Source organism: Budorcas taxicolor, chromosome 1 (assembly GCF_023091745.1).
Source record: "Budorcas taxicolor isolate Tak-1 chromosome 1, Takin1.1, whole genome shotgun sequence".
In the NCBI taxonomy this organism is placed as follows: Eukaryota; Metazoa; Chordata; class Mammalia; order Artiodactyla; family Bovidae; genus Budorcas; species Budorcas taxicolor.
In genome coordinates this window covers 190,804,560-191,092,917 of record NC_068910.1, presented here as the reverse complement: position 1 = coordinate 191,092,917, position 288,358 = coordinate 190,804,560, and the positions used below count along the sequence as shown (strand labels likewise).

The 288,358-nt window shown below is 40.3% G+C and overlaps 2 protein-coding genes and 2 pseudogenes across 8 annotated transcripts; 2 read left to right on the top strand and 2 right to left on the bottom strand.

Moving 5' to 3' along the window:
* Nucleotides 1-20,936: 20,936 nt before the first annotated feature.
* ATP1B3 (ATPase Na+/K+ transporting subunit beta 3) lies at nucleotides 20,937-56,206 on the top strand. The gene is made up of 7 exons (XM_052639993.1): nucleotides 20,937-21,200; nucleotides 37,245-37,373; nucleotides 40,226-40,333; nucleotides 46,030-46,214; nucleotides 49,082-49,132; nucleotides 53,247-53,333; nucleotides 55,540-56,206. The coding sequence occupies exons 1-7, from the start codon at nucleotides 21,092-21,094 to the stop codon at nucleotides 55,708-55,710; spliced, it is 840 nt and encodes a 279-aa protein (XP_052495953.1). The 5' UTR covers nucleotides 20,937-21,091; the 3' UTR covers nucleotides 55,711-56,206.
* Nucleotides 56,207-73,001: 16,795 nt separating this feature from the next.
* On the bottom strand, nucleotides 73,002-73,405 carry LOC128053104 (40S ribosomal protein S12-like; annotated as a pseudogene).
* A 2,855-nt stretch (nucleotides 73,406-76,260) lies between these two features.
* Nucleotides 76,261-284,733, bottom strand: TFDP2 (transcription factor Dp-2). Of its 7 annotated transcripts, none has more exons than XM_052649237.1 (14): nucleotides 284,419-284,733; nucleotides 246,930-247,020; nucleotides 230,185-230,287; nucleotides 220,693-220,759; nucleotides 127,496-127,599; nucleotides 123,320-123,441; nucleotides 120,504-120,551; nucleotides 106,220-106,382; nucleotides 98,044-98,190; nucleotides 94,875-94,943; nucleotides 90,359-90,510; nucleotides 86,365-86,531; nucleotides 82,613-82,718; nucleotides 76,261-82,399 (listed from the first exon to the last, which is right to left on the bottom strand). In XM_052649237.1, exons 3-14 carry the CDS (start codon nucleotides 230,209-230,211, stop codon nucleotides 82,216-82,218), a joined length of 1,356 nt encoding a protein of 451 aa, XP_052505197.1. In that variant the 5' UTR covers nucleotides 230,212-230,287; nucleotides 246,930-247,020; nucleotides 284,419-284,733; the 3' UTR covers nucleotides 76,261-82,215. The 7 variants fall into 7 exon arrangements, with proteins under 7 accessions (XP_052505197.1, XP_052505219.1, XP_052505204.1 ...); XM_052649259.1 differs by having other exon boundaries at nucleotides 98,044-98,187; XM_052649244.1 differs by lacking the exon at nucleotides 284,419-284,733 and adding an exon at nucleotides 269,708-269,795.
* Nucleotides 103,541-104,250, top strand: LOC128056509 (SAP domain-containing ribonucleoprotein-like; annotated as a pseudogene).
* Nucleotides 284,734-288,358: the final 3,625 nt, after the last annotated feature.

The window sequence follows — 288,358 nt, the reverse complement described above, 5'->3', positions numbered from 1 at the left end:
TGTTCATCTATTTTATATACAATAGTGTGTATCTGTGAATCTCAGACTCCTAATTTATCCTCCTACCGTCCTTTCCCCTTCAGTAACCATAAGTTTGTTTTCTATGTCTGTGAGTCTATTTCTATTTTGTAAATAAGTTCATTTGTATCATTGTTTTTTAGATTCCACATATAAGTGGTATCACATGGTATTTGTCATTCTCTGTCCAGGTTGTATCACTTTAGTATGATGATCTCTAAGTCCATCCATGTTGCTCGAAATGGCATTATTTCATTCTTTTTTAGAGCTGAATAATATTCCATTATATATATAATTATATAAATTATTATATATATACTTTTATATAACATAATGTATATATAATATACATTATATATATATACATCTCCATTCATCTGTCAATGGATGTCTAGGTTGTTTCCATGCTTTGACTATTGTATACAGTGCTGCTGTGAACACATATCTTTTCGAGTTTTCATCTTTTCTGGATATATTCCCAGCAGTGGGATTGCTGAATCATATGGCAACTATTTTTAGTTTTTGAAGGAGTTTTCATACTTTTCTCCATAGTGGCTGTTCCAATTTACATTCCCACCAACAGTATAGGAATGTTCGCTTTTCTCCATTAGTGTCTGAAATCTTAGGCACTGCAGAATCCCGTATAAAACTGTCTGCCCTCTCATAGCTGGTGCTCACAGCCTTCCCAACATACAGCTCCTTACTGTCAACTACTTCCCAGATTTCAAAGCCTCATTCCAACCCTATCTCTTTCAGTGAAACTTGCCTGACCTTCACAGCTACAAAGGATTCCTCTCTCTTATGAATCTCAGTTGATGGTTTGATAGCTAATTTTTATTGCCCCATCATTTTACCTCATCAGTAAATATTTGTTAATGGAATGAGTATTCCCAAATGGATGGTATATCACTGGAGATGTGTGTATAGTTCTTTATTTCACCAGAATAATGTGTCTGTTTGAAGGGGATGTTATTGATCTGATTTTCCCTATGGTGTTCACCATCTACATTCCAGAGATAAACCCATCACCCCTGGCTCAAGCAAGTGGTGGTGGAAACAGTTTGGCCATTTTGGTATATCTGATAAGTGATAGTGATTCTTGGTTCTATCAAAGTGATTCTTTCTGAGAACACTCTTTGGGTTGTTATATAGAGGAACAAACCAGATCCATCTTATTCACAGTGATGCATATAACAAAGAAGAAAGAACCAAATGTTTGTCCTATCTTTTTAGTAGCAACTTTACTGCAGAAACCAAATGACTCCATTGAGAAGGGGAAGCTCTACTTTATAGAAGAGTCACTTTATAGGTCCAACTGAACTGATTTTTCAGGCAAGGATTATCGACTGTTGTAAAACCTCTATGCATGGGGCTTCCCTGGTGGTTCAATGGCTAAGTTTCCAAACTCCCAGTGCAGGGGGCCCAGGTTCAATTTCCGGTCAGGAAACGAGCTCCCACATGTGGTAACTAAGACCTGGCACAGTGAAATAAATAAATAAAAATAAATAGTAGAAACATTTTTTTAAAGTTTTCATTGTTTAAAAAAATCTCTATGGATGGATGCTAGTGGTTATTCCTATGGTATCAAAGTGGTAACATTTGGGTTATTTTCTGGTCACAAGAGATAAAAACACAACTGATAATGGAGGGATCAGACTGCTCCCACCTTAACCTCATGGTCCTCTGTCCCATTAGATGACTAATGGTGAGATAATCCACTGTATGTGTCTTTTGAGGTGGTACAATACAAAATACACAACATTAGGTATAGTGTGCTCTAGCCAAAAATGTTTAACTCAAATCTAACCAAATGTTTTTGTTGTTGTTGTTGTTTAGTCACTAGGTCATGTCCGACTCTTTTTCGATCCTGTGGACTGTAGACCACCAGGCTCCTCTGACCAGGATAGAATACTGGAGGCAAGAATACTGGAGTGGGTTGCCATTTTCTTCTCTAGGGAATCTTCCTAACCATGGATCGAACCTGAGTCTCCTGCATTGGTAAGCAGATTCTTTACCGCTAAGCCACCCGGGAAGCCCAACCAAATGCTTATATCTAATTTATTTACTGAAATATGGGAGCTACATGGAGAAGCTAAACAACAATATGGGGGAAAAGCAAATTGTAAAGATAACAGATTCTTTAGGACAGCTGGCCCAGGCTCTTTAACAAATCAGTGTAATAAGAAAAAGGGAGGTTAAGAGAGAGTTGAAAAACATAGCACTCAGTATGGAACAGGTGGCTCTGGATTGGTTCCTGGTTTGTACAAACCAGCTATAAAGGACATTTTAGGCCAAATGAAGAAATTCAAATATTTTTAAAATTTTATTTGTTTATTTACTTATTCATTTATTTCTATTGACTTTGCTGGGTCTTTGTCACTACTTGCAGTCTTTCTTTCTCTAGTTGCCATGAGTGGGGAGCTACACTCTAGTTGCGGTTCTTGGATTTCTCACTGTGGTGGCTTCTCTTTTTGCAGAGCATGGTCTTTAAGTGCTCAGGCTTCAGTAGTAGTGGCACACAGGTTTAGTCACCCTGTCACACGTGGCATCTTTCCAGACCAGGAATCGAACTGTGTCCCCTGCATTGGCAGGCAGACTGTTAACCACTGGACCACAGAGGAGTTCTAAATATGTTTTAAGCATTGGATAATATTAAGAGATCATCAATATTTATAGATGTGAAATGTCATTTCGGCTATATAGGAAGATGTTCTTATTCTTTAGAAATTCATGCTGAAGCATTTAAGGTGGTATCAGGAGTTTAAAACAGCAAATATTTATTTCTCACTCACACTATATCACTCTCCCGGTGGGTGGCCAGTCTTTTATCGCCTTCAGTCTGATGTGCAGGCTGAAGGAGCAGCCCTATCTAGGACTTTGCTGGTCTTTTTGTCAAAGGAAAAGAAAGATAAAGGAACCACACTGTGACGTGTAAAAGGTAGGCTTCACTCGCACTCATGTTTTATTGGCTAAAGTATAATTTTTATGGCCAAGTCTAGCATCAATGGGATAAGGAATTATAATTCTCCCACAGGGTGGGGGCAATAGAATTACTTAGAAATCAGTGACGAAAGGGAACAAAGCACCTCAGCCCTGAGTCATAACAAAATAATTTCTCAGGGACCAAATTATAATGTTAAATCCAGATGTCAGAAAGCAAAAAAGGCTGAAAATACATGAACTTAGCCTTCAACTCTAGAAACTAGAAATTTTAAAATAAACCAAAGAAGATAGAAGGAAGGAATTAATAAAGATAAAGTAGATAGTATGAAATAGAACACCCCAAATAATAGCTTCAACCTCTAAGTTCTGATAAGATCAAAACATAGAAAGCCTTTGGCAAGTATGTTCCAGAAAAGAAAGAAAGCAAAAAAGACTCAATAACATTCATTAGGAATAAAAACAGGATGCAGAGATTTTTGTTTGTTTGTTTTTTAATTTTTAACGCTACATACAGCTTCCTTCCAGCGACTTCAAAACTCTAGACCGGGGGAATGACTTTCCAGAAAAAAGTTCTACCAAACTTGACTAAATAAAGAGAAACCCTGAAATCACCAATAACAACATAAGAAAAAGTGAAAGGTCTGCCTTCAAAACAGAAGACAAGGGACTTGCATGGTGGTCCAGTGGCAAAGATTCCACCTTCCCAATGCAGGGGGTCCAGGTACAATCCCTGATCAGGGAACTAGATCCCACACCTAGAGGTTCCACATGCTATGCTGCAGTGAAGATCTGCATAGCTAAACAAACGAATAAATATTTTTAAAAAAAGAAAAGAAAACAAGTCCACATGGCCCATAAGGTTGAAAACTATCACGACTTCAAGGAAATAAACCCTATGTAATAGGAAATGTTCCCCCTCATATGTGTGGTGTGCTCTATCATGTCCGACCCTTTGGGACTCCATGAACTGTAACCTGCCAGGCTACTTCATCCATGGGATTTCCCAGGCATGAATACTGAAATGGGGTACCATTTCTTTCTCCAGGGGATCTTCCCAACCCAGGGATCAAACCTGTGTCTCCTGAAACTTCTGCGCTGGCAGGTGGATTCTTTATCACTGTGCCAACCTGAGAGGCTCATGTTCCACGGGTTAGTGAAAGGTGAAAAGCTTTCCCATAGCAGATTTTCACTTTTCAGTGAAAGGTACTGTAGAATCAATTTCTGGTCAATGAAAGAAGGGGAAAAAGAGGTATGTGCTTTGGGGAAAGGTTTTCTTCTCCAATAAAAAGAGTCGGATTTGTGAGGAAACCCTGCTCCTCTCTCCCTGCTTGGGGATGTGTCCCTGTGGCGCAGCTACAGCCACTGTGTGACCCCAAGGGCACACTCAGCTGACCCACTGAGAATGAGATGGGAAGAATTTGGATTCTCTATGATATTGTTGAGCACTGAACCAGCTCTGAGCCTTCCTTCATGAGAAAAATATACTCTTGTCATATAAACACTTTTATTTATTTATTGGAATGGCAGCTGAGAACACCCTAACTAAAATATGTGAGCTCTATCAAACTTTTAAACAGCTCAAACACCCCAGATAATATCAGTGGTTTCAGAACCCAGAAAAAGTTTAAGAGTTTTGCAACTAATTTTGCATAGTCTTGCATAATCTTGTAAGTACAACTAAATACTTTCATATACCATTTCCAGAGAGAAATTTGTCTTTTAATCCTATAGTGCATTTGGTCTATTGAACTGTTTCAATGATGAAATAGACACAGAAATCCTTTTCTTTTTTATTGTTGTTGTTGAGGTAGAGTTGATTTACAATGTGTTAATTTCTGCTATACAACAAAGTGATTTAGTTATACATATAAATGTATACATTCTCTTTCATATTCTTTTCCATTATGGTTTATCACAAGATACTGAATATAGTTCCTTGTGCTATACAGCAGGACGTTGTTGTTTGCCTGAACTGTGATGTTGGAGAAGACTCTTGAGAGTCCCTTGGACTGCAAGGAGATCCGACCAGTCCATTCTAAAGGTGATCAGTCCTGGGTGTTCATTGGAAGGACTGATACTAAAGCTGAAACTCCAATACTTTGGCCACCTGATGACTCATTTGAAAAGACCCTGATGCTGGGAAACATTGAGGACTGGAGGAGAAGGGGATGACAGAGGATGAGATGGTTGGATGGCATCACTGACTCAATGGACATGGGTTTGGGTGAACCCCGGGAGTTGGTGATGGACAGGGAGGCCTGGCATGCTGCGATTCATGGGGTTGCAAAGAGTTGGACATGACTGAGTGACTGAACTGAACTGAACCCCAAATTCCCAGGCCACCCCTCTCTCGCCCTGCCCCCCCACTACTTGGCAACTGCAAGTCTGTTCTCTGTATCTGTGAGTCTACAGAAACCACTGTCTTTAAGAAAGACGCTCCAAACAAATTCTTATCTGCAAAACTGAATCACATTTCATTTTTTCCTGCCAAGATAACTTAGAGAAAACACAGTATACTGAATCATTTTTCCTCCTCTTTTACCTAGTGAAGTGATTATGGAAACTGTTATGACTATGATTCTTAATTCTTAAGCCTTTGATCTCTTGCAAAAACTAAAATGAGATTTATGACCAGATGGCTGTTACTGAAATGGAACAGGATCCTATGGTCCTTGCCCCACCCCATCCCCATGTCCTCAGCCTGCCTTTTGTCTGTGGGAAAATGTTAGCCAATGAGTAAGTTTAGGAAGTGAGAAAATACAAGAACAAAAGAAAACAGTCAAAGGAGACCAAATAATAATAATGTAGTCATTAAGCATAGTCAAGGACCTTTAGTTCCTTCTGAAGGACAATAGGTAATATTCTGAGCCATATCCTGTGAGCTGTCTTATAGATACTGAAACCCCCACCAGGTGGAAGAAGCTAATTACACGATGACCATACTTTAGCCATGACATAAGCTACCACAATTGCAAGAACTGGCCTCAAAGAAATGCAAACAAACTGACCCTGAAACTGAAGATTAACTGTAACTAAAACAACCAAAATGACACTGGTCAGACCATAGATGACCAATTCCAGGATGACTGTCAGAGCTGACCTTACTGTTTCTGCATGAGCCCCCTCGCTCTGTCTTTAAACGTTCTTGCCCACTGACTGTCTGGGGAGGGGAGTCAGTCTTTGAACAGGCATGGTCTGCCCCTGACTCTACCTCCTACCTGTTGCCAGCATCCAAAATAAAGCAAACTTTCCTTTCCACCAACCTGGACTCTTTATTGCCTTTGAAGCGGGGAAGCATCCAGAGTATACTTTTGATAACATTATAATTGGTTCAGATTTTATTGAAATGTTTGCACTGTTTGTTGTTTATATCACACTGATAGTTAAGCTTCCTCCTGCTTATGTTGTGAGGTGTTAGGTGATCATCCAATTTTTGGTTGTTTTTTTTTTAATTTTCCTAGCCCTTCTTGTTTGTGTTCCTGTCAGCTGATGTAATTCAATGCTAGCAAGTTAATGAGCTATTTTCAGTGCAATTCAGGGCATTCAAAAAATGAAGAAGCTCTGGGACTTCCCTGGTGGTCTAGGGGTTAAGATTCCGCACTTCAACTGCAGGGAGCACAGACTCAATCCCTGGTCAGGGAAATACATTTTTTTAAAAATTAAAGCTAAGTAAAATATATGTCCCCAATTAAAAAACAATAAACAAAAAACACTGTTACACCTATGTTAGGTGAATGATTCCGAGCCAAGGAGAGGTGAAATGTATGCAGATAACACAAGTGTAGGAGTTTAGGAGTCAAGGTCAGACAAATCTAGTTACTGGAGGGAACAGAGGGCAATTACAGAGGGCAATAACCTTCCTGTGAAACTGGGAGGGAAATGCAGTTATCAGGAACTCAGGGACAGAGCAAGGGTCAGTCAGGAACAAGCAGATGGGCAGATCTTGGTTACTAGAAATCCAGAAACCAAGGTCAAGGCAGTTGCAGGAAAGAGCAAGACTAATCTATTCTGAGCCAATGAATTTCCAACAAGAGCTTGAGAGTTAAGCTTCCCGCCCATAGCATCATCCCTAGAATAAGACGTAACCCTGAGTCTAGAGGGGGGAGGTGGGAAGAATCAGGAGTCAAGGAAGTGTTCTAAGACAAGTTCATTATATTAAACAAATGAACTGCTCCCTCAAAACCTCAGCTGCAGTCTGAAAAGGCTGACAAACTGCTTCTCTAAGAAGAGGACCTATTTACTTCCAGGATCTAAAGGGAGCTGACTTTGGAAAAAAAATTATGAAGACAATGTCTTGTGTCCAATGTGTGTAAACCCTCCTCTAACCCTCAAGTTAAGCACAGTCAAGGACTTGTAGTTCTTTCTCAAGGGTAATAGATAATATTCTGAGCCATATCCTATGAGCTGTCTTATAGATACTGAAACCCAGAAATCAAAACACGTTCACTTCAGAAGGCTGGCCCATCCAAGAAGTCCAAAGTGCCCATGCGCTATCACCTAACTAAACCCCTCTTACAAACTTTGTAAGTAAGCACTTGGCCTTAAATTCCAAAGTAACTAAGAATCAGTTACTATTTGTTCATCTGGGGAACCTAAAAAGAAGTTCATCTCTGCTGGGATTAGTGTGAGTGAATCCATCCCTCAAGACCACAGATGACAAACAGGTGTGTTAGCTCAGAAGCCATGCTCTTGAAGGGGGATGTTCAGCAGAAGAAGAACATGGGGCCAAGGTGGGTACTGAAGCTTGGATCTAGTTTCCTCCTAGTCCGTGCACATTTGTCTTAGAACTAAGATCCTATCTTTCTAGTGTTCTGTCATTTTCTCTCTCAGCAACACCCACAGGACTTCCACTAATATATATTTGTTTGTGTGTGTGTGTTTGGTTGTGCTGGGTCTTCATTGCTGTGAGCAGGTTTTCTCTAGTTGTAATGTATGGGCTTCTTGTTGCAGTGGCTTCTCTTGTTGTGGAGCACAGGCTCAGTAGTGGTGGCCCATGGGCCTAGTTGCTCCACCACAGGTGGAATCTTCCCAGGCCAGGGATCGAATACATGTCCCCTACTTTGGCAGACAGATTCTTAACCACTGGACCACCAGGGAAGTCCCCACTATAATATTCACTGGGGACACAGAGTCAAATCTTCGTGAGAATCAAAGGCCATCTTATTTTCTACTAGTTGGATCAGCAGGACTGCTGTTGTTCTCTGCTTTTCCAATTTGACTTCTCATTTTCATTTCCTCTCCCACCTTCCAAGTTTATGTTAGGAGCACCTGCTCTCAAACAAGGGCATGGAAATAAATCCCAGAGTTTACACTAGAAGGATCAGAGCATCCTGTTAAACACCGAAACATGTCCTCCCCCGGGAATGAAAATATAAATGAATCCTCAGGCACCAGTGATTTAGTGAGCTAAGACAGCGAGAGCGAGTGAGCTGTGCTTAACACCAGCCCATGGCACAGCTGTCACCAGGGCCTTCTTTTCATGATATCCTAGACAGGTATCAGTTTCATTTGTTTTTTTTCACAGAGCTCTGTAAACAGGGCCAGTATAGTCAGAGCAGGGTTGAAAACATTTCAGTTGCACTTGTTTCTCATTTTCTGCATGTGTATTCCCAAAGGCTGCTTTCTCAAAGGGAGGCTGGGGAGAGGACTTTTCTGTTTTTCCTCTTGCTGCTTCCTACACAGTCAATGGGAACATCAGAAATATACAAACAATTTTTAGTTTTGTCCCTTCCCATTTTGCTTAGGAACTCACATGCTAGAGAAATTGTTTTCTGATCTAACTCCACCTGGACTTGGGTGGTTTTTGGGAATCTAAGTCAACCACTACAGGTTGTATCTACCCCTGTTCTCAAGTTAGGTAAGGCGTGTTGCCTCCCAAGAAGTGGAATGTGCTTATTTTTCCTTGACCACTCAGAAAAGCAAAACTTTGTTTTAAATGTCACTATCAAATCACAATATCTTTATAAATCTTATACATAGAGGTGGATCACTTATATATCTTGACAATCATATAGCCCAAGGGTCCTTGACCCCAGCTTGGAGGAGTCTATTAACCCTCAAAGTGTGAATATACAGGTGGACGTTGTGCCTGGTAGGCTACGTAGACAATGAGATGGCTATTTTTCTTTCTTTCCCAGAAATCTGAAAATGTAAGGAACAAGCCCTCCAAATATGGAGGCTCTTGGGAGACCAGTTTTCTTAGACTCAGAATTCTGCCTCCAGCCTGAGCTCCAGTCCTTGGTGCTTTCTTTTAAAAGAGGCCTGGAGATGGAGTCAAGAAGAGTGATGTCCAGATCTCACATATAGGGAGCCCTGAAGAAATGTTAAAGGAATCAACGAACACAATGACTCTAGGTTGAAATGTTAGTTGTTGTTTTGGGGTTCTTTGTTGTTGCTGTTTACTGGGTGGTTTGGGGGTGTGTGTGTGTGTGTGTGTGTGTGTGTGTTTACCATACTGTGCAGCATGTGGGATCTTACTTCACCAACCAGGTATTGAACCGGGGGCCACCTGCTGTGGAAGTGCAGACCCCAACCACTGAACTGCCAGGGAATTCCCTGAAATGTTAGTTTTTTAAGGCATTTAATTAAATACATGTCTGTAGAATTTATCTCCCCGTCCCTCTTCCTATTTCAGTTCAGTTCAGTTCAGTTCAGTCACTCAGTCGTGTCCAACTCTTTGCGACCCCATGAACTGCAGCACGCCAGGCCTCCCTGTCCATCACCAACTCCCGGAGTTCACTCAGACTCATGTCCATCGAGTTGGTGATGCCATCTAGCCATCTCATTCTCTGTCTTCCCCTTCTCCTCCTCCCCCCAATCCTTCCCAGGATCAGAGTCTTTTCCAATGAGTCAACTCTTTGCATCAGGTGGCCAGAGTATTGGAGTTTCAGCTTTAGTATCAGTTCTTCCAAAGAACATCCAGGACTGATCTCCTTTAGAATGGACTGGTTGGATCTGCTTGCAGTCCAAGGGACTCTCAAGAGTCTTCTCCAACACCACAGTTCAAAAGCATCAATTTTTTGGCACTCATCTTTCTTCACAGTCCAATTCTCACATCCATACATGACCACTGGAAAAACCATAGCCTTGACTAGACGGACCTTCGTTGGCAAAGTAATGTCTCTGCTTTTGAATATGCTATCTAGGTTGGTCATAACTTTCCTTCCAAGGAGTAAGCGTCTTTTAATTTCATGGCTGCAATCACTATCTACAGTGATTTTGGAGCCCCCAAATATAAAGTCTGCCACTGTCACTATTCCAAATTTTGGAACAACGCAATTGAGAGGGATTGACCACACCACCAGGTCAAGAATGGACCCTCCTGGGGTTCATCCAATCAGCATATTACATCTCTCTTCCTGGCCTTCACAGTTGGTTTAGGACAAACATGGTACCCAAGTCAGGGCGATGCTGGGGGATCAAGAGGGTGCGTTTGAGGGTTCTCTCTTTTCTGCTGAGTTTACACCTGGAAATATGTAGGTCCAGAAGCTTCTGGAAGCTAATCCTAAGGCAATAGAACCAATGAATGGAAAGCAAGGATTTACTGATTTTATTTGAGCCCTGGGTCAAACTTTTCTCAAAGTTGGACTTTACCCTAAGTTCATCTGTACATTTTCCTTATTGTTTAAGTCACTTTGAACTTGCTTTCTGTTTCTTTCTGTGGAAAGATCATTAGCTGATATAAGCTTATGTGATTTGCAGGAAGTTGAAACACAATATGCATTTATGGGGATTTCCTAACTCCCAAACTGTCATTTAACCAAAAGACCATTCTTCTCATAATATCCCCAATAAGGCAGTTATATACTTGTACACAATGCATGAGACATGAATTTGTGTAAAAGTAATTAGCTATGGTAGCTATGGTCCTATCAGAAGTTGATTGCAACACAATAATTAAGAATCAAGGAACTTGAATGTCCATGGCCCTGGAGACATTACCAAGGCTCTTAGGAAATAGTGTTGCCTAAAGTGACATTTAAATCTTCCTTCATGTTCCTTAGTCATATTGTGACAGGCAGTTCCTGCTTAAAAGAACATAGTTGCTTCTTATTTTCCACTAAAAACAAAACAAGAAAGAAAAAGGGATTGCTTAAATAATAAGTCAGTGATTTATTAATGCTATCAGATAATGCAATCCTGACAATTAGTAAATCAGATCAAGCTTTGAATTGCTCCAGTTTTGCCCTAGAAGTTGTCTGGCAAACATACCAGCCTGCGGCTGATGTGACTAGAGGGAAATGAGTCCTGATCACTGTTTGTGAGACATCTTTGTTCAAATAAAGATGAAATATGGAAAACTAGGCTCTACTATTCTTTTAGGCCACGTTTCCTTATTCACTGAAGGATGCCCTAGACTTCAGGATATGGGAAGTATTTTGTTTACCACCATTATTTCTGACCTCTGAGGGGCAACATTTTTTTTATTTATAGAATTTCTGGAGAATCGTGATTTTCTGGGTTTACAAAAGTTCATTTTTTAACTAGTTTCTTTTAAAAACAGAATCTGGAGAATCCCATGGACAAAGGAGCCTGGCATGCTGCAGTCCATGGGTTGCAAAGAGTTGGACACGACTGAGCAACTAACACTTACTTACACTTAAAGGCAATTCTGGATATTTTTGATGGTGAATTTCTGAGTTAAGCAGACATCACAATATAACAGAAAGAAGGTCTCACCAGGAGTTGAACACTCTTTGGTCAGTTTATATATCTTATTAACCCTATGCATAGACTAAGTTTCCCAGTCTTTGTAGGTACCAGTTTCCTCATCTGGAAACAGATAGCTGATCTTGAGAGTCCCTTCCTTAGGGATGTAGGAGTCTATAAACAATATGTTTATCCTACTATAATATCTAAAACTATAATTTGAAACTACACATCCTCTACAGCTTTAATCCTTCATAGTTCAGTTCAGTTGCTCTGTAGCGTCCAACTCTTTGCGACCCCATGAGCCGCAGCACGCCAGGCCTCCCTGTCTATCACCAACCCCTGGAGTTCACCCATTGAGTCAGTGATGCCATCCAACCATCTCATCCTCCGTGATCCCCTTCTCCTCCTGCCCTCAATCTTTCCCATAACCAGGGTCTTTTCAAATGAGTCAGCTCTTCTCATCAGGTGGCCAAAGTATTGGGAGTCTCAGCTTCAACATCAGTCCTTCCAATGAATATTCAGGACGATTTCCTTTAGGATGGACTGGTTGGATCTCCTTGCAGTCCAAGGGACTTTCAAGAGTCTTCTCTAACACTACAGTTCAAAAGTATCAATTCTTCAGCGCTCAGCTTTATCGTCCAACTCTCACATCCATACATGACTACTGGAAAAACCGTAGCCTTGACTAGATTGACCTTTGTTGACAAAGTAATGTCTCTGCTTTTTAATATGCTGTCTAGGTTGGTCATAACTTTCCTCCCAAGGAGTAAGCATCTTTTAATTTCATGGCTGTAGTCACCACCTGTAGTGATTTTGGAGCCCCCCAAAATAAAGTCTGTCACTGTTTCCACTGTTTCCCAATCTATTTGCCATGAAGTGATGGGACCGGATGCCATGATCTTCGTTTTCTGAATGTTGAGCTTTAAGCCAAATTTTTCACTCTCCTCTTTCACTTTCATCAAGAGACTCTTTAGTTCTTCTTCACTTTCTGCCATAAGGGTGGTGTCATCTGCATATCTGAGGTTATTGATATTTCTCCCAGCAATCTTGATTCCAGCTTGTACTTCTTCCAGCCCAGCGTTTCTCGTGATGTACTCTGCACAGAAGTTAAATAAGCAGAGGGACAATATACAGCCGCGACATACTCCTTTTCCTATTTGGAACCAGTCTGTTGTTCCATGTCCAATTCTAACTGTTGCTCCCTGACCTGCATACAGATTTCTCAAGAGGCAGGTCAGGTGGTCTGGTATTCCCATTACTTGAATTTTCCACAGTTTATTGTGATCCACACAGTCAAAGGCTTTGGCATAGTCAATAAAGCAGAAATGGACGTTTTTCTGGAGCTCTCTTGGTTTTTTGATGATCCAGCTGATGTTAGCAATTTGATCTCTGGTTTCTCTGCCTTTTCTAAAAGCAGACTGAACATCTGGAAGTTCACGGCTCATGTATTGTTGAAGCCTGGCTTGGAGAATTTTGAGCATTACTTTACTAGCGTGTGAGATGAGTGCAATTGTGCGGTAGTTTGAGCATTCTTTGGCATTGCCTTCCTTTGGAATTGGAATGAAAACTCACCTTTTCCAGTCCTGTGGCCACTGTTGAGTTTTTCAAATTTGCTGACATATTGAGTGTAGCACTTTCACAGCATCATCTTTCAGGATTTGAAATAGCTCAACTGGAATTCCATCACCTCCACTAACTTTGTTCGTATTGATGCTTCCTAAGGCCCATTCGACTTCACATTCCAAGATGTCTGGCTCTAGGTTAGTGATCACACCATCGTGATTATCTGGGTCATGAAGATCTTTTTTGTACAGTTCTTCTGTGTATTCTCACCACTTCTTCTTAATATCTTCTGCTTCTGTTAGGTCCATATACCATTTCTGTCCTTTCTTGAGCCCATCTTTGCATGAAATGTTCCCTTGGTATCTCTAATTTTCTTGAAGAGATCTCTAGTCTTTCCCATTCTATAGTTTTCCTCTATTTCTTTGCATTGATTGTTGAGAAAGGCTGTCTTATCTCTCCTTGCTATTGTTTGGAACTCTGCATTCAGATGCTTATATCTTTCCTTTTCTCCTTTGCATTTCACTTCTCTTCTTTTCATAGCTATTTGTAAGGCCTCCTCAAACAGCCATTTTGCCTTTTTACATTTCTTTTTCTTGGGGATGGTCTTGCTCCCTGTCTCTTGTACAACATCATGAACCGCCATCCATTGTTCATCAGGCACTCTGTCTCTCGGACCTAGTTCCTTAAATCTATTTCGCACTTCCATTGTATAATCATTAGGGATTTGATTTAGGTCATGCCTGAATGGTTCAGTGGTTTTCCCCACTTTCTTCAATTTAAGTCTGAATTTGGCAATAAGGAGTTCATGATCTGAGCCACAGTCAGCTCCTGGTCTTGTTTTTGCTGACTGTATAGAGCTTCTCCATCTTTGGCTGCAAAGAATGCAATCAATCTGATTTCGATGCTGGCCTTCTGGTGATGTCCATGTGTAGTCTTCTCTTGTGTTGTTGGAAGAGGGTGTTTGCTATGACCAGTGCATTCTCTTGGCAAAACTCTATTAGCCTTTGCCCTGCTTCATTCTGTACTCCAAGGCCAAATTTGCCTGTTACTCCAAGTGTTTCTTGACTTCCTACTTTTGCATTCCAGTCCCCTATAATGAAAAGGACATCTTTTTTGGGTGTTAGTTCTAAAAGGTCTTGTAGGTCTTCATAGAAGCAATCAGAAATAAATTGTCAGGTATAGGATGACATACTCAGAAGGATGCTTGATTAGGGAATCAAATACCTCAAATTTGGTAGGAGAATACAGTTTTATTTAAAAAAAAAACTGGGCCTAAATTTTGAGTTTCAGATTATTAATACTATCAAGGTTTACTGAAAAATAGTAAAGGATAAGACATTGTTCTTAAGTCTGCTCTGCCCTTGTACAAGGAAATTTTTCCTGGCCCCTCTTTGGTTAGAGTTCTTCATGATAGCTATAAATAGAAAAATTATAGGGTATATTACTTTAGCATATTACATGTCCAAGGGGCCTAAATATTTAATAGATGGCTTCACGTGACATCCTTTTAGTTTCAAATTTGAGTTAAATTAGTAAGTTGCTTTGTAAGAGACATATAACACAAAAGTAAACCCAAACCCACAGGAGACTGATGACTTACCCTTTCTATGACTAAAAATAGTTTTGTGTTTTTAACAGAGCTCTGTGGGGTTTACATTTTTTAATCAAGTAGAAAAATCAGTACAAAAAACTAAATGTATAGTGTATGTATGCTAAGTCGTCTTCAGTTGTGTCTGACTCTGTGCGGCCCTATGAACTGTAGCCTGCCAGGCTCCTCTGCCCATGGAATTCTCCAGGCCAGAATACTGGAGTGGGAATCCCTTCCCTTCCCCAGGGGATCTTCCCCACCCAGGGATTGAACCCCGGTCACCTGCATTACCTTGTGGCTCAGCTGGTAAAGAATCTGCCTGCAATGCGGGAGACCTGGGTTCAATCCATGGGTTGGGAAGATCCCCTGGAGAAGGGATTCCCACTCCAGTATTCTGGCCTAGAGAATTCCATGGACTGTTGGAGTTGAAAAGAGTCGGACACAACTGAGCCTCTTTCACTTTCAGTTTCTCCTGCATTAAAGGCAGATTCTTTACTGTTTGAGCCACCAGGGAAGCCCAGAAAAAGCAAACCTATACCTAAAATAGACAATCAACAAGGACCTACTCTATGGCACAGGGAACTCTACTTAAAATTCTGTAGTAACCTATATAGGAAAAGAATCTGAAAAAGAATGGATATATGAATATGTATAACTGAAGCTCTTTTCTGTACATCTGAAACTAACACAACATTGCAAATCAACTATACCCCAATATAAAATAAAAATTAAATTAAAAAAGAAAAATTAAATCCATGTCACTAGCCCTGTGGCACTAGAAAGGATACTCAAACACTGAGATGATATAATCACATTTTCAAACCCTCCAAGAGCTGCTCAAAATAATACTTTATTTTAGTTTGCTTTATATTTGGAACACAGTTTTCTGCTGGTTTTAACTGATTTCCATTTAACAAAAGAAGCACATGTCTTCACCATATGACTAAACTTGTTTGGGAACTTAATGCCAGTCTTCGTGGCCATGGAGTCTACTTTCTGCTTGAAGATATTCTTCTCCCTTCAAAACCAGTTGCTTTCCTAGCCTGCTTACAGTTGTTATTTTAGGCCTATATATGTGTATGTATGTGTATATGTGTATGTATGTGTATATGTATATACATGTGTATATATACACATATGCTTGTCCTTGTTATAGATACAATAGCTCCTCAAATTTACCTAAGGTTACTAATTAGAATATAAAAATATTATCTTATGTTCGCATAACTCTGTTTCCCATTAGTTCAGCTTTTCAAATAAAAAAAATAGTTCTTTTGAAAACATTACATCTATACTTTCTTCTGGTTATTTTTCAACTAAGTGAATCAGAAAAATGTGCATCAAAAAAACCACCTATCCTTTGCCCCCATTAAAAAAAAAAAACCCAAACATTTTATTCTGGAAACTTTCAAGGCTATACAAAGTAAACAAAGTCTAATGAACTTCATGTACCCATCATCCAGTTTCAATAAACATCAGTATTCTGCCATTGTTTCACTTGCAACTTCACCTACTCCTGTTAATTTTTATAGCCAAACTGTTAATTAAATAATCTTTCACATTGAGTTAGTCATTTGAATTTATATTTCATTTAGTAAATAACCGTTAGACCATGTCATACACTCTTTTATAAGACACTGAACACCGTGTATGATAGTATTAGAAATTATTACCCAACACCCTTCCCCCACCATTTACAGAGCACTTTCTGTGCCAGTGTGCTCATGGTTTACGAAAGCACTGGTTCATTTAATTCAAGATAATCAACAATGCAAGATTTGCCCTTTAACCAGCACAGGAAGTAGAGATGCTGTTTGTTAAAGGATTAGTAAAACTATTCAAAATTAGAATCAATGTGTGGAAAAGAACATTTTCTGTGAAGAGGACTATGTATTCATGATTGTGTTTCTCAGATACAATAAAACACCAACACAATTATAGCTGTCGCTTGTGGGAAAGGAAGGACTTTTATTAAGAAAGGAAATCTTAATATCTATTCTCTGAAGGACAGTGGTCTCTCAGCGATTTAGTACCACAGTCCTAGTTACAACACTAAGTTATAAATAAGATGCTGTTTTAAGAACTGGAATACTTTTTTCTGTATACATAATTCTAAAATTCAGAAATAAATGAAGAATTTTAGCAAAATAAAAAAATTGAGAGCCAAAGTATCTTGCTTGTGCCCACTAGAAACTAGTAAACGAATTCTGCTGATTGGAGAGAAGACTGAGCCAGTGGCCCACAACTATTCCTTCCTCACTTTGCCTCATCCAGCTTTGCCAAGTTTCCCCAGAGCTTTGTCATCATTCACCGTGGAGGCAGCAACTGGGAGGTGGAGGAGAGATGGACACTGAATCACTGTGGTCGTCTGATACTTTTAAAAAAAAAAAAATCAATTTATTTACTTTGGCTGTGCTAGGTCTTCTTTGCTGTGCGAGCTCCTCTCTAGTTATAAAGAGCAGGAGCGACTCTGGAGTTGCAGTGCATACGCTTCTCATTGCAGTGGCTTCTCTTCTGGTGGAGCACAGGGTCTAGACACACAGACTTCAGCAGCTGCAGCATGCAGGCTCATCAGTTGTGGCGCACAGGCCTAGCTGCATGTGGATCAAACCAGTGTCCCTTGAACTGCTCGGTCGCTTAGTCATGTCCAACTGTTTGCAACCCCATGGACTATAGCCCGCCAGATTCCTCTGTCCATGGAAAATTCCAGGCAAGGATACTGGAGTGGGTTGCCATTTACTACTCCAACTCGGCCACCCCAACTACCACTGTACCACCAGGGAAGTCCAAAATAACTTTGCTTTCACAAGGGAGAGTAAAGTAAATCTAGAAGGAATAATACTGTGATTAAATTTGATATTTCATCTGCTCACACCTGGTGGGCCAATATCCCCCAACACACTCAGTATATTCTCTTCCAAGTAATGCTCAAGAATCATGTATCAGAGAAACAAATAGTTGCTGTGTTTTGAATTAGGATGTAAACTTTTCCCCAAACTGAAATCAGTTAGATTAGTTATTATACTAAGCTAGGCATGAATTTTGAAAACACTTACTGAATTATATTTTTATTTACTTAATTGGAAAAGCATTATGTACGAAAAGCATATTAATGACCATTAAAAATATACAAACTACAAATATCTGGCAGCGTTCAATATCTTTGAAATGCTATTTCATAATGTTGTTTACCATGCTTCTGTTGTGTGCGCCAGGTTATTTCCCGAAGTGTGCTTGTTAACACACACACAATATCAATAAAGCAGATGGTTTTATATTTTATTTTTTTTTGCTTTTACGTTATTTTTATTATGTTTTAATTTTTTTCCTTTATTTTAATTTACAATACTGTATTGGTTTTGCCATACATTGACATGAATCAACCACGGGTGTACATGCGTTCCCAAACATGAACCCCCCACCCACCTCCCTCCCCATAACGTCTCTCTGGGTCATCACCATGCACCAGCCCCAAGCATGCTGTATCCTGCGTCGGACATAGACTGGCGATTCGATTCTTACATGATAGTATACATGTTACAATGCCATTCTCCCAAATCATCCCACCCTCTCCCTCTCCCTCTGAGTCCAAAAGTCCGTTATACACATCTGTGTCTTTTTTGCTGTCTTACATACAGGATCGTCATTGCCATCTTTCTAAATTCCATATATATGTGTTAGTATACTGTATTGGTGTTTTTCTTTCTGGCTTCCTTCACTCTGTATAATCGGCTCCAGTTTCATCCATCTCATCAGAACTGATTCAAATGTATTCTTTTTAACAGCTGAGTAATACTCCATTGTGTATATGTACCATAACTTTCTTATCCATTCATCTGCTGATGGACATCTAGGTTGTTTCCATGTCCTGGCTATTATAAACAGTGCTGCGATGAACATTGGGGTACATGTGTCTCTTTCAATTCTGGTTTCCTCGGTGTGTATGCCCAGCAGTGGGATTGCTGGGTCATAAGGGAGTTCTATTTGCAATTTTTTAAGGAATCTCCACACTGTTCTCCAAAGTGGCTGTACTAGTTTGCATTCCCACCAACAGTGTAGGAGGGTTCCCTTTTCTCCACACCCTCTCCAGCATTTATTGCTTGCAGATTTTTGGATCGCAGCCATTCTGACTGGTGTGAAGTGGTACCTCATTGTGGTTTTGGTTTGCATTTCTCTAATAATGAGTGATGTTGAGCATCTTTTCATGTGTTTGTTAGCCATCCGTATGTCTTCTTTGAAGAAATGTCTATTTAGTTCTTTGGCCCATTTTTTGATTGGGTCGTTTATTTTTCTGGAATTGAGCTGCATAAGTTGCTTGTATATTTTTGAGATTAGTTGTTTGTCAGTTGCTTCACTTGCTATTATTTTCTCCCATGCAGAAGGCTGTCTTTTCACTTTGCTTATATTTTCCTTTGTTGTGCAGAAGCTTTTAATTTTAATTAGATCCCATTTGTTTATTTTTGCTTTTATTTCCAGAATTCTGGGAGGTGGATCATAGAGGATCCTGCTGTGATTTATGTTATATTTTATTTCAAACAGACTCTGCATCTTTACTGTTGCCCAAACTAGAAAGCCTGCTACCAACTCTACCAATATTTTAGCTGTCCTCTAATTCGTAGTTTGATTGTAAATGAGACAAAAATAGTTAACTACTTCCATTCCTCAGTTCCTTTCCAACCTTATTTAGGAACTGTAGAGATGCATTCTAGTTTGCTTGCACAATATTTTGCTATTTCTAATACCATTTTCATGCCAAACTTTACAAAAGGCTTCTACAAATCTTTTGCTGTCATTGGTTCGACAAAATAACTGGATTTGGTCATAATTATCAATTTAGCTTTCCTAAGCACAGGGGAAAATCACTTTATAATAATATATTCTTCTACCCCTTTTCCATTTGTGAAAGACATAATTCCTTGCTTTGATAAACAAAGTGAGGAAACAAGAGAAATGCCAGAATTTTGTTATCCATTTACTCCTTTAATGCATTTGCAGGCTGTTTAAACTGATGGGCTATAATGAATCATTTCAAACAATAAGGTGTGTGCTACATCCCTTCATTCATAATTTTTATTTGCTGATAAAACAGAGGCGGTGCTCTATTTCTGTTCTCTAAAAACAAAACAAAATAACCCCCCACCTCCTGCCCAAACTTCCATTTAAATTTTTTCATGCTGTCACAAGTCTTAGAGCACGATACTCTTCAGCTCCACCTCGTGTAGGAAAACAACGACTGCACCCTCAGCTCTGACCAAAGGGAGCAACCTTGCAGTGGAAAAGATGAAAAGTCAGGAACATTATTTAGGCATCAACACTAAACGAAGAATTGATTTCCTGTAGCGCCTGAGTGTTTGAGAAAAAGCAGGTCTTAACAGCTGATAGGAACTTCAGGAAAACATACGTATTGGTTTCACTGATAAATTCAATTAAAGCTGGAGAAAACTATACTGAACTTACTTAATACTGGCAAACTTTGGATGAAATCCCCATTGACCTAAGATTCCTAGTTGACTCCTTCAAAAGAGCCAAGTCAGGGCGTTCTCTGAGCAGCGGTATGTAGTACGTCAAACACCTTCACGAAAAACTACAGCCGACTACCTTTCAGTCACGTCATAAAGCCCAGAGGAGAACGCCTGGAAACGGTTTGTGGAGAGAGGGGTGAGGTCCCCTTCTCGGTGAAGGCGACTTAGCTGACTGGAGTAGTTTCGGCGCTCTCGTCCCGCGCCGCAAGCAGGCAAAGAAGCGAGGGGACCCCGGGTTCCGGTCGCCCGCAGCATCTCCCCAGAGTCCTCCTTCTGAGAAACCTGCGGGTCAGGGACGCTCATCTTTTGCTTGTCATTATAAACCTGCTTCTTATTAAGCTCTCATGACTTTTTTTTTTTAAGTTGCTTTGCACAGTTTTCGCTTCCTCCGGCCAGGGATGAAGGAACCCAGAGCGTCCTGGAGCCCGGCCGGGTACCGCGGGGAGGGGCGGGGCCGGGGCGGGGGCGGGGCAACGGGCGGGGCGTTGTCGCCGCGTCCGGCTGCGCCGAGCCGCGGGCGGGAGGCGGTGGCGGCGGTGGCGGCGGCGGCGGCGGGGCCTGAACTGCGCGGGGATTGGCTGCGGAGGGCGGAGACGTCAGGCTCCCGCGGCCGGAGCGGCGGCCCCGGCTCGGCGCGGCGCAGCGCAGTCTGCTTGAGCGCTCACCGCAGCGAGGTTTCCTCTGTCGTCCCGCTTGCCGCCGCCGCCGCCGCCGAGCTTCCCCGCTCGTGCCGGGACGCGCCTCAGCGCTCCTCGCCGCTTCCACCCCCGCGGCCGCCGCTCCTCTCGCCGTCGGCACACACACCATGACGAAGACAGACAAGAAGTCCTTCAACCAAAGCCTGGCCGAGTGGAAGCTCTTCATCTACAACCGGACAACCGGAGAATTCCTGGGGCGCACCGCCAAGAGCTGGGGTGAGCGGGCGACGGTTGGGCACCCGGGCCGGCCGCGGTCTGGGGGGACGCCGGGTGGGGTCGGGTGGGAAGGGAGGGCTGGAGGCAGCTCCCCGCGTGGGGGCCCCAGGAGCCACCGCCGCCCGCAGCGGTCTTCGTCTCGGCCGCCAGACTGGAACGCGAGCGGCAGCGGCGGCAGAGGAGTAGCGTGGCCCCATTCATTTCTCGCGGGGCCGGCGGGCGGGCGAGGCGGCGGGGCCCGCTGGCAGCCCCCGCCGGGCCGCGCCGGTTCCTTCCTCCCGGCCGGGAGCGGGCGCACGTGCTGCCGGGGCCTGAGGCGCCGGAAGCCGGGGACCGCTGCCCGGAGCCCGGAGCGCGTGGGGGCCGAGTGCCCGGCCTCCTTTGTACGGAGCGCGCCGGCCCCGAGAGGCCCTGGCGGAGGCGGCCGGCGGCGCCGAGCGGTTCGGGGAAGCTAGACCCTGCCCCACACCCGGGGAGAGGAAATTTCCACTCCCGCCGCTATCTTGTGACTCGTCCACGCTGCCACCCCAGCCGGTCGGAAGAGTGTGAACGAGTGTTCAGTGTGTGGGCTGCACGACTGTGTTAAGCACGCAAGTACACGGTACCCGAAAATGCAGTTGAATTTGTCCGGTGAAAAGACCCTTAAAAAGGTTGCTTCCTTCCTAATTCCTTTTTAGTGACACAGGTTTTCTTCCTTACCAACGTGGTTCATTGGGGGAAAGTAAATTCGGTCTGAAAGGCACGGTTTGATTTTTTGTTTGGTTGGTTTTTTTACCCTGTGTCTTCAAAACATGTGATGATTGTATTTGCTAGCAGTTTTCCTCTGCATGGGTTCTTTGTTTTAAAAGAAATATTTAAACCATCCGTCAGTGTGGTGCTGCCTTCGAGTGCCTCTTTTTTTGGAAAAACTGTTAACGTCTGAATAAGGACTAGTGCTCCCCCCGACTAGTGCTCCCCCTCCCCTCCTTTAAACTTAAGTAAACCAACTTTTTTTTCTTTTGAAAAATATTTTGTTAGTTGGTCATGACAGACTTTTCTGCGTGAGAGTATTTCTAGACTGGAGAACTATTTGAGCAGGACACTTTGAAGAGAAGCATGAAGAGAGTGAATTAGCTTTGACTTAGGAAATAAACTGTTGCTGCTACTTGAAATCGGCTCTTCTAGAATAGAAAGGCGGCTTAAAGCCCTATCACAAGTTGCAAGGGGGCCTTGGAGGGTTTTTTTTTTTTAGCTCAAACCCTGCTTCAGAGATGAGAAAAATGAGCCCCAGAGAGGTTGTGATTTTGTTTGTGTAAAATTATATATTCCACAGAGCCAAGAAAAGAACCCAGTTGTCCTTTAATCCTAGTCCAGCGGTTGTATTATTTTACAGATGCCTTGCCTCACTGCATGGTATTCACGATTTTTATTCAAATGGCTGTCTATGGGGAACCCACTAGTGTGATGAGGAAATAGATCTTGCATTTAGAATTAAATGGGGGGGGGTGCTGTAAAGTTATTTTTGTTTTTGGAGTGTACTAACTTTTTGCTGAGGAAATATTTGAGTGGTGAAGAGGGATGAATTTGTGTAGACTACCTTTCTTCGTTCCAGTACCAAGTATCTTCACTTTGTTAGAATGACATTTCTTCTTTTTTTTGAATGACATTTCTTAATGCAGGGTGTGCTCTTTAACCTTCGTATTACATGCTGTTGGGATAGAGATTTTATTTGGTATCAGAATGCGGGATTATGTAACGGCAGTGGAAGGAGTACAGGTGAAGTTGGGATTAGATTTAGAAGAATGAAGGCAAGACTTTTTATTTTCAAAATGGAAATTGTCAGTTCAGTTCGTAAATTTCTGCATTTATTGTAATAATAGTAAGCCAGCACAGAATGGCATAAATAGGTGAGAACTGTCCATAATCTTGTCCCAGCAGGCATAAGGACACTCCAAGGAGATGTGGGGGAGGGGTGCATGTAGGCTGGAATCAACGCTGTATTCCGTCAAGTATGGGGTGCCCCTGGAGAAAGCGTATCCTCTGGCCTTTCTTTATCAGAGGCAGCGTATGAGTGAGTTGCCTGATCTCATTACCCCTGTTAGATACCCAGTAGTGTCGACTCTTTGCAACCCCATGAGAGTGTAGCCCATTTGGCTCCTCTGTCCATGGACTTCTCCAGGCAAGGATACCAGAGTGGGTAGCCCTTCCCTTCTCCAGGGGATCTTTCCAACTGGAGAAGTCCACTATGCATATTTCAGTACATGTGTGGGCAGACTTAATGCATATAATGTTATTTTTTAACAGGGATCATACAGTAAATGTTGCTTTATAATCTTTTGAGTATATTGTGGGCCTCTTCCTGTGTTTTTAAATAAAGATCTATATCATTTTTAATAGCTGTTCCATGGTGTAGTTAGATGCACTGTTTTTTTTTTTTTAGTCTAACATGTATCTTATGTATACATGGGAGATACCTATGGTAATAGAAGTAATTCTTCATTTTTTTTTTTTTAACCAGTGCATATTATATGTACTGGGCCCTCCTCCCCCCTTTCCTTTATCCTTGTACATTTTTGTAAATTGATTTCCTTGAAATATGTTTCTACTGGTGGAATTTCTGGGTTGCGGGTAATCTGTGTATGTTTTATATTCTGAAAGCGTGTTATAGTTTTTTTTTCTTTTTAAACCTCATTTGTGCAGGTGTTTTCTTTTGCTTTTGAAATTAATGAAGGAGGGGATTATTACATCTTTTTTTGACCTGGGTAGATTTGCTGGGCTGCTGGCGTATAGAGACAGCTTTTCTCTACCTCAAAGGTTCTGTAAAGACATTCATTTAAGATGTTTCCTGATTTTATCTTTTACATTCAAGTCTTCAGCACATTTGTCCCAAGTGAGGTTCCTTTCCAAGTGCACTATATATTAATATTTAAGAAGCAGTCTTACTCTTTATATTTGAGATAAAGTGAAAATACCTCATGATCCATGTCATTGCCGTCTTTAAAACAGCTGTGTGAGGATTTTGACTAGCTTCTTGTATGTTTGGCTAATGTGTTACACTTGGTTTCAGCAATTTCAGAATGCTTATATACATGTACTTTATTCCATTTTCACGGCTTTCTAATGTATACCGTGTAGGTGATCAAAGTGTTCCTAAGAGCTGATATCCAGGCTGAACATAAGGGCAAGTCAAGAGTAGTGAAAGTATTAGTCGCTCAGTTGTGTCCTAACTCTTTGCGAGCCCATGTACTGTAGACCACCAGACTCTTCTGTCCATGGAATTCTACAGGCAAGAATACTGGACTGGGTAACCATTCCCTTCTCCAAGGGATCTTCCCCAACCAGGGATCGAACCTGGGTCTCCTGCATTGCAAGCAGATTACCATCTGAGCCACCAGGGAAACCCATGACATGCTGTCATTTAATGACATCTGCCTGTTGGCTTCTTTGGCCTTCATTATCTTAAGGTTATCTCTCAGCAGATACGTTACTGTTAATCTGGTACTGATTAACTCAAGGTACTGATTCCAAGCAGGATCAGGATTCTGGAGTAAAACTACTAACATCTACATTTTGTTCATATGCTTCTCTTTCATTGTAGGCCCATGAATTGCAGTTTTTTTCCGATCACCTGCTCCCATTCTGGGTCATGCCTCAGTAAATGCTCTGCTTTGGAGATCAGGCTCCATCCCAGTCTTGTGTGTTTGACTGTAGGGGAGAAGGCAAGTGTGTTTATTTTCCCAGTTTTGTAAGGTATTCTTTGTCTGGTGGAATGTTGTATCAAAGAAACTTTACAAAAATTTGCACTGTTGGAAAAGTAACAGGCCTTGCCTTACCCTGTGGGCTGACTGTAAATGAAGGTCAAGTGGTGGGTGTGGCAGCAGCGACCGCTGAGGCTGACTGAGCCATCACCTGGCAGGAGGCAGCACCTGGATTGACAGTGGGAGGGAGGGGGAGGTGTGTGTGTTGTAGTCCAGATACCTGTAATAATAGTGTGGTGCCTGCGCAGTTGCTAAGTCGTGTCTGACTGCGATCCCAAGGACTGTAGCCCACCAGGCTATGTGATCACAGTAGTACGTGCTTTACTGTGTTACAGAGCAGCCTCCCCTCACCCCCAAAATAATTTGATTTCTTTGAAATTGACTTTTGAATTTGCAGCTTTAGAATTAGTTGTATTTAAAACAGCTTTTAAAAAACCCTCCTGTCCTTAGTAACATCTTCACTGTGGTGTATCATCATATTTAAAGACCATTTAATGCTTTTATTTTCCAAACAATTTTATTACAGTGTGCCAAAGTACTTGGCAGTACAACTGTATGAAAAGGGAAAAAAAAATCATGTGTACAATAATTTTTAAAAGTGAAGGTTACTCTTGGGGGATATCTATTCCCCTTCCCCTCCCCCTTTATAGACTTCTAGCGTTTCCATTAAGATGAAGCCTCTACTAACCTAGCATTTTTAAAAAAGAAATTCTGTCATAAAAGAAGAACAAAATTTACTTTGGAAGATAAATTCATTATTTTCTAATTAGGCATTCATTACATTGATTTTGAAGTAAAATCTGTCATCTTTGACTACATAGAATAACCATTGTTAACATTTTCCTATGTATAAAGTTTTTTCAAATGTATAAATAAGTGAAAATGTACAGTTAGCTACCTGGTTTTATCACTTAAAATTTAAGGGGAGTGGTTTTTAATTCCTCTACCTCTTTCTTAGAGGTTGATGTGTTGGGGGTATCCTTGGCACTTTCCATCACCTCTGTGGGAACCATCCACACACTCTGCTAGAACTTAGGTTTCTGGTGACTTTTTAGGTATCATATCTATGTTGGGGCTTACAAACTGCATTTCTGGTCCCTAAGGCTTTTTTTGCATTCTTAAAACCTGTCGGAATCTTTAAAGATTGCCTGTTGGAAATCTTCAGTGGGCTGTTTCACAGCCACCTCCTTCATGTAAATCTCTATTGCCCTCCGGCTCCTTAGCATCATGTGCAGACTATTTGCAGACTTGGGATTTTTCTCTCTTGTCATCTACTGTTCTACATAGTTCTCTCCCATCATTTTTGGGCCTGTTTCCTAGATTCTGAACCCCTTCTTCCTTCACCTTGACCTAGTTACTCAGATGTCAGCTTTGACAGCCTGATCTCTGGTAAACATTTTTGAATCATTTTTTGCTTTGAGACTGTGTCAAGTGCTCCGGTGTATCCAGTGATACCTTTTTCTAGTAGAGCATTTATGCTTTCATAATGCATTTGTTAGGCTGAAGCTTCTTATTCACATCTTACTCTGGAATTCCCTAACACCTAACCTATTGCTTGCACTTAGTGGGAATGTAGTAAAAATTGGTTGAATGAAAGAGCAGTGTTGTGAAATGTACCCAGTCTAATTAAATGTAATTAGTCTTCTGCAACACTTTTTAGTGTTTTTGGTTTTGGTATATCATTGCATAAAGATTTACCTGATATTTGAGCATTTTCCTTTTTTTTTTTCTGCCACACTTGGATTTCATAGTTTAGTGTTCAGAAAAAGTTTCCATGTAACTTTCTCATGGGAGGCTCGGCTGAGTTTGACATGCCTAGGTCGTGCATTTGATTAGAATAACAGAACCAGGGTTATTATTCGGTCTCCTGCGTCCTGTTTTATTGCTCTGTTCAGCTTCTTATGGCTCTTATGAGAACTTCCTAGAGGCTTTTTCTTTTTAAAGTTATCTGCTCTCAGATTTAATGAGGGTTTATTTAATAGTGTCTTCCTCTCCCTACAGGTGCTATTTAACTAGTAATATTTTTGAAAAGAATTTTCTGACTTAACAACCTCCCCATATCTGTTTACTGAGCCACTGGTGGAGCTGGTGCTTAAGTACAACTTACTCCTAGTATTTTGCTGATGCCATGCTAAGAAATAGACCCTTGTCCACAAGGTGAGGTACTTTTCTTTTGGCAGTTTCTGGCCTGTTGTCACTGTTGTCAGTGTCTGGCCCATAAAAATGGTCCTTACTCCCACTCCGTACTTCTCTAACCAGTCTTTTTCTGATTCTCTTGGTTCCTAAAGTATGTTTCCCAGGCACTGTGTTAGCTTTGTTTTCTCTTCATTTTTTTCATCTCAAAACAACTGCAAAAATTACTGATAAATTTTACTTCTTGGTTAACATCTCTCAGATTCCAGTTGCTTCTTGCATATCCCATAAATCTGAGAGTGAGGCTTAGACAGCTCCACTACCTTATTAATCAACTGATAAACAGAGCTCTTTCCCCTTCTTCCATTGTAGTTCTGAGGTACTTCTCTGTTTGCAATTCTTGAAGACTGTCACTAGGCATAGTCCTACTTCCACAACATTTTTAGAATCTCTTGGTGACCCACAGCTCATTACCACTGCTGCAGTTAATCCGGGAATGAATTTTCTCTGACCTTCTCACAACTCACTCACCTCACCCCACCCCGAAGTATCTTGTGAACAGGCACACATTCAGAGGAAGCCCAGGGGGCTTGTTTTTCCTGGCATTCTTAATGCTAACCACCTGTTGCAAATTGCATAGCCTTTAACATTCCCACCAACCCTGCCCCACTTTTTAAGGATCTGGTAGTGTCTTTTCTTGTAAATTCACTGATGAAAAAAACTTGAAGGACCAGATGAAGATCTTTTTGTAACTTTCTTTCAAAATTGTTCCAAGTTTAAATGGAGCCATTGGCTTTCCAACCTTTATGTGCTGCTGAAAAAAAATGTGTAGTGTTGACTGGGGAAGGTGGGCTCTAAACTTTTGGTGCAGTCCCAGAAAGATACTGGGCGTCAGTTGGAATTACTGTGTACAACCTCCCTGTTTCAGATTGATGTCTAAGGCTGCAGCTTTGATCAAGGTACTCCCCATACCCCAAAAGTATTTGGATCCCCACTGCTTTGAGGTTTAAATCAGTTCCTGATAGCCTGGTATTCCAGGTGTACTACATGTTGGCTTAGAACTATATTTCCAACCTTACATAATCTGTCATTTTATACCATACACCCCACATACCACTGTGTCACAGCCAAATGGCTATATCTAAGGCCCCTTGGCCTGGAGTGCCCTGCTCATTCCCTCCCCCGTGCCATTCGCTGCATCGTAAATTCTCCCCTGATTCCTGCGTCCAGGGCCAGCTCTGCCACAAGCCTTCTCTGACTTGCCCAGGTGAAAGGATACCGCATTTATCATCTGTGACACCTAACAACTTTGTACGCTGGGTCAGAGGTGTTTATATATGTTGCTTCTACTGACTGGATGTTCTCATGTAGCAGGACTTGCAGGTGCATATTATAGCCCTACAGCATCGAGCACATAGTAAACACTTAACTTTTTTTTTGATAAATTGTCATTTAGTCAGTTTCCACTTGCGATTCACCTAGTCTTTGGGCTGAATGAAGTTGAGAGTATTATGGATTAATTGACATAGCTCCATACTGTGAAAGTCTTGTTTGTGGAGAAACTTGTTCATAATTCCCCTCAGCTCACCATGATTCTTTCTATTCCACTAAATTTCTAATTCATTTTGAGTTTCCAGACAGGGCATTATAGTCAAAGTGAGCCGATGGGCCTGTGTGTTTTTACTTGGTAAGCTTAGAAGTTTACCAGTGTGCTGAGGTAGACCTGAATTAGAATTCTACATCTCCAAGCTTAGATAAGTCACTAAAAAAAAATCTTTTGGTCTCAATTTCTTCTTTAAGGGAAAAGTTGCATGAGATAGTTTCAGGTGTCACTTGGGAATGAAAAACAAGGCCTTTTGAACTGGAGGCTGCAAACTTTTTCTTTAAAGGACCAGGTAATATTTTAGGCTCTGCCAGCCAGGCAGTGTCTCTTACAACTACTCACCTCTGCTATTAGTAGCTTGAAATGGCCTTAAACAATATGTAAACTAGTGGCCTAACTGTGTTTCAGTATTTTATTGACAAAACAGGCAGCAGCTGAGATTTGCTGAGCTACGCTTTAGAAGTTTGTGGTTCAGTATAGGCTAATCCGAGAAAACTGAATGGGGTCTTAAAATGTGTGAACTCTTGGCTTTGTTCTTTTCATATAACAAAAGTCACTTCATTATTTGAATGTTTACAGTGAGTAGTCAGCAAGCCCGCTGTCATCCTCAGTTTCTTCCCTGGGCAATCACTGTTACCTATCATATTTTTAAAACCTATGTGGCATATACCCATTGGATAAAAGTCTGGCAGTTTCCTATAAAAGTAAATATACACTTACCCATGCCCCAGCAGTTCTAGATATTTACCCAAGAGAAATGAAAACATATGTCCACAGAAATACATGAAAATATTCATAGTAGCTTCAAACTGGAAATAGCCCAGGTCTTCAGTAGAATGGATAAACAAACCAGTGTCCACATGGTGGAATACTACTAAACAGTCCAAAAAAAAAGAACGAACTACAAATAATGGAAAACCTGAGTGAATCCCACAATTAGGCTAAGCAGAAAATAAGCTTTACTGAAGAGAATGTACTATATCATTTCATTTCTTTGAAATTCTAAACCAAGCAGTACTTACCTATGCTGGAAAAAAAGCCCAGAACAGTGCTTGCTTCTAGGATGGGCCTGGGGATTGACTGGGAAGGGGCATGAGAGAACTTTATAGGATGATGGCAATCTTCTGTATCTTGATAGCAGTTTGTATCATAGAGGTGAATGCATTTGTCAAAAATCCATGTCATAGTACTTTGGAGATTCGCATATTTCACTGAATGTAATTTTTCCCTCTGTTTTAGTTAATATGCATGTTGAAGTGTTCAGGGGTTAAGTGTACTAACATCTACAACTTGAAATGCATAAAAAAATAGATGGTAATTATTGAAAAGATAGATAAATATAGTAGATTGTCTACTTACATAGAATCTAGGTGAGGTTTATGCATGTTCACTTAATTCTTTTAAAAATTGTACTTGTTTAAATAAATATTATTACAAATTTAACAATCTTTTATACAGTGTTCCTGACCACTTATCCCAAAGTATATTGAATAACCCATCATTTCCTCACTGATTTGAAATGCCAGCTTTTTTACATGGATCCTTTCTTGGATATTGCGTTTTGTTACTAATTTATATCTTTGTTCCTTTGTCATTATCGTATTATAATATGTAAGTTCTATGTAAGCATTTGTAAAATAAAATATCATGTGTGAGACTTGTGTAACTACTGGCTGTTTAGTTTTGGTGTCTGGAGAGTGCTAGCCTTAAAAAGATTTAGGTAACGTATGGAGCATCCAAAAGAGATAGCTTATGTATAGAAAAAGAATCTATTTCTTGAAAACTGGGAAAACTAACTAAAACCATTTGGATGTGGTATCTCTTTTAGGAATAGAGCTCTGTTTATTGTTTTGTAAAAACTTCTGATTTGCAAGTGTTTTTTCCCTCACAAAACGATATGTTTCCATTTATTCTCAAGTTTACTAGTTGGAAACTGGTTTTATTGATCAAATTAAATGCATTTGTTTCCATTAACTTGTGATGGTATCTAAAATCTCTCTTACTTTCCCTTGAATTTATTTTAGTCTTGAGTTTAAACCTGACTTTTTGGTTAGTCTTGGGGTTTGTTTAGTGAATTCATATAAAGCTGTGGATTTTCCTGTGTGTTCTGCTTTGGCTGCGTTATTGTTTTGTATTTTGAATATTTCATGTTTTGTTGTCTTTTTAATTCAAAGCTTATGTAGAAGTCCACTTTGTAAATTTTTGTTACACTTTCTTTGTTGCATTTGGTACTTTATTGGATTAGTTTTTTCCTCAGATATTTGGTAATTATTGGTTCTCTGCACCTCCTGTTTGTATTTAGGCTTTTCTGTCACAGCATTCAGGCATGAGGCAGAAGTACCCAAGAGCTGGTCGAGGTATGGAGATTCCCTCCACTCCTTGAGGTTTTTACCAACCCATCCAATACCTTGGCCAGTTTTTAAATCCCGACCTCCCCCCACTCCCCCTGTCCATGCTCCCTGCTCCTGTTAAAGAGTAGATGGTGCTGCTACTGTTGGTAGTTGATGGGTACCAAGGTTGGCGGGGAGGGTGTGTGTGGGTGGGTGGGTGGGTGGGTGTGTGTGTGTGTGTGTGTGTGTGTGTGTGTGTGTGCGCGCGCGCGCGCGTGCTGGCCACCAGTCTGTGTTGGGGGAAGGCACAAAGTTACACAAGGTTGGCGGGGAGGGTGTGTGTGTGTGTGTGCGTGCTGGCCACCAGTCTGTTGGGGGAAGGCACAAAGTTACACAAGGTTGGCGGGGAGGGTGTGTGTGTGTGTGTGTTTGCTGGCCACCAGTCTGTGTTGGGGGAAGGCACAAAGTTACACTCACCTGGCTGCTCCTGCTGTGGAGTCATCTAGTCTTTGCCCCAGAGTGCCCTCCTGTTCTCCATTTTGGTGAGCCAACTTGCTTTTTTCTGGGAGTCCTTCTCTGATGAAATCCTTTCCTTCCTCTTCCTGTTAGAGACAGTTAATTCTTTCTCTTTGTTTATATGTCTGTTGCTTGTAACTGGACTTTTGGAGAAGAGGAACAGATACCTTATTCCATGTAAATTTTTGTTACCCGAAGTAACACAGAATGCTTCCATGATGCACTTCAGAGAAGGGGAGTTGATTGCAAAAAGTAATAGCTTGAGGCTCCCAGGGAGAGCAGACCAGGTAAGGTGCCACGTGGAGAGGTACTGGTCTGGGTGTTTCTCTTATTGGTAGGTTAGTCTTAGGCAATTTATTTAATCTTGTTTAATATTTTTTATACTACCATATTTTTAAAATAAATATATAAAATTTGAGTGTATATGTATATACACATATGTATTTTTAATTGTAGAAATACTTCGAAGGCAAAAGAAGAACGGGCAGCACAGGATGAGATGGGTTAGATAGCATCACTGATTCAATGAACATGAATTTGAGAAACCTCCAGGAGATAGTGGAAGAGCCTGGTGTGCTTCAGTCCATGGGGTCACAAAGAGTCTGACCGGACTTAGCGACTAAACAACAGCAATGTGCTAATTAGTTTAAGAAAATTATTTCAGTGAGGAACAGATGATTTTTAAACAAGTGGTCCTGGGACAGCAGGATATCGATATGCAAAACAGTGTAATTGAATTCTTTCTTTGCTGTTGTTTAGTCGCAGTGGTTTTGGAGCCCAAGAAAAGAAAATCTGTCACTGCTTCCACTCCCCCCACCCCCCAAGCCTATTTTATTTGCCATGAAATGAAAATAATAAGACCAGATGCCATGAACTTAGTTTTTTGAATGTTGAGTTTTAAGCCAGCTTTTTCACTCTCCTGTTTTCACCCTCATCAATAAGCTCTTCCATTCCTCTTCACTTCCTGCTCTTAGAGTGGTAATATCTGAGGTTGTTGATATTTTCTCCTGGCAATCTTGATTCCAGCTTGTGCTTCTTCCAGCCCGGCATTTTGCATGATGTACTCTTTAACAGGGTGACAGTATACAGCTGAGATGTACTCCTTGATGTGCTTCCCACTTTGGAACCGTCTGTTGTTCCCTGTCCAGTTCTAACTGTTGCTTCTTGACCTGCACACAGGTTTCTCGGGAAGCAGGTCAGGTGGTCTGGTATTATCATCTGTTTAAGAATTTTCCACAGTTTGTTGTGATCCACACAGTCGAAGGCTTTAGCATAGTCAATGAAGCAGAAACAGACATTTTTTCTGGAATTCTCTTGCTTTTTCTATGATCCAGTGGGTATTGGCAATTTGATCTCTGGTTCCTCTGCCTTTTCTAAATCCAGCCTGTACACCTGGAAGCTCTTGGTTCCAGCTTGTACATCTGGAAGTTCTCGGTTCTCCCTTCTTCATACGATGTACAGAAACACACAGTGGATCAAAGATCCGAACTTGAGCTAAAACTAAGAATTCTTAGAAGAAAACATAGCTACAGGTCTTCTTAACTTTGGCTTAGGCAATGGTATCTTAGATTCAATACAAAAACCAAGCAACCAAGGAGAAAAGTAAATTAGACTTCCTTGTAATTAAGAACTTTTCTGCTTTAAGGGACACTCATGAAAGTGAACAGACAACTCACAGAATGGGGGGAAATAGTTGTACATCGTGTATATAACAAAAGGCTCATGTCTGTAATGTATGAAGAACTGTTAGAACTTACATAAAAAGGCAATTCAGTATAAAAATGGACCAACGGTCTAAATAGACAGTTCTTCAAAGAAGACACAAATGACCAATAAGCTCATGAAAAGATGCTTAACATCATTAGTCATTAGGGAAATGCTAGTTAACCCACATAGAAAGTATTGATAAGGATGTGAAGAAATTGGAATCTTGCCAGTGGGAATGTAGGATGTTACAGCTGCTTTGGAAGACTGTCTAGCACTTAACTCAAAATACTAAACAGTTAGCATATGACCAACCACTTCCACTCATAGTGAATGAAATGTGAATTATACCTCAGTAAATAGCTCCTTATAAAAATTTAAACTTACAAAGGACTTTAAATTTGTACTTGTCCATATAATTGATTTTTTTAAAAAGTTATACCTGCCTTTGCTTTAAAAAAAAGGTTTTTTAAAACTGTAAGTGAAAGTGAAGTCGCTCAGTCGTGTCCCGACTCTTTGTGACCCTGTGGACTGTAGCCTACCAGGCTCCTCTGTCCATGGGATTCTCCAGGCAAGAGTTCTGGAGTGGGTTGCCATTTCCTTCTCCAGGGGGTCTTCCCGATCAGGGACCGAACCCTGGTCTCCCACATTGGAGGCAGACACTTTAACCTCTGAGCCACCAGGGAAGCCCTTAAAAGCATCTGCCTGCAATGCGGGAGACTCAGGTTCGATCCCTGGTCGGGAAGACCCCCTGGAGAAGGAAATGGCAACCCACTCCAGTACTCGTGCCTGGAAAATTCCATGGACTGAGGAGCCTGGTAGGCTATAGTCCATAAAACTGTAAGCAGGTTGCTATTTTAATTTACCCAGGGAAAGTTGTTTCTTAGCGAAATTCTCTGGGAATAAGGCATAGTCTTTCTGGTGTCTAGATAACTAGGAAGTTTGAGCAAGAAGTAGGGAGTCAGATCACACAGTCTCAAAGTGTGTTGAACGAGTGTGGATGTCCAGGCCTTGAAGCCTAATGACTTCCCTTGCTCACATTAACCAGCACTGAGGCAGGCGTGGCACATTTATTAGGTCCCCTCTGCCCTACCTGTAACTGAGCTATCGTGTCCTACTCTTTGTGACCCCATGGAGGGCTGTCCATGGAATTCTCCAGGCAAGAATACTAGAGTGGGCAGCCATTCCCTTCTCTAGGGGATCTTCCCCATCCCAGGGATCAAACCCAAGTCTCCTGCATTGCAGGCAGATTCTTTACCGTCTGAGCCACCAGGGAAGCCCTTTCCTTATCTAAGGTACCCTCAGTTTTGTTGTCAGGGATGCATCTGAGTAAACTAACTGCAAGATACCCCCTGTAAGAACAGCAGTTTATAACTTCTGTTTTTATTTTCCTTTTTTTTTTTTCCTTAGAGGAAGCAGATTAAGTTGATAAAAAAGTTACTTCCATCCTTGCGAGTGGTCTTTCATATGTGGTTTTTATGAAAGTGAAAGTTACTCAGTCATGTTCGACTCTTAGTCCATGGGATTCTCCAGGCCAGAATGCTGGAGTGGGTAGCCTTTCCCTTCCCAGGGGATCTTCCCAACCCAGGGATCGAGCCCAGGTCTCCTGCTTTGCAGGGGATTCTTGACCAGCTGACTCAAAAGGGAAGCCCAAGAGTACTGGAGTGGTTAGCCTGTCCTTTCTCCAGGGGATCTTCCCGACCCAGGAATTGAAGCGGGGTCTCCTGCATTACAGGTAAATTCTTTACCAACTGAGCTATCAGGGAAGCCCTGATGTGGTGTTTATAAGTGAGGTTAATTTTAGTTTTTCAATGTTAAGTTTGGTTCTTGGCAGTAGGATCTTATCAAGTAGGGGAAATTGACTTCAGTGCTGGAAATCACTTATTTACTTGTTGTACACTAACTACATTCACAGTTGACTTAATGGCCACTAGTGTATGGCCATCAAGTTTGGAACATGGCTGTTAATTTGTGTGTCTGTTTTGATGAACCTGACTACATAGGGAATTTCAACATTTTTGTTCATGCTTGCTATGTGCTCATTTGCTTGTTGCTTTTATAAATTTCATTTACATTATTTTTCCTGGAAGTTGAAAATCAAAATTGAAAATGGCATGATAAGAATACATTTAGGGGGAGGGAGGTGGGAGGGGGTTTCAGGAGTGGGAACTTATGTACACCCGTGGCTGATTCATGTTGATGTATGGCAAAACCAATACAGTATTGTAAAGTAAAAAAAAAAAAAAAAGAATACATTTAGATGAGTTTAATGTACTGCTAAATAACTAAACTCTTAGCACAAACTTTTCCAGTTTAGTATCAACTTCATCATTTGACAAACTCCTGTGGCCTCAGACTGCCTGTTTTTGTTAAGTGACGTTTTATTGGAACGCAGCCCCCACTCATGACATTTATGTATTTGTGCTCTGGCCTGCTGTGTAGAGGAATTTATCTGTTAGTTCCTACAAAGAGCCAAATCTGAAAGAATGGTTTTTCCCCTGTATCTCATAAACCAGCTTTTGGGCTTTACCTGTTTGGTTTTCCCTTACAGTAAACTGGTCACTTCTTTGAGGTTGGTCTTCCTCTGTTTTTCTGCAGCAGGATCGCTCTATGCGGTAGGGAAGTGCTGCTGTCTGGAGGTGAACATGCTGTGCTCCTTTCTTCCTTCTGTCCTTTCGCTCCCTATTTTGGCCTCCTGGTAATTGGGGCAGGGGGAGGATGGGGAATGCCTGTCTGAATTAAGATGAAATTGCTTTAACTGTTTTCCCCTAAGTTTTCTGGCCTGCAGGTAACAAATGAAAGTTATCTAGCTTTTGCCACAATTTGTTTGGGGTCACAGGGTCTTTTGAGCATCACAAGAATATTGTGCAGCCACTCCACAGAGAAAAATGGATGTATTCAGAAATTTATTATTATAGAAGTCTCAGAAGCTCTGAAGTTCACCTTTGCTGGGAATGGGTGAGGGTGAAGGGTCCATAGATCCTAGATTGGGAATGCCTGCTGTAGCCTTTCTTCAAGGACAAATATTGATAAGCAAGTTTATGTTAAGACTGGAAAATAAAGCTGATGTTAATTCAGCTTTGGGGAATTAAGTGTTCTTTACTGTTGCCATAACTGGGAATTAATTGAATATTTTTTGATCAGTTTTTAAATGTTCAAATGTAAATGTGTGACGTTAGCAATGTATTGTAGCGTATAATCTTAATGGTGACCACTTACGATGTTAGATCTTTGAATATAGACATTTGAGAAGAATAATTCTAGATGTTCACAAAAGAAATCACTGGCTTGGGATAGATTTTAGTGTTTCCAGATTGTGAAGAAAAAAAGAAGGTTAGGCCCTTTATGTTGAAACTTGTGTGTGTGCCAGCTCTTGCTTCGTGCTTAGCAATGGAGTTGTCAAGTCCCGCTGGTCAGAGCGCCTGTTCTGATCTCGTCCTCTCTGCACTTTTGTATGAAGCTTCCACTCAGCCAGTATTTCCTAAACTTTATTCACTGATAACCATCTTCATGACTTGCCTTCTCTGCATGCTTCCTGGCTATTCTTTAAATCAACTCACTTTTTAAAACTCAGATTTATGCAGATAATTATTATGAAATACAGGGTTGATATGCTCATTCTTTTGTCTGTCACATACACATAAAGGGGGTTTATCAACCTAAAATCATCTTCTGTCTTTCTAGAGGGCATCAAATTCATTTTGGGAAACACTCCCTTATGTGCTGGGATTTTCAAGTGCTGATCTTGAATCAGTATGATCTGTGGAAGCTGCTTGTATTTGGAAGTATTAGGAGAGGAGGGGATCACAGGATGGGTGGGTGCTGCCTGCTGAAATACCCCTTGCTTGGGCAAATTCATAATGTTTGGAATATGAAGATACTTGGCTGTGTGCATGGCAAAGCTTGGAACCCTAGCCTTGCGATGGGTTGGTTTGTTTTTTCACCTTGGCCTCATTACACACAGACAAACACACACAATGTGTATATCTTCAAGTTTTATAAGTTTTGTTTTCTTTTACAGGTTTGATCTTGCTCTTCTACCTAGTCTTTTATGGGTTCCTGGCGGCACTCTTTTCATTCACAATGTGGGCCATGCTTCAGACTCTGAATGATGAGGTTCCAAAATATCGTGACCAGATTCCTAGTCCAGGTAATTATGTTGTAATTATTCTGGCTTCTAACAAAATTGGATTATATTTTATCTTCTCTGGAAGTCTGTATTATAGAGCAAGTAGGAGATGTTAAATTTCAGAGTCAAATAATGTGACAGTTTTTATTTTATTTGTTTAATATTTACATGCAGATATAAAGACCTTTAATATTTACATGCTGATATGAAGACCTTTAATATTTACACAGTGATACAAAAACTTGGCTGATAAATCTTGACTCTTTTGCCAAGGGTAAACAGAAATAAATATTGAGAGTTAAAGTAAAGCCGTATTGATGAATATAGTTATGAGTGATGTTTATGAATCTTGAGTAGCAGTTTCACTTTGCCCTGAGTAATTTACTTATATATATTTCAGCTCTGGCTTGGGTTAAAGCATTGGGCTTATAAAATACTACGGTTTTAATTGCTTAGTATGGAAATGATAAGAAATATTAAATAAGGATCTATTAATAGAGACTAAAATGAGTGTGCACTTAATATGTTTATTCTCTATTGATTGTCTTATGGAAAAAAAATTCCTCTAGTATACTGGAGAATGTACTTTAGTACAGAAAAAAATCTTGACTGGACCACTTACTTAAATCACATTTTCTCCTTCCCATATTTATTCTTTTTAAAGTTTGTTTTTGAATGCCAGCTCTGCCTTCGTTGGTGCATATGGGCCTTGTCCTCACGCTGCTGGCAGTTTTTATGGAAGTAGGTAACAGTATGGCCCAGAGCCCCAGTGTAGCTAATTCCCACAAACGTGAACAACTTCCTGAGATTGTAGCAAAGGGATGGCTCTCCATGGAGGAGTACAGTTTGGCAGCAGGCAAAGTGAGCACATAAGTCAGGGAAGGTGGGAATCTGCAGGAGGTTTCTGTCCAGCACTGCTTCTGTTCCAGCCATGATTTGCCCCCCCAGGGCCATTCTGAAGATATTTTTGGTTGTCACAACTGCAGGCGCACTACTGGTGTTGCTGAACATCCCTGCAATGCATGAGAAAACCCCCCACAAGAAAGACTCATCCAGTCCAGAATGTCATTAGGACCACGGCTGAGGAACTCTAGATCCTTGTGGACTTCTCAGCCATAGCAGCAGCAAGAATGAACCAGTTTCCCCAACCAATTTGTTCTAACGGCTTTTTCACTTTGTCTGTAGCTGATTTTATCAAAATATCATGAATAACTCCGTTAGTCTTTTTGACCATGTATCTAGGACCAGCTCTATCCTGATTTTTTTCCTCATCTCTCATTGTAGCCCTGTTTTTTTTCTCCCTACATGAATTCTAAGATAATTCTCTTGCTGCCTTACTATTGAACATAAGCTGATATATTTCAGAAATATTGAACCATTTATAATTGCATGAATTATATAAGCAGTAAAATCTGTTCAATATACGTTTAAGTATGTAGTTTTAAACTGAGTTCCTTAAATATTCAGAAAACGTTAAGTGAATCAGAAGTTTACAGTTTTGCCATGGGATATTATGTTGCCTCACAGGATGCAGTGATAAGCTCAGCACATTAATACAGCCCTGCTGTGGGCATGTTCTTGTTGTTCAGTCGTTAAGTTATGTCCTGCTCTTGGCGACCCTGTGGACTGCAGCACACCAGGCTTCCGGCTGTGGGCATGACCCCCAGAATACCTGATCCCTGAAGCCCTGATCTGTGTTTAAGTGTGTGTAGTTAGCTCCCAAAGAGAAGCTAAAGTTGTGATCATCTAAATCTAAGGGATGTGATATGTTGAAGTGGTATCTAATTGGAGCTTTTTTGTGTACATATGGAATAAGACTTGCTCTGCCTTTTTGAAACATTGATTGTTTCGTCGTCATTGGGTAGCGTCAGGTTGAGTTTAACTCAAGAGCCTTGCAGATCAACACAGGCAAGCATTTAGCATTTGAAAAACATAGATTTGATATAATATGAATAAGATGTCTGAGAAATTTTAATGAAAACTAAAATAGCCTTGGTTGTTGTTTATCTTCAGATTTAACGCAAGACTTATCTATAGTAACTGATGTATGGGGAATGTTTAGTGACTAGTGAAGATTTTAGGGTTTTTTTTATTTTAAGCCTTTTGTGCAAGACTTAACATAGATCTAATGCTTTTAAATCGAGGAAAGCTTAAAGTTAGAAGCCTGATTGTGTTTGTTGCAGATAAACATGCTTACATTTTCTGTTAATAAACTCATGCAGACATGTTCTAGAGACACGGTTGTTGATGGCTGATACGAAATTGCTGGTGGTTATATGCCAGTTCATTATGAGAAAACTACATTTTAGTTAGAGAGCAGTGTTTATTATTGAAAGAAGAACATTTAATTATAGATTTTAAATTGTATAGGCCTCTTACGTTGAATAAGGTTCACTTTCTTTATGAAGGTTTCCATAGAGCTGTAATTTCAGTGACAAAAATGCTTAGACTTTGATTTGCTAAAATTTTCTCCATATATTAATGACAAATTGGCAAACCCTAAAACACTGAATAGAAAATGAATGTAGAAAGTACAAAGTAAAAAAAAAGTACAAAGTAAAATTTGTCTTTTCACTAAGGACCAGAGCAATTCTTAAGATTTAGAATTTGATATTTGATATTTAGAATTTGATATTTTCTAATTGATATTGTCTGAAGTGACTTTCAGGACTTTGGGATTCTTACCTTTTAGATGTCTTTTTGTAGTCAGACATAACTGGGGAGTTCTTGGTGGTTCTCTCAACCTACCTGTGAACACAACGTCCACATAATTTATTGAGACCTTCCTTTTTAGAGATAAGAGTGTAAGGAGAAGGAAAGAGAGAAAGGAATTTGCTGCAGTTAATTTCCCCCGTTTTCTCTTATCTTTATAGGACTTATGGTTTTTCCAAAACCAGCGTCTGCGTTGGATTTTTCATTCAGCCTGTCTGATTTAGAATCCTATCAAGGGTACATTGATGACCTTAAGAAATTTCTAAAGCGTAAGTATGATTTTTTAGAGTAAGGTAAAAGATTTTAGTTGTTACAGAAACTAGTACCAAATTATGATTACTTTTAAAAACATTGTTCTTAGAGTTTGTTCTGCCATTTTCTCTCTTTCTGCTAAAGAGAGGACTTGGCAAGTAGAATTATGATTATTCATGAGGAATTTATGATTATTTTATTTTCTAATTTCTGGAAAGCATAGAGTTCTGAACCTAATGGCTAGTTGATTTTTTTTAAATCTACCCTATATAATAAGTACATGAGTAAGTTCATTGAGGCATAATATTTATACCTGCATTAAATCAAATAGCATTTGACTAAAGAGCAAAACTATATTATAAATCTTGCCTCTTAATTATTGGGCTTTTGGATCCAAAGTAGTGCTTGTGTGAGGGTGAGGAATGGTGTTTTATTACTAAAAAAAGTCTTACCAGTTGTTAGTTTTTCCAACCTATGGTTTGTAAAGTTTTCGAATAGCCCAGTTTTGTCTGCGTTTCGCTTTCCCTAACTCGGTGGTATTAGCATTTGAATGAATAGGCAGCTCTGCCTCAGCCTCTCTCCCCTGCAGTTGCTCCTTAGAACGTGTAGGACTCCATTGCCAAGGTCACTGATGAAGCTCCCTGTATCACCTTCTTGTTTGAGTGCAACTTGCCCTGACTATTTGTCTGCCTCTTGGGGACTTCCAGTTCACTGATCCCTTTATTTTATTCCATTCTCTCCACTCTCAGCTTCTCTGCTGGACAGGCTTATCAGTTCCATAGTTTTTCATTTCGATTTTATAGAAGCTAGCACTCTAAAGTCCTTTGCCTCTTAGTCCGTTTGTATAAACTTGCAAGTCAAAGAAGCCATGTAATTCCTAGATGGAGCCCTTCCTTCGAGGCTGCCCTCTGAGGACTAAGTAACACTGTGAATACTTGATCACCTCCCTCAAATGGACCCAATCTACTGCCTGGAAGACCTGCTGAAATTCTCTGAAGGGATTATTTCCAACCTCTACTCAAAACTAGCTCCTTACCTCCCCACCACCACCGACCCCCCCCCCCCCCCCCCCCGGCCTGTTAACTCACTTTCTTCATATAATCTGGTTTCCTGATTCAAGAGAAAGTGGATACTCAAGTGGAAACTCTCCGGGTTTCAGCAACTGTAATATCCTCTTGCTCTGACAAGGGAAGCTGCCCTTCGTCTTATCTGTGTCCACCTGTCCACTCTCACTGCCTCAGAAACGTGCTAATTACCGATCCTTCTCCTACATATGTTTAGCTTCTCTGCTGGATTCCTTCGGTCAACATGCAAAAATCCTCAACTCCCGTTTTGAAAACCTTTGATCCTGTACCTTCTAATAGCTGCCTTCCTAAATCTCGTTTCTTTGATAGTTAAATATATACTTGTTATTTAAATAGAGATGCTTTGTGAAAGTATAATTCATGGTTTAAAAGACAAATAGTGAAGAAAGCCCTATAATTAGAACAGTAGTTCCCTGCCCTCCTCCATGCTAGCTGCCGTACTTTTGCTTTATTCACAGAGGATGTGGTTTTTTTGTGTATGTTAAGCACTCTTAATTTCCATCAGTGAACAAATGAAAATTTTCTGAGTTCCTGGAGTTTTCATAACCTAGTGGTGTGTTAGAAAGTAATAAGTGCTGTGGACGAAAATAAGGCAGAGAAAGGAAATAGCGTTAGGAGAATTACAATTTTAAACAGAATGGCCTGGGAAGGCCTCGTTGAAAGGGAATGTTTGAGGAAAACTCTGAGAATGAGGGAACTAGCCATGTAACTGTCTAGCAGTAGGTGGGGAGGCCCTGAGGCTCACAAGGTCCAGTGTGCTAACAGTTTGTCAAGGGAGCCAGAGGGGCTGGATGGAGTGAGTGGGGAGAATGTAGTAGGGGTTTGAGGTCAGGGAGGCCTTAGAGGCTGTTGCTCAGTTGTTTGACTTTCGCAGCAAACAAGATGGAAGTTCTTAAGCAGAAAATAACAGCTCACACAGATTTTTAAAGGATCACTCAGGCTGTATTTTGAGACTAGATTCTAGGTGAGGAACCGAGGAGGCTAGTCAAAAGCCCATTGCAGTCACCCAGGTGAGTGGAGATCATGTCTTGGAATTGGAGCATTGGAGGCTGTGAAAAATTATCTGATTGTGCATATATTTTCAACAGGAAATAACTTCATGGTTTTGAACGTTTTCTTACGAAATTTTTCTTCTTTATTTTTTTGATTGAAATTGTATTTGTTTGGCTGCATTGGGCACACCAGCTTAATTGTGGCACACCAGCTCTCATTGTGGCACACAGGCTTAGTTGTTCCACAGCACATGGGATCGTAGTTCCCCAACCAGGGATCAAAGCCGTGTCCCCTGTGCTGCAAGGTGGGTTCCTAACTTCTGGACCACCAGGGAAGTCCCCTTTTTATCTTTAAAAGTTATATTTTCCTGCTGGTTCTTGATTTACCACTTTATATATTGTCTTTACTTCCTTTTATGTTAGATGAGGATTTAGCTCACCTGCCTCAGAAGTCCCCCTATTCTCAATTCAAAAGTAACTGAACTACTAAGTTATTTTCATTATTGGTTGCCTTTTTATACTTGCTTTACATTACAGTCTACCATCTGTAGAGGCTCTCGTCTAACTCTTTTATTTGTATAGTGTCATATGAGGTGTTCTCTTAAGTCCTTTTTGCTGCAAAACTCCTTCCTAAGTCTTTCCCGTTTCTGCAGTCTGCACTGGTTTCTGTTCAGGCATCCACCACCCAGCTATCATTTGGGGACTTCATTTGATCACTTTTGAATTGGATTCACTGTTTCTTGGCTCCTGCTTTGTTATTCTTTAATTAGTCTCTAGTTTTGGTGGCATATGTTCTCAGATAGCTTTGTAAGAAAAGATACATGAATACTGTTCCATGGTATATATACCACTATACTAGTTAGCCATAAAAAAGAATGAAGTCTTGCTATTTGCAACAACATGGGTGGACCTTGAGGGCATGGTGCAATGTGAAATAAGTCAAACAGAGACACACAACAAATGATCTCACTTATGTGTGGAATATAAGAAACAGAACAAGCAAGAAAACGAAACTCAGAGAGATCCAGAAAAGACTTCGCCAGGGGCAGCAGGAGACGGAGGTGAAATGATGAAAGATGATCAGAAGGAACAGTCTTCCAGTTATATGTGAATAAGCCCTGGGGATATAATATACAGCATAGTGACTGCTGTTAGCAATATTGTATATTTGGAAATTGCTAACAGAATAGATCCTAAAAGTCCTCATCACAAGAAAAAGAATTTGTAACTGTATGTGGGAACAAGCTATTAATTAGATTTACCATGATGATCATTTCACAATGTATGCAAATAATTTAAGCATTCATTGTGTTGTACACTTGAAACTAACGTTATATGTGGATTACATTTCCACTTATATTTCACTTAAAAATTTTTAAAGATACATGGAATTTAAGTTTTTAGTCCTTTCATTTCTGAAAATGACCTCATTTTGCTTGTATGGTTTGTAGCTTAACTAAATATAGAATTTTATCAATAGTTCCTTTGTATCTACCTTTTTCTGTTCGGCAGTATTTGTTTTGTGTTTAATTATATTTCCTTCGGTTCTAAAATTTCGTATTGGTGTCAGTCTCTATAGTGTCATTTTGCTGAAAACTTGATGGGATCTTTCCGGATGAAGACTTGGGTCCTCCAGTTGAGGAAACTGTTATTACTTGAAAGTTTCCTCACTTTACTTTTCTGGTCCTCTTAATAGAACTATTCTGTTAGTTGTTGGGTATTTGCTCTCTTGTTTTCTGTTCTTATTTTATTATACTGGGGGGTTACTTTCAGATCTTTAATGTTCATCATCCCCCTTCCCTTTTTTTAAACTTTGAGTTGTCCTTGTTGTTCTTAGGGATGCGTTTCTCGTGTTTAGAAGATAGAGTCTCCTGTTAAAAGGATATATTATCTTATCTGGGTTTTTTTCCCCTATAAATACTAAATAGAACTTAATATTTTATCTAGTTCAGATGATCCCTTTCAGGTCTTTCCCCCGCCTGATTACCTACACCTCTTTATGGCTTCCTTGAGGCTTTCCTTGAAAATGTGGGGTTCTTTGGTTGCTGTCTTTGAGAAGGTGACCTTTCTGTGCTCCCATCATGCCCAGCATAGAGACGTCTTCGTATTCTGACCATTTATCGTCCAACTCCTTGCACTTACCTAGGTTTTGTGTAGAAGTGGAAGTTGGCATCATACAAAAGTGACTCTGTTGGTACAGAGTATATACAGGAGAGGCCCTTGGAGGCTACTGGTGTAGGCCTTGAATACTTTCTGCAGAATTGTGCCAGAAAAGTCAAAAAGAGTCATAAATGTCAGTGGCTCTATTCTGTTGTAAAAGTTTAGCCCATTCCCTCTTACCCCAATACTGAGTCATTCTTGGCTTTTAAATTGGTACATGGTTCCAATGGTATCCTAATTTTTGGTAAATAAAAGAAGAAACCAAAAATTTTGACCTTTTTTTTTTTTAAGGGAAAAATCTGTACTCAATTACCCTGCTGAACCCGGGGGTCAGTCACTGCTCTGGGAACTAAGATCCCTCAAGCCTCGTAGCATGACAGGCAGGCAAACAAACAAATTTTAAATAAATAGATAAAATTAACTAACTGGGCTTCTCAGGTGGCTCAGTGGTAAAGAATCTGCCTGCCACTGCAGGAGATGCAGGTTTGATTCCTGGGTCAGGAAGAGTCCCCTGGAGAAGGAAATAGCAACCCAGTCTTAATATTCTTGCTTGGAAAATCTCATGGACAGAGGCTCCTGGTAGAGTCAGACATGACTTAGCAACTGAGCAATGACAAAACTAAATGTGTTTGCTTTGAAATTTTGGTTCCTGTTTTGGTTCAGTTCATTTTAGGTGACTTTTTGTCTGGTACCAGTTACACCCACGCACTGACTGTGAGGCGTTGTGATACCATGTCTTGACTGTTGATTAGTGAGTATCTTGCAGTAGCCTAAGCTCATTCAGGGCAGGGACCACAGCTGACCTGCTCACTGCTGTGCCACTTTTTTGTCTAACACCGTGCCAAGTGCACAGCAAACATTTGAAAATCACTGAGTTGTCTGCCTCTCCTTTCTTCCCCATCTCCAAGTTGTAACCATTTTGCTCCCCTGTCACTTTGAATATATCTTGTTACCTCCACCTCTGCTGAAAACACCATTTGGTAAGCTAACATTACCTCACATGGGCCCCTTTACTAATCAGCTCTGTTGCAGTCCGTTTAGAATATAGGTTGCTGTAGCTCCGTGTATCTTTAGGCCCTTTGGTTATGATTTTATTCAGCAATGTCTTCCCCACTACGATGTAAATAAGCTCCATAAGGGCAGCCGCCATGCCTTTTTATTTCCTCATCATTTTACCTTTTGGGCCAAGAACATTGAAAGCATTCAGATAATGTTGTAGCCATGGCTGGTGCCACCTAATGGTGACCAAAGAGATCCCTCTGTCGTCTAGTTCGTATTGAAATTAAGTAAACTGCAAAGCATTGGATAGCTGTTAGAAGTTAGAGGAAGAGACTTAACGTTCTTGCCCTAAAATTTCCCGGTGCATGGCCTGTTGTTTTTGTGTTTGAAGAATATTGTCCAAAGGGTGACACAGTTCTGGTTGTGTTTAAGGTCCTTTTTGACTGATCTATTCACACATACATATTTTCTTTTTAGCATATGGCTTAGAAGAACAGAAGAATCTCACAGATTGTACCAGTGGAACCTTTTTTGAGCAGAAGGGTCCAGAATACACAGCGTGTCAGTTTCCTCTTGCTTTACTTGAAGCATGCAGTGGTGTGGATGATCCCACGTTTGGCTACCAAGAAGGAAAGCCTTGTATTCTTGTGAAAATGAACAGAGTATGTACAAAACTCGCTGCTGCTGCTTTTTTTCTAATTTCCTATTAAGCTGACAACTGTTTATTCAGTACTATCTGATTTGGTGGTAGCTTATGTAAAAGGCTAGCAGTGATTTGTCCTTTGGAAAACCAGTACAGAAAAAAACCGCAGTGGGTTCATAAGTTAGTCATAAATTAGGGAGTAACACAACTTCAGCTTTTCTCTTTGGGAGCTAGCTACACACACACACTTAAGCATAGATCAGGGCTTCAGGCATCAGGCGTTCTGGGGGTTGTGCCCACAGCATGGTGGTATTAATGTGCTGTGCTCATCTTTGCATCTGAGCAGTAATGTAATTTAAAATCCCATGGCAGATCTGTGAACTTTGGGCTCATTTAACTTTTTCTGAATAGCTTTACAGTAGACATCTATGTAATTAATAGTAAAAATACAGATTAAATTGTATTAAAATGAGCCTAGCCAGCATTATGCTATGTTGTCCAGAAGAAGTGCCTGAATTGTATAGCCACCAGGAAACCAAGAAGCTAATAATGTTCTCTGTGTCTAAGTAATAGTGTCTTGGGGTCATTGTGCAAAAGGAAGATGCTTTCCTTGCATAGTGAAGTGATCGCCTAACCCTGTGCCTTGCTACTGTCTAAATGTACTGCAGAGTTGTGTTCCAATCCAGGTAACCTGTTGAGGCCTGCATGGTCTCTCCTGAAGAGTGAAATCATTCCTGGTCATTTATTCAGAGAATAAGCAGGTTCCTGAACAGGTGCAGACCTCTCAAGGTCTTGAGTATACACATCACTGAAGTCAACATCCCTAATAAAACTGAAATTGGAGTCTTCTGAAGCTGGCACTGCTAGATAAGGAGTTTCCCTTAGGGAGAGCCAGCTAGATGCTTAGGTGTCCAGACCATCTTCCCTCCAGTCTATCCTTCCCCTCCCTCTGTGGAAGATGACAGTTCTCTGACTACCCCATAGCACTGTAGAGATCATTCTGAAACATTGCCTGACACACGGTAGACACTCAATAAATGTTTTAGCAAGACTTTAAGAATTAAGATTAAAGTGGAGGTGAAACTAAAGGCAAGGTAGGCAGGCAGCAAGTGGGAGCAATGTGAACTATTTGAAAGGGACCCCTACTTTCCCTAGAAATGCTAGGGAGCTCATACATACCACATACTGTTAAATAAAGTAGAAATGGGTTTTCATAGTCCACACAAGAAATGATCCTCATAGTCATCCATAGTTGACTGAAGGGACTGAATGGTCCCATCTTTAAAATGGGTATCGCTGGAGAATTGATTCTAGGACAGCTGAGGACATCAAAATCTGGGAATGTGCAAGTTCCTTTTATAAAGTGGTGCAGTGTTTGTGTATAACCTGTGCACATCCTCCTGTTTACTTAAAAGCATCTCTAGATTACTTACACTTAATCCAGTGTAGATGCTGTGCAAAATAGCTGTCAACACACAGGAAATTTGAGTCTTGCTTTGGAACTTTCTGGATTTTTTTTTTTGCTCAAATGTTTTCAGTGTGTTATTGGTTGAATCCACAGGTGTGGAACCCGTGGATAGGAAGGGCAAACTAATATGAAATCAGGTGATCGAGCTTTTAAGATCGATTGAATTTATTCTTTTTAACAGGAATGCCTTTTGTAATCGCTGCCTCCTAGGAGTATCCTCGCAACACCTAGATTAATGGAACACTTGTTCCCAATAGAAAACCGAGAGAAGCAGCTCTGGTTCCTTCTCCCACGGCGCCAAACTTCCAAGTTTATTTTCTTTGCCAGTATGTCCACTGAATGATGAGGGTCTGAGACTATAGTTGCTGATGGAGGCAGAACTTGGCAGGCTTGACAGGAAGATATCATCAGGCAAATGGGAATCAGTACTGAGATGCTGCATAAGCATGTGGGAGGGCATCAAATCCCAGTATAGTTCGTTCCAGAGGCATTGCAAGGGCACAGATAGTTATTGCTCTTGAAATTATTATTTAGGCTGCAACACTACTTTTCTTTGGGGGAGAGTACTTATATTTTAAGGCATTCACATTAAAAATGCATATAAATTATAAACTAAAATGCATATAAATTCAAAATGCCAAAAATCCTCACAAAATGCATGGATAAATATCATTCACACAGTTAATTAGATCAACTGCATACATGAAAGTAGCTTCATTACATGGAGCTGAATGGTCCCATCTTTAAAATGGGATTCATTCAGTGTATGGTTTTATAGATCTGAAATACAGTAGGGTTCTGTAGAAGGCTATGGAAACATGGTTGGGTGGTGACCTAACATTTTTTTTTCATGAACAGTTACTTATATTATGCCTTTGCAGTACTTATTTGCGTTAATGATGTCTTAATATAAATAATGAAATGTAAAGATTTCTATTATTTTAAGGGGAGCAAAGTACAATACTGTGTTTTGGTCAATTTTTTGATGACTAACTTAATTTTCTAAATTGCCCCAGTAATATAATGAGATAGATAATTGGTAAGATTATTATATTGAAAAGTCTATTCTATTCCTCTAAAATAAAGTCAAAAGGCAAATGTAAAAGGTTTTAAGGCAGTGGCTTCCCTCATAGCTCAGCTGGTGAAGAATCTGCCTGCAGTGCAGGAGACCTGGGTCGGGAAGATCCCCTGGAGAAGGAAGTGGCAACTCACTGCAGTACTCTTGCCTGGAGAATCCCATGGACGGAGGAGCCTGGTGGGCTACAGTCCACGGGGTCGCAAGAGTCGGACACGAGTTGTCGACTAAAGAGGGAGAATGTTCATCTCAGTCTTCCTGTCCCTTGTCCTCAGCAACGAAGGAGGAGGTTCTGTTGTATACAGTTGTGATGTTTCACTTAATCAGTGTTTCTTTACCTTAGATAATTGGATTAAAGCCTCAAGGAGAACCAAGGATAGACTGTATTGCACAGGTTAGTATTCAGAAAATAACCAAATTTCTGTTGAAGTTCTAGTATATCTTAAAAATACTTTAAAAGTCTAATGAATTTAGTCATTTTTTTCCCTTCCCTGTCATATTTTAAAGTCTATTGTAGTGCCATTCTTAGAATAAACTCCTCCAACCTTCTGTTTGCTAATGATAATGCGAAAAGACTTATTTTCTGTGTGCACTTGATATCACACTCTTTCCCTTTATATTTACATGTACCATATTTCATTGATTTTAAGATTCAATTTCTTTTTTCTACCTGAATAACACTGAAATTGGGGTTGGCCTTATAGTTGATAGAGTCTTAATAGTGTATAAAATATTTTCTCTCTTAATAGTACATAAATTGGTGTATATCAGTGGCATCTGAGATTTAATGAAACACGATATCTTTTCCTTAAGGTAGAGGCATTATTTTGCTCTCTTATCCCTACTTTATTTTTTCCAGAGTGCTGTGCTATTTTCATTTCATGATTTCTTTTGTTTTCTCTCCATGCTGCAAAGTGCAACTAAGACAAATATGTAAATGATGGGTAAGAGTTCTCAGGAGAAACTGTTAAGTTCTAAATTGAATTTTGATACTGTGTAAAATAAAATATTAGCATTCCACCTCCAGTTAATGACAGAAGTGTCTTGATTGAAATGTTAAATTGAAATCACTTCTGAAGTTGTTTGCCAAAGAAAACTGTAATCCCTTTAATCATGAATGAATTTCTTATTTGGGCAGAAACTTGCTTGTGGTTCTCAAGTCTGATCATGCCTCAGAACCACTTGGAGGGTCTTTTGGGTCCCAGTTCTGCAGGTTCTAACTCAGTAGGTCTGGGGTGACACCCTAAAGTTTGCATTTCTAATTAAGTTTCCAGGTATTGGTGATGCTGCTGGTCTGGGACCCATACTTTGAGAACTCCTGCTTTAGAGTATGATCTATTTTGAGTATTTATTCATTGTTTAGAGTAGTATAAAAAGCTAGGAATCTTTGTGCTTTCTCATCTGGGTTGAAGTGTGCATGTGTAACCATAGGCAACTCACTAGGTCTCCTTATGCTGTGGTCAGCTCTGTAGGAAACTTGGATTAAAAAAATAAAAGAGTCTCACTGAAAACCAGATTCTGCATCTGAGCTGAGTTTTTCTTGGTATACAAATCCTTCTAAAAATACAGTGAGCCTCTACTCTACTGCCATCTCTTAGAAGAAAATGTTTCAGCTACGTGATAGATTTCGGAAACGTGTAACTCTGTGATCGCCTTTGCTTGCAAGTCTTTCCAAGAGAAGGTTCCCGATGCCGGGTGTGAGCCCTCAGCCAGGCAAAAGTGCCGATTTTATGACAGCATCCTGTGTTCAAGGGCGTTTACCTCTGAACGTGAGCGGACCATGTAGATACACTTGAGCCAGTGAGTCTATGGAGCCAACACCACCATGAAAGGAGAATGAACACACACACATACGCAGGCCAGAAGGGCAAAAGCTTTCCACTCCTTTCCCAAGGTTTCATTTCTATAAGCCTGTGGCCACTATAAACAACTCTGTGTAACTCTTCCCTTAGGGTTATAAATGGGTTTTTCTCCTTGTTTATCTGTTACGTTTCTTTTGCTTCTAGAATAGTTGGGAGAAATGTTAATGAAAAATTTTGGTCTGATGACTCAGGTTTCAGTTGCTGTCCCTTTTGCTTTGAAGAGTTTTGTGGAAAGTACATAAAATAATCAAAATAGAGTTTTTGTGTTGTTTCTTGTGGATATTTTTGTTTTTAGAAAAAAACACAAAATTGGAAGAAATGTTTGTAAAATCTTGCATTACTAATAGGCTAGTTACAAAGGAGTGACCAGGTGGCATACATAAATTTTAGAGGTGTGGCTATGTGAACAGATGGAAACATTTATTGCATATCATCATATTGCTGTTTTCCATTAGATTTGTCTATATCAGGTGTTCTTGGTGTAAATTCTTCAGTTGAATTACTTTTTATGTAGTATATTTCTTTTGTCTTATACTCTTAACTTTGATCTGCTTTAATTGCTTTATACAAGTTAAGAGTTCTGGAAACACTAAAACATTGATGATAGGACATGCTCTTTAATTTTAAAGAATAGTTCCTGCAAAAGATGTAATATTCATATTTATGTCATTAGTTTTTTTAATTCCCTTACAAAAATGAATCGTATTCATTAAAGAAAATTTAGAAAAATACAGAAGGAAAAATTTTGGTAGATTTTTGCCCAGAGATAACCACTGCTTAGGACATTTAGTGTGTGTTTTTCAAATGATTTCCAAGTGATGGTGATATAGAATAAACAGAATGCATTCATTTTAAATCTTTATTTTGTTTTCAGTGGAGTTTAGTGACTGCTAGTAGAAAACCATGACATGCAGTTTTACCCTAAAATTTATCGTTGTTCAGATATACCTTTTATTGTTTCTTAATTTCTAAATGTTTATTTTCACTGAAGATATAAAATGCAAGTTTAAAAGTCTGCCAGCTTGATGGTGTTGATACAAACCAGTGGAGCAGTTCATTGAGCATGTGGCCATAACTGTGAGCCTCAGTTCCCCTCTGTGTAATTGATTGCACACACGAAAGGGTTGTTAGGCATAAACAAGGTAAATATAAGAGTGTTGTATCTGGCTGAACATACACACTGAAGTGCTCAATAAACTGCAACCCAAGGAAAACCTTTTACATTTTGGGGAACTTCTCTGTGTTTGTAGGAATTAAGCTCATATACTAAGGTTAAACAAAAGTAAGTAATGTACAGAAACACATTAAAGTGACTTTTTTTCTCCTGTGTAAACTATTTTTTTAGATTTCATGTTTTTTAAATTAAGGAGTGTAACATGAGGTGGTATTTGAATAGTGGTTGAAAAAAGGCTTCTATACTTTTTCTTAGCCTTGTTATTGCCTGTTCTTTTTGCAATTTTTGGTCTGGATCATTAGAACTTGCCCCCTTTTTGGAGTGTCATTGATTTAGTCTTTGCTATCTTGTCTATATTGCTTCTTCATGTGTTTCTCTCACTCCACACACATGCGCTACTTCACAGTGGTTCAGTGAAGTAAGCAGAGAGTAGGGGTTCCCTTAAGAGATTCTTAGTTTTGCTGTAGTGTTTCATGTTTTCTTTCTAAAGTAGAGATTAGTTTATTCAAATCTACAATTCAAACATTCAGAAATGTTTTATATTATTGCCTCGTGACATTGCCACTGATTTTAATAATTTGGTGTCTCTGTCATCTATTCAGTATGTGTAAAGTTACAGTCATTAATACTGGACCTATTCAGAATGTGTTACATGAGAAATTTTGTGAACTGGTTATTTTTCAGGAAGAATACTAGGTTTGTGTTTTTATTGGGTATAAAAGTTTTTTTGAGGTATGCTTGATTTGTAATATTACATAAGTTTCAGGTATACAACAGAATGATTCGTAATTGTTGAATATACTCTGTTTATAGTTGTTATAAAATATTCTATTCCTTGTGCTATACAATTCATCTTTAAACACATGGAATATAATTGCAGCAGTCATACAACACCTTTAATTGACTTACATGTGCTCATAAAATAATTCAAGGAAAATGTGATACTCAGATTGCATAAGAAGAGTATTAGCTCAGAGTACTTTAAAATTTCCCCTGAGTTTTTTATCAGCTGCATGATCCATTTTTCCTCTGACTACAGTTGCCATGGTTATTTTGGACCTGCTGCCTCCCGGGCCCGAGTGGCACATTCTGGGTTGTGGCAGCTGTTGCTTCCCAGTCTGGAAGTGCACAGTACTTTATTCATTTTAGAATCCCTTGGTCCCAGACCTCCTGGTGCACTCCTGCTGTCAGTGGCTAGAGAACGGGCATTTGGTAGTTGGAACACAGATAGGATTTTACAGACAGTGCATGGGTAGATCGAGCTGTAAGTTAACGGGACTGTCATGGAAAGAAATCAGGAAGTCAGGATAATTCATGTCAGGGGTTTAAATCAAAAAATTCTCTTGTAGCAAATGCAGTTGAAACAGCTGTAGTTTCTCCATAGTGTTCATAATTGATATTGCTTTAATAAAAATATACTTTTAAAAACTATTTTTTGTAACCTAACGAGTTTCTTTTGTTTTCAACTTTAGAGTGAAAGCACAGCATTTCTATCAACTTATCCTTCCAATGGAACGATAGATTTAAAATATTTTCCATATTATGGGAAAAAACTGCATGTGAGTATTTAGAAATTCTTAAGTGATTGAGACTCTTGGGAAACTGGCACATCTGTATTAAAATGCCAGTTGTCTGGGTCAGGTAGACAAATGCCTGTGTAATGTGTGCATCATCTATTCTGGTTTTTAAATACACTGGTGTGGCAGACGGAGACTCCAGGTCTACAAGTTGAGCACAAAACCGAAGCAGATAAGTTAAAGGATGATTATTTGCAAAATAACATTTTCTCTTTCGTGTCATAGTGTGTGCTTATTTAAAGAATATAGAAAAGTGGTTAAGTCATTACCCAGAGATAACTATTATTGTAGTGGAATTTCTGTAAGTGGAATTTCTATATGTATTATATATATATATTTAGCATTATATATATATATATAGTAGTAAACTTTTAATTTTATTTTGAAATAATTCTAAACTTAAGTGGCTTGCACCATACAGAGGATTCCTATTAACCTTTTACCCAACTTGCCTGTGTTGATGTTTTAAATCATTTGTCTTATCAGTCTCATATATTTTTCCCATGAACCCTTTGTCATTAAGTTATGAACGCGGTGCTTCTTTACCCTAAATCCTCTTTACATTGAATTTCCTAAAAGTAAGGACATTATCATAATAACCATCATGTACTTAACAAAGGAAATCAGCATTGAACTGTATTAATATGTGATCTACAGACCATGTTGGAATGTCACTAGTTGTTCCAGTAGTGTTCTTTATTGCACAAGAAAGTGTTTTCCTGGTCCAGGTTGTTACATTCTGACATCTTTAGTTGCCTGTAACCTGCAACAGTCCTCAATAGGTCTGCTTCATGCCCTTGAACTCTTTGAAAATGAGTGCAGGCCTTTTGGGGCTTACTTTGTGGCTTATGTTCCTCAGTTTGAGTTTATCTGATGTTTTTTCATGGTTAAATGTAGGCTGTGCATTTTTGGCATGAATGCCTAAGAAGAAATGGTATGTCCTTTTCAGAATGGCATGTCAGGAGGGATGTGGTATTGAGTCGCATTGATGGTGATGTTAACCTTGAACACTTGGTTAAGGTGGTGTCAGCCAAATTGCTCTGATGTAAAGTTATACTTTTTTCCCTTCCTTTTTCCATTTACTAGTTGGCATTCCACTCTAAGAAAGTGCATTTTCTTCTCCACTATTTATTTATATTAATATAGTCTCATAGATTGTTACGTAATTTAGGTGTTAATACATTATAATCATTTATTTTGGTGCTAAAACTCTCCCGCATTTGGCTGATGGAGACTGGCTCTAGCTTCTGTGTCCTTGGATTCCTACAGCACTAACTTACTTTCTGGCACCACAAGGGGTCCAGGTTCATCTTTTATTTTCCCTGCCTTGGCCCTGGAATTAGCCCTTAGTTCCTTTTAGTGAAGGCTTGTATTTAGAAACCACAATGATGGCAAAACAGTTATGAGTATATTTGCACCAAGTTAAACAGCATTCCTACAGCACTAACTTACTTTCTGGCACCACAAGGGGTCCAGGTTCATCTTTTATTTTCCCTGCCTTGGCCCTGGAATTAGCCCTTAGTTCCTTTTAGTGAAGGCTTGTATTTAGAAACCACAATGATGGCAAAACAGTTATGAGTATATTTGCACCAAGTTAAACAGCAACCATAAGGATATTAGAAACCTAAGTAACATCAGTGAGGTAATCTTCCACATGTTTATCAAACATATTAATAGATAAGTACATGTTCTTCTCAAACACCTGGAACTGTCACAAAAATTTATCATAAAAAATGCATCTTCAAGTTTCGTAAGATAGAAATATATTATAATAATACCTTGTGATCAAATGCAGTAAAACTAAAAATTATTGAAATAAAACTGCCCTTCCTAAAGAGGGAGGAGGTGGGACCTCTCTATTAAACAACTCTTGAGTAAAGAAGGAAACGTAAACCAAGTTTATAGAGTATCTAAAAAAATAATGAAACAACATAATCACAATCTATGGAATACATTTAAAGCAGTGCTTAGAGGAAAATTCATAGTTGTAAACACTTTGATCAGTTAAAAAAAAGTAAAAGTAAATGAATATTCAGTTAAGGAAAAAGTAGAGGATAAAAAAATACATCGAATTAATAGATTAAAATCTTGTTTGTTTTTTTAATTTTTAAAGAATAGGCAAGCTCCTGAAAAGTGCAGTTAAAGTTACTGTAGAATTTGAATTAATGTATTTTCCTTTATTTGCCAGGGGAGCTACCTGCAGCCACTAGTTGCCGTCCAGGTCAGCTTTGGTAGTGATGGTGACGTAAAAGAAGTAATGGTTGAGTGCAAGATTGGTGGATCACCCAACCTAAAAACCCAGAATGACCGTGACAAGTTTTTAGGACGCGTTGCATTCAAGATCACCATGCATGCATAGTAGGAGTTAGGATGTCTCTACAGAGTAAACGTTGTGTTGTCTGTCTTCATTTTGTATAAGCGGGACCTGCCATTCCAGAATTATGAGACCGCCTCGGAGAAAGGTGGAGTGGTACATGACACTGGGATAACATAATGTGCTTCCAGATAATAGTGGTCCATGTCCTTCGGAGTAACTGCCTGTTGCCTCTGCTGCCTTTTGAACCATGTACAGTCACCAGATAGGGACTGTGAACATCTGATTCTGAACATGTAGGTTGGGGGTCTTGTCCAATTTTTATGTGGTTTAATTGCCAAGTGTCTAAAGCTTAATGTGCTGTGCTATGTAAATATTTTATAGATTTAACACTGGTTAACTGTCATATTTGATGCCAGCAAAGTTTTAAGGGATAAAATGGTACCTGACCAACATCAAGTGACTTTATAGCTACAAGAAATTCAGTGTGTGGAAAAGTTCTGTATGTGAGGAGGAAAAAGGAAAATAAAAGTGGATTTGAAAGGTTGGCGTGGATGTTTTGTAAAATTATTTTTTACGTGCTGAATTAGTTTGTGGATCTTTTTGACTCGGAACACAATCTTTTTGCTGCATACCATGTAAAAACAAGCAGAAAGAGATAGTGATGGGATTATTTTTAACACTGGAACTAAATCTTTTAAAGTAGTTAGACTGAAGTATTTTAGACCATAGATAAAAACAGCATTTTTAGGTTGGCCATTAGGAATACACACCTAAATTTTTACGAAATTAAATTCATAAGATTTAAATTGTGCAGGAGTTTGTGGGGTCTGACGACTGCTTTTATTTAGCCAACTGTGGAGTGGACTCTAATAAAAAATACAAATTTTGAAATATAAAAAACTTAAAACTTTTTCAGAGCTTCAAACCAAACAGTAGTTTGACTTCAGCATTGTTTGATTAGTGTCATGAAACACTTCCTCCTTCAATCTGAGGTGTTTGGTATGATTCTTTGTCATAATGTGAGCTCCTGTCTCCTCACCTGAAAAAGGTGTGCTTCCCATACGATCTGTGGTTTTTTAAAAAGCCCCCCCCACCCCGTTTATTAATTGTTACTTTTCTCCTTAAAAACCAAAGCTGGTATATTTGAGGCTTTGTTTGTGTTAGTGCAAGCCAGGAAGAGCAGGGATGCACCCAGCAGGTTCAGGAGTGGCTATCTGGAGAAAACCTGAGTGCTCTGGGTGGTCTCGACTGGCCAGGTAGGCCTTGACGGCCCCAGAGCAGCCTGCACACTTCGGTGGTTATCACTCAGTCCCATTGGGAGGTCTGCTTATTGCTCTGCCACTAAGATCTTAGTGATTACAGATTTTCATTGTAGAAGCCTCCTTTGCAACTGAAGAAAATGATTCTTGGAATTTTTTTTTTAACTTGATAAACATTTTAAGAAGTATTCATCTTTGGCCTGGCTGGGTCTTCATTGTTGTGCGGCCTTGCTCTAGTTGCAGAGAGTGGGGGCTGCTCTCTACTAAGAAATATTCATCTTTGGCCTGGCCGGGTCTTCATTGCTGTGCGGCCTTGCTCTAGTTGCAGAGAGTGGGGGCTGCTCTCTACTTGTGTTGTGCAGGCTTCTCGCTGTGGTGGCTTCTCATTGCAGGGCACGGGCTCTAGGGACACGGGCTCAATAGTTGTGGCTCACAGGCCTGGTTACTCTGGCATGTGGGATCTTCCTGAACCAGGGATCAGACTCATGTTCCCTGTGCTGGCAGGCAGGTTCTTAGCCATTGGACCACTGGGGAAGTCCCTGGAGTTGATAAACCAAACCTTTACTTTGATTTTCCTCTCAACCCTATCTCTTAAGAGTATAAAACGGGGTGGGGACAGGGTGGTGAACGGCAGGCTGCAACTAGGATATTACTTTAGTCGGCTAAGTGTGAACAGGTCCTCAGCAGCTATCACTTAAATTTTTGTATCTTTCAAAGTGTAGTGTGGGTAGAAATTTTGTTTTATGGAGCTTCAGTTCAGTTCAGTCGCTCAGTCATGTCCGACTCTGCGACCCCATGAATCGCAGCACGCCAGGCCTCCCTGTCCATCACCAACTCCTGGAGTTCACTCAGACTCACGTCCATTGAGTCAGTGATGCCATCCAGCCATCTCATCCTCTGTCGTCCCCTTCTCCTCCTGCCCCAATCCCTCCCAGCATCAGGGTCTTTTCCAATGAGTCAACTCTTCGCATGGGGTGGCCAAAGTATTGGAGTTTCAGCTTTAGCATCAGTCCTTCCAGTGAACACCCGGGATTGATCTCCTTTAGGATGGACTGTTTGGATCTCCTTGCAGTCCAAGAGACTCTCAAGAGTCTTCTCCAACACCACAGTTCAAAAGCATCAATTCTTCGGCACTCAGCTTTCTTTACAGTCCAACTCTCACGTCTATACATGACCTCTGGAAAAACCTTGACTAGACGGACCTTTGTTGGCAAAGTATTGTCTCTGCTTTTGAATATGCTGTCTAGGTTAGTCATAACTTTTCTTCCAAGGAGTAAGTGTCTTTTAATTTCATGGCTACAGTCACCATCTGCAGTGATTTTTGTGCCCCCCAAAATAAAGTCTGGCACTGTTTCCACTGTTTCCCCATCTATTTCCCATGAAGTGATGGGACCAGATGCCATGATCTTCTTTTTCTGAATGTTGAGCTTTAAGTCAACTTTTTCACTTTCCTCTTTCACTTTCATCGAGAGGCTTTTTTGTTCCTCTTCACTTTCTGCCATAAGGGTGGTGTCATCTGCATATCTGAGGTTATTGATCCCGTCAGTCTTGATTCCAGCTTGTGCTTCTTCCAGCCCAGTGTTTCTCATGATGTACTCTGCGTATAAGTTAAATAAAGGAGCTTAGGTAAAAGCAAAGTACTTCTCAGAACTTGTGATAAGACTTGAGATATTCAAATTGGGTTGTGTGGGTTTTGGAGATAAATAAAGGGGCATACACAGTCACATCTGTACCTCCTCGGTTCAGGAGGTTGGCCATGGCGCAGCCCACTGTCAATGACCTTAGTTGACATACCCAGTTTTTCCTAGCTCTGTTTCGTGTTGAAATTAGAGGTGTTTAACAGCTTCTTCACAAGCCTGCTGTGGGCCAGGTAGTTTCCAGACTGAGGATAAAGAAAGGAAGCACTGTGGTCTCTTGAAGATCTGAAACGGAGGAAGCAGGCTCTGAGATGATGGCAGGTATGTGCAAGGGAGTTGGGGAGGCCTAGGTCATTCACAGGTACCCCAAGAGAGTGTGGGTAGGGGCTGGGTCTGTATGGAATGGATATAGAGGCTGACTAGGAATGAATGGAGCCCTGGACATGTGTTGAGTCTGTGTTTCTGCTCCATGTCAGGTTTTTCGTAGAACTTCATGTATATCTTGTTAACGTGCAGGTTCTGATTCCCTAGGAGACACTACACTGAGCAACCTCAATGATGCTTATTCACAGACCACAGTTTGACTAGCAGGGGACAAAGAACTAAAGACAGCTTTGCATCCTCAGTGACTGAGTCTGGCACTGACTTCATTACTGGATGGAGAAGATTAAACTGTCAGTTGACGTTAACTTGTACTTAAAATTCAACAGGTATGTTATTAATACATTTCTAGCTAAAAGAAAATTATGGGTTAAGTTTCTTTAGATTTCCAAACTTGGGATTTTTTTTTTAATACTGCTGCTGCTTAGTTGCTTCAGTTATGCCTGACTCTGCAACCCGATAGATGGCAGCCCACCAGGCTCCTCTGTCCCTGGGATTCTCCAGGCAAGAATACTGGAGTGGGTTGCCATTTCCTTCTCCAATGCATGCATGCATGCTAAGTCGCTTCAGTCATGTCCAACTCTGTGCAACCCCATAGATGGCAGCCCACCAGGCTCCTCTGTCCACAGGGTTCTCCAGGCAAGAATACTGGAGTGCGTTGTCATTTCCTTCTCCAAGGGATCTTCCCAACCCAGGGATCGAACCTACATCTCCTGTGTCTCCTGCATTGGCAGGCAGGTTCTTCACCACAGCGCCACCTGGGAAGCCCATACTGTATCATAGTGTCTCAGTACATAGTATCTGTTAGTTGGGTTTTCTGTACCAGCTACTTTCCCTACCTCCCATATGCATCAGTTCAGTTCAGGTTAGTCATAGTCAGTCCTATAACTTGAGTCCCATTCTCCTTTCTTAGTGGTAACTTTGCCCCCATGTGCAGCAGTGAGATAAGAAAGGTTGGTCTGTCCTCTTCATGAAACCCAACAGGACTGCCCTATCACTAAAGGTACAGCCCTGTGAGGAGGACTTCCCAGATTTTAGATAGGATCTGATGGAAGAGAGAAATTCATGTAGAATCCATGATCCTTCATTGTGGAAGGAGGCGTAGGGGGATTTGGACTTAAATCTTGAATTGCATTTGATTGCTTGGAAATCTTTGGTGCCGTCCTTACTCTTCTGAGCTGCAGTTTTCATTTTAACTAAAATGAAGCTGTTGCCCCCCTTCAGGACTGTGAAGATTAAACAGGGAAATAGGCCATGCCAACATGTGGTGTTACTGTTCAGTCTCTCAGTGGTGTATGATTCTTTGCAACCCCAGGGATGGTAGCCCATCAGGCTCCTCTGTCCGTGGAATTTTCCAGGCAAGGATACTGGAATGGGTTGCCATTTCCTCCTCCAGGAGATGTTCCTCACCCAGGGATCAAACCTATGTCTCCGGCATTGCGGGTGGATTCTTTACCACTGAGCCACCAGGGAAGCCTGCCAGCATGTTGTAGTTGTTGACAGATGTTTGTTTCTGAGGACTTCCCCCTCCTTTTGAAGTTACGGAGTTTTCAGTAACTTGGGATAGTGTAACTGCTGTGTTGCTGCTGCGTTGAAGGATTGTTTATTACTGAGAATGGCATGGTAGAGGAGGAGTTGAAAGTCTTTTTTGGCTGCCTATGATCCTGTGCAGTGGATTTGTATGGAGGGAGGGGGATACAAGTGAATTTGAAACTGTCAGTCCACGTGAATTTGAATTTCAAAGGATTATTGTTGCTTTAATAAAGTTATCAAGTTGGCATTTAAAGAAGGCTGAACAGAATCTGCTATGTTGATATCAGAGTTTTCTAGCTCCCTTGCTCCCGCCCTGAAGGAGCTGTGTTTCGAGCAGTGGGTGAACAGTGGGTCTTCATGTGCGCCTCCCTGAGACTGGCTGGAGGTTGACTGCTGCTCTAGGGAGGGAGAATCTGTTCCCAGGAGGGCTTCCTTCACCCCAGAAGTGACACAAGGAGATCAGGGTCTTCCTGAACAAACCGGTTTCCTCCCAGTGGCTTGTTTTCAAATAAGTCCCTATAGAACTTCTTACGAGTGATTTTTGGATTTGTGTTCAGAAGCATAGAGCAGTCTTTGACCCCTGTCACAAGTGGCAGGATTTGTCTGTTGAGGACGAGCTTACTTTTTAGAAAAAGAATTCACTAGGGAGTCAAGACTGGTAAGAGCTGATATCTAAAAGTGAAAACCAAAGCAGAGCATGTCTCCTAATCTGCTCTTTTAAGATTATTTGTGTGGTCTTGGGATAACTCAGAAGAGCCTTGATAGAATGAATTGGATCTGACTGGTGACCAAAGGGCTAGTGACAGACTATCATTAGTTGTAGATTTGCTTGAAGACAGGCCCACTACCCACTCAGATATGAATCTGTTTGGATTGAAGGGAGTGCAGTTCTGCTGGTTACAAGAGACCCTGAGAAAACCAGGAGACAGGGCTACTGGCTCAGGTGAACTTGGGGTGGTGCTGAGCTCCCCAGAGCCTTGTGCTGACAGACTGGAAGGGTCCCTTCTATTCTGCAGGTCAGAGCCCCAGCCAGGTCTCTTAATCACAGAGCCAAAGGAGAAGGGTGGGTGACATCAAGGGGCAGGCATGGGTACCATGTGCATTAACCTCGTTCCTTATGATCTTCCCTCTGGGTGGCTAAGAACAGCTGGGGGACGGTGTGAAAAAGATGGATTTCCTGCAGAATTATGTGCACCCTCAGATAAGAGCTCCGCTGGGGTGGGGAAGGAGTTGATGTGTTGAGACTATATGGCAGGGTGGAGAGTGGCCAGTGATAACGGGAGTGACAACTAAGGGCCAGGGAGGAAGAGCCAAACGTGGCGTGGCAGGCGGAGAAGTTGACAGGGATGACTGAAAATTCAGAGCACCTCTGAGACCATTCATCCAGCTTGCACCTGCTGTGGATGAAATCACTGTGGTCACTGGCATTTGGGCCCCATGACCTCCGCCAGGACCTGTGCTCCTGTTGCATCATGTGGCAGTAAGGACGTTGCAGATGAAATTTAGGATTTACTTCTCAGTTGACTTTAAAATGAGATTATCCTGGATTATCCAGAGGGCTCAAGGTAATCAGGGGAGCCTGAGGCAGAGGATGAGATGGTTTGATGGCATTACTGATTCAATGGACATGCGATTGAGTAAATTCTGGGAGTTGGTGATAGATAGGAAGGCCTGGCATGCTGCAGTCGATGGGGTTGCAAAGAGTCAGACATGACTGAGTGACTGAACTGAACTGAGGCAGAAGTCAGGTCCCAAGTGTGAGGATATTGTTGCTCTCCTGATGAAGATGGCTGTGTGGAAATGGGAGAAGGAACCGAATTCTGGAAGCCAAGTTTTCTCAGTCCTCCAGAAGAAAGTTCAGCCCAGCTCACATTGTGCCTGCAGCCCTGTGAGCCCCCAAGACTGCCCACCACAGAAATGGAGACAATAAATAAATATTATCTGAAGCCACTAAATTTGTGGTCATTTGTCATAGCTAATGGAAAGGAGAAGGAAATGGCAACCCACTCCAGTGTTCTTGCCTGGAGAATCCCAGGGACGGGGGAGCCTGGTGGGCTGCCGTCTGTGGGGTCACACAGAGTCAGACGTGACTGAAGTGACTTAGCAGCAGCAGCAGCAGCAGTGGAAAGATAAGATGGTCATTTCTCAGTGAAGTTTGTATGCCCTAACCCAGCCTAGGGTGCATGTGATTCATCAAGGAATCCTGTTTAAAATGCATATTCTGGACTTCCCTGGTGGTCCACTGGATAAGAATCCGCCTGCCAAAGCAGGGGACGAGGCTTTGATCCCTGGTCCAGGAAGATCCCACATGCCAATGGGTCAACTAAGCTACTGAGCCTGCATACCCTAGAGCCCGTTCTCTGTAATAAGAGAAGCCACCACAACGAGAAGCCCCCACTTGGCACAACTAGAGAGAGACTGTGTAGCAACAAAGACCTAGTAAAACCTGAAAAATTATAAACTATTCTGATGCAGCCATGTCTGGGGTGGGGCCTGAGAGTCTGCATTCCTGACATGCTCCCACCTGCTGCTATAAGGAGCACCTTTGCCCACAAGGTCCTGTGCATCCTGATCAGTGCACGGCCTGGAATTCAGAGCCAGGGCAAAGGAGGGAGGGAGTGGACACTGAGTGGAGAAAGGCCTAATATACATCATAGTGCTGTGGAACAGTATTCACAGAGATTGAAGTGGAGAGGAGCCCTGTGCCATGAGCCCCTGGCTTTTACGTCTTGAGTTTCATGGCTGTGGTCCGTGACCTGCATGGCAGGCAGGACCTTGCTACGGGTGGGATGTTTCCATGTCCTTTGCTTTTTTCTGAGGCCTTAGAGGAGGACAAGAGCTGGCAGCTATTGGTGCTACCTTCCTGAGGCAGTCAGACTGATAGTGCCAGTCTGACCTTCAGCCATGTCCTTGCCAGCACCGCCTTTCTCCCAGCTGAATAGAAGGTCAGCTTTTGGAGGCCACTGGCTTGGTGATGAAGGGAACCCACCTTATCAACACACTCTGCAAAGTTGCTATCACTTAGAAGGAATAGTCATTCATTAAAAAAAGAAATTTGGACTTCCCCGGCAGTTCAGTGGTCAAGACTCTGCACTTCTGAGGTAGAGGTTTGGTCCCACATGCTGCAAGGCACAGCTTACAAAGTTTTAAAAATTTTAAAAATGTTTTAAATGTGTATCAGGCAGTGTACTAGGATCTTGGGACACAGGGGATCAAAACAAGATCCCCTTCCTCATGGAGCTCACAGCCTAACGACTACAGCAAGGCTGAAACTGCTTCTGGTAGGCTCTGTATGGGTGGCTGTAATTGCTGCTCTTCAGGAGGCAGTGGCCTCTGGCCAGGGTGGGCTGCTCCCCCTGCTATGCTTGCCTTCTGCCTCCAGCCTGCACTCACCAGGTCTGGGGAGCCTCTTCTGAGGAGACACGTTGGAACTGACTTTAAATGGCTTTAAGTTAGGATCTACCCGGAAGGATGGCCGTAACCACACCTGCAGACCCAGTGTTCCGAATACTCGCCTTTTAGAAATGCTTTGAGACAAAGGATTGTAGAAGGCTCTGTCAGATCCTTAACTCCAGTGGACAACTAGTTTAGCAGGTATAGCATGCGCAGGATTCCAAAATCTGTATTAATTGGGAAAAAATAGTGCTTACTCCTTGGAAGAAAAGTTATGACCAACCTAGAGAGCATATTCAAAAGCAGAGACATTACTTTGCCAACTAAGGTCCGTCTGGTCAAGGCTATGGTTTTTCCTGTGGTCATGTATGGATGTGAGAGTTGGACTGTGAAGAAGGCTGAGCACCGAAGAATTGATGCTTTTGAACTGTGGTGTTGGAGAAGACTCTTGAGAGTCCCTGGGACTGCAAGGAGATTCAACCAGCCCATTCTGAAGGCGATCAGCCCTGGGATTTCTTTGGAAGGAATGATGCTAAAGCTGAAACTCCAGTACTTCGGCCACCTCATGCGAAGAGTTGACTCATTGGAAAAGACTCTGATGCTGGGACGGATTGGGGGCAGGAGGAGAAGGGGAAAACGGAGGATGAGATGGCTGGATGGCATCACTGACTCGATAGATGTGAGTGAATGAGCTTTGGGAGCTGGTGATGGACAGGGAGGCCTGGCGTGCTGTGATTCATGGGGTTGCAAAGAGTCCGACATGACTGAGCAACTGAACTGAACTGAGTGTAATATTTGTAAGTATGTTGCAAGTATAAGAAACATATGTTAGCATTTAAATGTAGTGCAAGGGCTCCTGAAAGCCTCCTCTCTGGTCCTTAGTCATTGGAGTTCCTCAGAGAAGCAGCTGTTTTTAAAGAGTGTCCAAAAAAATTTAAAAAAAGTGTCCCAGAATCTATCCCAGGAAGTTAATGAGGCACCCGAAGTAAAGTGACTTCCCAGCAGACCCCAAGGATCAGCCAGATTTGGGGTGCCCCAGACCTCTGACAGCCTTACTGGAGGTACCCCAAGCAGTCAACTGTTGATACTGCAAATGCAAACAGCAGTGCGTTTTTCTCTGCAGTCTGGATGGGTGTCTTTCACACTGAGCCTTCTGATTAGGGGTGGCCTGGGCAGAGGAGCACAGCCTGTCCTCTGGGCTGTTGCAGACATACCCAGTTGGGTCTTTCTAGACTTTTCCCTTATAGATTATTACAAAATACTGAGTGCTAAACAGTAGGTTCTCATTGTTTACTTGTTTTATACATAGTAGCAGGTGAGTCTTTTGATTTTAAACATATATTTATTTGGCTTCACTGAGCCATGTGAGATCTTTAGTTGTGGCATGTGGGATCTAGTCCCTGCCCAGGGATGGAACATGAGCACCCTGTACTGGGAGCTCGGTGTTTTAGCCACTGAACCAGCAAGCAAGTCCCAGCTGTCTTTTGATGCTGGTCTGGCACGCTTTCTGCTTGACTCCCTGTGTCGCCATTTCTGTGAGTCCTCTAGTTACAAGGCTTCTGAATAGCAGCTCCCGAGGCTGCACTCAGTCTCCCGCTGGCCCGACTGTCCCCAGCCTGCCAGGAACACGCCTCTGTCCACGGCATTCCCGCCTCAGGGTTGTGCAGCTCCGCGCTTGCCCTCTCTGTTCTCAGGCCTGTCTGGGCAGTGGCTCTTTGCTGGTCAGTGCCTGTCTGTCCTGTTTAGACCTGGTCATTTGTGCTGTTTCGTGACACCGAAGCATGAAGTCTGTGAAATATGTATCTCTTCTCATCAGTGATTGTTGGCACCACCCCCCCAACTCTGCCACCCTTCCCCAGGCCAGGAACCTACCCTCTGCGGGCCTCTGGTCTCTTGCCCTGCTACCTGGGGCTGCCTGTGACATCCCCCCTCCGAGGCATCCGATGCCCCTGCACCTGTTGTGCTGACTTCTGGCCATACTCGCTTTGCCCCAGTTCCTGAGGGATGTTGCTCAGAATTTAACATTCCTGCACCGAAGCGAGGCACGTTCCCACCCTGGTTTCCCCTGAAGTGCCTGGGAGGCGCTGGGAGGGCACAGGGGAGGCTGCCTGTGAGGATGAGAAAAGTCCAACCAGGGACTTGCTTTTAGTGGCGTTCCACTGGAGAGTCAGGTCTTTGCTCAGACCTGCCTTCCCATACTGAAAAGCATGCCTGTTTTTGTTAAGCACCCAGTCCTCCTAAAGCACCTAAAAGAGTGTTGCTCCAGAATGCAAATGTTTCTGCTTATAAGAAATTCTCCTTCAGCAGGGCTGCTGCAGGTAAGAGGGGCTGTCCATGTCTCTGCCTGCACTGACCCCTCTCTGCCTGGCCACATCACAGCTCCTGGGTGTTGCCCACCTCAGACCATGCGGTCCAGGCGAGGCTGCCATACCGGCCAGTTTGCAGGGGTGAGGAGTTGCTTGAGCCGAGCTCACCTGCATGGTCTTTGCAGCCCCACAAGTTGGTGTTGGGGTAGCATGGTCCCAGGCTGGTCCAAGGAGCGTGAACTCCAAGACACAGGTCAGGAGAAGTGCTGACCTGGGCTGGAGGGCTGGGGGCACTGAGGAGTCTAGCAGCTGATGGGGACCATCTGGCCACCATCTGGGGAGAACTCAGCTGAGAAAAGAACGCGCAGGGTCAAGAGATGGGCAGGGAGGCAAACAGCAGACTTTTGGGCACAGCCACGCCACCTTCAGACACCACCTGCTGAGGACCCCACTTCCAAAAGATGCTGCCCTCAGAGAGGCTGGGGCAGGAGAGAGGGGCTTTGTTGTAGGAATTAGTCTTTCTTTCCTTTGCCACTGTGCCAACTTGCTGCACAGACCTCAAAACCATATTCTCATTCACACTGACCACCCATACCCTCACCCCCAACCAACTCTGAGCCAAGAAGTAACAGATAGCCCATTTGACCTGGATTTCTTGGTGTGAAACGTAAGCTTACACTTATCAGAATGGAAAAGACTGCCTTGAAGGGGCCTGGAGCGGCTCTCACTGATCCGTAGGAGTACAACCTGGACCTTGGCAGCTCACCTTCAATCCTGGCTCTGCCCCTCACTCGAGCTGTGTGACCTTGGACAGTAACTTCTCGGTTTCTCAGCTTTGTAAACTAGAACAGAGTCTTAGAAGAATGCCTGGCCATTAGTGCCCAATGCTTTAGCTACTTAATACTGGTTTCTTTTCCTTTTTTTGGCTAAATTTCATGGTTTTAGTAACAGGCACACAGTGTGCACAGAAGCTCTCTGTTGGTTTTCTTTGGTGCGGAGCCTGGCATGGGGATTGGTGGCCAGCTGGGCTGCGGTCTCCATGATGGCTTGACGGTTCTTGGAGGAGACCTGAGCAGTCTTGAGCACCGTGAGGTTTGTTGCCCATCAGCAGCACTTCAGGCTCTTTGATGTTGGGTATCAAGATCTGGCCCTTGAATCTCTCATGCACCCTGTTATCTGTGCCAGTTCTGTTTCAGTTTAAAAAAAAATTTTTTTTTTAAAATTTATTTGGCTGCCTTGGGTCTTAGTTGTGGCACACAAGCTTAGTTGCTCTGCAACACATGGGATCTTATTTCCCCGACCAGGGATGGAACCTGTGTCCCCTGCATTGCAAGGTGGATTCTTAACCACTGGACCACCAGGGAGGTCCCTCCGCTTTATTTTAACTTAAGGGTCTGATGTGCTGGATCAGTTTCTTGGTGCCTTTTGATGATCTAGGTCTTTACATGGGGTCTGAGGGTGGCCATGAGTCACAAAGGAAACGACTGCCTCTGTAGGCAGCACTGAGGAAGAGAGCTGCTACGATTAGAAAAGATTTGTTGTTTAGGAACAGAGGATTTCTCTCTTCCCCCAAGAGTCTCCCTGGCTGAGGCACATTGCTGCACTCTGACCACTGCAGACATCTGGAGCCCACTTTTCAGTGAGGGAGACTTGCTCGAGGCTGATCGTGGTTCCCTGGGATAGAGGAGAAGCATCTTCCCCATCAAAGACTAGTCACTAATTCAGTGTACCAATGACTAAAAGAGTTTAGCCCCAATGAGAAGTGCATCCTTGACCTGTGAACACATGTATGGGTGCAGAGAATAGAAAAACAGGTTGTGTGCCTGGCCCAGGAGACCTTTTTTAAATGGACTATCCCTGGGCTGGATTCACCTTTTAAACCAGGCATCTTAAGTGACTCTTTAAACTTCCCTTATGATTATACAGTGGAAGTGGCAAATAGATTTAAGGGATTAGATCTGACAGAGTGCTTGAAGAACTATGGATGGAGGTTCATGGTGACATTGTACAGGAAAGAACATCCCCAAGAAAAAGAAATGCAAAAAGGCAAAATGTTGTCTGAGGAGGCCTTACAAATAGCTGAGATAAGAAAAGACGTGAAAAGCAAAGAAGAAAAGGAAAAATATACCCATTTGAATGCAGAGTTTCAAAGAATAGCAAGGAGAGATAAGAAAGCCTTCCTCAGTGATCAATGCAAAGAAATAGAGGAAAACAATAGAATGGGAAAGACTAGAGATCTCTTCAAGAAAATTAGAGATACCAAGGGAACATTTCATGCAAAATGGACACAATAAAGGACAGAAACAGTATGGACTAATGGAAGCAGAAGATATTAAGAAGAGGTGGCAAGAATACAGAGAACTGTACAAAAAAGATCTTCATGATTCAGGTAACCACTATGGTGTGATCACTCACCTAGAGCCAGACATCCTGGAATGCAAAGTCAAATGGGCCTTAGGAAGCATCACTACGAACAAAGTTAGTGGAGGTGATGGGATTCCAGTTGAGCTATTTCAAATCTGAAAAGATGATGCTGTGAAAGTGCTGCACTCAATAGGCCAGCAAATTTGGAAAACTCCGCAGTGGCCACAGGACTGGAAAAGGTCAGTTTTCATTCCAATCCAAAGAAAGGCAATGCCAAAGAATGCTCAAACTACCGCACAATTGCACTCATCTCACACGCTAGCAAGATCATGCTCAAAATTCTCCAAGCCAGGCTTCAGCGGTACGTGAACCGTGAACTTCCAGATGTTCAAGCTGGATTTAGAAAAGGCAGAGGAACCAGAGATCAAATTGCCAACATCTGCTGGATCATTGAAACACCCATAGAGTTCCAGAGAAACATCTGCTTTATTGACTATGTCAAAGCCTTTGTGTGGATCACAATAAACTGTGGAAAATTCTGAAAGAGATGGTAATGCTAGACTACCTGACCTGCCTCCTGAGAAATCTGTATGCAGGTCAAGAAGCAACAGTTAGAACTGGACATGGAACAACAGACTGGTTCCAAATCGGGAAAGGAGAATGTCAAGGCTGTATATTGTCACCCTGCTTAATTATCTTATATGCAGAATACGTCATGAGAAATGCTGGACTGGATGAAGCACAAGCTGGAATCAAGATTCTCCCGAGAAATATCAATAACTTCAGATATGCAGATGACACCACCCTTATGGCAGAAAGCAAAGAACAACTAAAGAGCCTCTTGATGAAAGTGAAGGAGGAGAGTGAAAAAGTTGGCTTAAAGCTCAACATTCAGAAAACTAAGATCATTGCATCCAGGGCCATCACTTCCTGGCAAATAGATGGGGAAATAGAGACTTTATTTTGGGGGGCTCCAAAATCACTGCAGATGGTGACTGCAGCCATGAAATTAAAAGACACTTGCTCCTTGGAAGAAAAGCAATGACCAGCCTAGACAGCATATTAAAAAGCACAGACATTACTCTGCCAACAAAGGTCCCTGTCTAGTCAAAGCTATGGTTTTTCCAGTAGTCATGTATGGATGTGCGAGTTGGACTATAAAGCAAGCTGAGCATGGAAGAATTGATGGTTTCTAATTGGACTGCACGGGATCCAACCAGTCCATCCTAAAGGAAATCAGTCCTGAATATTCATTGGAAGGGCTGATGCTGAAGCTGAAACCAGTACTTTGGCCACCTGATGCGAAGAATTGACTCATTGGAAAAGACCCTGATGCTGGGAAAGATTGAAGACGGGAGGAGAAGGGGACGACAGAGAATGAGATGGTTGGATGGCATCACTGACTCGATGGACATGAGTTTGAGTAAGCTCTGGGAGTTGGTGATAGACAGGGAAGCCTGGCGTGCTGCAGTCCATGGGGCTGCAAAGAATAGGACACGACTGAGCAGCTGAACTGAAAACTTAACCTTGGGGCTTGGGAGGAGCCTCGTGTTGACTCCTCCAGCATTTAAAGCTTTTCCCTCCCTGGATACAAAGATGGGGTGGAGTAAGCTCTCCGGCTGGAATGCTGTCTTTGCAAATGAGGTGGTCTCTTTATTACCTTGGGAGAGTTTCTCATCTCTCTCCCCCAGGCTTCTCCTGGGATGTGTTACTGATAAATTTACATGGAAAGCAGCTGGAATTGTTTTCATCATGTTTTTGACTATGTAACATAACAAGCTCATGCCCTCCCATGCTGGCTGACTTCTCTGGGCAAGTGTTCTCTTGTTAACAGCTGCCCACACTTAAGTAATGAAAAGTCCAGTGGCTGCCGGTTAGAACAAGTGTGTTAATGGCAGCAGCAGAAGGAATGAACTAATTGGTACTGGACTAGGGGTCGGGTGGGGAATGAAGCAGCTGTTTCTATATTTGAAACACAGACCATGTTGACTCGAGACTTAACCAAAGAGGTATAGCCCTCACCCTTCCATGGTGCCCCACAGGGTCTTAGAAAATAAATACTAACTTTCCCCGTGATGAGAAAAAGGGGGACAGCATGCAGGGGCCTAGGCTGGTTGGAAAAGCACAGCTGGTCGATGGGCAAGTTGCTAGAAGGGTTTGCTCTCTCGGACCCAAGGGGGGAAGATAATGAGGCCCACCATCCTGATCTTCCTAAGAGGCAGCGTTTCCCTCCTTGGATCAGTTTATTTTCTCCTACCACCCAGTCACTTCTGAAGCCAGGCAGACATCTCACTCTTCTCCATCGTGTCCTCTCTCAGCTCAATCTGGTAGAACATAGGGTGGTAAGAGGCCAGTCTTTCAGGTTTACCAGGCTTTGGCCAGCTCATTCATGCTGAGGGGACGGTGCTAGTTGATTACTCCAGACTAAGCAGAAGATCAGTGTGAGAGAGTGTAGGTCACCTGTGCGTTCATTTGTTCAATAAAGACTTAACCTAGCACTGCATACCAACTGCTGTACCAGGCCCTGAATTTACGAAGATGAAAGTCCATGTATAAGAAACAAACTCCTGATTGTAAATTACTTTCAGAGGATTTTTAATTTTCAAGAAACAAAGATGTTCACATTGACAGCGAAGCTCAAGCATTCACGAGTGGGACAGGTGCCAGCTGGTGACGCCAAGCCCGTGAACTTCAGAGACTGACCTCCCTACTGTTACATGTGAGTGAGCAAGCGTTCCCGCCACCAAGGTCCCCCAAACACACACACACACACACACACACACAGGAGGAAGACAGGTCAAGGTGTGCCAAGTGTCTTCTCTACCCTCCCTTTGGACTGTGTCTCACTTCACTAAAAAATTCGTTGACAGAGTTAACAGACTGTCAACTGCAGTGTGTTCTAACACTGTATTCAACTGTATTCAACTGCATGACAAAATCCTACAGAAATATTAGAATTTGGTTATAAGAATATGCATAGGAATTATGGGATTTGGATACACACAGGTGTAAAGAAATAACTAAAATTTCTCAAGTGGTTTCTCATCCAAGGTCATCAAATGAAACTGATTGTGTTACTGGCTTGTCTCATCAATCTGTTACTATATATCCAGCAGGACTTTTTCTTTTTTTCCATCTGCTGTTTGTTTGCATTGGGTCTTCGTTGCTTCCTGCAGGCTTTTTGTAGTTGCAGTGTTCAGGCCTCTCCCTGCAGCAGCGTTAGTTGTGGAGCATGGGCTGTAGGACTCTTGGGCTTCAGTAGTTGTGGTGCACGGGCTTAGTTGCCCTGTGGCATGTGGGATCTTCCCAGATCAGGGATTGAACACCTGCCCTCTGTTAGCAGGCATGTTCTTAACTGGACCACTAGGGGAAGTTCCCCAGCAGGACTTTAACTCCATCAGAGACTCCCAGTCCAGCAGCTGATATTTGTTGAGTCTTACAAACAAAAACTAAACACAGCATACCACCGCCACACAGGACATCATACTCCTGCTCTCCAGCTGACCACGGGCCAGGCCCTCCAGCACCTCCATTGCCCCATGTGGCTACTGCTGTGTGGGTGTTGCAGTCTTTCATTTCTGTGCTTATTCTGCCCATGGTATTTCTCCCCCAAGTTTTTTCTCCCATCTGCTCTGTGTCTGTCCTTTATCATAATGACTGGGAGTGGTCCCAGCCTGCCCCAGCAGGCACCAGCCTCCCTGCCCTAACCCCAGCCAACCCTGCAACTTGCTATTGCTTTGGCCCTCAGGCTCTGAGAAACCTTTCAAATGGGATTCAGGGTGGGGAGGGCATGGGGGCAAATGCTCTCTCCTAGCCACCGGATTTCTTTGGCCAGGCCTGTCTTTAACCTGCACAGTCAATGTACAGGCAAGTTTCTTGGCACAGGCCCTACAGGAAGGTAATGGCTGCCCTGATACCTACCAATCCTTAACCAAGAGGCTTTGGAAATGCCCTTTTGAGAATCTTCCCTGGAAGCCCCAGAGAAGGTGGTGTCTTTTAACAAGCATTGTCTTAAAGGGCTGACTCCTCCTCCAAAGGTCTTCATCCAAGAGGTGAGGAGGCCCGAGCCTGCCGCTCGTGAAGCTGCCTGCCTTCTGTGTGTGCTGCCAGGTCTGAGTCAGCCCCATAGTGGGAGAGGCAGGCCGTCCACACCCTGCCCCAGCCCGCCTGACTGAGGCGGTGGGAAGATGGGTGGGGACACTAAGACCCCCCAGAGAAAACACAGCTTTTCTTTCATGCCTTTAATCTGACTTTCAAGAATGTCCACTGGATTCACATTTTTTTTTGCCTCACTGCATGGCATTTGGGATCTTAGTTCCCTGACCAGGGATCAAACCCTCAGCCCCTGCAGTGGAAGGAAGCACAGTCTTAATCACTGGATCACCATGGAAATCCCTGGTTTTAGTTCTTAAAAATAATTTCTACAAGTCTTTTTTTTTTTAAACCAAGAACTCAGTTTTTTATTTCATCATTTCTTGCATTTTGAAGTACTCCTCAATGACATCCTTGGCCTGAGACTCTTTGCCACAGTTCTTCACCACCACATAACTGCAACCAGCCACTTTACAGGGTTTTCCCTCTCAGTTTTACAGAGGCCTACCCATTCCCCTAGTTTCTTGTTGCCATCGACCTTAATCAGGTTGATTTGGTCCTCAGCACCAAAGGCCTCCGCTAACTTGATATACACAGGCTCATCACAGTTGGATGCAAGCACACAGAGATGGGCCTGACACTTGTCTAAGGCTTTGGCAGCTTCGTGAATTCCGTGTGCTAGGCCATCGTGGATGAGGGCAGTCTTCAGCACTTCTTGCAGAGCATTATTAATATCCATTACACCTCCAGCAGCTATGCTGTCCTTGGCCATGGCAGTGGGTTACGGGTGAAGCCAAACCTTGAATGCACCCAAGCCTCCGCCTCCCCACTCCACGGTGGCAGGGAAAGAGGTACAGGTCTTTTTAAAGTAAAAAAATCTTGTATTCAGATTAAAGATCCAGTACAAGTCTTTGTTCATTGGAGGTTCAAACACAAATCTGTTTATTTATTAGCAGAGTCTGAAAAGAATTCCTGTGGAGATCATACCCTTCAGGACCATCATTTTCAGGCTTTAGTATGTCCTGTTCTCACGACTGGGGCTTACCTGGTGGTTCAGATGGTAAAGAATCTGCCTGCCGTGCTGGAGATTTGGGTTTGGTCCCCGGGTCAGAAAGATCCCTGAACGATTTGGCAATCCACTCCAGTATTCTTGCCTAGAAAATCCCCTGGACAGAGGAGACTGGCGGGCTAGTCCACGGGGTCTCAAAGAGTTGGCACACTTCTCAGGACTTCTCATTGAATTCTGGCTTTTGGGGGCCATGGCCAAGTGCTAGGGCAAGAAAACAAATCTCCTGACCACAGTACAGTAGACGTCACAGTACTCAAGGCCTTGAGCGAGGCAGGAGACATGCAAATGAGAAGTGGTTGGTGCCGGCTGCCATGCCCCAGTGGCAAAAGTAATTTGCATGAAAATGAGTGGTTATGACAAGTACTTTGCATTCAGTGGGCTTGGCTTCACCCACCCTGATACAGGCCTGCCTTCACCAGAGCGCTTTACACTGCGATTTCCTGAAAGCAGGTTTTGGCAAGAAACTGGAAAGCCCCCTCAGGAAGAAGGCAGGGCTGGCAAGGAGCTCCCAGGCATTTGGCAATTGTCCACAGTAAGAACATACTGAGCCCTCTTCCCAGGCAAGAAAGTGGGGGAGATTGGAGGTGTCTTCAGGCAGTGGAAAGAGGATCTCCAGGAGATGGTAATAGACAGGGAAGTCTGCCATGCTGCAGTCCATGGCGTCACAGAGTCAGACACGACTGAGCAACTGAAGAGGAGCCAGTGCTCAAAGAAATCACATACAGAAATGGAAGGAGTGTGGAACTGCAGGCGCAGTTCATCCTCAAATAGGAACCAAAAAAGGCAGATTGACTGTCAGATGAGTTCTGCTGCCGGAGAAGACCCTTGGCTGAGGCTGTCTTCTGATGGCTTGTTGCTGAAACCTCCGTGGAGCCCAGATCAAGGAGCTGTGTATTGAAGTCAACAACGCCTTGGGCTCTGCGGGCACCCTCCCTGGTCAGCACTGGGGCCATTGACTATGTAGGTGGCCACCAGCGACACTCCCAACAGTCCTCCACAACATCCCCAACATGACCACAGGAGCAAGAGCACTTTTGCATGATCAAATCAGTGACCCAGCATAATTCACGCGGGTCCTTGGGCATGCCTGCCAAATGGCCCTAGGAACTGAGCGGAGAGGACCTGCTACTAGTTTGGGCTCACCAGTTCAGGAAATCCCTGGGATGAGGGGTGGGCCCTGGTTCCCCGCTTCCAACAGTGGACAGTCCACACTATCATTGACTTGATCCACTGAACTCAAGGAGAGTCTGCAGGGAAGATGCCTTTCCTCCTGGACATTAACATTCTTTTTTGGGGTCATGCTGTGTGGCTTGTGGGATCTTAGTTCTTTGACCAGGGATTGAAAGCATGCCCACTGCAGCGGAAGTGCAGAGCCCTAACCACCTGACAGCCAGGAAAGTCACGCTGGACATCATGAGTGCTTCCTTGAGCATTTCCTAGTGGCCTCGAAACTGGCCCCAACCTGTGATCCCCAAATTACTCCAAACCCTTCGTTCTGACTGTCCACATGCCCACCACACACCCACCTCAGACTGTACATATTAACACAGCGTTACCAAGGGCCCCTGCCTCTCCCAAGGCAGGCAGAGTTTGCTTGAGCAGGAGGTGCTGGGAGCCATGGTGAATCCTGGGGCCTGGCAGCACTCTGTACTCCTCACTGTAGATCTTGTCTCTGATGCTGTGGTTTGGTTAAAGGGAAGATCAGGAAGCATCTTTGCTAAAAAGTTATATTCAGGTCAGTCATTTCTGGGACTGTAAAGACATTTATGCAGTTATCTTTTTTTTGGCCACGTGGTACATGTAATCTTAGTCCCCCACCAGGAGTGGAATCAGTGCCCCCTGCATTGGAAGTGTAGTCTTAACCACTAGACCACCAGGGACGTCCCAGTTATCTTTTAAAGTGACCTTATAAAGATGGAAGGGCTTCCCTGGTGGGGCTAGTGGTAAAGAACCTGCCTGTCAATGGATGAGACGTGAGCAACGCCGGTTCAATTCCTGGGTCGGGAAGATTCCCCTGGAGGAAGGCTCCAGTATTCTTGCCTGGAGAATCCCACGGACGAAGGGGCCTGATGGGCTGTAGTCCATGGGGTCGCAGAGTTGGAGAAGAATGAAGTGACTGAGCATGCACACATGTATAAAGATGTAACATCGTAGGTCTCCAACATAGAAAGCGTACGTCTGACATGTCCATCCTAGGTGGGACAGGTGGTGGACGTGCATTGGAATGCTCTGGGGACACAGCCTGTGAGTAGTGAGGTGGGCAGGGTGGGCCAGAGGGGAGCTGAGCCATGACACAGTTGCCGGAGGAACCAACCAATCCCACAAGGCATTCTGAAGTGCGGTGGCCTTTCGGATACCCCAACTGGGCCAAGGAGGCTGGACTTCTGCACCCCCTCACCGGCTGCATGTGGCATAACCCTGGGTGAGGCAACTCCCATATGAAGGCAGATCTGGGGGAGGGACTCAGCAAGGGCTGGGCATGCACCACAAGCCCCACTAACCACCCCCTCCCCCAAAGAATGAGACTGCCATTATTTTAAATTATTTATTTTCTCTATAGTACATCTCATTCAAATCATAGAACAGTCTGATACATTTTTTTCCTCAAGCACAACTTAAACTCATTTCAAAAGCTTATTCTTTCCTTCTCTGAATCTTTCAGGATGGACAAAGATACACTTTAATGGACACCAAAACCACTCAGTTTATTAAAATTACAGCTTCCCAGGCTCTGCCCCTCCCCTCCCCCCAGAGCTTTTGAGTGAGCATCTGGGGTGGGCCTTAGGAAGGCAAAATTTAAGAACCCCTCCCATCAATTCACCCCCATGTATAGGTGGTCCTTGAACCATCCTTACAGAAGCACAGATTAGGACTTGCCCATTACCTATTGGAAGCAATTTCAGAAAACCCAGGAATAATTAAGTATACAGAAATAGCTCTTCTATAAAATTTCCATATAAAAATAATGGTATTTATTTACAAAGTCTGAGATGCTACAAAATAATACATCGTATTAGGTTAGGTACTTCAATCTAATAAAGTCTACATTAGGCAGGTCAGATGTGGTGTTTGCATTTTCCCCTTATTTCTCTTGTTTAAATGCTTAAAGCCTATGGCACCATGATGACTCCTTCATGCAAAGAGAAGCAGAACTCTATTTTCTGGACATAAAACCTAACAGCACGTGATCAGAGTACAACACTGCCAAATGAAAAGGTGAGCTGGCTGGAGACTGGGGCTCGTGGCCTTTCTATTTCGGCTAACAGTCAGGGAGGGGATGGGCAGACGGCCACCTCGAGGAACCACAGTCGTGAACCATGGTCCCCTCTGAGCTCCGGCTCGGCTGGTGGTTCTCCTTTTGGGGACACTGAGCGGTTGAAGCCACCATGACTCTACTGGGAAGAACAGAACTGCAATGCATGCAGAGAAATCTGTCAGCAGAAAAGAATCTGGGTTCCCACAGACTCGTAGCTTAACAGAAATCTGTGACCCAGTCGTGAACAAGCAAAATCACCAGGCCATTTGTTTAATTAGACAGTGCCCAGCATGTTCAAGATGACTCAAGACAAGTGATAAAACGGTAAGTTTGAAGTGACAAGTCAGTGGGTTTCAAAACTCAAACATGATCTGGTGACATTTCCTTGTTATATTGGGAAAGACAGGGAGAGAAACAAGCTAACACAGAACAGAAGGGCCAGGTGACCTCCAATTTGCGTGAGGGCCTCTGCCCAGGGAGGCATGGGTTTTTTCTGAGTTTTGGCTGTCTCAGCCTGGGTCTTCCAAGCCGAGAAAGGCCCAGAGATGATGCCACAGCTTCACCCTGAGCCCTCATGAGCAAAGTCCCACTCCTGCTCCTTAGCTGTTTAGCACTTGGTGTGACAGAGGGCTGATGCTAACCCAGAGGCCCTCCATGAAGACTGTGGCAAGGGCTGAGTGTGTAGGAGGCAACGTAGCCCAGGAGGGAGATTCTGGGTGCAGTGAGGGCCCTGGAGGCCACACAGGCTGGGGGGTGTTGGGTCAGTCAGCTTTGGGCTTGTTTCACATGCCTGAGTGGGTGGGTGGAGGAGACATTCTCCCCCACTGGCCCTTGGTGGAGAAGGGGTGAGTCCTGCCCCTTCGTTTCTGCTACACTGGCTTCTAAGGTGGCTACAAGCAGGAAGGAGCGAAGTTAAGTCTGCTGGAAAAGCAAGGGGTCAAGACAGCATGGAACTCATGGACCTTTGTGTAAAGCCGAGGCCTCATAAGAATGGTGCAAGCTTTTGTCTGAAAGAGCAGCTGCACAGAAATATTTCTTAAGTGAACAAGCTTTCTCCTGTCTCAACAGCATAGTCGGTGGATACCTGCTGCCACCGAAGCTTCTGTACTGGTCAGGGATTCCCAGGGCTTAACGGGAGTGTAGAAGTACATGGGACAACGGGATCCTAAAGCTTGTCTTTTCTGAGAGATCTTAGCTGATTCCTGAGAAATGCTGTAATTTATATGGGCATTTAGTTTGAATTTTTAAAGAAAAAGGTAAAAACCTTAACTTCACTTTTTCCTTTTAGGTGGTAGTGTTTGGCTCAACTGAAGTTGAGCAAATGGCCTGAGTGTTGTATGGACTGTAGATCAGAGGGTGGGGAGGCGCCGCTCTGGTGACATGGAGCGGGGCCCTGGCACACACGGTCAGTGCTGGGGGGGCTGCTGCTTTGGGGTGCCTGGAAATGGGGAACCTATTTGGGAAAATGGCCCTCAGGTAGTCTTTAGCTCCACTAAAGTCAGTCATACACAAGATAAAAGATTCTTTTATATATCCAATATAAAAAGTAGATCTTTATGTATCTAACAGGTTGTAAAACTAGAAGAAAACACCTAGAAAAGTCCTCCATTTCTAATCACTTTTCTCTTGCGTAGGTTCAGCTGGAAGGTAACAGCTCATAATGAGAACTTCATGGGTTAGAATGTTCTCTTAGTTTTATGGCTACTGCTGGTAGCTATGTTTGGTTTTCTTTTAAAAATTCCCTAACAGACTCCAAAACATATACTGAAAGCTGGGAACAGTGGGGCCTTTGGAATTCAGCAGATTCCAAGTGCACATTGTAGGGTAGAGTGGCCTGGAAGAGACATCTTTCAGTGGTCCGATGCAGAACAAATGTCACCTTTTTGGCTCCCCCTTCCCCTGGATACTGCCAGCCACAGTAGCCTGTCCCCCAGGCCACAACCCTGTCGTCTTCTCCACAGCATGAATCAATCTGAACATCTTCTCTTCTGCTCTCACTCAAACACTTACTGAAGGATTCAATCTTCACTCACTGTCCAGCCTTCACCCCTCAGGGACCCCATGAGAGCACAGCCTTGAAGGCTACCTCACAGATGTGCCCACGGGGAGGGGGCTGGTGCTTGAAGCAACTTGCCCATGAAGCTAACCAGGCTTCCCCTCTGTATGTGGTTCTGGTAGAAACTGCTGAGGCGGTTCCCTTCCTTTGCTGACCCTGCCCCACGGACATCCGTCCTGACTCTGCTCTCTGACTATCCCAGGGCCCAAGTTACACCCAAACTCTGCTGTCTGTGTAACAGCCGAGTTTGTGATGTCTGCATGGCTAAAGCGAGCCACTCCCTTGTGGACTGTCTCTGAGTTACCTGCAGTGGCTCCTGTGTTTGGGGGTTCACCCAGGCCTCATTCTTTAAGTGGGGCAGAGAACGGCGGCCACTGTCAATTCTGCCAGCAGGGAGAGTTATCCTCTTTCTCCTGCTGAGATGACAGCCACTGTGTGGTTTTTTCCCCACCCCTTCTCTGAGACATGGGTCAACATTCGTAATGGTTTTTGCAGGGTGGTGGGCATGGCTGGGAGGCAAGAATCACCATCTTAGCACCTCCCTTCCTGCCCCTTCCCGAGGTCCTCCATGATCATAAGGCACAGATTAAGTCAACGCCTGCTGGAGCGGCTTCCATCATCCCGTCACCACAAGAGATGAAGCAGGTGGTGTGCACAGTGGGGAGGGAAGGAGGAGTGGGCAGGTGCCTGGGTGCCGTGGACCCTCCCACAGCAGGGCCAGATACAGCAGGCTGGGTGCCCCTGCGTGAAATTGAACAGATCACTGTCCACCGACTGGGTGGCACTGCGCGGCAAAGGTTGCCAACTACACTGGGCCCTGTGCGAACAGGCCTCCTGAACTCCTCCCAAAGCAGAGTGTGACCACACACCCTGGGAGGAGTGTCCGTGTGTGCGTGCACATGTGTACAAATAGTCCCAGGTACTACTCTATAAAGAAGCTTGGAGGTTCTAACCACAGTTTCCTAGCATCCTTTCCTGTTTGATTTCTCGTAAAATTCTGTCTGGACTTTAGAACCAGGTGAATCTATGGAGAAGAAGCAGAAGAATGACAGGACTTCCCTAACTATCTCCATCTGGGTTTCTGCTCAGGCCAAGCCTTCCACCTGTGCCGTGTCCTGTGACCCCAGTGTGACCCCACTGGGCATCCTCACCAGGAGCCCAGGCCCATCACTGAGGAACGGAGGCCAGTTCTGCTGAACCCCACACAGTGCCGGCTCGGGTGGCCAGTGACGGGGCGCCGGGAATGAATGCTAAGAGTCTCTGGCTGCTTGTTCTCCTGAACCCATGTTTTATCTGTAGCAGAAAGAACAGAGAAGGGAGAGATTCCCCATGCACTCTGGTGAGGCTGAGGCGCGCTCATCATCGGCGCACCTGCGCACCTGTCCTGAATGCGGACGGGCGGGTCTGGGGCCTGTGGCACAGTATTTGCAAGTCTGAAAAGCTAGCTGTGGCCCCAGGGCTCTCCAGGGCTCCTTTCAAGCACGGGGATGAGAAAGGTTGGGGTAGGTACAGGTGGAGGCAGCCTGAGGAGACCTGGTTCTACCTGACTGTGCAGCTGATGACCTTCGCAGTCGGAAGGTCCCCTGGAGGCCCCTGGCCACCCACCTCCTCCATGCCCGGCCTCAGGATGCGCCACAGTCCTCCTGCACCTGCCTCCCTCCACCTCTGCCTCAACACTGCACTATGGCTTATTCCTGACAGAATGAGTTTTGTCTCAAAGGAACTTAACGCTCTACCTCCTTCTGTACTAGCTGTTTGGGTCAGTGAGGCCCTGCCCCTCTCGTCACTGCAGGCATTGGCCTGCATGCTCCCCAGGCAGGATTTAGAAAAGAATCGGTGGGCTGAGCTCACAGTAACTGGATGCATAATTTAAGGACAAATACAAACAAGTCAAGTCAAAGGACTAGAGTTAATTGTCCATTATCACTTGCTCCTTTCCAAGGCCTTAATGTGCACTTAAGTTGGGGTTTGGCCATGGTGGCAGCTGTCTCCACACCCGTATTCAAAGGGCGGTAACTGAACCCAGCACGTGCGGTTCCCAGTGGCGTCTTTGGCTCTGTCACGACAGTCCTGGGGTGCTCACCATTTTCTGGTGTTTCTGTGAAACTATCAGGTTAGTTTGAAATGTGTTTCACCCAGGAATCAATCCAGGATGGTCATTTTGATTCATGAGAATGTAGAGAAGGTGACATGTACAGGAAAACACTGCTTGTTCATATTCTTGAACTCCTTTTCAGGTAACAGTAATGGCAGTTCACTTTCACAAATTGCACACTGGGTGAAATCATACAATTATTTGCAGGGAACAGTAAGCAAGCAGTTCGGTCATAGGGACATGTTTCTTTGTTTTGTGCTAAGTGAAAAAGCTGTAGGAAACGCATAGCTCTGATTAAAACCACAGAGACAATTTCCTGCTCTGTAACACTCCAGATTTAGGATGCTGGCAAAAGGCAGTGCTGGCAAAGTATTTAATGCACGTGAAAATGCTATGCTATTCTGGCTTCCAGAAGTAGCCCTAGAAAATTCTACGCACCAATGCATGGGCTAAGGGTGATCATTTCAGTTGGACTATAGATTATTCTAAACGTCACAGAAGTACTTCAGAATTAGCGCCCGCCCCTTTCTAGAAGCCGTCTAAGGCAGCTGATGCGTAAAGCACCTCGACTAGACCTTCAACTAGTTCAGCGGCTCCATCTGTGCTCCTGGGGCCCCGTGGTCTCCCGCACTCACTGCACAGCCCACCGGGAACCTCTTGCGGTTGGTCAGCCTCGGGAAAGGGCAGCCCAGGCCAGGGAGCGGGACGAGGGACCCAGACCAGCAGGGGCTGTTCATGTAGCCATCTCAGTTCTAAGAGGGGGTGGGTGGCCGCGGGGGCCGCAATGGCCCCGCCTCGCGGAAGGGAAGTGTGTGGCGTGCACGCCGCCCGTTCCTCAGGGACGGCCCCCTCCGCCAACCTCAGAGAACAGGCGTTGTTCGCCATGTGATCTACTGCTCTGCTGTTCAGAGCTTTCATTCGCACTACGTTAGCTTTCATCTCAACCATCTCAGCCTTCGGGTAATTTGCTTATTGTGTTTCCCTAGTTTTCACTGAACACACAGTGCAAACAAAGGCAAAGACTGAAGCAGTCGTTTCAAAAACAAGAGCTCACACTAAAAACACACATGAGCATCAGACAGCAAAACGCGGGTTTGCGCCTGTCTTTATTCTGGGGAGGATGAGTCCTCCTCGTCCTCTTCCTCGTCTTCATCGTTGAATGAACAGGGCGTTTCGCCTCGGGACTCAGAGCAGTGAGAGGCCGCACTGCTGGACTGGTGACTGTTTGGGGCAAGGAGCTGCCCCGTTGCTAAGGCCACTTCAGCATCCAGGCACAACCCTTGGTTTACACTAGCAAACAATCGGAAACACACAGGCTCGTTAATGTGGTGTGCAGCCTTTAAGCTTTGGAAAACATAAAGGAGGAGAGCCCAGGAAAGGGAGGGCCACAGGCGAGCTCTGCCGGGATCCGCAGGAGACCCAGCTGATAGAGGCACATGGGGCTCCCCTCCAGTGAGGAGCAGGCTTGGAGACTAACCTTTTTAACCCTGAGAAAGTACATACCTTGATTGGGACAAGGTGGCACCGGTGGTCAGGTCTAAATTTGAAACAGATTGGGTAGAGTTCAAAAGCAGTCCCTGATTTAACCAAGATGGTCCTGTGGAGATGTCTACAGGAAAAAACAAAAACAGATGGAGGCCTGGTAAGTCCTGTGGCTGCTTTTGCTATGGCCTGCAGAGAGCACAGACGAAGGAGGCAAGCAGCCCATTCTAAGCTACAGTCTCCTGCCATTGGGAGAACCCAGATTTCTTCAGCTTGCAAAAAGGAAATTTCTAGAACATAAGAGTGGAGCAAGGGGGAGGATTCAGGGAGACAGACTACAGCCGGAAAGAATTCAAATTAGACCAATCCCAGAGTCTTCATTCTTTTTTTCTTGCAGAAGCCCTTGAGAGGGCATCCCACATGAACATATTGATGGTTGTACTACTGTTGGACACCCGCTGGATGCACCACAAAAGCCTCTGGCTGGGGTGTTAACAACCAGAGCAGGAGTGGATAAGCAGACAGTTAAGTCAGAACACCCTATGTCAGAGGGACAGACACATTCTTGCTCAACCCCCTATACCCCCTGCCATGGTTTCAAGTGCACCCTGGGAACTCAGTGCTATTACTGACCAAGATTTATTCTTTTTCTTGGTATCCTTTGCTTTAAAACTTGAACTAAACCTTACTTTAAAAGGCTTTGCACAGTCACATTTTTCATGAGGGCACTGCTGTTTCAGTCTGCATCAAATACTGTGCAGATACATCCTTGCAGTCCTGTTTTCTATGCAATTTACCATATTTCTCCCATCACAACCCTGACTAATTCTTCTTGTAACTTTATTATTATTTATTTATGGCTGTGCTGGGTCTTCGCTGCTGCACAGGCTTTTTTCTAGTTGTGGCAAGGGGGCTGCTCTGTAATTGCTGTGCACAGGCTTCTCACTGCTGAGGCTTCCCTTGCCGCGAAGCACAGGCTCTAGGGCACACGGGCTTTGGCAGCTGTGGTTCCTGGCTCTGGAGCACAGGCTCGGTAGCTGTGGCACATGGGCTTACGCTCCCTGGCTTGTGGGATTTTTCCGCATCAGGGATGGAACCCATGTCTCCTGCATTGGCAGGCGGATTCTTTACCACTGGGCCGCCAGGGAGGCCCTGTAACTTCTTTAACCCTTGTCTCCTTATCTAGACTGTTAAGAGAAGGCAGTGACTGGGACAAATAAAATCTAAATGTTAATGAATGAGCATCGTGTATTTCAAAGGTGAGTTTACAACCCAGGTGGCAGAAATATCAGCAATGAATTTCTTGAAATGAATTTGACTTATGTTGTAAGATGAGACCAAGCATAGGTCATCTTAACACGGCCTGTGAACCTTTTCTTCACAGGCTAACTAAAGCAGCTGTGAGGGGGGAAAAAATTCTAACAACAGCAGGTTTTAAATGGATACAATAAGAACAAGTTGGTATATGAAGTTAAAGCCAGAATCCTGTGCTGAGTATTATTAATTAGTATGTATGGAAACCTTCTGTCAGAACACAGCTCTTGACAGGATACATTTCCCTTTCACAATGGCTCTGAAAGGCCGACCCACACAACAGTTCTCACAACCTTCAAGAGCCATCCTGTCCCTCTGCATGCTGGAGGCACATGCTTTTGCACCAACCAGAAAGTCTATCCTAGTCTGGAAACGAGGTCACCAAGAGATCAAAACCACATAGCCCGCCTATCGCCCACAGTCTTTTCACTGAGAATGAGCTAAAATAAAGTCCTGATGACTTACCGAGTAAGAGCCTTTTGCAGACCTGCTGGATGGCTAGGATGCCCCAGCTGCTAAGAAAACAGCAGGTCCTCCTCTGGAAGGAGCAAGGGGAGAATGGGGGGTGGGGGGTGCAAATAGGGGACTGGGAGGCTGAGGGGCAAGAAGAGGGGATCAGACAGGAAGTGTGTGGTGTGAATTTAAGCACTAAATGCAATAAAAACCAAATCTCAATCCAGGCTCTTGTGTTGTGGCTAAAACCATAGAACAGCAGCAACTGCTTTACATCTGGCTTAATAATCCTTACAGCTAATATTAAAGTGCCTTTAAGTTACAGTATGAAATTGTACGTAGTAATACTTATAAATGAAGGAAACTGGCAAAAAAGGTAGAACACTTGTGTCTATATACCCAAATTATATGTGCACAATATACCATACTTTTAAGAACTATAATCATAAAGAAGGTTTCTTAATTATTGAAATTTTGAATTTTAGGACACACAAGACAAAGTGTTTCTGCTTTCAAGTATACTCCTATAATGAAAAGATAACCCAGTTTTAAAACGGTCAAAGGATCTGAATAGACATTTCTTCAAGCAAGATTCACAAATAGTCAATTAGCACATGAGAAGATGCTCACCATCAGCAGTCATTGGGGAAATGCAAATCGAAACCACAGTGAAATACCATTTCACTTTCACTAGTGTGGTGGTAATAAAATGAACAATAACAAGTGTTGAGAAGGATGTGGAGAAATCAGAACCCTCATACACTGCTGGCAGGATTGTAAAATGCTACAACTGCTTTGGGAAATAGTTTGGCGCTTTCAGAATGCTAAATATAGTTACCATATGACCCAGCAGTTCCACTGCTCGGTATACACCCAATAGCAGCAAAAACTAATGTTCACACGGAAGCATGTACAATGTTTACAGCAGCATAATAGCCCAAAAGTGAAAACAATCCCAGTATGTGAACTAATGAACAGATAAAGAAAATGTGGTATTATCCACAAAATGGGGTGAAGTACTGATTCATTGATGAATTTTGAAAACATCATGCTAAACAAGTCGGTCACCAAGGCTACATTAGTGTAAGATTCTATTTACATGAAAGATCCAGAACAGACAAATCCACAGTGACAGGAAATAGATTAGTGGTTGCCAGTTGCTGCGAAGAATGGGGGGTGGCGGGGAGGGAGGGAATGCTAACGCACGTGGAATTCCTTTCTGGGGTGATAAAATCATAATTAGATAATGGGGATAACTACAGAACCTTGTGAATACGCTAAAAATCACTGAACTGTACACTTTAAAGTGGTGTATCATATAGTATGGAAATTAAATCTCAATTAAAAAAATAATGATACCAGTTCACATCCACCTGCCTGGGAAGACAAAACACTTCCACTCTGTGGGTGAGAGTGTACCACGTTAAAGTCAAGTTGGAAAGCCACGGCATCATCTAGTAACGATGAAGATGGACCTGCCTTAGACCCAGCAATCTCACTCGTAGAGACACGCCCACGGTCACCGAGAAACAGTAGTGGGAATGTTCAGAGCAGCACGGTTTAAATATCAAGAGATGGGAAACATAACTAAAGGTTTATCATCAGTAAAATGAACAAGTAAACTGCTTCATCCACATGCTAGAATTCCACACGGCAGTAAAAATGCATCAATTACGCTACTTGAAATCCTGTGGATAAATCTAAAGAACATGTTGTTGAGTGAAAAGTTAAATCACCAAAGAATATATCACTTTGGTTTCATTTCTATAAAGGTGAGAATTAGACAAAACTAAATAATAAGTTGTTTCCAGCCCAGTGTATTTTTTTGTGTTTGCATCTCTAAAGAAAAGTAGTGATACATAAGAAATTCGAAAGGTTACATTTCAGGGTAAGGGAACTGAACTGACGGGGCAGACAGCGGGCACTACTTTTCTATGAGAAATGTTTTAGCGAGTTAGGGTCTGATATTTAATCAAGGACCACATTGACTGCATTAGTTAACATACCTGTTATATAGCCTTCTAAAGCCTTGGGCACCAGTGATTTAGCAAGTTTCAGATCCTCCAAGGAGCATTTGCCTGACTCCAGGCCGAAGGACATCCCCATTCGCTTCAGCACTTCTATGTCATCATGAATCTCAAAGGTGTTGTCAAAATTAAAAAGATATTCAAACCTGTATCAGGAAACAGAGTTAGTGAGGGGTTTCTGTGGTGTCGGGGAGGTGTGAAGAGTGTTGTACTCTGTATATTCGATGAAAGCATGAGGACCTAGGCTCAGCTACAGTACTAGACATTGTTACCCTTTAGGGCAGTGAGTCATTTTGCTGGGCTCAGAAGAAATGACATCTCAAATAAACTGTTCTCCCGATTAAAACAACTTTCCTGTGATGGACAACAGGAGTTCTACCCAGCCCTCATTAAGCTGTGGCAACGTGGAGACAGGAATTTTGGTCTAAATCCAGTATTTTTCAAAGTTGTTGATAGCTTTGCCATAAAAGATAAAATATTAAGGAAGCCTTTCCAAGTAGACTTTTTTCCAAAGCAGATGTACAGATGGCCACAAGACACTTGGAAAACTGCTCAACATCACTAGTCATGTGGGAAACACTAATCAAAACCACAGTGAAGTATCATCTCACACCTGTCAGAACGGCTATCACCAAAAAGACAACAAATAACAAACAATGGCAAGGATGTGAGGAAAAGCCAACTCTCCAACACTTTGGCTGGGAATGTAAACCGGTGCAGCCACTACGGGAAACAGTTTGGAGGCTTCCTCGAAAAAATTTAAAATAGAACTACCATATTATCCAGCAATTCCAAGTATTTACCCAAAGAAAAACACTAATTTGAAAAGGTTACACTCAGTATTCACTGACGTCTTATTTACAATAGCCATGATATGGAAGCAACTTTAGAGTCCATCCACAGATGAATGAATAAAGATGTGGTATGTATACACACGGGGGATAGTACTACTCAGCCATAAAAACACTTGCCATTTGCAAGGATATATATAGATCTAGAGGGTATTATGCTAAATGAAATAAACCAGACTGAAAGACAAGTATCACATAATCTCATTTATATGTGGAATCTAAAAAACCAAAACAAATAAAAATAGACTCAGAGAACAAATGAGTGGTTGCCAGAGGGGAGAGGCTGAGGCAGTAGGAGAAACAGGTGAAGGGGGTTAAAAGGTACAAACCCTCAATTATAAAGCAAGCCCTGGGGATACATACAGCATAAAGAACATGGCCAATAATATTCTAATAAGTTTGTACAGGGAGAGATGGTTACTAGACTTATCATGGTGATCATTTTGTAATGGATGCAAATGTCAAATCACTATGCTGTATACCTGAAACTAATACAATACTGTCTGTTAAGTATATGTCAATAAAAGTAAATAAATCAAGCAAAGAAGTCACTGGGAGAAAAAGAAACATATACAAAGAAAGCCCTTCCAATTTAGTACCTAACTTTCCGACCATGAGTTGGCCTACCAGGGTTGAGGAAAAAATATTTTGGATGCTTACTTCATTTTCATGAGTCAAGTATTAGCCACATCACACCTTAGACGAGCAAAAAATGGAAGGCTTTTTACAAACTAACCAAACCCCAAACCCTGTCTTGAGGGTCTCAGGAGTAAAAATGCCGTAAGAAAAAAGTGTCGCATATAACACATAGCACGTTTCCAAATGTTTTTGAAAAGTGCCAAATCAGGATGTCCAGCTGCCTGGAAAAGGCTTTCAATAAAGAGGGCCCTGTAAGAAGAAATGGTCCTCCTGGCTCCCAGGCTAGGCCTGGAGCAACGTCGCCAGGAGCCTCGGGGACAGAGGGCAGGTGAATGTGCTGGGACAGTGGTGGGCTTATACTGGCATGAAATTTTGAGATCTTAGATCAGAGTAAAACTTGTCATTTAAAGCAAAATGCCATACTTGCACCCCACCTCGAACATCAAGGCCCTGTAAGCATCTCAGAGCCTCCTTTACACCAGTTGGGGGAGGGCGAGGAAAGGACAGGAGTCAATAACCACCCGAGAAGGAAGAGGATCCTTAATCCTCCTAGGCCACTGGTCCCCAGACTTTCCTGCTATTCTTTAAAACTTCAAAGACTAACCAAAGTACAGAGTTTTAGTAATGTCCTACCAAACAAGAGGCTAACTAGAGAAAGAAACTAGAAATCTTAACAGTTTATTTTTCCCGGAAATACATTAACCATTCTGTAAGTCTCGGATTTATGAGAGTGACAAGTCCTTGTAGACACAGGTTTCTGCCAAGAATTTGAAGTGTGTGAATACTAACATACATATTTATCATTTACTGCCCCCGGTGCTAGTCCTTTATGACTGTTATAAACCAACAAGTTAATTATCAAATACTTTAGAAATCCCTGTTGTTTCTCTTCCTCTTTTTTTGGTGTCTTCTTATTTAAGTAACCCACGATCTCTGTACACAATCAAGATAGAGAAGCAACACTGCCAAGAAGGAAAAACCAGGGAGGGTAAACCCCACGGCCATGCAGTGGCTCCAAGGAGCCCAGAAGTTCTGCTCCTGGGACAGCCCTGGGCTGCGCCTCTGCAATGATGTGATTATTGGGCCCTCTTTTGGTCTCAGATGCATCCCAATTTGGATAAGTTACATGCTGACTCCTTGGAATAGCAGCTAATATTTATAAAGCACTTTCCAGGAGTCAGATCTTTTAGAGGCATTACCTTATTTAAGGAAGTGACAGAGCCCTGGTATCATCCCCATTTGTTCTTCAGACAAAGCTTTAGAATAGCTGCTTGGGAGAGCCACAATCCACATTTCCTTCTGTCTCACTCTGCATCCTACGCCCTCAACTACCTCAATCCTGATTCAGAGCCTGAAGAGCACTACTGTTTTCGTGAAGGATAAAGTAAGTTACAAATAAACTCTGTATTTTGAAAACTGCTATTTCTCACTTACTATGATAATAGTAATATATTGATATTACCATCAATCTTAGTTAAAATGAAAAACATATTGGTGGGAATGTAAACTGGTGCACCCACTGGAAAACAGTATGGAGGCTTCTCAAAAATTTAAAAATAGAACTATCATATAATCCAGCAACCCCACTTCTGGGTATATGTATCTGAAGGAAATGAAATAAGCATCCTGAAAAGACATCTGCATTCCCGTGTTCAGTGACCGCAGCATGACTTGCAATAGCCGAAGCATGGAAAGAACCTGTGTCTATCATCAGATGAGTGGATTAAAACACTGTGGTGTACCTGAGACAACAGACCATAAAAAAGGACAATGGACAACAGATCATAAAAGCAGGAAATCCTACCATTTGCAACAACACAGATGACAGACCTTATACATAGATCTCAAAAACCAAACTCACAGATGCAGAGAATAGACTGATGGCTGCCAGAGTGCGGGGAGGGGGTGGGGAGGAGTGGTGAGTGAAATGAATAAAGGTGGTTAACAGGTACAAACTCCAAGTTGTAAGATAATAAGCACGCAAGCAAGCAGAGAACGCCATCTAGTACTTTTATTTTTCATCTAGTGCTTTTGTGTCCATTCATTATAAACAGAAGCATGGCTCAACTACGATATAGCAAAAAAAAAAACTGCTTCTGCCACATGCCGATCTCAACTATCTCCGGCATAAACGCGACAATGCATAGTGAACTTGGTGAACCTACCATGTCCCAGACGCTCACTGATGCTCTACTTTACTGCAGTGATTTGCCCACTTATCTCATCTATGTGTGCGTACATGCACGTTCTAGCTTGGGCACCATTATGTCTTCAGCACAAACAGCACAGTGCCAGGCGCAAGAGGGGGATGTAGAGGGTGAAGCAGGAAGCAAGCACTGGCAGTTGACAGCACTCCTGTTTGAAGAGTTGTTTCATGAGGCCCAAGGGAGTCAGCCTTGGAGGACTCAGATAATATTACAAATGACAGGAATTATGTTAAACAGAAGGCTAGTCCTGCCTGCTGCCACTGGTTCTCCACTTACTTGTCACTGGAGATGCTGCAGTCTATGACTGTTTTTCTGCTTGTGTTGATGATTATAAATGGCAGCTGAATGGTGGAGTTCAGAGCTGGAGGGCCCTGGTTCTGCTGTTCATTTTGCCGATTTCTTTGTACCAGGTTTTTGAAAGCGATTTGCTGTTAAAGAGCAACAAAAACATACAGTCATTCAACGTAGATAAGTGAGTTGGAACTAAATTAATTAAGTACATCTAAAATATAGTTTAAAATTAGAGCATTTAAAGAGACCTTCCACCTATGAATTAACTAAAGTTGAACATTTAAGCAAAAACATTAGAATGATCTAACTCAAGAAATACATTTAAAAATATTTATTTAAATGGTATCTAACATATCCTAATACAAATAATGGGGCCTGCAGTTTCCATCATCCATAGAAAAAGGATCTTACAAATCTGAGAGAGAGAGTGGTACCTGCAACTCTTCTCAGCGCGAGTGATACAGCAAAAGTGGACGTGCTTTCCATTTAACTAACACAGACTCCCGAGGATTTGGGGTTAAATACATCTCAGATCATCCAGCCCAGAAACATACAAACTATACAAAGCCTCAGAACCCTTTCTTCAAGTGAAATCTTCTGGGACACTCACTGTTTATAAAACAGATGAACACATCCTTGCTCTGGTTGGCTGCGCTGAGGCTGAGTCCTGAGCCCTGCCAGCTCTGCCCTCATTCACCCTTTGAGCCCCTTCACAGAACTTTTAAGCATCTATAGGGCACAGTTTGGAATCTGGTCCAAGCCCCTCCCCAGCTGACATCTTTCAGAAGAGGAACCTGAGGCTTTATACAGTAGATATACACTGATTTATAAGGTGTATCAAGGCCTGAATCTTTGCACTGAATCTTGCTACTACCTTTAAGCTATAACCATTACTCAAAAGCCAAAGAAAGTGACCCTACCACCCTCTTTTAAGTACAAATGTATCACAGAATTCCACAGGTAGAAAGACCTTACACAGTGAAGTCTTTCATCCGCTTGCGGAACAGATACTGGTTAAAAGAGCTCCTAAAGTCAGAGCCTTTCATCCCTTCCATTAGCTTGTTCCCTCTGATCACCCAGTAGTGATGCATTTCAGTTATTTTCTATGTTTTAGCAACTTTATCCTAGCAGTGTTTATTTTAGGTCCTGGGCCTTAATTGAAGTTTGATTAAAATTTATGTTGTCTTAAAATGGTTGGGTGCTAGCTCCCTGAAAAGTAAACATTTACTCCTTTAAAAAGCACAAAACAGAAGGGACACCAATTTATTCTAGCCCTGACAGTGTGTCTAGAACCATCACTGTCAACATCATTCGTTATCAAACATTACTTGAGTCATACTTATTAATTTGTTATTTTCTGCTGCTAATGAACTAAGGGCAATTATATTCAATGCTTAGCTCATTTAATATTGAGGAAAAATATGCTGAAACTATAAAACTCAGAAAAAGAATTATATGTTTGAATACCTCCACCTGGCTATCTTACTCTTCTAGAAAACACATCCTGGAGACAGCCCATACTTGGCCTAGCTTTGTGGTCTTAGTGGCATGGGAGGGCCTGGGTAGAGGTAGAAATATAAACAGTGGTAAGTAAAAGTTCTTACATATTTATGATTCACTGTTCTATACTGTGCACATTTAATAGCATCAAAGACTGTTCTTGGGAAAAGAGCTGTGAATATACATACAATGTTATTTTGATAGTAAAAAGAAAAATCACCCCATTTGTTTTAAACTGATTTCCTTATTTGTTGCCATTTGATTTATCTTTAGCCTTTTGTTCTCTTCCAGGCTTAGTAACATTTATTTCAGAGGCTAAACAGCTTTAGGTATATTTAGACATTCATTTTGCTCTGCATTAGTAGCTCTGGATAAGTTTAAGGGCTGGAAGGGACAATGATATAGACAAAAGTAGGACATTTGGGTCATCTGTGGGCAGAATCGGCTCATACCAGCCCTCTCCTACACGATCAAGAGAAGAGGTGGCATGTCAGTGAAAGTGACCTGGGTCATGTGATATCAGTAGCTGTGACATTCACTAGTTAAAAAATTAAGCTAGCTTAGCCACACAGAGGTAAATTATTTGTGTTCAGGGACGACTTGCTTAATGTACTTTCTGTGACAACTTCGTAATTTGCTGAAAGAAAGAAAAAGGAAACACTAGGAGGAAATAGGCTGTGTGTCTACCAGCAGACTAGAAGTAGTTGTTTTCAGTTATTTTGTGTTTCATTTCACTGTTCAGAGAGACCTGCTTTTATAAATGTTGACAGCTAGGTTGCACCTGGGTTGAAATCTTCTGTAAATATTTGGTTTGAGACAGAAGAGAAAAAGAAATTTAGGACTTAAAAAAAAACAAAACCGCAATGTTCACTGTAGAAAGGGGAAAAATATTGCAGGTCACTTTTTTTTTGTTTTGTTTTTGGCCATACTGAGAGGCACGTGGGATCTCAGTTCCCTGACCAGGGACTGAAGGTGGAACCCACACCCCCTGCACTGGAAGCCCGAAGTCTTAAAGCACTGGACCGCCAGAGAAGGCCTCTGGTCCATTCTTTGGGCTGGTCGTCTAGGGACGGGAAAGCCCACATACATCAGGGTGATCCGGCCCAGCACAAGGCCTCTGGTCCATCCTTCGCGCTGGTCGTCTAGGGGCAGGAAAGCCCACATACATCAGGGCGATCCGGCCCAGCACAAGTCTTTCTGATCAACAGATAATTACAGACACGCTGATAAACAGGTTTTCATAATAACATGCCCAAAATGGAGCCCCCAAATGCTCCATGAGAGCTCTGAGGAAATGTAAGAAGGGCCAAGCACAGGGTTTTGGGGACCGTGAGTTGGGAGGGAAACACTGATGCAAGACGGACGACACGAGAGGCAGCCAGGGAAGCTGACGGGGGTGGGGGCGAGGGTCTCTCAGGAAGCAGAGCGGTCCAGGAATAAACTGTCAGCTTTTAAGTTTCTTGTTTTTTAAAGCTACAGAGTGTTCTCTTCATACAAAACTTACTTTGGAAATCCAGTATGAAAAATACATGAGACCGGCCGGCTCTGAAGGGAGCTCCTCAGGGAGGTCCCACAAGGGTCAGTATGGGACACAGACAAAGAAGAGCAAGAAAGTGAGAGGTGCCTGATGAGGATGCAGCGTCATCCCAGGGGCTGTGTCGGGGGCTCTGCTCCACCTGCGGCTGCTCCCGTCCCCACCAGCCTCCTCCCACCCCGCCCTTCTAGACCACACACAGCTAACAGTCTGTTCCTGCCTCTCTGATGTGTATTCAAATATGAAAAAACGAACAAAGAATAAGGATCAAGAAAGGAAAAACAAAAATCTGGAATATGTGGGAATACTTAACCTATTCTGTCCATGAGACAAAGTGAGTATTTTAAGGGGGGGGGGGGCGGAAACAAAAAAACTGTTACAATTATTTGGTAACTTATTGCTCCCTTTATTTCTGAAAAGTGGACTATATCAGAGATGAAATAGGATCTATGGTTGCTCAAATCAAAATGGGTTTTATGATTGGCTGAAAACTTTTCATATAAAGACATTTTGCTGATTAAAAACAAAAGTACAAAGACTTGGCTCATTTTAAAAAGTTTTTCTGATTGGTTTGAAAATGTCTTGCTGTACTGCTCAAAGTAAATTTCTCCACCAACTGAAATGACCAAAAGTAGGTTAAAAAAAGCCCATCTACTCTGTGATTTTACCTCACATGATTTTCTACAGAGCCTCTATTTTTTAAATTACCCCAATTCTAGACAATTATTTTAAAAAGAATAAATACAGGAATCAACATTACACTGCAAAGTTTAATTTTCCTAAATGGAAATGCATTTTAAGTTTTGGTATTGCCACAAAGCTGAATATGTCATGACGTCATCCACAGATAGTAAGTATCAACATTACAGGTGGATCCGATTATTTTACTAGAGTGGGTACTCATTCCCTTCTCCAGGGGATCTTCCCAATTCAGGGTCTCCTGCCTTGCAGGTACATTCTTTACCATTTGAGCCACCAGGGAAGCCTGTTTTTACTCAAAACACCTAAAATTTAATTAGCCTTACTCCTTCATATTCCAAATAAGGGCTAAAATAAATTCTGCTCAGAGTAGGAATAAAAGTCAAAAATAAACTGTTGAGTAATATGTTCCACATATTAGAGCTGCCATGAGGCCCCAGATGATGGGAGATGGGACCATCTTCTTAATTAACTTTTTATTTTATATTGAAGTACAACTGAATAACGTTGTGATAGTTTCAGGTGGACAGAAAAGTGACTCAGCCATACATACACATGTATCCATTCTCCCCCAAACTCCCCTGAGACGGACCCTCTTACAGGCAGATCGTGTGGAGAGTCATGAGCTCAGGCCTTGGGGATGATTCGCTAGTGCAGCCCCATCAGGTATTTGAAGGCACCCAAAGCAGAAAACACGGGCTCAGAGCAAGTCAGGGGAGAAGCAGAACACAGGCAGAGAAGGCAATGAACACATCCCGGCTTCTTTACCTGCAGGAGAAGTTCTTGAAGCTGGGCCCGCTTCTGCTTTATCCGTTCTATCCGCCTCTGCTTCTCTATCTTTAAAACACAGGTTACAAAATAGCATAAGCATGTAGAGTAGAAAATGCTGCTCACTTTTCAGGTCCCAGTTCTGAGACATCAAGAATTTTCCTTAAAGACAGGCAACCTGTTTAACTATTGAGACCAATAAAGGTAGATTCCACCTTCCGGGGTCAGGTAAGCAAGGAGGCAAGACAGCAGAATTGTAGCAATCGCCATCAAACGACATCCATCCCCCTAACGAACACTTGATCTGTGGGACTGGCTCTATTTATTTCACAAGCGCCAGTCAGAGTCACAGCTAACACTTGAAAAAGTGAAAGTGAAAGTGAAGTCGCTCACTGGTGTCCGCTCTTTGCGACCCCATGGACTGTAGTCTACCAGGCTCCTCCGTCCACATTTCCAATCAGAGTCACAGGTAACACTTACCTATTCTACGTGTGAACGCTGGACACACAGTCTCTTAATTCATCTTCACAAAACCCTAGACCTAAGTACGGCTGTTATCGTCTTTGCAGTAAGGAAATAGAGGCACAGAGGGTGAAGAATTTGTCCAAGGTCACACCACTGGTGGATGGCAAGAGCCCGGGTTTGAATCAAAGCCACCTGGTTTCAGAGATCCCATTATTAACTGCTTTGCTCTATTAACCTCCCAGAATGAGATAAGATCTCATTTAAGATCTCCGCTTAACTGCTTTTTTTAGTGTGACTTGTGGGATTTTAATTCCCTAACCGGGAATCAAACTCACGCTCTCCACACTGAAAGCACGGAGTCCTAACCACTCGTCCACCAGGGAAGACAGTCCCTAGAGCAGTTTCTTAATCTCCTCTCTTTTAAACAGGCACAGCTAATACAGGGCTCCTACATATTCACTGCGAAGTTCCTACCTGCAGTAAGAGACATGGTAATGGGACAAATTTCCTGCCTTCAACCAACTACTGTTTTCCTCAACCTCACAGCTACCTAGAAAACATAGATTAAGGTCTGGAATATCCCTGTAGATGAGTTCCTCACTGTGTCTTGGGGCAAAAGCCAATGACATCTAGTATCATCTTTCTTGTCTACTCCAACGGCATCTTTCTTACTTGCCCCCCATCTAGTCCCCACGGGGAGTTTCTCTCATGGTTCCTCTAATCACAACCACTTGAACCCCGAAACACTTAAGATCCACTGTAAGATCTGTGTGCTCACTCACATGTGAAAAGATGCTGCTGGGGTTTTCCCCGGCATCTGACACTGCCGACAGAGCAGCTCCCACCTGCCTCAGGCCTTGCATCCAGCCAGGCCAAGTGGTATTGATTCTGCCTCTAAAACATTTCTCCAGCCTCACTGGCGTGGCCAGAACTCAGCCCCTCTCCGACCCACCCCCTCACTTTCCCTCCGCGTCTTCCTGTCAGTCTGGCTTCCAACCCAATGGCAGACTGGCCCTTTGGATTACACTCCCTCAGCCCTCTTCTTTGTAATTCTCCAGTAGTTTCTACTGCCCGGAGGATCAGGTCCCAACTACCTAACACCCAGGAACCTATCCTCTCCTCTTTGACCTGTCCTCTGGCCACAACCAGCTGCGGGCACACCTTCTTCCACCTGCCTCATTCCGGGCAGTGTCTCTGCCTCCCTGCCCTAAACCACTTGGCAAACTCCTCCTTCACGACAGCACAGGGATTTTTTTTTCTCACCCACCCCCACTACCTCCCTTATACCCCTTTTCCAGAGAATCTGTACATACTTCTTTCATAGGAGTCATCACACTTTTGGTAAGTCCTTTTACATTTCTGCTCTTTTCAATTAGAAGGAAAGCTGCCTGGGATCGGAATCTCATATAATCTTTCATTTAAGCACACGGGAGATGTTGAGAGATTTTTGCTTATCCTGGATAAATACTTTGGTATTACGTAGGAACTTGGATGATCCTTTCAGTTTTATTCAGTACTGTTATTTTTTAGAGATCATGTACATTTCAGATCTTCAGCAGTAATGTAGCAGATGGGTAAATTTCTGTTTTAGAGAGGATTGCCAGGTATTATACTCTCACAGGTTCTTAGGAAATTTTGTGGAATGTTTAAGAGTTACTGAAATTCATTTATGCAATGTTTTCATGGAGAAGGAAATGGCAACCCACTCCAGTGTTCTTGCCTGGAGAATCCCAGGGACGGGGGAGCCTGGTGGGCTGCCATCTATGGGGTTGCACAGAGTCGGACACGACTGAAGTGACTGAGCTTAGCTTAGCTTAGGCTTTGATACTGGCTTAATATTACTGGCAATTAAAATAACCCTCAAATTTTACTCTCTCGGAAGGAGAAAAAAGGATATTTCAACTGCAGCACATGAATGACATTATTCTATAACTTCTGATGACTGCCAGGATTTCTCCCCCCATCCACAAGTATATTAATACCAAAATTTTTTGATTTGCTAGGGGGAAAAAGGGACTAAGAAAAACATGAAATCAACCACAGTCTCATCTAAAGCTGTATTTAGCCTTTTGGATATGACAGTAAAATTATGTCAAATCAATTTACAAATAATATGTCAGGGCACATGCTCATTTAGGAAAGATTTTGTATAACCATTGACGTTCAAAGAATAAAACAGGCTTTTGCACACATCACCCCAAATTCTTGTAAGCTGAACATTCTACCCATTCTGATAAAGATTTAAAGGAAATTCCATACCATTTTCCTGCCACTAATTCTAGAGTTGAAGGTAAAAGTTCAAATACAAGAAATGAACAGCCAACTTGAATCCATTCTTTCAGATCTATACAACAAGTATTCCAATAAATAAGATCATTTCCAGTACACGAGTCAATGAAAATTTATTAGTAGAATGCTTGGAATTTAGAATAAAACAAAGATGTTCTCCAAAAAAAAGAGAGGAAAAAAAAAATCAAGTCATTTCATTTCACGTTTCATCAGGACATCTGTCAGACTAGACTTCTCAAAATCTCCTTCCAGTTCTGAAATTCTACCTAGGAGAGACTTTAAAGAAAAAAGACGTACTATACATGAATAAATAGCTATGAATATTTTAATACTATGTGACTGTATTTCCAAATTAAAACGTCTCTGATGTAAAATAAAGCAAAGTACTATCTGTAAACAGATTTTCTTCACTTACCTCCAGGTTTTGACATTCCTGAGCAGAATTGGTAGGCAGGCCAATCCATTTGATTTCTTTTTTTTCCTTTGAAATTATGTTCATTGCCATCAGCACATTTAAAGCATCATAAACTCTTCGCCTAATGTTCTTCTGATCATAAGCCTGCTAAAAGAAATATGTTTATTGAGTGATAAACATTAAAGGTCATGCTATTGTCACAAGGTATAAAAATATTTAATAATAATTTCATAAATATCTTCAAAGTTCTGAAAGAATTCTTCACCCAGTGAAAGTATCCTTCAAAAGTCAAGAGTAAAAAAAAAGTAAAGATGAAATAAAGATACTTTCAAGCAATCTAAAACATAAAACAATCTTAAAAACAAGGATTATGTTCCTAATAGATCTAAATTAAATGATGCAAAAGGGCCTCTTCTAAGTAAAAGGAAAAGAATCTAAGATAGGAACTTGGAGATGATGTAGGGTGACATGAAGACCAACTCAAAAGGTAAATCTCAATGAATACTCACTGTATAAAGTACACTGTCTTGGGGAGTCTAGAATACAAAATGAACTAATATACAGGACAGTAAATACCAGACCACCTGATCTGCCTCTTGAGAAACCTGTATGCAGGTCAGGAAGCAATAGTTAGAACTGGACATGGAACAACAGACTGGTTCCAAATAGGAAAAGGAGTATGTCAAGGCTGTATATTATCGTCCTGCTTATTTAACTTCTATGCAGAGTACATCATGAGAAATGCTGGGCTGGAAGAAGCACAAGCTGGAATTGAGATTGCCAGGAGAAATATCAATAACCTCAGATATGCAGATGATACCACCCTTATGGCACAAAGTGAAGAGGAACAAAAAAGCTGAAAGTGAAAGAGGAGGGTGAGAAAGTTGGCTTAAAACTCAACATTCAGAAAACTAAGATCATGGCATCTGGTCCCATCACTTCATGGGAAATAGATGGGGAAACGGTGGAAGCAGTGGCTGACTTTATTTTTTTGGGCTCCAAAACCACTGCAGATGTTGATTGCAGCCATGAAATTAAAAGACGCTTACTCCTTGGAAGGAAAGTTATGACCAACCTAGACAGCATATTAAAAAGCAGAGATATTACTTTGTCAACAAAGGTCTGTCTAGTCAAGGCTATGGTTTTTCCAATAGTCATGTATGGATGTGAGAGCTGGACTGTAAAGAAAGCTGAACGCCGAAGAATTGATGCTTTTGAACTGTGGTGTTGGAGAAGACTCTTGAGAGTCCCTTGGACTGCAAGGAGATCCAACCAGTCCATCCTAAAGGAAATTAGTCCTGAGTATTCATTGGAAGGACCGAAGCTGAAGCTGAAACTCCAATACTTTGTCCACCTGATGCAAAGAGTTGACTCATTGGAAAAGATCCTGATGCTGGGAAAGACTGAGGGCAGGAGGGGAAGGCGATGACAGAGGATGAGTTGGTTAGATGGTATCACCAACTCAATGGACATGGGTTTGGGTGGACTCCGGGAGTTGGTGCTGGACAGGGAGGCCTGGCGTGCTGCGGTTCATGGGATCGCAAAGAGTCGAACACGACTGAGCGACTGAACTGAATAGTATATATAGGAGAAAGGGGTAATGGAGTTAAAGTGGCTAAGATCTTGTAGTGTCTTTGAGGATGTCAGACTTTGAAAAGTCAAGGATGTATCCTCTAAGTTCTAGTTAGCAGTGCTTCTCAAAATGTGGTCCACGCACTAGTGCTGAGTGCAAACTATTGTACACAATGAAAGTGGTGAACCAGCACCAAAATGTAATCACATAGATCACTAGGCACACTGTGAAGTTCAGGGGATTTTTTTTGGTTGCAAGACTTTATAATAACAGAAACTATGTTAACTTACACTGTGGGAAAGCCCCCTTATCTTTTGGTGGACAGGCAGTTTGTAAGAACTGAATTCAACCAATCAAATGCCATGATAATAAAAGATGGTGGACAACACTGAATCCACTTAAATATAGAAGTTAACTTAAATAAAAGGGAGATTTTAAGTTATAGAACTGAATGTAAATATTAGAAATCCCAATACTGTAGACAATGACAAAATAACAACAGATGTTAGGAGGCAACAGCAAGTCTGCTGATTTCCTCTTCTTTTTTTAGAAACAGTTTGTACTTCTGTTTTTTGAAAGTATTTTTTGGCTGTGCTGGGTCTTGGTTGCAAAATGAGGGATCCATTAGTTGCGATTTGTGGGATCTTTAGTCGTAGCGTGTGAACTCTTAGTTGGAGCATGCGAGATCTAATTGCCTGACCAAAGATTGAACCAGGGGCCCCTGCATTGGAAGCGAGGAGTCTTAGCCACTGGACCACCAGGGAAGTACCTGATTTCCTCTTCTTTGATACTGGAAGGAATTATGAATTCAAAGCAGATGAACTATTCAAAGCAGATGAACTAGGCAATAATTTTGGCACAATATATTCAAATCATAAAAACAACTATAATATTCTTTTAACTGCCACTAATATATTCAACTGAATCCTATGGTAGAGGGGTAAGTTGGGAGATGGGGATACAACAGGCATATGGATTTATTTTTTCCTCCATAATCAATCATAGTCCACAAGTGATAACTCAAGAAATGAAATACTGAAATTACTGAAGTTTTAAAATACTGAAGTTATAATAAAAATAACTTTAAAGAACTACAGACTACAGAGCCTCCAAATTATGAGAAAAACAAAGTAGTGAATCAACAGAAAAAAAAATTCCGTGCTTATATTCAGGAGTGGGGATGGGGGCGTGGTTATTAAAAATGTGTTAGATATTGAAAGTGCTAAGAAGAAATGCTTCACTTTAGTGACATCTGAGTGAAAATTATATGGAGAAGAGAAACTATATGGAAATCCTCAGCAAAGAACACGTGTGGCTGCGTGCAGTAACTGAGAGGGTGCATGGTAGGAGGTGAGAGGCAGTAGAGGGCCAGGTCACACAGGGCCTGCTAGACCATTCAGAGAACTCTGCCTCTCACTCAAATTCAGAAAGCCATATACTTTCAAGCGCCCAGGGAAATTAAACAGAAATTACCATATAACGGCTCACAAGAAAAATCTCAAAGCAATCCCCCCCTTCAGTAAACAGTTTGACTCAAAATTTCTGATCACAGGTAATAAGTCAAAATTCATAACAATAGGCAAAAATTCCTATCACCTGGAACTATAAGAAACTTTTCAATGCAATTCTTAAGCCAAAGTTACAGAATAAAGAGTAACATACCAGAATCAATGGGGAGATGGGTAGTGCACAGGAGGAAAATAACAGCCATAAAGACTAAACAAACACTAAACAAAGAAATTAAAAGTAAATAAAGCATATATCACAGTCTTCAGGGTAGAGAAATAATAAAAGTAACTTCATGAAAGAGAACAGAATATTAAATACAGATAAAAACAGAAATTAACTTTAGAACCGGAGGTCCATAGAAACAAACCAAGAGATGTTTTTTTGGGGAAATATAATTGCAAATAATTTGGAAAACATGGATGAAATGGAGAATGTTCTAAGAAAACAAAAACACACCAAAATAACTCAAAAGGAGAAAGCAATTTTAAACAGATGGATTACCAAATAAGAAGTGGAGAAAGCTATCTAAACCCCCCACCGAATCACTAGAGTATCTCAGGTGATTTCCATCAGATTGCAGGCAACAAAACTAGACATCCCATGCCACTAAATCTGATGGAGTAAAGCAAAAGAGAAAGCGAAGACCTCTAAACTCAGTTTATAAAGCCAGCACGACACTACTTATCACAACTGCAAAGATGGTACTGATTGCAAACAGGTGCCATGGAGGCTGGCAAGCAGGTCAAAAGTGGGCTCTTGAATCTAAAAGGCATCGCAGAGCTCGGCGTGACCAAGCAGAAGAAGGAACAGGACAAAGACAAGACAAACTTGAGGAAGCAATGGGAATTAGTATAAAGAACAAGGAGGGGGGACCTCCCTGGTGGTCCAGTGATTAAGACTCCGAACGTCTAATGCAAAGGGTGCAGGTTCAAACCCTTGTCAGGACGGTAAGCTCCCACATGCCACAGGGTGTGGCCAAAAAATACGAAGAACAAGAAGCAGTGTGGCCTGGGACAAGGGTACTTCCGCCCAGTTGGCCTTCGAGGAGATGCAGAAACGGCAAATGGACAGGATCCTGAAGAAAGCATCCCAAACTCACAAGCTGAAAGCAGAGGGCTCAAGAGGCACCTGGACACACTCACTAGCACCGACATGCCCCGAGTCCCCTAGGGGAAGCAGCGCCCCTGCCTGGGGCATGGAGAGGTGTGGAAGGTAACTGGGGTCATGTTTGGTGCCCTTTGTATTTTCTAGAAACATTCTTTTACACACACCCTGTATTTTCTCCTGAGGCAGTGCTTTCCAAAGCAGTGTGCCTTCATTGTGGAATTTGATTAAAGTCAGTTCAGTTCAGTTCAGTCCAGTCGCTCAGTCGTGTTTGACTCTGCAACCTCATGAACCGTAGCACATCAGGCCTCCCTGTCCATCACCACTCCCGGAGTCCACCCAAACCCATGTCCATTGAGTCGGTGATGCCATCCAACCATCTCATCCTCCGTCGTCCCCTTCTTTTCCTGCCCCCAATCTTTCCCAGCATCAGGGTCTTTTCCAATGAGTCAGCTCTTCACGTCAGGTGGCCGAAGTACTGGAGTTTCAGCTTCAACATCAGTCCTTCCAGAGAACACCCAGGACTGATCTCCTTTAGGATGTGCTTGGATCTCCTTGCAGCCCAACAGACTCTCAAGAGTCTTCTAAACACCACAGTTCAAAAGCATCAATTCTTCTGCGCTCAGCTTTCTTTATAGTCCAACTCTCACATCCATACCTGACCACTGGAAAAACCATAGCCTTGACTAGACGGACCTTTGTTGGCAAAGTAATGTCTCTGACTGAAGTCAAACTAATACTCTATTTTGATTTCTCAGTAGCACACAGGGAATAAACCATTTTAGTCTGGACTGGGAATTTTTGAGAGTTTATCCAGAGATTAAGGTTATTTCTGTGTATAATGCCATGGAAATGAATTTTTACCTCCGAGTTGCACCTAACTCTTTGAAGCTGACCAGCTGGCTCTGCCTGGATGAACCTGACTCCAGAGGATAAGGAACCAATGCCAGGACGGCCTGCAGCATGTAGACCCCTGGGGGGCCCTGCATGGGCTGCCCTGCCAGGCTCCTGCTAGCTTGGGGCTTATGCTCTTCCCTCCAGGCCCTGGGGAAGCCATTTGAAGCTTCATGGCCTTCGGCTTGCCTCCCCAGCCACCTGGCCAAGGAGACAATGCAGCCTGGTAAACAGCATAACCACCCAAGGCAAGGACGGAACATACAGCTTGTCCCTTTCTGAACCAGGTCAGCTTTAGCCTCTTCTCCCACTATCTTCATTCCAGACATGTGTCTAGTGGGTGTTCCCATGGCAGACATCACTAATCAAGCACACCACTCTTTGTAATAAAACCCAGGCACGGGGAGGGGTAACAAGATGGCGACTGAGACGGTGGAGCTTCATAAGCTGAAGGTTCATTCTGTAAATCAAGGAATAGCTTTACTCTTTCTTCTCAGCTTGCTGAACTAAAGCCGGAGTGTCTTGCTCGTGGTTTGGAGACTAAGGGAATAAAACAGGATCTCATCAACAGGCTCCAGGCATATCTTGAAGAGCATGGTAAAGAGGAGGCAAATGAAGATGTACTGGGAGATGAAACCCTTAGAACTGCCTGTCAAAGAGGAAGAACCTCCTGAAAAAACTGTTGATGTCAGAGAAAAAAGTGGTAAAAATTACATCTGAAATACCACAGACTGAGAGGATGCAGAAGAAAGCTGAACGATTCAATGTACCTGTGAGTTTGGAGAGTAAGAAAGCTGCGCGGGCAGCTAGATTTGGGATTTCTCCAGTTCCATCAAAAGGCCTGTCGTCTGACACCAAGCCTATGGTTAACCTGGATAAGCTAAAAGAAAGAGCTCAAAGGTTTGGTTTGAATGTCTCTTCAATCTCCAGAAAGTCGGAGGATGACGAAAAGCTGAAAAAGAGGAAGGAGCGATTTGGGATTGTCTCAAGTTCAGCTGGAACAGGAACCACAGAGGATACAGAGGCAAAGAAGAGGAAAAGAGCAGAGCGCTCTGGAATTGCCTGATGAAAAACTTCTGATGCTTTCTGTTCTCCTGTGGTTTCCACCTTTTTGACTCTTCCTGGTCACATATATACCTAAATGCACAGTTATGTGCCTAGGTCCTGCCTTGCAATGAGGGAGCATGTACCCTGGGTACATCTGTGAACTCCAGCACCAGTTTGACTTATGGCAGTTCCAACTTAAAGGGTTTTGTTGTGTTGTTGTTTTTTAATTATTATTTTGCTTGTTAATATTAAAAAAAAAAGCCAGGCACAGTCTGCCTCCTTATCCTCGATCCTAAGGTCCAAGTAGCTCATGTATTTACTCAGGGTTGACACATAACATGTTTGACATTCCTGGCCTAAGGATACTTCAAGGGCAACAGGATCAAGGAGGCAGAGTCCCAGCACAGAAAGACAAGGGTGCGGTCAGAAGGGAGCACCAAGGTCCCAGTGCTGGAGAGCCAGGGTCTATGAGGGTCTATGTGTACCCACTGGATAAGGGTCAAACTATGCTATTGGGAGAAATATCTATGTGACATAGACACTGAAAGAATAAGAGAGTCAGAAGCAAAAACCAAGTGGTGTGTTTGGGAATCTCATATGTGAATGTGAAAGCATCAGTTGCTCAGTTATGTCCAATTCTTTGTGACCCCATGGACTGTAGCCCACTAGGCTCCTCTCTTTATGTAATTCTCCAGGCAAGAATGCTGGAGTGGGTTGCCAGTCCCTTCTCCAGGGATCAAATCTGCGTCTCCTGCATTGCAGGCAGATTCTTTACCATCTGAGCTACTCAACTGCAGAATAAAGGAAAAAACGTTATTTAAAAAAATTGCAAAGATTATAAAAACAAAAGCAAATAACCCCACCAGTTTCATTCATGAATACCACTGTAAAAATCCTAAAATGTCAGGAAGCTATCTTCCTGACAGAATTGATTAAATTCAACTTCATTTCTGACTTTTTTTTAATTAAGAAAAAAGAAATGTTCATTAAGAAAAAAATCAAGTTAAACCTTTATCACAATTAAGGCTGCAAAACTATAAATATTTCCACTAACGTTAAGAAGTGAAGATTCAATATGACTAGAGTTACTACTATTACTTAATATTGTTCTGGAATATGTCAAGTATGACTACATTTAAATTAAATGCAAACTGATTTATAAAACGTGTATCAGCAGCTGACTGGAGCTAGAGGGCGAGGGAGGGATGGATTACAAAAGGCAGAGGCTTTGGTAATGATGGAAACATTTTGTGTCCTGATCATGGTGGTGGCTTCGTGGGTGCATACAAATGTCAAAACTCACTGAATTCTACACTTGAATACATCTTATTGTATGTAAACTAGCCACAATAAATAAAAAAATAACAGTTTAATTGTACACTTAAGACATGTACATTTCCCTCCCTGCATGTAAATTTATCTCCATTTAAAAAAAAATGAGAATGATTTTTATGTGCTAAAAATGAGGCTCTAGATATATTACTAAGAAAATAAAATTAAGAATGAAGCATGCAAAGCACAACCATATTTATGTTTAAAATAACAAATTTTATTATATAGGTGCATAAAGAATTTCTGGAATGATACTCAAGAATCTGGTAATAGTGAACAGTGCCTTGCGGAGTCAGATTAGAGTCTATGGTAGAAGAGAAAAATTTTTTATTATACAGTCTTTGGTACAAATGAATTTCTATAAACATGTTCATGTAGTATTTTTTCAATTATAAATAAAATAAAATTTTCTTACTGACTTAAAACACTGAACGATTCAGATGTATCTAAAGTCATTCAAAAATAAAAAGTACACTTTTTAAAAGTATGTTCCTTCAATAACCCCCAAAGATATTTTAAAAATACTTGTCCACCTTTATGTTTAAATAAGTAACAATCCTTTTCAAAACAAAACAACAAAAAATCAAAACAACAGAATTCCCCAATAGATAACATGAAACCCTCGCTTGTCTGGGTCCTCAATTTGACATAGACAATCCAGAGAAGTACACCGCTGCACCACTTTCACAGTCAACATCAAGGGCATGATCTACCTACCGAATCAGCTGCCAAATGGTTATTTGAATTGGTGAACTCGGACACCAGCTCATCAGCTACTTCATTATATGACGTTGTACCTTTCCGCTGAACTTTCTCACACACTTTCATTGAAAAATGTCTCAAGCCTTTTCCATTTTTATCTCCTTTTTTGCTTCGTTTGCTAAAAGAGAAAATAAAATTATACTCCATTATACTTACTAGAGACTTCCTTTATAAAACTATAAACTAATGTGAGAAGACAGGAATTTGATTTTTTGTTCCCAGTGCTCAATTTTACATTGAATTAGAGATAAGGAAATGTTTTAAAATGCTTTACCTTAAACGCCTAATAAAGCGTGCAGCAAGAGTGCCTTTTTATGCTCACTCATTTTTGCCTAAATATATACTGACCAGTTACTTACTATTAAGTATCAGATGCTGTTCTACACATTAGAAGACTTGTGAAAACAGTGGACAAAAACTCTGCCCATGCAGAGTTCATATTCCTAATACTTATCTTTTTGCATTCTGTGTATGCTATAGATTTTTTTTCCCCACCTAAAATTAAAAGTACCACTATTCTAGAGTTCTGTTATCTACTCAATTTTACATCAGAAGTCATTGGTATTGGGTGGGGAGGGAGGTGGGAAGGGGGTTCAGGATGGGAAACACATGTGCACCCATGGCTGATTCATGTCAATGTATGGCAAAACCCACTACAATACTGTAAAGTAATTAGCCTCCAATTAAAATAAATTAATTAATTTTAAAAAGAGAAGTTATTGGTGTTAGTAATGGACCTACATCTTCAGTTATCCTAAGTTAGGTTAATGCCTAGGCCTACCCTTTGATAATGCAATCATTAAAATTTCAGGGGTAGTTTAGTTCTACTAATATCTGAGTACCAATTATATGCTAGAAATTATGTGTATTAGGGGCTGGAAGAACAAAAACAGTAACTGATACAAAATCCTTTCCCTCAGTGAATCCTAAGGCTGAAAGAGAGGCAAAACTAATATATAATGACAGGTAATTCCACTATAATAAGGTAAGTGCCAGGTCAGAGTTATTCACAATGTTTTATGGGAATTGGTAACAGATGTATCTAGTCTAACCTAAAGGAGGAAGATTCCTGCAGTAAGAATCAATGAAAACAACCCACAGAAAGAAAAGGCAATCTGTGGAAAGGGAGAAAATATTTGCAAACCCTTTATGTGATACGTGGTTAATATCTGAAATTTCTAAGAAACTCCTACAACTCAATAGTAAAACATGTAACACAAAAAACAGGCAAAGGACATGGATAGACATTTCTTCAATGAAAACATACAAATGACCAGTTATAACCAGCAGTTACATGAAATGGTGTTCAACATCACTACTCATAAGAGAAATACAAATCAAAGCCACAATGACACTATCCCCACACCTGTTAGGATGACTATTTACTTTTAAAAAAGGATTACAAGTGTTGGTGAGGGTATAAAAACTAGAACCCTTGTACACTGTTGGTGGGAACGTAACATGGTATAACTGCTATGGAAAAAAATATGGAGGTTCCTCAAAAAATTAAAAATGGAACTACCATAGAATTCAGTAATCTCATTTCTGGGCATATCCAAAAGAAATGAAGTCAGGGTATCAAAGCGGTGTCTGTCACGTTCACGGCAGCTTTATTCATCCAGCCAGTCCATCCTAAAGGAGACCAGTCCTGTGTGTTCACTGGAAGGACTGACATTGAAGCTGAAACTCCAATACTTGGGCCACCTGATGCGAAGAGCTGACTCATTGGAAAAGACCCTGATGTTGGGAAAGAGTGAAGGCAGGAGAAGAAGGGGACGACAGAGGATGAGATGGTTGGATGGCATCACCGACTCAATGGACATGAGTTTGGGTGGACTCCAGGAGAAGGTGATGGACAGGGAGGCCTGGCGTGCTGCGGTTCATGGGGTCGCAAAGAGTCGAACACGACTGAGCGACTGAACTGAACTGAACCAAGACAAGGAAAACTCAAATATCCATAGATGGATGAATGGATAAAGAAAATGTAGTATGTGTATACATATATATTCACATAGACATACAGACATATTTATATATATACAACAAAATATTATTCAACCTTGAAAAAAAAATTCTGCCGTATGTGACAACATGGATGAACCTGGAGGACATCATGGTAAGTGAAATAAACCAGTCACTGAAGGACCAATGTTGCATGATTTCACTTGTATGAAATATCTAAAATAGTCAAGCTTCCAAAAGCAGAGGCTGGAGGGAAATGGGGAGTCTGCTGTGCAGAGGAACCTAGACTTCATCATATTCCATCAGTAGAATTACATTCATTTGTAAGTTATTTACCTGTTCTAAAGCATTATGTCCACTAAGAAATAGATGCTAAATGTTCTTTTCAAAAGAGTAAGGGAAGGTATCTACTTTCTTTCCCTGCATTCCCCAAAGAAAGTGTATTCACTGTGGATCACAGACTACTACTGAAATACTGTTATAGCACTCAGTGGTATTGAGGGGTGGAGTGGCATGGTGAAATTTTCAGTGAGGCAGAGATTCTGGCTGCAGAGTAATTTACGGAGGGCAGAAGCAGAAACAGGAAGACTCATTGGACAGGTTACTGTAATGGTCCAAGCAAGCAATGCTGAATCCTGGAATTCGAGCAACTGGTAGGACTAGATAAGAGATGGATTTGCAAAAATGTTAAAGATAAAAATCAGTAGAACTAAGTGACTGACTGCTGTGGATGGTAAGGAAGAGGGAAACAGGGCAATAATCTTTAAAAGGAGGGGTCATTACTGAGATTGAGGAATTTGGAACGAATTCATGAATTTCATGTTAAACCTTTTCACTTGCATTGTCTAATACTCTGGGCATATTCTACTTGTGGCTATCAAATACCTGAAATGGGACAAGTCTCAATCAAGTATGCTGTTAATTTCAAAGACTACATGAGAGATGAAGGTATAATTTTTATATTAATTTTTATACCCTTTAGATATACTAGATTAAATAAAAGATGTAACATCAGTCTCACATATTTCAGTTTACTTTTTAAACTGAATGTTGGAAAATTAAAACTCACATGTGGCTTGTATTACGTTCTATTGGGCAGTGATGAGGTTGACTTTGACATGCCTATAGAATATCCAAATGGGTATATTCAGTAGACAGTAGAATAATACCTAAGTCTACAGCCAGTGGGAGAGGCCACTTATAAACCTATCAGCACCTGCATCCAGTTCTTCTCAGTCCCAGCGATTAGGCCATACTCTCTTCCTTTTCAAATCTAACTTTCTTTTTCAAGGTAACGGCTTTATTGAAATACAATTCACTCACCATAAACTTCATCTTTTGAAGTATAAAATTCAGTGGTGTTGTTCAAGAGTTACACAACCATCACCACAACCTAATTTCTCCACCTTAAAAAGAAATTCTGTCCCCGTAAGCATAAGCAGTCACTCCCCACCCCCCTGTGCTCAAGCCCTTGGCAACCACTGTTTCACTTTCTGTTTCTATGGATTTGCCTGTTTTGCAATGTCAGCTTTGCAACTGGAGTTTCTCACTTCAGTGCTTCTGATCCTGTATTACTTGCTTCCTTGACCTAGCCCATTCAGGTGTTTGTTTTTCAAGTGTACAGCCTATCATGGAACCTGAATATGGTCACGACACAAGACCCACCTTCCAGTTTAAAGGAGACACTGAAGACAGATGAACATGTTAGACTGTACTAAAGAGATGCTGCGGGACTCCCCTGGAGGCCCAGGGGTTGAGAGTCTGCCTGCCAATGCAGGGGACATGGGCTCTATCTCTGGTAAGGGACGATCCCACATGCCTCAGAGTGGCTGGCCCCGTGTGCCTGCTGCAACTACTGAAGCCCAGCAGCGGCCAGAAATCAATCAATCAATTAATTAAAAAAAAGAGATGCAATATACAAAATCTTCAGAATTTTTATTCAGGACATATAATGTGGTTTCTTCAACTAATAATTTGGAAGGGAAAAAGTGAGAAAAATACAGAGGGAAAATCTACAGATTATAAATGACTTAACAGTTTATTTAAATTCTGAGTCATATAGACTGTAAACACACACACACATACACATCTCCAGTTTTAAGAGAGTGTGGAAAGACAGCAACAGCAGCATAGTTCTCAAACTCTCCAAATCCCCATAAAAAATAGCAAGTAAACAGCAAAGCCTGAGCCCCTTGACAACGTTTACAACAAAACTAACTGACAAGGTATCTTCAACCCACCCCAGATTACAAACTGGGGCCAAAGGCTTATACAGTAGTGTCTGTGTTGGAAGAAAAATAAATACTCAATGGAGTGGCATTTAATGGAACTAACAAGAATTCGCTAGAAAGAACAGGCCAATTTGAGAGCAGCAGTTGAAATGAGAAGTTCTCCCCTCTTCAATACCAGCTGAGTGTAGGAGGCTGACATAAAGACTGAGGAGGTTGCAACAGTCTAGTCCATGTGACTCCCACAATTGATATTCAAGAGCAAATGAAAAACACTGAAGGTGGGCAAAGAATATATGGACAATAAGAGTTTCTGAAGAAGAAAATCAAGGCAAGGGAAGAGAATAAATACTAAGTGCTGTTAAGTCAAGAAAATGTTTATGAAATAAAAGAAGAAAAGAGATTATATCAACCCAGAACGACAAAGAGCAAAAGATTCAGTAAAATTGCTGGATTTCAAAGAAAAAAATTATTTAGACATTTAGGGAAAAAAAAAAAAAGAGTATCAGATTTTCCAAGAGCAAGCTGTTACACTAGAAGAAAATTAAGGCATTTAAGAAACTCCAACAAAGTATGAGCCAGGAATTTTTATATTCAGCAAAACTGACTGAGACAGTCAACATGATTAGAAAAACACTGACATAAAGGTCTTGTGAGAAATTTGTGTACAATTAACTGTAGACGTTAAGATTAAGTGAGAGCTAAGAGGCATATAGTATAGAGTATAAATAGGTGTATGCTTCAACACTATAGGACTATTACCTATGATTATTAGAAAAATGAGAAAAGAATGGAGAGAAGATATACAGAAAAATTTTTAATGTTTTCAGTGCTTCACAGGTGGTGCTGGTAAAGAACCTATCTGCCAATGCAGGAAACTTAAGAAATGAGGGTTCGAACCCTGGTCAGGAAGATACCCTGAGAATCAGGAATATACCTTGGAGGAGGGCATGGCAACCCACTCCAGTATTCTTGCCTGGAGAAACCCATTGACAGAGGAACCTGGCAGGCTACTGTCCATATCGTTGCAAAGAGCTGGACACGACTGAAGCAACTTAGTATGCACAATCACATTAGGTTACATTATTATTATTATTTGGGACTATTAAGCATGTAATATGGGATAAAGTCAATGAGTAATTACCATATACACTAATTCTATCATCCTTTTCATCCTCAATGTCCTTAAAAATCAGGATTCTTGGTATGGAAAAAAGAAGACTGAGATATAATAGAGGAGAAGTTTAAAATTTTCTAGGTAGGGGTCTTTATACATCACAATAACATATTAAAAATACAACAGGGAACTCAACACGCCAATACGTAACTTCTGATCCTACTGCAGTTCTCATCTAGGTGAGTGACAGCATTCATCCAACTGCCTGAAACAGAAACAACAGATTCATCCTAATCCTTTCTATCTAATCAAATTCTATCAAATGTAATCTAAGTCTTGTCTTAAAGAGCTCTTGAATTCTTCTCTCTCTTCCCATGACCCTAGTTCAGGCTCTCATCATCTCTCACAGAATATAGCCAGACATAAAAAAGAATGAAAAGATGACATCTGCAGCAACGTGGATAGACCTACAGATTAACACACTAAATGAAGTTTCATAAGCAATACAACCAAAGGATGCAACTCAGCAGTGGCTGAATCAAGAAATGAAGCCGCGTCTTTGGAAGGCTGGTGGATCGTCATGCCAAACCAATCAACATTTACATCAAATTCAACAGAATTTAGGACAGCTGATGATACCTCCAGTACAGACAGGGGGACTTGGTCCTACAACCAAACCTGTAAACCACTTTTTTCAAAGTTAAGTGTACAATGCCTCCAGTAAAAGAATTTTACAAGTTAAAGGCTAGATGAAGAACTTAACAACAACAACAAAAAACAACTCAAAATGGACGAAAGACTTGAGCAGACATTTCTTCCAAGAAAATATACAAATGGCCAATAAGTACATGAAAAGATGTTCAATATCACTAATCATTAGGGAAACGTAGAACAAAACCACAATGAGATATCATTCACAGACATTAGGATGACTTTAATTAAACAAAACAAACAAAGAAAACCCCAGCCAATAAGCATTGGGAGGACATGGAAAAATTGGACCCTTCATGCACCCACCACTGGTGGGAATGTAAAGTGGGCAGTCTCTACAGAAAATACTACGGTGGTTCCACAAAAACGAAGCATATAATTACTGTATGATCCAGCAATTCCCCTTCAGGGTGTATATGCAAAGAAATTTCAAGTAGGGGACTCAAACAGATGTTTGTACACCCACACTCATACCAGCAACATTCATAATAGTCAAATGGTGAAAACCTAAATGTCCATCAACAGATGAATATCATATGATTTCTTTTATACGAGCTACCTAGAATTGTCAAATTTATGGAGACAGAAAGTATAACTATGGTTCCCAGAGACTGCAAGAGGAGAGAGTGAAGAGATGTTCCTTAATAGGTATGGGTTTCTAGTAGGGGATGGTGGAAAAGTTCTGGAGATGGATAGTGGTGATAGACGCACAATAATGTATTTTCTCAGTGTTTGTTTATATGTTTTGAATTTATTAATCTATTTTCTCAGTGGTTTTTTGTTGTTTTGGTTTTGAGTTTATGTTTCGTTGTCTTTTATGTTTAAGGGTTGATGGCTTTTATGCATCTATAAAATAATATGCTGAGGTTTCCAGCATTTTGTAATCATTTCCAAAAAACCAACTCAGTATACAAGGGATTATGCTTCTGAGCAAAAGAAACTTTCTTGTTCTTCATTCTTTAAATTACTTTCATTGTCACATTTGGCTTACTATTACTGCTACCACATTCAGAGAAGATGTGCCTTTTCTTGACAAAAATAGTTCAGGAATGCTTGACTCCCCATCACAAAATGAGGGTTAAGAACAAAATAATACAGAGTGCACTTTTTAAATTTTGCTAATAATTTAAAATAATAAACTTAAAATCAGGCTTATTTTAGAAATTTAAATGGTTGAAAAAATGTTATAAAAATGTCTACATTTTCACAGATCTTCTATTTGCTTTTGAGTTATATTAAACAAATAAACTTTAAAATGTCACAGGCTACAAAAATTAACTCAAAATAGGTCAAAGATCTAAATGTAAGCACAAAATAGGTGTTAAGTCTTTGTGATCTTGGGACTTGGCAATTCTTAAAATAAGATATGATACCAAAAACATAAGTACCACAAGAAAATATAAACAAGATAAACACAGTCAAATTTTGAAGGTTCTCTGCTTTCTGTAGGTGAAAAATCAATCCAGAGATCAGAACTTTTTTGCAAACCATATATCCGACAATGGTCTTGTATCTATAACCCATAAAGAATTCTTATGACTCAATAACAAAACCAGCACCACCACCAACAAACCAAAAGATCTCAATAGAGTTCTTCAAAGAAGATATTTAGTCTTCCTTTAAGCTGGAATGCCATCTTGCTAGCAATATGCAGAAATGACCAACATAAAAGGAAAGTTGAGAGGCACCTGCTCTATGTTCTCTAGGCTTTTCAGAAAACACGGAGTTGTTCCTTTGGCCACAAACTTGAGACTCTACGAGAAACATGACCTTGTAGACATCAAAGGAATGGGCACTGCTCACAAAGCATCCCCACAAACGCCACCACAGCGACACTGGAAGAGGCCGCCATGCCATCCAGCATGCTGTTGCCATTGTTGTAAACAAACCAGCAAGTTAAGGGCAAGACGCCTGCCCAAAGAATGACTGAGCACATGGAGCAAATTAAGCACTCTAACGGCCGATAGAGCTTCCAGAAACATGTGAAGGAAAGTGATGAGAAAAAGAAAAAAGTCAAAACAGGTACTTGGGATCAACTGATGCGCCAGCCTGCTCCACCCAGAAAGGCACACTTTCTGAGAACTAATGGGAGAGAGCCGGAGCTGCCAGAACCCACTCCCCATGAATTCATGGCATGATATTAAAAAACAAAAACCCACAAAAGATCTCCAGACTCTAAAAATATTTCTCTTAACTGAGGGAAAGTGTGGTGTCCCTTCCCACAAAGAAATATTTGAAGCAAATTTTAACTGTCCTAATTCAGTAGGTGATGTCATTACTATTCATATTTAGTGTTTCTTTTTTTTCTTCCTGGAAAATGTGACGTGGTTTATTGCGCAATATACTCCAGTGGTTAGAAACTGCCAGAAATTACTCATAAAATATTTGTACTAGGAAAATAAAAAGATATACAAACAGCCAATAAACACTTGAAAAAATGCTTGTCATCATCAACCACTATGAACTGCAAATTAAAACCAAAATGAGATACACTTCACATTCACAAGGATGGCTAAAATAAAAAGAGATGGATAGGAAATGTTGGTAAGGAGCTGGAGACATTATAACCTTTGTTGGTGGGAATATAACTGACAGTTACTCAAAAAGCTAAAGAAAGAATTGCCATAGGTAATTTTATTCCTAGGTATATATTCAAGAGAAATGAGAACTGATTTGTTCACAAGTGTTTACAGCAGCATTTATAACAGCCAAAATAGAAAGTGAAAGTGAAGTCACTCAATTGTGTCCAACTCTTAGCGACCCCATGGACTGTAGCCTACCAGGCTCCTCCATCTATGGGATTTTCCAGCCGAGAGTACTGGGGTGGGTTGCCATTTCCTTCTCCAGGGGCTCTTCCCGACCCAGGGACTGAACCCGGGTCTCCTACATTACAGGCAGATGCTTTTATCGTCTGAGCCATAAGGGAAGTCAAAATGGAGAAACAACTCAGATGTCCATCATTAATAAACAAATACAGGAAAAATGCGACATATCCATACAATGTTATATTGTACATAAAAAGGCAGGCAGGCAATGAAAAGGAAGGAAGGATAATTTATGCCACAACATGTAATTTCTATGTGTGGAGACGGGGCACAGGCCATCTGGCCATCTGGAGGGTTGAGCAGGTTCCACTGGCCCAGGTGCTCCTTGGATAGGTGTCATTTCATCGTCCTCAGTCCTTCCCCCACCAATTCATTCTCACTTTTTATGCCTCTCAATTGTGGGCCTGGGACCTCACCAAGTCAGTGCAAGTGAAAATAGCTTCCGTCTCCCAATCTGACTTCTCCCATGCGTATTTTGGGACATTGGCTTGTCCACTTTCACTTGTCATCTTTATAATCACACCAGCCTTCATCTCCTAATCCTGGAGAACCCTACACCTCTATCATGTTTTATGGCAATTTATGAGATTTCCTTTTTTTTTTTAATACACAAAACATTTCAACAGAATCTTACGAGTTGGAGATTAAAAATGGCTATTCAATCCATCATCTCAAACTAGAAGCTCCCTATCTAAATTTTTCTTTTTAAGTGGGCCAGTTTTATTTATTTATTTTTGGCTGTGCTGTACAACTTTTGAGATTTTAGTTTCCCAACCAAAGATCACCCCCAGGCCCTTGACAGTAAGAGTACATAGCCCTAACTGCTGGGCCACCAGGGAATTACCTCGAAATCTTAAAAGTTGAGTTTACACATTTTCTCAAACCTGAGCTCTCTGAACCACTCAAACCCTCTTTCCAAATAACATGAAAATTTGGTCACAGGCTGTAAACACTATCATTTCTATTAGTCTCTTAAAAAAAAAAATCAGTAGGAAGCATTCCTTGCCAAATAAAATCAAATTACCAAATTACACATGTTTTTAATATTTAAGAAAATAGAACTACCAATCTAGCACAGTTTGAAAAGCAAGTTTTATTTTATTTTATTTGAGGTCTTCATAATTTCATATTCACATTTCATCTGAAGTATTTAAAAGAACTGTTTCCAAGAGTATTTATCTTTCCAGGCACTCAGCTAGAATCAACAATCACTGTCTTTTTATATTTTGCCACAATAATTTATATTTATTTACAAAAGTAATATGAAACTAAAATCTGTAGTATAACAATATTTTCCAGGTGTAAACTAATAAATGTATCCCATTTAAACAAGAAATTATACACAATATATAATAAAAACTTCCTTTCTCATTAAAATAAGTTAACCAGAATATTTAAATCAGCAAAGTAATTTAGTAACATAATTTAGGGGAAAAAATCCAACCCAAATCCCATTTTCCTGTGTATTTCTTTCCACTGTGTGAGGGAGAGGGGAAATGGGAAAGAAATGTTTATTATTTACAGATCTTCACTGTTTCTCCACCTTGCATTATGTCATCCAGGCCTGGGTTGGCCTCATCCAAACTGAGGATACTACTGATTACACTAATTGATACTCTTGATACATACATAGAAAATTGAAAAACCTCTCAAACTTCATGTGTCCAGAACAAAACTCAATTCCTCCCCAAACCTATTCCTAACCACAGTAAATGCTAATGGCACCAGTATTCACCTAGCTCTTACTGCAAAAAATCAAGTCATCCTTTGTTTCTCTTTCCTTCATTCAATCCATCAATAAATTCTGTTTCCAAATTGCAAAACTTACCCATTTTTTTCCCATCTCCACTGTCAGGTCACTGCCTCCTGCCTCCTAACTTATTTCTCCACTTTTGCTCTTATCTCCTTGGAGTCCAGATCCCTCTCAGCAGTCAGTATAAATCAGATCACATTACTTCCCTGCTTAAAATCCTGTTTAGAATAAAACCCAAATTCTCTACCATGACCTACAAGGCCTTTCATACTCTGACCTGTGTCTAACTCTCCCTCCTAATCTCGTATCTCTCTCTGACTTGCTCATGATCTCCAAGTCACTGTGCTTCCCTGAGTATCACAACCTGGTTCCTCACTTGGGAGCTCTGCATTCGCCATTCCCTGTGCCTAGAATCCCAAGCTCCTCAAGGAACTAGCCTGTCTTCCTTGTATTCAAACATCACCCCTTAGAGAGGCCTTTCTAAGGTAGCCACCATCCTTCCAATTATCTACAAATCGTCCTTCTTAGTTTTTTGCATACCACCTATCACAATCTAGTTATCTTACTTCTTTATTGCACCTCCTCCCCAAATATAAGCTCTTCAAGGGCAGAGACTTATCTATCTTGCTTATCATTCTCATCCATGCCTAGAACTTACCAACACTTAGCAGATATTCAAAACACTTGTTGAATAAATAGACAACTTCATAAACATCGTCAAAGCAGTACAGATATTAATTATATTGATTTTTATTATTAGTTTATTATAGTTTAAATTTGGGGAAGGAAATGGCAACCCACTCCAATACTCTTGCCTGGAAAATTCCATGGACAGAGGAGCCTTGTAGGCTACAGTCCATGGGGTCGCAAAGAGTCGGACATGACTGAGTTTAAATTAGTTTATTGTAAATAAAAGTTTTACCTATATTCCAACAGAATAATATATATATAAAGAGTATATGAGCACAAAGGAAGAGAAAAACACCACTGTGCTAAATCCTATTCCTTGAAGACAGGAATAAAGTAAACACATGTAGGCTATTGCTGCTACCTGTCAAACACCCAGGACCTTTCCTCCCCCCAGGGAACTCTCACATAGGACACTTCCCATTTGGAAGAGATGTATTTGCAAGACACCACCAGACTGTCCAAGGAAGAAAGACAAAAGGGAACAAACATATTTCAGGATCAAAACTCCAGGCGAGACCAGAAACAGGGCTTTCAAAGCAATTTCCACAACCTCTTTGCAAAGAAGTTCAGTGGATCAGAACACAAAGAAAAAACTAACAAGAATCCCTCAATGGATCCTTTACCTACCAACAAGATTTCTTCAGAAAGTGACTTGGTCTTGCAAAGGAACTCAACAAAGGAAGAGCTGTGTAAAGCATACTTCAAGTTGTACTGTCAAGTGGTAAGATGAGGATAAAACCTTATATAGTACATATCTATGTGGGAGTATGCATGTGTATTATATATATAAATCTATGTCCCCAAGGAACACTAGCAAAAATACTTACTATATTTAATCACCATAGAGAGATTAAATCACTAAAGAGACAATGAAGAAGTGAAGAAGATTAGTTTGTGGTTGAGAGCTGGCTTTTTGAACCTTAGCACGGGGGAAAAGGGAACCCAAGACTTTTTACGGCATTATAGAAAAACACCTTAATCTGGAGGAAAGGAACATGTTTAAGAACAATAACACAAGAAGAAAACCGCCTGTAGTCATTTGGGTGGTTTGGTTAGGGAGGGGATGGGATTCAATACAGAAAAGTTATATTAAAGAATAAAAGGAGAGTAATATAGAAAGCGCTAGGAAAAAAGGCCCATGAAGCAAATGCAGAAAAGCAAAGTCAAGTCAATGGTTATGGCAACAAACCTAGTCTGGCACTTCTATATGCTATCTCTACAGTTTTCTCTCTTGTGAAGAATAAAGAGAACCTTGCTTTTTTGTATTATTTGCATACTCAGGTGATGTCAATCATAACAAGTGAACAGTTCCATTTTAAGGCCTTAAACACTGCCGGATACACAGTTAAAAAGTTGTCCTGCTGCCCTTTCCCAGGATAAACATGAAGATGAAACAGTATGAGTTGGAAAAATGAATTCCCATTAGAGAGAAAAGACCATCTCACCATACAGCTCTATGTAATACAGCAGCTTCTCAGATATGATTTTACCTGTTCAAAACAGTTAAGATCTGAGAACAACAAAGGTCAGCAAGGAACTAAACCAGAGCTAGTGTCATGCAAGAAAACAAACATTTTAAAATACAGCCTCGAGGTCTTCACTTTGGAGCCCATTCACTTTTATTTTAGATGGGATTCTAACACATCTGGCCAAGTAGTTTCTCAGTGTACAACAAATCTGAGGTAGCAACTAGAAACTGGAAAAGACAGAAAGCTGTGTTGAAAGCAGATGACCTAACAGGAGAAAGGAGACTAAACATCATTGAAAAAAACATCATTGAAAAAAAGCAATTAAAAAAACTCTAGAATCAATCTAGAAAGTGTTGCTGGCAAGGTTTTATCCAAACAGCCTCTGAGATTATGTTTTATTTTAGTATAATGTGACATTAATATGATACTTAGTATAGTGACTTGGGTGAAATACTGAGTTCAAATAATGATCCTTAAGTGATAAGGTTTTAGTCCTGGAGTTTCTGATTTAGTAAGCAATTATAGTTTACTCAGCAGACCATAGGTGATTCTGCTGCACACCTAGAACTGAGAATCACTGTCCTAATAGTCTAAGGAAAGATTATACTACACTTGTATTATTTAAGAAAGGAGATGTAATGTACGACATGGTAAATTAACACGACTGTATTTTATATGTGTGTGCGTGCATAGGCACTCAGTTGTGTCCAACTCTTAGTGATCCCATGGACTGTAGCCCACCAGGTTCTTCAATCCATGGCATTTTCCAGGCAGGAGTACTGGAGTGGGGTGCCATTTCCTTCTCCAGGGGATCCTCCCGACCCAGGGGTGGAACCCTCATGTCCTGTGTCTCCTGCACTGGCAGGTGGGTTCGCCACCTGGGAAGCCCTGTATGTTATATATGAGAGTAAATCCTAAGAGTTCTTGTCACAAGAAAAATGTTTACTTATTTATTTCATATCTACATGAGATGGTTCACTAAACTTACTGTGATAACTGCTTTATGATGTACGTATTAACAAATCAAATTGCTGTGCTGTATTACCTTAAATGTATACAGGGCTGTATGTTAATTATATCTCAATAGAACTGGAAGGTTTTAAAAAAAAAAAGAAGTGAGGATTTACTATGATCTTTAAATGTGTTCAAGAAAACTTGTTTTTAAAGTTTGTATATTTTGAGGTAATCAAGAATAGTCACTTTAGCAGAACACTTCATCTCCCCAAAGGAGGGAGTGCGCTAAATAGCAGACTGCCAAGAGCCAAGCTATCCACAGAACAGTATCTTCTGAAACTACATAAACATAATACACTTATGCAATGATGAGTGAAGCAGAATACTCAATGCGGAATGAAATAACAGTTGAAATTTAATGAACTTAAAGTTACATGAAGAAAAACATCTCATTACTTAAGAGTCTGGGTACTAAACCTCTCTCTATGCAATAGAGTCTCTTGAACAAATTACTTAAAACTTTTACTCACCTTTCTGAAAAATCAGAGTCTATAAATTCTCTAGCCCGTTTTCTATCACTGAAAAGGAAAAAAAAATGAAAATGCATAAGGAACTTTACATCATGAATAATTTATTTTAACTGATCTAATTCCACACTGAATATATATCCAAACACAAAACTAAGAATTACAAAAGATATGTACATAAAATCAGAACTTAAATTTTGTCACTGGACCCAAGAAATCACAACAGTCATAGGTTTGAAATGAGCTTAACAAATCTCTAGGAAGAAATACTGCAAATTTATAAATGAGAAGGGCTTTCCTGCAGGAGACACAGGTTTGATCCCTGGGTGAAGAAGATCCCCTTGAGAAGGAAATGGCAACCCACTCCAGTATTCTTGTCTGGAGAATCCCATGGACAGAGGAGCCTGGTGGGCTACAGTACATGGAGTCACAAAGAGTCAGACACGACTTGTGTGTCTACCAATGAAACAAAAACAATAAATGAGAAGGTACAGTAAAGTTTTATTCACTCTGGGAAGACTGGTTCTTAAAAACATTAGACAATCATACTACATGCAGTATAAAGCACAGCCAGTTATTCAAAATAGCCAAACCCTGGTCATCTCCAAAGCAGGCCAGCACTACTGGCAGAGACTTGGCTTTCATTAAATTATCTTCCAAGGGTATGAAAAACTCGAACCTAACTTGCAGATGTATATGAGGATATCGTTAAGGACTGAATGAAGGTCATGGTATTGATATTATTATGGACTTAACATGATATTATGGACTTAACATGCTATTGTTAAAGATGGAACAAAGAGCCTCTTGATGAAAGTGAAAGAGGGGAGTGAAAAAGCTGGCTTAAAACTCAGCATTCAAAAAACGAAGATCATGGCATCTGGTCCCATCACTTCATGGCAAATAGATACAGAAACAACGGAAACAGTTATGGACTTTCTTTTCTTGGGCTCCAAAATCACTGCAGATGGTGACTGCAGCCATGAAATTCAAAGACACTTGCTCCTTGGGAGAAAGTTATGACCAACCTAGACAGCACAGACATTACTTTGCCGACCAAGGTCCATCTAGTTAGAGCTATGGTTTTTCCAGTAGTTATGTATGGATGTGAAAGTGGGACTATAAAGAAAGCTGAGTGCTGAAGAATTGATGCTTTTGAACTATGGTGTTGGAAAAGACTCTTTAGAGTCCCGTGGACTGCATGGAGATCAAACCAGTCAATTCTGAAGGAAATCAGTCCTGAATATTCATTGGAAGGACTGATGCTGAAGCTGAAACTCCAATACTTAGACCACCTGATGCAAAGAACTGACTCACTGGAAAAGACCCTGATGCTGGTAAAGACTGAAGGCAGGAGGAGAAGGGGACGACAGAGGATGAGATGGCTGGATGGCATCACTGACTCAATGAACATGAGTTTGAGCAAGCTTCAGGAGTTGGTGACGGACAAGGAAGCTGCAGTGTGCTGCAGTCCATGGAGTCGCAAAGAGTTAGATGTGACTGAGTGACTGAACTGAACTGAAAGGCCATGGAATTACAGGTGATTCTGTCACTTCATCTTACTTGATAATAGAAAAGACATTATGTATACATACGAAGCGATGTCTCAAGGGGTAAAGAATCTGCCTACCAATGCAGAGATGCAATGGGTAGGGAATATTCCCTGGAGAAGTAAATGGCAACCCACTCCCATATTCTTGCCTGGAGATTTCCATGGCCAGAAGAGCCTGGCAGGCTACAGTCCACAGGATCACAAAGAGCTGGACACGACTAAGCACACACACACACACACACACACACACACACACACACGCACACACAAAACTCCACACACACACACACAAAACTCTTTTGCCTCTAATGCGTGTGTGTGTAACTTAAAGCACCCTGCCAGGATTGTTATTTCATTCATTTCTTTAATATCCTTGAAGCAAGGAGATTCTTACTGAACCAAGATTTACTGTTTGCTTATTAGAACTCACAGGTGTAAGTCAATGACAGAACCACCAGTGTGGTATGCCATGCTGGAAATAATTTCTAAAGGGACAAAATAAAATTTTCAGTCACTTATTTTACTATTTCCTTTTATGGAGGGATGAGATACTAAAATGATAAGAAGGGGGAAACGGTTGAATAAGGGTAGTCTAAGGTAAAGATGGAACATGCAGAGACCTGATATTAAAAGCAGCAAATGAGTAACGAAGAAGGGACACTGATTTAACTGCCCAGCTTTCAAAAGGATCAAGATAAAACTCAATGAAAGTTTTAATATATTTTGGTCTCTTTTTTTTCCTAGTTCTTTTTCTGGTTTTACATGAAACAAAAATGCTAGTTTCAAGAAGATATTCTAAACACACACACACATATACATAACTCCTTTCTTATGTGTGTTAAAACAATATAGAATGCAGTTATTACATCTCCAAAGTGGCTAAAAGTCAAATCAAAAAAAGCAGTCTTCTTTCAGAGCTGAAGAAAGATGTTTCAGTTATTATTTTATTTTTCTGTTTAAAATGGTTGTTCCAGGGAACTCCCTGGTGGTCCAGTGGTTAAGACTCTATGCTTCCACTGCAGAGGACAGGGGTTCAATCCCTAGTCAGGGAACCAAGATCCAGAGGCTATATCCTAGATGCGCATTTTATATCCTAGACACCCATTTTATAGCTAGGACATAAAATGAAATAAACAGGTGATCTTAAAGGAAACACACTAGTTTTTAAAGCCATAAAACAAGAACAGAAGATAAGACAGTGAGCAAAAAAAGATCAGAACTTTAAAAAAAAGTTTTAAAAAATGGTAACTTGCAGTACCACTCTTACCCTGGGACCCAGCCAGTAGCTTCCGCTATGTGTGTCTGAGTAACCATTGCTGGTGCAGGGGTATATGGACTCCCAATCAGAACACTTCCTGAACTGGTTAGTCTCTGTGGTGTGCTTATAATCTGTAAAGTCAGAACAAGGAAAACTATTCTTAGTTGTTAAGCCTACAGGCAGAAAATAAGTTTATAAGGAGGAAACCTTATTATCTAAAATATACTTAATATTAATCATCTAAAATATAAGCAATACCTTTGACCCACTTGTATATTCTAAGATCTTGAAGCACAAGTATCAACACTGATACAAAGTACACTGTGGATTTCACCAAGTAAATAGCAATTGGGAAGGATTAAGCTGGTGACTGACAACATTTTAAAAATCAGAAAAATGAAAACCTTTCTTTAGAATTATGAAAACTAATTTTAGTTGAACTTGATTAACTAGAACTGGGATAACATCAGATTAGATTTTCACAGTCCAAAACATATGCAAAGACATTACACAATTTGGATTCTTATATAGATGCAGTTTTATCTGTTTCTTTTTAAGAGCATTTCCTCATATCATTAAATATTCTTCAAACACATTTTAAAGACCATAAAACATTCTTATTATTAGAGTTTTACAAATATTCAGTATTATAAATAATGCTGTGATAAACCTTTTTGTAAAATTATCTTGGCTTTAATTTCTATTTCCTATGGACAGATTCCAGAAAGGGAATGAATAGAACTAAGATTAAGGACTTTACTAAAACCCTATTTTCACACACATACACAAAAAACAGTAAATAAAATAAAGGCATGCTCCAGGGAATGGGAATATTAGTGGGGCTGGGGAGATGTTACTACATACAAATGATTAGGAAACTATTTCAATAAATTAATTCTACAGTCAAACAAAACACAACAAATACCGACAGACAGCCGGGGAATTCTGATCCTCACAATATGCCAAGGATCATTAAACAAGGCATTCAGAAATTTGCCTCATGAGAAAAAAGGAACACTAGACAAGGCGAATGCACCTCCAAGCCTTCCACATTTTCCATACCACCATACTCCTCACCTCCATCTCAATGCAGGATCCTTAAAGGCAGAGGGTGTTTGCAGGGCCTACCACAGTGCTAGGAGACACTCATAGGAAAGAATCAGTAAACATTTACTGAACTGAGACAGAAGACCCAGCTTTTAAAATGATGAAAAAAAGTAGCTTCTTTCTTCATTGATATGCTAGAAAGGATTATATAAAATCCAGTAAGAAAATACCATATGAAGGGTGTAGTTCTCACCAATCACTGCATCATACATTCTGTTCTCTATTATGCTGACCTGGAGGAGTGCTTGAGAAATACAGTCTGAGTATTTGATCAGTCCCTGGTCTACTGTATTCCTAGAATAGGAGTCTCCACAAAGCAATTCTAAGTATTCCAACTTATCCTGCAACAGACTGCATTACTCGTGCAGTCTGAAAAAAACTACGGAGTTTTTTTCTTTAGGACTCTACAGGCTCAGTTCTACCTAATTTTAAGGGCTTTGTAGGAAAAAACAAAAAGAACAACAAAGGAGGAAGGGAAATAGGACACAGGGAAAAGCTGGTTATCTTTACTGAGAATGACTTTGGACTAAGTTGTTGCATTCCAGTTCATTTTTCCTTCCTCAGTATCAGGCTGTTAGCTGCTGTTCTTTCCTGATCTGAGAGTGATCAGCAACGCTCTGTTCCTTCCTCTTAGCAAGCCTTTAACAAACATTTCACCAACGAAGACTGGAAGGATGCTACACTTGTACTGGATCCATATATTAGAAGTTCTTGTGAGATGTAGTGAGTTCTTAAACCAGAACAGTGACAGTGAGCCTTCAACAAAACCACATGGAAGTCAACAAAACTCGACTAACCAATGAACAGGAAAATTAGTTCATACAGGTGATAAGTCACACATGCTTTATAACACTGAACCTTAATTCTGAAGCCCCAAATTAAAATAATATTCAGTTGATCTGATACGGGAAATGAACATTTATACTTAGCCTATGAAAGTCATATAGCAACTGAACCTCAGTCTGAAAATTTTCTACCTTCAACCAAGATATCTTATGTACTACTGCCACCTACAGTAAGAAATGCCGAGAGCATGTATATTCTGAAAAGAAAAAAATCTATAACTATAAACTATAAGGAATCTATTTAAATACAAAGTGCTATATTTAAGGGTTTATTTCACAATATTTTCATTGTCATTGTAAGAGATATGCAGTTTTTAACCATGTTAAAATAAAGCATGAGATAATCTTATATAAATATATGTGTGTGTGTACATATATATAAAACCAGGCACCTTTAAGAAAACAGTAAGAATCCCAAGCCACAGTTACTTCTAGTTTCTATAAACACAGAAAATAACTTTTTTTTTTTGAGAACTTTTGAAATTTCTCTCTACCATGAACATCCAGTTTCCAAAGAGATATGTAAAAATTTTAAGAGCAAGTATGAGGCAAACAGGTGAGGATTTACTTAAGAATTTTTTAACAAAATTGTTTTAAAAATCATGGATAACAGACTGAAAATTAGGGAAAACCATGCAAAAGAGACAAACAAGAAGAGAGAGAAATGGTTCTTACTGGGGTTCTACAATATATTAGGAAATCAAATTATAATAAACTAGGAAATTAAAAAGAAAACTCTGATTCCTGCCTGGGGACCCAGAACTACAAAAAGTACCTGAGAATCAGGGAGACTGGTCTTGGGCTGGCTCTTAAGGAGAGCCCCAAACCTCCACTCCTGACAGATTCTGAAGTCTGCAGTAATTGAGTATGTCATATACACGAGTACATATCACTGTCAAAACTGAAGTGTGTAAAGGCTTATATGAACTTTTAGTTCAAACTGACAGTGGGAAGGAAAATCAGGTTTCCCAAAGAGGAATTCAAATTTGACCCTTAGCAGCATCACTGAAATATCAAGAGGAAACAGTCTTTCAAAACAGAGGAGTACTCTAAGGGGCAAATCCATGAAAGGTCACATATGCTTATTTAATTCTGATGTTTATAGAATCACCTTTCAAAATACCGGCTTTCAAGTCAGATGTGTCATCTCATTTGCACCCACTGCAGTGGCTGGTGAGGGCCGAATGCTTAGCAAATGTTTGAAAATATACCCTGAACTACTCAGAATTGTGGCTCCTCACCTGAGCTAAAGTTTGTATGAGCTTGGGGCTAGATGACATTCTTCACATAGTTACAGAACTGGGCAACATCTTTAGCTTGGATTCTCCAGATGATTAACAGTCCTCAAGAGATCAAGAAAAATGTCATGTCCAGTACGTCCTAAGATCTCAAAGACCTTCCGAAGCCATCGAGTACGTTAAAAGAGATTTTTATCTAAGTAATTGTGCATTTAGCGTAGCCTACAGTACCATATATTATGAACAAAATTTATGCTTATGGCTCTAGAGATAAGAAGATATAAGCACTGACAAGGAAGAGTTATTGTTCAAATGTTTACGTATTTTTGCTAATGGTGGGTGAGGCCATTTAAATTAGGTATCGTTTTTATTAACACATTAGCTGCATGTGACTGTTTATAAATAAGGCTGTCTTAAAAGCACTATCTACTTTAAGCTCTAGCATAATTAACAGAATACCTTCAGAGAAATGGTTAAATATTTCCATTTAAATTCACTATTTCTACTGCTAAAGATTAAGATTAATTGGTGAGTTGTTTCTTCCTAAATGTCCTTTCATCAAAGAGTTTTTCAAATTAGTAACTCCAGATACAGATTAACTGTTGGGTCATAATCAGTTTGTATGAAAGTATATACTTTAGTGCAGTAAAGGTTATTTTAAAAGAAAAAGGAGAGGAACCTAAGACATGACAGATTTCAAATCAATTGGCTCAAACAACTGAAAACAAGAGAAGCCTTGCAGAGGGGCAAAAAACTTAATATAACACATTCAGAATCCAGATTCAAAAATACATGAAAATTAAACATTGACAAACACAGTGTCTTTTTCTTAAGACTAACCAGTTACATTTAGCTAAAAATAAAACTTTAAAAATTAAGTGACTGAGATAAAGTATTCACAGGAGTATTTCACCAAGCATCTTCAGTACAACTATCCTTTAAATCAGGATAAACTAAGCAAAGTTTCAAATCCTAAAATATGATGATTTTCTTACCATTTGGGGTCCAACATTCACATTTATTGGTCCTAAGGTTTTTGGTAAAATCTTTGTTGGTGAGTTGGTGCTGGACACGGGAAATGCAACAAATGAAACGTTACCTGAAATGATATTAGAGCACTGGGTTAATGTTCTGCAATGTCAAGGTCACCTTCTATCAGCCTATACATCTGTCCTTTATTGTTGTTTAGTTGCTAAGTCGTTTCTCACTCTTTTGTTACCCCATGGACTGGAGCCCACCAGGCCGCGTATCGATGGGATTTTTCAGGCAATTGCCTGAAAATGGATTGCCTGGAATGGATTGTCACTTCCTTCTCCAAGGGATCTTCTCAACCCAGGGACTGGACCCGTGTCTCCTGCACTGGCAGGCGGATTCTTTACCACTGAGCCAGCTGAGAAGCCCATATTTGTGCTTAAGTAATTTATCAAGTTATGAACAAGAAGGCATAGAGAAAAGTCACACTATTGCTCTGTTGTAGTGAGGATAATTAGCAAAATAAATCTGCAAAATATATAGTCCAGTCTCTCTGATAACCACTAAACCTTAAGTTGGTTTTTTAAAGGAAAAAATATTTAAGAGTACATAATGTAAATCACGGGGCTTCCCTTGTAGCTCAGTCGGTAAAGACTCTGCCTACAGTGCAGGAGACCTGGGTTTGATCCCTGGGTTGGGAAGATCCCCTGGAGAAAGAAATGGCAACCCACTCCAGTATCCTTGCCTGGAAAATCTCATGGATAGAGGAGCCTGGTGGGCTGCAGTCCATGGGGTTGCAAACAGTCAGGCACGACTGAGCGACTAACAATGTAAATCATAGTTTATATCACAGTTGAGAATTCCAGTTAGATCTTTATTATAAATGACAGAACATAACAACAAGGAGATGAAGTATAACACGACATAAAATAAATCTCTATTAAAAAATTTCATACTATAAAACAAAATTTTAGTATTAAAAGTTAACATGGGTTTCAAAATGTTGAGTTAGCCACTTTTTGAAATTTTTGTTATACTGGAAAAACAAATATAATGCTACCAAATTACTGATGGTAGAAACTACTAGGATCTTCACAGTGTCTTCAAGTGATCTCGACAAACTAAATTTCAAATTAAGGTAGCAAAATGCTATCCCTCCAAATGAAAAGCCGACCAATAATTTTTTGAACGGTCAACTATTAATACATAACTTTTCTGGACAAACTTCCGTTTATCAATATTTCTCTCAGAAGATAACAGTGGCATCCAATGTAACAAAGGAGATCACACAGGAAGTGTGTGAAAGAAGGTCAATATTGAAACTCTGGGGAAAAACCAACATTTAAGAGTAGGACCAGAAAGACACCATGCTCAGATGGCCCTTTGTTAGCTCCTACAAAGCCTGCCCAACTCCTGAATGCCTGCTCTTATCTCTTAGTTCTGCACACATCTCCCGCAGGAAGGAGCTCAGGCCATGAGGCTGAATTACGGCTCCTCTTCCTCAGCCTGGGGTGAGCTTACTTGTACCCTCAAATCTTATTTCTCTCAGAGAGGAAGATTCCCATATAAACTACTTCTTTCACATCTGCTCTGTACTTCCTGTCTTCTCAGGGAACTCTCGCATCAATTATTTCCTGTCTTCTGAGTTGTCAAGTATATTACTGGCTCCTTCCCCTCAGTTTCTTATATCATTTCCCTCAAATTCTACATTTCAAAATCAAATTCTTTAACCATATGACATCTCTTCTAGGCAGAATCTAAAAAGAAATTGTACAAATGAACTTATTTACACACCAGAGTCTCAGACCTAGAAAACAAAATTATGGTTGCAGAGGTTCGGGGGGTGGGGGGAAGGACTGGGGGAAGGGATACTTAGGGAGCTGAAGGTGGATATGTACATAGTGCTATATTTAAAATGGACAGCCAACAAGGTCCTACTGTTCAGTGCCTGGAACTCTGTTCAGTGTTATGTGGCAGCCCAGAGGGGAGAGGAGTTTGGGGGAGAACAGATAAATGTGTATGTATGGCTGAATCCCCTGCTGTCCACCTGAAACTATCACAACATTGTTAATCAGCTGGACTCCAATACAAAAATAAAAAACTTAAAAAAAAGTCAAATTCCTTACCCTTCTCATGCCCACTCAGCAAGGACCAGTACCCAAATCTGCTTCTCCTTCTTGGTATAGATCATCACGCACCAGCTACCCAAGCCGGAAACCATCAACCCCTCTTCATTCAACCAACAACCACATCCTACTTGTTATCTCCTTACCCTGGCTCCTTTATGTTGCTGGCACCTGTTTAATTTGGAACTTTATCAAATCTCATTTGAATGCAGTTACTTCTCTAATATAGAGGTTCACAGCCCTGGCTGTGCAATGGAATTATCTGGGAAGCAATAAAAAACCGCCAATGTCTGGGTCTCAACCCCAGGCTGCTGATATAACTGGAGTCAACCTGGGCATTAGACTGTAAGTTCTCCAGGAAGCTCCTAGGGGCAGCCAGGGTTGAGCACCACTTCCCCGACTGGATAGCCTACCTCACTCAAATGGCTTTCCTAGCGCCTCTGCACATCCGTGAAGAACCAGTCTTTCCACTGATGAAACTGTTGTGGACACTCCCTATTTAAGGCGTTTCTGAGGTTCCACAACGTTTTCTAAATGCCTTTCAGGCTCCTCAACGTGGCACAAAAGCTCCCGCCTAGAGATCTCGGCCTCCCTGGGAAGCTTCGTGCTTAGCTACTCTGTCCACACGCACCTTTCACTCCAATCAGATTAAATTCCCTGCAGTTCCAGAAAGGCCCCAGGTCAACCACTCCAACTCTGGGGCACACAATTGCTTCTGGTGGGAAATCTCTCTCTGCTGAGACAACAACTACCTTTCAGCATTTCAAAACAGCACTCCATACTATTTTCTGAGCCATCACTATGTGGCAGTGTGTTCTAGAGGCTTCCCACATATACATCACCTCATTACTGCTTAGGACAAAAGTGTGAAGTGTGTTTTTACTGACTCCATTTTACCCATGAAGAAATTAAGACAGAGTGAGGTTAAATAATTTGTACTAGGTCCCACAGGCTCTAGAGCTTCTGTTCTCTGTGTCTCTAGCCTCTATGCTCTTCTTCTGGGTTTTCGAAAATCTACTATTGACTTGAAATTCTACTGTAAAGGAGACTGTGGTATCAGTTGTGTATTCAAGTGTCTGGTTTAGTTCCTGGCATCAAAGAGGTGCACGAAACAATAAAAACTGTTTGACTTGTACAGACTGGAGCTATTACCCTTCCTAATCTGGATCCATACTTCCCGTAATGTAGCCTAAACTGTATCTTTTGTTACTTGTTAACAGGTGAAATAAACTTAACACACCTGGTCCTTTGTGTTTAACACATGACTGAGCAACTGGTATAATCAAGTGTCCTTACTCTCTAACTGCTCAACTGATCTTTCATGTAATATGCATATCTTATCTGTTGCTAAAGATTGAGGTTATCGTCAAAACTCCCCAAATGTGGTTATTCACCTGCTTAACAATTCACCTAACTGGAGAGCAGTACTAATCTGCGGTTCTAGGCAGGAGAACTGGAACAGACAGACGTGAGCCATGTACTCAGGCCTGGGCAGTGGGGGACACATCACCAATCCATGCAAAGATGAATCCAGCCCCAAAACTGTCTGACTCTCAGATGACTTTTTTTTGAATAGTCTTAGGGCTGCTGAATGTTTAAGATGAGATCATCTCTGATACACTGTGTGAGGAGCAAAAGTCAAAAATTTGCAAATAACAGTGAAGCAAGAGACATATCCAAAAAAAGAGGATGAAGGTTAGGGAATAAATTGATCTCAATTTGAAACTTAAGAGTAAAGGAAAATTAAGACTATAAAACCTAGGTCGAAAACAAAAAGAAAAATATCATTACAGCCAGATCTGTTATGCCAGTTCATATCAAAGAATTTAGCAGGAAACAAATAAATTTGATTCTAAAGAGTATCTGGAAAAGTAAAGACAGAGAACAGCCGAGAAAAATTTTTTTGGGAAAAAAAAATAAAGGAATAATGGGGAAAGAGAGGAACTTTAGACCCCCAGATTTCACAATTATTAGACAGCTAAAGGGATTGAATTCATGTGACATTGGCTAAGATGCAGACAAAAAAACTGACAAAACAGAAATCGAAGTCCCAAATTTGCTTCATTTATATGTGGTAAAAGTAGCATTTCAAATGAATGGAGAAATGGCAGATTAACAGAAGTTAGAAAATGTAAGTGAAAGAACTGATGCTTTTGAACTGTGGTGCTGGAAAAGACTCTTGAGAGTCCCTTGAACTGTGAGGAGATCCAACCAGTCCATCCTAAAGGAGATCAGTCCTGGGTGTTCATTGGAAGGATTGATGCTGAAGCTGAAACTCCAATACTTTAGCCACCTGATGCGAAGAGCTGACTCACTGGAAAAGACCCTGATGCTGGGAAAGATTGAGGGCAGGAGGAGAAGGCGACGACAGAGGATGAGATGACTGGATGTCATCACCGACTTAATGGACATAAGTTTGAGTAGACTCCAGGAGTTGGTGATGGACAGAGAGGCCTGGCGTGCTGTGGTCCATGAGGTCACGAAGAGCCAGACGCAACTGAACTGAACTGAAGTGAAAACAGACTGACAGATATACTGCCTAAAAATAAACATTTTCTAAACAGCAAAAGACCCAATATACTTAACACAAATCTCAGACTTGGAAAACAAATTCACACAGGATAGATATGCTTAATTTTAATAACAAAAAATTAACAAAAAAGAGGAAAATTTTTAATATACCCAATTGATAAAGGTTAAGAAGTGTGATAATGTCCTGAGCTGGTAAACATGTGGCAAAACGGATGCATTTAAAAAATATTTAGTTGGTACCTACTGTATGCCAAGTTCTAATGCTAATAAGCACTACAGGTACTGAGCGCAAGTGACCTGTCTGTGGCAGTCAAGGGGGCAAATAGGTCTCCTGGAGAACCTTCTTGGAGGGCAGTCCAACACTGTAATTAGAGAGGAGTTTTGGGACTGTGTGCTAAGGTATAAAATTTTAAGCAAGTGCTCTAATAAACAACTATACACATTTTAAAGCCTTTTCTACCTCAACAAATAATCTTTCAACTGCCCTCTGGGGCCTAAGAGATAAGCTGATACCTAGCCTCTGCAACAATGTCACAGTTAACAATGGTCATACCTTCTGACCAGCAATTCCTCTGCTGGATGTGCAATCTAATAATGTAAGCCGATAAGAACAGGTCCCAGGAGTACAGCATTGCAGATAAAAGCAAAACCCGAGAAACAACTAAGATGTTTAAACATTATGGAGTATTATGAAATCCCTAAAAATTACAACATTCCCATTATAAAAGCTGAGGACTCTTCTGACTGAGGACTTCCCTGGTGCTCCAAAGGTGAAGACTTCGCTTTCCTGTGCAGGGGGTGTGGGTTTGATCCCTGATGAGGAGCTAAGATCCCACAGGCCTCACACCCAAACCAACAAAACATAAAACAGAAGCAATATTGTAACACATTAAACAAAGACTAAAAAGAAAAAAATAAGATGATTAAATGGTATGATTCTATCTTAAAAACAACGGAGAAGGACCCCAGGCAAGGCAGCCCTCTAAGTGCCTGAATGAGCGGAGCTACGGAGAAAGATGGCCAAACAGGCCTTCTGATCAACAGCTGCCAGAGGCTTGAAAAAAGACTTGATAGGGCCATAACTCCAGTGGCTAAGGCAGTCCGTGTCCCTGCACACTTGGTGCTGCCAGGATCCCTGTGACCCAAGCAACTATGCCATCTTCATGCTCAACCTTCACTGGGTAGAGTTGCCACAGGCAAAAAAAAAGGCTTGTGTCTATGCACATGGGCTCACTTTTGTCGAGTCCAACTCTGCAACCCTGTGGACTGTGGCCTGCCAGGCTTGTTTGTCGGTGGGGGGGGCGGGGGTAGGGTTCTCCAGGCAAGAGTACTGGAGCGTATTGGCCAATACCAGTTGCCATACCCTTCTAGAGCACTGTATTTCCTGCTGCCCTAGCTGCTAACCCCCCTGAGTACTTGGTGCTGCCAGAACCCCTGCGACCCAAGCAGCTGCACCGCCTCTTCACCTGGGCTCCACAGGGGCAAACCTAAGTCCTCCCCGGCAGCCTCAGGAGCAAGCCCCAGTGGACGACCCACATGCAGAGGTGGAAATAAAACCACAATTGAAACCCAGAGGCAGTGCGGCTAAGGAAGAGGACCCAAAACCTTCCCACCAGCTGTACAAGCTGCAGATTAAATCCATACTATCAACTAGGCAGACTATTTCTGGAACATATCAAAGGACACTGAGAGCTCCTACCAAAAAAAAAAAAAGACAAAAAACAAACCACTCTTTTGATAGCTGTGGACATTGGAGGCAAGAACACACAGGAGTAGGACCAGATTAGAATCTGAGCTGCCCCCACAGCAGGTACAGAGACCAGCACAGAGTTGGAGGATATCCTAGGGAGGTGACGTGGCCTGTGACACCAAGTCAGTGAAAGGACCCTGAAAGCAGTGACTCATGAAAAAAAACATTTATTTTTCTTATGTTTTGACTTGGTCTGTAGTATCTTTTTTTTTCTTTCCTTTTTTCCTCCCCCCCGCCCCCCCGCACCCCATAGTTGCCAATTTTATTGGCACAATGAAATCTAATTAAGCTTTTGAGTTTTTTCCTTTCTTCAATCACTTTTTATTGTTATAAACCTCTGCCTCTACATTGAGCTTTTGCAGTTCTGTGGCGTTTTCCTTTTTCTTTTCCCCTTTCCTCTTAAATTTTTTTTGCTTTACCTTTTACTTTACTTTTTAATTCTTTAAAACCTATTATTATTTTTTCTACATTTATTCCTTTGCTTTTCCTAACATTCTTTTCCCCTTGCAGTTAATCTTTAATGTATATAAATCTTTATCCATCTCTATTTAGCTTTGCATATCTATTCTTTCTTCCTTTTCTTAATTTCCTTTCCTCTCAACATATTTGTTAGTTTTGTTTTCATTGCTTTATTCCCTCAGGTAGCACCTTGCTTTGGTTTTGTTTCCCAGTTTGTGCTTTAGTTAGTTTGTTCTTAACTGGTAGATATAATTTTTGGTTTCCTTTGTTCACCAAGTAAATCTACTGTACTTTATTTTTGTTGGACTATTTTGATTTTGCTTTTGGATGTATATGTATATGTGTATATTCCATTATTTTAATTATTATTTGCCTGATTTTGTAACTGCTGTACGTCTGGGGTTCATCTTTGGTTTCTCATTTTTGGGTATAAACTTTATTTAATCTCATTTAAAGAAAGGCAATGCCAAAGAATGCTCAAACTACCGCACAATTGCATTCATCTCACACGCTAGTAAAGTAATGCTCAAGATTCTCCAAGCCAGGCTTCAGCAATACATGAACCGTGAACTTCCAGATGTTCAAGCTGGTTTTAGAAAAGGCAGGGGAACCAGAGATCAAATTGCCAACATCCACTGGATCATGGAAAAAGCAAGAGAGTTCCAGAAAAACATATACTTCTGCTTTATTGACTATGCCAAAGCCTTTGACTGTGTGGATCACAATAAACTGTGGAAAATTCTGAAAGAGATGGAAATACCAGACCACCTGACCTGCCTCTTGAGAAACCTATATGCAGGTCAGGAAGCAACAGTTAGAACTGGACATGAACAACAGACTGGTTCCAAATAGGAAAAGGTGTACGTCAAGGCTGTATATTGTCACCCTGCTTATTGAACTTCTATGCAGAGTATATCATGAGAAACGCTGGGCTGGAGGAAGCAGAAGCTGGAATCAAGACTGCTGGGAGAAATATCAATAATCTCTGATATGCAGATGACACCACCCTTATGGAAGAAAGTGAAGAAGAACTAAAGAGCCTCTTGATGAAAGTGCAAGAGGAGATTGGAAAAGTTGGCTTAAAACTCAGCATTCAGATCATGGCATCTGGTCCCATCACTTCATAGGAAATAGATGGGGAAACAGTGGAAACAATGATGGACTTTATTTCTTGGGCTCCAAAATCACTGCAGATGGTGATTGCAGCCATGAAATTAAAAGACGCTTACTCCTTGCAAGAAAAGCTATGACCAACCTAGACAGCATATTAAAAAGCAGAGACATTACTTTGCCTACAAAGGTCCGTCTAGTCAAGGCTACGGGTTTTCCAGTAGTCATTATGGACGTGAGAGCTGGACTATAAAGAAAGCTGAGCTCAGAAGAATTGATGCTTTTGAACTGTGGTGTTGGAGAAGACTCTTCAGAGTCCCTTGGACTACAAGGAGATCCAACCAGTCCTTCCTAAAGGAGATCAGTCCTGGGTGTTCACTGGAAGGACTGATTTGAAGCTGAAACTCCAATACTTTGGCCACCTGATGCAAAGAGATGACTCATTGGAAAAGACCCTGATACTGAGAAAGACTGAGGGCAGGAGGAGAAGAGGACAACAGAGGATGAGATGGTTGTATGGCATCACCTACTCAATGGATATGGGTTTGGGTGGACTCCAGGAGTTGGTGATGGACAGGGAGGCCTGACATGCTGCAGTTCATGGGGCTGCAAAGAGTCGGACATGACTGAGTGACTGAACTGAATGCCATAACAAACCACATGTGGAATCTTCGTTCCCAACCAGAGGTCAAGCCATGAGCCTTTGGAGTGGGAGCACTGACTCTAGGATCCTAGACTACCAGAGAACTAACCTTAGGGAGTATCAGATAGTGAGAACTCCTACAAAGGAAACCACTTGAATAAAAGACCTGGAGTCATCCAACCACCAGTAGCACCCTGTGCATCCAAACAAGAAACAAAACAAAAAAACAAACCCAACATCAACAGACAGGATGACCACCTCTTTCAGCCTTGCCCATCAGAGGAAAAACAGACAAACAAAAAAACTTAGCATAAATCTTACCCTATATGAAGCTTACACAAACCACTCCACCAATTTAGGGGGGCAGAAAACAAAAGGAAGAAAGAATTCAACCATGAAGCCAGGGGAAAGGAGACCTCAAACACAGCAAGTTAAAAAAAATAATAATAATGAAAAGGCAGAGAAATACTGCACAAATGAAAGAACAAACTAGAAACACAGAAATCCAAATAAATGAAGAGGAAATAGGCAAACTACCTGAAAAAGAATTCAGAATGACAGTACAGATAATCAAAAATCTTGAAAACAGAATGGAGAAAATGCAAAAATCAATTAACAAAGACCTAGAAGAATTAAAGAATAAGTATACAAACAACACAATCAACTGAAATTAAAAATACTCTAGAAAGAATCAATAGCAGAATATCAGAAGCAGAAGAATGAACCAGTGATATGGAAGATAAAATGGTGGAAATAACTTCTGAAGGGCAGAATAAAGTAAAATGAAAACACCCGAGAATAGTCTCAGAGACCTTGGACAACAGCAAACACACCAACATTTGAATTATAGGGGTCCCAGAAGAAGAGAGAAAAAGAAAGGGTATGAGAAATTTTTTGAAGAGACTGTAGTTGAAAATTTCCCCAACATGGAAAAGGAAATAGTCAATCAAGTCCAAGAGGTGCAGAGAGTCCCATACAGGATAAACCCAAGGAGAAACATGCCAAGACACATACGAATCAAACTAACAAAGATTAAACACAAAGAAAGAATATTAGAAGCAGCCAGGGAGAAGCAAAAACTAACATACAGGGGAAACCCCATATGTTTAACAGCTGACCTTTCAGTAGAAACTCCGCAGGCCAGAAGGGAATGGCAGGATATATTTTAAGTTCTGAAAGGGAAAAATCTACAACCAAGATTACTCTACCTGGCAAGGATCTCATTCAAAATTGATGGAGAAATCAAAAGCTTTTCAGACAAGTAAAAGTTAAGAGAATTCAGCACCACCAAACCAGCTTTACAATAAATGTTAAAGGGACTTACACAGTCAAGAAACATAAGAGAAGAAAAAGATCTACAAATCAAACCCCAAACAACTAAGAAAATGACAACAGGAACATATATATCAATAATTATGGATTATATATATCAGCATATATATATAATATATATATCAGCAATCTATGGATTCAATGCTATCCCTATCAAATTATCAATGGCATTTTTCACAGAACTAAAAAAAAATTTTCACAATTCATATGGAAACACAAAAGACCCCGAATAGCCAAAGCAGTCTTGAGAAAGAAGAATGGAGCTGGAAGAATCAAACTTTCTGACTTCAGATTATACTACAAAGCTACAGTCATCATTATGGTATGATACTGGTATAAAAACAGATATACAGACCAACAGAACAAGATAGAAAGCCCAGAAATAAACCCATGCACCTATGGGTACCTTATTTTTGACAAAGGAGGCAAGAATATATAATGGGGCAAAGACAGCCTCTTCAATAAATGGTGCTAGGAAAACTGGACAGCTACATGCAAGAGAATCAAATTAGAACACTTCCTAACACCATACACAAAGATAAACTCAAATGGATTAAACACCTAAATGTAAGACCAGAAACTACAAAACTCTTAGAGGAAAACATAGGCAGAACACTTGACATAAATCAAAGCAAGATCCTCTACGATCTACCTCCTAGAGTAATGGAAATAAAAACAGAAGTAAACAAGTGGGATCTGATTAAACCTAAAAGCTTTTGCACAGCAAAGGAAACTATTACCGAGGTGAACAGACAACCCTCAGAATGGGAGAAAATAACAGCAAATGAAACAACTGACAAAGGATTAATTTCCAAAATATACAAGCAGCTCATACAACTCAATGCTAGAAAAACAAACAACCCAATCAAAAAGTGGGAAAAAGATCTAAACAGACATTTCTCCAAAGAAGACATAGAAATGGCTAACAAACACATGAAAAGATGATCAACACCACTCATTATTAGAGAAATGCAAATCAAAACTCCAATGAGATATTACCTCATACCAGTCAGAATGGCCATCATCAAAAAGTCTACAAACAATAAATGCTGAAGAGGATGTGGAGAAAAAGGAATGCTCTTGCACTGTTGGTGGGAATGTAAATTGATACAGCCACTATGGAAGATGGTATGGAGATTCCTTAGGAAACGAGGAATAAAACCACCATATGACCCAGCAATCCACTCCTAGGCATATACCCTAAGGAAACCAAAATTGAAGAAGACACATGTATCCCACTGTTCACTGCAGCACTATTTATGATAGCTAGAACATGGACGCAACCTAGATGTCCACCGACAGAGAATGGATAAAGAATTAGCGGTACATATATACAATAGAATATTACTCAGCCATAAAAAGGAACCCATTTGAGTCAGTTCTGATGAGGTGGATGAACCTACAGCCTATTATACAGAGTGAAGTAAGTCAGAAAGAGGAAGATAAATATCATAGTCTAATGCATATATATGGAATCTAGAAAAATGGTACTGAAGAATTTATTTGCAGGGCAGCAATGGAGAAACAGACATAGAGAACAGACTTATGGACATGGGGAGAGGGGAGGAGAGGGTGAGATGTATGGAAAGAGAAACATGGAAACTTACATTATCATATGTAAAATGGATAGCCAATGGGAATTTGCTGTATGTCTCAGGAAACCCAAATCAGGGGCTCTGTATCAACCTAGAGGAGTGGGATAGGGAGGGAGATGGGAGGGAGCTTCAAAGGTAAGGGGGATGTATGTATACATCCATCAATCCATGTATGGTTGATTCATGGTGAGGTCTGACAGAAAACAACAAAATTCTGTAAAGCAATTATCCTTCATTTGAAAAAAAAAAAACAACCTACATATACACATAAGTTTACAGATGCAGAAAGAGTCTGGCAAGATAACAAACTTAATAGAGGATACCTCTGGTTGAGTAGTAGGGATAAATGTTTTCCTTTGTTTTATACTTTATTACTATTAAAAAGTTTTATGAACATGAATGCACTTGTTCTATAATGTAAAAACCTATTGCTACTCTGAACCAAAAAAAAAAAAAAAATAGACTGACAGGGAGTCAGCCAGTACTGTTCATACAAGGTGAAGATCTATAAATGAAGCATCTCTGTTTTACAATTAGTAAAAATGAAATTTGTTTCAGGAGCAGTTAGAGAGACTCTACTGGGATTTCACAATTGTAATATCTAGAAATAAAAGAAACGTATTTAGATATAATTTACTTTCATAAAATCAACTAGGCTCAGCAGCAGAAATATCATTTTTTAGATTCAAAAAGACATTTAAATAGGTTACAAACATCTAGCCTCCTGAAATGTCAGCTCCATTAGGAGTAAACCAAACCAAGTCTAAATAATTTTTCATAAGTACTTGGCCTTAATTCACAGCTGCCTGGCAACAGGGTCCTGACACTGTCCAGAAGCCAATGTCTAGCACATGATGTATTTATTAAAAACAAAAATTTAAAGACCTGCCTGGATTTTGATCCTGGCAAGTCCCTGAATTAACTAAAATGAGATCAATCACCTAGGAAAGGGGCTTGAAAAAGAGCTAAAAGTTATAGCAAATCTTGGAAGAGGCACAAAATTTTGCCTCAAATTTTATCTTGATTTCTTGAATAACTGGAATCCTTCTGTTTCCATCAGAATTGTCCAGAACGCCAGAGTTCTTTCACTTGTAATTCTTGGTGCGGGGGGCGGGGTGGGGTGGGGGGCCGGAGGGCACGGTTCTAGTTATAGTTAATCACCTTTAATATGTCCAATTAAAATGAAAACTTCAAATAATTGTGGTTTGTTGTGATGTCAGTGGACTTCCCAGATGGCATTAGTAGTAAAGAACCCGCCTGCCAGTGCAGGAGACATTAAGAGGCGCGGTCAGGAAGATTCCCCTGCAGACGGGCATGGCAACCCACTCTGGTATTCTTGCCTAGAGAATCCCCAGGACAGAGGAGCCTGGCGGGCTACAGCCCACGGGGTTTGCAAAGAGTCAGACATGACTGAAGTGACTAAGCACGTATGATGTCAGTACAAGTTATATTTTATCTTTTGGGGAAAAAATTTTTGGCCTTGAACTAGCTTTGGGGAAAACCTCCATCCAAGCCTATCACATCCTCCTAGAAGAACCATATTAGTAACTTACTATAGGAATGAATATGCTTATTTTATGGGTTTATAAATATCTCAAATCAGAAATTGTTAACATCCCATACATACAGGGTCCAAACTTCACAGGACAAGCTAAACCTACAGCCCTAAAGAAAAGTTAAAAATGTGGTGGTATATATATGTGTTCGTCAAACTCGTAGAACTCTAGGCTAAAAAGGGTTAATTCTACTGCATGTAAATTGCATCTTAATTTTTAAAAATCGGAAAAAAGCGCCCTGTGCAATTTATTCACTTATTGCTAAGAAGCTAATTACAGATTAAACAATCCTCTTGCTTGTCCTCTTCTGTTACCTACTTTACAAATTTATTTTTTAAACGGGTAGTTCATGGATTTGTCTAAACTACATTCTTCCAGCTACTCTCTCTTTTGGAAACCTCTTGCATCATCACAATCTATCCCCTTCTGCTGGATCACTCTTATCACCCTATGAACATGCACTTTTTTCCTTTCATCTTAAAAACAGGACACAAAACCATAGTTAAGTTGCCTTAACTATGCACACAGCTCTCCAGCTACCAATTCGTTTTGGTCGCCCTTCACAACAAAACTCACCAAATCCGTCAACATCTGCTCTCTCTACCTCTCCACTCTGTTTTCTTTAACCCATTCCCGCGCCCGCTCCCCAACTTCACTGAATTAGTTCCTACCAAGATCATCTCCATGTTGCTAAATCCAATGGTCAAGTCTCAGTTTTCAACTTAACCTTAATCTACCAGCCATATCTGATACTTTTCAAAAATCACACCTTCCTCTCAAACACTCTCCACTTGGCATCCAAACCTCCATTCTCTCTTGGCTCTCCTCCGAACCACCGGCTTCTCCTCACTTGTGGTTGCTGGATCCTCCTAGAAACAATCGAGACCCCTTTATATCAGTTCTCTGACTCTTCTCTGTCAACTCTTCCTCACGAGGTGGTATGACAGCTCCTGTCAGACTCATGTATCCAACTGTCCTTTTGCATATCTCCATTCTGATGTTTAATCGTTACCTCAAACTTAACATACTCGAAACTGAACTCTTAATACTCCAAATTTCTGACCACTCCCCAGCGCACACAGAAAACTCCTCCCATCTCTCTCTTCATCACAGTAGATGTCAGCTCCATTCTTCAACTCTTCGTAGACCAAAAGAGATCACTACTGACATTCTCTTATATCCTACATACAATCCATTAATAAATCCTACTGGCCCTATCTTTAAAATGTATTCTGACTAGAGAACAAAGTTGTGGTTACCAGTTAGGGAGGGACAGACAATATAGAGGTCAGGGAGTGGGAAGCACAAATTACTGGGTGTAAGATAGGCTCAAGGAAGTATTGTTCAACATGAGAAATATAGCCAGTGTCGTATAAAACTACAGATACTTTAAAAAAAAAAAGCAGATGGACAATGAAAAATTTAACAAAACGTACAAAAAAAAATAAATTAAAAAACCCAAACAATCTATGTACAAAGAAGTTGTGTCAGAATATTGCTGGTTTATATTTATGGTGGTGGTCCTTATTTTGAATTTTCATTTAGTTCTTTGCTATACATCTGTATCCATATCCACAATAAAAATGATTTAATGTTTACAGAAAATAAGATAAATGTAGGACTTCCTTGGTGGTCCAGTAGCTAAAACTCTGCACTCCCAATGCAGGGGGCCTGGGTTCGATCCCTGGTCAGGGAACTAGATTCCATGCGCCACAACTAAGAGTTGTAACTAAAGATCCCACGTGTCATGCCGCAATGAAGACCCAGTGCAGGCAAATAAATAATAATATCAAGCCCTCAATAAACTCACAGTTTAAAACATAAATAAAGCAAAATAAAATGTATCTTGAATACAACCATTTCTCATGCACTCTGCTGCTACCACTCTGATCCAAGTGACCATTTCTATCTTGAATTATTGTAATGTGTTCCTGATTCATCCACCTGTCCTGCATTAGGCCCACCTAAGCCCACAACTCTACTCCCAAGCTTTCCAATACAGTAGTCATTAAGCTATAAAGCACTTGAAATGCAGTTAGCATGACTGAGGACCTAATTTCTAGACTTTTGTTGTTCCTTAGTCACTAAGTCCTGTCTTAGCATCATTAATACCCTTTGCAACTCTCTGCAACTCCATGGACTATAGCCTGCCAGGCTCCTCATGCCTGGGAAATCCGGATTTCCCAGGTAAGAATACTTGAGTGAGTTGCCATTTCCCTCTCTAAATTCCTAAACTTTTAAAATTTTAATTAACTCAAATTTACAAACTGAAGTAGTAGAAAATATTTTTCCATTAAAAACAGCATGACTATTTTGGTAGTACTGCATTTCACCCCAATTGTTGAAACTTTAACATCTAAACTGAAATGTGCTTTAAGTGTAAGATAATTGATCTTGAAGGCAAGTAACCAAAACCTATCTCACTAAAAATTTGATTATGTTGACTACATGTTCAATGATAAATGTTCTAGATACTGGGGTAAATAAAATTTATCATTCAGACTAATTTTATCTGTTTGTTTTCACCATTTTAACCTGGCTACTAGAAAATTTAAAATTATGTGATTTATGTTGTGCTATTGAACAGCACTGTTCTGTCATCACACAGCCGAGTGATCCTCCTTTGTGGAGTAATTCTCTTCCAAACTCTCCAGTGACTTTGCAGTCCTTAATCTTTTTAAAAATTTTTTCAAAAATATAAATTTATTTATTTTAATTGGAGGTTAATTACTTTACAATATTGTATTGGTTTTGCCATGCATCAACATGAATCTGCCACGGGTATACACGTGTTCCCCATCCTGAACCCCCCTTCCCTCCTCCCTCCCTGTACCATCCCTCTGGGTCATCCCAGTGCACCAGCCCCAAGCATCCAGTATCATGCATCGAACCTGGACTGGCTATTCGTTTCATATATGATAGTATACATGTTCCCATGCCATTCTCCCAAATCATCCTGCCCTCGCCCTCTCCCACAAAGTCCAAAAGACTGTTCTATACATCTGTGTCTCTTTTGCTGTCTCGCATACAGGGTTATCGTTACCATCTTTCTAAATTCCATATATATGCGTTAGTATACTGTATTGGTGTTTTTCTTTCTGGCTTACTTCACTCTGTATAACAGGCTCCAGTTTCATCCACCTCATTAGAACTGATTCAAATGTATTCTTTTTAACGGCTGAGTAATACTCCATTGTATATATGTACCACAGCTTTCTTATCCATTCATCTGCTGATGGACATCTAGGTTGCTTCCATGTCCTGGCTATTATAAATGCAGTCCTTAAGACGGTTAATCGGGCGCAAGGTCACTTGACCCCTCCTTTCTGACATCATCAGCTGTCAGATCGCTCCCCTCTCTCCCCCTTTGTAGCACTGCATTCATCCAGGACTGTGTGCTGCTCCTCAAACCATGTCCAGTCATTTTCTCCCTCATGGCCTTTGTCTCTCAAGTTCCCTCTGTTGATAACTTTCTTCCCCTAGATATCCATCTATGTGCCTTATTCCCCAGTTTCCTTCAAGACTCTGCTCGGTTGTCAGTGCATCAGAAATGCCTGATTACGCCATGTCAGCACTTCTTCATTCACCATGATTTTCCACAGTACTTCTCTGTTTGACTGTACTGCACATTTACTTGCTTGTATGATCATTATCTGCTCATAGCACACATGACGCATCTGTCACAAAGACACACGCACCCCGATGTTCACTGCAGCACCATTTACAACAGCCAGGGCATGGAAGCAACCTACGTGTCCATCAAAAGAGGGGTGGATAAAGATGTGGTGTGTGTATGCATATATATTTATATGTGTATGTATACACACACACACACACACAGGTAAATACAATGGAATACTGCTGCTGCTGCTGCTAAGTCACTTCAGTCGTGTCCGACTCTGTGTGACCCCATAGACGGCAGCCCACCAGGCTCCCCCGTCCCTGGGATTCTCCAGGCAAGAACACTGGAGTGGGTTGCCATTTCCTTCTCTAATGCATGAAAGTGAAAAGTGAAAGTGAAGTCGCTCAGTCCTGTCCAACTCTTAGCGACCCCATGGACTGCAGCCTATCAGGCTCCTCCGTCCATGGGATTTTCCAGGCAAGAGTGCTGGAATGGGATGCCATTGCCTTCTCTGACAATGGAATACTACTTGGCCATAAAAAAGAACAAAACTAGGTCATGTGTAAAGATGTGGATGGACCTAAACACTGTCATACAGAGTGAAGTCAGAAAAATAAGTATATATTAATGTATATATGTGGAATCTGAACAAACTGATATAGCCCATCAGAGACACAGATGTAGAGAACAAATGAAATGTATGGACACCAAGGGAGGAAGGATGGGTATGGGATTAATGGAGAGATTGGGATTGACATATACACACTATTGATCCTATGTATAAAATAGGTAACTAATGTGGCTCAGTGGTAAACAATCCACCTGTCAATGCAGGAAATACAGGAGATGCAGGTTCGATTCCTGGGTCGGGAAGATCCCCAGAGGAGGAAATGGCAACCCACTCCAGTATTTTTGCCGAGAAAAATCCTGGCATGGACAGAGGAGAGTTGGACACAACTGACAGAGCACACCCGAGGGAACTCTAGTCACTGCTCCACGGTGACCTCAATGTGAAGGAAATCCAAAAAAGAGGACAGATATGTATACTTACAGCCGATTCACTTTGCTGCACAGTGAGCAAAAACTAACACGACATTGTAAAGTAACTATACTCCAATAAAAATTTCAAAAAATATATGTCAGATGAATGAATGAATGCACAAATACATGAATGTCTGCATGGAAGCAAGTGATACAAATTCAGGAGATAGGCATATTATTCAATGAAAACTAAATCTCCTCCCATCACCAACCACCACCTAACCATTACCCCTCTTCCCTAGTGACAGCTACAATGCCAGTTTCTATATAACCTTTCAGAAATACTCAAGGCATATACTAACATATACGCATATATATATCCTTTTTCCCTTACACATATGGTTAAAAAAAATCAGTTTGCATATTGCTTTTTTACCACTTAACAATACTGTATCTATTTTAGATGTCTTTCCCTACCTATTTACATACATATGTAATTTTGCTTCAACATCTACTTTGTTAGCTATATAATATTTCTTTGTATAGCTCTAGCAGCTTGAGTCCCTTAATAATGGAAAACTTTTAGTGTTACAAACATTAATAGTAAAATCTTTTTATTACAAATAATGCTGCAATGATTACATATATCTTTACGCACATCCGTTCTACCAAATATTTGTACAAATTCATCTTCTATTCAGAAATGTATGAATGTATCCATTTCCACATAACCTTACCAACTCAGTGTTTTATCAAACTTTATTTCTGTCAATCTTTAGGCTAAAAATATCATCTCACTTCGATTTTATTTTGGTTTTATTATGAAGAATAAGGCTAATATGCTTTCTTTAAAAGTCATCTAAATTTTCCTTCCTGAGAATTAGGACCATCTTCCTATTGGCTGGTGGTGATTCACTGGTGGACTCTCTTTAAATACTGAAAGGGTAAGAATATTCTTTGTTATACCTGGTGAAAATATTTTTCCCAACTTGACACTTGTCTTTGGCTTTTATATATGATTTTCTCTTCACATTTGAAAAGAATGTCGTCAATCTTATACTTCTTTCCTTTTATGACTTTAATGTCATATTAAAAAGGTCTGTGAACGCATAAGAGATGCAGGTTAAATCTCTGAGTCAGGAAGATCCCCTGAAGGAGGGCATGGCAACCCACTCCAGTATTCTCGCCTGGAAAATCCCATGGACAGAGAAGACGGGCGGGCTACAGTCCACAGGGTCACAAAAGAGTCGGACAAGACTGAAGTGACTTAGCATGCACAAGTCTGGTATTTCCAGTTAGATATGCTATTCTTGAATTTAATTGTCATTCATTACATACTAAAGACTGTATTAAACATCCCCCATGTTTTCTACTTTGATACCTTCATTTTAAATTTTACATCCTTGACCATCTGGAATTTATTTAATGTGAGAAATGAATGACCCAATTTTGCCCCCTAGATGGCTGCTTTAGGCTGCCAATGGTGGCTGGCTACCATCTAATGAGAACTCTTCTCCCCTCCCCCACGCTACAGGACCCTTACTGACTACCTTACTGACTACCTTCAGTCGCACTACTAACTCCACCTTACTGGCTGTCTATTTGCTCCACTGATGTGCCTCTTTATACAACAGCATCACAGGCTTCACTTTGTTCATGATTAACATTTCCAACAGAGAATAAGGAGACTCAGAAATGTCAATCGTTTCCCTCCTTCCCATATTACCCTTTAATTATTTGTTAATAACGGTTTTAAAGGACTATAGATCAGTTTCAAATACAGTACTAACGAGGTCAAGTCACAGGTCGATTCTGGAAGAGGTCCATTCATTCTGCAAAAAGGGAAGATTCCACAGTCTTCAGCCTATTTCTAATTCTAGCCAGTCATCTAGCAAATAACATACGTCACTGAAGAGAGAGTCGGGTAGGGAGAACAATATGATGGCTCAGGGGATATTTATCATCTTTATTTGAAAAATAACTCAGGCCCCACAGATCAACAGCACCATCTTCATAAAGCAAGCACACATTAGTTTGCGAAGAGGGGAAATAGCAAATCTGTAAAGATAGTAAAATATAGCACATCCATGTATAAGACGCATGTAGGGATTGGGGACTGAAGGTAAATAAACCTGCAGTCACTCTGACTTCATGTTAACTTTTTTTTTTTAAGTTTTCTATTTACGGTTTAGCTATATACTGGGCATTACCTGTATGTACCCCATAACACTGCTGTGTTCTATATTATTGAATCTGTACTCAATCATGTTCACCAAAGTTGCTAAGATTAAATCCAACACCATTACTACACTTTGTAACATGGGTGACCATGGTATCGCTGTAATTGGTAAGGTTAAGAAATAGAAAAGTTCATAAGATCTCCAAAGTTATGGTTAAAATGACCTTTAGTGTATGTGGTTCCAAAATGGAAATCAAGCATCCTTACAGCATAAATGAAGACAGAAGAAGTGAAATGCACATTCCTATATATCACAGGCATGGAAGCCAGAGTTGGAATGTTTTTGCAGCTGTCAGAAAACAAGACTTCTAGGATTTCCCCCGCCACCACAAAGGACCACCTAACCAGAATCTTTCCAAGGAACCAGAGAGGATCCTTGAAGTGACCATAACGTCCCACCCCCCCAAAAAACAACTCTGCAGCCCTCAGAGCATACTCCCAATGAACCAGTAAATCTTTTGTTAGTCCTTCCTTGCCCTGGAGGATCCAGTCTTTTCTCTTGGCTTTGATAAGCATTTTTACTTGGAGGACACCTTTTAAAACCATTAGCTAGCTCTCCCTTCCTCTGGTATCCATAACCATAAATACCCTGGATTCTTCAATCTGAAAAGAGACAAACATTTCTTTCTTCTTCTCCTCACATGTCAGAATTTAAAGAGGGCCTACTAACTTCTTAAATGAGCTGCTAATTCAAGCTCTGGTATCAGGAATATTATAATTGTTTTCATTTAGTTCATCAAATGTCAAAGCTAAAAAATCTTAGAAATCATATAGTCCATTCTCCCTGGGTTTCTTTTGTAGGACTTTTCCTTTTCAATGTCCATCCAAAAACATTCAGCTCTTCTAGAGGCTGGATCCTATTGTTTTTCAATGGCTTCTTTATCTTTAGTTAAAATATGTCCCTTTGTCCTTTTTCTGTTTACCTTGCTGAGACAAGGACAACTTTTAATTCTTGATTTCCACTTCCACCTCCTTAATTAGGATTTCCAAGTGTTGGACACATTATCTTCTGATTAATAATTAAGTTTACCATATGGCCTCAAACGATTCGGTTCTTCCAAGCCTTCCCAGTAATTCTTCCCATGTGCCTGGTCATAGGACACAAAGAGGATGACAACAGTGGGAGAGGGTAGTATCCCTCTTCATCAAAATACGTTTCTGGGCTCCACTAGACACCTAAAGAATCAAAAACCAGGTGGCAATGAGTACTTTAAACAAGTAAGTACCTCAGACGATTCTGAGGATCAGGCAAGACTGGGACAAACTGCTACAGTACCCTTTTTCTCTGTGTTCAAATTCAGGAAGTAATGGTGTCTAAGTAGACTCTTTCTACTCCACTTATCTCCATTTTTGTCTTAAAAAGAGAAAGGGCCAAGTGACTCTTATTTATTATTATTATTATTTATTGTCTCTTGTTCTTACATGTTATATCTTTTCAGTGTTTAGCCTATTTTCAGCCACTACTTTTAGCACCTCACCAGAGCCAACAGACCCACCAGATGGCACATAGACGCTGTCTGTTGTCTAGAAAAGAGAGTGAGCGGAAAGCAGCATATTTTATCTTGGACCAACAGCCACTGAATGGCTGGAGTAGATCAACACAGCTGGGTGCAACCACAAGATCAGGCCCGATGAGCATTAGCATACCCAAGGGCACTTAATTGGAAATCACTCTCATGAAGAAGCCCATAACCCCTCTGAGATGCTAACTTGCCCCAGACCCTGTTACAAATAAATCACTCAGATAGTAAAGAATGTGCCTGCAGGAGACCTGGGTTCGATCCATGGGTCAGGAAGATCCCCTGGAGAAGGGAATGGCTACTCACTCCAGTACTCTTGCATGGAGAATTCCATGGACACAGGAACCTGGGGAGCTATAGTCCATGCAGTAATAAGGAGTCAGACACAACTGAGCGACTAACACTTTCACACTTTCAAGAGAAGCTCTTTTTCTAATATTTACAAAAGGTGCCAAAGGCTACAGACAGATTCAGTTTAAAAGTTGCGTTCTTAAATTTAAAACTTCGGGAAACAAACTCAAAAAGACCAAAGACCACCCATGAATTAGAATTTCAAAGCAGTTCTTTTCCTTAGCAATAAAAACCGGGATTATTGTATTCCATATGCCACGCTGTTAACTCATTCAAAACTGCACTGTTATCAATACTCTTATTTCAATACTGTCTTCCACTTGAGAGCTATCACTGAAGCTACATTTAAACCATACTTGTCAAGAGCACAAAATCTTAGACATCAGTATCAACAAACTCTTTTGTATTAAAATCTTACCCATGAAAAGATTCTGCAAACTGTTAAAAAGTAAGTTCTACTGGGTCCACTTGGCACACAGTAAGTGCTCAGTTAGAAGTCTCTTCATTTCTCTGTCAGAGAAATTGCCAAGAGAGCTGCCAAACTGTGCAAGAGAAAGCCAAGTGCCAAAAGCAAAGCCCCCTGCTGATGATCTCTGGCTTCAGAGTCAAGAACCAAAAGTTCACTTGAAAACTGGTTGCTTAACACTTGGTAGAAAGAAAGAATGTTATTACACCACAGGTTCCTGTAGCCACTTGCAAAACAGAGTTAGCTCATGATACACTTAAAGCACAGCACTTGTACCTGCTCCTTAACAACAATGTAAAAAGGTTTTCTTTTCAGAAAAAGATAGGCTTCCGGCAAATCTTCCCTATGACTTACACACCAGAGATGAGAGATTTCTAGGTCACCATGAATAGTTTCTAATGGCATAAAAATAGGTAAAGCCAAGAGAACATCTAAATCAGCCACTTTCTGGGTCTTCGGAATTGGAGAGAAATGAGTAGGAAAAGTTCACACCTCCCAGACCTCAGTTTTTGCAGGAACCACAGGTATTTTACTCCAGAAGTCTTCATTCAGTATGCTATTCTTAAATTGAAGGCTTAACAGTCTCTATGACTTCTGCACTGCTGTTGCTGATGTGGTAATATACTGTCATACTTATATTTATAATCATAAGTGATATATTTTTGATAACTCTAAGCCATGATGCTGTGAAAGTTATGTATCACATGTGAAGTCACCTTTTTTTTTTTAGGGCTCTCTAGTCCATTAACACTATATACATTCTTTGGTCAAAATGATAAACATTCTTACTCTAATCAAACCTATAATTTGGTAAATCCATTTTAAGCTCCTGTAAGTTAGTTATCTTAGAGAAAAACAATTCAACCGCTCCATACTGCTATTCCTTAAACTCTTAGTCTTAATTCAAAAAATGGTCTGAAAAGTTTCAAAATCTCTGAATTCTGTTGTCAATACGTGAAGCAAAGAAAATCTGGGAAGCCCAGAGATCGTAGCAAGGAGCAAGAGAAATTTTTAATAATCTCCTTTAACATTGCTCTCTTTCTCAGTCCTCTCCTTAGACCAGATAAACATTTAGAAAACCGTTTAACATTTGCTCCATATGCAAATTTGGAACTACGGTTCAAAGAATTTTCGGACTAGCATATACTACTAACTTCATGGTGCAGGGTGGGGGCCACATTTTAGTAAGTGCCTAATCAGAAATATCTGGTGCTCAGCACTGGTTTCCTAAGAGCTAACTTTAAGGGATGCATAAAATTGTAATATATATAAACACATACTATATGGGAGCACAGAGCTTCTCTATGTGTTACTTGTAAAAGGAGACATTTTTACTTTACTCATTATGAACTTCACCAAGTGAAAAGCCATTTTTTGACTGCTTTCATTTCATGCATATCGCTTCCAAGCTCTTCTTCCTTCTTAGCCTTTTCAGCAGATAAACATGCTCCTCTCTCCATGAGCTTACTTGCTCTAAGCTTACTATCCTTTTTTTTTTTTTAAAGAGGGAAACTACAACACATCATTTCAATTAAACTCAAAATATTTCTCCTACATTTTCTTATTCCAAGATCTTTAGGAATAAGTCTCATGCTTCTCACTGAAGATAAAATAATCTCTCACTAAATGTAAACGATGTTTCATGCTGCAATTTCATTTTGAGCCTTAGTATCTACTGTGCAAACTTTTGCCACCTAAGTATTCCTTATATAATTTATAGTGTCTTAGTTTTTTCCATAATATTATATATGGTTTAATGATCACTTCCTCTATCACTAACTTTCTCACATTTCCACTAATGGCACACAACTTATTTTTAATTTAAAAAAAAAAAACCTCTTCAAAAAGTATGTTACTTGGAATATGTTACTCTACTGTTTCTCAAATCCTCAATATAAAAGAATAAATTTTAAATGACTATTTTTTCTTTATTCACTAATTAAGTCAGATTTATGACCGCCCCTCCCCATTCCAGCTACTGTGAATTTTGAATGAAACAACCTCAATTGTAACAGAAGAAACATCTGTTGCTTTTTTTCATCAGGGCTTTCCAAACTGAAAGAAAGCCTCTGCCTGACCTCCTCTCCCTCTCCACCCGCCACCCCCCAACACTAAGTTCCTTCAAACTTTTTTTTTTAAGTAAACATATTATTGAAAAGTGTACCGTGTCCATTTAAAATGTCATAGTTTATCCAGAAACATTCACTTTACTGAAGTTCACAGAATGAGTAAATGTTACATACACCACAAAACCAGAGATGTGACTGGGGGAATACTCATTGTAACTGAAATGCAGGCTTCAAGAGTACACTTGAAGAGAGCAAGCTGTCACATTCCGGGCTCAGGCAGGGCTGTTTATGGCTAAAATTTTCTTCACAGGATCCAGACTCATATAGGATCTTGCACGCTGTATTTTCCTTGCCAATCCAATGCTAACATAATGGCAGTCCCTTCCAAGAGGCAGACACCAAATGGTGCCACCCACACTCTCACACTGTGCCTGGTAATAAACCATAAAGCAGTGGAATGCACCGGCCCCTTTATGAGCAAACAATGCCTGAGCTTCATTAGAATACAGCTGACATTTTCAAAGCACAAATACTTTTAAGAAAAATGAACTAGGAAAAAAGGGAATGAAACAGCTATAAAAGCTGAAATATTTTTCTTAAGTGTCAGGTTTATTCCAAAGATTCGCAGGAAGCGGATTTTACTCTTGACAATTTCAAAGTTTTCATAAATGAAAAAAAAAAATTGTATGGTAAGAGGCAAAGCTTATTTTATTTCTGGAAAGAAATGAAAGTAAAAACTCCCTTCTGAATTGCATTCACAAGTAAGAACCACGAAGTACCTTTAAAAGGATTTGTTTAATTGCTTCTTTGGTTCTTGAACAGAGAAAATGGAGCTCCAGAATTATTTTTACATTTTAATTGATTTATATAAGTAACTGAGTGATGAACTAAGCTTACTCCACCCCTCCCCCCTGCCCACCCCAACCCCCATACCCTGTAGTTTTCCTGTCTGCAACAAGCAAGGACGTCTTGAAATCGGCGTGCTCCTGGCTGTGTATCAATTTAACTTTGCTGCTGTTTAAAGAATATAAAATAAACGCTGTAAAAACGCACCCAGCAGTAAGAAACAAAATGATCTCTCTTACCTGGTCTAAAGAAGCATGCCTCTCACTGCAGTACCAACAACACTCTACAGTCTTTGTTACCATTCACTGGAAACTTGAGACTGTGTCAGACATGAGCAATCGAGCTCAGAGACACTCAATTTAACATACTTTTCAGTAAAACTAAAAAGATGCTCAAGAAAATTGTTTTGTTACTGGCTTTCAAAAGAGGAGTACTGTCTAATGCCACAAAAACACTTAAAAAGAAACAAAGTCATATTAAAGACTTTCAGAAATAGCGTTAAAATAAAAGTGGTGAAACAACACAATGCCTAACTCGATCCTAACACTTTTCTAAAAATCACTTGAATTTTAACTGGCCAAAAAATAGGGTGGAACTTACTCATGAACTCTGCATATTTCGAATTATACATGTCAGGGTATTTGTTGGCTCCGAAGCAGTCACAAAGGAGGAGATTTTAGTGCATCTTGAAGGCAGAGCAAAAGCACCATAAGTTGCAGGGGGGAGAAAAAGGAGAAACTCTTGAAAAACTGGTCAGCCTTTTCAACCTGTAATAACTGTCCAGCTCCTCTGGGCGGAAAAAAAAAAAAAAGTCCTGGTTCTGCCCCCTGAGATAGGAGGCTATGCTTCAATGCCAAAATGAATGACAGGCCCATTTCTGATATCAACAAAGAGCAGCTTAGTGGTGCTCAATTTTTTTTCACTTTCCCACACAGTTAGAAGTTCTAATTTTTTCAGGTTAGTACCTTTATATCTAGGGTTAAGTACCTTTCACTACTTTCCCAAGAGAGAACCCAATTATGTTGTCCTAGTTTTTAAATGATTAATTAAAAATACATACCTAATTATCTTACTGTTTTTTCCTAGGCAGGAAGCTGAACAAAAGATGACCTCTTAAATTCCTTTCCAAATCTAACCTTTGCCATATCAGATTACCATATGACTAATTATTAATATTAATAAGGTGCTCCTGCATTGGGCCATGAGGACACCAAGAGAAACAAAAAGTAGGTAACAAATATAAAAAGGTAAAGGAAATGATAAATTTTTCAACTAGCTAGGTGCAAAATCATTTATTAAAGTGCATGTCTCTGATTATACAAATTCAAAACAATAAACACTTCTCATCAACAGATATATGAGCCAAGCACTATTTTGGGCTCTGAGATACAGCAGGGAACACAACAGACAAAAGTCAAATGTAATAAACCCCTGTCTCCAGTGGGTTTGCTTATATCTCAGGTCCCTGAAAGTATAACTCCTGGATGACTAAGGTACCCTTCTTCCTTTGATTAGTTATTACCTAATGTGAAATATTCTCCCTTGAAAGTATAGCTTACTCCAGAGGGCAAGGATCTTTTCCTTGCTTCATTGCTATATCCCCAGTGGCTAAGACAGAGACTGTTAGACACTCAAATAAACATATACTGAATAAAAAACTCCAACAGAGCTTTTTCTTAGCCAAATTTTTCTTTATAAATGGATTATGTATCTACCACCTTTTACACACAGAGATATGTCAAAAAAGATACTGTACAATGTAAATTAAATTGAACTGCAAATACTTATTAGCTTGAAACTGAAAAATACAACCTCAATGGGCCTGTAGCTTTTCAGATCTAAAATCTGTTTTCAGTAATAAATATGAGGTCACTGTAATATTTGAGTAAAGGAATCAGTTAAAATTCTATACACTAAGGTTTTGTAGACCATCATTTTTCAGGGGCATTTTGAATTAAAAACAAAACAAAACAAGAAACTTGAAAATTACACAGCACCCTATCAGTTTTGAGTATTAAAACCTAGTATGAATACCTCTGTTTATACACCCACATTTGAAAACAATCTTCCTATCCCTGCTGCTCACTGTTCTTGATTGCCTTACCAGAAACAACACAATAAATAAGCACATACCTCTGACCTATGAGGCCAGCCCGAAGTGATAGCCCATGTCATCCGAGGCCAGGACATTCCGGGGCTAGAAAAGGTCATACCTACTCTGTTACAGTCTTAAAGCAAAACGAAATTAAAGTTTCTAGTAGTCAGGTACATGGATCCTACTTCTAGGACTAGATAGCGATTTACATGTTCAAATATTCTATCCGGAATAGTTAGTACAATAAATTAACAGTAACCTGAGGTCAGGAAGATGTTGTGATGACTGAGGTCAAGTAATCAATAAAATAACATGGAGCCAGGTCTTCCCTGGTGGTCCTGGGGTTAAGAATCCGCCTTGCAATGCAAGGGACACCGGTTCCATTCCCTTGCCAGGAAGATCCCACATGCAACTAAGAGCAACTAAGCCTGTGCAGCACAACTGAAGCCCGCATGCACCTAGAGCCCATGTTCCGTAACAAGAGAAGCCACCGTAATAAAAAGCCCACACACAACGAAGAGCAGATCTCACTCCCCGCAAGTAGAGAAAGCCTCTGCAAAGCAACGAAGACCCAGCACAGCCAAAAAATAAATAAATAAATCTTAAAAAAAAAAAGATGGAGGCAAAGTAGGATTTCATTGGTCCTGCAGGCGCTATGTTGCTTCTCCCTGACTACCATTCACCTTTCCTTTGTATCAGGCAATGAGCTAAGCAGCAAACTGACCTACCCCCTACTGTCTGCTCCTGCCTACCTCTATTCTTCCATGTGTCTTCTCCTTATCTGCCCTCCTTGCCAGTGCCTTCTTTCAACTCCCAAATCCTTCACTCACACTATCCTTTAATCTACTCCCAAGCCCCTCTAAGAAGGCAGCATGAGCACTACCTTCTGTATACCTTCATGAGCGTGTGACACACTGTGGGGAAATTCCAGGAGTCTTCCCATTTGCAGAATAAAATGCATCCAATGTAGGTTCTCCCAAACAGTTTCTCCTTAATCTTAGATGGAGAATCAGTTTAAGGCAATTCCCTGTCAGGCCAGTGATTAGGGGGCTTGATTCTTGGTCAAGGAACTAAGATTCTATGAGCCACATAGCATGGGAGAAAGGAACAAGGAAGAAAGAAAGGAATGAGGGAGGGTGACAGAAAAGAAGGGAGGAAAGGAAAAAAGTGAGGGAGGAAGGAGAGAGAGAAGAAAATACACTTACGCATCATATTATTTATAATACTGATTACATATATTGATTATCTAGCAAACATTAACGGACTCGAGGCATTCCCTTCCCTAGGTTTATACGCTGATTCACTTCACTAAGCTCTGCTATGTTTATTGGCAACCTGACCAAAGATTAATCATATTTTACAGATACATGTATGATTCTACAGGCAGAAATGACACTATGATAGCACAATGGTAGTTTTTACTTGCCCCATGGCTGCTTATTACAGCTCTCTACCAGATCCATATCATGAGGGATATACTTATTTGCATTTTCAAGTAAAATGTCTAATCTCTCTGATGAGGGCTATGCCTAAAGCAAAGGGTTCCTGCTACGACTTGCAAGGATAAGTGCTGGTTTCTTAAAAATATCACATAGTGACTCGACTTTTGCACATCTCTCCCTCTTTCTACCCTTTAAATGTAAATATTTTCCAAGCCTCTGCCTTTGATGCTCCTTCATCCAAGGTTTCTATTCCCTCTTTGGAGGCCATAACCCATTTCTACAGCTTTATTACCTTTACGTAGATGACTACAAACATGCACACGTCTAATCTTAGTCTCTGCTCTCAACTCTTACTTGTAGTTGCCTATTGGACATTTCTGTCCACATGTCCCACGAAGTCAATGCAACTTCTGAACGTCACCTCTACTGTCCCAAAGCAGCTCACCTACCTACGTTCCCAGCCTTGTTACAGGCACATGATAGAAAGTGATTTTCCATTCTTGCCTCTTCCTCACCATCCAAAGACCCACACAGTTTCCACACTTTTCTTTTTTATAAAACACACATCACTTCCCTGATTTAAAAACAAAATAAATAAAAACTATATCTTTTGATGACTTCCTGATAGCTAGAGCTACACTGTCAACATTGGTAGCCTTAGCCTTATGTGTGCATGTGAGCTAAGTCGCTTTAGTTGTGTTCAATGATACTGGAATGGGATACCATGCCCGCTTCCAAGGGATCTTCTCGACCCAGGGACAAACCCAGATCTCCCGCATTGCAGGCAGATTCTTCACCACTGAGCCACCAGGGGGGTTCCAGCCTTAGCTTTGGATGGCTATTTAAATTTAAACTGACTACAGCTAAGTAAAATTAAAAATTCAATTTCCCAGTTGCACTAGACATATGTTAAGTCCTCAACATGTGGATAACAGCTTGCAGACACAGAACATTTCTATCATCACAGAAAGTTCTATTAAATATCTCTGGTCTAGCAATACAATAACAGCAAACGACTTAAGACTGCTGTCTAAATTTTCCCCAATCTGGCTGCAATCTATGACCTTTTCTAAACTTCTACCAAAATCCTTATGCATGTTTTAGTCACAACTGAATTTAATGGAGCCCAAAGAATCAAGGCGAAGGCTTTCCAGGATGAGGGAGGCATTTGGCAGTACCTTGGAGAAGGATCTATGGAAGGTGAAGAAATCAAAGGAGTTAGAGATAACAGACTGGGGGTGGTGTGGTGGTGGTGGGGGAAAAAGAGTGTGCTCAGTCATGTCCGACTCCTTGCGACCCCATGAACTATAGCCTGCCAGGCTCCTCTGTCCATGGGATTCACCAGGCAAGAATATCGGAGTGGGTTGCCATTTTCATCTCCAGGGGATCCTTCCTGACCCAGGGATTGAACCTGAGTCTCTTGTGTCTCCTGCATTGGCAGGCTTCAATACTTCACTACTGTGCCACCTGGAAAGCCCACAAGTTAGGAAGGAACGGAACTTCAGACCTAAGATTTTAGCCCTAGAGAAAGAATGTGTTGCAGGGGAGAAAACATGAGCATTGGAGTCAGAATATTTCATCGAAATTCAGGTGTTAGTTGAATTAGAAGATAAACTCCTCTCAAGCTAGTCTGACCTGAAAAGAAACCCATTGCCTCAACTTGCTCACTGAATGCAAGAAAGAGTAACAGAATCCAAACTAGGAGGGTCAAGGAAGCAGAGGGTCTCAGGAACTCTAAGGGTGCTAAGACTGTGTTTGACTGACTCCTTTCTTTTCCCCCTGATTTTCTCTCACGTCAGCATGATTCTCTTTCACTATAGATCAGCATTCTCCAGCTGGCGGGAAACATGGCTACTGACCTATCACTAGTTCATATCTTACAGATTCCATTAACCTTCTCTCAACCTGAGCCTTAACATACCAGGAAGTCACTCGATGGCTGAACGGGGGTCAGGTGCTTGTCTTAGCGAAATGCTGTCAAAGCAAGGATGTGCTGGGATAATCAACTGTGGCCAGAAGGACATTATCTTGTAAAGTGTAGTAGCTGGGGAGATGAGGAAGAGATCAGCATCTCACAGATGACACTAAAATCTCTAGCTGAGTATGCCCCATTTTACCACTTGAATTTTGGTCAGGTGCATACATTATCAGGGCTTCCCCAGGGGCTCAGGGGTAAAGAATCTGCCCGCAGTGCAGGAAATACAGGAGATGTAGGTTCCATCCCTGGTTCAGGAAGATCCCCTGGAAAAGGGAATGGCTACCCACTCCAGTATTCCTGCCTGTGAAATCCCATGGACAGAGAAGCCTGGAAGGCTACAGTCCATGGGGGGGCAAAGAGTTGGACATGACTAAAGCAATGAGCACACACACATGCACACATTATCTGTTAAAACTTTTTTTTGAAGAAAAAAGTCAACATCATTATAAGTATTAACTTAGGGCCAAGAATGTCTGGGTTTAAAAAATAAAAAAAGTTAGCATGACATTAAAAAATTTTTACTCTAAATTAGAGTCTCTTTTAATTAAATTTCAATTAAAAAAGTAAACTAAATCTCTGAGACATTTAAATATAAGAGAATACAGAATAGAATGATAGAATATAGACTAGAATGACTTGCCATTAATCTAATAAAAGGTAAAGTCAAGATTTAGCTCTAGATTTTCTGACTCCAATGACCGTATTCATAAATCTTCAAAGGTTGGGCAGTGCCTGGTGGAAGGTGGGGCTGGGGGCAGGGGAGGGTGTAAGGCCACACTGTTCACTTCACAATAGATTCTTTTCTAAGCAGCAGAAACTTTAGGTTTCAAACTTCCTTCCCCTTTCAGAAAGTTTAATTCTCTCTCTTCACCGAGTTCATCTTAATGTTTAAGATGAAGAGATCTTTCCTTTCTAACTGCTGCCGAACTAAAAACATCCTCTTTTCCATTTGACTGAATTGCTTTTAAGTGTAGTATCTATGGCTACTATCTCACCTTTTTACAAACTATTAATTATATTTCAATTCTTAAAAAATGTACCAAGTACTTCCTACATAACAATTACTGATCTAGGCATTAAGGATATAAAAATGAAAGACACAGCCCTTATCCTAAAAGAAACAAACCCATTTGACTTCCCTCCAGCTGCCCCAGCAGAAACTGCACTAACTAGAGTAGACAAGGAGCTCCACCTTGATGAATTAATGTATGCTTATGGTCCATAACCTTGCTAATTTGACTTTGCTGATCTCACAAATCTCACCTCGTTAATACCATTAAAACTATTCTCTCTTGGGTTTTTAAAGACTATTTCTTCTGTTTCACTTTGACCAGAGGCTGGTTTCTTTATTATTTTCTCACTACTTGTATTCTACAAGGCTCAACCATGGCCCTTTGTTCTTACTGTATCTTTGCTTTAGAAAGTGACTGGCCACATAATTTATTATCCAAACTGGGTTAACCACTGAGCGTAAAAAAAGGGGAAACACTATTAATAATTATATTGGGATACAACTTAAGCAGTTTGGAAAAACTGGATCATATGGTTTCCTGCTTAAACACCTTCAATGGTTCCCTTCCCCAGATTTTGATGCAGAACACATAAAAGTCTATGTAGAACTAATTACCTCTTGTAAGTTAAGAATTGATGCTTTTGAACTGTGGTGTTGGAGAAGACTCTTGAGAGTCCCTTGGACTGCAAGGAGATCCAACCAGTCCATTCTGAAGGAGATCAGCCCTGGGTGTTCTTTGGAAGGAATGATGCTAAAGCTGAAACTCCAGAACTTTGGCCACCTCATGCGAAGAGTTGACTCATTGGAAAAGACTCTGATGCTGGGAGGGATTGGGGACAGGAGCAGAAGGGGATGACAGAGGATGAGATGGCTGGATGGCATCACAGACTTGATGGACGTGAGTCTGAGTGAACTCCAGGAGTTGGTGATGGACAGGGAGGCCTGGCGTGCTGCGATTCACGGGGTCGCAGAGAGTCGGACACGACTGAGCGACTGGACTGAACTGAACTGAAGTTAAATGTACACCTTTTTTATGGCCATCTCTCAAATCTGCTTCAAAATCTACCCTCACTCAGTCCTTAGAGACACTGAGACGTTAGTACATCTAGTGTAAAGTTTCATTTGACTTCTTCCCCATCCAACAGAGACTTTATTACTTCTCCCCAGTCAGCAGGGCCCAGAAACTACTAAGAAGCCCCATTATCCAGATGAGAAAAGGGAGGTTCACCACATTCTCTTGGGAAGGAAATGGCTACTCACTCCAGTATTCCTGCCTAGAGAATTCCACGGAGAGGAGCCTGGTGGGCTACAGTCCATGGGATTGCAGAGAGTCGGACACGACTGAGAGACTGTCACTCATACCACATCAAAAACTTGTATAAATGCTACAAAGTGGTAGCATTATGATTCTAAGCCAGTTCTTAACTTCCCAAAGTCCACGCATTTAACGACTATGGATATTAATTACAGATATAAATTCAATGGTAGATGTAATCAAAAGGCTTACTAAAATCTAGATATTGTTCTTTATGTCATATATTAAGGCCACATAAATTATCCTAAATGAGAAAATAAGTAAAATCATTTCAGTCCCCTGCCTATAAATCTTTCATGGTTTCCTCATCAAACAGATTACATTAGGTCCTTAATGATGGGATCCCAAATTGCTTTTCAAGGTCTATTTCCCAGAACTCCAGAGGCATAAATGAGTTACAATTCCCTGAACAGACCATGACCTTACCGTTAAACTCTCAATATTCTTCACCTGGTAAACCGGTACTCCTCCCCACAAACCATAAAATGCTGCCTCTTCCGTTAAGATATTCCCAATGTCCTCAAGGAGATTTGGTCCTATTTTAAGTTTCCACAACACTGTGGACAGACATTTATTGTAACATCTGTCACATTCCTTTGTAACTTATATGTCTATCACTTCTGATAGCATGTGAATTCTTCTATGACAGGTTTTTGGCTCTCCAGCTCTCGCATTCCATCTCTGCACCCTTTCTGTCCAGAAAACTATACTGCACACAGTGTATATGCAAATAATATCTAGTAAATAAGTGAGTGGACAAGTGTCCTTTACTGATCAAACACCTTCAGTAGCTTCTCATCTGTTAAAAGAATGCCACTGACAGCAGAAGAAATTTCATCGGCTTTTGCCTGAATTCCAGAGTCTTGATTAGATTTCAGATGAATTTTTATGACTGATAACTTTTCAATACTAATTACCACCAACTGACTGTCTTCTGCACTGGTAAAGTACAATTTTCTGTAATGGTTTCCCAAACATGCCAGAGATACTCCTGAAGTCCTGTCCTAAAAATTCATGTAGCAAAGAGGATTCTAGGGAGAGGGCGGAATAGCAAGCAGCAGGAATCTCTGCTCACCTGAGCGACAACGGCAGGGGCACAATCTGTCTCAGGTTAACTATTTTGAAACTCTGAACTAATGAAGTCTCGTAACTTCCAGGGGAAAGCTTGCTTGGTAAACTGCAGCTAATTCTGGTCCATTCAGACGGTGGTGCACTTGAAGTCCCCCCTCCCCCATCCCAGCCATGTGGCAGGCAGCTGTGCACGTGTTCCTGGAGCAGCCTGGACACAGCATGTGGGAACCAGGGTGGGCTAAAAGGACCCGGTTGCCAAGTACCAGGCATCTGTGTCCTGACTGCAGACTGCTGCTTCCAGCTCACAGAGGTGCAGACAAAGAAGTGGGCACATCCCTGGTGCACCTCCCTCAATTGTTCCTTCCTCTCTGGCTGAAGTGACTTCCAGGGGATTTAAAGGACTGGTGTCCTTCCCTCCCTCCCTCCTTCATTTTTTCTCTTTTTACCCTTCCCAGAGCTGGACATTAAAAAACAAGTGCTTCTATGGGGAAAATTAGAAAGTGACCACACACACCCAGGCAAAGGCTCAGAAAAGATCTGAGAAGACCTTAAGTCTACACCTCAGGCTCATCTTTGGTACGGTGACAGCCCACAACAATTCTTTTTTTTTTTTCCTAATGAACAAAACCAGTAACGAACAACAGCAAACCCCGGGGAAGAGTGAAATTCTGATTTCCAGAGTTACTACATTATTAGATCTAAACACCCAGTTTTCAATGAACAATCACAAGACATACAAAGAACAGGAAATTATGGCCAATTCAAGGGGGAAAAAAAATCAGCAAAACTGTCCCTGAAAAAGTCCTGATGGTAGACAGATTAGACAGACTTTAAAACAACTGTCTGAAAGATGCTCAAAGACCTAAAGGAAGATGTAGAGAAAGTCAGGAAAATGGTACATGAATAAAATGGAAATATCAACAAAGAGAGAGAAAAACCTAAAAAGCAATTGAGAAAAAACTCAGGAGCTGAAAAATAAAATAATTAAATGAAGAAAGAATCGGCAAACAAGAAGCTAGGACAATGGAAATTATCAAGCTTGTGGAAATGAGAGAAAAAAAAAAAAAACATGAAGATGAACGAGCCTAATGGACCCGTGGGAAATCATGAAGCAGACCAGCACGTTTACCGTCAAATCTCCGGAAGGAGAAGACAGGAAAGGAGAAGTGAGCACGTGAAGAAACAATGGCTGAAAATGTCCCAAATCTAATAAAAGACATGGATAGGAACATCCAAGAAGCTCAACAAACCCCAAATAAAATGGACTCAAAGAGATGCATTAGAATTAAACTTTATCTTTCAACAAAGAGAGGATCTTGAAAGCATCAAGTGAAAAGTGGATCGTCACATATAAATCATACATCTTACAAGGGGTTAATATCCAGAATATATAAAGAAATCTAAGACTCAACAATAACAAGAGAAAACAAACATTCGGAATAAAAAATGGGCAAAGGTCTTTAAAAGATGTTTCTACAAATAGCCAATATCCACATGAAAATATGTTCCACATTGCTAATCATCATGGGAATACAAGTTAAAATTACAATGAGGTAAGACCTCACACTCATTACGATGGGTCACTATCAAAACACCTCGGAAAACAAGTGTTGGTGAAGATGTAAAGAAACAGGAACGCCTGTATACTATGGGTGGGAAAGTAAAATGGTGCACCTGCTATGGAAATCAGAATGCTGACTATCCAAAATATGAAAAATAGAATTATCATGATACTGCTGGGTCAATTCAACTGATAGACATATTTAATTAAAAGTAGGCTCTTAAAGAGATATATGTACTCCTAAGCTCATGGCAGCATTACCCACCGTAGTTAAAAAATGAAAGCATCCCATTTGCCTATTGACAGGTGAATGATAAGCAAAATGTCACATATACACACAATGGAATAGTATTCAGCCTTGAAAAGGAAGGAAATTCTGCCATATGCTATAACATGGATCAACCATGAGGATACCGAGTGCAATAAGCCAGTCGCAAAAAGACAGATACTATATGATTCAGCTTATATAGGTACTTAAAAGTAATCAATACCATATAAACAGAAAACAAATGGTGGTTACCAGGGACTCGAGAGTGCATTGGACTGCAAGGAGATCCAACCAGTCCATCCTAAAGGAAATCAGTCCTGAATATTCATCGGAAGGACTGATGCTGAACCTGAAGCTCCAATACTTTGGCCACCTGATGCAAAGAACTGACTCATTGGAAAAGACCCTGATGCTGGGAAAGATTGAAGGCAGGAGGAGAAGGGGATGACAGAGGATGAGATGGTTGGATGGCATCACCAACTAAATGGACATGAGTCTGAGTAAGCTCCGAACAGGCAGGCCTAGCATGCTGCAGTCCATGGGGTCACGAAGAGTCAGGCACAACTGAGCAAGTGAACTGAACTGAACTGAACCAGGGACTAGGGAGAAGAAATTGTGAGGTATTATTTAAAAGGTTTAGAGTTTCAATTTTGCATGATGAAAAAGAGTTATGGGGATGCATGGAATGATGGTTGCACATTATGAATATATTTGGTACCAATGAACTTCAGTTCAGTTCAGTCGCTCAGTCGTGTCCGACTCTTTGCGACCCCATGAATCGCATCACGCCAGGCCTCCCTGTCCATCACCATCTCCTGGAGTTCACTCAGACTCTTAAAAATGGTTAAGACGGTGGATATTATGTGACGTGTATTTTACTACAATTTTTAAAATTGAAAAAAAAAAAAGACAACAACACATGTACAAGTGGGAATAAAGGATATATGGGAAATAGCTATACTGTTTCCTCAATTTTCCTGATTTATATTTAGCAAAGTTTTAGATTCACAGGAAAATATATATATAGGCTTCCCTGGTGGCTCAGTAAAGCATCTGCCTGCAATGCGGGAGACCCGGGTTTGATTCCTGGGTCAAGAAGATCCCCTGGAGAAAGAAATGGCAATCCACTCCAGCACTCTTGCCTGGAAAATCCCAAGGACGGAGGAGCCGGATAGGCTACAGTCCATGGGGTCGCAAAGAGTCGACTATTTATATATACACTATATAAATATATAGCGTATTTAAAAAGTATACAAGAGTCTTGTCCAAAATGTCTTTCCCTTTTCTTTAACCTCTTCAAAGTCTACCCACTCCTGAGCAGCCGGCAGTACTTCCACCTCTACTCTAAGAGCTTTCCTCACCTCTAACTTGACTTCTCTCCTCTAAATTGCTACATGCATGCTGTGCATGCTAAGTCGCTTCAGTCCTGTTCAACTCTCTGTGACCCTGTGGACTGTAGCCTGCCAGGATCTTCTGGCCAAAGGATTCTCCAGGCAAGAATACCGGAGCGGGTTACCATGACCTCCTCCAGGGGATCTTCTTGACCCAGGGATCGAACAGGCATCTCTTACATGTTCTGTGCTGTCAGGCGGGTCCTTTACCACTAGCGCCACCTGGGAAGCCCAGATTCCTACATAAAATACATTAAACTATCAAGACCAATATAGATAAGATGAATTAAACATGTATTATAAGAATAACATCTGTAAAATTTAAGTTAAACTCAATTAAAGTATATGACAAATTCTTAAAGAGCTGTTTACAGCTGTAAAAATTAAGTTTCTTCATTCAACCTACACATATTTACTGTTTAAAATTTGCCAGCCATAAGAAGAGGACCTAAAAATACACTGGTGAAGGGAAAAGCAATCCCCAGCCTCAGGAAGTCAACAGTCTAATGGAGGAAACAAGCAAACACATACGAAAGTATTAACTGTACTCACTGCTATGAAAGAAGTTAGTGGGCATTAGAGAGCTAGGAAGGGGCATGACAGGTATGGTCTTTCAGATAAAACAGGTGGTCAGGAAGATTTCTCTGAAGGGAAGATGGGGAGGTGTCGACCACGGTAAAAGCAGGGAGAAGAGAATTTTATGTAGAAGAATAGAATTGTGAAAAGGTTCATATAATACCCATAATTATAAGTAAAGCCAGTAAACTGGGCTTCCCGGGTAGCTCAGTGGTAAAGAATCCACCCGCCGATGCAGGAGACAAGAGTTCGATCCCTGGTCCGGGAAGACCCCACATGCTGCGGAGCAACTAAGCCTGAGCACCACAACTACTGAGTCTGGGCTCTAGAGCCCAGGAACTGCAACTGCTGAGCCCACACGCTGCAACTACTGAAGCCATGCACCCCAGAGCCCATGTCCCACAGCAAGAGAAGCCACTGCCACAAGAAATCCGCAGACCTCAACTAGAGAGCAGCCCAGACTCACTGCAACTAAAGAAAAGGAAGGAAGACCCAGCACAGCTAAAAATAAATAAATAACTTTTTTTTAAAAAAAATCAGCTTTTTAAAAAAAGTAAAGCCAATAAACTGAAACTGAGGAAGACAAGTAAAATACACACAAGGGAGTGTTTGGGGGGAAATTTACTAATTTTGGTTATTTACACAAAACAGTAGAAGGAACCCACTTCTTATTTTCTTACTTGGAGCTAAAGCAAAGAACATGGAGGAAAAAATAGAGCCATGTGGAATCCAAAAACCAAAACAGAGAAACACAATGAAATGAACACACACTTATAGATGTAGAGAACAAATAGGTGGTTGCCACAAAGGAGAGGGGACGAAATAGGTGAAAGAGATTAGGAGTTACAAAACCTCTGGTTATAACATAAATAAACCACAAGGATGTAACAGACAGCACAAGGTATGTGGTCACTAATATTGCAGTAACTTTGTATGGGGACAGGTGGTGACTAGACTTATCATGGTGATAATTTCTTAGTATATGTAAATATCAGATCACCATGTAGCATGCCTGAAACTAAAATAATAGTATATTAACAACTATACTTCACTTAAACAGCTCTTACTTTAGTCACTTACTAGCCATAAGACTTGGGCATCTCAATGGACACTTTCAAGTCCCTGTTTCCTCATCTATCAAATAATACAACCAGCATTAAATGTTTTTTACTCTCATGTATACAAAAAACAAAAATCAGGATTATGAATGCCATTCTGACCAGAAGACTAAAATGCAACAAGAAAGTTATCAGACCTCGATAAATATTCTCTAAAGACAATCATGAATGCATAACATTCCACTGAGTGGATGCATCATACTTTGTTTCCTTACAAATGGATATTTACACAGTCTCTTTATTTTTGCCATAATAAACTCATGAAAGAATTACCTCTACACTCAAGTCTCTTACTTGAGTCAGAAGGGTTTGCACTTGGTCAACAAAACCCATTCAAGGGGTTTGATAGGTATTATTACCTATTAAAATTATTACCTGTCAAAGTTGCCAAAGAGTCGGACACAACTGAGCAATTCAACATTATTACCAGTTTGCTCCCCAGAGTGCCTGTGGTAATTCACACTCTTAGATAAAAAGAAAAGAATAAACAGGATAAAAAGTGGATATGAAATGAAGATACCAACTTTTCTTACCTTTGCCAACACAGGTCATAATTCTAGTAACTGAATTCTAGAATTCTAACAAATTCTAGAAATTTGTTAATTTGATAGAGGAAGATTTTGTTTTTTAAGCTTTTTACATGATGCTTTTTACATGGTTTTTCTAGTAGTCATGTACAGATGTGAGAGTTGGACCATAAAGAAGGTTGAGGTCCGAAGAATTGATGCTTTTGAACTGTTGTGCTCGAGAAGACTCGAGAGTCCCTTGGACAGCAAGGAGATCAAACCAGTTAATCCTAAAGGAAATTAGTCCTGAATATTCTTGGAAGGATTGATGCTGAAGCCGAAGCTCCAATACTTTGGCCACCTGATGTGAAGAGCTGACTCACTGGAAAGGACCCTGATGCTGGGGAAAACTGAGGACAGGAGGAGATGGGGACAACAGAGGATGAGATGGTTGGATGGCATCACCGACTCAATGGACATGAGTTTGAGCAAACTCTGGGAGATAGAGAAGGACAGAGAAGCCTGATGTGCTGCAGTCCATGCAGCTGCAAAGAGTTAAACATGAATGGTGTTTACTCTCCTCTGGTCTGCGGCCATTTCTCAGATCTGCCCTGTTTCTGAAGACCTTGACAGTTTTGAGAAGTACTGGTCAGGCATTTTGTAGAAAGCCACAGTCTGGATTTTTCTGTTTTTTTTTTTTTTTTTTCTCTCATTGTTAGATTAGGGTTATGGGTTATTGGGAAGATCTCGTTACACTGTCTCAAGGGCATATGCTATCAAAACAATTTATGACTATTAATGCTAATTTTGAGGATCACCTGGATGAACTGCTGTTTCTAGGTTTCCCCACTGTCATGTTACTGCCCCACCTCCACCGCATATTCACAGGAGTTACTGTCTGGAAGCACTGCAAGAAATGGAGCAGTGGGAGGGTTTAAGCTCTGCCTCCTTGAGCAGGAAGTAAACTACATCATCTTTTGGAATTCTGTACAGGAGACTTGTCTCTTCTCCCCTACTTATCTATTCAGTCACTTACTTATATGAATACCTATTTGTTTATGGTTACTTTTTAACTTCAGGTTAAAATCCAACATTACGTTATTTATTTTGTTGCTTCAATTGCTCCAGTTTTGGCCACTGGGATCTTTTTCAGGTTGGCTCCTGTGTTGGGTTGGCATGCTTCAACTTTTTTCTTTTTTTTCAATATTTCCTTACTTTCTGGTCCCATGAGACACTCCAGGTTCATTTTGTATATTTCCTGCCCAAAAACAGACTAGCTATTTTTCCACGGAGCCCCTGAATGTTTTTACTGGAGAACAGTATGAGAAACCAAGATCTAGGTGGTGGGAGACATTACTAGCTTTTTAAAACTCTAACAATATTTGATGAAAATGGCAATACATAATTTTTATTTGCTTTGGAAGAACCGTCAACTGCAAAATACTTATTTTTTAGAGACCTGTCTTATACTAAGTTGTTTCTTAGAACACAATAGAAAAATTGCTTTTCCTTTATATCACAGAAATGACAATACTTTAAATATCACTGGTATTTTCTCCACCTGCTAATACAAAATTTCCAGACACTTCGAAGTCTCCAACAGCTCAGAGAATTTCTGTGAGCCTTGACAGGAAATACCTTCAGCCTTGGCTGTACAATAGAATCAACTGGGAAACCTAAAAATCTCATGTCCAAAAAACATCTCAAACCAACTCCATCAAAACCTCTGAGGGTGGGAAGTATTGCTCTAAAGGTCTCAGGTGATTGCAGTTTGTATTTAAGCTAGAGAAACACCAATGTAGTCTTTCACACGGCCTCACTGAGAGTTCATTGCCACTGAGAGTACTGCTGAGTAATGCCGCCTGCACCAGGCACAGATCACCTCCCTACTCCTCTGCAGAAACACTGTGTGTCCATAAAATGCCAGAGCTTCAGGTTCTGCCTTTTTTGAAACAAGGAAGAATATTCTGCTCCCTTGCTAGATTACCTCATAAGAAACATACTTAAGCAGCACTGCTTGTGACTTAACAAGATGATTTGTTAAATTATATTTTTAAAGATAACTTTTGCTGTTTCCATAAAAACTTATACCCACCCTATTCTCATAGGATTCACACATGCCTTCCCATCATGCAATATTCAGAATCATTATCCTTTTCCAAAGACCAAGACTTTTCTTAAAGGTACAACCTCTTTTTTCCTGTGAGGTGCACTGAACATAATCATGGCAACATCAGAAGCCAAACCCAGCTCAACTCCAGACTGACTCACTAAATCCCACAAATGCCATAATAGAAGTAGAAGCGTGCCCATTTCCAAGTATAAATGCTACTTATTTCAAGCTCTACTGTTCTATACAAAGCATCAGGCTTTAAATTAAAATTGTAAAATATACACAAAAGGGGGAAAAAAACCCTACTGAAAGAAAAAAAGTAGCCAAGAAACAGAGACTCATACATGACCTGGATGTTGAAAATATCAGAAAGGGACTTTAAAATAACTATATCCACTTTCTCTTTACTAGACTGGAAGAAATTTTTTTCCTAAGTTTAATCACTTGAAAAGATAATTGAAAGTCTAAACTAGAACACTAATAATGTATTATATGGCTTATAACATTTAAAATTAAAGGCATGCTATTAATAGCACAAAAGAAAGAAAATGGAAGTATACAAAATATGACATAAATTCTTTGAAAGCAGACTGTAATAACTTAAAGATGTACACTATAAACCCAAGGGCAAACCACATTAACAGTCTGAAAAACAAGTCATATGATCATCTCAATAGATGTGGAAGAAACTTCTGACAAAACTCAACAGCCATTCATGATTTAAAACAACTCTCATCAAAGTGGGTCTGGAGGGACATATCTCAACATAATAAAGGCCATTTATGATAAAATCACAGCTGAAATTATACTCAAAGGTGAAAAGCTGAAAGGTTTCCTGTAAGATTAAGAATAAGACAAGGATACCCACTCTCATAATTTTTATTTCACAGAGTATCAGAAGTCCTAGTCAGGGCAATCAGACAAGAAAAAAATAAATAAAAGGAAGCTAATTAGTAAGGAAGAAGTAAAACTGTCGCTGTTTGCAGATGTCATGACACTATATATAGAAAATCCTAGAATCCAATAAAACCTGAACTCATCAATGAATTTGATAAAGTGGCAGGACACAAAATTAACCTACAGAAAGATTTCTGTAGATTGCATTCATATACACTAACAGCACACTATCAGAAGGAGAAATTAAGGGGAAAAAAATCACACTTACCACTGCATCGAAGAGAATAAAATATCTTGGAATAAACTTAACTAAGAAGGTAAAAGATCTATATTTGGGAAACTGTAGACAGTGTAAGATAACAGAGAGAGCTATGCTTCTTCATGAATTGGAAGAATTAATACTGTCTAAATAAATATACTACCCAAGACAATCTATATATTCAATCCAATCCCATTAAGAGTCATGGCATTTTACATGAAACTATAACAATCAGTCCTAAAAGATTCTGAATAACTGAAGCAATTTTGAAAAAGAAGAACAGAGCTGGTTATCATGCTCCCTAACTTCAGACAATACTACAAAGCTACAGTAAGCAAAAGAGTATATAACTGACACAAAAACAGATACACAGATCAACAGAATAGAGAGCCCAGAAATAAACTTGTACGTATGGCCAATTAATTTACAACAAAGGAGGCAAGAATATACAAGAGGGAAAGTCAACCTCTTCAATAAGTTGTGCAGGGAAAACTGGACAGCTACATAGAAAAGAATGAAATTAGAACATTTCCTTACATTGTATACAAATATAAGACCTGAAACCATGAAACTCCTAGAAGAAAACATAGAACACTATATCATAAATTGTAGTAGTCTATCTTTTGGATATGTCTCCTAAGTATAGGAAACAAAAATAAAATAAACAAATGAGACCTCAGTTCAGTTCAGTTCAGTAGCTCAGTCGTGTCCAACTCTCTGCAACCCCATGAATCGCAGCACGCCAGGCCTCCCTGTCCATCACCAACTCCCGGAGTTCACTCAGACTCACGTCCATTGAGTCAGTGATGCCATCCAGCCATCTCATCCTCTGTCATCCCCTTCTCCTCTTGCCCCCAATCCCTCCCAACATCAGAGTCTTTTCCAATGAGTCAACTCTTCGCATGAGGTGGCCAAAGTACTCGAGTTTCAGCTTTAGCATCATTCCTTCCAAAGAAATCCTAAGATCTCCTTTAGAATGGACTGGTTGGATCTCCTTTCAATCCAAGGGACTCTCAAGAGTCTTCTCCAACACCACAGTTCAAACGCATCAATTCTTTGGTGCTCAGCTTTCTTCACACTCCAACTCTCACATCCATACATGACCACTGGAAAAACCATAGCCTTGACTAGACGGACCTTAGTTGACAAAGAAATGTCTCTGCTTTTGAATATGCTATCTAGGTTGGTCATAACTTTTCTTCCAAGGAGTAAGCGTCTTTTAATTTCATGGCTGCAGTCACCATCTGCAGTGATTTTGGAGCCCAAAAAAATAAAGTCTGACACTGTTTCCACTGCTTCCCCATCTATTTCCCATGAAGTGAAGGGACCAGATGCCATGATCTTCGTTTTCTGAATGTTGAGCTTTAAGCCAACTTTTCCACTCTCCTCTTTCACTTTCATCAAGAGGCTTTTTAGCTCCTCTTCACTTTCTGCCATAAGGGTGGTGTCATCTGCATATCTGAGGTTATTGATATTTCTCCCGGCAATCTTGATTCCAGCTTGTGTTTCTTCCAGTCCAGTGTTTCTCATGATGTACTCTGCATAGAAGTTAAATAAGCAGGGTGACAATATAGTCTTGACGTACTCCTTTTCCTATTTGGAACCAGTCTGTTGTTCCATGTCCAGTTCTAACTGTTGCTTCCTAACCTGCATATAGATTTCTCAAGAGGCAGGTTAGGTGGTCTGGTATTCCCATCTCTTTCAGAATTTTCCACAGTTTATTGTGATCCACACAGTCAAAAGCTTTGGCAGAGTCAATGAAGCAGAAATAGATGTTTTTCTGGAACTCTCTTGCTTTTTCCAAATGAGACCTAATCAAACTTCAAAACTTTTGCAGAGCAAAGGAAACCAACAACAAATAAAAAGACAATCTACTGAATAGAAGAAAATACTTGCTAATCATATGACCAATAGGAGTTAATATCCAAAATATATAAGCATCTCATACAATGTAGTATCTAAAAAGCAAAAAGCCCAATCAAAAAATGGGTAGAAGACCTACATAGATATTTTCCCAAAGAGACATACAAATGGCCAATAGGCATATGAAAAGACGCTCAACAATGCTAATCATCAGAGAAATGCACTCAAAAATCACAAGGGAGTATCATCTCATACCTGTCAGAATGGCTATTATCAGAGAGACCACAAATAACAAACGTTGATGAGGATGTGCAAAAAAGAAAAAGAACTCTCATGCACTGTTGGTGGGAATGTAAACTGTTACACCGACAATGGAAAATAGTATGAAGGTTTCTCAAAACACTAAAAATAGAACTACAATATGATCCAGCAATTCTGCTCCTAGGTACATATTCATAGAAAATAAAAACAGTATTTGAAAACATACATGCAGCCCAATATTCATAGCACTATTTACAACAGGAAAGGAAACAGAAGCAACCTAAGTGTCCAGCAACAGATGAATGGATAAAGAAGAAGTGATACGCACACACATACACACGTACATTGAAACACCACTCAATTATAAAAAAGAATAAAATTTTGCTACTTGCAGCAACATGGGCGGATCAATTTCTACCAAATATTTATAGTAAAACTAACACTACACAAGCCCTTCCAGAAAACAGAATGGTAGAAAACAATTTCCAACTCATTTGCTAAGGCTAGCACAATGCTGATATCAAAACTGTTAACAAAGAAATACTAAGAAGATTCCTAATCAATATCCTTCATGAACATGGTCTCAAAAAACCTAAACAAGCCTTAGAAAGGAATGAAAGTCAGATACATGCTCTGACATTGATGAACTCTGACAACAATGTGCAAAGTACAAAAAGACAGATGCAAAAGGACAAACAATCTAAGTTTCTAATTATATAAGGTATCTAAAATCATCAAATTCAGAGACAGAAATTAGAACAATAGTTACCAGTAGCTATAGAAGGGAAACAGGGAATTATTATTTCTTATGTATGGGTTCAATAAAGGACAGAAATGGTATGGACCTAACAGAAGCAGAAGATATTAAGAATAGGTGGCAAGAATACACAGAAGAACTGTACAAAAAAGCTCTTCACAACCCAGATAATCACGATGGTGTTTATCACACTCACCTAGAGCCAGACATCCTGGAATATGAAGTCCAGTGGGCCTTAGGAAGCATCACTACGAACAAAGCTAGTGGAGATGATAGAATTCCAGTTGAGCTACCTCAAATCCTAAAAGATGATGCTGTGAAAGTGCTGCACTCAATATGCCAGCAAATTTGGAAAACTCAGCAGTGGCCACACCCTAGTAAAGTCATGCTCAAAATTCTCCAAGCCAGGCTTCAGCAATACGTGAACCAGGAACTTCCAGATGTTCAAGCTGGTTTTAGAAAAGGCAGAGAAACCAGAGATCAAATTGCCAACATCCTCTGGATCATTGGAAAAGCAAGAGAGTTTCAGAAAAACATCTATTTCTGTTTCATTGACTATGCCAAAGCCTTTGACTGTGGATCACAATAAACTGTGGAAAATCTGAAGAAGATGGGAATACCAGACCACCTGACCTGCCTCCTGAGAAACCTGTATGCACGTCAGGAAGCAAGAGTTAGACTGGACATGGAACAACAGACTGGTTCCAAATACGGAAAGGAGTATGTCAAGGATGTATACTGTTACCCTGCTTATTTAACTTATATGCAGAGTACATCCATGAGAAACGCTGGCCTGGATGAAGCACAAGCTGGAATCAAGATCGCTGGGAGAAATATCAATAACCTCAGATATGCAGATGACACCATCTGTATGGCAGAAAGTGAAGAAGAACCTCTTCATAAAAGTGAAAGAGGAGAGTGGAAAACTTGGCTCAAAGCTCAACATTCAGAAAACTAAGATCATGACATCCAATCCCATCACTTCATGGCAAATAGATGGAGAAACAGTGGAAACAGTGGCTGACTTTATTTTGGGGTGCTCCAAAATCACTGCAGATGGTGACTGTAGCCATGAAATTAAAACACGCTTACTCCTTGGAAGGAAAGTTATGACCAACATAGACAGCATATTAAAAAAGCAGAGACATTACTTTGTCAACAAAGGTCTGCCTAGTCAAGGCTACGGTTTTTCCAGCAGTCATGTACAGAGGTGAGAGTTGGACTGTAAAGAAAACTGAGAGCAGAAGAATTGATGCTTTTGAACTGTGGTGTTGGAGAAGACTCTTGAGAGTCTCTTGGACTGCAAGGAGATCCAACCAGTCCATCCTAAAGCAGATCAATCCTTGGTGTTCATTGGAACGACTGATGCTGAAGCTAAAAGTCCAATCCTTTGGCCATCTGATGCGAAGAGCTGACTCATTTGAAAAGACCCTGATGCTGGGAAAGACTGAGGGCAGGAGGAAAGGGGACAACAGAGGATGAGATGGCTGGATGGCATCACCGACTCGATGGACGTGAGTTTGGGTAAACTCTGGGAGTTGGTGCTGGACAAGGAGGCCTGGAGTGCTGCGGTTCATGGGGTTGCAAAGAGTTCGACTTGACTGAGCGACTGAACTGAACTGAAATGAATAGTATATATAGAAGAAAGGGATAATGGAGTTAAAGTGGGCTAAGATCTTGTACTGTCTCTGAGGATGTCAGACTTTGAAAAGTCAAGGATGTATCCTTTAAGCTCTAGTTAACAGTGCTTCTCAAAATGTGGTCCACGCACTAGTGCTGAGTGCAAACTATTGTACACAATGAAAATGGTGAAGCAGCACCAAAATGTAATCACATAGATCACTAGGCACACTGTGTAGTTCAGCTGATTTTTTTTGGTTGCAAGACTTTATAATAAAAGAAACTATGTTAACTTACACTGTGGGAAAGCCCCTATCTTTTGGTGGACAGGGAGTTTGTAAGAACTGAATCCGAACAATCAAATGCCATGATAATAAATAATGGTGGACAACACTGAATCCACTTAAATATAGAAGTAAACTTAAATAAAAGGGAGATTTTATAGAACTGTATGTAAATATTAGAAATCCCAATATTGTGTTCATTGGAAGAACTGATGTTGAAAATGAAATTCCAATACTTTGGTCACCTTATGGGAAGAGCTGACTCATTTGAAAAGACCCTGATGCTGGGAAAGATTGAGGGCAGGAGGAGAAGGGAAAAGTAAAGGATGAGATGGCTGGATGGAATCACAGACTCAATGGACATGGGTTTGGGTAGACTCCAGCAATGAGTGATGGATAGGGAGGCCTGGCGTGCTGAGATTGATGGGGTTGCAAAGAGTCGGACTTGACTGAGCGAGTGAACTGAACTGAACTGATGTAGAGTTTCATTTTGAGATGATGAAACAGTTCTGGTGATAGATAGTGGTGATGGCTGCACTATGACTGTACTTAAAGCCACCAAATTACATGAAAATGGGTAAAACAGTAAATTTTATGTTATGAATATTATACCACAATAAAAAATCCTTGAAATGATAGCAAACTTAATCCAGCAATAGATAAAAAAGGATAATACATTATGAAGCAACTGGTATCTATCCAAAGAATGCTGCTTGATATAGATAAGCCAAAGAATCAACAAAGAGGCTATCAGAAGTAACAAATTTTAATAAGCTAGAGAATTTATTACTAAAATAGAAGGCCCCATATATACTAAACAAAAAAACAGTAAACTTTATTGCACATAGGTTATTTCTCAATAAATCTAACTTTAAAAAACAAAACAACAGAAAACTAAATAATAGTGTTGCCAGGAGACCTCCTTATCTTGTTTCTGTTTTAAACAAAAATGTCTGTTTCTAATGGAAATATACTAAATATAGTGACTAATAACTTAAATATCAATATACTAACTATATGTAAATATATTATATAAAATAAATATATATTTATTATATACATTAAAAACAGGTTAAAACATTTACTATTATTTAAAATATTTACTATTATTAAACATTAAATAGTAGTGTTACTATTATTTAAAATATATTATTAAACATATTACTATATTATTAAATAGTATCAAATATATTCTCAATGCATTAATATATAATGGTGTAATACAATATATAATATTGATATATTAATGTTAATATATTAATATTAATTATGTATTAATTACATACATAACCCTAACTCTAATTAATGATATATAAACACATGTCAATGTGTTATAATATACATTAATATACATATTAATATTAATACTGACATATTAATATATAATATATTGATACCAACATAAACATATTAATACCATCAATTAATGTTAATATATAATATACAATAGATTAATATATTTAATATTATCAAAATATTAAAATTTAAAATATATTAAAATATAATAAATATGCTTATTTTATATAATAAATAAATATACTAAATATATTGACTAATAACTTAATCATGCAAAATGTCCAGCTGGATGAAGCACAAGCTGGAATTAAGACGGCCTGGAGAAATATCAATAACCTCAGGTATGCAGGTGACACCATCCTTATGGCAGAAACTGAAGAACTAAAGAGCCTCTTGAGGAAAGTGAAAGAGCAGAGTGAAAAAACTGGCTTAAAACTCAACATTCAGAAAATGAAGATCATGGCATCTGGTCCTATCACTTCATGGCAAATAGATGGGGAAACAATGGAAACAGTGACAGACTCTATTTTGTGGGGCTCCAAAAATCACTGCAGATGGTGACTGAAGCCATGAAATTAAAAAACACTTGCTCCTTGGAGGAATAGCTATGACCAACCTAGACAACATATTAAAAAGCAGAGACATTACTTTGCAACAAAAGTCCGTCTAGACAAAGATATGGTTTTTCCAGTAGTGATGCATGGATGTGAGAGTGGAACTATAAAGAAAGCTGACCATGCTTTTGAACTGTGGTGCTGAAGAAGACTCTTGAGAGTCCCTTGGACTCCAAAGAGATCCAACCAGTCAATCCTAAAGGAAATCAGTCCTGAAGATTTATTGGAAGGACTGATGCTAAAGCTGAAACTCCAATCCTTTGGCCACCTGATGGGAAGAACTGACTCATTGGAAAAGACCCTGATGCTGGGGAAGATTGAAGGCAGGAACAGAAGAGGACAAGAGAGTATGAGATGGTTGGATGGCATCACCTACTCGACAGACATGAGTTTGAGCAAGCTCTGGGAGTTGGTGATGGACAGGGAAGCCTGGCATGCTGCAGTTCGTGGGGTCACAGAGTCAGACTCAACTGCGTGACTGAACTGAATAACTTAATAAAGTGGTGTGTGTGCTGAGTCATGTCCAACTCTTTGCACGGCCATGGACTGTAACCCTCCAGGCTTCTCTGTCCATGGGATTTCCCAGGCAACAATACTGGAGTGGGTTGTCATTTCCTTCTCCAAGGGATCTTCCCAAACCAGGGATCAAACCCGTGTCTGGTGTCTCCTGGGTTGACCGGTGGATTCTTTACCATGGCACCACCTGGGAAGCAACATGATAGATGTTTTAAAATATATTTTTAAATATCGTTAATCTGTAGTCCATGAGCAGATTTTTTTTAAGTGACCATAGTTTTTAAAATGTAGCCTGAAAAGTATTTCAAATAAAAACATGGTTCCTCTTTAACCAACCTATGTAATTATTGATATCAACCATCTTGAGCCTTCCTCAGACATATTATACTTGGTTCATAGTATACAGTACTCTTAATATAACGTCAATTTTATTTACTGATACTAAGGATTTTTGTTTCTATAGTTGTGTTGATAACTGCTTGATTGATAACTTTCTGTATTGTGAAGTTTTATTTATGAGTCAAGTCAGTTTTGTTCCATGTACTGGAAGTCTTTGCTTTTATACTTTGCACGTTTTATTGCCTGGATAAACTACTCATAAAAACAGGAAAAAGTTTGCCCATAAAACCATCAGGAATAGGGTCTTTTTAAGTGATTTTTTTGTACAACATTTTCTATTTCTACTGCACTAGTAGACTCTTCAAGTTTTCTACTTTTTAAAAATTGAATCCTGGTAGTTGATATTTCCTCCAAATTAATTTTTTGTCAGCAATTTTTACATTCTTCAATATAACTGATGCACGGTAACCTGTTAGTTAAGTTTCTACATTCAAAATCCTCTAATACTTCTAATACTCCTCTGAAGTTCCTAATGTCTCAACATTTTGCTAAATGACTTCCTAAGGTTTATTGGTCAGTCTACCTGGATCTTTCAGTTCCCCTACTCATTCTACCTTCTCAGTTTCTTCAATTTTGTTTTCATTTTTATTATATGCTTCGCTGGCTACCTTTGATAGGTGAATATCTTTTTTCTTTCATTTAACTTAAAAATATTAAATGCACATATACGACTTGTCCTGTAGCCTATATGAAAGAAAGTGAAAGTGAAGTTGTTCAGTCGTGTCCGACTCTTTGTGACCCCATGGACTGTAGCCTACCAGGTTCCTCTGTCCATGGGGTTTTCCAGGCAATAGTACTGGAGTGGATTGCCATTTCCGTCTCAAATATATGTGTATATGTGTATCCTATATATGTGTATTTATATAAAAGTATAACTTTTACTTAATTGGAATTGTTATTTTTAATAACTGCAGCTTAGGTTTCTGTGGACATCTTTCATTAATTTCAAATTTTATTGCACTGTAGCCAGATACAAAGGTCTATCAAATTTTTGCTGTGTAGACTCTATTGATATTTTGTTGGTTTTCAGCATGGTTATCATCCATAAATGTTCCACAGATGCTTTTGAGAAGAAGGAGTATTCTTTGCAATATAAAAGAATTTTGAACACTGTCAAGAGTTGGAGTAATGTGAGAAAGGCGTTCACTCGGGGATGGCAGAGATGGGAAACTGGCTGTATACGGGAAAGTAACACATAAACAGGCATATAAAGGATAACGAGATTCAGAATGACTTCTTCTAGAAGACTATTCAGCTTTGTAAGGAACTACCAAACTGTCTTCCAAAGTGCCTGCATCATTTTGCATTCCCACCAACAATGCATGAGAGTCCCTGTTGCTCCGCATCCTTGTCAACCATTTGGAATTGTCAACTTTTCATATTTTCAGTTCAGTTCACTTAAGTCACTCAGTCGTGTCCGACTCTTTGCAACCCCATGAATCACAGCATGCCAGGCCTCCCTGTCCATCACCATCTCCCGGCGTTCACTCAGACTCACGTCCATCGAGTCCCTGATGCCATCCAGCCATCTCATCCTCTGTCATCCCCTTCTCCTCCTGCCCCCAATCCCTCCCAGCATCAGAGTCTTTTCCAATGAGTCAACTCTTCGCATGAGGTGGCCAAAGTACTCGAGTTTCAGCTTTAGCATCATTCCTTCCAAAGAATTCCCAGGGTTGGTCTCCTTCAGAATGGACTGGTTGGATCTCCTTGCAGTCCAAGGGACCCTCAAGAGTCTTCTCCAACACCACAATTCAAAAGCATCAATTCTTCGGCGCTCAGCCGTCTTCACAGTCCAACTCTCACAGCCATACATGACCACAGGAAAAACCATAGTCTTGACTAGATGGACCTTAGTTGGCAAAGTAATGTCTCTGCTTTTGAATATGCTATCTAGGTTGGTCGTAACTTTTCTTCCAAGGAGTGTCTTTTAATTTCATGGCTGCAGTCACCATCTGCAGTGATTTTGGAGTCCCCAAAAATAAAGTCTGACACTGTTTCTACTGTTTCCCCATCTATTTCCCATGAAGTGATGGGACCGGATACCATGATCTTCGTTTTCTAAATGCTGAGCTTTAAGCCAACTTTTCCACTCTCCTCTTTCACTTTCATCAAGAGGCTTTTTAGCTCCTCTTCACTTTCTGCCATAAGGGTGGTGTCATCTGCATATCTGAGGTTATTGATAGTTCTCCTGGCAATCTTGATTCCAGCCTGTGTTTCTTCCAGTCCAGAGCTTCTCATAATGTACTCTGCATAAAAGTTAAATAAGCAGGGTGACAATATACAGCCTTGACGTACTCCTTTTCCTATTTGGAACCAGTCTGTTGTTCCATGTCCAGTTCTAACTGTTGCTTCCTGACCTGCATACAGATTTCTCAAGAGGCAGGTTAGGTGGTCTGGTATTCCCATCTCTCTCAGAATTTTCCACAGTTTATTGTGATCCACACAGTCAAAGGCTTTGGCATAGTCAATAAAGCAGAAATAGATGTTTTTCTGGAACTGTCTTGCTTTTTCCATGATCCAGAGGATGTTGGCAATTTGATCTCTGGTTCCTCTGCCTTTTCTAAAACCAGCTTGAACATCAGGGAGTTCACGGTTTATGTATTCCTGAAGGCTTGCTTGGAGAATTTTGAGCATTACTTTACTAGCATGTGAGATGAGTGCAATTGTGTGGTAGTTTGAGCATTCTTTTGCATTGCCTTCCTTTGGAATTGGAATGAAAACTGACCTTTTCCAGTCCTGTGGCCACTGCTGAGTTTTCCTAATTTGCTGGCATATTGAGTGCAGCACTTTCACAGCATCATCTTTCAGGATTTGAAATACCTCAACTGGAATTTTATCACCTCCACTAGCTTTGTTCGTAGTGATGCTTTCTAAGGCCCACTTGACTTCACATTCCAGGATGTCTGGCTCTACATTAGTGATCACACCATCATGATTATCTGGGTTGTGAAGGTCTTTTCTGTACAGTTCTTCCGTGTATTCTTGCCACCTCTTCTTAATATCTTCTGCTTCTGTTAGGTCCAGACCATTTCTGTCCTTTATGGAGCCCATCTTTGCCTGAAATGTTCCCTTGGTATCTCTAATTTTCTTGAAGAGATCTCTAGTCTTTCCCATTCTGTTGTCTTCCTCTATTTCTTTGCATTGATCGCTGAAGAAGGCTTTCTTATCTCTTCTTGCTATTCTCTGGAACTCTACATGCAGAAGCTTATATCTTCCCTTTTCTCCTTTGCTTTTCACCTCTCTTCTTTTGACAGCTATTTGTAAGGCCTCCCCAGACAGCCATTTTGCTTTTTTGCATTTCTTTTCCTTGGAGATGGTCTTGATCCCTGTCTCCTGTACAATGTCACGAACCTCATTCCATAGTTCATCAGACACTCTATCTATCAGATCTAGACCCTTAAATCTATTTCTCACTTCCACTGTATAATCATAAGGGATTTGATTTAGGTCATACGTGAATTGTCTAGCGGTTTTCCCTACTTTCTTCACTTTAAGCGAATTTGGCAATAAGGAGTTCATGATCTGAGCCACAGTCAGCTCCCGGTCTTGTTTTTGCTGACTCTATAGAGCTCTCCATCTTTGGCTGCAAAGAATATAATCAATCTGATTTCGGTGTTGACCATCTGGTGATGTCCATGTGTAGAGTCTTCTCTTGTGTTGTTGGAAGAGGGTATTTGCTATGACCAGTGCATTTTCTTGGCAAAACTCTATTAGTCTTTGCCCTGCTTCATTCCGCATTCCAAGGCCAAATTTGCCTGTTCCTCCAGGTGTTTCTTGTCTTCCTACTTTTGTATTCCAGTCCCCTATAATGAAAAAGACATCTTTTTTGGGTGTTAGTTCTAAAAGATCTTGTAGTCATTCTAAAAGGTATGTACCACTGTTTCACTATTAATTTCAATCCCTTAATTATAAAAGATATGGAGTACCTTCTTACATGCCTGCATGTCTTCTGTACACATTATTTGGTGAAGTATCTGTTCAGACCTTTTGCCCACTTTTTATTTGGGTGGTTTGTTTTCTTGTTGTTCTTTCTATATTTTGGATACAAGTCTAGACAGTGAAGAATTTAATCTTACTCAAAGAGAGGTCTGGCTTTTCCCTCAGCTCCTGAGTCTCCAAAGCCTTGGAAACTCTTATCTGATAAAAATGTCTTTGCTTAACTGGAGGCACTGGGTGGACCATACAGTAACAATACAATTTAGGGTGGAGGCTTTGAGTCACATCAACAATGAGGTTTAGGCTGGGGCATTTGGGCCATGTGGTATCAGTCTGACCTCTTGAGGGACTAGAGACTTCCATCAGAGTGGTTGGTTGGGGTTACATGATTAAAGCCCAATAAAGCTCATGTGAGTTTCTCTGGTTGGCAATACTCCAAATGAGCTGTCAGAAATTAATACTGGAAAGTAACACTGTCCATGATTCCATGGGGAGGACAACTGGACTTTTTCAGACTGCCTACATGCCTTTTAACTTGGTTGATTTTAATCTGTATCCTGCAGCTATAATAAATCATAATCATATGTATAACAGCTTTCAGTGAATTCTATGAGTCTTTCCAGAGTATTCACTTCAGTTCAATTCAGTCACTCAGTCGTGTCCAACTCTTTGCAACCCTATGAACTGCAGCACGCCAGGCCTCCCTGTCCATCACCAACTCCCGGAGTTCACTCAGACTCACGTCCATCGAGTCCCTGATGCCATCCAGCCATCTCATCCTCTGTCGTCCCCTTCTCCTCCTGCCCCCAATCCCTCCCAGCATCAGAGTCTTTTCCAATGAGTCAACTCTTCGCATGAGGTGGCCAAAGTACTCGAGTTTCAGCTTTAGCATCATTCCTTCCAAAGAAATCCCAGGGCTGATCTCCTTCAGAATGGACTGGTTGGATCTCCTTGCAGTCCAAGGGACTCTCAAGAGTCTTCTCCAACACCACAGTTCAAAAGCATCAATTCTTCGGCGCTCAGCCTTCTTCACAGTCCAACTCTCACAGCCATACATGACCACAGGAAAAACCATAGTCTTGACTAGATGGACCTTAGTTGGCAAAGTAATGTCTCTGCTTTTGAATATGCTATCTAGGTTGGTCATAACTTTTCTTCCAAGGAGTGTCTTTTAATTTCATGGCTGCAGTCACCATCTGCAGTGATTTTGGAGTCCCCAAAAATAAAGTCTGACACTGTTTCCCCATCTATTTCCCATGAAGTGATGGGACCGGATACCATGATCTTCGTTTTCTAAATGCTGAGCTTTAAGCCAACTTTTTCACTGTCCTTTCACCTTCATCAAGAGGCTTTTTAGTTCCTCTTCACTTTCTGCCATAAGGGTGGTGTCATCTGCATATCTGAGGTTATTGATAGTTCTCCCGGCAATCTTGATTCCAGCTTGTGTTTCTTCCAGTCCAGAGCTTCTCATGATGTACTCTGCATAGAAGTTAAATAAGCAGGGTGACAATATACAGCCTTGACGTACTCCTTTTCCTATTTGGAACCAGTCTGTTGTTCCATGTCCAGTTCTAACTGTTGCTTCCTGACCTGCATACAGATTTCTCAAGAGGCAGGTTAGGTGGTCTGGTATTCCCATCTCTCTCAGAATCTTCCAGTCTATTGTGATCCACACAGTCAAAGGCTTTGGCATAGTCAATAAAGCAGAAATAGATGTTTTTCTGGAACTGTCTTGCTTTTTCCATGATCCAGAGGATGTTGGCAATTTGATCTCTGGTTCCTCTGCCTTTTCTAAAACCAGCTTGAACATCTGGAAGTTCACAGTTCATGGATTGTTGAAGCCTGGCTTGGAGAATTTTGAGCATTACTTTACTAGCATGTGAGATGAGTGCAATTGTGTGGTAGTTTGAGCATTCTTTGGCATTGCCTTTCTTTGGGATTGGAATGAAAACTGACCTTTTCCAGTCCTGTGGCCACTGCTGAGTTTTCCTAATTTGATGGCATATTGAGTGCAGCACTTTCACAGCATCATCTTTCAGGATTTGAAATACCTCAACTGGAATTTTATCACCTCCACTAGCTTTGTTCGTAGTGATGCTTTCTAAGGCCCACTTGACTTCACATTCCAGGATGTCTGGCTCTACATTAGTGATCACACCATCATGATTATGTGGGTCGTGAAGATCGTTTTTGCATAGTTCTTCCGTGTATTCTTGCCACCTCTTAATATCTTCTGCTTCTGTTAGGTCCAGACCATTTCTGTCCTTTATGGAGCCCATCTTTGCCTGAAATGTTCCCTTGGTATCTCTAATTTTCTTGAAGAGATCTCTAGTCTTTCCCATTCTGTTGTTTTCCTCTATTTCTTTGCATTGATCGCTGAAGAAGGCTTGTTATCTCTTCCAGAGTATTAGTAAATCTAAAAGAGGGCTTTCAAGGAACGTGAATTAGCAACTGGTGCAGAAACACGGGCGGCCTTTCGTGTCCTCTTCCCAAAAATTGCAGTTAATTTGGCAAAGTCCTTTGTCAGGTATGTGTTTTGCTGTTTATTTAAAAAATAATTGCCACCTTCAATGTCACCTAAATTTTCCTTTATTCTTCTAGAAGTTTGTCTTTGTATGTTTATATTTAGGCCTATGATCCATTTAGAGTTAATTTTTGTGACAGGTGTTAGGTCTGCATCTGGGCTGTTGTATGTTGGCTCAGTTATTGACATGACTCTCCGTTTTCCATAGAATTATCTTTCCTCTTTGTCAACGATCAGTTGATATATCTGTGATATAAACAGGTCTGGTTTGGGGCTCTGTATTCAGCTCCACTGATCTATTTTCCTATTCTTTCCCTACTACTATACCATCTTGATTATGGTTGCTTTAAAGTAAGCCTCAAAATCAGGTAGTATGAGTCTTGGAGATTGTCTTCTGACTCAACCTGAGTCTGTCTTTTAAGCTTACAGGCTAATGTATTCACTTTTATTCTAATTACCACTGAGGTTGTCTTACGTTCTGTCACTATTACTCTTGGTCATCTTTAACATTATCTTCTTTATTTTCTACCCTTGGCTAATCATGCTGTAGACATTTTCTTTTTAATACACTATAAATATTGTTCCACTGTCTTTCACTATTTAGTAGTGAATAGATTGCTTTTTGTAGCAGTATCCTATTTACCCCTTGGCCTGGATGTTTCCATTTTTCAATCCTCAAAATTTGCAGCCAGATATATCTAGTATTTTCCCTATATCAGTGAAATCCTTTGAACTGTAACCTTTGATCTTTCTTGAGCTCAAGGATGTTGTCTTTTATTTTTCCTTTGATTATCACTTCTATCTATATTCTCCTTTATCCAGGAATACAACTTACCTACATACTGAGTCCTGACCCTCTGTACCAATCATTTTTATCTTTTTGACCCTTTTCCATTGCTGCATTTTAGAAGACCTTCTCCAGCTTCTCTTCCACATCACTTAGTTGACTTTCACCATTCACCATCTTCTGAGTCCTTCACTGATTTTAACAGCATATTTAATCTCACTATCTTTATGAGTTTTGAGGAGTCTTCAGGTAAAATTAAAATATAGGAAGTTAGAAAGACCTATATAAGATTCTCTGCAACCAACCTTATTCTTCTAGTTCCAGAGCCCTGCATCAGTCTATCTGGATTCAAATATAAGACCTCCCTCTGACTAGTTGTATAACCTCAGAGGGAAGTAATTTAACCTGTTAACTTCAATTTCCTTGAGAATAATCATTTAATTATTTAGTTAGCTAATTCATGAAGGGTTTTACTACAGTGTCTGGTACTCAGTAAATGTTTATCTGTTGTTAATATGTGCGTGCTAAGTCGCTTCATCGTGTCCAACTCTTTGAGACCCTATGGATTGAAGTCCATGAGGCTCCTCTGTTCATGGGATTCTCCAGGCAAAAATACTGGAATGGGTTGCCATGCCCTCCTCCAGGGGATCTTCCTGACCCAGGGACCGAAGCCGTCTTTCTTACGTTTCCTGCACTGGCAGGCGGGTTCTTTACCACTAGCATTCAGTTGGTTCCCTTCTATGTCAATCTACTATCTTTTACATACTATTTCAGATTCAGTAGACAATTTTTCGAGAAAAACAAGTCCCACCTAATATTATCTTGTTTCCTTTATCTAAGTATGATTTTCCTATGTCCTAAATATAATATTTCCTTCTTTTATTCTGCAGAATTTCTTAATCAGCCCATGATGCCTTTTTTAAAAAATGCTGTCAATTATTTCAAATTTGAGAAAACTATCTAGGTTTGGTCAGAGAAGGAAATGGCAACCCACTCCAGTACTCTTGCCTGGAAAATTCCATGGATGGAGGAGCCTGGTCAGCTGCAGTCCATGGGGTCACTGGGAGTCGGACACGACTGAGCGACTTCGCTTTCACTTTTCACTTTCATGCATTGGAGAAGGAAATGGCAACCCACTCCAGTGTTCTCGCCTGGAGAATCCCAGGGATGGGGGAGCCTGGTGGGCTGCCGTCTATGGGGTCTCACAGAGTTGGACACTACTGAAGTGACTTAGCAGCAGCAGCAGCAGCATCTAGGTTTGGTATCTGCTAAGAAAAAAGTAAGGCAAATTCTAATTAGTCTCTCCCTTTTACTGTCCATCTGAACATTAGCTGACTTTTACTTCTTAGTTCTCAAGTTGGAGAAAAGACTGATTTACAGAACTATTCACCAAATTCCTACTGTTTGGCAGTCATACAGTATTATAGCTCTCATCCATTTTGTAGATTAAGGATCTTTTTGAAGATGTCATTAAAATTATAAACTCCTTCCCCAGATCATGAAGTTTGCTTACCAATTCTGTCTTCTCATGACTTGAAATCAGTCAGTGGACTCTACTAAGAGGTTAAGGATCACCTCCTTTACTATGGTTCTGATTAGCTAACGAAGGTTCTGCTGATCCTGTTGCCTTGTTATGTGACGCATGTGACTGGTAATTTAATCCTGGTTACTTTGAAACAGAATATATTTCTTCCCTAGTCAAAAGCACGGCCTAACAAGGAATTCCCTGGCTGTCCAGTGGGTAGGGTGCTGTGCTCTCACTGCCAAGGGCCCAAGTTAATCCCTGATTGGGAAACTAAGATCCTGCATGCTGTGTGGCAAGGCCAGAGGAAAAAAAAAAGATAAAAGTAGGGCCTAACCAAGAGCTGTTTAAGGTGGTGGCTGGTACAAGAGAGTTCTTCTCACTGTTGGTAAATATTAGAAAATTTTAAAATAAGAATCCTTATTTGTGCATTTATTTGTGTGTAGGGCCTTAAAGCCATGCATGCCACCCCCATGGCTTTTCCTCTCCCTGCCTCTTTCTACTTCACCTCTGAAAATACAGCATAACCAGTCCGCCTCTGCCCCCGCCCTCACAGAACTGCGGTCATTGGAGGAAGTAGAGAGTAATGATAAGAAAGATGGGAGGGAGAAAAAGAGCTCTGGACGCTGCAGATAGCACTTGCAACAAACACCACAGGAGGTAGTTGGCAATTTTCTGGTTGGCAAAGAACCTACTTCTTTAAAATTGTAGGTATGCAGTAGAAATGGGTAGAAAATGACCTTTTTTCCTGCCTATCCCTGCTATTCTGTCTTGGGGATCGGTCTTTACTTTACTGGAAGAAAATCCTTCTGATGCCTGGCATGTCTTAAACTGTATTTCTGGTTTCTGATTCTATTTGCAACTCTGCCTCCCTGTGTGTTTTCATCTGTTTGACCACGGGACAGCAGTGGAGATTAAGTTGGGTCCCCCTAGCTGGCTGCCAGCTACACGCAGGCTTCCCACAGTTAAAATCTTGAGGCTAAAATATCCTACAATCATTTGGCATGTGTTCAACCTGGGAACTGCAGATAAGTGGAAGAAATAGCTTCTTATTTTCTCTTGCTTCCCTTAACTTTAAACCACAGTACAAATTTACATAAACTAATAAGTTTATTGATATTATTGAGCATACAGAATATAGAGCATAGTTAAAAGGAAAAGTGTTATTTTTCTCTCAAGAAAGCTCTAATCCAGATTATAAAGTCATGAAACTGCCAATAAAGTAAGGTTTAAACCCAAGCATTATAGCAACCAATTAGAAATGGTCAAGTTCCTCCACAATAAAGTATACATGATAAAACTGATGAACTAGTAAGATAATAAAAAATAGGCCAATTATCAGAGACACTCTCCAAATAAATTAAAAAGGTAGTTAGCACACAAATACTACTACAACAATTACCATGACAAGGGGGATTGAGATCACTTAATAGGTACAACTCTGCAAATTCCTCTGGTCTTGTCAACAATGTGTGATGTTAATCAAAAATTTCCTGAGAGAGATATGAATGTGGAGCAATGTATTTAGAAGACCAACCTCTGATGTCAAAGACATGACCTGAACTGTCTGTACCACGTGGGAAAGTTACACTTAATGGTAAAAATGAACATTTTCCCTCTAAGATGAGGAATAAGACAAAGATGTCCACTTTTACTGCTTCAACAGTGAACAGTTTCAGCCAGTAAAATAAATCAGGAAAAAGGAAAAAAAGCATAAAACGGAGAAAGGAATAAGTAAAAGAGACAAAATGATGGTCTATGCAGAAAATCCTAAGGTAAACTAGTGAGTCTGTTATCAGCAAGGTCACAAGATCAGTATTTGAAAAGAAATACTTAGGGAGAAATCTAACAAAATATGCGCAAGGCCTGTACAATGAAAATTATAACACTGTGCTGAGATAAATCATAGAAGATAAAAATTAATGGGCAGATTAATCATGTTTATAAATTAGAAGATTCAGCATGATTAATTTATCAAAACATTCCATATTCATCTACAGATTCAATGTAATCCCAGTTAAAATCTCAACAAGCAGTTTTGTAGAAATTTACATACTGTTTTTATCAATAATATTTATATTAAAATGCCACAGGACTGGAAAAGGTCAGATTTCAATCCAATCCCAAAGAAAGGCAATGCCAAAGAATGCTCAAACTACCACACAATTGCACTCATTTCACACGCTAGCACAGTTATGCTCAAAATCCTCCAAGCCAGGCTTCAACAGTATGTGAACCGTGAACTTCCAGATGTTCAAGCTGGATTTAGAAAAGGCAGAGGAACCAGAGATCAAATGGCCAACATCCACCAGATCAGCAGAAAAGTTAGAGAGTTTCAGAAAAACATCTACTTCTGCTTTATTGACTACACCAAAGCCTTTGACTGTGTGGATCACAACTAACTGTGGAAAATTCTTCAAGAGATATGAATACCAGACCCACCTCACCTGCCTCCTGAGAAATCTGTATGCAGGCCAAGAAGCAAGAGTTAAAACCAGACATGGAACAACAGACTGGTTCCCTATCAGGAAAGGAATACTTCAAGGCTATATATTGTTACCCTGCTTATTTAACTTATATGCAGAGTACATCATGCAAAATGCCGGGCTGGATGAAGCACAAGCTGAAATCAAGATTGCCGGAAGAAATATTAACAATGTCAGATATGCAGATGACACCACACTTATGGCAGAAAGCAAATAAGAACTAAGGGCCTCTTGATGAAAGTGAAAGAGGAGACTGAAAAAGTTGGCTTAAAGCTCAACATTCAGAAAATGAAGATCATGGCATCCAGGGCCATCACTTCATGGCAAACAGATGGGGAAAGAATGGACACAGTGATAGACTTTATTTTAGGGGGCTTCAAAATCACTGCAGATGGTGACTGCAGCCATGAATTTAAAAGACACTTGCTCCTTGGAAGACAAGCTATGACTAACCTAGACAGCTTATTAAAAAGCAGAAACATTACTTTGCCAACAAAGGTCCGTCTAGTCAAGGCTATAGTTTTTCCAGTAGTCATGGTAGTGAGAGTTGGACTATAAAGAAAGCTGAGTGCCGAAGAATTGATGCTTTTGAACTGCGGTGTTGGAGAAGACTCTTGAGAGTCACTTGGGCTGCAAGGAGATCCAACCAGTCCTTCCTAAAGGATGGACTGAATATTCCATCCTGAATATTCACTGGAAGGACTGATGCTGTAGCTGAAACTCCAATATTTTGACCATCTGATGCGAAGAACTGACTCATCTGAAAAGATCCTGATGCTGAGAAAGATAGAAGGCAGGAGGAGAAGGGGTAACAGAGGATGAGATGGTTGGATGGCGTCACCGACTCGATGGACATGAATTTGAGTAAACTCCAAGAATTGGAGGAAGCCTGGGGTGCTGCAGCCCATGGGGTCGCAAAGAGTCAGACACAGCTAAGCGACTGAACTGAAGTGAACTGATATTAAAATGCAGGACTTACCACAGCCAAAACAACTTTGAAAAAGAACAAAGTTGAAGGACTTAGACTACCCAATTTCAAGACTATACAGCTTAGCAGAGTTTCTCAACTTTGGCACTACTAACTTTTGGGACTGGCTCATTCTTTGTGATGGGGAACTGTCCTGTGTACTGAAGACTGTTGAGCAGCATCCAGCATCTACCAGAGGCAAATCTTCAACATTCCAAGTTTGACAACTAAAAATATCTCCAGACACTGCCAAATATTCCACAGAGGGGAAAACTGCCCTTGAGGACCACTGAGCTACCTAAGTATAGTGTGTTACTATAACAAAGACAAATATTTAAATCAATGAAATAAAATATTAATAGAACTGAGAAACAGACCCTCAATCCTCAGTTGATATTTGACAAAGGTACAAAGCAATTATAACTGTTGTTTCTTTGTTAAGAAGCAACAGTTAGAAAGCTGTATGAAACTATGGACAGGGTCAGTATTTAGAAAGGAGTATAATAAGGCTTTTTATTGTCACCCTGATTATTTAACTTATACACAGAGCACATCATGGGAAATGTTGGGCTAAATAAGTTATAAGCTGAAATCAAGATTACTGGGAGAAATATCAACAACCTCAGATGATATGCAGATGATATCCAGATGATATCACTCTAATAGCAGAAGGCAAAGAGGAACTAAACAGCTTCTTGATGAGGGTGAAAGAGGAGAATGAAAATGCCGTCTTAAAATGCAACATTCCAAAAACTAAGATCATGGCATCTGGTCCCATCACTTCACGGCAAACAGAAAGGGAAAAGGTGAAAGCAGTGACAGATTTCCTCTTCTTGGGCTCTAAAGTCAATGCAGATGGTGACTGCAGCCATGAAATTACTAGATAATTGTTTCTTGGCAGGAAAGCTATGACAAACCTAGACAGTGTGTTAAAAAGCAAAGACACCACTTTGCTGACAAAGGTCCATATAGTCAAGGCGACGGTCTTTCCAGTAGTCATGTATGAAAGTGAGCGCTGGACAATAAAAGAAGAGCATTGAAGAATTGATACTTTCAAACTGTGATGCTGGAGAAGACTCTTGAGACTCCCTTGGAAAGCAAGGAGATCCAACCAGTCCATCCTAAAGGATACCAACTCTGACTGCTCTTTGGAAGGACTGATGTTGAAGCTGAAGCTCCAACACTTTGGCCACCTGATGAAAACAGCTGACTCACTGGAAAAGACCCTGATGGTGGGAAAGACTGAAGGGTCAAAGAGGATGAGATGAGTGGACGGCATCACTGATTCAATGGACATGGTCTTGGGCAAACTCCGGGAGATGTGAGGGACAGGGAAGCCTGGTATGCTGCTGACTATGGGGCCTCAAAGAGCTGGACACAATTTGGTGATTGAACAACAACAACAGAAAGCAATTCTATGGGAAAGGATAATCTTTTCAGTAAATGACACCGTAATGATCAGTTACTCATATGTAAGAAAGATATACCTCCCTCATCACCTCACTCCATATATAAAAATTTAACTTGAAACTTACCTCAAGCTTAAATTTAAACGTCAAAACTATGAAACTCCAAAAATAAAAGCAAAAATCTAGTAATCCTGGCTTAAACAAGATTTCTTAAATAGAATTTTTAAAAAAGCAAACTTTTTAAAAATTGACAAACTGCACATGAAAATAGAAAAGGTGGGGAATTCCCTGGTGGTCCAGAGGCTGGGACCTAGCACTTTCACTGCCGGGGGTCCGGGATCAATCCCTGTTTGGGGATTGAGCCTATCAATCCACAGGCTCCCAATCCTCATTCAATAAAACAACTGGAAGAAGGTACTATGCATACTGCAATGCAATCAGGATACCATGATTCAAATCCCAGTTGACAACATGGTTGACTTGCAGTAATCTATACGAGATAAAAGTTTCCTTATTCATTAAACTGAGAATGAATTGGGGTGAATTGGGGGAAAGACAGTGTTGAAGACTAGGGGTGGTATAACCAGCGATTCTAATGCATGTGAGGCCAGTAAGAACAGACACCTCCTGAGAAGCAAAGGGCCAAAATTTACACTTCAACTTGATTTTTTAGAAGTACCACAGACTGAGAAAGTGGGAACTCATGAGACTTTTTATCCTCTGGCTTTCAAGCAGAAGATATCAGAAAAGTCCCCACAGGGCAGAAAATCAGTCACAGGGACATCCACTTTTGTTCCTTCAATGAGGTTTCCTTCCATCACTGGGAATGGGATTCAACAAGCACTACATAAAGGGAAAATTAGCTATTTTAGACTGATATAGAACAAGTTAATTTCACTCTACTGATGCGCTGTTGCCATAGTAATCTATCTCAATAAGAGAAATCACAGGAGTAGATATTTTGCATATGTGCTCAGCCAAGAATTTACACTTAATGGGAATTATGAATGCCTATAAATCAGAAGCCAGTCACTCAAGCAACTACAATACGGTGGGTCCCAAAAGCTTCATTAGGGATTTGCTGTGTAACTGCCATGTGCCAAAAACAGGCACAAGGTCCTATGCTTACCACTTAACCTTCACAACTGCCTGTATCAGGCATCAGCTAGCGGTTTTAGAGATGAGATTATTATTCCCATCTTAGAGATGAGAAAATGGACATTCTGAAACAAAATTTAGTAATTTCTCCTTTATTTTTTTAAATAATATTTATTTTTATTTATTTGATTGTGCCAGGTCTTAGTTGCAGCATGTGGGATCTAGTTCCCTGACCAGGGATTGAACCCCGGGCCCCCTGCATTGGGAGCGTGGAGCCTTAGCCCCTGGACCACTAGGGAAGTCCCTAATTTGCCCTTTAGTATGGGACTTTAATGTGGCAAAGATTCAAATTGAGAGCTTCTGATTCCATGTCCTTACCGCTACTTAAAGCATATTACCACTATATAAAAGCCCAGCTTTCAATTACTGGAGCTAGCACAACTCCTAGAACATAGTAGGCTTAAGAGATTTTGTTTTTCTTCTAAGGTAAAGAAGCAGACATGATGACCTAAAACAGGCAGGAAACGTATTACCTCCATCCATCAGAGGGGGAAACTAAAGTTTGTATGTAAAGTGATAAATCAAGTTTTTGAATCCTGGAATCTGTAGTCCTTTCTTTGAATTAGCATTTCCTTAAGATTCATCATGATAATGAGAGTGAAGAGGAAAAAAAGCACATACAATTATAAGGCCAAGTGTTTTTCCTTCTTTGAATGGTCTATGCATATTTAATGAGAACTTATAAAGGTCAAGCACAGTGCTTGGCACTGGGAGACATCAGTGAATAAAATAAACAAGACACAGCTCCTACGCAAAGGGAAGTTTCATCCTAGTGGAAAGACACTGAAAACTAAATAGATAATTAAAATATAGTGCAGATGCAGAAATAGGGCAGTACAGGGTTTCACAGGAGCACAGACATGACAAATTAAACCCAGAGGGAGTGAAGTAGGGCTCCAAGTCATCCAGTTAAATCTGAATTTCAAATAAACAATGAACACACTTTTAAGAGTAAGTATGTCCCAAATACTGTCTTGTATTTTTATTTGCTCTAGCTGGCAATCCTAGGTGTGGATCATGTTTAAAAAGGTGTTAGAGGAAATGATACCTAAGATGGAAACTGAATTATTACTTATCTCCAACAAATCTGGACCCTGAAAATGTATATTAGTTGCTGGGCCATGGAGACACCAGAGCAGCAAGGATCTGAAACCCCTGACAACAGCCAGGGAGGAACTGAAGGCCCTTCCAAGAGCCTCTTAAGTGAGTCATCTTGGAAGCAGATGTTCCAGCTGCAACCCAGCCCTCAGATTCGGACAGCCCTGGCCTAGGGCTTGATTACAAGAGACCCTGAGGCAGAATTACCCGGCTAAGTCACTCCTGGCCCTTCAAAACTCTGTGGGATAATAAATGTTTGTTGTTACCTGTAAAGCTTCCCCAGTGGGCTCAGACAGTAGAGAATCTGCCTGCAGTGTGGGAGACCCAGGTTCAATTCCTGGGTTGGGAAGAGCCCCTAGAGAAGGGAATTGCTACCCACTCCAGTATTCTTGTCTGGGAAATCCCATGGACAGAGGAGCCTGGTGCGGTATACTCCATGGGGTGGCAGAGTCAGACACAACTGAACGACTAACACAATAACAAAAGGCTTCAGGGTAATTTGCTATGCAGCAAGAGAAAGGATGCGACCACCGGAGGAGTTCCGTACCCTGTAAGAATGAATGGGCCTATGCTCATAGGGCCTACCCATTGCACTCACCCGTGGCTGAGGGCAGTGAGTCTGGGTGGCCTCAGTGAGAATGAGGTGGTGGATCCAGAGGGGCCACAGCTGCCACTGTCAGTCAGTTACGCCTGCCTCCAGTAGATCTGAATGGTGTATTTCCACAGCCTCCACGGGATAACAAAGCTTATTCATGACAGTCTATCCTTAATTTTAAAAGATCTTTCAAAAATTACAAAGTAAAAAATATTTTCCTGAGATCAGCTTAATTGCTTCAGGGAATTGTGTGAAAACAGAAACTGTTTTCTGTTTTTGAAGAGGTAAACTTCAAAACTTATTTTGTTTTGAAGCAAAATAAAGAGCAAAAGCTAGGAAAACTCCAAATCTTGGTTCTCAGCTTGATTTCAACCTCTGTTAAGAACTGACACTGCTCTGCCAACCAAGAAAATAGATTGCTCCTGGGTGAGTTGTTTCGACTCCCCCACCCAGAAAGGAATTTCTGAAACTTAAAGATAACATGCAACTGAAGAGCTGAGAACTGTGGTTAATCAACTAAATCAAGAATTTCAAAGAGTACTTTGCTGAAGTAATTTGAGTGTTATGAATTTTATGATTTTTTTCATAAATGATTTTATTCCAATAGATTAAGTTTAAGTGACTGAATCTAATATGAAGAGGAAAATATTTCCTCCCTTTTCTAAAAATACAGGATGAGTCGCAAGGGAGTGAGTAATAACTGTAGAACTAAACAGGCTGCAGAGAGATGTTAGAAGTGTGTTGTTTTTTTTTAACCACAGCCCCCAGACTCAATCCCCTTAGCTTTTATAATAAGGTTTTCTATCCAAATCATCTCAGAGTTCAGATGCTATTATGACACATTATTCCCCAGGCCAGTTTAACTGAGCTTAGTGTGAGTTAATGTTGAAATCCTTTAAAGTTGGAATCCTTTAAAGTCTGTGTTCCAGATACATCAGATGTTACCTTTCTCTTTATGGTTTGCAAAACAGTCACAATTATCTTAACAAGATCCCCAATTCAAATTGCAAAGAAAGTAAGATAAGGACTTTGCCTTAAAAACCTTACCTCTACCATGTGTAAAATAAATAGCCAATGGGAATTTGCCATATGACTCAGGGAACTCAAACTGGGGCTCTGTAACAACCTGGAGGGGTGGGAGGGAGTGGGAGGTGAACGGGAGGTTAAAGAGGAAGGGAACACATGTATACCTATGGCTGGCTCATGCTGATGTACGGCAGATGCAGTACTGCAAAGCAATTTTCCTTCAATTAAAAACAAGTAAGTTTGGGCGGGGTTGGGGGAGAAGTTTACCTCTTCAAGCTAGTACAATTGACTCATCTAAATAATGTCTCATTTAACCCATATTTTCTAGAAACTTCTATGTAAATTAAGTAGGGCTTTAAAATTTATTTTATTGAAGTTAGTTGTTTTACAATAGCATATTAGTTTCAGGTATAAGGAGTCTATTTTTTAAATATCCAATTCATTTAAAAATTACCTTGGAATACCAATCTAAGACAAAATGCAGCAATCAAAACAAATCAAATCTAGAATATCTTTGAATTTAAGTATCTGATACTACAGAATAAAGCAACAGTTATTTAGAAACTTTCATACAGAATTAAGCAGCAGTTTTATATGTTTGATCTGATCAATTATATAAAATTGAAACGCACATTAAACAGAGAACTGAAGTTTCAGGCCTAAGCCTTATGCATTTTCCTTGGAGCCACTCTTAACACATATGTTTAAAATTTTCCAATAACTATATCCAATGCTTCTCAACAACTGGGTTGGTTCATTGTGAGGAATAACAATCTGGAACCAAAAACCAAGGAAAGCTTTAAAAACTGGCAGCAAATAATCAACAATTTCGAGAGGATTAGCTGTTTTTTCTAATATAATACACTGTGAAATTCTGTGATCCAAAGTATTAGAGAGTGAAGGGAAAAAACATTCAACACAAAACTCTTCATTATCGTCTAGGATAACAGATGCTGGTCACAGTTTCATTGTTTCTGATCTCTCAGCCTCCAGCTTTCTTTCCTCATATTTAGACTTTCTTTTATTTCCTCCTCTTAAAGCATTAGTTTCCTTAGTTCTCTTTGTTCAAAAGCAGTCAGTATACATTGTAAAATGTATTTCACTGATACATCTTAATTAACATTACAATAACATTAAGTTTATTTTTTATTTTAATGGGAATTTGAGTAGGTTCTCCCAAAATTAGAAATACCAAAAAAAAAAAAAAAAATCACTTTAAAATGCATAATATCTTCTGTGATTTCACAATTTTACCTTTCTCTTCTCTGATTTGTCAATGGGGTTATCTGGAGAGAAAGTTCCACTTTAAAAAATTCTACTAATAACAATTTTCTCTTACTCATCCCAAATACCACTTTTACACTAAAGATCCAAAATTGGAGGGGAAGGGATAAGTGGAAAGCCCAACAAAACCTGAAATGAAAAAACTTGACAATGGAATTTTGTCTTTGTTTCATCCAGTCAATAAATAGATATTAAGTCCCTATAAATCACTTCCTAGAACTGCACCGGATACAAGCCCTATTTTGTCTCAAAAGCCTGCCATTACAATATAATTTTAAAGTACCAAGGAGGCTAAAAAGATTATACATATATATGTATATAATTTACACATTATACATTATATATATATATATATATACACACACACATACTGGATTTTTTGTACATATTTTGATTATTTTGTGCTTTCCACCTTGTTCTAAAGACTCAGCAAATAGGGATAAGGGAATGAACTGCAGAATCAGGAATAAAAGTATTAGTGGATAAAACAAAATCAAGATGATAAGAACATTTCGAAGTTATCACAGCTCTAAAAGTAATACAAAAATTTGTGTAGTGCTTTAAAAATATTATTTTGAATCTAGCAATGTTCCAGGTTAAATCACCAACTTATCAACTTACTCTTCTGTCTTTGCCAAAAAAATCATTCTACTGAAGAATTTTCATATGAGAAAAACTGTAGAAGTTACAAGGAAAATCAAATTCAAATACAAAAATACCCTTGACAGACTCAAACCAAATCTCATTAGATGTCATGTTATAGGACATTATGTTAATACTTGAGTCATGTTTAACACTTCAAGTATGAAGAGTATAGCATTTTTAAGATACATATCCATGACCTTGGCTCTGGTTATAACCCCCTCTTTTAAAACTGAAGTTCAGTTGATTTATAGTATTGCATTAGTTTCAGGTGTACAGCTAGTAGTTTAGTTTTGTTTTTAATATCCATTATATGTTATTATAAGATATTGGGTACAACTCCTTGTGTATGTGTGCTCAGTTATGTCCGACTCTTTGAGATTCCATGGACTGTAACCTGTCAGGCTCCTCTGTCCATGGGATTTCCCAGGCAAGAATACTGGAATGGGTTGTCATTTCCTACTCCAATAATTCCTTGTGCTATATAGTAAATCCTTTTGCTTATCTATATTATGTATAGTACTTTGTGTCTGTTAATCCTACACTCCTAATTCCCCCTCCTTCTCCCTCTATCATTTGGTAACCGTAAGTTTGTTTTCTATGTCTGTCAGCCTGTATCTGTTTTGTATATAAACTCATTTGTATTATTTTTCAGATTCCACATATAAGTGATATCATTTAGTTGTGTCTTCATCTAACTAACATCACTAAGCATAATATTCTCTAGATCCATGCTGCTGCAAACGGCAATATTTCATTCTTTTTTCTAATATTTCATTGTGTGTGTCTATGAATGGGTGTGTGTATACATATACACACACCCATTCAAGATAACATTCCGTTATGTTATTATAAGATATAGGGTATAATTCCCCATACATATATATGTATATGTACACTCACCGCATCTTAAGCTAATTATCTGTTGATGGGCACGTGGGTTGTGTCCATGGCTTGGCTATTGTCAACAGTGCTTCTGTGAACACTGGGGTGCATACATCTTTTCAAACTATAGAGTTTTCATTCTTTCCAGATGTACACCCAGGAGTAGGATCACAGGATCACATGGTAGCTCTATTTTTAGTTTTTAAAGGAAACTCCATCCTATTTTTGAAAGTGGCTACACCAACTTATATTCATACCAACAGTGTCGAAGGGTTCCCTTTTCTCCCACCGTCTCCAGCATTATTATCTGTAGGCTTTTTGATGACAGCCATTCTAACCAGTGTGAGGTGACACTTCATTATGGTTCTGATTTGCATTTCTCTAAGAATATGCAATGTTGAGCATTTTTTCACGTGCCTGCTGGCCATCTATATGTCTTCTTTGGAGAAATGTCTCCTTAGGTCTTCTCATTTTTTGATGAGTTGTTTGGGCTATATCTTTTAATGTATAAATACTACTAAAATATTTGTTGTACACCGGCTCTCTGGAATAAAGTTAAAATGTATCTGATACAGAATTGCGTAATACAACATTGTTTCACCATAATTTACAACCAAAAATAAGGGAAAGATTCATCACTTCATTAATCATCAGGGAAATGCAAATTGAAACCACAGTATATTATCACTATACATCCACTGGACTAAGTATAAGGAAAAAGATGAAAAATATTAAGTACTGGCAAGGATATGAGCTACAAGGAATCTTCATATACCACTGGTGGAAGTATAAACTGGTATTATCACTTTGAAAAAGTCATTCTAGAAGTACCTACTAAAGCTGAGTGTCTGTCTACATCAACCAAACAATTCCAATCCTAGGAATATGCCCTACAGCAAACCAGCAAAGGACACGAACTAGAAAGTCTGTGATGTTACTAATATCCCAAACTGAAAACTACCGCAAATGCCCAACTGCATTAGAATAAATAAGTCAACAATGGTTTGGTTACATAACGAAATATTACATAGCAACGAGAAACCATCAATGACAACTACATACAGTACAAACACACAAACATGCTGAGAAAGAACACCAAGTCAGAAAGAAGAAACGTCTTATGATTTCATATGTAAAGCATCAAAACAGACAAAAATAGCCGACCCTGTCAGAGGTCAAGACAGCACTTAGCCTTCAAAGTGAGCTTAAAGCATGTTTCTAGGGTGCTGGCATGTTGCTTCTAGTTTCAAGTGCTGGTTTGTGAAATTTCACTGAGCTGGGACTTCCCTGGTGGTCCAGGGGTTAAAAACCCACCTTCCAATGCAGGGAACGTGGGTTTGATTCTTGGTGTGGGAACTAAGATTCCACATGCCACAGAGCCACTAAGCCTGCACATTGCAACAACTGAGCCTGTACACTTCTGAACCCACACGCCACAGCTAGAGAGTCCATGCACAGCAATTAAAGATCCCTCATGTCACAACTAGGACCCAAGGCAGCCAAATAGATAAATATTAAAAAAATTTCACTGGGATGTACACCTGTATTTGTACTTTTCTCTCTATATTTCAACTAAAACGAAATATATATATATCTTCATTAGAAAAGTAAATACCTATTATGGATATATTACTAAATGTAGAAAAGAATATATAGAACCAGTCAATCATTATCCCATCTTTTCAAAGATACTTGTAATTTGATATATTTCCTCTTTTTTTTCTATAAATGTCATATAGTTTGTTGTTGCTTAGTCACTAAGTAGTGTCCGACTTTGTGACCCCATGGACTACATCACACCAGGCTTCCCTCTCCTTCACTATCTCCCAGAGTTTGCTCAAACTCATGTCCATTGAAGTCTGTGATGTTATCTAACCATCTCATCTTCTGCTACTCCCTTCTCCTCTTGCAGCATCAGGGTCTTTAATCTCTCCTAGCATCAGGGTCTTCTCTAGTAAGTCGGCTCTGCATCAGGTAGCCAAGTATTAGAGCTTCAGTCATATAGTTAAGAACACATAATACATGCAATTTTACTTAAATGTGAGAGGTTAAATTATATCAAAACATCCCTACATAAAATAATTATGTGTATTAAGCATTTTCTATCTTTAAAATGGCTTGCTTCATAGGCAAAATCTGACTACAAAATTAGCTATCATATGCAAACATACATAACTTACTTTAAAAATCACCTAGTAATAATACACTTCTGTGTGTCAGCTACGTTTTGTTATTTATAAATAACGCTATGATAAATATATCTATCTTTGTCTATATTAATTGTTAGTCAAAATTTACTTCCTTAGGACAGACACTTTGTTGAGTCGCTCGAGCCGCTCAGTCCTGTCTGACTCTTCACGACCCCATGGACTGCAGCATGCCAGGCTGGATACTTAGGAGAGATATTTAGAGACATAATTACAAGAGCCAATGTTTTTGCATTAAAATCAGCAAAAGATAAAATATTGCTATAACATGAAGGCAGAGGTTTGAATAAGCAACAAAATGGCATGGGGGTTGGGGGGCAATAAAATGGATAGCGTATCCTCCTTTCTTCACTAGTCTTTTCTTTTAGAACTGCCCCTTAGTGGAGTCCCTTAGTTAAGCAAAAATCCATGGTCTGAAAGTATAAGACACATGAGGCTTGAGGATATCTCAGTACTAGACACACAGATAGTACTGGGGGAAAAAAAAAAGTTTTCTGAATTCAGTGAAAAATCTCAAGCACAAAAATCAGTCTCTTGCTGAAGAAGTGGGGACTTCTCTATACCCCTACAGCACAGGGGTAGCAACTTCACCTAGGAACCTGTTAGAAATATGAATTCTCAGCCCCAACCCCAGACCTACAGAATCAGAAACTCTGCAGGGCATCTTTGTAAGATGCCCTCCAGGTGATTCTGCTGCTTGCTAAAACGTAATGACGACTGGACTACAGCACTCCAAACCTCCAGGCATTCTAAGAACACATCATCATTAATAATCAGGGAATGGAAAAAAGATAAGTTTTTTGAAACTATTATTCTAATTGCTGTTTTGCTCATCTGGGAGACTGAGGGCCTTCATGTTAGATGTTTTCATCTTCTGTTCCACTTCCACTACGTTCGTGATCTGCGTGTCTACCGTGTCGGTCATGCGACTTGTCATACTTTAATGGGTCCCAAACAGACTCACCGAAGGGGCTGTAAAGAATGTCGCCAGAGAAAGGGATGATGAGAGAGCTTCCAGCTTACTCTGAGATATGCAAAAAATTGGATTTAATTAGTTTCACAAGCAGAAAATGAAAGAAACAATTTGTATTACCAGTAAAGCCTGGTAGCAATTTCCTTTTCCTTCAAAATATAGCTTGTAATTTATTCAGGCTGGTCTTTTTCAATAATTTAACTAGCAACTGGCGGATATTTTCAACATATCTGATACAATGATAAAGAAAGGTTCAAACATCAAAGGAACAATGAAGGAAGTAAAGGAGAAGAGAATTAATATTTGATTGAGTACCCAATACATGCTAAGTATTATGCATAAAGCTCTACATGTTGGAGTCAAATGAGGAAATATAATCAATCCCTCTGAGGCAGGCATTATAATCACAAAAGGAAAAATGTGAAAATCAAAGAGTTGTAGTATATTTTCTGTGTTATCAATTGTAGGCCTGCTGCTAAGTCACTTCAGTCGTGTCCAACTCTGTGAGAACCCATAGACGGCAGCCCACCAGGCTCCCCCATCCCTGGGATTCTCTAGGCAAGAATACTGGAGTGGATTGCCATTTCCTTCTCCAACGCATGCAAGTGAAAAGTCAAAGTGAAGTTGCTCAGTCGAATTGTAGGCCTAGTAAACAGCAAAGTTGAAATGTGAAGCTTGGCTTCAACGGTTCCAAAACCTGTGCCTTCTCAAATATACCAAACTTACTTAGCAACATGAAGCAAAATACAATGTGTTTCCTTCCATTAGGATGAATTTTTTTAAAAATCCTAAAGAAATACAGTGAGTAAATATTTAGAAACTTTTATTAATAGTTTTCCTATTTAGTGTTTCCTTAATGACACATATAGCTTTAAAAAAAAGTGTTTTAGCTACCATTTTTATTTACTATGTAGTTTATAAAAATGAGGAGAAGCCAAGGTAAATGTCAGAAAAGGCAATTTAACCTTTCCTAAGTAACATTTGTGATTTAAATTGCTAGTTTTAACTTTAAAAACAGTGTTGGCAACTAAGCTGCTAAACAGCTTTATAGTATCCTTTTTGATATTTTGCCTTGGATTTGGCAACTCATGCAAATTTTATGTTGGTCATAAACAAGTTAAATTTAAACGGAGAAATTCAGAGAAAGAAAGCATTTAAGAGGTTGATTTTAGAACTAAATTCCAAGTGGCAAGCAAAATTGTCTTCTTCCCTTAGTGCGGTAGGTTTGAAATTAACCACCAGTCCATTCTAAAGGAGATCAGCCCTGGGTGTTCTTTGGAAGGACTGATGCTAAAGCTGAAACTCCAGTACTTTGGCCACCTCATGCGAAGAGTTGACTCATTGGAAAAGACTCTGATGCTGGGAGGGATTGGATGCAGGAGGAGAAGGGGACGACAGAGGATGAGATGGCTGGATGGCATCACCGACTCGATGGACGTGAGTCTGAGTGAACTCCAGGAGTTGGTGATGGACAGGGAGGCCTGGCGTGCTGCAATTCATGGGGTCGCAAAGAGTCAGACACGACTAAGTGACTGAACTGAACTGAGTAACTGTTACCAGTAATAAGCAACAGGGCTTACTGTGGAGCAGTTTTCCTCTAGAAGACAATGGGCCATATGGGAATAGGAAATAAAAACAGGCACTTGGGTCAACTCCATTTTCCAACAACTAAGCAAATAAGAAATCACAAAAGAAAGACCTTTTACTCTACTCTGCCAACTGAGTTACAAGCTGATTCATTGAAGACAGATTTTGAAATACTTCAGAAACAATTCTGCAGATATTCTTTCCCCCAAAAAGAATGATGTCCGTTTATTATCCTTTCATAAGAAACAGCAACTGGGTATTTCAAAATGTAAAAAATAAGATCATCATGTCATGTTCTAAAATAAAGCAATCTACATTAACTATCGGAATAGAGAATACAAATTTATATTTTAAATGGGGGGGAAGCCATTTTATTGGGTCTCAGGTGCAATATACTGTTATCAAAATTATTTATAAATGTGCAATATGCAATCAAAGCACAGAACAAAGTTATGTAATTCTACCTAACCACAATATTCATTGTGAAAGCAGCTTAACAGGAAGATAAAAGATGGAGCAAACACAGCCTATTTTAAACATTTTACTTTTTCCTTTATTTTCTGTTTTAAATCAGGAGCTCAAACTTTGTTTCTAAAAGATTCTTATTTTAGTATTTACTTATGTACTATGGTAAATTAAAGGGAGAGTGTTAGTCACTCAGCTGTGTACAATTCTTTGGGAACCCATGGACTGCAGCTCACCAGGCTCCTCTGTCCATGGGATTCTCCAGGCAGGAATACTGGAGTGGGTTGCCATTTCCTTCTTCAAGGGATCTTCCCTACCCAGGGATCACACCCGGGTCTCCTGCATGGGAGGCAGATTCTTCACTATCTGAGTGACCTAAACTAACCACAATTCTTTAAATAAAACTTGTAGATAAACAGGAAAAATACAAGAGAGAAAAAGATCAGATGGCACTGGTCCTACAGGAAAAGCAAGCTGCTGAACTGAACAGGTCAATAAAACTACTTGTAGAATGGGTTAGTTGTCTATTATCAGACCAGTAAGATATTTTTAAATATCCTGAAACCAAACTCAGATTCAAAAGGCAAAGCCAGAACCATTCACTGTGTTTATTAAAATATAATCTCTCACTAAGCCCCACACAGCAGAAGAAGCCAAACTTACCCTAATGTGACCTCAGATTTAGAAGCCTGCCAAAGAATTTTTATAGAAATAGCAACCAAATGTTGCTTATACCTACTGTGTAAAGTAGTACAAAATAAAACAAAAGCTTACTAGATATGAGTACTTAAACTTGTGAAATTAATTAAAAAAAAAAAGAATAGTGGCAACTGTTAGCAGCCCCTTTAATTAACCATAAAATTCCAAAATATACAAGCTACTCTACCTTTAACATTTTGAGCACTGAAATAATCTGTAACACCAGTTCCTGACCCTTTCACTTTTCCAGTTCCTTTTAAAGTTTTGCTCATCAAGAAAATGAAGTTCTCACGTTCCCTTCTCAGCAGACATGCATTCATATGGTCTCTACAAGGAGCCATTCCAACCACACTTTTGGGAAAACTCCGAATTCCTTCTGTTCTTACTGCCTTGCCCACAAGTTTGCTTTCGTTTATTTCTGTTCCCAAGCTGTGAAAATCTTTTCAAAAAATGTCATAAAACTTGAATAACTGGTTCTCTATAAATGTATGTACTCTAACCTCAACTGGTTCCCTGCTGCTACATAAGAACTTTAGAATCATCTCTAGATTATGTGGGATTAAAAATAGTACAAAACAGGCTCTAATATTCTCCAAATAGATAATTCATAAGCTTCCCTCAAAATCAGGTGGTGTTTCTGCAGAGAAGTCAAAGTTTTTGTGACATGTAAAAGTCAACGTAATTCACCAAATTCAAAGTTAAAAATATCCCACCATATAATCACTACAATAGGTGCAGAAAAAGACATTTCACAAAATCCAACCACCACGCATGATCAAACCACTCAAGAAACTTAGAAGGGAAATCTACTCAGCCAGATGCAGGGCAGCTATAAAAACTCTACAGCTATCATCATGCTGTTGTTGCTTAGTCCTTAAGGCATGTCTGACTCTTTTGTGACCCTGTAGACTATAGCCAGCCAGGCTCCTCTGCCCATGGGACTTCCCAGCAAGAACACCATTTCCTTCTCCAGTGGACCTTTCCAACCCAGCAATGGAATCCCCATGTCCTGCACTGGCGGGTGGATTCTTTACCGCTCAGCCACCTGGGAAGCCTCACTAACATAATAAAAGACTTAAAAAAAAAAAAAGACTTCATAATTTCCTCCTCCTAAGAGCAGGAACAAGGCAAGAATTTCTGTTCTCACCATTTCTTCTCAACTTTGAACTAGAAGTCCTAATCAGTGACATTAACAAAGAAAAAGAAATAAAAATTGGAAAGGAAAAGTTAAACTAATTTTATTTACAGATCACATGATAGTATGTGTGGAAAATCCTAAGGAATCTGTAAGAGTTACTAAAAATAAGTTTCAGAAGGGAGCAGGTAACAAAAAAGTATAAAAACCAACAGTGTCTACATAGTAGCAAAGAAAACCTGGAAATTGAAATTTAAAATACCATTTAAAAAACTGAAAGTAATGCGTGACTATACCAAGGTTAAAAGATACAAGGCTAATGTATAAAAGTCAACGACTTTCTTATACACCAGCAATTTATCAGTTCAGTTCAGTCACTCAGTCGTGTCCAACTCTTTGTAACCCCACGAATTGCAGCATGCCAGGCCTCCCTGTCCATCACCATCTCCCGGACTTCACTCACACTCAAGTCCATCGAGTCCGTGATGCCATCCAGCCATCTCATCCTCGGTCGCCCCTTCTCCTCTTGTCCCCAATCCCTCCCAGCATCAGAGTCTTTTCCAATGAGTCAACTCTTCGCATGAGGTGGCCAAAGTACTGGAGTTTCAGCTTCAGCATCAGTCCTTCCAAAGAACACCCAGGGCTTATCTCCTTCAGAATCTACTGGTTGGATCTCCTTGCAGTCCAAGGGACTCCCAAGAGTCTTCTCCAACACCACAATTCAAAAGCATCAATTCTTCGGCGCCCATCTCTATTCACACTCCAACTCTCACATCCATACATGACCACACGAAAAACCATAGCCTTGACTAGATGGACCTTTGTTGGCAAAGTAATGTCTCTGCTTTTGAATATGCTATCTAGGTTGGTCATAACTTTTCTTCCAAGGAGTAAGCGTCTTTTAATTTCATGGCTGCAATCACCATCTGCAGTGATTTTGGAGCCCATTTATAACTGGTGTTTAAAAATACAAAGCCATTTACATTAGCACCAAAAATGAAATACTTAAACATATATCCGCTACTTATGTATAAGATCTGTATGTGGAAAACTATCAAATTGTGATGAAAGAAATCAAAGATCTAATTAATGGAAAGATAAGTCCACGTTCATGAATAGAAGAATCAATATCAGTAAGGTATCAGTTATTCCCAACTTGAGGTGCAGACTCAATGCAATCTCAATTAAAATCCCAGTGAGTTACTTTGTGGATATCAACAAACTGATTCTAAAGTTTACATGGAAAGGCAAAAGATCCAGAATAGTCAACACAATATTAAAGAAGAAAGCTTGGAGAACTGATACCACCCAAAACATGTATAATGTAACGATAGACAGAGACTTACACTCCTTATCTGGTAGTTAGAGAAAGGTTATCTTTCACACAGAAGTTTTAATCTTAATGAAATCCAACATTAAAGCCCAATTTCTTCATGGATCATGCTTTTTTGTGTTGTATCTAAAAAGTCATTACCACAATGAAGATCAGTTAGATTTTCTTTTATTTTTCTTCTAGGAGTTTTAAGGTGTACATTTAGGTCTATGATCCATTTTGAGTTGATGTTGTGATAGGTGCAAAGTCCGTGCCTGAATTCTTTTTTTTTTTTCCCTCATGTGATCTACTTGTTCCAGCCTCATTTGTTGAAAAGACTCTCCCTTCTCCCTTAAATTGTCTTGCCTCCTTTGTAAAAAGTTGAGTTGAATGTATTTGTGTAAGTCTTTTTCTGGGCTTTCTGTTCCATTCCATTGATCGATTTTATTTTTGTTGATACCACACTGTTTGGATCACTGGGGATTCATAGTAGAATGTCAAGTCTCTTCATATATTATTTATGTCTACCTTTATATCATATGTTTGCCTATCGCTTCTTCTTAAACAAATGATTATTCAGCACATTCTTCTGTACATTAATGTTTCTCTGCAGATACTGTATATTCGTACATAGCTTTCTCACTCCCAATTTTACATCTGTGTAATATTCCATTATATGTATTGAACATAATTTATTTAACTAGATCTTACTGGGTTTTCCTAGTAGCTAGGAGGTTAAACCGTCTGCTTGCAATGTGGGAGACCTGGGTTCAATCCCTGGATTGGGAAGATACCCTGGAGAAGGAAATGGCAACCCACTCCAGTATTCTTGCCTGGAGAATCCCATGAACAGAGGAGCCTGGTGGGCTACAGTCTACAGGGTCGCAAAGACTCAGACATGACTGAGCAACTTCACTTCCCTTCACTTTACTGAAGGATTTACAGTGTTGCCAGTATTTTCCTATAGGCGTCACCCTGCTTATTTAACTTATATGCAGAGTACATCATGAGAAACGCTGGACTGGAAGAAACACAAGCTGGAATCAAGATTGCCGGGAGAAATATCAATAACCTCAGATATGCAGATGACACCACCCTTATGGCAGAAAGTGAAGAGGAGCTAAAAAGCCTCTTGATGAAAGTGAAGGAGGAGAGTGAAAAAATTGGCTTAAAGCTCAACATTCAGAAAACAAAGATCATGGCATCTGGTCCCATCACTTCATGGGAAATAGATGGGGAAACAGTAGAAACAGTGTCAGACTTTATTTTGGGGGGCTCCAAAATCACTGCAGATGGTGACTGCAGCCATGAAATTAAAAGACGCTTACTCCTTGGAAGAAAAGTTATGACCAACCTAGATAGTATATTCAAAAGCAGAGACATTACTTTGCCGACTAAGGCCCGTCTAGTCAAGGCTATGGTTTTTCGTGTGGTCATGTATGGATGTGAGAGTTGGACTGTGAAGAAGGCTGAGCGCCGAAGAATTGATGCTTTGGAACTGTGGTGTTGGAGAAGACTCTTGAAAGTCCCTTGGACTGCAAGGATATCCAAGCAGTCCATTCTAAAGGAGATCAGTCCTGGGTGTTCTTTGGAAGGAATGATGCTAAAGCTGAAACTCCAGTACTTTGGCTACCTCATACGAAGAGTTGACTCATTGGAAAAGACTCTGATGCTGGGAGGGATTGGGTGCAGGAGGAGATGGGGACGACCGAGGATGAGATGGATGGATGGCATCACGGACTCGATGGACCTGAGTCTGAGTGAACTCCGGGAGTTGGTGATGGACAGGGAGGCCTGGCATGCTGTGATTCATGGGGTCACAAAGAGTCGGACATCACTGAACAACTGAACTGAACTGATGATACTGCAAAAATTCAGTGTTATTTCCTAAATTTACAAGCATATCAGTAGAATGCATTCCTAAAAAGAGACAGGTTGCTCAAAGGTAATGTGAACGTTAAATTAATAAATAGCATGAAACTGCTTCCCATAAAGGTTATGCTCTCACCAGCAGTATAAGATGGTATATGATCCTACACCCTTGACAACAGTATTTTATCAAATTTCTTAATACTCCCCAATCTTATAGAGTGAAAAATGGTACTCAGTGTATATTTTAAATTATGTATGGTTTATGAATTAGGTATAGTGCCTTTTCATGTATTAAGAACCCTTAATATTTTTGCGTGAACAGTTTATTCATAAGTTTTGCTCATTTTCTGAAAATTGGATTCCTGTTCCTTTTGTCACAATGCATATTTCTCTTTGTCCTTTTAACAGCTTGATGCTATTAGTATATTCATTTGCTATTGATATTGTTCTGTTTACAGTACATCTTTGCCATATTCTATTTTCAATCTTCCTTCAGTTCAATTCAGTTCAGTCACTCAGTCGTGTTCGACTCTTTGCAACCCCATGAATCGCAGCACGCCAGGCCTCCCTGTCCATCACCAACTCCCGGAGTTCACTCAGACTCAGGTCCATCGAGTCCCTGATGCCATCCAGCCATCTCATCCTCGGTCGTCCCCTTCTCCTCTTGCCCCCAATCCCTCCCAGCATCAGTCTTTTCCAATGAGTCAACTCTTCTCATGAGGTGGCCAAAGTACTGGAGTTTCAGCTTTAGCATCATTCCTTCCAAAGAAATCCCAGGGTTGATCTCCTTCAGAATGGACTGGTTGGATCTCCTTGCAGTCCAAGGGACCCTCAAGAGTCTTCTCCAACACCACAGTTCCAAAGCATCAATTCTTCGGCGCTCAGCCTTCTTCACAGTCCAACTCTCACATCCATACATGACCACACGAAAAACCATAGCCTTGACTAGACGGGCCTTAGTCGGCAAAGTAATGTCTCTGCTTTTGAATATACTATCTAGGTTGGTCATAACTTTTCTTCCAAGGAGTAAGCGTCTTTTAATTTCATGGCTGCAGTCACCATCTGCAGTGACTTTGGAGCCCCCAAAAATAAAGTCTGACACTGTTTCTACTGTTTCCCCATCTATTTCCCATGAAGTGATGGGACCGGATGCCATGATCTTCGTTTTCTGAATGTTGAGCTTTAAGCCAATTTTTTCACCCTCCTCCTTCACTTTCATCAAGAGGCTTTTTAGCTCCTCTTCACTTTCTGCCATAAGGGTGGTGTCATCTGCATATCTGAGGTTATTGATATTTCTCCCGGCAATCTTGATTCCAGCTTGTGTTTCTTCCAGCCCAGAGTTTCTCATGATGGGATTTTGAATATATTTTTAGTTCCAAAACAACTTTCTCTGTGCTATAACTATACCCTCTTAAGTCTCCACTCCCCTTTCTTGCTTTCTCTTACCTTTTCTGCTAGTTTTGCCTCCATAGGAGGATTCTGATTATCCCGTGATAAACTAGAGATCTCTTCAAGAAAACCAGAGATACCAAGGGAACATTTCATGCAAAGATGGGCTCAATAAAGGATAGAAATGGTATGGACCTAACAGAAGCAGAAGATATTAAGAAGAGGTGGCAAGAATACACACAAGAACTGTACAAAAAGATCTTCATGACGCAGTTAATCACGATGGTGTGATCAGTTACCTAGAGCCAGACATCATGGAGTGTGAAGTCAAGTGGGCCTTAGGAAGCATCACTACAAACAAAGTTAGTGGAGGTGATGGAATTCCAGTTGAGCTATTTCAAATCCTAAAAGATGATCCTATGAAAGTGCTGCACTCAATACGTCAGCAAATTTGGAAAACTCAGCAGTGGCCACAGGACTGGAAAAGGTCAGTTTTCATTCCCAAAGAAAGGCATTCCCTTTCAATCCCAAAGAAAGGCAATGCCAAAGAATGCTCAAACTACCGCACAAGTGCACTCACCTCACACACTAGCACAGTAATGCTCAAAATCCTCCAAGCCAGGCTTCAACAGTATGTGAACCGTGAACTTCCTGATGTTCAAGCTGGCAGAGGAAACAGAGATCAAATTGCCAACATCTGCTGGATCACAGAAAAAGCAAGAAAGTTCCAGAAAACCATCTACTTCTGCTTTATTGACTATGTCAAAGCCTTTGACTGTGTGGATCACAACAAACTGTGGAAAATTCTTAAAGAGATGGGAATACCAGATCACCTGACCTGCCTCCTGAGAAATCTGTATGCAGATCAAGAAGCAACAGTTAGAACTGGACATGGAACAGACTGGTTCCAAATCAGGAAAGAAACACGTCAAGGCTGTATATTGTCACTCTACTTATTTAACTTATATGCAGAGTACATTATGAGAAGTGCTGGATTGGATGAAGCACAAGCTGGAATCAAGATTGCTGGGAGAAATATCAATAACCTCAGTTATGCAGATGACACCACCCTTATGGCAGAAAGAAAAGAAGAACTAAAGAGCCTCTTGATAAAAGTGAAAGAGGAGAGTGAAAAAGTTGGCTTAAAATTCAACACTCAGAAAACTAAAATCATGGCTTCTGGTCCCATCACTTCCTGGAAAACAGATGAGGAAACAATGGAAATAGTGACCGATTTTATTTTCTTGGGCTCTAAAATCACTGCAGATAGTGACTGCAGCCATGAAATTCAAAGACACTTGCTCCTTGGATGAAAAGTTATGACTAACCCAGATAGTATATTAAAAAGGAGAGACATTACTTTGCTGACAAAGATCCATCTAGTCAAAGTTATGGTTTTTCCAGTAGTCACGTGTCAGGGTCCAGCCCCAGTGGATCCAGGGTAATTTGAAGCGGGGACGGCGTGGGCGAGGAAAACTTATTTATTTAATTAGAAATATTAAAGAAATTATGAAGAAATAGTATAGTAGGAAAATTTAGTGGAGAAAAGAGGCCGAATAACTTGGTTTACGTGGAAAACCAATAAAACTCTAGGACAAGAAGTTTGCACCATCTACGTTAGGCCACCGGCGCTCGTTTGAATAGTGGAGGGTTCCCCTCCTTGGGTTCCCTCTCTCACAGGACTTAAAAGCCGGGGCAAGTTAGTAGATGTGGCGAGCCTCCCCGTTCCAGATGGGAATTCAGTCAGAAAATAAAGAGGAGACACAGGGGAAACCAGTCCAGCAACTGGCCCATCCCCTATTGTCCAGAAAGGCCTTTTATACCTTTTTTTGTACATAGACATCAATGGATAATATAAAATTATGCAGCGTCAGCAGCCCTGACTCTTTTATCGAGACCAGGCTTTTCTCTCTGCATACCTAGTTGTATACACAAGTCTTAGGTGATTTACATTATCTTTTGGCCAGAGGGCCAATTAACATTTTATGGCCCTTTTCTGATAAGGGTTTGTCAACCAGAAGACTTACTTGTGTTGTTCTTCCCAAAGTCTGGTGCCACTCTCAGAAAGCACTAAATAAAGTTACATTCTTACATAGCAAGGACACAAGAGGAGTGCAGTGATATATAACAAAGAAAAGTAATTAACTCAAAAGTCTAATGTTGCTAACATCAAAACTACTATATTCCTTTTTCTATATCCCAATTACATTGATTAATACCCCTCAGGTGCCTAAAAGATAAGGAATATGGAGGCCTGGCAGCAGTCATTGAGTCAACAGTGAAAACCCATCACCAATATGATTTTTAGCTCTTTATAAGGCTCTGTATCTTTAAGATGCTTTAAGCTTTGTGCCTCTCTCAGTTGGGGAGCTGTAAACAATTCACAAATTGTAAAAAGTCTGGGGGAACCTGTTAGGCAAGTTAGAGAGCCATCCAAATGGGGTTCAGACTGAGACATTCTTTTTATATGCAATAAGACTCTGCTTTTGGGGGGTAGATGTTTGGAAAAACTCAGAGGGAACCCCTGAAGCTAGATCCACGCCTTTGCGTTTTGTCTGGCTTCGTTCCTCATGACCACTGCCATGGGCGGGATTCCTCACGCTGGCTCCCAGCAGCCACGTATAGATGTTAGAGTCGGACTATAAAGAAAACTGAGCACCAAAGAATTGATGCTTTTGAACTGTGGTGTTGGAGAAGACTCTTGAGAGTCCCTTGGACTGCAAGGAGATCCAACCAGTCCATCCTAAAGGAAATCAGTCCTAAATATTCATTGGAAGGACTGATGCTGAAGCTAAAACTCCAATACTTTGGCCATCTGATGCGAAGAACTGACTCAGTAGAAAAGACCCTGATGCTGGGAAAGATAGAAGGCGGGAGGAGAAAGGGATGACAGAAGATGAGATGGTTGGACAGCATCACTGACTCAATGGATGTGAGTCTGAGTAAACTCCAGGAATCGGTGATGGACAGGAAAGCCTGGCGTGCTGCATGTGACCCCATGGATCACAAAGAGTTGGACACAACTGAGCGACTGACCTGAATTGATCCCTTCCTTTGAGCTGCTGCGTTCCTTTTAATAGACTGACATTTCAATAGATGGAAGCTACTGCATGCAATCTTTTGGATGGTGTGGAACTGGCCGTCAGTAAGAGACATGCATATTTTAAAGTTTATGTCTAAGCAAAGAAGGAGGTGGCAAGGTGGCACTGCTCTCCCAAGGACATAAAGGAACAAGAGGAGGATATGGGGCAAGTCTCATCTATCTGCACGTCAGCCCACAGCAGCTGCTGATCCGGCAGCTGCCGGAGGATGGCATATAGCTTACAGGCAAATATGGCCTCTTTTCCTTGCTAGAACCACTTCTTACAGCCCAAGAAACAGCATGTGTCTCCCAGATAAGGGAGGAATCCCTGATCTCCACAAAGGTGCCACTGGGATTTCAACATCATAGATAATAAAGCCCTGGGCTACAGTATCTTTTTCCTCTCATTTTAAAAAATAACACAACAACTGCTTTTAAATCATCTGCTGTTTGCATGGTTATGACAGAATACAATGATCTTCAGGCTTGTTCTTAACTAATTAAGTAAATTTTAGACCTCCAACTCTGAAACAGATGCCCTAAGACAAAAAGCTCAGGAACCTTCCTCATTGAATACCTTAGTGCTTTGCTTCAAAAAACACTGAAGGTTTCTTAAAAATAACATATTTATAAGTATAACTGAATCACTTGGATGTATACCAGAAACTAACAGTATTGTAAATTAATTACATTTCAATAAAAAATTTTTTTTTAATTTACTGGGTATGTATAATTGTACCAGATGCTAAGCTAGACTCTAAAGACAAAAATATGAACTCTGAGCTTAAAGAGCTTAGTCTATTAAAAGAAAAGGAAAGTCATATAAAGAAATACAATATTATGTGATAAGGACAAGAATAAAATATGTGCAGGGTCCAAAGGTTAACACAAAGGAGGTACAGTGACAAGGAGGTACAGAGGAATCCACAATCAGATAGACTTTAACAGTAAATAGGAATTTGCCCAGTGGCCAAAGGGATTACAGGTCAAAGGAAAGACATAAACAAAGTTCCAATTTGGGATAGCTACTTTGAAGTATCTATCCCAGAGAAACAATGATGACTAATAAAAACTCTCTGACTTCATGGAATTAGGTGGGGACCAATAAATAAATCAGTAATTAACATTTAGTGTGACAAATACTGCAATAGGGGTGAGCAGAGAGTATTAGAGTTTTATGGGCTGAGTGGAAATAAGATTTAAATTTAGATGCTAGGAGTGAACAGAAATTAGCCAGATGGGGATGTCCCTGGTGGTCCAGTGGCTGAGAATCCACCTGCCAATGCAGGGGACAAAGGTTCAATCCCTGGTTTGGGAAGATCCCACATGCCAAGGAGCAGCTAAGCCTGCGCACCACAGCCCACGAGCCCTAACAGCCCATGAGCTGCAACAAAAGAAGCCTGCACACCACAACCAAGAGTGACCCCACTCGCCACAAATAAAGAAAATCCCACCTGCAGCAACAAGGGCCCAGGGCAGTCAAAAATAAATAAACACTGAAAAAAAACACGAAAGAAATGAGCCAGATGGAACATGCATCTATCAAGAGGGAAGTGTAGCATGGTGTCAGAGAGGAATAATATTATATGTACAGAGAAGAGGATACAGCAAGACACAGAGACAGGGATGGCGGGAGAAGGGATGAAAGGAGAAGGGGTGGCAGAGCAGTGAGGCAGCGACAGGCAGAGGGCAGTTCAGTGTGACGAGAGGCATGAACGTCTGAGCTAAGGCTAAGGAGGAAAGCAAGAACCGCAATGTGAAGGACCTTTTAAACTGGAGTCGGGGCATTATCTTGAGGGCAATAAGGGACAAAAAATGTATTTAACTTGGGAAGACTTGTTCAGATTTGTGTTTGAGAAAAAATATGTAACTATAATACAATGAATGAAACAGAAAAGAAACATAGAATCTTGAAGTAAATAAAATAGCTACAGTAATCCAGGAAATGGCTTATGGTAGTCTGAACTAAGATAATAGCAACAGAATAAAGAAAATGGGTGGGAAGTACTGACATATTTAGGTAGAATCAACAAATCTTGCAAGGGATCTGATGCCAAAGAGAGAGAAAAAAAAAGGAGGCAAAGATGATACTTTCTGATTTGGGCAAAGGGTAGAAGGTATTACTGTCCAATAAAATAAAGAAAAGGGGGAAATGGGTTTTGAGAAGGTGAAATAATCACTTTAATTACAGACAGAGTCTGAGATGTGTATAAGTTATTCAAAAGAAGGTGTCCAACTAGCAGCTGAATATACATAATCTTGAGACAAAGGTCTAGGCCAGAGGTACAGATTTGAGAATCAACCATATACAAAGTAATGAAAACTAAAGCAATGAGAATAGATAAAACTGCCTAGGGAAAATGTACAAGGTGAGGAAAACAAAAAACCCAAGACAAAAACCCCACGGAACACTAACATTTAGAAGACAAACAGAAGAGCTAGGAGAGCAGACTGAAGGGAATGGCCAAAAAGAAAGATGAAAAAGGGGTGAGCACGTTCTGAATGCTGACTGTGTCTTAGGTGCTGTACTAGGTGATGTATGCACATTATCGCATTTAATCCTCACAGATGCTATGAGCAACTTACCATCACGACCTGCATCATTACAGACATTTGGGGTCAGAGAGATCATTTTGCTCAGGTTTAGCTTCTGTTGGGTATAAGAAATCCAAGGGCTTCCCAGATAGCTCAGTGGTTAAGAATCTACCAGCCAATGCAGAAGACATGGGTTCGATCCTTGGGTCAAAAAGATGCCCTGGTTAAAGAACTGACCACCGACTGCAGTATTCCTGCCTGGGAAATCCCGTGGACAGAGGAGCCTGGCGGACTACAGTCCAGGGAGCCTCAAGAGTCAGACATGACTGAGCAACTGAAAACAACAAACAAAAATAAGAAATGCAACCAGGATTACACCCTCAACTGCCAGAGCCCTTGTTCTTAGCTACTACACTGTACTGCTTCCTATAAAGACTTAAAAACTATGGTATCACAAACACAAAGAAAAACAGCGATTTCAAAAAGAAAGACACCATCCCAGGAACAATCGCTCACTCAGCACCAAGATCCTGATGTTCTAACAACATTCTCTATGAAAAGCAGTCAGGACTCTTTGGGGAAATGGCTGATCTGAGGAATGGGCAGGAAATATGTCAAAGGGACACAGAAAAGCAACTGAACACTTCCAATGGCCATAGTTTTAATGATTTGAGCAAAAAACCAACCAACAAAAATATCTGGTTGGCAAAAAAATTCATTCGGATTTTTCAATAAGATGTTATGGAAAAACCTGAACGAACTTTTGGCCGATCCAACAGTACTGGACTATGACCTGGAGTAAAAACTAAATACCTGTAAGTCCATGTTGGTATAAACAAACAAACAAATGAATAAGGGAGAAAAAACAAATCTAGGATGGAAGAAATCCAAATAAATTACGTAGATGCTCACAACTCAAAGAAGTCAAGAGGTGGAGCTAACTCTCCACTCCTCAAGTGTGACCCCACATAGTGACTTCTTCCAAAGACTACGGTGTGCAGGAAGGGGGAAGGAGAAGGGTGACTGTGCAGCAGGGAAACATGACAAGCACTGTGTCAGCCGAGTAAATGATCAAGGTTCACACCAATAATGGCAAGCCATGTTGACACCCTGGATTATGCTGTAATGAAAATGGACCTTTATCTCTGCAGTCTTTCTCTCAAAAACCTATAACTGGACTTCCATTCATTATAATGTATCAATATTGGCTCATTAACTGTAAAACCTGTACTAGATTAATGCAGGATATTAACAGTAGGGAAACTGAGTGATGGGTTTATGAGAACTCTATGCACTATTTCTGTAATTTTTCTGTAAATCTAAAACTGTTGTAAAATTAAAAGGTTATTTTTTAGGGGTTTCCCCAGTGGCTAAGACTCTGTGCTCCCAATACAGGGGGCCTGGGTTCAATCCCTGTTCAGTGAACTAGGTCTCACACAGTGCAACTAAGGATCCCACATGCCACTACTGAAAAAGATCCTACGCGCCGCAACTAATACCCAGCACAGCCAAATAAATAAGTCAGTCAAAATTTTATCTATCTATCTATCTATCTATAGCTATTTTTAAAAAGAGGGGACACATTAACTGTGTCAAAAGCTGATAACAACAACAAAAAAAGACAAAACCAAGGGCAGTTTCAAAGAATTAATGGAGTCTAAAGCCAGACGACATCAGGCAGAAAAGTGAATAAACGCTGAGAATGGGACTATAAGTATATACAACTTCTTCCAAGAAGTCTGATAAAGATGGGGAGAATAAATCAGAGCCAGAAGTTGAGATTAAGCTGAAGAAATTTTTTTTGTTGTTTTTAACCACAGCATAATTCATATACACTAAAATTTATCTTTTAAAGTGTACAATTCAGTGGTTTCCAGTATATACACAAGGTTGTATAACTACAACCATTTTACTACAACCACTATCTCCAGAACATTTTCATTACTTCAAAAAGAAATGGTAAAATTATCCCACTACTAGGCACATACCCTGAGAAAATCATAATTCAAAAGGACATATGTACTCCAATGTTCATTGCAACACTGTTTAAAATAGTTAGGACATGGAAGCAACTAGATACCCACCGACAGATACATGGATAAAGAAGTAAAGTTGTATGTACACACACACACACACACACACACACACACACACACACAGAGTGGAATGCCACTCAGCTATCAGAAGGAACAAATCTGAGTCAGTTCCAGTAAGGCAGATGAAAGTAGAGCTTATTATATAGAGTGAAACTCAGAAAGCGAAAAACAAATATGATATATTAACGTATATATATATATGGAATCCAAAAAATACCGATAAACCTGTTTACTCGCAGGAAAAGAGAAACAGACATAAAGAACAGACTTGTGGACACAGCAGAGGAAGGAGAGAGCGGGATGAATGGCGAGAGTAACACTGAAGCATATACACCACCATATGCAAAACAGCTAGCTAGTGGGAAGTTTCTGTATAGCACAGGGAGCTCAATGGGGTGCTCTGTGACAACCTAACAGCCTTTTTCACAGAAATGGAAAATATAAACTTCAAATTCATGGGGAATTGCAAGAGATCCTACATAGCCAAATAAATCTCACAGGAGGACTCACACTTTTCGAATTTGAACTTACTACAAAACTACAGTAATTATAACATTATGGTACTGACATATGGACAGACATATAGACCAATGGAACAGAATAAAAAGCCCAGAAATAAATCCTCACATATATGGCCAGTTGATTTTTCACAAGGGTGTTAATAAGATCATTCAATGGTCAAACGATAATCTTTTCAACAAATGCTATTGGGAAAACTGGATATCAGTTTGACTCTGAGTTATATCATATACAAAAATTAACTCAAAATGGATCAAAGACCTAAACTTAAAGAGCTAAAATTATAAAATTCATAGAAGAAAACACTAGGGAAAATCTTCAGGACACTGATTTGGCAATCATTTAATGGAAATGACAAAAAGCAGAGGCAACAACAACAACAACAAAAAATAGATTAATTGGACTTCATCAAATCAAAAAACTTTTGCATATCAAAGGATACTGTCAAGAATGCAAAAAGATAACCTAATGAATGGGAGAAAATATCTGCAAATCATTTCTCCCATAAGGAATTAATATCCAGAATGTATAAAAAATTCCTAGAACTCAACAACAAAACACAAATAATCCAGTTAAAAAATGGGCAAGGGTCTTCTTCAATAGAGATTCCTACAAAGATAATGAATAGCAAATAAGCACATGAAAAAATGTTCAATGTTACTAGTTGGAGAAGACTCTTGAGAGTCCCTTGGACAGAAGGAGATCCAACCAGTCCATTCTGAAGGAGATCAGTCCTGGGATTTCTTTGGAAGGAATGATGCTAAAGCTGAAACTCCAGCACTTTGGCCACCTCATGTGAAGAGTTGACTCATTGGAAAAGACTCTGATGCTGGGAGGGATTGGGGGCAGGGGGAGAAGGGGACGACAGAGGATGAGATGGCTGGATGGCATCACTGACTCGATGGATGTGAGTCTGAGTGAACTCTGGGAGTTGGTGATGGACAGGGAGGCCTGGCGTGCTGCGATTCATGGGGTCGCAAAGAGTCAGACACGACTGAGTGACTGAACTGAACTGAACTAGTCATTAGGGAAATGCAAATCAAAACCACAATGAGATATCACTTTACATACACTTTACATATCACTTTACATACGGTTGCCTCTGATAAATAACACATGTTTGCAAAGATGTGAAGAAACTGGAACCCTTGTACACTGTTGATGGGAATGTAAAATGGCATAGCTTCTGTGAAAATTGAAACGCCAATTCCTCAAAAAAATTAAAAATAATAGAATTAATATATGACCCAGTAACTTTGCTTCTATGAATATATCCAAAAGACCTGAATGCGGGGTCTCAAAAAGATATTTCTACTCTCATGTTTATAGCAGCATCATTCACAGTAGCTAAAATATAAAGGCACCAACATGTCCATTGACAGATAGGTAAGCAGAGAAGCAAAATGTGGTACATAGTTACAGTTATTTTAAGGAATAATACTCAGCCTTAAAAAAGGAAGGAAATCCCTTGAGGACACTAAGCAAAGTATGCCAGTCACAAAAACACAAATACAGTGTAATTCTTCTTATACAAGGTATGCAGAGTAGTGAAAATCATAGATACAGGAAGTGGGATGGTTCTTGCCAGAGGCTTAGAGGAGGAAGAAATAGGGAGTAGCTGTTTAATGGGTGCAGAACTGTAGTTTTGCAAGATGAAGAGTTAGGGATATGAATAGTGATAATGGTGGCATAACATGAATGTACTTAAATACCACCAAATCATACACTTAAAAATGGCTGAGGTGTTCACTTTATGTCTTGTGTATCTTACCACAATTTAGAAAACTGAGGAAAAAATGAGAAGCATTCAAGGCTTCAAGTACCACTTTCTCTGCTTGCTAATACTTCTAAATTCTTAGAATACTTCTAGAGACCACTACAACTATTAAGCTGGACATTTTTATACTGAAACAGATTTCTTTAGCCTTCTGTCCACCTTAGACAAAGCCTTTGAGAAAGCTGATGTTTCTCTCCTAGCTATCTGCACTGTAGTAGTAGATACTTTGTTTCCACCTTTGCATATGTACAATGGAAAAAATTCAAACATATGCAAAGGAAGAGAGAAAAGAATAATGAAACCTCATCTAGCTATCACCCAGCTTAAACAATTAACCAACTCATATCTATCCACTTACTTTGCTCTTTGTTCCCCAGTGGATTATTTTGAAGCCAGTCCCAAACATCATATCATTTCAACCACAAAGATTTCAGTATATTATTTCTCCTTACTAAAAGATATTGCTTAAAGATACTGACAGTGTCCTGCACAAGTACTTGTACTGGTGCGTCAGATTTCGGATATACACATTCCTCCAGTAAACTATGTATTAGAAAAAGGAATTACATATATTCATTCATCCTACTGTATTCTTTACAAGTTAAATCACTGAAGGTAGGGTCTCTCAAAACAAACACACAAACACACATACACACACCCTCTCCTGTTCATCTCTCAGAGGTAACTGAGTTTTAAAGGATAAAAATTATTTGGTCATGACAACACAGTAATATTATATAATTATTATTATACACAAAGTAATTCTTCATGTAGCTGCGTTTTTTATGAAACAAATGCAGTAAAACTAGCCTGATGCAGAAAAATTTTATTCAACTGTCCTTACCTTTGGTTGGACTGAGATTCTGATCTATAAATCCTCTTAGTTCTGCATTTGTAGAATTCAAACCAACCTGGATAAAATAGTTTAAAAAATTATAAATAAGATTTTAAATAGTATGTGATCACTTAGTAAGCCGTTATTAATGACCTCCCACCAGAGGTCCATATCAAATATCATAGTCACATAAAGATGAGTTAATTATATCAGATATAAGAACAGGGTTAAAATGCTGCCATACTGCTCGAAATGGGGAAAATATGGCATTGTCCACATTAAGATAAAAGTTAATGAAACAGCATTACTTATGAGCAGAAGTGAGATCTACACATTTTACTAATGGCTTTTTTTCTTAAGCAAGTAATGTAGCAGTTGTGAAGCTGCCAAAACATATACCAAAATTCCACCCTCACTGCTGGCCACCAACACGCCTCTCCTTTTTAAACTCTTCTATGAAAAGAAAAGGAAGGCAAAACTCTTGTTGGTGCTCTACTGTAAACAGAAAGCAAAGAAGGCAAAGACAGCCTTTAATACACTCCATGCTTAATACAATGGAATTGTTTAATCCAAGTATTACAATAACTTCAAAAGCATCAGTTTATACCTTTTTGTTATTATACAAAGGTAACGGCAAAAACCTCAACTAAAACCACACATGCACAGTCTGGAGTTCACGGCTACTGGATTACTGTTACATTTAAACACCTGCTGTTACTGCTCAACTTCTGCAGAGTGAAGTAGCAAACGAATTTGGAAACTTTTAAGCAGATGTACATCTGTGCCTTTGTAACCAACAGATTATACTCTGAAAAGATAAAGGTCAATTCTAAATCAACCATGGGTGTAAACCGGGTCTCATGGATGGAGAGGAGCTGTTTGTATTTAGAGCTTAGATAAATACTGTTAAAATGTTTAAGTTCAAACTTCAAAAATATATTAATTTCTGTTTTCATAAACATAGTATAAAGGTTCAAAGAAAAAGTAAATCATCTGAGAGTAGAAGAAGTTGGCGAGGAAAGGCATTTTAAAATATTAGCTATTCTTTCCTTATTTTATGTATTTAAAAAGGATCTCTCTAAATAATGTGTCACAGATCAAGAGAAGAAAAGTAAACTCGTTTTGCATAAAATTTTTCATCAAATAAGATCCTGAAAAAAGTTTTCAATCTGGATATTCAAACACTGCGTTGCCTAGTGTAAGCAGTCATTGCCTATTGAATAAAAGATGTCCAAAGCTTAAATGTTTGAGTCAAATGCTATTCCCTAAGAATACCATTATAATTTCACTGATTTTTAATGTCCCAGATTGATATAATCAAAAGAAAACAGGATTCAAAGAGAGATGATCTGTGCTCAAAGTTTATCTCTACCATTCATTCACAAGCAAGGTGTTCATGGAACACTGTCAGGGGAATGACAATACATACACATACAACAAACTCAGGCAGCTCTTTAGACAAAATTAAAAAATTATGTAAACATGTTCATTAATGCAAAGCAGTATTCAAGTCTGAGTTGTTAACTCAAAGGGCAACAGGTTTATTACTTTAACACTGACGTAGACAATTCATGAGAGACACAAATGACCAGTGAGTATATAGATAATATATGTAATACCAGTTTGATCTAACTAGCAATCAGAGAAATGAAGCAAATCACACACCATCTTTTGCGACTAGATTGACAAAGATTAAAAAGAAAATAAGGGGGAACTGGCACCTTCATATACCAATGGTGAATATACAACTGGTGGTCTTTCTGAGATTCAATTTAGTAATATGAATCAAAGGTCCCCTAAAAAGTACACACCCTTTGGGCAAGTAATTTTCTAAGATTTTTGTTTCACAAAAATAACCCAATGAGTTGACAAAAATAAAAAAGTTAAAAAAGGGAAAAAAATGAAAATAATGGCCAATACTAGGAAACTGGTATAAGGTCCATAGAACAGATAATATTAAAAAGCCATTTAAAATGATGTTACAACAGAGTTATCAAGACAGGAGAAGATACTCATCATAGAGACTACACTAAACAGCAGGTTACAAAACAATCTGGCCTCATTTTTATTTAAAAAAAAAAAATATATATATATACGTGTGTGTGTGTGTGTGTGTAGGACTTCGCGTGCGTGTGTGTGTGTATGTGTGTGTGTGTGTGTGTGTGTTCTACATGTCACGTGGTACAGCCAAAAATAAATTGAAAAACTATATATAGATTTTGGTTCATATATATATATATATACACACACACACACACACATTTGTGTATATGATCTCTAATCTAATCTCTAGTTTCATCTGTATTTTCTAATTTTTATAATGAATATCATGGCTTACATATTTTTAAAAGATTCTTTGACAAGGTAAAAAACTATCTTTCACGTCTTTATTGCACACTAAGTGAACTCAGGAGAAAACACACCTGCATTTTTGGTCAAGAAGAGGATCAGTGGATACTTGGCTCGCTCGCTCGCTCACTCAGTTGTGTCCTGTTCTTCTGCGACCCCATGCACGCTCGCCCGCCAGGCTCCTCTCCCCATGGGATTTCCCAGGCAGGAATACTGGAGTGGTTTCCTGTGTCCTCCTCCAGAGGATCTTCCCAACCTAGAGATTGGACCCGTGTCTCCTGCATTGGCAGGTGGATGGATTCTTTTATCACTGAGCCACTGGGAAAGCCCTATCAGTGGATACTAGATACTACTTGATACTACTTTATTTTACCCCAGATACAAAGAATATATCAGCAGCTCTGCAGAACTTCCTTTTGCAAAGGGATCCATTCCACAATCCACGCAGGTCTGGTGGGATGTTCACCTTAGAGCCTCAACTGTGCTATGACAGCCTGGGTGGCCCCATGACCCATGGTGAGGCAGCAAACCATGTATGGAACCCTACTTCCTTCTCTACAATGACTTGTCTAACAATGTGGGCCAAATAGGGTCAACCAAAGCTCCTCCATGGAATCTGAAACATAAAAGCTAGAAAAAACACTTCCTCTCTTCTGAGATTGAGCATTAGGACGCCAGTGTAGGCTATTCTGCCACCAGACAGAGCCAAAAGCTGGAAAAAGGAGACAGAGCTCTCATGCTCCTCATTTGATCCCCTGAAAGCAGCTGTATTTGAGGCCAGAGTACTCCAGATGTTTCAGTTGTGCCAATCAAAAAATGCCACTCTTTGCGCTAAGCTATTTTGAAAAGGGTTTCTAACACCTACAACCATAAAAGACCTAGAATGGCACTGAACTAAGGCAAAAGTAACTCTTCACAAGACTGTTCTCATACGAGAAATGCAAAAAGAGAAACAAAATAAGAACGTAAATATTGACACATAATTTTTTTCACGTACATTTATTAATGCTCCCATAAAACCAGGGCCATCTCTTCCAGGTCTAAGAGTCATTTTTCAGTGGCATATGATACAACTATCACTCCTTCCTTCGTGAAACACTCTCTCTACTTGGCTTCCACATCATCAGGGTCATGCTCTCCTTCCTTTCTGTCCATTTCTCCTGTCCTTTGCTGCCTCTCCTCCTCCGCAGTTGCTAGAGAATCCCTGTATTCAGAACTTGGTCCTGATGCATTCTCTACCTAAGCATGAACTATATAATCACATGGAGTCCCCCCCACTTTAAAATAATCTAATATGAAATGACTCCAAAATTTCTATAACCAGCCCCAAGGTTTCCCTACAGCTCCAGAGTCATTATTTATCATTAACTGGCTGGCCAATTTCTCCACCTGGATGTTTTCAGGTCCCTTGACTTTAATATGTTCAAAACAATTTTTGAGTTTGCCACAAAATCCTGTACTTCCCCAAGAGATCTTCTTCTCATGAAACCACAAAACCACATACCCAGTTACACAAGCCAAATGCTGAGAAGTCTTTCACTTCTTCCCTGTCCCCAGGTCCTAATTACTCAATGAGTCTTGCTGGCTGTTCCTTCTATACATCCTAGATTCAACCACTTTTCCCCACCTCCAGTATCATTACCCTAGCCTAGCTTACCATCTTCTGCTGTCTGAACTACTGGGATAAGTACCAAATGAGTCCCTCGCGTATACTATGGCCCTCTTCAGTTAATTCACCCAGTAGCCAGAATAAACTTTAAAATGCTAAGTTAGGTCTTGAAATCATCCTCAAAAACTCCATTAGCTCCCCACTGACATTTAAAATATATACTACTCAGGACTTCCCTGGTGATCCAGTGGTTAAGAACTCACCTTCCAATGTAAGAGACACAGGTTCAATCCCTGGTCCGGGAACTAAGATCCCACGTGCCACGGAGCAACAAAGCCTGTTCGCCACAACTACTGAGCCCACAAGCCACACACAACAAAGACCCAAGCACAGTCAAACAATAAATAAATTAATTAAACTAAATAAAACACATACTGCTCACCCCCATTTTCGAGGCTCCCCATGATCTGGCACCTGCTCTCTGGCTTTACCTCCTACCACTTGTATGGCTTAGTTACTGTGTTCCACCTTGTCAACTGGTCATCGGCTGCTCTCTGATCAACAGCACTTTCTCCTGCCTCTACCTGGAATGCTCTTTCCCTATATATTCACATGGCTGACTCCTTCCTTCTGTATTGAGACTAAAGAGCATCCGTCTGTCTAAATGCCATTTCCTTAAAAAGCATGCTTCTGAATACCTTGTTGAAAGAGACCTCCACATTGCTATGCTTTCTCTCCTCTTACCCTGTTTTATTGTTCTTCATAACAGGTATCATTAACATTACATATATATCATCTCCTCTCACTACATTATAAATCCCAAGAAGGTAGTCTGGAACAGTGCTGAACATATTTATTTGCTGCAGAAAGATGGGGAGGGGAGAGATGAGAACGAATTGTTCATGGGGCTGTAAACTGATATGATCCCTCGAGTGAGTATCTCAACAAAATATCATAAAAGGCCACAAAAATGTGCTTATCTATTTCAGAATGGCTAGTGAGCTTTATCAGACATTCAGTTCAGTTCAGTTCAGTTCAGTTCAGTGGCTCAGTCGTGTCCGACTCTTTGCAACCCCATGAATCGCACCACGCCAGGCCTCCCTGTCCATCACCAGCTCCTGGAGTTTACCCAAACGCACGTCCATTGAGTCGGTGATGCCATCCAGCCATCTCATTCTCGGTCGTCCCCTTCTCCTCCTGCACCCAATCCTTCCCAGCATCAGAGTCTTTTCCAATAAGTCAACTCTTCGCATGAGGTGTCCAAAGTATTGGAGTTTCAGCTTTAGCATCAGTCTTTCCAAAGAACACCCAGGACTGATCTCCTTTAGAATGGACTGGTTGGATCTCCTTGCAGTCCAAGGGACTCTCATGAGTCTTCTCCAACACCACAATTCAAAAGCATCAATTCTTTGGCACTCAGCTTTCTTCACAGTCCAACTTTCACATCCATATATGACCAATGGAAAAGCCATAGCCTTGACTAGACGGACCTTTGTTGGCAAAGTAATGTTCAAAAGCAAAATATTCTTTTGAATGTGCTATCTAGGTTGATCATAACTTTCCTTCCAAGGAGTAAGGGTCTTTTAATTTCATGGCTGCAGTCACCATCTGCAGTGATTTTGGAGCTCCCCAAAAATAAAGTCTAATATTGTTTCCACTGTTTCTCCATCTATTTCCCAGGAAGTGATGGGGCCAGATGCCATGATCTTCGTTTTCTGAATGTTGAGCTTTAAGCCAACTTTTTCACTCTCCTCTTTCACTTTCATCAAGAGGCTTTATAGGTCCTCTTCACTTTCTGCCATAAGGGTGGTGTCATCTGCATATCTGAGGTTATTGATATCTCTCCCAGCAATCTTGATTCCAGCTTGTGTTTCTTCCAGCCCAGAGTTTCTCATGATGTACTCTGCATATAAGTTAAATAAGCAGGGTGACAATATACAGCCTTCAGTTCAGTTCAGTTCAGTCGCTCAGTCGTGTCCGACTCTGCGAGCCTTGATGTACTCCCTCGTGTCTGACTCTTTGCGAGCCTTGATGTACTCCTTTTCCTATTTGGAAGCAGTCTGCTGTTCCATGCCCAGTTCTAACTGTTGCTTCCTGACCTGCATATAGGTTTCTCAAGAGACAGGTTAGGTGGTCTGGTATTCCCATTACTTGAAGAATTTTCCACAGTTTATTGTGATCCACGCAGTCAAAGGCTTTGGCATAGTCAATAAAGCAGAAATAGATGTTTTTCTGGAACTCTCTTGCTTTTTCCATGATCCAGCGGATGCTGGCAATTTGATCTCTGGTTCCTCTGCCTTCTCTAAAACCAGCTTGAACATCAGGGAGTTCACGGTTCATGTACTGTTGAAGCCTGGCTTGGAGAATTTTGAGCATTACTTTACTGCGTGTGAGATGAGTGCAATTGTGCAGTAGTTTGAACATTCTTTGGCCTTGCCTTTCTTTGGGATTGGGATGAAAACTGACCTTTTCCAGTCCTGTGGCCACTGCTGAGTTTTCCAAATTTGATGGCATATTGAGTGCACCACTTTCACAGCATCATCTTCCAGGATTTGAAATAACTCAACTGGAATTCCATCACCTCCACTAGCTTTGTTCGTAGTGATGCTTTCTAAGGCCAGGATGTCTGGCTCTAGGTGAGTGTTCACACTATCGTGATTATCTGGGTCATGAAGATCTTTTTTGTACAGTTCTGTGTATTCTTGCCACCTCTTCTTAATATCTCCTTCTTCTGTTAGGTCCAGATCATTTCTGTTCTTTATCAAGCCCATCTTTGCATGAAATATTCCCTTGGTATTTCTAATTTTCTTGAAGAGATCTCTAGTCTTTCCAATTCTGTTGTTTTCCTCTATTTCTTTGCACTGATCACTGAGGAAGGCTTTCTTATCTCTCCTTGCTATTCTTTGGAAATCTGCATTCAGATGCTTGTATCTTTCCTTTTCTCCTTTGCTTTTCATTTCTCTTCTTTTCACAGCTATTTCTAAGGCCTCCCCAGACAGCCATTTTGCTTTTTTGCATTTCCTTTCCATGGGGATGGTCTTGATCCCTGTCTCCTGTACAATGTCACAAACCTCCGTCCATAGTTCATCAGGCACTCTCTCTATCAGATCTAGGCCCTTAAATCTATTTCTCACTTCCACTGTATAATCATAAGGGATTTGACTTAGGTCATACCTGAACGGTCTAGCGGTTTTCCCTGCTTTCTTCAACTTAAATCTGAATTTGGCAATAAGGAGTTCATGATCTGAGCCACAGTCAGCTCCCAGTCTTGTTTTTGCTGACTGTATAGAGCTTCTCCATCTTTGGCTGCAAAGAATATAATCAATCTGATTTCGGTGTTGACCATCTGGTGATGTCCATGTGTAGAGTCTTCTCTTGTGTTGTTGGAAGAGAGTATTTGCTATGACCAGTGCGTTCTATTGGCAAAAACCCTATTTTGCCCTGCTTCATTCTGTATTCACGGCCAAATTTGCCTGTTACCCCAGGTGTTTCTTGACTTCCTCCTTTTACATTCCAGTCCCCTATAATGAAAAGGACATCTTTTTTGGGTGTTAGTTCTAAAAGGTCTTGTAGGTCTTCATAGAACCATTCCACTTCAGCTTCTTCAGCGTTACTGGCTGGGGCATAGACTTGGACTACTGTGATACTGAATGGTTACTGTGAATTACTGTGATATTGAATCAGACATTCAGTCTACTTCGATTCTTTCCCTCGTCGTTCTGTCCAGTCTGAGGCCCAACCTCCCCATGTCCCCAATCCCAGGGAGTCAGGAGAGGGTCAGCTTATCAAACAGCCCTCTCCCCCAAGGATGCTGAAGCAGGAAGAGAAACCAATAGCATACTCTTTGATGACATCCAAATACACAAACAAAATAATGGGAGAATAGTTACCACTGGTTCAAATGCTTTTTTACTTTAAGGCAACAACTTTTAATACAGCAAACTGTACGTATGGCTAGGAAGATTTAAAGGACCTCTTTAAGCCAAAATATACTTGTTAGTTGAACGACAGTCATCCTTTTTGCTCAGGATAACTTTCACATTCTCTTTTTCCTGGAGGAGAGAAAAACAAGAAAAATCCCAATACACAGACTAAAACTTTGCTCTTCTTTCCCTCAAACAGCAACTAAACAAATAGATATAAGAGCCACAAATAGATACAAGATTAAGGCAGGTGACACTTGATAATTTATCCTAAAAAAATTAATTATATGATAACAAAGCAAAGTCTGTATCTGCTTACAACTACTAGTGTGTCCTAAAAGCCAGATCAACAACTGTAAGTAGAAGTTAGTAATCAGAGTGGTGTTCTTATTTTTTTGATGCTCTTTAGCAGAGTCAGATACGACTGAGCGACTGAACTGAACTGAACTGAGCTGTATAATGGATAGTATCTAGAAATATCTGTCTGGTTCACAAGATCTTTTTCCACAATAACACTTATCTCTCTGGTCATAACTAACCAAACTACTAGTGGATATCAGCTATAGGGCTGTGCCAGAAGTCCTCTCCAAGGAGTCTGAAGTTAGAGCTGAAATAAGCAGACAGGATCTGTCAGGCTACTCACCTCCCTTCCTTCATACTTCTCTCTCTCTTTCTCTAAACGGGCTAGTACCGTAACAGGTAGATTGAGATGCTGACTGTGAACTCAGGAAGATGCTTTGCAGAGAGACACAGAGTAATGAAGCTAATGCACAGAAATACACAGAGATGACACATGAAAACTAAATACTGCTTCAATTCCTGGTAGATTTCAAGTTTCTGGACCCAGATCTTTCTGAGGGTCTGCTCAGTTTCTACGCTTGAATTCCTTGAGACATCCCTTTAGCCTTAAAATAAATTCCCTCTTGGTTTAAGGTAGCCCAAGCTGGTTTCTGTTACCTGCAATCAGAGTCCAAACTAATAATCTGGGTATAGTAATTATAATAAGTTATTTCCACAAATCCTGTAGTATTTATTTTCTGGCATAATCCTTCCCCATAACTGGAAACAAATCCATTGGTATAATAACAATATAACTTGAAAGGAAATAGATTCAGAAATGACAGTCTTAAACAAAAGAAGAAAAAAGAATAACTTCCCCAAAACAACTAAAGTCGGGAGTCACCTCAAGGAGGACAGCAGGCTGCTTCTGAACAACATCTGATTGTACACATTTTTAAGAGTAAATTCAAAAGAAAAAAAACTGAGCCAAAGAAAACAGTGATTTTTCTCAATAATGCCAAGTAACTCTCCAGCAAGCACCAAAGCAAATTTATTAACAGTACACGAAACAGGAGGGGGGTGGGTACACTTCTGGAGATAGCAATTTTGCAGCTGCTGAGTCGGAGCAACCTGGCAGCGGTTTGCAACAAGGCTACTGTGGCCGTGAGATGAGCTTCAGCAGCGTTGAAGTTCACAGTCTCTTTCTTTGCAGAAACAAACACAGGTAATACATTGATGCCGGTAAACCGAACTTGATTCGTCAAAATGGTGAAGAAAATGTGCATGGAAAAAGTATAGCTTATTTTAAATACTTACATTTAAAAATTCACAAATACTTACATTTTTTGCCGTCATGTCAAACTGCATTCAATTTAAAATTCTGTAAAGCCATTAAAAAGCAAATAAAAAAACTTCGTCTTCAATAATTCTTTAAAAGAATATCCTGTTAAAGGGAAAAAGAGGGAACAGTAATGTAATAGTCATCATAATAACAAGCAACACTTATGTCATAATTACTATGTGATATTCATTGTTTTTTAATTACCTAAATTAATCCTCACAACACCACTACGAGATATGGACCATTCTAACTGTCATTAACCAGATAAAACTTGCAATTTCGTGATGTTAAATAATTCAACCAAACCAACTCAGCTAAGAAGTGACAGAGCCTGGACTCTGAAATATTACACTATGCTGGTGTAGATAAGCCACTGAAAGCGACACCAGAGATTCTGGGAGAAACAGCCGATCCCAGCAACGGGGCAAGAAACGCGTGAGATAAACCTAGAACACTTTGAATGTCTAAAGGAAGGAATGACAGAGACATATTAAAAGTATACAGGAGATGGCTTAGAAAGTCCACAACATAAAGGGACAACTTATGCCAGTTTCAAGGGGCAATTAAGCACCTAAGTACACACTAATAACAACAGACTGTAACAGATTCTAAACCCAATGAATAAAATAATAATCCAAGAGTTCACATTTATAGAAACAAATAACAAGGAAGGGAAACGTCTTCTTTGCAATACAATTCCAACTAATATGTACAAAGAAATGAAGCAGTTAGAAAACCACCAATCTGTAAAGACTGTGATATTAATGGATTAGGTAAGAATCATCAAAAGATGCTAAAATGATTAAATGAAATTTGGTGAGAAAAAGGATATTTATATAGTCTTGAAATATTGCCCTACAAGATACGTCTTACATCAAATTTTACAGTGAAGAAACCTGGCACAAACCACTACAGCCAAGGTGATGAAAGCTACCTATGGCCAACAACAGAATAAACCAGCATCATGCATCTCCGCAGGTGCACTGTGATGGACACAGTATCATCTAAATCAAATCATGAGGCAATGACGCTGACATGCAAATTAAGAGACATTCTATGAAACAATGGCCTGAGTTCTTAAAAATATTAGTTTATCATGAAAAACAGAGGAGAGCTAAAGAAACATTACAGATTCAAGACTAAAGTCACATGAAAATTACATTTAATGCATGATCCTGGACTGGGCTTTGAACCACAAAAAATAACTGCTATGAAGACCATTATTGGGGCAACTAGAGAAAGTGAAACATGGTCTGCAGACTGGAAAACTGTACTGTTTCATTTCCTGTTTTTGATCAGAGGATTGTGTTCTGGTCTTTTTTTTTTTTTTTAAGTGAATGGGCTTCCCTGGTGTCTCAGACAGGAAAGAATCTGCCTGCAATGCAGGAAACCCAGGTTTGACCCCTGAGTTGGGAAGATCCCCTGGAGAAGGGAATAGCTAGCTACCCATTCCAGTATTCCTGAATGGAGAACCTCATGGACAGAGGAGTCTGGCGGGCTGCAGTTCATGGAGTAGCAAAGAGTCGGACACAACCAAGTGATTACACTTTCACTTTTTCACTTTCCTCAACCTTAGGAAAAAATATACCAAAATACTTACTAGTGAAAGGATATGCAGAAACATACTTTCAAATGATTAATAAATGTATATAATTTGTATATATAGAGAAAGTAGGAGTGATAAAGTACGTGTGGCAAAATATTGACAAACTAGTGATTCTAGGTCAGGGGTATTCAAAAGATCTTTGCCTATTTCTGCAACTTTTCTCTTATTTTAAAATTATTTCAAAATTAAAACTTTAATAGGACATTCAAAGGGAAGAATAACACTTAACTTTAAAAAGATCATAAATAGTAAGGGCTTAAAGCAACGGAGGCTCCAAACATCTGCCTCACATGGTAGAATTTGAACCTACAAGTAAAACTGCGGAGCAGGGGGTGGTGAGGAAATATTTTACCTTTCACTAGAACAGTGTGATTTTTCAATGATAAAGAAAACATATGTTTAAAAGCCTAAGTAAGACCTGAAGTACAGCTGTGATTTTTGCTTTCCCACTGTAGCAGCAGATTTGACCACATCTACCATGAGTGAATATGAAAATCAAGTTCCTACACTGGAACTGTTTCACTTTTATCAATTATCTGGTATATACTCTTCAGTGTTACAAATATGAGATAAATGTTCCTGAAATCCCATCGCATTCACCAAACCAGCAATACGCCCAACTAAACTACTACTTTCTGTCTCCCTCCCAGATGGGTTGGCCATGACATAATTCTGGTCAGTGAAATATAAGCAGTCACTGTTAGGCTGGGCTACCAGATTCAGCTAAATGCCCTTTTCCCCCTCTCCCATTTCTTCATTTTCAGAGTGTGGCTATAATGGTTACAGCTCCTTGTCTCTGAGCATCTGCTTCCTTATTATACTCAGTGTTCCATTCGGGATTATATTTCCTAAGGACTGGGTTAGTGAGTGGCACTGTTACTCATGCAAACAACAAGAAATTAACAAGGTGTTATTATTTCAATACACAAGAGGTGACAAATAAAAACACACCTTAGCTACAGTAACTGAGCTTAGTAAGACAAAACATAATTTTGTTTAGTATTCCCTTTGCATCTTCTCACCAGAGGTAAGCACAAACTGTAACTTCTAAATGTTACCTAAATGATAAATGTTTGAAATAGAGCCAAAGTACATGAGTAGCTTAAGCACATGGATATTAACATCACTGTACTTCAATCTCTTCATCTACAAAAGAGTAGTAGCACAATACATCTACTTAATTAAATGAGTCAAGACGTGGAAAATAATTTGGACACTGCCTAGCAAAAGTACTCATTAATATTAAGGAAAAAATGGCTCACTGACTTCTCGTGACAAATGAAGGTTTCTTCCTCCAAAATAAATACTACATAATTCACACATAGTAGAAGTGATAAAGACCACAACATAAATCCAATTTCAAAGTAGGGGGGGAAAAAAAGCATTTAATTGTGGTTAAAAAAAAAAAAAACTCATCTGAAATTAACAAAGAGTCAGCAATAACTTCATTCATTAATTTATCTACCTAGTCAACATTTACTGAACACACACTATGAGCAAAATACTAACCCAGACACTAGAGAGCTCCTAATAGATGAAACAGTAAGCATAAACCTTCAAGTGTAATTTAAACTATATAAAATTACATTAAGATAAACGTTACAAAAAGACATGAGACTATGACAGAGATCTTTATTCGATTAAAAATGAAGAAGTAGGCTGCATTGGCTTTGAGTGACAGCCTATAATCTTTCAATTTAAAAATATACATTTCTAAGTATCTTTAAATTTTGTCTTTTTTCTACACTGTCTTTTATCTAAATGTTATTTGCAACATATGACTTAAATCAAGGGCTTAGAAAGTAAATAAACACAGCACGAATGTTTCAACAAACAGCTACCTTGGCAGTCCTGGCGATTGTCAAAGATTAAACCAGTCATGTGCACTGATGCATTATGTTTCATCCAGACTCAACAACTGTACACTTCTTCCTGTCACCATGTTCTTCTGTTGGTTAAAAAAATAAGTCGGATTTCTTCTTCCAGCTTCATGAGCACATTATGTCAAGCTCAAAAAGTCAGTCTCAGTGACCTCACCATCTGCCATGATCTCTTGTCAGACTCAGACAATGCAACTCCCACAGATGGTCTCAAAAAGGAAGCCCCTTTCCTTTCCAATCACAACTTAGCAGCTGTGGGCACAAAGCCTTTTAAACTGGTACAACATTAATCAAAATATAAGGAGGAAAGCAAAAATAATTATGAATACATTTACTGAACTAACGTCTCTTGAATTGAGATTTGCACTTTCTAACACTGCTGAAAGGGATGTTCCTAAAAATTAAAATTTCAGCAAAACCCACTGAAACAGAAGACAAAGCATACTTAAATGGAAGATGGTAGTAATTTTAAATATATGCTCATGTTTCAAAGTTTGGAAAATATATACAACAGTAAAACAGATAACAAATAGCAGTTATAATTCCATCTCTGAAATGCAACCACAGAATTGCTTTTGATATAACTTTCTTCAGTATTCTTTTTGCACTCTGCTGCTGCTGCTGCTGCTAAGTCGCTTCAGTCGTGTCTGACTTGTGCGACCCCAGAGATGGCAGCCTACCAGGCTCTTCTGTCCCTGGGATTCTCCAGGCAAGAATACCGGAGTAGGTTGCCATTTCCTTCTCCAATGCATGAGAGTGAAAAGTGAAAGTGAAGTTGCTCAGTCGTGTCCGACTTCACGATCCCATGGACTGCAGCCCACCAGGTTCTTGATAAAGGAGATTAATTAGAAGATATTTTCATAGGAAGTGACAATATATAACTTTTTTCTTAGGTGATGAGCATATCTATCTAAGTGATTCACATATATTCTCTCATTCAATTCATACTGCAACTCTATCAGATAAATGTTAGTACTGTTCACATTTTACAAATAACAAAACTAAGCTTTAAAAAGTTGAATTAATTTGCCCAGTTAACCAGGTGTGCAAATGGCAATGCCAGAATATCAACCCAGGATCTCAGCCCAGTGGACATATTTTAAACTACTATGCTACTTTATAAAATATATTTTACCTTGAAAACATGACAAAATAAATAATTATTATCACAATAAATCCATATATAGAAGGATAACTTACTTTACCAAAACAATTCTTTTCTTACAGAACAAATCATATATCATTGGGTCGAGTTTTTCCCTTTTTTTAAAGGTTCTATTTCTAAATTTCAATATGAAATCTACAATTCTTTATTCTTCTGATTGGGTAGTAAACTTCCTCCGTTTTACAGCTACAGAATGTTCCTTTACGTTGTTTACACCGTAACTTACACCACCAGTCCTCTGCTGGCGGACAATCAGATTTCCTACATTTTTATACCGGTGACAGTAACCACGCTGTAATGACCCAGTCCTCAGTGTCCCCTCTGCTCTCTGCTCACTTCCTCAGCTCTGTGCTGAGCCACTTTCCCACACCCTTCTCTCACCCACGTCCACTGGCCTTCCTCCTCAAAGGCACGGTCCTCCTGTCTCTGAGCCGCTGCCTGCTAGTTCTCTCTGCCTGGAGTTTTTCCCAGGCATTAAGTCTCCTTCCTTCAGATCTCTCTCAAATGTCACTTTCTCTGGGCAACTGTAATTCTCCCACTACAGAGACTAGGTTAGGGGGTCTCTACTTAATAATGCTCTCCTACTTTCTCCTTCCTAAGGACACATCTGATTGTCATTATCTATTTATTTGTGTGATAATCAGATTGTGGGCCATCTCTGCAACTAAAGGGTGAATCACACGAGGGCAGGAACCCTCTGTCTTTTCAGTTATCATACAGCCAGTGTCTGACACCTGGTTGGAACCCAAGAAATATTTGTTTTGTGTTTGCTTTTTAAGTAATATTCTACCCAGTGCTCTGCGGTGATCTAAATGGGAATGAAATCTAAAAAAGAGGGGAGATACATACACACACACACACACACGTGGCTGATTCACTTTGCTGTACAGCAGAAAACAACACAACATTGTAAAGCAACTACACACCAATAAAAAATTAACAATAAAAGAATCATAAGTTTCAAAAAAGTAATACTCATTAAATTATGTACTCGATATTTTATTTTTCATGCTTATAAAAATATGTTAATCTCATTTAATACGATTTGGCAGCAGAAAATGAAAAGACACAAACACTGAGCACGTTCACACATCCAAAACAGCAGAATGTTGGGTGTCACTTTCCTATCATGAAGTGTTTTGGGGGTTGGCATTATACCTGTGTTCATTAATTCCAAAAAATGCTATGGGAAAAGTTTTTATAATAGAATATATTTAATTTCACCGATGTTGAAGGTGAAAGGAACAGTAGCCAAGAGGGAAATTTAAAAAGCTGCTCTTCTAAGGAACCATCAACATCTTACACTTAAAAAACAAAAGATAATTGCTTTAATGCTCATTATTCACTTTTCAAATTGGGGTACAGTTGCTTTACAATGCTATGTTAGTCTCCTCTGCACAACAAAGTGAATCAGCTATATGTACGCATACATCTTTCCCTCTTGGACCTCCTTCACAACCCGCATCATTGCTTTTTTTTTTTTAATTGAAAAAAACAAAAATTCTGTCTGGGTGTACATAAGCTTTTACCCAGGACTCTCCACAACAGTAAAAACCGGTTAACACGACAAGCAATCAATAACAACTTTTAACAGCTTCTACATATGTGCGGGGAAATACTGAATAGTGTTAATCTGAGCACTACTCATTTGGTTCACTTATTCAACAAATACTGACAGCCTGCTGCAGGTCAAACCATAGGCTGAGCATTAAAGATGCTTCGAGAAACAATGACAGTCTCTGCCTTCATGGAGCCTACATTTTGACTCTAAAGGCAGACATTCAGCAATGAACTCCCCAGTTAACTACGTAATGACAATATACGATAAGCAGTGCTACAGAAACAAAGACACAAAGGAAGCATGTACACTAAGGGTCTGGAACTCTGGTGGTTTTAGAGAAGATTCCTCTGTGGAAGTCTGAACTAAGCTCAAAAGACAAATGGAACAAACCAATGGCAGAGAAGGGGACTCACAGCCAGAGGGGGCAAACATTACAGGAAAATGCTCAGAGGAAGAAAAACACATGGCTAGTTCGAGGAGCTGAAGGGAGACCTATGTACCTGAAAACAAAGGGCAAGACGGAACAAGATGGAGAGATACGGCTGGAAGCGCAATCATGCAGGATATTACTTTTTCTTTTCTTTTTAATTAAATTAGCGGGAAGCCAGACTTCCATGGTGGTTAAGAATTCACCTGCCAATGCTGGGGACACGGGGTCAACCCCTGGTCTGGGAGGGTCCCAAATACTGCAGAGCAACTAAGCACGTGTTCCGCAACACGAGAAGCCACCGCAGTGAAAAGCCTGTGCACTAGAACTAAAGAGTAGCCCCCGCTCACAGCAGCTAGAGAAAGCCAAGCAGAGCAGCAAAGACCCAGTGCGGCCTGAAATAAACACAAACATAAATTAATGGAAGCCTTGGAAAACTTTTAAGAGCTAAAACATCTGAACCGGGGATATTAAGTTACATTTACTAAAGGTTAAGTAAAAATCATGTGCTTTCTAATTTTTATAAACCGGCAGTATCACATATGATAATCTATAATTCTTTGGAAACCGAAATACTCATTTCTTGACTATGCCTGGTAAGTATATATTCATCATCCACCAATTATCTAACAAGCACCTTATTCTGCTGGAATAAAACTCAAAGTTCAGAAAGAAGCAAAGAAAAAGTCCACAGCTCTCAAATTAGCTTTTACGAACCTAGTAGGACATAGGCCTTGCTTCACCTGCTTGATTTTATTTCACATAAAATTCTTATGAAATTTGCTTATCTCAGTTTTCAAGCTTCAAGCCAACTATACTCAGTAGAAAGGATGCGCATAACAGGGACAAATGGGCTAGGCCTATAGACAAGTACATTAAGTAATTGACAGCTGGCAGATTAATACTAAGGAAAAGTGGACATATTATTACATTTTGACAAGTAGATTCACTGAAACAGAATCCCTTCCTCATTCCCTGGCAAAACTGAATTAATGATATGTTCTTATACAAGCTTCCACAATAAAACCAAAGGGATACTTTTGTTTCAAATATTTTCACAGGTAACATTTATTATTTGTTCTTAATTACCGAAAGCAAAAGTCTAAGACAACTTATTTCTGCCCTGTCCAAAGAAGCAACATCAGAGATTACCCAAATTTAGAACATTACGTTTCAAGATCCTGCCAAAAATCTAACAGAAAAGCTCTTTAATCAAGTGGTGTACTAGCCAAATTTTAAACCATTACTCAGTTTATGCACAATGACTGCATGGATTAGATCCATGTTACCAATTTGCTCTTTAGCAAAGCCCTGTTTCCAGATAACTGTAGCTCCAGATAAGTAATACAACTGTTAATATGTATCCTTAACTTGATACATCATAACAGGCTAGATGAGGTTTTAAAACATCATTTGGGAATTCATGTAATTTACAGCATTGTACAAAAACTACGTCAGCAAAAATGTTCAACTCACCCAAGAGACCTAAGAAAAGAAAAATGCGGCCAAACAAAAAGAAGCAACTGGTGAAGAAAACAGCAGTTTCTAACCCCTCTTTTTTTTTTTAAGTTTTCCTTACATGTATTTGTGCTGATTCCCCTAAAAAACACAATGCTTTTTTCTAAATGTTTACCAATCCCATTTTACTTTATCTTTTGGCCATGACACAGCATGATCTTAGTTCCTCGACCTACTGGCATTAGGGTGAGCCCTAACCCAATAGGACTCCTGTTCTTAAAAGAGAAAAGATAAAAGACACAAAAGGAAGTCGGCCAGATGAAGAGAGAGGTAAAGACTGGATGCATGCTGCCACAGTTGAGAAATGCGGGGATACCAGAAGCTGAAAAAGGCAAGAAAGGCTCCTTCCTCTGGCATCAGAGGGAGGTGGTCCCGCCAACACCTCGACTCAGACATCTAGTGTGCAGAACAGTTCGAGAATCAATTCCTGTTACTATAAGCCACCCAGTGTGTGGCAGTTTGTTCTGGCAGCCCTAAAAAACTAATATAATAGGTTTTACGCATTTACTGTTGTAGTTATTCCTAGAGTTTTTGTTTGGTTGGTTTTAGGGATTTTTTAATCTGATTTTTATTCTGGCTCTCCATATCATCCAAGCTTTCTGTACATATGGATTTCTTTTGGTTAATTTTATACAGCACAATATAACTGCATTTTCTTTAAAAAAAAAAAAAAAACAATTTTTTTTTTCGTTGGCTGCACCCAGCTCTTAGTTGCACTATGTGGGATCTAGTTCCCTGACCAGGAATCAAACCCCAGCTCCCTGCACTGGGAGAACAGAGGATCCCATGCAGATGCCCTGCATTAACCACTGGACCACTAGGGAAGTCCCTGGATTCTCTTTTTGTCTGTAGTAGTTTTTCAGTTGACTCTTCTGGGCTTTTCAGATATACAACCATATGAAAATAGGGACTGTTTCAAGTCTGCACAACAACAGAATAAGCCATCGCTCTCTCAAAGTAGAAATCTCTCCCTCAACTTCCCACACAGATATAAAATAAACAAGGAGAATAAATAAAACCACAACAGAACCCATGCCTCAACCTTATCATTACCAGAAGACAGAGATCACAAAAACATTCAAATTACCTATAAGTAGAGGGAAAAAAGAAATACATTTCATAAGAAATCCAACTGCCTACCTTCTGCAAGCCTGTGGATGCAGAGAGTAAGAGGAGGTAAAAAAGAAACCACGAAAAACAGCACACTCGACCAGGGGACTTAGAGGAAGCACAAACAAAATGACCCAAGGAAGAGCAAACACAGTGAACACAAGTTAGGACTTGATAGTTCACAGCCCTAGTGATGCGGAAGCATCTACAAACTTCTGGATCAACGGTGGTACCCTCTGAGAAACCGCTTCTGGAGGAGTATTAGGTATAGAGATGCAAGAGAAGAAAGAGATGGTATCTCTTGGAGACAAAGAAATGAGTGGAAAGATGGGAGTAAGAGGCAGGAAATTAAGGACCCTGCAGAAAGGAAATGGAAACAACACATACCAAGCTTTTCTCTATCCTTCTTCCTGATCAACACCCCAAGTTCCTAAAAGACACTGAGAAGGAAAGGGAAGAGTGACAATAGAACTCTCAAACAAGGAACTCTATCCACAAAATGAAGATACCACAACACACAAAGTGCTAGAAAAAATCAGAAAAACACAAATCAAAGCTTTCATGTTGATGGTTTTCTCCCTACAAATCAACTATGAAGTTGGAAAAAATTGTAACATCCATCTACTTTTGAATTCAGTTCAGTTCAGTTCAGTCGCTCAGTCGTGTCCAACTCTTCAAACCCATGGACTGCAGCACACCAGGCTTTCCTTTCTGTCACCACCTCCCAGAGCTTGCTCAAACTCATGTCCATTGAGTCAGTGATGCCATTCAACCATCTCATCCTCTATCGTCCCCTTCTCCTCCTGCCTTCAATCTTTCCCAGCATCAGGGACTTTTCCAAGGAGTCAGTTCTTTGCATCAGGTGGCCAAAGTACTGGAGTTTCAGCTTCAGCATCAGTCCTTCCAGTGAATATTCAGGACTGATTCCCTTTAGGATGGACTGGTTCAATCTCCTTGCTGTCCAAGAGACTCTCAAAAGTCTTCTTCAACACCACACCTCAAATCATCAATTCTACTGTGCTCAGCTTTCTTTATACTCCAACTCTCACATCTATACATGACTACTGGAAAAACCATACCTTTGACTAGACGGACCTTGGTCGGCAAAGTAATGCGTTTGCTTTTTAATATGCTATCTAGTTTGGTCATCGCTTTTCTTTCAAGGAGCAAGCATCTTTTAATTTCATGCCTGCAGTCACCATCTGCAGTGATTTTGGAGCCCCCAAAAATAAAGTCTGTAACTGTCTTCATTGTTTCCCCATCATTTGCCAAGAAGTGATGGGACTGGATGCCATGATCTTCATTTTCTGAATGTTGAGTTTTAAGCCAGCTTTTTCACTCTCCTCTTTCCCTTTCATCAAGAGGTTCTTCAGGTCTTCACTTTCTGCCGTAAGGGTGGTGTCATCTGTGTATCTGAGGTTATTGATCAAAAAAGATTTTACAGATGTTAAAAAAAAAAGTCCCTAAGTCAGAAATAAAAAAAACTAAGTATCAAAACAGACAAAACCAAAGATAGGGATGTAATGAAGTTCATGGTAAATATCATTAACACTGCTGTATATTATATATGCAAGTTGTCAAGAGAGTAAATCCTAAGACTTCTCATCACAAGGAAAGTACTTTAAAAAATCTTTTTTATATTTCCTTAACATAAAAAATCTTTTTTATATTTCCTTAACATTGTATCTATATGAGATGATGGATGACTATATAAGACTAAACTTCCTGTGGTAATCACTTCGTGATGTACGTAAGTCAAACCATTTTGCTGTGTACCTTAAACTTATACAGCAGTGTATGTCAATTACATCTCAATAAAACTGGAATAAAAAATGGCAAAGATATTAAATACAGTTGACTATAGTGCAGGAAAAATCATCACATAAAATCATTGAAAAATGAAAGCTAAATTATATGGCACACGGAGGGGGACAGATTTTAATGAAAATTAATAAATGATGTTGAAGGAAAGGAGAAAAACAATAAAGAGAATAAAAATGAAATTAAGAAACAAAATAATCAGAGAGAAACTGGCTGACGAGATGACAGGCAAAAGTGACAGATCACCACTGGCGTCCCTGAGGAAGAAACTCAAAACAATGCATCAGGACTAAAACTATGAAACAAGAAAACTTTCCAGAAATAAAAGACCTGAATCCACATGCTTAAAAGGCCTACCAGATACTTAGGAAAATTGACCCAGAATGAGCAACTATAACACATATCCTTGTAACACTGTTTAAAGGAAAAAAGAAAAAAAACACTCTGGCACATTCTGACAAAATGATAAAATAATCTACAAAGGCAAGGGAAGTAGACCATACCAAACGACTCAAAAATAACATATAAAGCAAGAAAACAGTATTTTCAAGAAATGTAAAGAAAATAAAATGTAAACCAAGGATATTATATCCTGCCAAACTGTACTTCAAGTTCCAGGGACATCAAAAAACAACTTTGGGGATAAGCTCCTTGATACTGGTCTTGGCAATAATTTTTTCGACCTGATGCCAAAAGCAAAGGCAACAAAAGCAGAAATAAACATGTGTGACTATATTAGACTAAAAACTTTACAAAGCAAAGGAAATCATCATTTTGCAAATCATTTATCTGGTAAGTTAATATCTAAAATATATAAAGAACACACACAATTCAGGGACTTTCCTGGTGGTCCACTGGTTAAGAATCTGCCTTGCAATGCAGAGGGCACGGGTTTGATCCCTGGTCAGGGAAGTAAGATTCCCACATGCCTCAGAGCAACTAAGCCCAGGTGTCACAACTAGAAAGTCTGTGTGCTGCAACGAGATCCTCACAATGCAACAAAGACCCTGACTGCCGCAACTAAGACCACACAGAATCAAATTTAAAAAAAAGAACTCATACAATAGCCAAAAGAAATCTAAGTAACCAGATTAAAAAACGGGCAAAGAAGACACACAAATGATCAAGAGGTATACAAAAAGTTGCTCAACAATACCAGACATCAAGGAAATGCAAATCAAAACCAAAATGAGCAATCAGCTCACACGTGTTACAACACCTACTATGTAAGTGTTGGCAAGGATGTAGAGAAAAGAGAACCCTTATGTACTGTTGATGGGAATGTAAACTGGTGCAGTCCCTATGGAAAACTCCATGAAGGTTCTGCAAAAAAATTAAAAACAGAACTACTATATGATCCAGCAATTCCACTTCTGGGTATGTGTCTGAAGCAGGCAAAATAACTCTCTCAAAGAGATTATCTACACCCCCATGTTCACTGCAGCATTATTTATAACAACCAAGACATAGAAACAAACTAAGGGGGCACTAAGGGATGAATGGAGAAATAAAACCTGCCACAGACACAGTGGAATATCAGTTCAGTTCAGTTCAGTCGCTCAGTCGTGTCCGGCTCTTTGCGACCCCGTGAATCGCAGCACGCCAGGCCTCCCTCTCCATCACCAACTCCTGGAGTTCACTCAGACTCATGTCCATCGAGTCGGTGATGCCATCCAGCCATCTCATCCTCTGTCATCCCCTTCTCCTCCTGTCCCCAATCCCTCCCAGCATCAGAGTCTTTTCCAATGAGTCAACTGTTCGCATGAGGTGGACAAAGTACTGGAGTTTCAGCTTTAGCATCAGTCCTTCCAAAGAACACCAAGGACTGATCTCCTTTAGGATGGACTGGCTGGATCTCCTTGCAGTCCAAGGGAGTCTCAAGAGTCTTCTCCAACACCACAGTTTAAAAGCATCAATGGAATATCATTCAACTACAAAAAAGAAAGAACTCCTGTCATTTGCAATAACATAGATGCCCCGTGAGGGTATTATCCTAAGCAAAATAAATCAGAGAAAAGCAAATGCTGTACGATCTCACTTACATATCGAATCTTAAAAAACTGGACTCAGAAAAAGAGAGCAGGCTAATGGCTGCTGGAGGAGTGGGAAGGGGGAAATTGGGTGAAGGTGGTCAAAGGCACAAACTTCTAATTGTAAGACAAACAAGTTCCAGGATATAACACGCTGCATGGTGACTACAGTTAACACTCTGCATATCTGAAATTTGCTTAAAGTCCTCATCACAAGAATTACATGTTTTTACTTATGTGACCTGATAAACTAAACCGATATGTGGTCGTCATTTTGCAACATAAACTTGTATATTGTGCACCATTACACTCTCACAATGTTATATGTCGATTCAGATCACTTCAGTTCAGTCGCTCAGTCGTGTCTGACTCTTCATGACCCCATGGACCACAGCATGCCAGGCCTCCCTGTCCATCAACAACTCCCAGAGTCTACTCAAACTCATCTCCATTCAGTCGGTGATGCCATCCAACCATCTCATCCTCTGTTGTCCCATTCTCCTGCCTTCAATCTTTCCCAGTATCAGGATCTTTTCAAATGAGTCAGACTTATCACACTGATTGGTTTGCATATATCAAAGAATCCTTCCATGCCTGGAATAAATCCAACTTGATCCTGGTATATGAGATTTTTGATGTGTTGCTGAATTCTGTTTGCTAAAATTTTGTTAAAGATTTTTTCATCTATGTTCATCAGGGATATTATACTGGCCTACAGTTTTCTTTTCTGTGTGTTGTCTTTGTCTAGTTTTGGTATCAGGGTGATGGTGGCCTTGTAGACTGAGTTTGGAAGTGTTCCTACCTCCGCAGTTTTCTAAGAGTTTTTGAAGGATAGGCATTTGCTCTTCTCTAAATTCTTCACAGAATTCTCCTGTGAAGCCATCTGGTCCTGGGCTTTTGTTTTTTGGGAGATTTTTGATCACAGCTTCAATTTCAGTACTTGTAACTGGGTTGTTCATAATTTCTATTTCTTCCTGGTTCAGTCTTGGAAGTCTGAGTGTTTCTAAGAATCTGCCCATTTCTTCCAGGTTATCCATTTTATTGCCATATAGTTGTTCATAATAGTCTCTTATGATCCTTTGTATTTCTGCATTATCTGCTATAATCTCTCCTTTATCATTTCTAATTTTGTTGAGTTGAATCTTCTCCCTTTTTACTTGATAAGTCTGGCTAAAAGTTTGCCAATTTTGAAAATGTCAGTTGTGAAACAAAACACTTCACAATTCACATGGACACACAAAAGACCCTGAATAAGCAAAGCAGTCTTGAGAAAGAAGAATGGAGCTGGAGGAATCAACCTTCCTGACCAGATTATACTACAAAGCTACAGTCATCAAGATGGCATGATACCCGTACAAAAACAGAAATATAGACCAACAGAACAAGATAGAAAGCCCAGAAATAAACCTACGCACCTATGGTGCCTTATTTTTGACAAAGGAGGCGAAAATATACAATGGGGCAAAGAGAGCCTCTTCAGTAAACGGTGTTGGGAAAACTGGACAGCTATATGCAAAAGAATAAAAATAGAACACTTCCTAACACCATACACAAATATAAACTCATAATGGATTAAACACCTAAATGTAAGACCAGAAACTACAAAACTCTTGGAGTAATACATAGGCAGAACACTTGACATAAAGTAAGATTCTCTATGACCCACCTTCTACAGTAAAGGAAATAAAAACAGAAGTAAACAAGTGGGAACTGATTAAACTTAAAAGCTTTTGCACAGCAAAAGAAACTATAACCAAGGTGAACAGACAACTCTCAGAATGGGAGAAAAGGATAGCAAATGAAACGACTGACGAAGGATTATTTTCCAAAATATACAAGCAGCTCATACAACTCAATACCAGAAAAACAAACAACCCAATCAAAAAGTGGGGAAAAGAACTAAACAGACATCTCTCCAAAGAAGACATACAGATGGCTAACAAACACATGAAAAGATGCTTGCTGAACACCGCTCGTTATTAGAGAAATGGAAATCAAAACTACAATGAGCTATCACTTCACAGTGGTCAGAATGGCCATCATCAAAAAGTCTATAAACAATAAATGCTGGAGAGGGTGTGGAGCAAAGGAAATGCTCTTGCTCTGTTGGTGAGGATGTAAATTGATACAGCCACTATGGAAGATGGTATAGATTCCTTAAAAAACTAGGAATAAAACCACCATATGACCCAGCAATCCCACTCCTAGGCATATACCATGAGGAAATCAAAATTGAAAAAGACACAGGCATCCCATTGTTCACTACAGCACTATTTACAATAGCTAGAACATGGAAGCAAACTAAATGTCCATCGACAGATGAATGGATAAAGAAGTTGTGGTACATATACAAAATGGAATATCACTGAGCCATGAAATTAAAAGATGGTTGCTCCTTGAACGACAAGTTATGACCAACCCAGACAGCATATTAAAAAGCACAGACATAACTTTGCCAACAAAGGTCTGTCTAGTCAAAGCTAGTTTTTCCAGTAGTCATGTATGGATGTGAGAGTTGGACTATAAAGAAAGCTGAGCACCAAAGAATTGATGCTTTTTAACTGTGGTATTGGAGAAGACTCTTGAGAGTCCCTCGGACTGCAAGGAAATCCAATCAGTACATCCTAAAGGCAATCAGTCCTGAATATTCACTGGAAGGACTGATACTGAAGCTGAAACTTCAATATTTTGGCCACCTGATGCGAAGAACTGACTCACTGGAAAAAAACCTGATGCTGGGAAAGATTGAAGGCGAGAGAAGAAGGGGATGACAGAGGATGAGATGGTTGGATGGCATCACCGACTGCATGGACATAAGTTTGAGAAAGCTCCAGGAGTTGGTGATGGACAGGGAAGCCTGGCGTGCAGTCCATGGGGTCCCAAAGTCGGACATGACTGCTTGACTGATCTGAATGGAACTGAATAGCCATAAAAAGGAAAGCATTTCAGTCAGTTCTAATGAGGTGGATGAACCTAGAACCTATTACACAGAGTGAAGTTAGTCAGAAAGAGAAAGATAAATATCGTATTCTAATGCATATATATAGAATCTAGAAAAATGATACTGAAAAATTTATTTGCAGGGCAGCAGTGGAGAAACAGACAAAGAGAATAGACTTATGGACATGGGGAGAAGGGAGGAGAGGGTGAGATGTAAGAAAGAGTAACATGGAAACTTATATTACCATATGTCAAATATAGTCAATGGGAATTTGCTTTATGGCTCAGGAAACTCTAACAAGGGCTCTCTATCAACCTAGAGGGGTGGGATGGGGACGGAGGTTTAAAAGGGAGGAGATATATATATATACCTATGGCTGATTCATGTTGAGGTTTGACAGAAAACAACAAAATTCTGTAAAGCAATTATTGTTTAATAAAAAAATTAATTTTTTAAATAAATAAAATAAAGATACACATGTCCCCAGATATCAAAACAAGTGCTTAAAAAAACAAAGATAACATATAAATAGAGAAAGATAGTAAATACAACATACTAACCGAAGCACTGACAAACAGCACACAGCATTACAAGGCACAGAATATACTGCATGTACACTCTACAAAGCTGACTTAATGACGGGCTACTTACACAATTCGCGATCCATCTGAAAGAAAATACCAACCTGTCTTAAACTCATTCCTTTGAAAACAAGAGAGGAGGCACAATGACCAGCATGCAGGAAGTTTCCTGGGAAGAGCTCTTAGGAGAAACACCTGGAAGGAAGTGAAGGAAGCTGAGGTGAGAATGGGGAGGAACTGGCCCAATGAGGGTGCAGCGAGAGCCTCAGGTAATGCTCATGGAGCACCAGAGCTGGGACTGTCCCTAAAGGAATTGTCCAGAGTTGTCCCTAACAGGGGAGAGTTTGCTTGGAGACTGTATCCCTGCCTCACTCAGTTAGCTCTCAGAGGATGCCTCTTAGACAGAGTGTAATCTTGGCCAACAGCAATTCCCAGTAAGGTTTGCAGCTGTAAGCAACCAGCCTGTGTAGGTGGAACACATGTAGCTCGGTGGGGAAGAGAAGGTCTTTCAGAGTACTGTAACAACCACAACATCCTATAGCAATAAAAATCCATTAACAGGCTACAATGAGGATAAACCTTGCAAATGTAGCAACAGGTTAAAAAGTATATACACAACATGATTATATTTACATAAGTTAGTTAGTCCAATTGCTCAGTCATGTCCAACTCTTTGCGCCCCCGAAGCACAGCACGCCAAGCCTCCCTGTCCATCACCAACTCCCGGAGTTCACCCAAACCCATGTCCACTGAGTCAGTGATGCCATCCAGCCATCTCATCCTCTGTCATCCCCTTTCCTCCTGCCCTCAATCTTTCCCAACATTAGGGTCTTTTCAAGTGAGTCAGCTCTTCGCATCCAGTGGCCAAAGTTTTGGAGTTTCAGCTTCAGCATTAGTCCTTCCAACGTATGCTGCTAAGTCGCTTCAGTCGTGTCCGACCCTGTGCGACCCCATAGATGGCAGTCGAACTGGCTCCCCCGTCCGCGGGACTCTCAAGGCAAGAACACTGGAGTGGGTTGCCATTTCCTTCTCCAATGCATGAAAGTGAAAAGTGAAAGCCAAGTTGCTCAGTCGTGTCTGACTCTCAGCAACCCCATGGACTGCAGCCTACCAGGCTCCTCCGTCCATGGGATTTTCCAGGCAAGAGTACTGGAATGTGTTGCCATTGCCTTCTCCATTCCAATGAATACTCAGGACTGATTTCCTTTAGGATGGACTGGTTGGATCTCCTTGCAGTTCAAGAGACTCTCAAGAGTCTTCTCCAACACCATAGTTTAAACGCATCAATTCTTCAGCTCTCAGTCTTCTTTATAGTCCAACTCTCACATCCATACATGACCAGTGGAAAAACCATAGCCTTGACTAGACGGACCTTTGTTAACAAAGTAATGTCTGCTTTTCAATATGCTGTCTAGGTTGGGCATAACTTTCCTTCCAAGGAGTAAGCGTCTTTTAATTTCATGGCTGCAATCACCATCTGCAGTGATTTTGGAGCCCAGAAAAATAAAGTCTGACACTGATTCCACTGTTTCCCCATCCATTTCCCATGAAGTGATGGGACCAGATGACATGATTTTAGTTTTCCCAACGTTGAGCTTTAAGTCAACTTTTTCACTCTCCTCTTTCACCTTCATCAAGAGGCTCTTTAGTTCCTCTTCACTTTCTGCCATAAGGGTGGTGTCATCTGCATATCTGAGGTTACTGATATTTCTCCCAGCAATCTTGATTCCAGCCTGTGCTTCCTCCAGCCCAGCGTTTCTCATGATGTACTCTGCATAGAAGTTAAATAAGCAGGGTGACAATATACAGCCTTGACGTACTCCTTTTCCTATTTGGAACGAGTCTGTTGTTCCATGTCCAGTTCTAACTGTTGCTTCCTGACCTGCATACAGGTTTCTCAACAGGCAGGTCGGGTGGTCTGGTATTCCCATCTCTTTCAGAATTTCCCACAGTTTATTGTGATCCACACAGTCAAAGGCTTTGGCATAGTCAATAAAGCAGAAGTATATGTTTTCTGGAACTCTCTTGCTTTTTCGATGATCCAATGGATGTTGGCAATTTGATCTCTGGTTCCTCTGCCTTTTCTAAAACCAGCTTGAACATCTGGAAGTTCACAGTTCATGGATTGTTGAAGCCTGGCTTGGAGAATCTTGAGCATTACTTTACTAGCGTGTGGGATGAGTGCAATTGTGCAGTAGTTTGAGCTTTCTTTGGGATTGGAATGAAAACTGACCTTTTCCAGTCCTGTGGCCACTGCTGAGTTTTCCAAATTGGCTGGCGTACTGAGTGCAGCACTTTCACAGCATCATCTTTTAGGATCTGAAATAGTTCAACTGGAATTCCATCACCTCCACTAGCTTTGTTCATAGTGATGCTTCCTAAGGCCTATTTGACTTCACATTCCGGGATGTCTGGCTCTAGGTGAGTGATCACACATAGATCACATCGTGATTTTCTGAGTCGTGAAGATCTTTTTTGTACAGTTCTTGTGTGTATTCTTGCCACCTCTTCTTAATATCTTCTGCTTCTGTTAGATCCCTATCATTTCTGTCCTTTATCAAGCCCATCTTTGCATGAAATGTTCCCTTGGTATCTCTAATTTTCCATGCAAAAAAATGCATAGTGCCTAAAAGAATAAAAACGTAAGATGCACACAGAAATTAACACACACAATACCGAATTTCTCTTCTCTGTGCAAAAGATGGAAAGCATTTAAGCTAAGGAACAAAGGTTTCAGCTACATGTCAGACTGTATAAGCAGAATTACCAGATATGAAGGGGGTTTATTATATTATTCCACATACTATTTAAATACCTCAAGTACAGCCCCCTCCCCGATGGCCCCCAATAAATATGTGAAAACAAACAAACAAACAAACAAACAAAAAATCTCAGGTAAGGCAAACATTTAAGTAAAAAAAAAGAAAATAAAGAGTAATAATCTAACACCTACATCTTTTAAAACAATAATCAAATACACAGTATTTAAACAAATACACGGCATAGGAAAAGATAAACAGGGAAAATTAACACCAAGTCAGATGAAACTGAAAAAAACGTAAGAGCGCCTTTTTAGCCTGGGAGCAGATAAACTGAGGACCTGGACAAAATGAGTTACCAAAAACTATCTCCAGAAGAGGCAGAAAATCTAAGCTGACAAGTTACTACAGAAAAAAATTAATTGGTCAAAAGGTTTCCCATTTAAAGAGCAACTGGGGAATACTCTTACAAATAAGTTCTATCAATAAGAATACATTTTAATTATTATTAATAATTAACTATTAATGCCTTTAAAGCAAATACTAAACTATACTTTTAAAGGATATGATAAGATTTAAGATGCATTCATTATACAGCTTTGGTAAACTCTCATTATCAACACCGAATAGCAGAAAAATGATTAATACTTGAGAAGATTATATTTTAATAAGAATGCATACAGAATTTTATCACATGCCTTTCAGCACTTACGGATATATTTCTCATCAGGTATCATTAAAGAAACAGTCCGTTTAAAGAATAAGAAGGAATAATGTTTATTATTACCCCTCACCACTATTATTTAACATTGTACTATGGATATCAGCCAATGCAACCACACAGAAGAATAACAGATGTATATACAGTGACTGAAGAGATAAAGTTATCATTAGTTACAGATGATCTGACTGTTTACAGAGAAGCCCCAAAGAATCAACTGGAAAGATCTTTCAAACAAGTGATAAAGCAGATTGCAAAATTCATGCTCAGAAATTAACAGCTTTCTTATGCATAAAAAGTATGCCTTCTGATAACTAGTTAGAAGAATTAATGGTGAAAATTTCCGAATTTACAATAGCAAGAAAAAAAAAAGGAAAAAATCAAGAAGGAAAATGTAGGGATTTTAAAAAAGGAAAAAAATGCCAAGTTCTTACATCAGTTGAGTTCAGTTGCTCAGTCGTGTCCAACTCTTTGCGATCCCATGAACTGCAGCACGCCAGGCCTCCCTGTCCATCACCAAATCCTGGAATTCACCCAAATTTCTGTCCATCGAGTCGGTGATACCATCCAGCTATCTCATCCTCTGTTGTCCCTTCTCCTCCTGCCCCCAATCCCTCCCAGCATCAGAGTCTTTTCAATGAGTCAACTCTTCGCATGAGGTGGCCAAAGTATTGGAGTTTCAGCTTTGGCATCAGTCCTTCCAAAGAACACCCAGGACTGATCTCCTTTAGAAAGGATTGGTTGGATCTCCTTGCAGTCCAAGGGACTCTCAAGAGTCTTCTCCAACACCACAGTTCAAAAGTGCTCAGCTTTCTTCACAGTCCAACTCTCACATCCATACATGACCACTGGAAAAACCATAGCCTTGACTAGACAGACCTTTGTCGGCAAAGTAATGTCTCTGCTTTTCAATATGCTATTTAGGTTGGTTATAACTTTCCTTCCAAGGAGTGTCTTTTAATTTCATGGCTGCAATCACCATCTGCAGTGATTTTGGATCCCAAAAAAATATTCTGACGCTGTTTCCACTGTTTCCCCATCTATTTCCCATGAAGTGATGGGACAAGATGACATGATCTTCGTTTTCTGAATGTTGAGCTTTAAGTCAACTTTTTCACTCTCCTCTTTCACTTTCATCAAGAGGCTTTTTAGTTCCTCTTCACTTTCTGCCATAAGGGTGGTGTCATCTGCTTATCTGAGATGATTGATACTTCTCCCGGCAATCTTGATTCCAGCTTGTGCTTCCTCCAGCCCAGCGTTTCTCATGATGTACTCTGCATAGAAGTTAAATAAGCAGGGTGACAATATACAGCCTTGACGTACTTCTTTTTCTATTTGGAACCAGTCTGTTGTTCCATGTCCAGTTCTAACTGTTGCTTCCTGACCTACATATAGGTTTCTCAAGAGGCAGGTCAGTTGGTCTGGTATTCCCATCTCTTTCAGAATTTTCCACAGTTTATTGTGATCCACACAGAATGAAGACCTACAAGACCTTTTAGAACTAACACCCAAAAATGATGTCCTTTTCATTATAGGGGACTGGAATGCAAATGTAGGAAGTCAAGAAACACCTGGGGTAACAGGCAAATTTGGCCTTGGAATACGGACTGAAGCAAGGCAAAGGCTAATACAGGTTTGCCAAGAGAACGCACTGGTCATAGCAAACACCCTCTTCCAACAACACAAAAGAAAACTCTACACATGGACATGACCAGATGGTCAACGCCGAAATCAGATTGATTATATTCTTTGCAGCCAAAGATGGAGAAGCTCTATACAGTGAGCAAAAACAAGACCGGGAGCTGACTGTGGCTCAGATCATGAACTCCTCATTGCCAAATTCAGACTTAAATTGAAGTTCTTACATAAAAAAAAGCAAAATCGTAACAAATTCAGTTCAGTTGCTCAGTCACGTCCAACTCTTTGTGAACCCTACCCATCAGACATTCCCATGCCCATGCCACTCATGCCCATTGCATCAGTGATGCCATCCAACCATCTCATCCCCTGTCGTCCCCTTGTCCTCCCGCCTTCAATCTCTCCCAGCATCAGGGTCTTTTCCAATGACTCACTTCTTCGCATCAGGTGGCCAAAGTATTCGAGTCTTGGCTTCACCATCGGTCCTTCCAATGAATATTCAGGACTGATCTCCTTTAGGATTGACAAGTTGGATCTCCTTGCAGTCCAAGGGACTCTCAAGAGTCTTCTCCAACACCACAGTTCAAAATCATCAGTTCTTTGGTGCTCAGCTTTCTCTATAATCCAACTCTCATATCCATACATGATGATTGGAAAAATGATAGCTTTGACCAGAAGGGCCTTTGTTGGTCAAGTAATGTCTCTGCTTTTTAAAATGCTATCTAGGTTGGTTATAGCTTTCCTTCCAAGGAGCAAGTGTCTTCTAATTTCATGGCTAGTCACCACCTGCAGTGATTTTGGAGCAAAAAAAAATCAAGTCTCTCACTGTTTCCATTGTTTCCTCATCTATTTGCCATGAAGTGATGGGACCGGATGCCATGATATTAGTTTTCTGGATGTTGAGTTTTAAGCTGGCTTCTTCACTCTCCTGTTTCACTTTCCTCAAGAGGCTCTTTAGTTCTTCTTTGCTTTCTGCTAAGGGTGGTGTCATCTGCATATCTGACGTTATTGACATTTCTCCAGGCAATCTTGATTCCAGCTTATTCTTCATCCAGCCCAGCATTTCGTATGATGTATGCGGCATATAAGTTTAATAAGCTTATACAATGTAATTACAATATACAGTCTTGACTTGCTCCTTTCCTGATTCAGTCTGTTGTTCCATGTCCAGTTCTAACTGTTGCTTCTTGACCTCCATATAGATTTCTCAGGAGGTAGATCAGGTGGTCTGGTATTCCCATCTCTTTCAGAATTTCCCACAGTTTGTTGTGATCCACACAGTCAAAGGCTTTGGCATAGTCAACAAAGCAAAGGTAGATTTTTTTCTGGAACTCTCTTGCTTTTTCGATGATCCAGTGGAAGTTGGCAATTTGATCTCTGGTTCCTCTGCCTTTTCTAAAACCAGCTTGAACATCTGGAAGTTCACAATTCACATACTGTTGAAGCCTGGCTTGGAGAATTTTGAGCATTACTTTGCTAGTGTGTGAGATGAGTGCCACTGTGCAGTAGTTTGAGCATTCTTTGGCATTGCCTTTCTTTGGGATTGGAAAACTGACCTTTTCCAGTCCTGTGGCCACTGCTGAGTTTTCCAGTTTGCCAGATTTGCTGGCATATTGAGTGCGGCACTTTCACAGCATCATCTTTTCGGATCCAAAATAGCTCAACTGGAATTCCATCACCTGCACTAGCTTTGTTTAGCTTTGTTCGTAGTGATGCTTTCTAAGGTCCACTTGAGTTTGCATTCCAGGATGGCTGGCTCTAGGTGAGTGATCACACCATCGTGGTTACCTGGGTCATGAAGATCTTTTTTTGTATAGTTCTTCTGTGTATTCTTGCCTTCTCAATATTTTCTGCTTCTGTTAGGTACATACCATTTCTGTCCTTTATTGTGCTCATCTTTGTGTGAAATGTTCCCTTAGTATCTCTAATTTTCTTGACGTGATCTCTAGTCTTTCCCATTCATAATAAACTAACTTCTCCCAAATTAACCAAGAGATACAATAAATCACAATAAAGTTAACAATATCTTATTTTCTAATTAGATTGAATGATTTAAAAATTAATTTGGAATGTAAGACCTAAAACTGTAAAACTCTTAAAACACAGGGTAAAAGTTGTAAAATAGTTTATGTGGCAATGATTTCTTGTATATGACACCAGAGGTATAGACAACAAAATAAAAAACGTATCATGAACATTAAAAAACTTAGAACATCAAAAGACTCTATGCACAGAGTAAAAGAGCAACCCACAGAAGCTGTCGCGGGGGGTGGCGGTGTGTGGATCTGCAAATCAAAAATTTGATAGGGATTAAAACCCAAAATACATAGAGAACTAAAACTCAATGACAATAAAACATATAACACAATTCAAAAACGAGCAAAGGATCTGACTGGATATTACTCCAAAGAAGAAATATGAGTGTCCTATAAACACATTTAGGAGTAGTACCATAAAGAAGGCTGAGTGCTAAAGAAATGATGCTTTTGAAGTGTGGTGTTGGAGAAGACTCTTGAGAGCCCCTTGGACAGCGAGGAGATCAAACCAGTCAATCCTAAAGGAAATCAACTCTGAATATTCATTGGAAGGACTAATGCTGAAGCTGAAGCTCCAGTACTTTAGCTATCTGATGCGAAGAGCCAACTCACTGAAAAAAACCTTGGTGCTGGAAAAGATTGAAGGCATGAGAAGGGGACGACAGAGGATGAGATGGTTGGATGGCATCACCAACTCAATGGACGCGAGTTTGAGCAAGTCTCAGCTGAACATGACTGAGTGACTGAACATCAAGCAGATAAAAAGATGCTCAACATTAATAATCATAGGGTACTAAAAACCAAAACTACAATGAGCTACCAACTCACACCCAAATGGCTACTAGCAAAAAAAAGAAACAAAACAGAACAGTAAGTGTGGTGAGGATGGTGAGAAAGTGGAATCCTCGCACTCTGTTGGCAAAATGTAAAGCAGTAGAGCTGCTATTTAAAATAGTATGGCAGTTCCCCCAAAAATCAAAAATTAAAAACAGAATTATTATACAATCCAGCCATTCCACTTCTGGGATGATACCCTAAAGGACTGAAAGCAGAGTCTCAAAGAGGTATCTGTACATTCATGTTCACAGTAGCATCATTCACAATAGCTAAAACATGGACGCAATCATGACCATCAAAAGAATAGGCCAACAAAACATGGTACACGTATACATACAATGGAATATTATTCAGTCTTAAAAAGGAAGGGAATCATTAAGGGAAATCATTCATGTGACACAATGAATGAATCCCGAGGACATTATGCCAAGCAAAATAAGCCAATCAGAAAAAAGAAAAATACTCAATGATTCTACTTTTATGAAGTACTTACAGTAGGCAAAATGAGAGTCAGAAAATAGAATGGTGGTTGCTGGGTGCTAGGGCACAGGAGACGGGAATGGGGGATTACTGTTTAATTCATATAGAGTTTCAGTTTTACAAGATGAAAAGCGTTATGATATGGATGCCGGAGGTTACACAAAAACATGAACTACATACTAAAAAGGAGTTAAAGTGGTAAATTTAATACGTAATTAACCATAATAAATGCAGACGGAAATGGCAACCCACTCCTGTATTCTTGCCTGGAGAATCCCATGGACAGAGGAGCCTAGCGGACTACAGTCCCTGGGGTTGCAAAGAGTCGGACACAACTAAAGTGACTAAGACACACCATAATAAAAAAATAACTCTTTAATGGACAGAAAATAAAGTATGGGATAAGCAAAAACGAAAAACTTAATATGGAAAAATAAGCAAAACAACAACATAAATTCTGGAAATAAAGAGTAAGGATTAGCCACATCTAATTACTAAACCAATTATAAAATTGCAATAATTAAAATATACACTGTTAATCAAAAAGCATATAGGTTGATGGGCCAGAAAAACAAGTGCAAGTATAGACCTAAATCTACAAAGAAACTTAGTATATATTAAAGTTGATACTTCAAATTCAGTTCAGTTCAGTTCAGTTGCTCAGTCGTGTCCGATTCTTTGCGACCCCATGAACTGCAGCACGCCAGGCCTCCCTGTTCATCATGGAGTTCACTCAGACTCACATCCATCAAGTCAGTGATGCCATCCAGCGATCTCATCCTCGGTCATCCCCTTCTCCTCCTGCCCCCAATCTCTCCCAGCATCAGAGTCTTTTCCAGTGAGTCAACTCTTCGCATGAGGTAGCCAAAGTACTGGAGATTCAGCTTCAGCATCATTCCCTCCAAAGAAATCCCAGGGCTGATCTTCAGAATGGACTGGTTGGATCTCCTTGCAGTCCAAGGGACTCTCAAGAGTCTTCTCCAACACCACAGTTCAAATTAGTAAAGTATAAATGGTTTAGGTAGATTATTCAATAAATAGCAATGGGATATGTGACAACTGAGTAATCAACTGAAAAAAATTAATTGGAGCCATAATTTGTACTTCATTCAAAAGAAATTCCAGATGCATCAAAAAATCCAATGCAATGCTTTGGTACTGGAAAAAAAATGGAAGTTAGATTTTTTAATGTCTATGTAGAAAAATTCTTTTAAAATATGAACTCAAACCAGGAGTCATCAAGGGAAGAAAACTGATATAACTACTTTTTTACATTTAAAGAAAACACAATAAAGAAACACCTAAGGAAATAAACTGGAAAAAAGTATCTGCAATTCCCATTGCAGAAAAAGAACTACTCTCTAGCCTATGAAAACTCCTATAAATAAATAGAACAACAAGAGCCTAAAGAAAATGGGCAAAGGATACAGGACAGAAAAGAAATAGATTTTAAACATTGAAAAAATATATTCTATATATAAAATAGATAACTGACAAGAACTTATCATATAGCACAGGGAATTCTACTCAATACTCTGTAATGAGGTATATGGGAACAGAGTCTAAAAAAAGAGTAGGTCCATGTATATATATATAAATGACTCAGTTTGCTGTGTAGCAGAAACTAACACAACAGTATAAAACTACTCTCCTCCAATAAAAATCATATATATATGTACATGTATATATATATGTACGTGTGTGTGTATATATATATACACATAATCTCTCTATAAAAGAGAAATACAAAATAATGTTGTAACATACAAGATGAAAAATATTGACACCAGTATCTACACAGAGAAAGAAGACCACCTCCGAGGAAAGGAACTGTCTGGATATACAACAGAGTGGGAAAAATACCTTTTTCTTTTCTTGGATCAAATAATAAGATGAGCTACTTACATCTTTTATACATTCTATATTTTTATCATTAACACAAAGTATCTACATAACACCGACTTAACTTTTAATTCTGTATTTTCTTTCGTAGAGAAATAATACTTCTATTTTTAAATAAGTAGAAATAATCATCTGAGGTACACAGCATCCGGATATGGTTTCTGCAGTATTGTAGACAGGATCCTTACTTAAGGAACTTGAAAAACTATAATTATTGCAATCAAATTCTAGGTAATGAAAAGTCCTCTTCTACAATAAGGTAGAGAACTAAACAAGACCAAATTCTCCAAATCTGACACATGATGCAACGTAGCAACATGTGGGACTCCAAGATAAAATTACAAGGAACGTGGGTTTTCAGAAGCCAGAAGATGGCGGTATTACCTCATTAATGCCTTACTGCTACCTACATCTAAGCACTCAACTTCTGTTATCAAGAGATCCCTTCTTCCTTTTCCCTCTGTCTGTCTTCCACTGTCCTTCTGCACTCCCGCATATATCATATATCTACCTAGCCTTCTATCCTTTACCCAAGATATGAAACTGAAATAAACATTAGAGGAAGAGGAAGATGGAAGTAATTTCTGAATTTGTAAGAATACTATTTTTAAGTGAATATATTTAAAATGTATAAGGTTCTTTCTGTTTTAAAATCAAAGTATAAATGATCGACAACATTCTATATGCTTAGATGGACATTATAATGATTCGCAATTTTTAAAGACTATAATCCATTTGTAGCTATTATAAAATACTGGCTTTATTACTATGTTGTACAATATATCCTTGTAGCTTCTTTATTTTACACCTAGTAGTTGCCACCTCTTAATCCTCTAACCCTATTTTACCCTTCTCTCTTCCCTCTCCCTACAGGTAACCACTAGTTCGTTCTCTATATCTGAGTCTGTTTCTTTTTATTATATTCACTAGTTTAATAATATTATTCATCACTAGTTAGATCCCACATACAAGTAATAACATACAGTAATTATTTTTCTCTAACTTATTTCACTAACACCCTCCAAGCTATCCATGTTGCTGCAAATGGAAATTTTTCGTTCTTTTTTCTGGTTGAGTAGTATTTCATTGAAGAGAGGACAGTCTTACACAGTATACATTATGTATACCATATCTTCTTTACCCACTCATCTGGTGATGGATGCTTACACTGCTTCCATGTCTCAGCTATTGTAACAACACTCCTATTAAAAACGGGGTGTGTGACGGGGTGTGTGAATCGTTTCTAATTAGTGGTTTCCGTTTTCTTTGGATGTACACACAGGAACAGAATTGCTGGTAACTCTATTTTAGTTTTCTGGAGAACTTCTATACTGTTTTCTCTAGTGGCTGCACCAATTTACATTCTCACTAACAGTGAGTGCACTTTTCTGCACATTTTCACCAACATCTGCTACTTGCGGTCTTTCGATGATACCATTTATGACAAGTGTGAGATGATACCTCATTGTGGTTTTAATTTGCACTTCTCTGACAATTAGCAATGCTGAACATCTTTTGTGCCTAACGACCATCTATATGTCTTCTTTGGGAAAAAAAATGTCTGTTCAGATTATCTGCCTATTTAAAAAAAAATATTTATGTGTATGAGCTGTTTATATATTTTGGGCATTATCTGTCATATCATTTGCAAATATTTTCTCCCATTTACTGGTTTTTTCTTTTGTTGATGGTGTCATTTGCTCTGCAAAAGCTTTCTAAGTTGGTCCTTTTATTTTTACTTCTGTTTCCTTTGCCTTAGGAGACAAATGCAAAAAAAAAAATGTTGCTACAGTTTATGTCAAAGAGTGTTATGCCTGTTTTCTTCTAGGAGTTTTATGGTTTCAGGTTTACATTTAGGTCTTCAATCCATTTTTTAAGTTCGCGTATATGCTGTGAAAAAATGTTCTAATGTCATTCTTTTATTGTACAGGTAGCTATCCATCAGATTCATTTGCTAAATATGAAAACAGAAGTTTACATCCATTCTCTTCTGAATCTACACTAAAATGAAGCTAAAGGACTAAAGAAAGATAAACCCATCAAAACACAAATACATATGTCTCATGAAAGGAGACATTAGCTGATGGGGGACATACACAAAGCTTACTGAAGCTAGACAGAGGAAAGGTGAAGCTGGCTTGGTAAAACAGAACAAGCCAAACATATGCATGTCAGCATGGACGAGGGTATGAAACCAACAGCTGCAAACACAACAGAAAGGCTTGAAAACTGGAGATATCTGAAGGTAGAGGTCTGGCTCGTGGCTGAAAACAGAACACTGGTTGAAAGGCTGAATAAAAACAGTTTTCAGGGGACTTCCCTGGTGGACCAGTGGCTAAGACTCCATGCTCTTAATGCAGGGCGCCAGGGAGGGGTTCAGCCCCTGGTCAGGGAAATAGATCTCACATGCCACAGCTAAAGATCCCGTGTGTCGTGTGTCACAACTAACATCCAGCCCAGCCAAATAAATACATTTTAAAAAAAGGAAACAGTTTTCACTCAGAAGCCTTACCACATACGTAGCCAAGAAACTGCCTCTCCTGTACCCCAACAAGAGACAAGTGATTTACCTTAAGACAGTAAACCAGACAGGATGCAGAAATCAGGCACACATAGGGGTGGTATGTCGCAGCATACCACAAAGAGATTAAAGATCTGTTAGCCCCCAACCCAAATCAGCTTCCAGAACACAAGCCAATCAACCAGGAGACTAGGAGATTCCTCCACAGGGAACCTGACCCAAAAGACCTTCAATCACTCAGTCACCCTGTGTTAAGACTTGCAGTTAACAACTCCCCTCAGAGTTTTTACTCCCTTACTCTTTAATCTGAACAGATGGCCAAAGTTTACTGAACAACTGAGGAAAGTCTAACATGAAATCAAGGGACCAAATTAACAAAACATAAGAAATGAAAGAAAGATGAGAGAAAGGAAAGGAAGGGAAGAAGGAGGAAAAGTAATGAAACGGTAGGAAATTTCCCACAAACTAGAACAAAAAGCTTTTCAACTTAGGAAAAAAAAACAACCAAGAGCACCAATCTAGAATGTCCAACTAAAAGGGAATTTCAGAAAAAGAAAAGAGGAAAGAAATTATACTCCCCAAATGACATACTTGTTTCTGCCAATGTAGTGAGCTATAAATTGCACCTTCACAAACATCTAGAAATGCTGGCTAAATTAAAACAAATGTTCCCTCAAATGCTGAGCTCACCAAAAAAAGCAGTTTTCAGCAGCCATGGAGGATTTTTATCAACACAAATAATCAAAACTTTTGACTTTCAATGGTGTTAAAATTAAGGTGACAAGAGCAAGGCCTTGGGAGTCGGAGCACCAAAGGCACATGCAGCGAAAGGAAAAACAGACAGAACTTCACGAAAAAACTAAATTTTGTGCATCAAAAGATCCAATCCACAAAGTAAAAAAGCACCCCCACAGAACAGGAGCAAATATCTGCAAATTGCACATGCAACAAGGGATCAATATCCAAAATACACAAAATACTGCACAAAATTTAACATACTTCAACAACCAAAAGAAATCCAAACAACACTATTCAAAGTGGGCAAAGACTTGAGCAGATTTCCTCTGAGATGTACAAATGGCCAACAAGCACACAAAAAGATACTCAATGTCACAAATCAATAGAAAAAGGCAAAATAAAAGCATAGTGAGGTTCTACCTCACATTCATTAGAATGGCTTCTCTCAAAACAAGTGTTGGCAAGAATGTACAAAAATTGAGACTCTTGTACACTGCCCGTGGGAATATAAAATGGTGAGGCATTTAAACAGTATGGAAGCTCCTGAAAAAAGCCAAAGTAGAATTACCATGTGATCCAGTAAGTTCTACTTCTGGGTATATACTCAAAAAACTGAAAGCAGGGTCCAGTTTTTTATTTCTGTACAAGAGATACTTGTATAGTCACGTTCACAGCAGCCTTATTTACAACAGCTAAAATTTGGAAATAAGCCAAGTAGCCATCAACAGATGAATGGGATAAGCAAAATATGATACGTCCATACATACAGTGGGATATTATACAACTTAGAGAAGAAGAAAATTATGACACTATAAAATGGATGAATCTTGAGGACACTATACTAAGTGAAATAAGCCAATCACACAAATACTGTATGATCCTACTTCTATGATTTATACAACTACTTAATCAAAATCATAGAGACAGAAAGCAGATGGTGGTTGTCAGGGGCTAGGGAAGGGGAGATATTATTTAATGGGTACAGAGTTTCAGATTTTAAGATGAAGACTGCTGTAGAAAGAAGCAAATACACTTAGTAACCGTGAATTGTATACTTTAAAATGGTTAAGATAGCAAACTTGATGTGTATTTTGCCACAATTTTTTTTAAATAGGGGGGGAAATGCAGGCAGAGAGAAAGGTGGATTATTTACAAACAAATGACAATCAGGCTGCAGTAAGCTGTCACTAGCAGTAAAAGTAAAAACATCATGAACTAATATCTTCATGGTGCTAAGGGAAAATGATAGAGAATAGAACAGAATCCTAAACTATTTTTCAAAAATAGGGGTGAAATAAAAAACATTTTTAGTGAGTTTATCTTCAATAGACATTCAATAAAGAGACATCCAAAGGATATACTTCAAAAAAATGGAAATAAGAAACTGAGAATGCAAAGGAAATTCAAGACAAATAAAAAAATAAGAACGGTATAAAATATATATATATATATATATAAAAATACCTCCAGAGAAAGTAACAGGATGAAAAAAGACAATGTGACTCTAAATAGACAAATGATCTTTATAATAATAGCATTATAGAGAATTAAAAGGATATAATGATTAAAGGTTCTTTTCAGCAGGAAGACACAAAACTTCTAAATTTGGATGTATGTTATAACACAGCTCACAAATATATAAGGCAAAAAAAGGGGCACATTTACAAGGGGAAACTGAGAAATCTACAATTACAAAAAAGATTTTTTAACATACGCCTCTCAGTAATGAGCCAAACAGATAAAATAAGAAAGTCAGTGAGAGATTACACAAAACGTCATCAACACAATTAGGAAGTGTGCTCTAAGAGATATATGTATGGCAAACCACCCCCAAAATGGAAGAATACCCATTGCCTTCCAAAGAGTTCTCTTCAAAACCTCATTTGATGAGGTCAGTATAACCTTTACACCAAAGCCAGACAACAGGACCAATGTGTTAAACTATAGCTGAGTTTAACTTATGTATAGCAACAAAAGCAATACAGAAAACCACAAAGATCAATAAATACTAGGAGAATTAAAATGGTAACAACAGTCCAATAGTAGGAAAAATTAAATACTTAACAATAAACTGTAAGAAACGTATAAAACTTGTATGAGGGAACTGAAAACATGTCTACACAAAAGCCCACACGTGAATGCTCACAACAACGTTATAACAGCCAAAAGCTGTAAAAAAAAAAAAAAAAAACATGAAATGCCCACAAACTGATGAATGGATAACTAAAACGGCTTTTATCTATACAATAGAATGTACATTGTTTGGCAATAAAGTGGAAATGAAGTATTGGTACAAGTTACAGCAGGTATAAACCTAGAAAATACTACCCTAAGTGAAAGAAGGCAGTTCACGAAAAGCCACATTTTATATGCCTCCATTTATGTCAAGAAACATAAAGTAAATTAGCAGTTGCCAAGGGCCAGAAGGGAGAAGGGAATGAGGAGCGACCGCTAACGGGTAGCTTCTCTGGGAGGATGGAAATGTTCTGGAATTAGGTGATGGTGATGTGAATATGCCAAAAACCAGAGTCATATACTTTAAAGGATGACTTTTATGGTATGTGAATTATAGTGCAATAAAGCTTTTAAAAAAAAATGGAGGAAATTTTTCAATACTCCTAAAGAAGACTGAAGCAGCAGAGAGATATATCCTGTTCTTGAATAAGACAACTGAGCATTACAGATACAAATTCTCCCTAATTTATAGATTCAACGTAATCCAAATAAAAATACTAACTAGCCATTTTACACAGTTAGACAAGTTGACAGGCAAGAATAACTAGGAAAGGACTGGAAAAGAAAAACTATGAAGGGAAAACAACCATATCACACATTAAAATATACTATAAAGCCTCTATAATTAAAACATTGTGGAACAAATGCACGAACAGGCCAGAGGACCAGTGGACAAAGTCCAGAATTAGACCTAAATACATATGAAAAATCAGTGTATGACAAAGGTGGCACGTCCAATCATTGGGTAAAGATGGACTTTTTTCAGATTTTTTAAAAATTGTGGTTAAAATACACATAACGTAAAATTTACTATCCTAACCATTTTTCAAGGTAGAGCTCAGTAGCTTCAGGTACATTCACATTGCGGTGCCAATCTCTAGACAGCTTTTCATCTTGAAAAACTGAAACTACGTAATCGTTATCTCCACGTTAACATAAACAGTAACTAAACATTCACCCTTTCCCCATCCCTTGACAAATACCATTCTACTTTGTCTCTATGATTTTGATTACTCTAAGTGCCTCATATAAGTGGAATCAAACAATATTTCTCTTTTTGTGACTGGCTTATTTCACTTAGTACAATGTCCTCAGTACCCCCAAGTTGCAGCACGTGTCAGAACGTTCTTCCTTCTCAAGGCTAAACAATATTCCACTGCGTGTATATGCTACATTTTCTAATCCTCTCATTTGTCAATGGACAACTGGGTAGCCTCCATCTTCTGTGAACATGAGTGTGAACATGAGGGGACAAATATCGCTGTGAGACTCTACTTTAAATTCTTATGAGTATATACCCAGAGGTGGAATTACTGGTCACACAGTAACTCTACTCTGAACTTCTGAGGAACTTCCATACAGTCTTCAACACTAGCTGTACCATTTTACATCACTAACAGTGCAAGAGTTTCAATTTCTCCACCAACCAAGGTTCTGATCTTCACCAATATTTGTTACTTTCTGTTGTTTTTTTTTCGATAGGTGTTCATCCTAATAGACGTGACGGGTCTCACTGTGGTTTTGATGTGCATTTCCTTAAGGCTATGGTTTTTCCAGTGGTCATGTATGAATGTCAGAGTTGGACTGCGAAGAAAGCTGAGTGCCGAAGATTTGATGCTTTTGAACTGTGGTGTTGGAAAAGACTCTTGAGAGTCCCTTGGACTGCAAGGAGATCTAACCAGTCCATTCTGAAGGAGATCAACCCTGGGATTTCTTTGGAAGGAATGATGTTAAAGCTGAAGCTCCAGTACTCTGGCCACCTCATGCGAAGAGTTGACTCATTGGAAAAGACTTTGATGCTGGGAGGGATTGAGGACGGGAGGGATTGGGGACAGGAGGAGAAGGGGACAACAGAGGATGAGATGGCTGGATGGCATCACTGACTTGATGGACATGAATCTGAGTGAACTCCGGGAGTTGGTGATGGACAGGGAGGCCTGGCGTGCTGCGATTCATGGGGTCGCAAAGAGTCAGACACCACTGAGCTACTCAACTGAACTGAATTGAAGCAGCTGGGTGGCTGCATTAAGCGCGGGCGAGAGGAGCTACCCCAAGTCCGAGGTCATGGGCAGAAGCCGGGAGGACCCCATGCCCGAAGGGCGGCAGCCAAGAGGAGCTACCCCGCGTCCGAGGTCAGGGGCAGCGGCCAAGAGGAGCAACCCCCATGTCCAAAGAGCAGTGGCTGCGCGAGGAGGGCCTAGAGGAGCTATCCCACGTTGAAGGTCAGGAAGGGCGGCGGTGAGGAGATACCCTTCTTCCAAGGTAAGGAGCAGTGGCTGCGCTTTGCTGGAGCAGCCATGAAGAGATACCCCACGACCAAGGTAAGAGAAACCCAAGTAAGATGGTAGGTGTTGTAAGCGGGCAGCAGAGGGCAGACACACTGAAACCATACTCACAGGAAGGGAAGGGAAGGGAAAGGAAGGGAAAGTCGCTCAGTCGTGTCCGACGCTTTGCAACCCCATGGACTGTAGCCTACCAGGCTCCTCCATCCATGGGGTTTTCCAGGCAAGAGTACTGGAGTGGGTTGCCATTTCCTTCTCCAGGGGATCTTCCCAGTCAATCTAATCACACTAGGACCACATCCTTGTCTAACTCAATGAAACTAAGCCATGCCCACGGGGCAACCCAAGACAGGCGGGTCATGGTGGGAAGGTCTGACAGAATGTGGTCCACTGGAGAAGGGAATGGCAAAACACTTCAGTATTCTTGCCTTGAGAACCCCATGAACAGTATGAAAAGGCAAAATGATAGGATGCTGAAAGAGGAACTCCCCAGGTCAGTAGGTGCCTAACACGCTACTGGAGATCAGTGGAGAAATAACTCCAGAAAGAATGAAGGGATGGAGCCAAAGCAGAAACAATACACAGCTGTGGAAGTGACTGGTGATGGAAGCAAGGTCCAATGCTGTAAAGAGCAATATTGCATAGGAACCTGGAATGTCAGGTTCATGAATCAAGGCAAATTGGAAGTTGTCAAACAAGAGATGCCAAGAGTGAACGTTGACATTCTAGGAATCAGCTAACTAAAATGGACTGGAAGGGGTGAATTTAACACAGATGACCATTATATCTACTACTGCGGGCAGGAATCCCTCAGAAGAAATGGAGTAGCCATCATGGTCAACAAAAGAGTCCGAAATTCAGTACTTGGATGCAATCTCAAAAATGATAGAACGATTTCTGTTCGTTTCCAAGGCAACCCATTCAATATCACAGTAATCCAAGTCTATGCCCCAACCAGTAACACTGAAGAAGCTGAAGTTGAACCATTCTATGAAGACCTGCAAGACCTTTTAGAACTAACATCCCAAAAACATGTCCTTTTCATTATAGGAGACTGGAATGCAAGTAGGAAGTCAAGAAACACCTGGAGGAACAGGCAAATTTGGCCTTGGAATACGGAATGAAGCAGGGCAAAGACTAATAGAGTTTTGCCAAGAAAATGCACTGGTCGTAGCAAACACCCTCTTCCAACAACACAAGAGAAGACTCTACACATGGACATCACCAGATGGTCAACACCGAAATCAGATTGAGTATATTCTTTGCAGCCAAAGATGGAGAAGCTCTATACAGTCAACAAAAACAAGATCAGGAGCTGACTGTGGCTCAGATCATGAACTCCTTATTGCCAAATTCAGACTTCAATTGAAGAAAGTAGGGAAAACTGCTAGACCATTCAGGTATGACCTAAATCAAATCCCTTATGATTATACAGTGGAAGTGAGAAATAGATTTAAGGGCCTAGATCTGATAGATAGAGAGCCTGATGAACTATGGAATGAGGTTCGTGACACTGTACAAGAGACACGGATCAAGACCATCCCCATGGAAAAGAAATGCAAAAAAGCAAAATGGTTGTCTGGGGAGGCCTTACAAATAGCTGTCAAAAGAAGAGAGGCGAAAAGCAAAGGAGAAAAGGAAAGATATAAACATGTGAATGCAGAGTTCCAGAGAACAGCAAGAAGAGATAAGAAAGCCTTCTTCAGCGATCAATGCAAAGAAACAGAGGAAAAGAACAGAATGGGAAAGACTAGAGATCTCTTCAAGAAAATTAGAGATACCAAGGGAACATTCTAATCACACTAGGACCACAGCCTTGTCTAACTCAATGAAACTAAGTTATGCCCGCGGGGCAACCCAAGATGGGCGGGTCATGGTGGAGAGGTCTGACAGAATGTAGTCCACTGGAGAAGGGCGGCAAACCACTTCAGTATTCTTGCCTTGAGAACCCCATGTTCCAGTAGTCATGTATGGATGTGAGAGTTGGACTGTGAAGAAGGCTGAACTTCAAAGAATTGATGCTTTTGAACTGTGGTGTTGGAGAAGACTCCTGAGAGTCCCTTGGGCTGCAAGGAGATCCAACCAGTCCATTCTGAAGGAGATCAACCCTAGGATTTCTTTGGAAGGAATGATGCTAAAGCTGAAACTCCAGTACTTTGGCCACCTCATGCAAAGAGTTGACTCATTGGAAAAGACTTTGATGCTGGGAGGGATTGGGGGCAGGAGAAGAAGGGGACGACAGAGGATGAGATGGCTGGATGGCATCACTGACTCGATGGACGCGAGTCTGAGTGAACTCCGGGAGATGGTGATGGACAGGGAGGCCTGGCGTGCTGCAATTCATGGGGTCACAGAGTCGGACACCACTGAGCAACTGAACTGAACTGAACTGAAAGGAACATCTCATGCGAAGATGGGCTCGATAAAGGACAGAAATGGTATGGACCTAACAGAAGCAGAAGATATTAAGAAGAGGTGGCAAGAATACACACAAGAACTGTACAAAAAAGATCTTCACAACCAAGATAATTACGATGGTGTGATCACTCACCTAGAGCCAGACATCCTGGAATGTGAAGTTAACTCGGCCTTAGAAAGCATCACTACAAACAAAGCTAGTGGAGGTGATGGAATTCCAGTTGAGCTATTTCAAATCCTGGAAGATGATGCTGTGAAAGTGCTGCACTCAATATGCCAGCACATTTGGAAAACTCAGCAGTGGCCACAGGACTGGAAAAGGTCAGTTTTCATTCCAATCTCAAAGAAAGGCAATGCCAAAGAATGCTCAAACTACCGCACAATTGCACTCATCTCACACACTAGTAAAGTAATGCTCAAAATTCTACAAGCCAGGTTTCAGCAATCCATGAACCGTGAACTTTCAGATGTTCAAGCTGGTTTTAGAAAAAGCAGAGGAACCAGAGATCAAATTGCCAACATCCGCTGGATCATCGAAAAAGCCAGAGTTCCAGAAAAATATCTATTTCTGCTTTATTGACTATGCCAAAGCCTTTGACTATGTGGATCACAATAAACTGTGGAAAATTCTGAAAGAGATGGGAATACCAGACAACGTGACCTGCCTCTTGAGAAATCTGTATGCAGGTCAGGAAGCAACAGTTAGAACTGGACATGGAACAACAGACTGGTTTCAAATAGGAAAAGGAGTACGTCAAGGCTGTATGTTGTCACCTTGCTTATTTAACTTCTATGCAGAGTACATCATGAGAAACGTTGGACTGGAAGAAACACAAGCTGGAATCAAGATTGCCAGGAGAACTATCAATAACCTCAGATATGCAGATGACACCACCCTTATGGCAGAAAGTGAAGAGGAACTAAAAAAACCTCATGATGAAAGTGAAAGTGGAGGGTGAAAAAGTTGGCTTAAAGCTCAACATTCAGAAAATGAAGATCATGGCATCCGGTCCCATCACTTCATGGGAAATAGATGGGGAAACAGTGGAAACAGTGTCAGACTTTATTTCTTTGGGCTCCCAAATCACTGCAGATGGTGATTGCAGCCATGAAATTAAAAGACGCTTACTCCTTGGAAGAAAAGTTATGATCAACCTAGACAGCATATTCAAAAGCAAAGACATTGCTTTGCTGACTAAGGTCCGTCTAGTCAAGGCTATGGTTTTTCCAGTGGTCATGTATGGATGTGAGAGTTGGACGGTGTAGAAGGCTGAGTGCCGAAGAATTGATGCTTTTGAACTGTGGTGTTGGAGAAGACTCCTGAGAGTCCCTTGGACTGCAAGGAGATCAAACCAGTCCATTCTGAAGGAGATAAGCCCTGGGATTTCTTTGGAAGGAATGATGCTAAAGCTGAAGCTCCAGTACTTTGGCCACCTCATGCAAAGAGTTGACTCATTGGAAAAGACTCTGATGCTGGGAGGGATTGGGGGCCTGAGGAGAAGGGGACGACAGAGGATGAGATGGCTGGATGGCATCACTGACTCGATGGATGTGAGTCTGAGTGAACTCCAGGACATAGTGATAGACAGGGAGGCCTGGCGTGCTGCGATTCATGGGGTCGCAAAGAGTTGGACACAACTGAGCGACTGAACTGAACTGAATGATGAGTGGATGTTCAATATTTTTTCATGTGCTTTTTGGCCATCTGCACATTTTATTTGGAGAAATTTCTGTTTAAGTCCTTTGCTCATTTCTGAATCAGGTTGTTTGGGTTCTGGTAGAAGTACTTGACGTGTTCTAGATATTAATCCCTTTTGAGATACTTGATTTGCAAATATTTTCTCCCATTCCACAGGCCACCTTCTACTCTATTAATGGTGTCTTTTGATGTACATTTTTAATTTCTGATGTAGTACAGTTTATCTGTTTACTTTTGTTACCTGTGCTTGTTATCATGTCCAAGAAATCAATCCCAAGTCATAAAGATTCCTACCTATGTTTTCTTCTAGGAGTTTAATGGTTTTAGGTCTTAAGTTTAGGTATTTGATTCATTTTTAGTTAATTTTCATATATGGTATAAAGGCCCAATTTTATTCTTTTTCAGTTTTCCCAACATCATTTGCTGAAAAGACTGTTCTTTCCCCACTGAACGGTCTTGGCATCCATGTCAAAAATAATCTGCCTGTATACACAAAGGTTTATTCTGGGCTATTATATTTCACTGATTTCTATGTCTGCCTCTATGCTAGTATCATACTGCTTGATTACTGTAGTTTTGTAATAAGTATTGAAATTGGCAAGTGTGAGTCCTTTACCTTTGTTCCCTTTTAGGATTATTTTGGCTATTTGAGGTCCTTTAAGATTCTGTATCAATTTTAGGATAAGGACTTCCTTGGTAGTCCAGGGCTAAGACTCTGTGAAAGACAAAAAGACACATCATTTTTTGTGATATTTTTAGTAAAAATGCATAATCATATTCCAATTAGCAACACTGGACAAAATAAAATTAAGGCCAGTACTGATCAAAAATATATGATCAGTACTCTTCAAAAAGTATCAAGATCATGTAACAAAGAAAAACTGAAGGCTGTTAGAGAGTACTACGAAGAAACAACTAAGAAGAGACAATTGCAATGTGCAATACTGAAAAGGATCCTGGAACAGAAAAATGGTATTACTGGGAAAAAATGATGAAATTAAAATTAAGATCTGTAGTTTAGTTAATAATATTGTTGTCTGTCACTGTTTAGTCATTAAGCTGCATCCAACTGTTTCTGACCCCGTGGGTTGTAGCCCACCAGGCTCCTCAGTCCATGAGTTACATTAATTTCTTGCTCCTGATAATTATACTATGGTTATGAAAATGTTAAGATTAGGAAACTACTTTTCCTGTAAGCCTAAAATTAGTTCAAAGTAAAAAGGCTTTTTTTAAAAAGTACTGCAATTATTACACCATTAAATGTGATAACCATCAAAAGAGCTAAAAGCAGATATGGCCAAAGGTGGTCTTACAAATTCACACTGTTAGAAGTCAGTACAGTTCCCTTGGGGAGGAGGTGTTCATGAATGGAAAGGGCCAGCAGGGTGCTGGCAATGGTCTGTTTCTGGATCTATGGTGCTAGTTACACAGAGGTGTTATTTAATCAGTGAAAATTTGTCCTATTTTAGAAACCTATCACCTTTCAATAAAAAAACTTAAAAAAAAAAAAAGTGGTTTTACCCCTGGAGAATGGGACTAAAAATAAGAAAACTTTTCTTGCAGAAAATTCTTAAATTGATAAGTTTCAAATATTAATACAAGAAGTCAGAAAGGCAAACCTGCGACCGTAGGCCCAAAAGAATCCAGAAAACACAACTTTTTTTTTAATTTCTCCATCCTTAGCAACTGATCTCTCATACCCCTTTTGACATAAAATGGGATTTGTACAAGATAACAAGAACTAAGACCAAGAGTAGCTGTAACAGGGAGTACCTTCAGGGGAACTACCAGACACAATAAGATTCACACATAGCAGGCACTAGAAAATGTAACTGTGAGAGAGTTTCTGATACTGGACAGAAAAATTGTGCCAAACACACAGTGGTTACTTTAGATGTAGTTTCAATGTGAAAAATGCAAAGATGCTATTAGTCACATATGAAAAAATGCTTCATATTGTTACAGAAAGCCTAAAAACAACAAAAAAATAACTAGATGGTAGACTGAGAATTACTCTAACCTTGAGGTAATTTAGATGATAAAAACAGAAAAAGTTTTACACAAATTACTAAGTCAAATGAATGTAATTGTTTCCCCTTTTCCACTCAAGGCCAATCTGAGTCAAAGTGTTTCTTTCCAGGGTGACACTGGAATGAATTTTACACAAAGAGGTAGTAAACAAGTCAGAGGCTTTTGACACTAAGACAGACCTAATTAGATAGACACAGAGATAGTCAGTCTGAGCTCTGTGGTGCAATTGGTCAGAATGCTCCAAGAGGAAATAAAAATCCTTCTGTACAATATTTTTAACTTTGGTGAAAAGATATGTACTATCCCTCTAATTTTCAAAAACACATCTCCTTGTTGTCTGTTCAATTCACCAGACATATCCACACTCCTGTTGATAACAGCATCATTACCCACCGCTTCTCTGACTATGAAATACACGTGCTCTTGTTCCAAGACTAACAATAAACACTGCCCCTATTATCTGTTGTATGAGTATTCTTACTTTTGAGAACACTTTTAGCTTTTTTCTCTTCTTTCATTGCAACTTAAGATTTTACATCATTTCCTAACACCCACAATTTTTCTTTTGGCCCACACAAATTTAATTTCTGAACAAGTCAAAAGGACATATAGCAGACAACATAAAGCATTAAGATAAATAATTTATGTTACAAAGGAGTTAGGTTAACATCTTATCTAACCATGTACTTGTTTATACTCACAGTAAATCAGTCAGTATAAAAGAGTCACACAGCTCATAATCAATATTTAACCAATTAATTGAAATACAGCTGAATTAAACATATCACATACAAATGAAACAGAAATGGTCTATTTTAAAATTAAATAAAATGGCAACCCACTCCAGTGTTCTTGCCTGGAGAATCCCAGGGATGGCGGAGCCTGACGGGCTACTGTCTATGGGGTCTCACAGAGTCGGACACGACTGAAGTTGCTATTAGTCACAATATGAAATATTGTGAAATATTAGTCACAATATGACTTAGCAGCAGTGACACTTGAGAAAGGATGATCAATCAAAACTAGTGACTCATTTTCAAATCTCCCACTTATATTTGGACAATTCACAACACTTTTAGGAAAAATAGTACACTCGAAAGGCCCAACTAAGAAGAAACTATAAAGATATTTGGATGAATGCTGAAGTAAGTATTTTACTTTTTTTTCACTATTTTACAGTCAGAGCTTTTCTTTCTTAATTCATTTTGGTGGGTGATCAGAGGGAGTTTTTAAAAAATGGACATGTAAGCAAAACCAATACAGTATTGTAAAGTAAAATAAAGTAAAAATAAAAATTAAAAAAAAGGACATGTAGCTGACTTACAATGTTGTACTCAGCTCTGCTGTGTAGTAAAGTGTGGAAGCAAAGACCTAAGTATTTCAGCAAGGCAACAGAGAGGAGTGGTTATGCGACAGTCAGTCAGATACATGCTCTGGCCCCAGCTCTGCGGTCTCTATCTTTCTGGTTCCAGTAAAGCAACTTATGGTCTCACCTATAAAATGAAAAGCTCCGAAGAACTGATGCTTTTGAACAGTGGTGTTGGAAAAGACTATTCAGAGTCCCTTGGACTGCAAGGAGATCCAACCAGTCCATCCTAAAGGCAATCAGTCCTGAGGGTTCATTGGAAGGACTGATGTTGAAGCTGAAACTCCAATATTTTGGCTACCTGATGTGAAGAACTGATTCATCTGAAAAGACCCTGATGCAGGAAAGATTGAGGGCAGGACGAGAAGGGGACGACAGAGGATGAGATGGTTGGATGGCATCACCAACTCGATGTACATGAGTTTGGGTAAACTCTGGGAGTTGGTGCGGAGAAGGCAATGGCACCCCACTCCAGTACTCTTGCCTGGAAAACCCCATGGATGGAGGAGCCTGGTGGGCTGCAGTCCATGGGGTCGCTACGAGTCGGACAGGACTGAGCGACTTCCCTTTGACTTTTCACTTTCATGCACTGGAGAAGGAAATGGCAACCCACTCCAGAGTTCTTGCCTGGAGAATCCCAGGGACGGGGGAGCCTGGTGGGCTTCCGTCTATGGGGTTGCACAGAGTCGGACACGACTGAAGCGACTTAGCAGCAGCAGCAGCAGCCACCGGGAGTTTTTTGATGGACAGGGAGGCCTGGTGTGCTGCAGTCCATGGGGTCGCAAACAGTCGGACAAGACTGAGCAACTGAACTGATAAGATGAAAAATAAACCTATCTGTCACACTTCTGGGCAGGATTACATGAGGGTCTGATCACACTGCAGGTGTTTCATAAAGCTTTCAGATTATGGATCACTGTTTTCTTACTTAATCTTAGAAAAATATTGTGGTCCTTTACATTTTGTAAGTTATTAAAGAACAGCCTTGTGAACAGGGTGTTTCACTTTTTTCAATGAGCTGCTTTTATCAACAGAATCTCTTATTTTCTTTACTTACTATGACCTCTCTCATTTCTCTTGAAATTTCTGTCATACAGAAGAAGGGCTTTGAAGGTAGTGACCTTCACCTTCACCTTTCTAAAAGTGAAAATCGGTCAGTCGTGTCCAATTGGGATTCTCCAGGCCAGAATACTGGAGTGGGTTGCCTTGCCCTTCTCCAGGGGATCTTCCCAACCCAGGAATCAAACCAGGTCTCCCTCACTACGTTCTTTTACCAACTGAACCACAAGGGAAGCTTAACCCCTTTCTAAAGTCTCTTAGTTACCACTAGACTTACATGCTTTTGCTTAGTATTTCCATTTCTTGAAATTTATTATTTTATGTTACTTACATCAAGATCGAAAATTCAGTTGCCTTAAATTTTTTCCCCAGAGTGTAACTCCAATTAGCCTATGGAAATGTATAACTCAGAACAGAACTTAAGAGTTGCAGTATCTGATAGCCCAGATTATCCCAAGAATACTATTGGATTTAATATAAAAACAATAAAAGAAAATAATTTAACTTGGGAAGAGATAATTAAGTTTTCTCAGAGAGAACTCATTTATAAAAAATACTGGAACTTCTTTGGTGGTCCAGTGGCTAAAACCCCTCGCTCCCAATGCAGGGAGCTTAAGTTCGATCCCTGGTCAGGGAACTAGATCCCACATGCTGCAACTATAGCTCCCATGTGCCAAAACTAAGGTCTGACGCAGCCACAAATAGAAATATTTTCAAAATACTTAGCTGCTTTTACACTGTAATTAACTAGTTTACCAACTACATTAGCAAGACTCTGCTCAAATTTTAAGGTCAATTGAAGAGGGCAGTACTATTGATAGACCTAAAATCATTCTGAAATGAATTAGAAAAGAAGCTAGCATCTGCTAACACCTAAATTAAAATACTGGTACCTCGCAACAAAAATGTACAGTATAGCTTTTTCCAGGTTTAAAGTAACTCATTGATAGTTTCAGCACTGAATTCTTCTTTGACAATGTTTTTGCGTTACCTGTTTTCACAGAAATCCTGCTCAGTCACAGTTGCTTTGCTTAGTCCTCGTTTTGAAAAGCTGAAAGGGGCAAAACAAGGAAACTATGCACTTCTATTTGAAAACAAAACAACTGCACTACCAGTCTTCCCTGAGCTTCACTACATTTTCCATGCTTTATTTACCTTTTGGCTGCACCCCATGGCATGAAGGATCTTAGTTCCCTGACCAGGGACTGAACCCATACACCCTGCAGTCGATGAGTGGAGTCTTAAGCACTGGACCACCAGCGAAGTCCCTCCATCTTTTAAAAAGGACAAAAACCTCTAAGTAATGATTAGCATTTTGGTATCTGAATTAAAATCAGATAATTGTCTTTGGCCTTTTCACTTTTGCAATTTGAAAATAAGCTTATCTTAGTTCTCTGAAATATTACTGATCTGAAGTTCTTATCATGATTACAAAGATTTCAAGAGAACAAGGCTCAAGATTCTTTTTCCATATAATAATCAAGGAATTCATGTAATTGTCTTTTATAGATATGAATTTAAATGGCCCTCATCCACCTCTTTTCCAACCAAAATGATTCTCTGAAAATCTATTTCAAAAACTACCTATTTAAAAAGCTTTTCAAAAAGCTTTCAACATCAAAATAGTCAAGTACTCTTGGAAAACCTTTCTAAAATAATTTTTTGACTATTGTCAATCTCCCACAAATTATTTTCCTTAAAGATCTATGGTTAGTAATTACTTTTTACACCAACTGTGATACAATATAGTCTGGAACAGTATAATTTTAATGGCAAAACTGTAGGCACAGTTTAAGACAGTACATATTCCATTGCTTTTCATATATAATTATGGCATTTTTATACAGATTTTCAGGGCATGTTTCTCAGAATGCCTACACAGGTGATATATTTTATTACCTTTGAACACTGATCTGATCAACTTAAAAATATGTAATCACTATGCTCACAAAATGTTCTTATCTGTGAAGACTTTATAGCTTAAAAGGTATTAACTAGTGTGGAATCATTTATCTAGCAGCTTTACCAAACTTTCACTAGCCTAGAAATCATTTTATTGACTGCTATTCATTAGTTACATTTTTTTCTTCCAGTTTTATTGAGATAATTGTCAAAAAAACACTGTATAAATTTAAGGTGGACAGACAATGATTTACCTACATATGCCTTTGACTGTGTGGATCACAATGAACTGTGGAAAATTCTGAAAGAGATGGGAGTATCAGATCCCCTGACCTGCCTCTTGAGAAACCTGTATGCAGGTCAGGAAGCAACAGTTAGAATTGGACATGGAACAACAGACTGGTTCCAAATAGGAAAAGGAGTACGTCAAGGCTGCGTATTGTCACCCTGCTTATTTAACTTCTATGCAGAGTACATCATGAGAAACGCTGGGCTGGAGGAAGCACAGGCTGGAATCAAGACTGCCGGGAGAAATATCAATAACCTCAGATATGCAGATGACATCACCCTTATGGCAGAAAGTGAAGAGGAACTAAAGAGCCTCTAGATAAAAGTGAAAGAGGAGAGTGAAAAAGTTGGCTTAAAGCTCAACATTCAGAAAACGAAGATCATGGCATCCAGTCCCATCACTTCATGGCAAATAGATGGGGAAACTGGAAACAGTGTCAGACTTTATTTTTCTGGGCTCCAAAATCGCTGCAGGTGGTGACTGCAGCCATGCAATTAAAAGACGCTTACACAGCATATTGAAAATTAGAGACATTACTTTGTCAACAAAGGTCAGTTTAGTCAAGGCTATGGTTTTTCCAGTGGTTATGGATGTGAGAGTTGGACTATAAAGAAAGCTGAGTGCAGAAGAACTGATGCTTTTGAACTGTGGTGTTGGAAAAGACTCTTGAGAGTCCCTTGGACTGCAAGGAGATCCAACCAGTCCATCCTAAAGGATATCAGTCCTGAGGGTTCATTGGAAGGACTAATGTTGAAGCTAAAACTCCAAGACTTTGGCCACCTGATGCAAAGAGCTGACTCGTTTGAAAAGACCCTGATGCTGGGAAAGATTGAGGCAGGAGGAGAAGGGGACGACAGAGGATGAGATGATTGGATGGCATCTCAGACTCAATGGACATGGGTTTGGGTGGACTCCAAGAGTTGGTGACAGACAGGGAGGCCTGGCGTGCTGCGGTTCATGGAGTCGCAAAGAGTCTGACATGACTGAGCGACTGAATTGAACTGAACATACATTATGAAAACACCAAGTGAATATCCATCATCTCATATAGACAGAAAATTAAAGAAACAGAAAAAAAATTTTGTGATGAGAGCTCTCAGGATTTACTCACTTCACAACTTTCATAAGTAACACATGATGTGTATGTGTGTGTGTGTGTGCGCTCAGTCGTGTCTGATTTCTTTGCCCACCAGGCTCCTCTGCCCATGGGGATTCTCCAGGCAAGAATACTGGAGTGGGTTGCCATGCTTTCCTCCAGGCGATCTTCCCAACTCAGGGATCCAACCCGCGTCTCCTGCACTGCAGGCAGATTCTGTACCACTGAGCCACCTGGGAAGCCCCATAGCATACACCAGAGTTAGTCGCATTTATCATGTTGTATATTACATCCCTAGTTCCTTTTTTAGTCTTTCCGGGGGATCTGCACTGTGCTGAATGTGGGATCCTAGTTTTTTAAAACTTTTTGGTGCACCTCCAAGCATGTGGGATCTTAGATCCCTGGACGGAATGGAACCTGGGCCCCCTGCAGTGGAAGGGAGGGCAGTCTGAACTGCCGGCCAGCCAGGGAAGTCCACATCCCTGGTTCTAATAGCAACCATCCTCCCCTTGCCTCCCTGTTTGCCCTTCCATCTCTCCCATCCGCCCCCCCACCCTACCCCTTGACACCATGTCATAATCGTTCTCTTTTATAGGCAGTTTTATATCACCACTACAATTTCAAGAATGCTGTGAAGAAAAACTTAGTAGGTTGATTTTTTAAATTGTTCCCTCTCGAGTGATCTGCAAAAGAGAAGTAAATGCTACCAGTTTTGATTAAGTATTTTATTTAGGCAGTTTTGAAATATATACTGTTCTTCCAGATTTATAGATTGGTGATTTTATAATTTATTTCACTTAAATAGAACTGAATTGGTCACTTCAACAAAATCATTTTCGGCTTTTCTTGGCCACGCAGGATGCAGGACACAGGATCTTAGTTCCTAACAAGGTCATTCTTCAATAACAACATAGTAATACTTGACTCTTTTCAAAGTAAAATGGAATCTGTTACATAAACTTATTATGCTTTTGAGTATTAAAAAAAAAAAAGGATTTATTCAAATACTTTCTTCTATCTTTCCCTGCACTTAGAATTCTTCAACGACTGAGGCTATGTCATGCTCCTTTTGTCAATTCAGAGCCTCATACAGTGCCTGTAACTTATGCGCTTCTGTAACTGTCAGCTGAGTCACTAACACAATGACCAGCTGGTGGGGAACCACCATGTCTCCATCATCTCTAAGAATAAGAAAGGTTTTTTTTTTTAAAAAAAAAAAGGTGGGTGACTTAAATTTAAAAGGATAATAAACAGAAAACAGAATAAAGGAGCTGCAAAATATTCAATAATAAAAATCTAATTAGATCAGTATAAATTTTTCCAGTGGGGAAGAAAAGACTGAAAAAAAGATGGATTGGTGGGGAGGGATGAATGAGTTTGGGATGAACAGATTCCTGCCACTATACATGACATAAACAACAAGGACCTACTGCATATCACAGGGAACTATATTCAATACCTCGTAAAACCTATAAAGGAAAACATCTGAAAAAGAAAAAAAATATATGCACACACACAGAGATACAATTAAATCAGCTTGCTCTACACTCGACACGAAACACTGAATCAACTATACCTCAATTAAAAAAAAAAAACACATTTTTTTTTAAAAAGCAAAGTGGACTCTGGCTGCAATGCTTAGAGAGTCAGGAAAAGATAGGAAGGTCAAAAGGAAGCTACTATTGTAGAGAAAAGAAGGATTGGGAGCCAGAGCATAGTAACAACAGTGATAAAGGAAAGAAACGAATATGGATTACCTTTGTGCTTTAGGTACCTCTATCAAGAAAAATTCTTGGACTCCCTTGGTGGCCCAGTGGATAAGAATCTGCCTGCCAATACAGCACCGATAGTTTAATCCCTGGCCCAGGAAGATTCCACAAGCTGAGGAGCAACTAAGTCCAGGAACCACAACTACTGAGCCTGCGTGCTGCAACTACTGACGCCTGTACACCCCAGAGCCTGTGCTCCACAAGAGAAGCCACCCAAGGAGAAGCCCAAACACTGCACTTGAGAGCAGCCCCTGCTCACCTAGAAAAAGCCTGCGTGCAGCACCCAACACAGCCAAGAGTTAAATTAGTTAATTAAAAAGAAAATCCCCTTCAGGTTGGATGGGTTTAAACAAGCATTGGCATCTTGCACCAAATGGGCATTTAATAAATTTAACCAATGAATCAATGGAAACCAAAGCTTAGTATGGGTAATATTAAAGAAAGTTGGGCTTCCCTGGCAGCTCAGCTGGTAAAGAACCCACCTGCAATGCAGGAGACCCCGGTTCGATTCCCGGATCAAGAAGATCCCCTGGAGAAAGGATAGGCTACCCACTCCAGCATTCATGGGCTTTCCTGGTGGCTCAGATGGTAAACATCCACCTGCAATGCGGGAGACCTGGTTCGATCCCTGGGTTGGGAAGATCCCCTGGAGGAGGGCATGGCAACCCATTCCCGTATTCTTACCTGGGAGGACAATCCCACGGACAGAGGAGCTTGGTGGGCTACAGTCTATGGGGTCGCAGAGAGTTGGACACAACTGAGCGACTAAGCAGAGCACAGCTGCTCTAAGTAAACCATCGACAAGGTACAACATATCACTCTAGTTACAAAGTCCATCCAGCTGCAAGGGAAAGGGGATCCTGTCTACTTCTGATCACTGAGTGAGTGGGTGAGAGAAGTCGCTCAGTAGTGTCCGACTCTTTGCGACCCCATGGACTGTAGCCCACCAGGCTCCTCCCCCATGGGATTCTCCAAGTAAGAGTACTGGAGTGGGCCGCCATTTCCTTCTCCAGGGGATCTTCCTGACTCAGGGATCGAACTCGGGTCTCCTGCATTCCAGGCAGATGCTTTAACCTCTGAGCCACCAGGGAAGCTCTGATCACTGAAGTTAAATGTACCTCTAGACAAGATTATCACTGAGATTAAATGTAACTACAATAAACTGTGAAAGATTCTGAGAGAGATGGGAATACCAGACCAACTGACCTGCCTCTTGAGAAATCTGTATGCAGGTCAGGAAGCAACAGTTAGAACTGGAACAGACTGGTTCCAAATAGGAAAAGGAGTACGTCAAGGCTGCGTATTGTCACCCTGCTTATTTAACTTCTCTGCAGAGTACATCATGAGAAATGCTGGACTGGAAGAAACACAAGCTGGAATCAAGATTGCCAGGAGAAATACCAATAACCTCAGATATGCAGATGACACCACTCTTATGGCAGAAAGTGAAGAGGAACTAAAAAGCCTCTTGATGAAAGTGAAAGAGAGTGAAAAAGTTGGCTTAAAGCTCAACATTCAGAAAACAAAGATCATGGCATCCGGTCCTATCACTTCATGGGAAATAGATGGGGAAACAGTGGAAACAGTGTCAGACTATTTTTGGGGGCTCCAAAATCACTGCAGATGGTGACTGCAGCCATGAAATTAAAAGACGCTTACTCTCTGGAAGAAAAGTTATGATCAACCTAGATAGCATATTCAAAAGCAAAGACACTGCTTTGCCGACTAAGGTCTGTCTAGTAAAGGCTATGGTTTTTCCTGTGGTCATCTATGGATGTGAGAGTTGGACTGTGAAGAAGGCTGAGCGTCAAAGAATTGATGCTTTTGAACTGTGGTGTTGGAGAAGACTCTCGAGAGTCCCTTGGACTGCAAGGAGATCCAACCAGTCCATTCTGAAGAAGATCAGCCCTGGGATTTCTTTGGAAGGAATGATGCTAAAGCTGAAACTCCAGTACTTTGGCCACCTCATGTGAAGAGTTGACTCATTGGAAAAGACTCTGATGCTGGGAGGGATTGGGGGCAGGAGGAGAAGGGGATGACAGAGGATCAGATGGCTGGATGGCATCACGGACTCGATGGACATGACTCTGAGCGAACTCCGGGAGTTGGTGATGGACAGGGAGGCCTGGCGTGCTGCGATTCATGGGGTCGCAAAGAGTCGGACACAACTGAGTGACTGAACTGAACTAGACAAGATTTTAGAGTCATGTCTGAGAGAAGTCTGTGAACGTAGAAAAAGCAGCAACTGACCTAGGTGACTGGAAACCATTATAATTTCACTAAGAACAAGCAATGTCAGATTAATACTTTTTTTTTTCTAACATTTATTGAACCGATAGGATTTTTAAAGATGAAGGATATGAAATTATTTGGGTTTTAGGAAGGCAAGTGTTAAAGTCCCTTATAAATTCCTTGTGAAAACCTGGAAATATCTGAGATAGATAATGATAGATTAGTTTCATTTCTAATTGGCTGAACATCTTAAACCAAAGAATTAATTTTTTTTAAATCAACCCTCAGGTCTCTAGCAGGACAAGAATGCTCTTAGGCCCACCTCGTCAACACTTTAATAAAATGCATACTTATCAAAATTATAGTTTATCAAATGTATGGAAAAACAATAAGCGTTTTTACTGAATGAGAAAATTAAGACTTTTTTTTAAGAGTAAACATACTGGAACCAATCTGACAAGAGAAAATTTAACTGGGATAGATATGAAGTCCTACCAAAACATAGTCTATTAAAGAACTTGGAGAGCATGGACAAAACTCAAATTTCAGCTGATGACAAAATCAATAATGGATAACGCACACAGCACTTAAATGGCAGGGACCATTCTAAATGCTTAACACATATGTACTAATGTATTCTTTAAAACAACCCTATCATAAACTCCATTTTACAGATGAGAAAACTGAGGCCCTGGGTGTTTACATAATTTACCCAGCTGATATAGAGCCAGGATTTAAATCCCGGCAGGCTAGCTCCAGAATTCATTTCCTTAGACAGGACATTATCATAAATTAACAGTGCAATGTGGTTGCCAAAAGAAGCAGGACTACTCTTAAAGTATGTGCTTTAAAATCATAGTGATGACTTCTGGTTCTCTTCCACAGGTTAATATCTAATTAAAGGTATTAGACTGCTAAGAAGGGTATGGACCAACTGACACAAACCCACAAATAAGCCATCAGTATTGCGAAGAGGTGCAAATCAAAACAAGAAATTCACTAGAGGAAGTTAAAGACAGAGAATATTTTGTCCAGAGAAGAAAAGAATCAGGAAAACATAGGAAGTGTCTTTGAATATTTGAAAACTCACAGAAGAGACAGAACTAGAACCAGTGAAGAGAGAACTTTAAGTTCAATAAATCATTTCTTAGAAGTTAAAGTTGTCCAAATATCTTTACCTCAGAACCTATGAACCTTCTCTCCAGAAAATATCCAAATACATATAATTTTGTATAAAGTTTTCAAGGGCTTACAAATCTACTTTTAAATCTATTTATGTCCTACCCCTAGAATCATATACCCCAGATTAAAATGGAAAGAATTCAAGTATAAGAGGTAAATATATTTAATCTAGAAAATTCATCACAACTTAAAATTCTATGATTCAAAACTCTGAACTCTATGCTTTCTAGTTTCTTCTAAGATACGTTGCAATAAGAGCTTAAAATATGGTGCTGAGTTCAGAAAAAAAGTGAAATCGTTTGCCAAGAGACAATGTAAACTGACTACAAGATCTATCAGTAATAATGGCTTATTACTTAATCTTTAAAAGAAACATACCTAAGTTTAAAGATAAAAAAATAAGATGCTAAGGTACTACTCATATCTAATATTTAATGCCCAAATTAGAAAGTGCCTCCTTCTACTTTCAAGCCTTAATCTTTTCATCTTTCAGTGCCAGTTAACTGTTAAGGTTGACAAACTAAGAAAACAATGGACTAGAAGTTAGAATACCAGGTTCTAACCTATGCCAAGAACTTAATTTGGGTTTAATCTGTTTTTTACCATACTCTACTCTTTGAATCCTTCAGGTTGTGTTTCAGTGAATAATTTTCATCCACAAACACTTTCCACATTAAGGATAAATCGATCTGTACATCCAATTTCAAGCTGCATTGAGAGGACATAGCTCAGACAGTTAAGAATTTTGGCTGCAAGGAAAAAAACTTGAAAGTGCCAGTTGGCCGTCACCATTGCCAAGAGTTGGTGGGAAAGGTACATGATCACAAAATGGTAACATTAAGTATGACACACTTGAAAATTCTGTTTTCTCTCCTAATTAACCAACCACACATAATGAGAACTCAAAAACAAGAGTTTAGTAAGTCTTGGGCCTTTATTAAATATAAGCACCATACTGCTGAAACTGCAACTGTACTGCCAGGACAGGGCTACAGACACCATGTCTGCCATTGAGACTAGGCTCTAGCTCCAGGCACAAGATGTTCTAATAAATAACAAATGCAGCGAGCGCCAGCGCACAAGTGTGATAGAATCTGGGGTCTAGACATTTGATTTTTCTCCCAGTGCTACTTGAGAGTGGCCGCTGCCATTAAAGATTTATTACAGTAACAGGATAGTGATAAAACTTTAGCTAAATGGCAGGCCAACCAATGAAATGGACAAGCAACATGCAATAACAGATCAACTAAATTCGTTTCTATTTAATTTTGTACAGTAGGCTCATGATTACACTGCATAAAGAAAAGATGAATAACCTAAACTGTATCTATTAGGTAAAGATGATTTCAAGCCATTATGACAAAAGTGGCCCAGAAAAAAATCAGGCTATAGAACTCAAGTGGAAAAAACACACAAAGATTTGGGAGAGAAAGGGGAAGGAAGGGAATGAGCTACTGACTTACTAAAAAGAGAGCAAAGAAGTGGGACAGGGAGTCTGAGCCCTCTGAGACAGAATGAGGAAGAAAAAGAATTCAAAGGCTCAAAGGGAGCTTTAGCAGTGAATACGGAAAGGGACGAAACTGTCTCAACAGAAAAAAACAAAAACAATAGGGGGAACTTTTCTAAACCGTCATTCAGGGTGGTCAATTCAATGCCTAACTCATGCAGGGCAGGGCACTTCGTAGGACGCGAACTTCGTTCCAAATAGTTCCACCAATTAGTCCATTTCCTCCTGGCACCACCTCCAATAGAGGGTTACTATTACAGATGAAGAAACTGAACCACACAACGCCCGGGAACACAAGCTGGTACCAGAGACTGGGAGCTCATCTTAGCTGCACTTCTCCCTGCGAGATCCTACAAAAATCTTACACTTTTCTATGGAAAGGAACCTTAAATATCTGGAATTTCTCAGAGTCTGGGCCCAAAAGTGATCCCCTACTTTAGAGGAAAGTTCCCCTGTGGAGGTTGCAAGGCTCTTCCAAGCGCATGAGGCTTTGGAACTCTGAAATACACCTGGTAGAGACAGATGGAGGCATGTGGGTCATGAAAGGAGAAAAAGTCGGAAAAGTCAGACTTAGAAGCCATTCTTCTGCCCTAAAGATACCGAAAAAGTAGAAAGCAGCCCTTCCTCTCTTCCAGCAGGCGTGACTCAAGGACAGTGCCTCCCCGCAATTTGCTGTGTGTTGGGGGTGGAGGGTAGTCTCGGGTTTCCCACTCCCTTCCCCAGGCACTCAAGGGTTACTCGGCCGGGCCTGGAAGATTGCGTGGGAATAAACAGATGGGACCCAGAGTGACCAGGGGGGCCCGGAGGCGCAGGGAGGGAAACCTGCCCAAGAACACGCCGGGCCGGGTCCAGAGGCCCGCCGCACGGAGCCCGCGCCCGCGCCCTGGACCTTACCACCGCTTGGCTGCAGGGGACAAGGCGGCCGCGCAGGACTGTTCTTCGAGCTTGGAGCGCGTCTTCAGGCCCCTCTGCCTCAGTGGCGCCCGCGCTTGGCGGCGCCCGGGTCCCAGGCGGACTCACACTCGGGGAAGGGTGGGCGATCCGCGGCCTGCCTAGTCGAGGCCCTGGAGTTCTAAGCCCCGGGACGCCGACCGCGCGCGCGCGCCTTCGAGCCTGCCCAAGGAGGAAGGGTTAGGGCGCGCCTCGAGAACCGAGCAGCGCCAGCGGCTGCAGATGAAATCTCCGGCGGCTCCGTCCGCCCTCGCCCGGCCTAGCCGCTGCCCCGCTTCCCCCGCGCAAGCTTTGGCGGCGGAGCAGCACGGTGAGCGCCGATTGGCCCTCTGGGTGAATGACGTACGGCGCCTCTCCTCACGGATTGGCCAGGCTGGCGGTGCGTGCACGGAGTAAACAAACCCCGCCCCCAGGCTTCCCAAAGAGAGGAGGGGGCCCCCCGAGGTGGAGCCGCGGGGTCTCAAGCACTCTGCGGGGTACCCGGGTAATCCACTGGAGGTTCTCAGTGGATCGCCTACAACGGTCCTGCCGCGTGCTTCCCAGCCGCCTCCGGAGCAGGCTGCAGGCCTGAGGCCTAAAATTATAGCCACACCCTCTCCCCTTACCCCGGCCTGGGTGGGAATCTTGACTTTTCCATCCGCCCCCATCCCCCCGGCCCCTTGGAAGAAAACCCCGCTCTTTCTTAGAAAAAGGAAAACGGGCGTCCCTAGTTCCCAGGCACATCTTGGTTCCCAGTCATTTGATCAGTCACCTCTGGGGGAGCAGCCTAGAGGGGCAAGGGGACGAGTGATGAGGCCACGTGTGGGGCCAAGTTTGCAGTACCCTGTAAATTATTCAGACAGTGGGTTAAAGACTGCTAGGGTGTGAGATTTTCAACAACCCGGCAAGTAAGATCCAACCCTGACCAGGTCATCATGTCACATGGACGCTGAAAAGAAAATTGCAGCTCCCACCCTCAAATACCTGTCTAGTTCAATGTTAATAATACATTCTGTGCCTATCTGAAAAATCATGTGTGAGTTTACATTTTAGTGGGCTTCCCCTGTGGCTCGATTAGTAAAGAATCCGCCTGCAACGCGGGAGACCTGGGTTCAATCCCTGGGTTGGGAAGATCCTCTGGAGACGGGAAAGGCTACCCACTCCAGTATTCTAGCCTGGAGAACTCCACGGACTGTGTAACCGATGGGGTGGCAAAGAGGCAGACGAGACTGAGCGACTTTCATTTCACTTCACTTACATTTTAGTGGGGTGGTAAAGATAATAGGCAAAAGAAATAAGCAAAATATAAGCTATGTTACATGTTTCGACAAGCTGTGGAGAACAAATCTAGTAGACCAGGAATGGCTTTAAGGGATGGCCTGTCTTAGAATGCTCAGTCAAGGTAGCAGGAAAGTGCCATTTAAATAAATACCTAAAGGAAGTGGGGGAGGTGAGAATGCACCTTTGGACCTTTCTCTGGGGTGGAGTGGTGGTGAGATAATTTCTGCATAATTGTACATAGATAAAGTCCTAGGCGGTCAAGAAAGCCCAATGAAGTCTCCTTGAACTGATTCTAAAATGCAAAAGCCCCAAAGGAGTCATTACCTTGCATTTTTCAGTAATGGATCAATAGATGTAGTTTCCACAGAAATTTTGTTGAGATTTCAACTTAAATACTTTTCAAACACTCTAGGGACAAAGATACAAAAATAAGCAAAACAGATGAAACCTCCATCCTCAAAGAGCTCAGTCTACCAGGAGAGCTGGATTGTAAACCACCTCAGTATAATGTATAAATAATCCAAAAAGTATTAATAGATGCATGGCTGTGCTTGGGCTAATGGGGGAGGGGGGAGTGGTGGATGTTAATTTAGGAAGAGTACCTTGGAATCTTTTTTTAATTGAATAAAATTGCTTTATTTAATACATAATGAAGTAAGTATAATATACTAAACATTATGTTTGGAATCTTTTTATCTATGAAGACAACTCTCTAAATATTGGAGTAAGGCTATGGATTCAGTGATTCTCTAACTTCTGTAAATTTTTAAGGTAAGAGTCTGAAGATGATATTAAGTTAAACCATATGAAATTGTTAATATTTGGCAATTTTTATGTTTCCAATATGAGGGTTTTGCTATGTAATACATATAGTAAGTGTTCAATAAATAATGATTATTATGATCATTTGATAATAGTGCTTTTGGAAAAAAAATGCTTTAAAAGTCAGTGTTTCATAACAGCTTCCGATACCATGAGGTAAAGTGGGCATGCAGGTTTCAAATTTTCCATATACTGGTTTGATCTAGCTGTGAATTTCCATGACCTAATCAGGGTATGCTGTAAAAGACACTAAATGCTAGTTTCACAGCAGGCCAAGAAATTCAGAATAAGGAACAGCTTGATTTTGAAGCCAAAAACTGAAAATTCTCCAGAACAGAATAAATTGTCAAGTTGCTTCAGGGAGGAAAATTCATGTAAATCAATTTTTCATTCCCACTCACAGCTTCAGTTTAGCAATTTGCACAACAGTCAGCTTTCTCTCTTCCTTCTCATTTCCCCACTAAAAGATCTGATTTCCTTTGAAAAGGAAAATAAAGCATCCACTACCTTCAAGGAAGGAGAGTAGATGTTTGAAACATCATAGAACACTTATTGATTCCGCAAACACTTACTAAGCACTTATTATACAACAACAGTGCAAGGTACTGGAAATACACACATAAATGTCCAAAGAACTTCCTTTGTTCATAGGTGTTCATTGTGTGTAGAATAATCCCCCAGTTCACCCACACCTCATCTACACATGCTTTCTCATCTAAGCTGAAACAACACTCTAGAAAAGCTTCCTCTGACTCCAGCTCTTTGCCCATAAAATTGTCTAACATTTATGAAACTTGCAATTACTCATTTAGTACCTGTGTCCTGTATCATTTAGTACCAGGGAAGCCCTTGTTAGACTGCAAGTTCCTTGCAATTTGGAGCTCTGTCATCCTATTCACTGGGTTTCTCTGGTGACTCAGTGGTAAAGAATCTGCCTGCAATGCAGGAAATGCAGGTTCTATCCCTGAGTCAGGAAGATCCCCTGGAGAAGGGAATATCAACCCACTCCAATATCCTTGCCTGGGAGATCCCATGGACAGGGGAGCCTGGTGGGCTACAGTCCATGGGGCCGCAAAGAGTTGGATACGACTTAAAAGCAACTAAACACACACACATACACATCCTATTCACTACAATATCGTCAGTGCCTTAGGGAAGCTCAGTAAGTTTTTATTGAATGGATGAGAGTGCCACAACCTAGCACATTTGGAAACAGGAAACAAACATACATACATGCAAACGTAAAATAAATTAAAATATAAATAAATAAAAACTTGTAAATTTGTGGCCCAACAAACCCCAGCCATGAAAGAGATCTGTTAAGAGTTAAACCTGAGGAAACTGTCTGTGCTGCCTCTCTCCTGGGGCTGGGTACTGCTTTCAGTAGGTGGAGCTATATGGCTCCTGGACCAGTGCCTCTCAAACTTTAATGTGCCCAGGAATCACTTAAGAGATCTTATTAAAATTCATACTCTAGATCAGCAGGTCCGAGGTGGGGTGTAGAATCTGCATTTCCAACAAATCTCCAACTGCTTCATCAGACGCTACACTCTGAGTGACAAGGTCCTTCCTGACCCCTTTTTGCCATTCACAAAGATCCATAGTTATCTAGACTTTCGCAGTTGCAGATATGGCTTTTTTTTTTTAACATGCTGTTTTCACATCTAATCCATCCAGTGACAAACAAAGGAAATAACCCTTAAGAGAACAATGTGTTACATCAAGGCCTTGTCTTCCAGAGACAGTCCTATTATATGCCCTTTACTCACATTAAAAGGGCAGAGTGGAATCAAAGCCCTGG

Bases quoted from the DNA above. Each gene is read 5' to 3' on its own strand.
- ATP1B3 (XM_052639993.1), top strand. From the start codon at position 21,092: ATGACGAAGACAGACAAGAAGTCCTTCAACCAAAGCCTGGCCGAGTGG. The intron at 46,215-49,081 runs GTATGTACAAAA...TCTTTACCTTAG, and splicing joins TTCTTGTGAAAATGAACAGA to ATAATTGGATTAAAGCCTCA. The intron at 49,133-53,246 runs GTTAGTATTCAG...TTTCAACTTTAG, and splicing joins GGATAGACTGTATTGCACAG to AGTGAAAGCACAGCATTTCT.
- TFDP2 (XM_052649237.1), bottom strand. From the start codon at position 230,211: ATGCAGTTTGACATGACGGCAAAAAAT. The intron at 82,719-86,364 runs GTATGTTAACTA...TTTTTCCTGTAG, and splicing joins TTTAGAAGGCTATATAACAG to ACATCTCCACAGGACCATCT. The intron at 82,400-82,612 runs GTATGTACTTTC...ATTGTTTGCTAG, and splicing joins GCCACCTTGTCCCAATCAAG to TGTAAACCAAGGGTTGTGCC.